Below are 279,946 nucleotides of genomic sequence, written 5' to 3' on the forward strand. Positions count from 1 at the left end.
ATCCTGCATTGGATTGTAAACTCTGAAACTGAGACTTCCCTGGTGGTCCAGAGACTAAGACTCAGCTCCCAATGCAGGGGCCCAGGTTCGATCCCTGGTCAGGGAACTATACCCCACAGGCCACAACAAAGACCCAGTGCAGCCAAATAAGTAAATAAATATTAAAAAGAAAAATGAACTCTTGGAATCACACATCAGAATAAATAACAACTCCATATTTGAAATCTTTCTTATTTACTTATTTATTTTTGGCTGCTCTGGGTCATTGCTGTGCCAGGGCTTTCAGTAGCTGCAGCAGCAAGCAGGGTGGGCTACTCTGTTGCCATGCACAGGCTCCTCACTGTGGTGGTTTCTCTGGTTGCAGAGCACAGGCTCTAGGTGTGAGGGCTTGTAGTTGCAGCACTCTGCCTCAGCAGTTGTGGAGTGCAGGCTCTAGGGCTTTTAAGGGTTGTGGCACACAAGCTCAGTAGTTGTGGCTTGCAGGCACAAGAGCCTGGTTGCTGTGTGGCATGTGGAATCTTCCTGGTCCAGGGATTGAACCTATGTCCCCAGAATTGGCAGGCAGACTCTTATGCACTGCACCACCAGGGAAGTCCAACAATTCCATATTTAGATTGTTGTTCAGTCGCTCAGTTGTGTCCGACTCTTTGCGAACCCATGGACTGCAGCATACCAGGTTTCCCTGTCCTTCACCATCTCCTGGAGCTTGCTCAAACTCACGTCCATCCAACCATCTCTTCCTCTGTCGTCCTCTTCTCCTCCTGACTTCAGTCTTTCCCAGCATCAGGGTCTTTTCCAATGAGTCGGCTCTTCGCATCTGGCACTTAATAATAAATGAAGCGCATTTTGTCATATATTTTCCTCATTTCCTTCTTAATACAACCCTGTGAGATGGGAACTCAGAGTGACTTGCTGAAGGTCACATTCCTGCCAAGTGCTGGGATGCCAAAGCTGGGATTACAATTCCACTGTAGGCTTCCTTCGAAGTGCATGCAAAGGTGCAGTGCTTTCAGAGTTGCTTACAAGAAAAAAAACCCTTCCCAAAGTCCATTCTTTTTGTATCTGACCACTCATCATTCTATTTTCCTTAGCTGCTTCTGTGCCATCTTTTCCATGTTCAGAGAATTAACGGTTTCTCCCAAAGGAGATTTGCACACCTCACTTCTCTTTACATGACAGCATGTAAAACAGAAGCAGTAATGGGTTGCAGGCTGTTTTGACAAATTCAGAGAGATACAGGGCAGCGAGCCATAGCTAAAGACAACTCCACTTCCTTAACTGGGGCTGGCTGGAAGCGGCTGTGGGCAGAGTCAGAGCTGGGAATTCAGGGTAGAGACAGGTCACTGCCCCTTATTTTGCCCCTTGAACTCCTAGTTGAGAGCTATACTTCAGATAAAACTAGATAATCTAGTCCAGGAGTGGCTTCAAAGAGTCTTTTAAACTTATTTTATTCTAAGCTCTCTGGCTTCAGAAAACTTTTGGAGAGGAAGCCGCGGCTAGAAAACCAACGTGAGTTTTCTTTCCTAGCTTAAAGGTTCGAACTGCAGTAGCCTCACTGACTATAAAACCTATTTAACAATAAAATACAGCATGTTTGACTAAGCCCCGCCCACCATGACATCACAAAGACACGCCCCTCGAGTCCTCGCCTTATTTCGCATCCAGAAACACCTATTTTCACTGTGGGGGGCATATATGGATTTGCTTTAGCACATGCATTAAAATGAACAGATAAACAGGGAGTACTGAAAGCTTTCGCAATATGAACAAGTTTATTCTTTTTTGGGTGTGTTTGTAGGATTATGTGGCAGGCAGTGTGAGGTTCAGTTAGGAAATTTTAAGACGTCACCACCCCGGGAAGAGAATAGTTGCGTTCAACTCCCTCCTCCCCACGTGTCACGCGTGTCAGCTAAGAAGGCGGGGCCGTGACGTCAGGTTGTGGGCGGGTTGGACGATTCCAAATGAGTTCTGGTAGGGGAGCTTCTTTAAGGGAGAAGGCTGCCCTAGGAATTAACATTCTTTCTCTCCATATTCCACTTGCGCAGGCTTTAATTTAAAACCACGGAAGCACGTGTGCTGGCTGACTGTCGTCTCCACGGCTATGAAGAAGACGGCGGCGGGGGCGGAACCCCTCCTTGTTGCCGCTCCACCGAGTGGCCGCGTCCATTCTGGGCCGGTGGTCGGATTTAAGGGGTAGGGAAAAGTTAGCTTTAGGGATCGCAAAGCGTGGTGACCCCATGGCCCCGCTGGGAGGCGTACCGGGGCTGGTGCTGCTGTTCAGCGGGAAGAGGAAATCCGGGAAGGACTTCGTGACCGAGGCGCTTCAGAGCAGGTGTCCGTGGGGTGGGGAAGGAGGAGGACCGGGAGACCCCGAATCATGTGACACGAAGGGTGTGTTGGGGTGTGATGGAGTGAGCTTTGGAGTTGGGGTCCTCAGGTTGCAGGGCAGAAGGAGCACTGGGTGGACAGAAGTGGAGGATTGTCACCGTCAGGAAAAACAGCAGTCTACACACACCCACCTCAAAGAAGCAGGCGGGCTATAGATCTTTCAAGAAGTATTAGTAACAGTTGCTACCAAGGCGCTTTTTATACACCATTCCTAATCCTCCAGAGAGTATTTTGAGGTAATGTACAGAAGAAGAAACTGAGTCACAAAGGATTTGCCTCAGACCACACCCCAGGTGTACCTGACTCCACAGACAAATCCTTAGCTAGCACTCCACCTAGTTGATGGGATTTATTGAGCCTTTATTGTCTGCCAGATACTGTTGTTAGGTACTGTGTGGTATTTTCAGTCAGTATCTTCATTTTGCACATGCAGAAAAGGAGACTCTGAAAAGTTCAAATGACAAACCACCCAAATCTGCCAGGAACACAAAGTAATTGGTAGATCCAGGACTCAAATTCAGCTTTCATCTAGCTTGAAGGAATGAGTTCTTTTTGCTTTTCCCCATTGCTTCTTTAATACTTTTTTGTTTAAGTGTCTTTTTTTTTTTTTGGCCTCTGCTTGCATGCTTTTGAGACTTAGTTCCCCAATCAGGGATGGAATCCCAGCCCTTAGCAGTGAAAGCGTGGAGTCTTAACCCCTGGGCCACCAGGGAATTTTAGCAGGTTTTCTCCCAAAGGAAGATGTTCTGTGTAGGAGCATTTTTTTCTGGGTAAGGAGAGCACAGAAGCCAGAGAAGGTGGAGTGGGGCTTCTCTCCTGTTGAAGGCCAGTGTGTTGAGGGTGCTAGGAGGCTGCTTTTGGGAACCATGGGGAGTCTAAGAGGTTGTGGAAAATCCAAGGCAGAGTTTGCCACCTGAATCTTTCACTACTAAGTATCTGCCACCTTTTTCCAAGTTACATTTCTCCACCCAGCACATCAATCAATTTGTGGTCAGAAGCACAGACTCGGGAAGTAGACTGCTGGAATTCAAATCCTGACTCACGACTTTATTCAAGTATGATCTTGTCCAAGTTTCTTATGCATTCTGTTCCTCAGTTTTGTCATCCATGAGTTGGAGATAATAGGGTGATTGTAAGGATTAAATGAGATAATGTGCACAACTCTTAGCACCTAGTTACAGGTATGGCTTCCCAGGTGGCTCAGTGATAAAGAATCCGTCTGCCAATTCAGGAGACACAGGACATGTTGGGCTTTGATCCCTGGGTCTGGAAGATCCCTGGAGTAGAAAATGGCAACCCACTCCAGTATTCTTGCTTGGAAAATGCCAAAGACAGAGGAGCCTGTTGGGCTACAGTATTTGGGGTCACAAAGAATTAGACATGACTTAGCAACTGAACACACCTGCACAGGCACTGGGACTAAACATTGGCTTGTATTTTTATTTTACCAATGTGTGCGTGTGTGTGCTCAGTCGTGTCCGACTCTCCAGCACTCTGAACTGTAGCCTGACAGGCTCCTCTGTCCATGGAATTTTCCAGACAAGAATACTGGAGTGGGTGCCATTTCCTACTCTAGGGGATCTTCCTGATCCAGTGATTGAACCTGTGTCTCCTGCTTTGACAGGCGGATTCTTTACCACTGCACCACCTAGGGTGCATTTTACAATACTGGCTTTGTTACTAGTACTTGACTTGCAGTGGCCCTTGGGGTGAGTCTGTTTTCCTCCCTCAACCTCAGTTTCCTCACCTGAAACATGGAAATAAGAACACCCACCTCACCATGTCAGTGTTTAAGTGAATCTGTGAGCATCTCACAGTCAGGGCAGAAGTCATGTATCTTTTTTTTTGGCCATGTGCAGGCAGGATCTTAGTTCTCTGGCCAGGAATTGAACCCCCTACCCCCTGCAGTGGAAGCATGGAGTCTTAACCACTGGACCAATAATGAAGTCCCCAAAATCGCATAGCTTATTCACATTTGTATCACCTGGATCCAAATACAATATCCAACAGATGGCTGGTTGAGTAAATTGAGCAAGTGAATGAATGAGTTGTTATGTGTGCAGACCAAGTCCTTTAAGACTGAGATAGCCCTGGCTATGAGAGAACAAGTTCGGGAGCCCAGCAGTAACCTAATCCACCCTGAATATTCCTGGGGTCTTCCCACTGTAATTATACGTTTATTTGTCTTACTTGTTAGTTTCAGGGCTTTTTCACATTTGAGTTTCATGTTAATCCTGTGGGAGACAGAACAGACATTGTTACCCCATTTTACAGATGAGGAGATCAGGGAAGTTGAGACCTGACAAGGTTATATGGGTACTGACATCTGACATGGGGCTTCACTCCTCTGGGGCCTGGAAGCCTTAGGTTAATGGGGTCCGGCTCTCCCTGTCTCACAGGCTAGGGGCTGATGTGTGTGCTATCCTCCGGCTCTCCGGTCCACTCAAGGAGCAGTACGCTCAGGTAGGTGGCAGCTCTGTGGCACCTGGTGGGTTGGAAGGAGCCAACTCCCAAGCTTTGTTTACTGTGCTGTCGCTTGAGTCACTAGCAGGGTCCCTATGACCCTGTGCTGCAGGGTGACACACAGCTCTCCGCTTTCTATAGGTGGACCTATAGGGTGGCGTTTTCCATTTAAGTTTCTTTCCCATTGGCCTTACTCACTTCAGGCCACCTTCCCTAGAGGATGTTCAGGAAAATGTGTCCAGAAAAGGCTGTAGATGTGAGTTGGCAGCTCTGATGCAGTGTTATTGGTAACAGTCTGTACCCTTGTTCAAAAAATATGACACAGATCACCTCCCTCGCCCCCTCTAAAGTTGGCCCGCCACAACCCATGGAATTCTCCCCTTAGAAATTTAATCACATGACTTGTCAAGTTATATTGTTACGTGAAAAAAAGCAAGATGTAGAACAGTGTATAGAGAACACTGCTGTTGCTAAGTCGCTTCAGTCATGTCCAACTCTTTGTGACCCAATGGACTGTAGCCTGCGAGGCTCCCCTGTCTATGGGATTTTCCAGGCAAGGATGCTGGAGTGGATTGCCATGCCCTCCTTCAGGGGATCTTCTAGACCTAGGAATGGAATCCACGTCTCTTACATCTCCTGCATTGGCAGACAGGTTCTTGACCACTAGTGCCACCTGGGAATACCGTAGAGAATGCTGCATTTATATAAAAATGGGGAAAATTGTAAACATATTTGCTCATATATTCAGCCATTCAACAGATACATACGGAGCGCATTCAGCACCATTCTGGATGCTTGGGTTGTGTAAGAGCCTGGGCAGGATACATAAGAGACTGGACTACTGGCTGCCTCCAGGAGGGGAGCTGTGTGGCTGGGGAACAGAGAACGGAGATGCTTCACTGTAAACAATATTTATTTTTTGAGTTTTGAACCACGTAGATTAAAAAAAAAATAGGACTGTAAAAAATAAACAGGAATCTCAGAACCTTAGATTTTAAAAAGGGAGCCTGGAAGTTGGGATCAGCTGCCCACACCATGGAGAGCCTGCGCTTGGCTTTCGCTTGCATTTCTGCCCTTGACCTCTAGGTGTGTCCTTGTACTTACGGTTCCTTGGTCAGCTGGCCCGTGTCTGGGCGGCTGAGTCCACGCAAAATGAATCTGTTCCCTCTGCCATTGGTCTTCTCCCACCAGCACAACAGACGCATTTGTAGGGTGGCAGCCTGGGGGGTCCTGGGGTAACAGAGTCAGTGGTTTTCAAAATCTTTTCCTCATTGAAACCTTTCCCAAATGAAATTGGATGCAGAGATTCTTTGTATCCAGTAGACAGACTGGGAGCAATTTTGAGTGAGGGGGAGGTACTCAGCCTTCCCCAGTGGGGCTTGACACTTCCAAATCCCAGGGCTCAGAGGAACAGTTTAAATACCACTGGTCTGCTTCCAGACTTCCCGAATGAGGCCCCAGTCCAGACTGCCGAGCCAGGCTGGAGGGTGGGGTAGGGCCAGTGGGCAGGAACTGGCGTTTCTAAAACCTCAGTAGGAGACTCTGATAGGCCAGCCTGCCCCTGCTGTTTTTAAGTCCAGCACCACTTCGTGCCTTACACCCATTACAAAACAGATTCAAAATGAAACGTTAACGCATTGATTTCTTCAGTTGCAGTGGGGACTGTAAGTGACAGGCCGACCATAATGCCCCTGGCAGCTAACCTTCTCCCATGGTAGAGTTCGTGGGAAACTAGTTTATAAATGGGAGATGGCTGTTGGCCTCACCTTGGGACTAGGTGGTAGTAGTGATTTGACTGGCTGGGCCACGGCCCCCGCAGTTTGCCCATGAAGAGACTGAGTGGGGAGAGGGTCTTGCTGCATTGAATGCCAGGGGAGCTGAAACCTGAACCCTCCCATTCTGGGGCCCTCTGATGGACCCCGTTGCTTGCAGTGTCCCTGGAGAAAGGGAGGCCTGCCTGGAAGCAGCTGCCCAGGGCGTCAGAGCTGCCCCTCCTGCCTCAGGGTTCCAGGAGTGCCCGGAGCCAAACATAGGCTGACTCAGCAAAGGTGCCCGGAATTGGGAGTGAGGAAGGGGATGGGGGGATGGGAGAGAGACAGGGAAGCCGGGTCTCCTGGGCTTTGGGATGGGGACAGACAGTGCCAGAAGGCGTAGTGGAAGGACACGGAGTGCAGTGTTTTAAGACTTCCCACTTCTGGGTGAAGGCTGAGCCTGTGTGCCCAAGGGAGGCAGACTAATTCCAGGACTAGTTTAAGCCAGAAATAATTGGGAAGGTAAAACCGTTGCAGAAGAGAAAACCACATCACCCATTTAAAGGCAAGCCAAGACAGTTTCTGGATGACCTCAAGACTTTTCTTCCATCTATCTGCCAGTGCTCGGGATTTCTCAGTTTCTAGGCTGCTTTCCCTTGCAGGCCTCTGTCCTGGCGGCAACCTCATGAGTCCTTGCAGCAGCCCTCAGGGAGGGCGGGTCAAGGTGGGGGTGGTGGGGCACCCTCTTTCTGTTTTAGGGGAGACCAGCGAGGTTGAGAGGCTGGTGGCATAAACAGAATGTGCATTGGGCAGGAGCACGGCTTGGACTTCCAGAGACTTATGGATGCCAGCACCTACAAAGAGGCCTGTCGGAGCGACATGATCCGCTGGGGCGAGGAGAAGCGCCAGGCTGACCCAGGCTTCTTCTGCAGGAAGATTGTGGAGGGTGTCTGCCAGCCTGTCTGGGTGAGTGGGCTCTATGGTGGCACTGAGAAAATCTGTTTCCCCAGCCCTCCGTCCCTCCCCAGGTATGTCCGTTTCTCTCTCTCCACGGCCACCTCCCTGGCCCAAGGCCCCGCTCTCTCTCACCCAGACAACTGGAGTAGCCCCCACACTGGCCCCTGCTTCGGCTCTTGTCCCTTGTGATCCATTCATCACACAGCAGCCAGAGTGACCTTTTAAAAACACAAACCAAGTCATGTTTGGAACCCTTTGTCCTGCCGTTCTGATGGAGGATTGAAATCCTTAACATGAACTTCTGGGCCTTGATTGATCGGCTCCTGCTGCCCTTCGAGCCTCCTTGTTCCTTCAGCTGCAGCAACATGGGCTTTCTCTCTGTTCCTGAAATAAATCAACCTCCTTCTGGAATCAGGGCCTCCACCCGTGTCCTTCTACCTGCCTGGAGCGCTCTTCCTTTCTCTCTTCACCTGGTTCGGTCCAGCTCAGCGTCCGTGGCGCCTCCATCGGGAAGCCTTCCGTGATGCCCAGGTCCTAACTGGTGCTCCCTCTCAGGTGCTCCTGTAGCTCCTTACCCTTTCCCTTCCTCATTCTTTCAGGCAGCCAGTGGCACCTTCTTGTACCAGGACTGGTTCCAGGTGATGTGGGGATACATCATGTGAAAATCTGAAGTCCATACTCTCAGGATACATACATTGTGGCTGGGGGTAGAGGGAGTTAGGCCCTAAATAAATATAGAATATGTGGAGATAGCTACTAAGGGGCAAAAGAAAGCAGGCCACAGCTATGAGGAGGCCCTGGTTGCTGCTTTGTTAAGGGTATTAGGGAATGCCTCACTGACATGATAACATTTGAGCAGGACCTGCAGGAAGTAAGGGGTGACCTAGATGGAGTTTTGCAGGTGAGAGTTGAGTGGCAGGAGGTGAGGTCAAGTCATGCAGGTTCTCTGGAAGAGCCTGGAGTTTGCTCTGAGTGAGATGGGGACTCACTGGAGGCTTTTGAGCAGTGGAGAGGCATAATCTGATCGTAAGTTATTTTAAAGATGATCTAAGATTTAAGAGGTACTTCCTGGCTGTTGGGAGGAGGGCAAGAGTGGAAGCAGAGAGGCCAGGCCAAGGATCTTTCCACAGGACAGCAAAGTGGCCATGGCTTGACTCGGAGTGGCAGGGGAGTGGAGAGAGGGGTAAATTCTGTACAGGTTTTGAACATAGAACCAGTAGGATTTCCTGATATGATGGCTCTAGGGTGGAAGGACAGGCGACAACTCCAGGGATTTTGTTCTGAGCAGTTGGGCAGCTGGAGTTGTCATTTTCTGAGACAGGGATGATGTGGCAGAACAAGTTTGGGGAGAAAACCAGGAGTTTGGTTTCACAGTGTTAAGGTCCAGGTGCAAGCTGATACGTGCTGTGATTGCCCGGTAATTAGTGAGGCTGCTGGCTTAGAGTGTCTCTCCCACTGGACTGTGAGCTCCCTGAGGGCAAGTACCAGGTCTGCCTACAACTCTACTCCAAGAGTCTAACACAGTGCCAGGCACACAGCAGGCGTTTGACAGGTGTGTGTTAGTCGCTCAGTCGTGTCTGACTCTTTGCGACCCCAAGTACTGTTGCCTGCTAGGCTCTTCTGTCTATGGGTTTCTTCAGGCAAGAATGCTGGAGTGAGTATTCTTCCCTTCGTAGTATTTGTTTAATAGTTGGCTGAGTGACCATGCCCGCAGCTTGGACAAGAACATCTGGTCTCTTTATTCACTGATCATTCATTCATTGACTGTGTGCTCCTGAATGCTCCCTGTGGGTCAGGCGGTGCTATGGGCCAGGGACAGAGTAGTGAGTAAGACACAGTCCTTCCCCTCATGGAGCTACTCTACAGAGCAGGGATCAGACAATCAACCCACAGAGAGAGAATGATGGTTTAATGAATACTTAGTGGTCAGAGAATAAACAGCGTATCAGAATTGAGAGGGACAGGAAGGGAGCCAGGATGGTAGGGTCAGCTTGTCCCAGAAGGTGACATTTGAGCAGAAACCTCTCTGAAGTGAGGGAGCCAGGCAGAAGGAGCAGGAAGGGCAAAGGCCCTGAGGAGGAGACCTGGTTGGGATGTTTAAGAAAGGGCAAGGTTGTCAGCTGGACGCAGCAGAATGAATGAAGGGAAGGTGACAGGAAATAGGTGTCAGATCTTAAAGGGCCTTGTGAGCTGGGGTGAGAGTTTTGGATTTTATTAAAATGATGGGAAGTCTTAGAGGGACTTAGGGCAGGGGACTGACAAGGTCATATATCCATTTTGAAAGGTGTTGGGGGCAGGGACTGATTAAGGTATCTTTGTTTCTGGCCTGGGTTTGTTCATCTGTAAAATGACTGGCCGATCTGATTTCAGAGCCTGAGGCCTCTTCACCTCACAGCACACAGGGTGGGAAGAGCAGGGCTCAGGCTGCATTGATCAGGGAGGGATGCCTCAAGGGAGGAGTGGCTGTCCCTTCCAGCTGGTTGGGTGATCACAGGGAATGGGGCTACACTTGTCTGGGCTCTGAGGTCTGGGCTCCTGCTTACTGGGAGTGGGGCCTGGTCTCCCTCGCTCCCCTTTGGCTCCAGCGTCCGGTCCTGCTGCTTCCTGTTGGTCACTGGTTCATGTTCTTTTCCTGTAGCTGGTGAGTGATACACGGAGGGTGTCTGACATCCAGTGGTTTCAGGAGGCCTATGGGGCTGTGACACAGACGGTCCGTGTGGTGGCCACGGAGGAGAGCCGGCAGCAGCGGGGCTGGGTGTTCACGCCAGGTGAGCTGCTCACAGCCTCTGCCCCAGGGCTTAGCATGCGGGCTGGCTGGCCCCCTTTGACCGGGCTACCCACCCCTACATTCCCGGTCTTCCGCTGTCTCCCTGGCAGGCTGGGGAGTGTGAGCAGGGGGTTATAAAAAGGAGTCTGAGGTCTGGGCTCAGGAGTGCCTCCAGATTAATAAGTGGAGTTGAGTAGAGGATGGTGTCCTTGGGGTAAGGGTTTCCCTGTGACCTTGGCCTGGTTCCCTTACCTGGGTTGTCTTCTCTAGGCCAGTGGGCTTCTGGAGGTCTGGCTGGGACCCTCTGCTGCCCCTGGTCCTTCACCTTTGTGTTCCAGCCTGGAGGGGGCACTGACAGTGGGTCAGAGGGCAGGCCTGACAAACCTCACTCCTGTTTGATTAACACAGTGGGGGATGGGGAGAGGAAGCTCTCTAGATGGCCCTAGTGGTGCCAGCCCAGGACCTGCTCTGTGGCAGTTGAGGGACATAGCTCAGGTGTCTTCCCTGCCCCGGGTCACTGTGACTTGAGGGATCAGTGGGTCTGACTCTTCCTAAACAAGGTGAATAGCTTCCTAATGGCAACCCACTCCAATATTCTTGCCTGGAGAATCCCATGGACAGAGAAGCCTGGTGGGCTACAGTCCATGGGGTTGCACAGAGTCACGACTGAGTGTCTAAGCACACTCATCTCCTGGGCACTCACTCTGGCCTGGGCTAAGCGTTTTGAACACATTATCTCACTTTATAGTCACAGCGGACCCACCAGGTAGATGCCCTTGTTACCAGCCTCACTGAGAATGGCACATGCTGCCTCCTGAGGGGCCTGAATTGGAGATGTCGGGATAGAAACTGACACGACCGGCTTTACATAAAATGAAAACAAAATTGCCATTTGGATTGTCTGTGGTTTGAGATGGCAGTGACAAGTGAAGATGTCAGTGGGCCCCTCTGCGGGACTCAGGTGCTGTGGGCCGCTGAATCTGATGTCCCGGTATTTCAGGAGTGTGGGAGTGCCCTCTGGGGTGAGTGGTGCTTAGCTCTGAGGGGCTGAGGAGCATTCAAGAGAGGATGGCTCCTTGTGGGGCCCGCAGGCCTCGATGCCCTGTGTTTGTTGGGAGGGACGGGCCTGACCTTGCCATACCTCTCTGCAGGGGTGGACGACGCTGAGTCAGAGTGTGGCCTGGACAACTTCAGGACCTTCGATTGGGTCATTGAGAACCACGGGGATGAACAGCACCTGGAGGAGCAGTTGGAGCACCTAATAGAATTTATCCGCTCCAGACTTTAGCCGGCAGCTTCTAGGAGCAGGCCAGGGGCCGCTGGGCTGAGGGTCGGCTGACTGTGTTGGACATGCGGTTGCTGATGCTGGCCAAGGTTGGAGAGCAGACAGAGGGCCTGGGTCAAGCTTTCTGGGGGCTGATAGGTGTCAGACAGGAAACCGCCAGGGACCTCATTTTGTCATGAAAAGGACAGCCCTGCCTCTTTACGAGGAGACTTAAAGGGCAGAGGGAGGGAGTTGGCTGTGTTTGAAGCAGAAGCATCACCATCTCCACAGGCGCCAGGCCTGTCAGCCTGGGGTGGCCGTGATTCCCTGACTGGATGTTCTCAGCCCCTTGTTCTGAGCAGGAGTCTGGGGCTCCCCAGTGTGGATATAATAAACCTCTTTGGAGCACCTGCTCAGAACTGGACATCTCTCTTCCCAGATGACAGCTCAGCTTGCGTGGGGCTCCATAGTGTCTGGGTTGACCTGGTGGCTCTGGGTTCCTGCTCTGTCTCCCCCCTGGGCTGCAGCATATCCTGCAGAGGCCGACCTTGATCTGGGCCACTCGGGTAACAGGCCTGTGTATGTCTGAGGCAGGATTGGAGTCTAAGGGTCTCATCTGCTGGGATGGCCCCAAGAGAGGCTCAGTGTTCCACAGAAAGTGCCACCAGCAGGTACCCAGAAGGGCTGGGGTGTCATAGAAAGCCAGAGGCACCAGATGGCCAATGGATGGCCCTTGGTAACCATTGAGAGGCCCTGGGCAAGTCATGTAACCTCAGCTTTCCCATAGAAGTCCTTGGACTTGACCCCGCTTATTTATAGAACCTTATGTGTGTGTGTGTGTGTGTACCAAGTCACTTCAGGCATGTCCAACTCCTTGCGACCCCTTGGACTGTCACCTGCCAGGCTTCTCTGTCCATGGGATTCTCTAGGCAAGAATACTAGAGTGGGTTGCCGTGCCCTCCTCTAGGGGATCTTCCCACCCAGGGATCAGACCCGCATGTCTTATGTCTCCTGCATTGGCAGGCAGGTTCTTTACCACTGGTGCCACCTGGGAAGCCCATAGAGCCTTATGCTGCTGCTGCTGCTAAGTCGCTTCAGTCGTGTCCGACTCTGTGCGACCCCATAGACGGCAGCCCACCAGGCTCCCCAGTCCCTGGGATTCTCCAGGCAAGAACACTGGAGTGGGTTGCCATTGCCTTCTCCAATAGAGCCTTATACAATATCTAAATTTCTTCCAGATTCTTCACAGCCACTCTGTGAAATAGTCAAGGAGGACATTTTTATTTGCATTTAGCAGATGCCAAGGACTCAAGAGAAGTAAACAACCTGTCCAGGGTAGAGGATTAGTAAATGTTGGCACTCTGGCCAGGACACAGGCCACCTGACCCCTGACCGGGGCCCTCGGCCATGTACCTTTGGGGTTTGGTGCAAAGCCGCAGGGCCATCCTGGCCATCCTACTGCGTAGCCTGGGCCCGCCACCTCTCTGGCACTGACTTTGTTCTCCTATAAATTCTGATGGTTCACACTGATAAGGGGACAACCAAGGAAATTCCATCAATTTCACTGTGACCCACAGTGAACTCTACACATTCCTGCCCACATCTCCTTGCTAGATCACCTCTTCCTGAGACTAGTCCCCTGGCTCCCCCACAGGCCTGAAAGCCGTGGACTCCTCTGTGTCCCCTAACCCCCGGCTGATTGGTCTCCAGGTTATGTTAATCTGCCTTGCCTGTGTCCGTTACTGAATGCCAGTCTGTGCCTGACACACAGTGAGGCCAGACAAGACTGAAATGTCAGAGTTTGGAGCAGAGAGAGGTTCACTGCAGGGCCACGCAAGGAGTCGGGTGGCTTCTGCCTTAAAAGACCCCCAACTCCCGGAAAGCTTTCAGCAAAGCTCTTTTATAGGAAAGGAGGGTGGCGTGGTTAGTTGTTGCAAGCTTCTTGGCATCAGATCCTTTGTTCTTAAGGTCAGGTCAAGGTCCGGTCACAAGGTTGCTGGAAGCCTCCACCAAAACAAATGTTATTTTCTGTTCTGACAAAGAAGGGCAAAGTCCCAAGGCTCAACTTTTGCTCTCTGAGGCCCAGGCTAAGAGGAGGAGTCCCTGGGCTGGCTGGTTACTCTGCCCCAGAGCGTTGGTCGAGTTCCCAGTCTGTGTCCTTCCACCAGTGTCCAGGCCCTGCTGAAGAGGCAGATCTCAGCGGGTGGCGCACTCAGGGGCAGGTCCCCATAGCCTGCCCAGCCCTCATCACTGAGGGAGCCAGGCGCCCAGCACACAGCCAGCCCTTGGGCTTTTCATTTAAACTGGAGCGAATCATTTGGGTGGGATCAGTAGGGATACATGTTGTAGCAAATGCCCATCGGGTTAGTTCCCAGCTCACAGCAGCTGCCGTTCTATGAGAACAGCTCCACCCATAAAGATAGACCTGAAGTCATGATGAGCAGTGACCTTGCAACCTAAACTTGACTTCTGGCCACCTCCTAGGGGGTAGACAGCTGATCTCAGCTATATCAATTTTTGAAATGTGAATGGAGACACTGAAGCTGGTTGAAGCTGTGACCTTAATGGCAGTGTCCGTGCACTCCAGTGCTGAGGGAGGCCTCTGTGGCTGGTGACCTGTGGAGACCAGCACCACCATTACGCCGCAGAGGGGGAATGGAGGAGAGGACGCAGCTGCTGCAAGGCCTGGGCCTGGCCAGCAAGTGGCCGTGGCGAGGGCTTTGGAGCTCTGTGAGAGACAGCTCTCCGCCTGTCCCCGGGCCCCCCAGCTCACCCACCAGCTCTGAGGCTAGAGAGCCTGGATAGCCCCAGGGAGAAGGCCGAGATAGCCTCTCACCTACTCTGCCGTGAGGACCACTGCCCGGCTGACTGTTGGTGAAGTGGCACCTCTAACCACAGCACTAAGGGTCTGGAACTCATCACTGAGCACCTGCCCCGCCCCATCACATGTCTTCCCTCTGGGATTCTCACTGGAAGGTAAACTCCCTGATGCTCGGGCCGTGTAGTCCTGTCTCCTAGAGCTGTGGGTCCACAGTGGGCATCAGACAGTGGATGTGATTGGAGGCAGGGTGAGGCAGGACTGAGGGAGTCATGCTGGGTGGAATCCTGGGGGTGGTCATTTCATGCGTTGGATGTTTCTTCACCTCCCAGCAGAGGCTCTGATCCAGGCCCCCTACCACTCCCCCTGGGCCTGGAACCTCTGCTTCCTGCTGGTATTGAGGCTGCTGGGGTCCTTTCCAACAGAGACTCTGGCTCCTTGGGCCTCCCCTTAGTTCTGCTCTTTGTGAGGGCTTCCCTGATAGCTAACTTAGTAAAGAATCTGCCTGCAATGCAGGAGACCCTGGTTCGATTCCTGGGTAGGGAAGATCTGCTGTAGAAGGGATAGGCTACCCACTTCAGTATTCTTGGGCTTCCCTTGTGCCCCAGCTGGTAAAGAATCTGCTTGTAATACGGGAGACCTGGGTTCGATCCCTGGGTTGGGAACGTTCTCTGGAAAAGGGAAGGGCTACCCACTTCAGTATTCCATGGAGAATTCCATGGACTATACAGTTGCAAAGAGTCAGACATGACTGAGCAACTTTCACATCACTTGTGAGGTCACTTCCGCCTCAGCATTGTACCGGACTCAGAGATGACTGATTTGTTTTTCTTTCTTCCTAGCTTTAGTGAGCTGTAATTGACATGTAATATTTATAAGTTTAAGGTGTACACATGATATTTTGATATATATTATCTATTATGAAATAATTACCACAAAATTGGTGAAGAGCCGACTCACTGGAAAAAGATCCTGCTTCTGGGAAAGATTGCAGGCAGGAAGAGAATGGGGCAGGGGATGAGATGGTTGGATGTCATCACTGGCTCAGTGGACATGAATTTGAGCAAACTCCAGGAGATGGTGAAGGACAGGGAAGCCTGGCGTGCTGTAGTTCACGGGGTCACAAAGAGTCAGACATGACTGAACAACACCACCTCTGTCACCTCACATAACAGTCATTTGTTCTGGGTGATGGTGAGGACGTGTAGCAACTTCCAAGTATATAATACAGTATTGCTAAGTACAGTGACTATGTGGTACGTTAGATCTCCAGAACTTGCTCATCTCATAACTGAAAGTTTGTAACCTCTCACCAACATCTCTCCATTTCTCTAACTCCCAGCCCCTGGCAGCCAACATTTTACTCTTGTTTCTGAGTTCAGTTTTTTTTAGATCCTACGTGTAAGTGAGATCATGCAGTATTTATCTTTCTTTGTCTGACTCTTTCACTTAGCATAATGCCCTCAAAGTTCATCCATGTTGCTGCCAAAGGTGGGTTTCCCTCTTTTTTTTTTTTTTGTTGAAAATATTCCATTCTGTGTAAACCTAGCACATTTTCTTAATGCATTCACTCATTGATGGACAGTTAGGCTGTTTCCAGGTCTTGGCTAGTGTGATTGATGCTACAGTAAACATGGGGGTGCGGATATCTCTGAAATAGTTGTTTTCTTTCCTTCAGATGTCTGCCCAGCAGTGGAATTGCCCTATGATCACTGATTGTTGTTAATTAAGTTTAAACACCAAGAAGGCAGGGATGAAGCAGAGAAGGGAACGTGGGGTTGGTGGTTCTCATATGTCCCTTGTAGGGGTGCTGACCTGGTTCCTGGCTCGGAGTGTTTGGAAGAGTCACAGGATGTGACTTGGGAAGCCAGTGAGTCTACTCCCCATCCTTCGACAGGTTGGCACTGATGCCTCTTAATGTGGGAGGACCCAGTGGCTAACTAGAGTCACTTCTACTGGACTTGAAGATTCTCTGCACTTTAAAAGAAACCCTGAAATTTCTCTAAATATCAAAATCAGTAATAACCCTGAATTTTGATGCCCTATGTTAGGATGAGAGTTTTAACTCCTTTTGTTTCAAGACATTCTCCCCACCCTCCTGTTAATTTTGTATATGGTTATGATCTCAGAATATTGCTCTTAGGTTATTTTTAATCTTATATATATCACTAACATTCTCTTAAAATTTTACTATTCTGCTTTTAAACTGCTAAATGGAGGTATAATTGGTATTAATTGCACATATTTAAAGTACACAGTTTGGCAAGTTTTGATATTTGTAAATGCCCATGATCACAACTATGATGATCATACCCAGGACTTCCCTGGTGGTCCAGTGGCTAAGACTCCGAGCTCCCAACGCAGGGGGCTTGGGTTTGATCCCTGGTCAGGGAAGTAGATCCCATATACCACAGCTGAGAGTTCTCATGCTGCAGCTAAAGATCCCAGATGCTGTAACGAAGATCTGGGATCCTGTGTGCAACTGAAGACTGGTGCAGCCAAATAAATAAATATTAAAAAAAAAATGGACATATCCATCATCCTGAAAAACTTCACCATGTCTACCCTTCCTCTCCCAACCCTTGTTCCCAGGCGACTACTGCTTTGCTCTCTGTCTCTATAGATTAGTTGTCATTTTCAATAACTTTGTATAAATGAGCTATACACTGATAGTCTTTTTTGGTCTGATTTCTTTCACTCAGCGTAAGTTTTGAGATCCATCTACATCACTGCAGGTTCATGTGGGTAGTTTGCTTCTTTTTATGCTGTTGTGTGGTATGAATATATCACCGTCGTCTGTTCATTCACCTGTTGAACATTTGGGTTCTTTCCAGTGTTTGGATATAACAAATAAAGAAGCTATGAACACTCAGGTAACATTTTTGTGTGTGGATATGTATTTTCATTTCTCTTGGATAGATACATTCTTAACTTTTTAGGAAGCCATCACATTGTTTTCCAAAGTGGTGGTAGAACATGCCCCCCAGTACTGAATGAGAATTCCAGTTGCTTCATATCCTCACCAATGCTTGGTATGGTCAGTCTTTTTAATTTTATCTATTCTAGTAGGTATATAGTAGAATCTCATTAAGATTTTATTTGCATGTCTCTAAGATTAATTTGATACAAATCCTATGTTCAATTTTGATAAAAATCTCTCAGCAAACTGGGAATAAAATGGAGCATCCTCTACCTGAAAAAGAACATCTACAAAAGCCCTATAACTAACAGCATACTTCATAGTGAAATACTAAATGCTTTCACTCTAAGACTGGGAAATGAGGCAGGGTTGTCCACTCTTATTACCTATTCAACATCATATTGAAGAGTCTAGTCTGTAATAAGAAGAAGAAATAAAAGGCATCTGGATTGGGGTGGGGGGAAGTGTAAAAATGTCTTTATTCACATATGACATGATCATTTATATAGAAAATTTGATGGAGTCTCCAAAAAACTACTAGAATTGATAAGTGAGTTCAAGATTTCAAGATATAAGATCAATGGATAAAAATAAATTGTATTTCTATTTATAAGCAAGAATTAAAATAGGGTTTCACTGGTCCAGTGGTTAAGAATCTGTCTGCCAATTCAGGAGACAGAGATTTAATCCCTGGTTCAGGAAGATTCTACACGCCTCGGGGCAGCTAAACGTATGTGCCACAACTACTGAGCCTGAGCTCTGGAGCCTGTCTGTGCCCTCCGACAAGAGAAGCTACTGCAGTGTGAAGCCCTCACACCACAGTGAGAAGGAGCACCTCATCTCTGCAACTGGAGAAAGCCCACAAAGCCGCGAAGACCCAGCGTAGCCAAAAAATAAATAAAAAACTAAATCTTAAAAAGTTTAAATAATGCAGATTAACTATAGCATAAAAAACATGGAATAGAGGTAAATCTGATAAAAGATAGCAAAATCTGTACACTGAATTCATTAAAGATGACCTAAAAAGCAGAGATTATACCATATTCATAGATTGTAAGAATCAAGATATTCAATTTTATTGAGACATCATTACATACAGTGAAATGTACTGGCTTTAAGTGTACAATTTGAGTTTTGACAAATGCGCATATCTGTTTAATAAAAGTCATTTATAAAATAGAAATGTTTTCTTCCCTCTAGGTTTCTTTTTCATCCTTCCTAGGAAGTCAACCCCTGTCCCCCCCAGAAACAACTGTTGTTTTAATTTCTTTCATATTAATTAATATGAATGAATTAATTCATTCATATTAATTCATATTAATTTCTTTCATATATTAATTTTGCCTGTTGTGGAATTTCATATAAATGGCTAACATCCAGTGTGAAAACACATTTACAACAATTATTTTTTATTTTTAAAATTAATTTTTATTGGAGTATATTTGCTTTACAATGTTGTGTTAGTTTCTGCTGTACAGCAAAGTGAGTCAGCTACATATATATCCATGTGTCCTCTCTTTTTTGGATTTCTTTCCCATTTAGTTCCTGAGCTATACGGTGGGTTCTCGTTAGTTATCTATGTTGTACATGATATCAATAGTATATATATGTTGATCCTAGTATTTATTATTTAGTGGCCATGCCATGCAGCGTGTGGGATCTTAGTTCCCTCGCCAGGGACTGAACCTGGGCTCTGGCAGTGCAAGTGGAGTCCTAACCACTGGACTGCCAGGGGAATTCCCCAACAATTTATTTTTTAGACTTAACTGGTTTACTGCACACTTTTGAGTTTTTCCATGTTACCTCAACTTCCTCATTTTTGAATTGTGTATTTTACTTCCTCTTCAGATGCCTTCAAATACTTTTTTCAAAAAGGGCATGTGGGTGGTATGATTTTCTGAGCCCCTGTGAATGCGAGAGTGACATTCTGTTGCCTCTACACGTGGACAGTGCCTTGGCTGGCTCAGGATTCATGACCTGGTTCCACTGTTAGTGTTCAATGTTGAGGAGTCCGAGGTCACCTTGAGTTTTGTTCCTTTGAAGGTAACCTCCTTTTGCTGTCTGGATGCTTTTATTTTTTTTTCCTTGGCCTTCACTTTTGAAATTCAAATTCTGGCATTCTCCAAGGCAGAACGTGGACATGTTTCAAGAGAAAAAAGTTGGTGCTCATTGTTCCCTGTAAAGCATTATGGAGAAATGAGATGGAAATTTAAACTGTCTCGTATATCCAAGAGCCAGCCTGAAGGATCCCCCTCAACAGAGAAGTTGTCTCTATCAGTGTCTTTACTTTGAGTGGCTGGACTCCACCGTGGCAAATTCTTGTCCCCTGAAAGAGGATTTTGGTTTTGGAAACAGCCAAAGGAAATTTGGTGCTAAATTCTGCTGAGAGAAGTGAGGTAAGAGATATACTTTTTTTTTTTTTAAGAGATATACTTTTTGGCTAGAATAAATAATGCCTATAGTTCAGTTCAGTCAGTCATATCTGACTCTTTGTGACCCCATGGACTGCAGCACGCCAGGCCTCCCTGTCCATCACCAACTCCCGGAGTATACTTAAACTCATGTCCATTGAGTCGGTGATGCCATCCAACCATCTCATCCTCTGTTATCCCCTTCTCCTCCCGCCTTCAATCTTTCCCGGCATCAGGATCTTTTCAAATGAGTCAGTTCTTCACATCAGGTGGCCAAAGTATTGGAGTTTACTCCCGGAGTATACTTAAACTCATGTCCATTGAGTCGGTGATGCCATCCAACCATCTCATCCTCTGTTATCCCCTTCTCCTCCCGCCTTCAATCTTTCCCGGCATCAGGATCTTTTCAAATGAGTCAGTTCTTCACATCAGGTGGCCAAAGTATTGGAGTTTCCGCTTCAGCATCAGTCCTTCCAGTGAATATTCAGGACTAATTTCCTTTAGGATGAACTGGTTGGATCTCCTTGCAGTCCAAGGGACTCTCAAGAGTCTTCTCCAACACTACAGTTCAAAAGCATCAATTCTTCAGCTCTCAGCTTTCTGTATAGTTCAACTCTTGCACCATACATGACTACTAGAAAAACCATAGCTTTGACTAGACAGACCTTTGTTGGCTCTGCTTTTTAATAAGTAAATAAATAAAATATCTCTGCTTTTTACTGTGCTGTCTGGGTTGATCATAACTTTTCTTCCAAGCAGTAAACGTCTTTTAATTTCATGGCTGCAGTCAGCATCTGCAGTGATTTTGAAGCCCCCCAAAATAAAGTCTGTCACTGTTTCCACTGTTTCCCCATCTATTTGCCATGAAGTGATGGTACTAGCAGAGAAGGCAATGGCACCCCACTCCAGTACTCTTGCCTCGAAAATCCCATGGACGGAGGACCCTGGTGGGCTGCAGCCCATGGGGTCGCTAAGAGTTGGACACGACTGAGCGACTTCAATTTCACTTTTCACTTTCATGCACTGGAGAAGGAAATGGCAACCCATTCCAGTATTCTTGCCTGGAGAATCCCAGGGACGGGGGAGCCTGGTGGGCTGCCGTCTATGAGGTCTCACAGAGTCGGACACGACTGAAGCGACTTAGCAGCAGCAGCAGCAGCAGATGGTACTAGATGCCATGATCTTAGTTTTTTGAATGTTGAGTTTTAAGCCAACTTTTTCACTCTTCTCTTTCACTTTCATCAAGAGGCTCTTTAGTTCTTCTTAGCTTTCTGTCATAAGGGTGGTATCATCTGCATATCTGAGGTTATTGATATTTCTCCCGGCAATCTTGATTCCAGCTTGTGCTTCCTCCAGCCCAGAGTTTCTCATGATGTACTCTGCATATAAGTTAAATAAGCAGGGTGACAATATACAGCCTTGATGTACTCCTTTCCCAATTTGGAACCAGTCTGTTGTTCCATGTCCAGTTCCAGCTGTTGCTTCCTGATCTGCATACAGATTTCTGAAGAGGCAGGTCAGGTGGTCTGGTATTCCCATCTCTTTAAGAATTTTCCACAGTTTGTCGTGATCCACACAGTTAAAGGCTTTGGCCTAGTCAATAAAGCAGAAATAGATGTTTTTCTGGAACTCTCTTGCTTTTTCAATGATCCAATGGATGTTGGCAATTTGATCTCTGGTTCCTCTGCCTTTTCTAAATCTAGTCTGAACATCTGGAAGTTTACAGTTCATGTACTGCTGAAGCCTAGCTTGGAGAATTTTGAGCATTACTTTACTAGCGTGTGAGATGAGTGCAATTGTGCGGTAGTTTGAGCATTCTTTGGCATTGCCTTTCTTTGGGATTGGAATGAAAACTGACCTTTTCTGGTCCTGTGGCCACTGCTGAGTTTTCCAAATTTGCTGGCATATTGAGTGCAGCACTTTCACAGCATCATCTTTTAGGATTTGAAATAGCTCAACTGGAATTCCATCACTTCCACTAGCTTTGTTCGTAGTAATGCTTCCTAAGGCCCACTTGACTTCACATTCCAGGATGTCTGGCTCTAGGTGAGTGATCACACCATCGTCATTATCTGGGTCATGAAGATCTTTTTTGTTCAGTTCTGTGTATTCTTGCCACCTCTTCTTAATATCTACTGCTTCTGTCAGGTCCATACCATTTGTGTTCTTTATCGAGCCCATCTTTGCATGAAATGTTCCCATGGTATCTCTAATTTTCCTGAAGAGATCTCTGCTGCTGCTGCTGTCAAGTTGCTTCAGTCGTGTCTGATTCTGTGCGACCCCATAGACGGCAGCTCACCAGGCTCCCCCGTCCCTGGGATTCTCCAGGCAAGAACACTGGAATGGGTTGCCATTTCCTTCTCCAATGCATGAAAATGAAAAGTGCAAGTGAAGTCACTCAGTCGTGTCTGACTCTTAGCGACCGCATGGGCTGCAGCCTACCAGGCTCCTCCATCCATGGGATTTTCCAGGCAAGAATACTGGAGTGGGGTGCCATTGCCTTCTCCAGAAAAGATCTCTAGTCTTTCATCTATTTCTTTGCATTGATCACTGAAGAAGGCTTTCTTATCTCTTCTTGCTATTCTTTGGAACTCTGCATTCAAATGGGTATATCTTTCCTTTTCTCCTTTGCTTTTCACTTCTCTTCTTTTCACAGCTATTTGTAAGGCCTCTTCAGACAACCATTTTGCTTTTTTGCATTTCTTTTCCATGGGGATGGTCTTGATCCCTGTCTCCTGTACAGTGTCACAAACCTCCATCCATAGTTCTTCAGGCATTCTGTCTATCAGATCTAATCCCTTGAATCTATTTCTTACTTCCACTGTATAATCGTAAGGGATTTGATTTAGGTCATACCTGAATGGTCTAGTGGTTTTCCCTACTTTCTTCAATTTAAGTCTGAATTTGCCAATAAGGAGTTCATGATCTGAGCCACAGTCAGCTTCTGGTCTTGTTTTTGCTGACTGTATAGAGCTTCTCCATCTTTGGTTGCGAAGAATATAATCAATCTGATTTTGGTGTTGACCATCTGGTGATGTCTATGTATAGAGTCTTCTCTTGTGATGTTGGAAGAGGGTGTTTGCTATGACCAGTGCATTCTCTTGGCAAAACTCTATTAGCCTTTGCCCTGCCAATAGTAGATCAACTTTAAAACTTCCTCAAAGCCAATCCTAGAGACAAACTTAAAAAAATTGTCTTATCACCCATCCCTCTGTGCCTTTGCATATGCCATTCCCTCTGCCTACAGTGCCCTTCCCTGTGGCTTGCAACTAGCATTCAGGCCGCTCCACTCCCGGAGTGTCCTGTGGCATATGCTGTCTCACTCCTCTACACCTTGTGAGCAATTCAGGAAGTTTTTGTTTGATTTTGTTTTCTTTTGTTTTTGAATTTTTGGTGCCTGACATGTAGTAGATCTCAGTACATGTTTGTGGAAATGGAAAAGTTTTTTTTTTTTTTGCCATACCATGTGACATGCAGGATCTTCCTTGACCAGGGACTTGAACTTGTGCCCTCCTACATTGGAAGCGCAGAGTCTTAACCACTAGACTGCCTTAGTCCTGAAAATGTTTCATAAGTGTTAGGAAAGAATATAACTTCCCAAGCTTACTGTCTTGAATTAGCCAGCGGTCATTTGGATGGATAACGTTATGGTGAGTGTGTTTGAAGCAACAGCATGCCAACTCCTGTTGCACTGCTTTTATTTATAAACAGTGGTGTGCTGGTAAATATCGAAAACTTGGCTCTCTGGGGGGAAAAGAAGCCCTCTTTGATGGGCTTTTACATTTCTGAGATGTAAATACTCCTGCTATAGCTGATTTCAAGCTGCTGCTGCTAAGTCGCGTCAGTCGTGTCCAGCTCTGTGCTACCCCACAGATGGTAGCCCACCAGGCTCCACTGTCCCTGGGATTCTCCAGGCAAGAATACTGGAGTGGGTTGCCATTTCCTTCTCCAATGATTTCAAGCTACTAAACACAATATTAACTGGCTACCAAAATTCCCGAATATTTAAAAATGAGCTCTTGCAAGCTCACTCCAGTACACGGTACATCATGAAAATTCTATACCACTTTTGTTTTTTCACCATTACCCAGTTTGTTTGGGTGATTTTTTTGCTGTTTATACAGCACATGTCTCTGTATTGTATACTTTATCTCTTGCATCAATCCAATTATTACTCTTATCCTCAGAGACTAAGAGACTTCTCCAAGGTGGCAAAGCTTTCCTGTCTATTCCTGGGTTTGGGCTTTCTGTCTGGAGCTTGCTGCCAGCACCACGAGGGGCTAGAGAGATGTGTGCTTTGCCCAGTGTTCTGTTTGCTGGTGTTGCGGTGAGCTGCTGGAAGGACCCAGGGATCTGTTCTTGGCCCAGGATATACCTGTCAGTAATCAGACTGTGATGAAAGCTGGTCTTTGTTATGTTCCCTTGTGATCTGATGAACAGGTGACATGGAGGCAAATTTATTATATTTTGGATGAACAGCCGTCACTTTCATGACCTCATTCAGGATCTGGACTGTGCCTCATTGTCTGACAGGCGAATGAAGTGATGAGCTTCCCTTTACAGTTTAGAGTGTTAGCCTGTTTCTTTTAGGTGGGTTCAGGGAGAGTCCCGCCGGAAGCTGTGTTCCTCGGGAGCCTCAGCTGAGGGCGGTGAGGGCTCCCCCAGGAGGTGAGAGGCGGACCTGCTGCCTATTCCTGCTTGGCTTCCCTGGTGGCTCAGATGGTAAAGAATCTACCTGCAATGCAGGAGACCTGCGTTCGATCCCTGAGTTGGGAAGATCCCCTGGAGGAGGGCATGGCAACCCACTCCAGTATTCTTGCCTGGAGAATTCTGTGGACAGAGGAGCCCAGCGGGCTGCAGTCCATGGGGTTGCAAAGAGACAGACATGACTGAGTGAGTAACAATTTCTGACTCAAATGATGTCCAGTTTCAGGGTCTGTGAAGCGTCTGTGTTGGGGACTGTATGAGGCTTTATGAGGGTGACCATGATATGTGATGTCATAGAAAGCAAGTGTTATAATGGGTCTCAGTGATCTAGTTTCAGACCCTTGGCTTACAGATGAGGAGACAGGACCAGCAAGAGGAAGTGCTTTGCTCAAGGTCATACAGCAATCCTGGCAATGCCAGGCCCAGGCCCCGGGGCTCCTGACTCCCCACCCAGGGCTCATCCCCTACCCTTTGTGTCCCTGAGGGTGTGTGAGCCTTGTGCCCTTTATCAGAGGCTGGCAGAGAAAGCCCAGCTTGAGCTCTTGGGAGCTCGGCCTGCTTCCTGGGTTTTTCCAGACTTCCCCGAGGAGGCTGGGCCACCTGTCTACACCACCTGGCATGTTCTGTTTAGATGAATCAAGCTGTACTAGGACGAGGAGGCCACAGAGGCCGCTTCCCAGGAGGGAACACTCGTGGCGTGCGAGGGACAAGGAGGGGAGAGATGGGTGTAGGCCCGGACCTGCCTTCCTCAGAGGCTGGGGCTGGGGTTCTGAAGGCAGAGGGCCCTGCCCAGCACCATGGCTGCTTTCCACCTGGGCGTAGACAGTGTCTTCCAGGTGGAGACATTCCCAGCAATGTCCCCGTGTCGTGACAACTCTGGTGAATTTCCAGGCACACCCAGTCCTGAGCCAGCAAGTACTGTTGGCACATCAGGTCTCCAGCTGCCGTGGCTGGCTGGTCCTACAAGACGGTTTGGAGGCTCCAGGACAGCTGGCCAGGGTTGGACATCCTTGTTCTAGCAGATCTGCAATGTTCCAGGAACTATGATAAATCCTGTTGAGTATTGGCCAAGCAAGCCAGGAAGGGCAGGGAGTCCAGACCCTGGCTCGGTTTGGCAGAGTCTTTCTCAACACCTGCCCTCTGAGAGGTGGGGAGGGGGAAGCAGCAGGGAGGGGAATGGCTCAGATTGTGCCCCAGCGCGGGGAGGGGCACGGGGAGGACAGTAACGGGGGCATCAGGCTTTACAGTTTACCATGTGTGTTTCTGCGTATTATTTCATTCCATTCTCGCAGTCGCTTTATTACTGTTCCCATTTTAAAATTGAAAAAATAGGGACACAGAAAGGTGAGTGACTTTGCTCAGCACGGTCTGTCATCAGGTTTGAACCCCACCTGTCATTATCCAGCTGTGGAACCTTGGGCTGGTTGGGTCACTTTCTGAGCTTTGATTCCCAGCTTTGCTACTCACTGCAGAGGTTGTGCAGGTAGCTGTGCTTGGCTTAGCCCTTGGGAGCTCAGTTCCTGAGACTGTTTCCTTTCCCCGCTCCCCGCAAACCACACAGCCGGCAGCCAGTGAGTTGGGCCTGGAATTGAGCTTCTATTCCATTTTTTAGGTAGTTTTTTTTTTTTCTCCCCTCTACCTTCCCCTTTGGTATGTGTAAGCCAAACTTTCCTTTTTTGGAAAGGGAATTCCTACTAAGAAATAAAGGAAAACACAGGACTTGCCCGGGTGGTCCAGTGGTTGAGACTCCACACTCCCAATGCAGGGGCCCAGGTTCAGCCCCTGGTTGGGGAACTAGATCCTGCATGCTGGAACTAAGAGCCTGCATGTGGCCACAAGGATGTGGCACAGACCAAAAAAAAGAAAAGAGAGAAAGAGAAAACTATCAGGCTGGCTTGCCTGGGGCTCACCACACCTACCTCTGGCCCTTTGTTCCTCTCTCCCTTCCCTCCCTCCCTCCCTTTGTTTCCTCTGCGAGTGCAGACACTGACTTGCAAGGGCCCCTGGCAGCTTCTCCAGGGCCCTTAGACCTTCCCAGAAGCTCCTCCCCTGTGCACTGGGACTGGGCCCTCAGGGTGGGCTCACTAGTGCGTGGTCTGAGCCCACCTTGAACCTGGAGGGAGGGCTCAACTCGAATCAGCCCTGGAGAAGACTCAGCTGTGCTCTTTGGTGTCTCTGGGGCCCTGAGCAGCTTCTCAGCACACCCCAGGATGCCGACCCCTTCCCACTCTGGCTCGGAAACTATAGACGTTTTTCAATTGATAACCCACACATCTGGGAGGACCACTCTCAAGATGGTACTGGACATACAAGCAGAAGTCAGGTGCAGTTCAGGGCTTGTTCAGACCAGATTTCCCTCTGTCAATCCTTCTTCAGAGGCCTTGCTCCCATGACATCGATGGGACTAAAGCTGATCAGCTAAAAAAAAATGTCGGTTATTTTCAGCTTCCATTAAGCCAAGCTGGTACAGGCTCTCTCCTTCCTTCTTCCCTTCCTCTCTCCGTCCCTCTCTCCCTCCCTTTCTTTCACGTTTCTGATAGTCACTGATTTAATCACTGCAGCAATTCCCTCCCTCCCCACCACCCGCTGGCAAGGGTTATGGATTTTATTCAGTACACAATGTACACAGTTGTTTTGGTCCAAGGATATAGTGACCTGTGGAGGCTGTACTTGTAATTAGGTAATTATTTTATTCTGTTTTTTTTTTTTTTTTAAATATCTCAGGCAAGCCCTCTTCCTATGGCTTCAACCCCATCCCTTGAATGACTGTTCTATGCTCTGCTCTCCAGCCACCCTGACCTTTCTGATCCCGGTTCTTGGAATCACCAGGTCTTGCTCATTTCTGTGTCTTTGAGTGATCTATACCCTCTGCCTGGAACACCACCGCCCTTGCTGTTCTCTTGGCTCCTTCCTCCTCCGGCCTTGGTTCTTAGCTTATGTGTTGCTTTCTCCCCTCATGCTTCCTCCCTAAGGTGAGATGTCCTTGCTCTGGAATTCCATATCCCCTTCTGTCTAGCCTTACCACACCCTGTGAAGGTCTGCTTCATCTTGCTCCCTGCTGCTCTCTGAGCTCTGTGAGGGCAAATCCGGGTCCCTCTGACTTTTGTAACTCCCAGCATTCAGTGAGGTACCCATCACAGAGTAGGGGGTGGTGAAGAAAGTGAGTGTTGGTTGCTCGTGTCTGACTCTGTGTGACCCTATAGACTGTAGCCCGCCAGGCTCCTCTGTCCATGGAGTTCACCAGGCAAGAATACTGGTGTGGGTAGCCATTCCCTTCTCCAGGGGATCTGTCCGATCCAGGGATCGAACCTGGGTCCCCTGCATTTCAGGGCAGATTCTTTACAGTCTGAGCTGCCAGGGAAGCCCAATATTGTCAAATAAGTGAATGAGAGAGTGAATCATGGTTGGTCAGGAGGTATTTATTATGACCATGGAAGTGACTGGACTCTTGGGCATACGGGTCCTTTAGCTCAGATGCCAGACACACAGTGGTGGTTCGGCCATGCTGACCTTTGTTTCCAGGCTGGGGAGGTGACAGGAGCCGCAGTGGCTGAGCCCCAACCTGTGTCGTCTCCCCCCTCAACTCCATCCTCCTCCTGTCCCTCCTGCCTTGGGGGTGGGGGGCCTGCCCGGTTCTCGGCAGGGTTGTACTCCCACTAGTGATCCATCCCGCCATCGAGGACTTGGCTGCCTCAGTTAACTCCCTTCTGTTGGATTTCCCAGTTTCTCCACCTTCGCTTGTCCTAAAACAGCTTCCCTTCCGTCTACTGACCCCTCAATTACCATCTCAGTTTTCTCTTCCTTTTACTCCTTCACACCCTGCAATCGGATCTCCGCTCCCGTCTCTTCTGAAACGGCTTCTATAGGTCACCCACCGTGGACACATGTCTTCAGTGCTCACTCCTGGCCTGCCTGCAGCCGCGGAGATGACCACCCACTCCCTCTCTCTTGAATTCACTTTTCTTGGTTCTCCTGCCTCTCTGCTCCTGCCTTTTCTATTTCTGACTCCTCCTCTCCTCTTGTCCTAGAAATACAGGTGTTCTTTAGGCCCTCGCCTTCTGTTCTCTCTCTTCCCCCCTCCCCTTGGTGAGCTCATCTTCATGTGGATGACTCCCAAATTTTATTGCTTCGCTACACATGCCACTAGTTATACTCAAACCAGCCTTGTCATATCCAAGTCTGCTCCTTCCCTTCCGTGTTCCGTTGCTCAAACTGTAGCAGGGTGCTCTGGCTGAGACCGATCTCTCAGACTTTTGAAACCTTGATGAAAAACTCTCTGGAAAGGTCACAAGAAGTTTTGGTCTTTAGAAGCGATGACTTCAATTCTTTTTGGAGCAGGCAGTTCCTTTGTTTCAGAAAAATTACTCAAAGCAGTCCCTTCATTATATGCGTGTAAAGTAAGCATTTACCCATTGTTCTCAGGGAGAAGTGAAGTCATGGGGTCCTTGAGTGCATTCCCAGCTGTCCAGTCATTCTGTTTGGTAATAGCAACTCTTGCATATAGTTGAGTCAGAGCTCTGCCTCTGAGACTTTCTTACTTTCAGGGGTGGTGGTTGGGGTGGGTGGTGGTTGGGGTGGGTGGTGGGGAGTTGCGGGAAGTGTTTCTTGAATCTTTGTGAATATGGGGGACCCTGAGCAGCACACTGCTGTTTGTTCTTCAGCGTTGGGTGTTCTTGTTGGGCCAGTAGTCCGTGGGCATCCAGAGCCGAGTGAAGACCAGCTGGCAGGATCCATGGTCCCCACAGCTCACCGGGAGGGGAGACTGAAGCCAGAGCAGTCTGGCCCTGGTGCATCCCACCTGGATTGGATGGGCTGCAGGGCCTCTATGTGTGTGACTGTGGTGTCACTCCCTCACGAGGCTGAAGGCAGCATGAGGGCGGGGACTCTGCATCCGTCAGGTGAGGTAATGAATGGATAAATAGTGTGTTCTGCTGTCTCTGGGGTCATAGAGCAGGAGCACCCTCTCTTGGTAGGCTGGGGTTTCTCCCAAGGGCCCATCGTCCCAGGAAGCGGATGCTCCTGGCTAAGGAAGGCAGATATCTGCCCAGCTACGGGGGAGTTATCTTTTTTCCCTCTGCAGGTGGGCCGGGAGTGCGTTATGGAGGGACTGTAGGCCCTGGGAGTGGCCCCTTCTCTGGTAGCTGGGGTGGTTTATCCTCTGTATGCTTGTCTTCCATCACCCTCAGAAAGAGTCTGAAGGCACAGCCAGTGGACCTGCCCATCGGGTTTGTGTTTGGCTGAGGGGAGAGGCCTACATAATATCACATGGCCAAATGTTTAAAAGTTATAAGGAAAACAAACTGTTTTCTTTATAAATAATAAAATACCTTCTAATCTTCTACTTTGGCAAATATAACTTTATAACAACAAAACTAGGAAATATGTAACTCAAAGTTGGCAACATAATCAAAACTGATTGAATTTAATTTTGTGCATGTCCGGGTGTTCTGTTAATGGGCCAGAGATGACTGGATAAGTAATAAAGACAAATATCATTCAGAAACTATTATATAATTTCCATAGAATTGATTTTTCTTGTCTTTATTTTAATAAAATCACTAATTATATTGATTTGGTTAAGATTTTCTGTAGTTTGTGTGCTTGTTGATAGCAATGAACTAAAGAATAAAAGTACAAAGAACACTTTCCAAAAAGTACAGACCTTGAATTGTTTCGTTAATTCAATGTAAATTGAAGCAAATGTAAAAACTATAAAGTGAAAATTAATTACCATATATTTTCAAAGAAATCCCTTTTCTTCCAAAAATCATTAAAGTGCACACTACTAATTTAAATAGAAAAATAAAAAAATGTAGAGCAAATATTTTGAATAAAGCTGATGACTTAAATTTTTATTTTATAAAAATTCAGTAAAATCTTTTTTTTTCTTTGGCTACACCTTGACTTGTGGGATCTTAGTGCCCTGACCTGGAATTGAACCCAGGCCACACAGTGAAAGCTTGGAATCCTAACCACTAGGCCATCAATTGAATCTTATTACATGCTTTTATAAGCATAAAACTATTTCCAGCTCTAGTAGTCAGCATTCTTCTGGTGGCCAATGTAAAGAATCAGTACCAAGCTGTATGCATTTCCATCTAGACCTCCACATTTACAAATTGAGGAGTAATACGAATGATTTATTACTGAAAATATTTCACAAAAATCACATGCAAGAGTTGAGAATACTCTGCTCATTCCTGAATACTTTATGATTGGAACGGGAAGAGAAGCAAGAACATCAACACCCCCTTCCTGGGAAGGATGTATTGTCACATGATCTAAAAGGAAGGATCTGGCAAGTGGATTGCTTTTTCTTTTCATCTGCTGAAGACTTCCTCAGGACTGTCTTCCTTGCCCTCTAAAGCAGGCCCATCTCCAGCACTGGCTGCGCCACGGCCACCCCTTGTCCTGACCCTTGGCTTAGGTGTCTTTGACAGGAAGCCATGGGGCGAGAGACATGAAGAACATGGGTCACAGCAGACGAGGCTGACGGTTGCACGCTGCACTGCGTGTGCCCTGAGCTATGCTTCTGAGAGAGGGAGGTGTCTGTGTGTGTGTTTATTATTAACAGCTGTATTCTAACAGTATTTACACACCATACCACTCGCCCATTTCAAGTGAATAGGTCAGTGGTTTTTAGTGTGTTCACACAGTTGTGCAACCATTAGCACCAATTTCAGAGTGTCTTTTTTTTTCTTCTATCAACTAGAAAAGACATGCTGCACCCATGAGCTGTCGCCTCTCCTTCTCCCTTCTCCCAAGTCCCTGGCAACTACTAGTCTACTTCCTTCTGTATGAATTTGCCTATTTTGGACATTAAATATAAACAAAATCATAACATGTGCCTTTTTGTGGCTTTTTTTACTTAGCATAATGTTTTCAAGGCTTGTCCAAATTGAAGCATGTATCGGCACGTCATTCCTTTCTGTGACTGAATGAGATTCCAGTGTTTGGAGAGACCACATTCTGTTTACCCAGTTTCCTGTTGATGGACATTTGGACTGTTTCCACTTTTTGTGGCTATTGTGAATAATGCTGCAGTGAACATCCATGTGCAAGCTTTTGTGTGGATATATGTTTCTGTTCTCTTGGAGATGTACTTAAGAGGGAATGGAATTGCTGAGTCACTCGTGTTCTTTAACAATATTCTGTGTATGCGTGTGTGTTTGGGTATATGCATGTGTGTGTGTGTGTGTGTATGCGTGTGTGTGTGTGTGTGTGTGTGTGTGTGTGTGTGCATGCGCATGCAGGAGGTCCCAGGACAGGGCTCCTTGCCCTAGGTCTAAGAATGGCCCTGGCAGCCTAGTTTCTGCAGCTCAGTGGGGAATGAAAGCAAAGGCTTTTGTCACATTGGTGCTGGGCGGCTAGAAAGGCATATAGGACCAGAATCCTGGCAGTCAGTCAGTTGCAATTTGGGTAATTTACATGAAATGTGGTCGACCTTATTCTGCGGTCCTAGTGTGGTGAGGTGTTACCCCCCTGGTTTAGGGCCATTGCTCTCCTCATCACCTAGGTTAAAATCTGCAGCACAGCTTCTGTGACTCTTGTCTCATCAATAGCTCTCATGCCTGCCCTCTTCTCTGTACTCCCTCTGCCAGTGTCCTAGTTCAACTGCCTGCCATTTATTACATCTTGTTTGCCTTCAGTATTTTCTGGTCACTGGCTTCCCTAGTGGCTCAGTGGTAAAGAATCTGGCTGCCAATGCAGGCAGATGTAAACACACGGGTTCAATCCCTGGGTCAGGAAGATCCCCTGGAGGCGGGCACAGCATTTTTGCTGGGAGAATCCCCATGGACAGAGGAGCCTGGAGGCTTGCAGTCCATAGGGTTGCACGGAGTGGGACACGACTGAAGTGGCTTAGCACGCATACATGTATGCCAGTGCAGGAGACGTGGGTTTGATCCCTGGTCTGGGAAGATCCCACATGCTGCGAAGCAAGTAAGCCTGTGCACCACTACTATTGAGCCTGTGCTCTAGAGTCTGTGAGCTGCAGCTACTGAGCCCAGGCGCCCTAGAGCCATATAGTTAAACGACTGAGCCCGAGTGTGGCAACCACTGAAGCCTGCGTTATCTAGAGGCTGTGCTCAGCAACGAGAGACGCCACAGCAATGAGAAGCCTGTGCGCCACAACTAGAGTATCCTGAGCAGCAGTGAAGATCCAGCACAGCCAAAAATAAAAAATAAATACATTAGAAAATTTCTGGTCACAGAAATAATGTATGGATATACAAACCCAACACGTTGCAGAAATATAAAATCTAAAAAGTTGCACCTCCCTGCATACAGAATCCCCTCAAAATAACTGTCACAAACAGTTTAGTATATTCTCTTCCAACATTTTTATACACATATTAACATATTTTATTTCTTTTTAAAAACAAAAATAGGATAGTATTGTGTATATAGCTCATTCTGCAACTTGTTTTTCTCCCCATTGGACTATATTAGATGTCTTTTCTAGAAAATACAGATAAATCTGCCTCATTCTTTTAAGTCTATTGTGCAGTTATACAATAGTTTATGTAACCAGTCCCCTATTTATGGACATTTGAGTTATAGCCAAGTTTCTGCCGTGATAAATAGTGCTGCAGTGCTTTTGTATACATTTCTCTTTATGCATTTGTGGGAGTTTGTCTGCAGGATAAACACCCAGAAGTGAAAATGTTGGGTCAGAGAACACAGACATTTAATATTTTAAATAGATACCACCAAAGTTGCCTCCAGAAGCATTTGTTGATCAGTCACTCAGTCGTGTCCGACTCTTTGCGACCCCATGGACTGCAGCACACCAGGCTTCCCTGTCGTTCATGATCTCCCAGAGTTTGCTCAACCTCATGTCCGTTGAGTCGGTGATGCCATCCAACCATCTCATCATGTTGCTCCCTTCTCCGCCTGCCCTCAATCTTTTCCAAATCAGGGTCTTTTCTAATGAATTGGCTTTTTCGCATCAGGTGGCCAAAGTACTGGGGCTTCAGCTTCAGCATCAGTCCTCCCAGTGAATATTCAGGGTTGATTTCCTTTAGGATTGACAGGTTTGACCTCCTTGCAGCCCAAGGGACTCTCAAAAGTCTTTTCCAGCACCACAAGTCAAAGGCATCAATTCTTTGGTGCTCAGCCTTTTTTTATTGTCCAACTCTAACATCCATACATGACTGCTGGGAAAACCATAGCTTTCACTATATGGACCTTTGTAGGGAAAGTAATGTCTCTGCTTTTTAATACACTGTCTAGGTTTGTCATAGCTTTCTTTCCAAAGAGCTAGCGTCTTTTAATTTCATGGCTCCGGTCACCATCCACAGTGATTTTGAAATCCAAGAAAATAAAGTCTGTCACTGTTTCCATTCTTTCCCCATCTATTTGCCATGAAGTGATGGGACCGGATGCCATGATCTTTGTTTTTTGAAGCATTGCATAGTTTACAGTGTCATTATCAGTTCATGGGAATGCTGGTCTCCCTGCCCCTGCCAGCCCTGGATATCTTTGACTGTTGCCTTTGATCAGTCTCGGCAGCATGTCTTCTTGCCTCCCCTGTGGCATCAGTTTCCTAAAGCCCCCTCTATTCCCAGCTTCCCTCCTTTTGCATGTCTATCTTCCATTACCTAGTTTTAATAATGACCTTGACAACTTAAAAAACCCCTCTAAAAAATAGAAATAGGCTGGTCCAGGACACCTTTATTCAGCCAATCAACACGTAGTCATTGCCTATTAATCAGGTGCCAGGCACTGTCTAAGCGCAGTACTGAATGAGAATGATAAGGCCTCTGCCGTTGTGGAGTTTAATTCTTGTAGTGGGGGATGGATCACAAAGGAAGAAGCAGAAAATGATCGAGCAGTTAGTCTGCATGTGAGGTCACTTCAATCTTATGGACTGTAGCCCCACCAGGCTCCTCTGTCCATGCAATTCTCCAGGCAAGAATACTGGAGTGGGTAGACATTCCCTTCTTCAAGGGATCTTCCCGACCCAGGGATCGAACTCGTGTCTCTTATGTCTCTTGCATTGGCAGGTGGATTCTTTACCACTAGCACCGCCTGGGAAGCCCAACAGTCAGTTTACTTACTACACAGTTAAGTGTTATCCTGAGAATTAATACAGGGAGACGTGATGGTTACTGGGAGGTTGGTTGAGGCTGAATGGTCAAGAAAAGAACTTCTGAGGGAAAAAACACATAACCCGAGCTCTGAAGGACAAGAGAAGATTGGGGAGGAGCATGCTAGGCAGTGGGAGCAGCATGTGCAAAGGCTGGAAAGTAGGAAGGAGCTTGGCTTCTTGGTGGGGGGCGTTGAGAGAGAACGATGGATGAGTGGGTGGAGTGTGGGTTGCTGCCACTGCCCGACAGTTTTGCTGTGGATGGGGAGGAAAGCTTGGGGCGAGCCCCTGGAAGGGGACATGAGACTGTGGGAAGATGTTTATGGACACGAGATGCTGAAGCATGCTTACGTGCTGATGGGTGGCTTTGGAAGAAGAGAAGCTCGTGATGCAGGTATGAGGGCCTGGGCAGGAGCCATGTCCTTGGGGAGCGGGGGAGTGTGGGATCAAAGCACCTGGATGGACCTAGGATGTTATCCCTCCTCACAGGAGGGAAGCGGACAGGCGGTCTTGATGTGAGTAGGCCAGTGGTTTGTGGTAAGGAGAGGAGCGGGTTCCTGTCAGATCGCCCTAGGTTTTTCCCCAGGAAGTAGAAAGCAAGGTCATTGGCGTGGTGGTGGTATGAAGTGGCAGGGGTGGGAGGAGAAAGTGGGAGGTGTGAAGAGTGAGAGGAGGAGCGTGTATATCACTTTGGAGTCTGGGGAAATGTCATTCTGAGGAGGCAGACGGGGCTCACTGAGCATGCGGGTGCCCATTTGAAATGAAAAAAAAATTATTTGGCTGCGCTGGGTCTTTTGTTGCAGCACGGGGAATCTTCCCGTCGCAGCATGCGAACTCTTAGTTGCCACACGGGGATGTGGAGCCTAGTTCCCTGATCAGGGATCGAACCCGGGGCCCCTGTCTTGGGAGTGTGGAGTCTTAGCCACTGGGCCACCAGGCAAGCCCCCCATCTGAGCTCGACTTACAGCTGTGCCCAGCTGTTGACTTGGAGGGAAGCCTCTGTTCTTCCAGGCCCAGCAGTCCCACTCCTAGCTTCGCTCGCTCACCACCTTAGTTGGGAGCATGAGGTAGGAACCCGGGTGAATTCTGCACCTGAGAGCTGGCAGGAGGAGGCAGCGAGGAGGGAGGGCGAGCAGTAGAAGAAAATGAAGCAGGCCCACGTCCCCAGCTCAGGAAGTCAGTGGCCCTGGGCAGCGGCAGGAGCCCTGGCATGCCCGGAGGCTAATTTTAGAAGGCCTCCAGGTTCCATTGTTCCGGGTGAAGCTGGGCAATAGAGGCGGTGGCTTGGGGCGGTGATACCAGTGTGGGAAAGGAAGCGAGGCTTCGTGTGAGAAGGATGGAAACTCTGAGGGTGGTGTGCAGGTTTCGGCCCTTGGGGACGTTCTGCCCCGGTTCCCACGGGCCAGGTAGGAAGCCACCCCTCCCCTGACTCCTTTCTAACGTGGGTAGCTTTTCCATCGTCCTGCTGAGCACGTGGTTGGCTAGAACCCTTGGCTCCCACGCCCGCTCCAGCACTGTTGACCCCGGCCAGCTCTCAGGCCGGGGGAGGGTAAATGCCAGTCCATCAGAGGAGCCCAGTGACCCTGTGCAATTGTCCCCACTGCTGATGAGGCAGCTAGGTCCACTTTATGTGGAGGGATTTGAGGCCCATATGCAACGAGTGACTGCCCAAGGTCTCACTTGGGTGGCTGCGCCCTGTCAAGATCCACCGGCTGGTGGTTTAGTTGCTGTTCTGTCCGACTCTTGCAACCCCATGGACTGTAGCCCGCCAGGCTCCTCTGTCCATGGGATTCTCCAGGCAAGAATACTGGAGTGGGTTGCCATTTCTTTCTCCAGGGGATCTTCACGACCCAGGAATTGAACCTGGGTCTCCTGCACTGCAGGCAGGTTCTTTACTGACTGAGCTATGAGGGAAGACATGATCTACCGGGGGATTCCTAGATTTCTGGAAGGATATAACACTTGTTGCCCTGGTAAGGTTGGCTGCTGTTCGCATAGTAGACTGTAGGCACAGTGGAGATGCTTTTCTGAGGATTCGTGTAAGAAGAGAAGCAGTGCAGGGGTCCAGGAATGGGCCCCCACCAGGTGCTAGCTGCGTGACCTTGAGCAAGCTATTTAATCTCTGGGTTTTAATCCCAGGTCCTCATCTGCTATGTGGGCCCCAGAATCCCTGGCTGGTTCTCAGCTTGGATGAGATAATGTGCTGGAAAGCACTGCGCAAGAAGGAACTCTTATCAACATGAAGCTCTAAGGCCACATCAAAGGCTGGATTTTTATCTCAGCCCAAGGGGAAAAAGTTTGCTTCTCAAAAGGGGAAAGGATTCTTTGTAAGTAGGTGAGTGTTTCATGGCTAGGTGGATCTTGTTGTTAAAGTCTCATGACTGAAGGGCACACAGGGGAGAGGGATGAGGCATGCCCAGGCTAGGAAAATTCCAGACCCCGTTGGTCTCCAAGGTCCTCTCAAGGTGGAGAGCTCTTACAGGCAGGGAAAGCCATTCAAGAAGGCCACTTGCATGATTTAGAATTCTGAAGATGACTTCATAGCTGGGTATGTTCTTTGTTGCTTAATGGGTTTTTTCCAGTTAATCCTCCTGGGTTCTTTCCATTTCCTGGGCAGAAGGAGTCAGCTTTAATATATTCCCACTGGCAATAAGCTGCGGCCTGGTGAACGGAGGTGAGAAGGTGCAGATTCGAGGGGGAGAGAGGACTTAGGGAAAGGATCTCATCTCCAGGCTTGGAGGGAAGTCAGGCTGTCCTCAAAGTGACAGATTCAGCTGATCATTCTTACTTCTCTTGTTAGCTGGCGAAAGCCTACTTAGCCTATCAATCAAAGGTTGAATGGTGTCCCCTCTGGGAAGACTTCCCCAGTATTATCAGACAAAATTAATGAGCTCTCTTCTATGCTCCTTATCCATAAGGAGGCTTTTAGGTGCAAGTAAGAGGAAATTCCATTCAAATGGACTTAAATAATAAAGAGAATTTATTATCTCAGATGCCTAAGAATTTTTCATACTGTTCATACTGTTCATGGGGTTCTCAAGGCAAGAATACTGAAGTGGCTTGCCATTCCCTTCTCCAGTGGACCACATTCTGTCAAATCTCTCCACCATGACCCGCCCATCTTGGGTTGCCCCACAGGCATGGCTTAGTTTCACTGAGTTAGACAAGGCTGTGGTCCTAGTGTGATTAGATTGACTAGTTTTCTGTGAGTATGGTTTCAGTGTGTTCGCCCTCTGATGCCCTCTTGCAACACCTACTTTACAGCATTGGACCTTGCTTCTATCACCAGTCACATCCACAGCTGGGTATTCTTTTTGCTTTGGCTCCATCCAAAAGAGTCCGAAATGCAGTACTTGGATGCAATCTCAAAAACGACAGAATGATCTCTGTTCGTTTCCAAGGCAAACCATTCAATATCACAGTACTCCAAGTCTATGCCCCAACCAGTAATGCTGAAGAAGCTGAAGTTGAACGGTTCTATGAAGACCTACAAGACCTTTTAGAACTAATACCCAAAAAAGATGTCCTTTTCATTATAGGGGACTGGAATGCAAAAGTAGGAAGTCAAGAAACACCTGGAGTAACAGGCAAATTTGGCCTTGGAATACGGAATGAAGCAGGGCAAAGACTAATAGAGTTTTGCCAAGAAAATGCACTGGTCATAACAAACACCCTCTTCCAACAACACAAGAGAAGACTCTATACATGGACATCACCAGATGGTCAACACCAAAATCAGATTGATTATATTCTTTGCAGCCAAAGATGGAGAAGTTCTATACAGTCAGCAAAAACAAGACCAGGAGCTGACTGTGGCTCAGACCATGAACTCCTTATTGCCAAATTCAGACTTAAATTGAAGAAAGTAGGGAAAACCACTAGACCATTCAGGTATGACCTAAATCAAATCCCTTATGATTATACAGTGGAAATGAGAAATAGATTTAAGGGCCTAGATCTGATAAATAGAATGCCTGATGAGCTATGGAATGAGGTTTGTGACATTGTACAGGAGACAGGGATCAAGACCATTCCCATGGAAAAGAAATGCAGAAAAGCAAAATGGCTGTCTGGGGAGGCCTTACTCCCCAGCTGTGAAAAGAAGAGAAGCGAAAAGCAAAGGAGAAAAGGAAAGATATAAACATCTGAATGCAGAGTTCCAAAGAATAGCAAGAAGAGATAAGAAAGCCTTCTTCAGCGATCAATGCAAAGAAATAGAGGAAAACAACAGAATGGGAAAGACTAGGGATCTCTTCAAGAAAATCAGAGATACCAAAGGAACATTTCATGCAAAGATGAGCTCAATAAAGGACAGAAATGGTATGGACCTAACAGAAGCAGAAGATATTAAGAAGAGATTGCAAGAATACACAGAAGAACTGTACAAAAAAGATCTTCATGACCCAGATAATCACGATGGGTGTGATCAGTGACCTAGAGCCAGACATCCTGGAATGTGAAGTCAAGTGGGCCTTAGAAAGCATCACTACGAACAAAGCTAGTGGAGGTGATGGAATTCCAGTTGAGCTATTCCAAATCCTGAAAGATGATGCTGTGAAAGTGCTGCACTCAATATGCCAGCAAATTTGGAAAACTCAGCAGTGGCCACAGGACTGGCAAAGGGCAGTTTTCATTCCAATCCCAAAGAAAGGCAATGCCAAAGAATGCTCAAACTACCGCACAATTGCACTCATCTCACACGCTAGTAAAGTAATGCTCAAAATTCTCCAAGCCAGGCTTCAGCAATATGTGAACCGTGAACTTCCTGATGTTCAAGCTGGTTTTAGAAAAGGCAGAGGAACCAGAGATCAAATTGCCAACAACTGCTGGATCATGGAAAAAGCAAGAGAGTTCCAGAAAAACATCTATTTCTGCTTTCTTGACTATGCCAAAGCCTTTGACTGTGTGGATCACAATAAACTGTGGAAAATTCTGAAAGAGATGGGAATACCAGAACACCTGATCTGCCTCTTGAGAAATTTGTATGCAGGTCAGGAAGCAACAGTTAGAACTGGACACGGCACAACAGACTGGTTCCAAATAGGAAAAGGAGTACATCAAGGCTGTATATTGTCACCCTGTTTATTTAACTTATATGCAGAGTACATCATGAGAAACGCTGGACTAGAAGAAGCACAAGCTGGAATCAAGATTGCTGGGAGAAATATCAATAACCTCAGATAAGCAGATGATACCATTCTTATGGCAGAAATGAAGAGGAACTAAAAAGCCTCTTGATGAAAGTGAAAGAGGAGAGTGAAAAAGTTGGCTTAAAGCTCAACATTCAGAAAACGAAGATCATGGCATCCGGTCCCACCACTTCATGGGAAATAGATGGGGAAACAGTGGAAACAGTGTCAGACTTTATTTTTCTGGGCTCCAAAATCACTACAGATGGTGACTGCAGCCATGAAATTAAAAGACGCTTACTCCTTGGAAGGAAAGTTATGACCAACCTAGATAGCATATTCAAAAGCAGAGACATTACTTTGCCAACAAAGGTTCGTCTAGTCAAGGCTATGGTTTTTCTTGTGGTCATGTATGGATGTGAGAGTTGGACTGTGAAGAAGGCTGAGTGCCGAAGAATTGATGCTTTTGAACTGTGGTGTTGGAGAAGACTCTTGAGAGTCCCTTGGACTGCAAGGAGATCCAACCAGTCCATTCTGAAGGAGATCAGCCCTGGGATTTCTTTGGAAGGAATGATGCTAAAGCTGAAACTCCAGTACTTTGGCCACCTCATGCAAAGAGTTGACTCATTGAAAAAGACTCTGATGCGGGGAGGGATTGGGGGCAGGAGGAGAAGGGGACGACAGAGGATGAGATGGCTGGATGGCATCACTGACTCGATGGACGTGAGTCTGAGTGAATTCCGGGAGTTGGTGATGGACAGGGAGGCCTGGTGTGCTGAGATTCATGGGGTCGCAAAGAGTCGGACATGACTGAGCGACTGATCTGATCTGATCTAAGAATTTCAGAAGTAACAGCTTCAGGCATGGTTTGATCAGGACTCCGGCTCTTTTCGTCATTCGTTCTCTAGATTCTAGCCTCTTCAGACGTGTTGGCTTTGTTTTCAGATTGACTTCTCTCAAGGAGTCCAGGTGGCTGCCACCAGCGATAAAGACTACATTCATCCTTCTTGACTTAAGGGCAGAAAGACAGAATGTGTTCTTCCCCAGCCATAGGGCAAAAGCCTTAAACCCCACTGTGGTTAGACTGACATAAAGTGGACAAGAGAATCCATGCACCGGTTAATATTATAGCTTCTCTTCCTGAGTCAGTCAGTGTGTGGTACAAACAATGAAATTATGCCACGCAGATCACCTTGGAACTGGAGTGCGAGCAATCTCATCCAAGCACGTGGCTCCTACAAAGTAGGAGTGGGGTGGTTCCCAGAGGGAGAGTTTTTAGGACAGAGATGAGGGCAATTATTGCCGGGAATGTAACCAACTAATGCCCACTATACTCCCACGGCAGTTGGCATACTGTACTAAAATCGGGTGCATTTTGTTAGGCTCTCCAATTCCCCTCAATTGTGTTGAAGTTCAGTTTATCTTTTTTTTCTTTTATAGACTGTGCTTTTACTATTGTATCTGTTGATCTATAGATTCAGTACAATCCCAATCAAAACCTCAGTCTGACCCAAGGTCACAAAGATTTTCTCCTGTGTTCTCTTCTAGAAGTTTTATAAATTTAGGTTTTATAAATTTAAGTTTTATAAATTTAAGCCTATGATCCATTTTAAGTTGATTTCTGTATGTAGTGTGAGGTATAGATTGTTAGATTTTTTTTTTTTTTTTTTTGCCTATAGATATCCAGTCGTTCTGGCATAATTTATTGCAAAGACTATCTTTTCTCTACGGAATTGCCTTTCCACACTTGTTGAAAACCAGTAGTATGCATATGAGTGTGTGCTAAGTCACTTCAGTCGTGTCCGACTCTGTGTGACCATATGGATTGCAGCCCACTGGGCTCCTCTGTCCATAGGATTCTCCAAGCAAGAATACTGGAGTGGGTTGCGATGCCCTTCTCAAGGGGATCTTCCCCACCCAGGGATGGAACCTGAGTCTCTTAAGTCTCCTGCATTGGCAGGCAGGTTCTTTAACCACTAGCACCACTGGGGAAGCCCTGTGTACACATATGTCTAGGCCTGTGTCTGGAGTCTCTATTCTTTTCTGTTGATCTAGTTGTCTACCTTTTAAAGCAAACTCCACACTGTCTTAATTATTTTAGCTAGATAATTAGTCTTCAAACGAGGTAGTGTAAATTCTCCAACTTTGTTTTTCAAGGTTTTTTTCCAGCTCCTCAACGTCCTTTGCGTTTCCAAATACATAAACTTTAGAACAAGTTCATAAATATCTATAAAAAAGCTGCCTGGGGTTTTGATTGGGATTGCATTGAATCCCATAGACACTTTGGGAGAATTGGCATTTTAACATCCTTGAGTCTCTGACCCATGACTATGGTATATATCTCTCTACTTGTTTAGTTCTTCTCAGCCGTGTTTTGTAATTTTTAGTGCACAGATGTTGCATGTCTTTGATCAGATCTACCCCTACGTCATAGTTATAAAACTATTATTTTGTTGTCATTACTTATTTATTGCTAATAAGTAGAAATACAATTGAGTTTTGTATATTGATCTTGTATCCTGCAACTTCATTGAATTCACTTATCATTTCCAGTAGCTCTTTTAGAGAACTTCATCAAATTTTCTGCATTGATGATTATGTCATCTCTGAATAGAGACAGTATTTTTGTTTTTTGTTTGCTTTGTTTTGTTTAGTCACTAAGTCATGTCTGACTGTTTTGAGACCCCCTGGACTGTGGCCTCAGACTCTTTTGTCCATGGGATTTTTCCCAGGAAAGAATGGTGGACTGTGTTGCCATTTCCTTCTCCAGGGGATCTGCCTGACCCAGGAATAGAACCCATATCTCCTGTGTCTCCTGCATTGCAGGTGGATTCTTTATCGCTGAGCCACCAGGGAAGCCTACAGGCAGTTTCACTTCTTTCTATTATGGATGTCTTTTATTTCTTATCTTGTTGTGCTGACTAGAAACTTCAGTACCATCATCAGAATAGGTGATGAATTTGGATGTCACTCATTCCCAGTCTTGGGCAGAAAGCCCTTAGACTTTAACCATTATGTATGCTGTTAACCATAGTTATTTTTGTAGATGCCTTTTATCAGACTGGGTAGGTTTGTTCTATTACTGGTTTGCTGAAGGTTTTTAATCAGGAATGTATGTTGGATTTCATCAAATACCTTTGCCACATCTAAAAATATCTTTTTCTTTTTACGTTTGTTATTAATAACATAGGGAATTATATTGATTGATTTTCAAGTGTTAGACCAACTTTGCCTTTGTTGGCTAAATCTCACTTGATCGTGGTATTTTATCCTTTATATACATATATATATATATATATATATACACATACACATACACATATATACATATATATATATATATATATTCTTTTCATATATAGCAAAATTCAATTTGCTAAATTTTGGTGTAGAGTTTTTGTATCCATGTTTGTGAGGAATTTTGGCCTTGTTTTCTTTTCTTATAATGCCTTTGTCTTATTTTGGTATCAGAGTAATTCTAGCCTCATAGAATAAGTTAGGGGTACTTCCGCCTCTTCAATTATCTGGAAGAGTTTGCGTAAAATTGGTATTATTTCTTCCTTGAATACTCGGCAGAATTCATCAGTCAAGACAAGCAGGGCTGGAGTTTTGTTGTGGGAAGATTTTAAACAAGGAAATTCCCTTAATAAATATAGGATTATTCACATTATCTATTTCTTTCTGTATGAACTTTGGTAGTTTGCGTCTTTCAAGCCATTTGTCCATTTCATTTAAGTTGTCATATTTATTGGCATAGAGTTGTTTTCAATATTTCTTCATTATCTTCTTAATACCTAAGACTATGGAGGTTTGTTACTTTCTCAGTCCTGATGTTGATGAATTTTTGTCTTTCCTCTTTTTCCTGATTGATTTGGCTAGAGATTCATCAATTTTTTAAAAAATATGTTACCAGTTTATTTAAGGATATACAGAGATACACGGGGCAAAGTCTGGGAGGGTCCCAAGCACAGGAGTCTTTGTCCCTGAGGAGCTGGGGACCATTGTTTTACCACAATATGGTGTGTTCACCAACCTGCAAGGTCCCCGAACCCCGTGCGATTGGGATTTTATGGAGGCTTCCTCATGTAGGCATGATCAATTTTAATTAACTCCATTTCCAGCCTCTCTCCCCTCTCTGGAGGATGAGGAGTAGGGCTCAAAACTTCAGGCTTCTAATCACAGCTTGGTATTTCTTGTGACCAGCTGTTATCCTGGAGTCAGAGATTCATCAATTTCATTAATGTTCTCAAAGATGCAGCTTTTGGTTTGATAGATTTTTTTCCCCTAATTTTTTAGGTTTTCTATTTCATTGATTTCCACTGATACTCCTTTCTTTCATTTGCTTAGGTTTTTAATTTTCTCTTTTTTCCTTAACTTTTTCTTTTAAAATATGGAATGCGTTCACCAGTTTGCCTGTCATCCTCACCCAGGGGCCATGCTAATCTTCCCTGTATTGTTCCTGCATTGGCAGGCGGATTCTTTTCCACTAGCGCCACCTGGGAAGCCCTGTATGGTTCCAATTTTAGTATATGTGCTGCTAAAGCGAGCACCCCAACTTCTTAACATTAAAGCTAAAGTCATTTGTTTGTGATTCTTATTCTTAAAAAAATTTTTTTTTGGCTGTACCTTGCGGGACCTTAGTTCTCTGACCAGGGATTGAATCCGCACACCCTGCAGCGGAAGTGCAAAATCTTAACCGCTGAACGATTCTTTATTCTTTTCTAATACACTATTTGGTGCTATAACTTTTAAGTATTGTTTCATGGCAAATTATAATTTGTGTGTTTTCTTTTCATCCAAAATACTTTCTGTTGTCCCCTTTGATTTCTTCTTTGACCCATGGATTATTTGGAGGTGTGGTATTTGGTTTCCAAATGGTTGCGGATATTGCTGAGATCTTTCTGTAATTTTTTTTGCACTTTGTACTGGGGTACAGCTGATTAACAATGTTGCGATAGTTTCAGATGAACAGCCAAGGGACTCAGCCATACATATACATGTATCCATTCTCCGCCAAACCCTGCTCCCATTGAGGCTGCCACATAACATTGAGCGGAGTTCCATGTGCTATACAGTAAGTCCTTGTTGGTTATCCATTCAGCGGTGTGTACATGACCATCCCAAGCTCTCTTACTATCCCTGCTGCTGCTGCTGCTAAGTCGCTTCAGTCGTGTCCGACTCTGTGCGACCCCATAGACGGCAGCCAACCAGGCTCTCCTATCCCTGGGATTCTCCAGGCAAGAACACTGGAGTGGGTTGCCATTTCCTTCTCCAATGCATGGAAGTGAAAAGTGAAAGTCAAGTTGCTCAGTCGTGTCCGACTCCTTGCGACCCCATGGACTGCAGCCTACCAGGCTCCTCCACCCATGGGATTTTCCAGGCAAGAGTACTGGAGTGGAGTGTCATTGCCTTCTCCACTTACTATCCCTACCAGCCCCCATCTCTTGCAACCGTAAGTTCATTTTCTAAGTCTGTGAGGGTTTTGTTTGTTTGTTTGTTTTGTAAGTAAGTTCATTTGTATCATTTCTTTTTAGATTCCACATATAAGGTATATCATATGATATTCCCCCTTCTCTGTCTGACTTCTGTTATTGATTTCTAAGTTAGTTTCATTATAGCCAGAGAATATTTTTATGTGACTTAAATTCTTTGAGACTTGCTTTAGGGCTCTGGATATAGTTTGTCTTGGTAAATGTCCTACGTGCACGTGAAAATAATGTGTTCTACTATTGTTGCCTGGAGGGTTCTGTAAATGTCAATCAGGTCAACTTGGTTGATTGTACTGTTTAAGGCATTTACATCCTAACTGATTTTTGTTTGTCCTCTTTATTTTTGTCTCTTTCCCCCTTTTTTTGTCTAGTTTTGGATTAATCAGTATTTTAAATAATTCCATTTTCTCTATTTTTTTTGCTTATTCACATAGTTACCAGTTTTGATGTTCTTCATTCCTTTGTGTGTGTATATATATATCTATATATATATACATATATATATCTATACATGTTATCATTTTCCTTCTGTTTGATGGACTTCCTTTAACATATATAATTATAGTTCAGATCTCCTTTTGATGAAACATTTTAGGTTTTGTATGACTGAAAACGTCTTTATCTTCATTTTGAAGATTTTTCACTGGGTATAGAGTTCATAGTCTACGGTGCTTTTCTTCTTTTAAAAATATTTATCTATTCATTTTTATTCCCTTCGGCTGTGTAGGGCCTTAGCCGTGGCATGTGGGATCTGCGCTGCGTCACGTGGGGTCTCTTGTCCACGGATTCTCTAGCCGCGGCACGCGGGATCTGCGCTGCGTCACGTGGGGTCTCTTGTACACGGATTCTCTAGCTTGGCGCTCAGCCTCAGTGGTTGCAGCCCGTGGGCTCAGTTGCTCCCTTGCATGTGGGATCTTAGTTTCCCCACCAGGGACTGGACTTGCGTCCCCACTAGGGAAGTCCGATAGTGCTTTTCTTTTAATACTTTAAAGATGTTGTTTAATAGTTCTCTGGCTTGAATTACTTATGACAGGAAGTCTGCTATTACACTATCCTCTTTCTTCTGGATATAACGTCTCTAAGTTCTCTGGCTTGAATTACTTATGACAGGAAGTCTGCTATTACACTATCCTCTTTCTTCTGGATATAACGTCTCTGGTTGCTTTTAAGGTTTTCTGTTTAGTCCTCTCTGATATTGACATCTCTGAGCATCAACCTTTCTTTCTTTTTTTTTTTTTTTTAACAAATTATTTATTTATTTTGGCTCTGCTAGGTCTTCCTTGCTGTGCCCAGGCTTTCTTTAGTGGCATTCTTTAGTGGCAGTGGGCGGGGCTGTTCTTTGCTGCAGGGCTCAGGCTTCTCATCGCGGTGGCTTCTCCTGTTGGGGAGCACAGGCTCTAGGTGCATGGGTTTCAGTAGTAGCAGCACACAAGCTCGGTGGTTGTGGTGCACTGGCTTTTCATTGCTCCGTGGCATGCGGATTTGTTCCAGACCAGGGATTGAACCCGTGTCTCCTGCACTGGCAGGCGGATTCCTATCCACTGTACCACCAGGCAAGTCTTCTGAGCATCAACCTTTCATTCCAAGTACTTGACAAATTGTTTTTGAACTGCATACCTGCTGGCCTCTCTCGAGCTCCGGGCCCATTTAACATGTGCATTTGGTTTGGCTCATAGACACCTGAATTTCAACATATCAAATAAGTGGTGTATCATCACCTTGCCCTGATCTCTTCTTCATCCTGCATTCCTTATCTTAGATAATTTGCCTTCACTGAGCTCCTCAAGACAGGAATTTGGGAATGACCCTCTTCTCCATCTTAATTTTGTCACCAAAATAGATTACCAAAATTGTCACCTTGTCAATCCTATCTTCAACACCTCTCTAATTTTCCTCTTTCCCTCCTTTCTCTTCTTACTGCCTTAGCCCAGGCCCTTATCAGCTTCTTGGATTACTGCAGCAGCCTCCAAATTGATCTTCTTGCCTCCAACCTTGATACCATGCCATCCTTTCTCCATACTGGAGCCAAAGTGTACTTTTTTTTTTTTTAATAAGGTCACTCTCCTGTTTAAATCCTTTGATGCTCTCCATTTCCTTATCAAACTACCTCTCTTGGTTATAAAAATCCTTCAATCTATCTCCTGCTTAATTCTTTTTTTTTTTTTTTTTGTCTCCTGCCATCTCTCAAAGTGTTCTTGCACTCAGGTGAATCCAAGCCATCTGGGATTATTTTCAGTTTCTACAAAACCATCCTCCAAAGCTTTATCTCTGCCTAAAGTGAGAATCTCTTCACTCTAGCCCCTGGTTGGCTCACCTCAGCCCCACCCATTTTTTAGGGATTGATCCAGGGGCCTCATCGGTGTCTACTGTCACAGCTCCTAGCTCTATAGTATAATTGTCACTTAACAATTTAAAAAATTAATTAATTAATTTGGCCACATTGGGTCTTCATTGTGGCATGTGAGATTTTTCTTTGTGGCGCGTGGGCTTCTCTAGTTGTGGCACACAGGCTCATTAGTTGTGGTGCCTGGGGCTTAATTGTTCCACGGGACATGGGATCTTATTTCCCTGACCAGGAAATGAACTCATGTCCCCTGCACTGGAAGGCAGATTCTTAACCCTTGGACCAGCAGGAAAGTGTCTTACTTAATTTTTGTAGAATTTCTGTGTTCCAGGCCCTAGGTTACCCGGCACCCACTCTTTGGAGTTTCTGTTTTAGTGAGAGTTGGGGCAGAAGGCTCCAGCACTAAGTACATAGCCTCTGGTTAGAATTGAGCTAGTGCCAGGGAAGCTGCTGCTGCTGCTAAGTCACTTCTGTCGTGTCTGACTCTGTGCGACCCCATAGACGGCAGCCCACCAGGCTCCGCCGTCCCTGGGATTCTCCAGGCAAGAACACTGGAGTGGGTTGCCATTTCCTTCTCCAATACAAGAAAGTGAAAAGTGAAAGTGAAGTCGCTCAGTCATGTCTGACTCTTCACGACCCCATGGACTGCAGCCCACCAGGCTCCTCCGCCCATGGGATTTTCCAGGCAAGAGTACTGGAGTGGGGTGCCATTGCCTTCTCCGGCCAGGGAAGCTAGGACAGGGTATTAATGGAATGAATAACAGAGAACCAGCCTTAGCCTAGGGATCAGGGATGGCTTCCTTAAGGAAGCGATGGCTGTATGGGAACTCTAGGGATGGGGAGGGGTTGGTGGTCAGGGAAGGAAGATGGTGGGAAGGGGTGTTGGTGGTATTCTAGGCAGAGGAACATCACGGGCACCCTGAGTGGTGAGGTCACCTGGCTCTCTGTAGAGCTGGAGGAAGGCAGTGAGGTGGGTGTGTGGGAGCAGGCGGGGAGAGATGAAGGGTGATGTAAGGGAGGAGAGTGAGGTCAGCTCACTCATGGCCCCTGGGCCATGCTGCTGCACTGAAGAGGACTTTGGCTTTCATCCCAAGGGCCCTGGGAAGCCATTATGGGCTTTTAAGCAGAGGAGCAGGGCTTCCCTGGTGGTTTAGCAGTAAAGAATGCATCTGTAATGCAGGAGCCGCAAGAGATGTGGGTTCGATCCCTGGGTCGAGAAGGTCCCCTGGAGGAGGGCATGGCAACCTACTCCAGTATCCTTGCCTGGAGAATTCCAGGGACAGAGGAGCCTGGTGGGCTATAGTCCATGGGGTCTCAAAGAGTCAGACACGACTGAAGCGAATCAGCGTGCATGCAAGCAGTGGAACAATATGATCAGATTCACATTTTCAAAGGATTTCTCTGCTGCCCTGTGCAGGTTGGGTGTGAAGGTGGGGGAGGTGACAGTCGGACCAATCAGGAGGTGTTGGGGTCATGGCTTGGACTAGAGAGGTGGAGAGGAAAAGAGGAAGATGTTGTAAGGCGTTTATGAGCCTGGGTCGGCAGGATCAGAAGCAGGAACTGAGGACGGCTCCCAGCATCTGGAGGGGCGTGTGGGTGGTGGTGACGGGGCTGTCTCTGCCTGAGATGAGGAATACGGGACAAGGGGATGGTTTTGGGATTGCAAAACAGGAGCCAGTTTGGGACAAAAGGGTGAGTTCCTTAAGGATGGACTCATCTATTGTTCACCTTGAATTCTCGGTATTAGGCTTAGCAGGGGCCCGAAGACTGTACGTGGAGTGAACAGCAGAACAGCCGCTCTCAGGCCTGCTGACCTGCTTTGTCGGTTGAACGGCCAGCAGACAAGTGCTGCTCCTTGGATGACGGGGAAAGCCCTGTTATGTTCTTTCCCACCCAGCAGGTTATCTGCCCAAACAGACTGCTCCGGTGGTTACCCCAGATGAGAGCGGAGAGGCTCACGTGGGTGGGAGCGGGTGGGTGTGTGGGTGTGAGAACACGTGAGGGACACCGGGCGCTGGGGGAGCTTTGTACTCAGCATCTCATCACCATTCGTTCCCTTTGCTGCTCAGCTGGGGGTAGGGTCCGGCTGCCGCAGGGCGGCACTGCGGACCACGGACTTGGAACACTTCCCTGCTGCTAACACGTACCAGTCCCAGATTTCCCCAGAGGCCTGGGGCTCTGTTTTGCAGTCAGGGAGTATAACACACAGGAGGCTGAGATGCTGCCAAGGCATCTAAGCACAGTTCATCCACCCCCACCCCCATCTATGCACCATTCATGCATTCATTCATTTGCCCACTGTGTGCCAGGATCTGGGCTCCAGGTATATCATGGCAACCTGGCCCCAGCCCCCTGAGCTCATACACTTCACCTGCAAGCACACACCAGTGGTGCCACCATCACCACAGCCACCTTTAGGGTCAGTTAGCAGCTTCCAGAGCACATTGTCCTTGCTTCCATCTAAGCTGGCTGACATGCAGCACTTCCGGAATCCATCGATGATGCTGTTATTAGAAGCTTTACCTCTAACCACACATACGTGCTTGCTGGAGGTTCAGAGCAGTGATGCTGATAATGGTCAGAAACTGACAAGCACCCCAAAATAGTGAATGACTGAGCAAACTATAGACATAAGATGGGAGAGGAAGACTAACAAAAACACCGAGTAGGTAGGATTACGGAGAAGGCAACGGCAAGCCACTCCAGTACTCTTGCCTAGAAAATCCCATGGACGGAGGAGCCTGGTAGGCTGCATTCCATGGGGTCGGTTGTGACTGAGCGACTTCACTTTCACTTTCACTTTTCACTTTCATGCATTGGAGAAGGAAATGGCAACCCACTCCAGTGTTCTTGCCTGGAGAATCCCAGGGATGGGGGAGCCTGGTGGGCTGCCGTCTATGGGGTCGCACAGAGTTGGACACGACTGAAGTGACTTAGCAGCAGCAGCAGCAGGTAGGATTATACTTATTTGTAGTACGATGAAATTTAATGTGTTGGTGAGATTTCCTTTTATGAAATAAACAGAACAGAAAGTCAGATACATACTAATTACAACTACTCTAAAACCTATGTACATACACCACGATCTCAATTTTATAAGGAAAACAGTCCATCGCAGAAGACTGGGATATGCCAAACATCAACAATGCCTGATTCAGATAGAGAGTATATACATGATTTTTTTGGCTTCTTTATTGTCTTCTATTCTTTCTAAACCTTTCATGATGAGGAAGCCTTTCCTATGAAAATTCAGAAAAGAAAATAAATGAAAACACTGGAACCTTCCTGTGTCTACACATTTACATAGATTAGTGATCTACTCCCAGGGATGTAAGAAGAGCTTGAATCTTAGGTGATTCCTAGATTCTATTGTTCATGTTTGTGATAAAACTGATATTTGAGAGCTGGACTCGGTAGGTGCTAAGTGCTCTTTGGCTCCAGTGTTCTGGGATTCAGTTTGATTCCACACAAGTTGAGCAGCTCACCATCTAGTCAGGGAGGCAGACTTATTTATTTATTCATTCATTAAGTCAACAAATATTTATGGCATTTCTGCTATGTTTGTGGCATTGCCCAGTTACTGGGGAACATAAATGCATAATTACAATGCCATGTGAGAAGTGCCTCAAGAGAATTCCTTTTCAGAGTGTTAGGGGGCACCTAGCAGGGGATGCAGCTGACCCTTTGTGGGGTGTAAAGGGTCATGGAAGGAGGCTCATCTGAATAGGGTCTTGAGGGGTGAATAAGAGTTCTTTAGGCAGCAACTAGAGGGAAACAGAGCTTTTGCTAAGTTGACAGTTATTCCTGGAGAGGGTATGTGGGAAGATGGAATACACAGATTGCTTATAGACGCTTGTCCTCATCCCATCCACGGAAACCAGGATAAGAAGTGAGTTCAGATGTCAGAGCTCACAAAGTGAGAATAACTCTTTTGAGTCCCGGCTGTTTCTTCTTCCACCTTTAACTAGGAGTCAGGCGTATTCAAGGCCTCTTTGAGTAACGACCCCTTGACCCTTCAGTACAGCCTCGTTCAGGAACTGGAAACATCTGGATCCTGCTGGCTGGAAAAACATTGTGTGACCCCCGGATTTCTGTCCTCGTGCAGAAAGCAAAGCCAGCTATAAGAAGATTACCTAGGGCTGGAAATTCCAACCAGTAAACAAGAATCCTTGAAAAAGTGATCATTGGACATCTCCTGTCTGCCTAGTTCTGTGGCTTGTCTTTCTTCCCTTCTTTTCCCAGTTTCTCATCTCCTTTTCCTCCTTTCTCTCCCCTTTGTCACATCTACTTTCCTCCCTTTCTCTTTTCCATCTCTCTTTAGTCTCTTGTTCTCACTCTCTGCTTCCTGTTTCTCCGAGTGTTTTTGTCTCTCTTGCTTTGCATATTTTCTCTTTCTCTTTTCCCTTATCTCTTGCCTGTCTTCAGGTCAGGGTTTTCTGACCTGAAAGGGGTTTTCTCCATTGAAAGGGGCCCTGGCCTGCCTTTGAGGGGCTTTGGAGAGGGCAGAGTTGATGGGCTACTCTGAGTTTGTTTGGCCTTCTTAGACAAGCATCTCTCTTTAAGGAGTCTGAATTTAGAGCATGACCACATAAAGAGCCCTTTAATTCTGGCTCTCATATATCCCTACTTGAGCTGAGACATTTCCAGACAGATAATCATCAGGCTTCCTACAGGAAATTAAAGACCTTGATGCTGCGTAGCTGCTTGCCTCACCTGTGTGGCCTGTTAAGTTTCACAAAAGGCTTTGCTTCCCTGTTATGTGATAGAACACATCTCTGATAAGATTTCTTTTCCAAATCTCTCTAATGAAGGCGGTTGTGTGTGTCTTCTAGATAAGCAAGCTCACAATAAGGCCAGTGGTTTTCATTTTGGTGCAAGCTGGTGCCTCGCCCCTTTTTATCGGCGTTACAGGGATGCTGAGTTGGTGCATGTCCTCAGGTCCACACTCAGGGCAAGCATCCTTTTAATGACGTACATTTGGATCTTTGGCTAGCTTGCAGATACAGTACTTGACTCACGTCTTTCATGAATTCCCACTTTGTCCACACCCTCTGGTCAGCACCTTCCTTACAGGACAACAGGTCCCAATCTAGACAGCATGGTAATCCCACTCCCATGGGATTTCTCAGTGATTGGCTTAGGTCTGAGCATGCAACCCATTTTTAACCAGTGAGAAGTGAAGGAAGACCGAGGGACTGCTGGGACAGTTTTTCTCATTATTAAAAAGAGGTCCAAGGGACTTCCCTGGTGTTCCACTTTCCTAGTGGGCTCTGCTAAAACTCCTGGCTCCTAATGCAGGGGGCTGAGGTTCGATCCCTGGTCAGGAAACTAGATCCTACATGCTGCAACTGAGAATTCACACGCTGCAACAAAAGTCGAAGATACTGCATGCTGCAACTGAGCCCTGAAGCAGCCAAGGAAATAAATAAATGTTAAAAAAAAAAGAGAGAGAGATCCAAGACAAGAGTGCTTCCTTTACTTGTCTTTGCGCTTTGAAGTGTAATGGTGGGACGCCTGGAGGGGCTGCAGCCATCGTGTGACCATGAGGGAGTGGCCAACATGCAGAAGACAGAGCAGAAAGTCAGAAAGAACACGTTCATGGTGACCCGCACCATCAAATTAATGGCCCTTGAAAGTGTCCTACCTTTGGAATTAGTGTGTGGGATACTAAATGTCCTTTTTTTTTTTTTTTTTTTTTGCCATGTGGCTTGTAGGACCTTAGTTCCCCAAGGAGGGACTGAATCTGGGCCATAGCAGTGAAACTGCCGAGTCCTAACCCCTCGGACAACCAGGGAACTCCCTAAATGTCTTTGTAAACTCTCTTGAGTTAGGGTTTCTTTACTGGCAACTGAAAGTATCTTAGCAAATACAGACAGGGAGGTCCAAGACGGGCCCACTGTGTCTTGTGAGGGAAGCGTGAGTTCGCTGAGAGAGGGGTGGGGTGGGGAAAGGAGCCTTGGGGTGAGCCTTGAGGCCCGCTGGCTCTGCGCTAGAGCACCAGCTTTGTTGCTCCCGCCTCTGACAAGTCACGGGCAAATCACTTAACCTCTCGGAGTTGTAGTTTCCTTGGCTCAGAATGAGTATTGAGTCCCACGTGGATGCTCAGTGATTGTCACTTCTCTTCCCACTAGGTATGTTTCTCTTCCAGTTATTTTTAAAGGGACCAGGAGGGGCCAGGCGCAGAGAGTTATTTCATGGCATTTCAGTGCTAGGGGGAGTTCATACAGAGACCGTTCTGAGTCCTTTCCCACAGTTGCTCCAAGTACAAATCACATCTCTAATGCCAGCAAGAGCGCTGAGGGGGAGGCAAATACACCCAATTCTCAATTCTCCATGGTGATGAGGGACGTGGATAATTGAAAACAGCAGATAATCCCCGAACCTGCTTTGAGTCACTGACTTCCACCACCTCCCCCACCATCACTTTTTCGGTACAGCTGACAAACTGCCGCAAGGATGCCCGTCTCTGCTCTCCTCTGGTGCATCACTTGGCAAAGCCGCTTCAGTACAGTCAAGGCCAGGGCGATGGGAGAAGCAAGGGGACTGACACCTCCCCCGCCCTCCGCCCCAGCCAAGAACAACTCAGAAGCTGCGTGACTAAGCTCGCCTTGGAGTTGGGCTCTGTCTACACTTGGGCTAGTTTCTCCAAGCTCCTCCAGGTGGAAATGAGCCCCATAGATACAGGTTCTTCACCTCTGATGGGCCCTATTCAGGCCAGACAGGGCAAAACTACACGTATGCTCAGAGATCCTCCCCTTACATCATCATTTCTTAGGGCCAAGGGTGACTTTCCCCCTCCCGAACAATGGCATGAACTAAAATGAATTAGATGCATTGAATTTAGAGCTTTTGGATTTTTCAAGAAAAATTTTGGCTGTGTTGGGTCTTAGCTGTGGCACGTGGGATCTTTCAGTGCAGCACGAGGGCTCTCTAGTTGTGGAGCACAGGCTTAACTGCCCCGAGGTCTTCCCTGGTGGCTCAGATGGTAAAGAATCCGCCTGCAATGCAGGAGACCCCGGGGTCCATCCCTGGGTCGGGAAGATCCCCTGGAGAAGGGAATACTCCCTAGAGAGGAGCCTACAGTTGCAAGGAGTTGGACACAACTGAGCGATAAAGCACACAGATGGGATATGAAACATTAAGTGCAATTGCAAAGTCACTCATTTCCCGTCTTCCACTACATGTAAGATCTTCATTCCCTGACTAGGGATCGAACCCACATCTCCGGCATTGGAAGGTGGATTCCTAACCACTGGACCACCAGGGAAGTCCCCTAGAGCTTTTGGGTTCTTTAGCCAGGTGACAGAACCCTTTTATTTACCAAAGCCTCCTTTCCGTCAGTGAAACACCTTCATATGAAAAGGATGAAAAGTGAGGCAAGAAAGATGAACATTTGAGTACCTATCACATGCTGTCTCTGTGCTAAGCACTTTGCATCTTTTACTTCATGGGGAGACCAGATCTTTCCAGTGAAAACTTGTCTAGCCTGAAGTAGGAGATACTGGCTGCTTGCTTGTCTCTGGTAACCTATTCTGGAAAATTCCTGCTTTGGTACCAATAACACAAAAATAAATCTTCTCCAGTCCTAGACCTGGGGTTCAGGTCTCTCAGGCTCTCTTGCAATCTTGTTCTTCTTCTCTATTCTAAAAATTTGATCGGACGAGATCTGTGGGTCTAAAAGAACTGGGCAAACTGAAATTTCTTGGTTGGAGGGCGGGTGCCAGCCTTCTTGGCTTTTATTGGGAGATGCAGAAGTGCCCCATTGGCCAGAATCAAGGTTCAGAGCACAGGAAGCAGCTATGATAAGATCTAGGGGGCCTTCAGGGCAGGCTTTCATCCCTCTTTCTCATCTTTCCCTTCTATGGCCCTTCTGGGTGGTTTAGAAGCTCTCTAATGGAAGTAACAAGAAGTAAGTAGGAAGCCACTGGCCTTTCTCACCCTCTGCGGCTCACATCTGCCAGTTCCTGGAGCCACCAGAAGGCTTAATCACTAGGTTTGCAGGAGGAAAAAGCTATTATGCTAAGAAAGACGATTAGTGCTCACCAGGCCTCCCCGGGGCTCCCACCATGGGCCACAGGGATTGCCAGAGACGGTATTTGTCATAAAATCAGTGCTGGGAACATAGTTTCAGAGCAATCAGAGGAGGCAAGGTTTCCTAAATTGTGGGAAAAACTCCCCAGTTAGAATAATGGATTATTTTTGGCACATACTCTTTCTGAGAGGGCTTCCCAAGAGGCTCAGCAGTAAAGAATCCACCTGCAGTACAGGAGACATAGGAGACAACGGGTTTGATTCCTGGGTCAGGAAGATCCCCTGGAGGAGGAAATGGCAACCTGCTGCAGTATACTTGCCTAGAGAATCCTGTGGACAGAGGAGCCTGGTGGGCTGCAGTCCCTAGGGTCACAAAGAGTCGAACACAACGGAGGGACTGAGCAGCAGCAGCAGCAGCTTTCTGAGACGCACAGCCTCGTCTCATTTCCTTTCTGTGTGTGCCTTTCAACACCAGATGGAAAAACAGCCAGGATGAGCGTGCCGGGCCTTTAGAGTCTGCAACTCAGTTATTTGATCTTGGGCAGGTCCCCTAGGCCTCTTGTTTCTCTTTGTTTTACAAGTTTTATTTGTTTTATTTTTGGCTGCACTGGGTCTTCGTTGCTGCTTGTGGACTTTCCCTGGTTGCGGCGAGCAGGGGCCGCTCTCTAGTTGCTGTGCTCGGACCCCTCACGGCGGTGGCTTCTCTTGCAGAGCACAGGCTCTAGATCTGTGGGCTCAGTAGTTGTGGTGCACGGGCTTTGTTGCCCCAAGGCATGTGGGATCTTAGTTCCTGGAGGGATCAAAACGGTGTCCCCTGCATTGCCAGGCAGATTCTTAACCACGGGGGCACCGTCTTGTTATCTGTATGATGGGGATGACAGGAACTGCCTAACAGAGGATCACCAGCTCAGTGAGAAGTGGGTTGCACAATGCCTGGGGCTTGGTGAAAGTGAAAGTGTTAGTTGCTCAGTCACGTACGACTCTTTGTGACCCCATGGATTGTAGCCCACCAGGCTCCTCTGCTCATGGAATTCTCCAGGCAAGAATACTGTAGTGGGTAGCCATTTCTTCTCTAGGGGATCTTCCTCATCCAGGTCTCCCGCATTGCAGGCAGAATCTTTACCGCCTGAGCTACCAGGCTTGGTAGGTGCCCCCAAACTGTTGTTAGAATTGGTTTCTGAACTATGGCTCAGGCCTGGTATTGTGGCAATGGAAGGAGTATCCTTATGCAGCCCACATGCCCTTTCTCCCCATCCAAACGATGGGCGGCCTGGAAATTCAGAAATAAATTGTTCTCTCTTCTCTTGACCCTCCTGAGAGTCAACCGAGCCCATTATCAGGAAGAGAAGATTTCCAAGGTGGAGGGCAGAGGCCAGGACTGAAATGACTAGGCTGGCAGCCCACCTGATCTCATGGGGGTGTCCTATATGAGGTCTCCCCCCTTCTTTGGTGTCTTTCCTTTTATTAGAAAAACCTACCAGAGGCTCTGGAGCAGAAAGCGGAGTCCAGGCTGGGTTGTGGTTCCCAGCAGTGGGGACTTTGTCACAGTACCAAGTGTCCAGCCAGCGGTGCTTGGGCCTCCGCCTGTCTGGCACTGTAGACCCTCAGCATTCTAGCTCCAGCGTCTGTGAGAAGGGTTATCTTTGAGTGACCCTTGCTCCAGGATGGGGGGTTATTTGTGGTTGTCCCGAGGTGTCGGATGGAGTTCCACTTGTCATGAAGTCAGCATTGGAGAGAGTCACTGCTGGTATGTGAGCCCAGCTGGTTGTCCTGCATCCATTTTCTGGGGTGACCTCGTGCTCTTGTTTTCAAGGTAAGTCTTGGAATTTCCATTACAGGTCTGGAGGATAAACAGCTTTTCTGTTCTGCTTCATTGTATTTAATGGCTGAAATTGAAAATGAGAGAAATAGTGTAAATGTGGGGATTTGGAAAAGTTTTTGATCCTTCCCTTAATCAATCTTTTTCAACCTTTAAAAAAATATATATGTATAGACACATATGTATGTGTATGTATGTGTGTAGATCTCTATCTGTATCGTCTATATCTATCTCAAGGATCTTTGGGGGTAGAGATGGGGCTTCCCTGGTTCATTCACAGGCTTCTTCCAGGATATGGGAAAGGTTTTTTTTTTAGTGGTGTTCAGGGCACAGCTTCTTCACTCTCCTCTTTCTCCCATTAGAGTGGTATTATTTGCATATCCGAGGTTGCTGATATTTCTCCTGGCAATCTTGATACCACTCTAATGGCAGAAAGCCAAGAGGAACTAAAGAACCTCTTGATGAGGGTGAAAGAGGAGAGTGAAAAAGCTGGCTTAAAACTCAACATTCAGAAACTAAGATCATGGCATCCAGTTCCATCACTTCATGGCAAATAGAAGGGGAAAAAGTGGAAGCAGTGACAGATTTTATTTTCTTGGGTTCCCAAATCACTGTGGACGGTGACTGCAGCCATGACATTAAAAGACACTTGCTCTTTGGGAGGAGAGCTATGACAAATATAGACAATGTATTAAAAAAAGCAGAGGCATCACTTTGCTGAAAAAGGTCCTTATAGTAAAACTATGTTTTTTTTTTTCCCAGTGGTCAAGTATGGATGTGAGATTTGGATCATAAAGAAGGCTAAGCACCGAAGAATTGATACTTTCAAATTGTTGTGCTGGAGAAGATTCTTGAGAATCCCTTGGAGAGCAACACCAAACCAGTCAACCCTAAAGGAAATCAGTACTGATATTCATCTAAAGGACTGAGGCTGAAGCTGAAGCTCCAATACTTTGGCCACTCAATGAGAAGAAATGACAGATTGGGAAAGACCCTAATACTGGAAAAGCTTGAAGGCAGGAGGAAAAGGGGACGACAGAGGATGATGGCTGGATAGCATCACTGACTCAGTGGACATGAATTTGAGCAAACTTTGGAAAAAAGTGAAGGATAGGGAAGCCTGGTGTGCTGCAGTCCATGGGCTCACAAAGAGTCAGACACAACTTATTGACTGAACAACAATCTTGATTCCAGCTTGTGATTCATTCACTCCAGCATTTTGCATGATGTACTCTGCATGTAAGTTAAATAAGCAAGGTGACAATATACAGCCTTGTCATACTCCTTTTCCAATCTGGAACCAGTCAGTTGTTCCCTGTCCCCTTCTTTAAAGGTTCCTTGTGGCCACTGGGGGCGCTGGAGGATGAAACTGGCTGTCCTTCCAACCAAAAGCATGTGGCTTTTGGTTGGAAACAGAAAGGATGTTCCACTTTGAACTCTCCCGTTCAGTTGGACCTGAGTCCATAGCTGTATGTAATCTCGCTCATGGTCTTGGTGACCTGGTCTGATGTGTAGATGGGCAGCCGTGGGATGGACACGGATAGCGGAGACAATGTTCTGATGTCGTGGTGGAGAGCCCAACGCCGGAAGAGAGCACTAGTCTCAGGATGGGGACAGTAATAGCAGCGGTGGTATCCTGATCTCTCAGAGGGCATGTTCACAGAGGTGATATGCTCTGGTTCTCACGGCAGGGACAGGATTTGAGGTGACAGTGCTCCTGTCACCTGGTGGGATCCTAATGGGTGGGTGGCAGTGCAAGCTCTGTTCCCATGGTGGGGAAACCAGTATGGTGATGATGCTTTGATCTCTTGGGGAGGATAAATGAAGGGGCTTATGTGGCAGGAGGGAGTTGGGATGCCTCTGCCTACAGGGCAGCAGGGGGCCCAGGAGTTGAGCTCAGAGAAGCTCCTGGACTCATGTTTGTTCTTATGTAAGAGCAAGAAGCCTGTCAAGGTCTTTCCTGCAGACACGGCTCACACACACAGCTGTGGGGCCTCGCCTCTCCCCCTCTTCCTTTCAGAATCCTGCTTGAGAGACGCTGGCCACAGTGATTAAGTGTCTGATTTGATGGGGATCCTGTTAAGACACTAATGCTTTTCTAATTCTGGCTAAATCGACATTGGTTTTGTCGATCTACCTACAAAGGTTGAGCTTGTTGCTTCCAATTTCAAGTGATTTCCATCTTGTCACTGTGTCCTTCCCCCTTAGCCTGTCTAATCCCTGGGTTCTTCCAGCTGCCTGGTACCTCCTGCGAGGCTTCCTCCTGCCTCTGAGGCTTGGCAATTAGAAACAGACTCCAGCAGGGAGGGCGGCTACGGGATTATTATTGAGGAGGGAGAGCCTGAGCGCAGTGTCCATAGCAACCCTCCCGTTTTCACCTTTACCGGGAGAGGAGGAAGGCAAGGGAAGGCAGGGAGGCAGCGAGATGCCTGCCCTTTTGCATTATTCATATCAAAGTGCTGGGTGCAGAGGCCTTGGCTGTTGACTTTGCCCTGCACAGGTGGTGTGGGGACAGGGGACTTTTCCCCATCTAGTCACAGCGACTTGGAGTGGAGCTTGGGTATGGGGTGGAGTCAGTAAGAAAGCCGGCTTCCCAGGTGGCGCTAGTGGTAAAGAACCTGCTTTAACAACGCAAAAGACGCAGGTTCGAGCTCTGTGGTTCCTTCCAGCCCTCTCAGTCAGCGATTTTATGCTGGCTTCCTTAGGAAGATAATAGTGGTAATATATTCTTTTCCGATGATGAAACAGCTCGAGGAACCTGCCAAATAGGAGCTACTTCTTCAAAACGTTCACAGAGGTGAATCCTGGCACTGAATGTAGTTCCTGGGTCTCCAAGGAAGGAGGCAGAAGGTTAAGGGCGTGGTTCTGTTTGGGGATCTCCCTCCAGGCTTCCCAAGGGGCCTGGAGTGCAGTGCTATGTGTACATGCCACCAGCAGAGGTCTCCACACTCCTCACAAACCCGCCACTGGTTTCCGTGCCCCAGGTGGGTGACGGGTGAGCATAGGCTGTGGCCTCAATCTCAAAGCCAGAGCTGGGCTGGGAGACACCACGACCTTCCTGCTTGAGCCACCACTGGTCAACTGGAGTCTGGGGAAGGGCTGATGTCATCGGTTGGCTCAAAAGCCTGGGGCCCAAGTCACTAGCCAGCCTCTGGGGACCTGTTCTCCACTCTCGACCCGAACTATAGGAGGGCCATTCATCCAAGGCTACAGAGTGCCTGGGGCCCTGGGCTGCCCTGGTTCTTGGCCTTCTCTTTGGCAGCTCAGGTGCCAGTTCTGGGTTTGGGAAACTGTTAGAGGTAATTTTTTTTCTCCTCTGACCTTTTGGGACTGAGACCAGGAAATGGACTTAATCAGTAAATCTTAATTGAGAGCATGCACTGTGCTAGGTACGGGGGATTCAGCAGTGGATAAAATAGACAGAAATTCCACCCGCAGGAAGCTGAATGTCTAGTCGGGGACAGCGGGGAGGATGCCATCACCTACACTGCAGTGTGGGGCTGGGAGTGGACACATCTACCCCTCCACTGACTTAGCCCTCAGTAGACTGGCCTTTGGACCTGCCCTGACTCTAGGGATGAGGCTCAGATGCTGAACCCTGGCCAAATGGGTCTCCATGGGCTCCACCCCAGCCACCAAAGTCAACCAAGGCCCTTGCACTTTCCCAGTCGACCTATGTATCACTTTACAGTTTGCAAAGTGTGTGCCCTTATCCTAGCTCCCTGTGAGCCTGGCCAGGCAGCATGGTGATGAGATGCTGGTGCCCTGTACCCTTATCTCATGCATTCTTTCCAGAGATCATATCAGCACCTTTTGTTTGACCTCTGTGCATGCCAAGTTGCTTCAGTTGTGTCTGACTCTTTGACTGTAGCCCGCCAGGTTCCTCTGTCCATGGGATTCTCCAGGCAAGAAGACTGGAGGGGGTTGCCATGCCCTCCTCCAGGGAATCTTCCCGACCCAGGGATCAACCCGTGTCTCTTATGTCTCCTGCATTGGCAGACGGGTCCTTCACCACTAGCACCTCCTGGGAAGCCCCAGAGACCTTTAACTCCTCTAAAAAACAAACCCATCCAGACTGACTCATCTGGCCAGAACAGCGAGTTCTCACACCAAAGCCATGGAGAAAGGGTCAGGAGAAGCATTTAAAAATGTGTCTCGATTTTCACAAGACGACTGTGGAGGGAGGCATGACTGGGTCCAGCTTTATGGGCTCAGAGTGGTGCCGTGTGGTCACTGGCAGGAAGACGGTGGCTCTAAAGCAGACAGATTGGAGTCCCAGCCTGAGGCTCCTCTGGCTCCGCCACCTGCCTGCTCACTCTGTCTTCTCTTCGCATCCAGAACCAGCCCCGCCGGCCACACGGTTTTTGGAGCAGAATCGTCACCCTTCCTTCACCCTTCTCTGTGAAGCTGCTTTTATGAAACTTCCCCAGGTCCTTTTGTCAGAGGGGGTTTCACGGAGAACCTGGTTAGAAGTGGAGGGCGGGAGGAATTGTCTTCTGGAAGGGGACGAAGCCCGGTGGCGGTGACTGAGTGGAGAGGTGACTTGCAAGTGGATGGTCCAGTTTGGCTCAAAGCATGACCTCTTGCCTTCTTTGACAACAAGCGAAAGCCAGTTGACTTCCCTGGAACTTAACTCAGTTCCCCCATCTGTAGAATGGGGCTACTAATTCAACCTCACTGGCTTATGGGGACCACACAAGCACAGAGCAGGCTTTCAGTGAATGCACCAGGGCATGAGATGTTAAGCCGTACATCTCTTTTGTAGCGAGATCCATGCAAAGCACAGAAGTTTCAATTTTTCTTCGGCAAAGCAGGATCCTGGAGGAGATGGTATATGCTGCCGTAGATGGCTAAGAGCGGCTGGTGGGTGCCCTGGAAGCAGGTAGGGTGTGCTATGGTCTTGCCTCACTCTTTCTGCCATGGCTTGGGGGAGGCTGAGTAGGCTTGAGTTAGGAGAGCCCTTGTCCTGGGTCTGGATGTTCAGGGACTCAGAGAAAAGCACGGATGAGGGATCTACACCTACAGATGGGACCTCACAGTGGCCAGGGGTGCAGGTAAGAGGTAAGCACTGTTTCTAGGGTCACAGTGCCCTGGACTCTCACTCAGGCATCAGTTCACTCACTCACCTCCCAGTTCAACACACAGTCTGGGTGCGAGGTGCGGTGCGGTGTGGTGTTGTGTGTGTGTTTTACAATTCACACTACAGGCTCCTGTCACCGAGCTGCTTGTGGGTGTAAATTAAAAACAGGGGAGGAAAGACATGCATACAGAGGACTCCAATACAAGGCAAGGGGTGAAAAATATCCCCAGAGAGATACAAATAAAGTGCTAAGGGAATTCAGGAGAGGGAGATGGTGTCAAACTCGGGGGGAGAAGCTGAGGAGGGGGTGTCTGGGAAGGCTTTGGGTGGAGGCAGCACTGTGCTTTCCTTAAATTCCAGTGGGATTGGACACTGAGTGGGCTGGAGCGGCCTTCCAGGAAGCACGAATGGGGAGCGTGAAAGAGCATGAGTCTGGGGTCAGAAGGATCCAGGTTCAAATCCATGACTAACTTACGAACTTGAGCGAGTCACTTCAGCCTTTCTGCATTTTAGTTTATGGGGGTGAGAGTGTAAAGGCTGGAGCGATAAACCCTTCCTGGCTTACTTTCCAGGGCTGCCAGGAAGTGCAAATGGAGTACTTTATGTGAAAGCAGTTGGAAAACTATAAAGTGCTATGAAAACGCAGGGGCTGTTTTTATTTTTAAAGCATTAATTGATTCAGCAACAAAACTCCTAGGTAAGAACACAGTAATGACTGAACCTGGATGGGCTAGACAGCAGTTCAGCTCAAAGCTGTCTCTAACCCAATCATCCAGGGTCTGAGGAAGTGTGGTTGATCTTTGTACTTTCATCCCTGGAAGGTTACGGTTAGCCCTTAACCACCACAAACTTTCTCAAAAATCCCACCATTGTCTGTTGTTGTAGATCATCTGAACTCCATCCATCCACCTATTTGTCTGTTCAGCCAGCCAGCCAATTTACCAATCTATCCATTCACCCATTCACCTATCCATCCATCCATCCATACAACAAACCTATAATGAGGACATCCATGGCCAGATACCCTGCTCAGTGTTGGGGATACAGAAAAAAATTAGACCCCTTCTCTGGGCTCAAGAACTCTACAGCTTAGTGGGAAAGACAGCCATATAAATCATATATCATTACTCTTTCTAAACCCATTTTCAGTCAGTTCTACATTTTTGGGGGTAACAAATTCCAGAGACCACAGATTATAGGATTTTAAGGCTGAGTGATCTTTGAACTCTTTTTTATCACACTCATTTTACTGATGGGGAAATTGTGATTATTGTTTGTTGTAGAAAGCAATATGACTTCCTCTTATTTGCCTCCAAATGACCTCTCCAAGCTTTCAAGTTCAGTTCAGTTCAGTGAACCTTTATTAAACATCTATTGTGTGCCAGGCTCTGGGCAAGAGCTGCAGGTGTGGCAGTGAAGAAGATGCTGTTCCTGCCCTCAGGGATGCACAGTCTAGGGACAAAGGGACATGCAGAGAGATAATAGCTCTAGGGCTTGACAAAGACAGGGATAGAGGTGGGCACAGGCACTGAACACACAGGAGAAGGGTCCCTGCTCTGAATACGAGGAGCTTGGGAGAGGCTTCTCAGAAAGATGTCCTGTGAGCCATGTCTTGAAGGGCAAAAAGCAATGTGTTAGATGAAGATGTCCTGGAAAGGCATGCTGGGCAGAAGGCACAGCGTGGGCAAAGGCATGGAGGCTTATTGGAGGAGCTCCCCTGGAGTAGGAAATGGCATTCCACTCCGATTTTCTTGCCTACAAAATCCCGTGGACAGAGGAGCCTAGCAGACTAGAGTGCATAGGGGTGCAGAGAGTTGTACACGACTGAGTGACTGACTATAGACTGGAGGAACCATATATGGTGTTGGGACTTAAGGGAGGAAGTGGTGCAGGATGAATGTGGAGAGGAGGGCAGGGGGAAATGGCAGCACACCCGAGGTGGAGCTGCTATGGCCAAAGGCCACCTCTGCCTTACTGGGTTTGGTGAGCATGCCCTTGTTTACTTTCTCTGTCCTCTCTGGGCTAAGAAACTCCAGCACATTCCCTTGGCCTTCCTCTTTACAGTCTTGGTCACTCAGTTGTGCCCAGCTCTTTGTGACCCATTGGACTGTAGACCACCAGGTTCCTCTGTCCATGGGATTTCTCAGGCAAGAATACCAGAGTGGGTTGCCAGGGGATCTTCCTGACCCAGGAATGGAATCAGTGTCTCCTGCATTGCAGGTGGATTCTTTACCTGCTAAGCTGTCGGGGAAGCCCCTTTCAGTCTTAAGAGGCCTAATTCGTGTGAAGGACGAGCCTGTCCTTCAAGGTGTGGGTTTGGATGTTCAGGAAAAGTCAGCCTTGATTTGCAAGATTTGCCAATTACTATGGTGTAAACACTTCCAACAGCAAGGATTTCAAGCTATCAATGCAACATCACTGGTCATGGAGTTGGGAAGAGAAATACACTGTTGGGTTTTATAAGCCAGTACCAGCCAGCTGCAGCACAGCTTCTGGGCTGCATGTGTGGTCTGAAGAGGTAGCCTACTCCTACTGACTTGCATGATATAGGGACCCTATCACTCCCATTTTATAGACAGGGATCAGAAGGTGGTTGTCCTGCCTGTGATCACACAGCCACTGGCTGACAGAGAGGGGCAGCCTGGGCAGCCTGACTCCAGAGCCTGAGCTCTAACCATGATATTGTTCTCTTCCCATTCCAACAGGGTAGCTGTATCGAAGTGCGTGAGCTGCATCAGTGGCATTAGCCTTCAAGTTCTGGCCCATTTCCAGATGAATCTCCAGTTGACATTTGGCTCTGTATAGTCAGTTCTCCCATCTGCCAGGTGTTTCTCACCCCCATCCATGCTAGAAGGACATACTCTAACAGTCCCCATTCGATCCACATGGCACAGCCAGGGGACCTGGAAGCAGGAGGGGATCCAGAAAGGTCAACTGAGACAGAAGACAGATCATGGTGGTGGAGTGGGCACAGACATGCCTAGACCTGGAGTCTGTCCCTAAAAACTGGTTTTTCACAGCCCAGATGCTGTGTCTAGCACTGAGAAGCAATAGTAACAGCACATTTCTGCTACTCACAACTCAGTAATGGTAATTTGTTATGAAATCATTAAGCCTAAGTATATGATCTGGAGCCTTGAACAAAACAGGTGGCTCTGTTTGGGGATGGAAGGAGGGAAACCAAGAAGACAGAGGGAAAGGAGAGGGCAGGCCGGGCATGCTGGAGGGAGGGAGGTGTGGGAGGGGTACTGGTGGGCTGGCATGGTTGTGGGAAAACACATGAGACCCCAGGCTTGTGTCTGAGCCTGTGTTACGACTTGCAGTGGCAGGGGCGGGGCAGTGTTACCATGTCATCAATAATAATAACACTTACCAAGGTATTGTCTGTAGTTGTAATTATTGAGGTTTCAGGGGTTGTGGCTTACAAGTAACGCTTAACTGTCAATTGTTAGGGCTGATAGGGGATTGGAGAGGTGAGAACTGGCATAGGAAGGGTACTCCGGGCTCTTTTGATGGGAGCTCTGCCCCTTCCTGACCTGGCTACTTGCCGCTCACCATTCAGAACTGCTTTAAAACCTCACTGTGTGTGTGCACGTTTATGGACCACTGAGTGCACACCTATGTATATATGTGCACCTGCATATGTGTATCTGTGTGTGTGTATGTGTGCGTGGCTCTCCTACTCTTCCCCCTTCCTACCAGGAAAGCAGCTAGACAGAGGCCAAGGGGTGATGGGGAACCAAGAGCCAGGTAGGACGACATCGCCTTCCTAAAACCCCAGGTGTGCCTGGGGAATCCCAGGCCTCCTCTTCACTGATCTCTAAGTCAGTTGCAGTTAGAAATGGAAATGAATTCAGCAGGGTCCCATTTCTTTGGAACTCCCTTTGCACACAGTGGGAGCTTAATAAATACTTGATGATGGTTCTGAACCTGGGAAGCCAGCAGCTGTTCCCAGCTCTCTCAGAGCTCCATGGAACAGATCAGGTGGGGAGCAACCACGGGGGTCTTCAGTCTTCCTGCCAGACCCTCCCGTGACTCCAGGTCCAGTGGCAGCCATCGTCCATTTCACACATCCTGCTTTGGGGAGGCCAGTTCTTCCTCCACAACTTCTATCTGGCTCTTTCCCACTCGTTATTTGAGCCACATTTATGGAGCCACCACTTTGCACTGAGCATCACAGTAGAAAGGCATCCTGGGAGATGGTATAGGGGCTGTGGGTTCAGACTGACCTGGGTTCAGATTCTACTACTCTTAATTACAAACGGGGTAACATCTGGCAAGTTACTTATCTGTGCTTGAGTGGTTTTTTTAAACAACGATTTTCATCTGCAGAAGGAGAATAATGACATCATTTTCATAGGGTTGTTGTGAGGCTTAGAAATAACAGATGCTCCTGCACACATATTGCAGGCAGTTCAGTGTCTACCTGGGGTCAGGAGGATGTGACCTTTGCTTCTGTGACCTTGAAGTTGTTACTCAATGTCTCTGAACATCAGTTTGTGAAATGGAAACTTCCCGCCTCCTTGGTATTTGGAGGCTGTAGCTGGATAATAGGTGTGAAATAAGCTATCGTAGACCCCGACCATTAATAACTTCCTGTTTCTTGCCGCCGCATCAGGGTGCACAGTTGCCCTCCGTACGAGGACCTCTGCTCCTCTTCGCCACCACCCCGCGTGCGCATACATCCCGTATCGCCGTGGGCTGACGGGTTTCTGCCATACCTGTCAGAGGAAAAGAGGGCAGCTGCTCAGCTCCCGGGTGGGGAGCCGAAACTACAGTTCCCAGCCCTCGCTGCGCCACCGCCGGGGCTGGGAACGGAGCGCGGCAGGCCCCTCCTCTGGGGAGGAGCCTATGCGGGGGGCGGAGTTAGGAGGTGGTTGGAGAGTTAAGCCAAGCCAATGAGACCAGCTGCTAATAAGTGGGCTTGGCTTACCCTATAACAGTGGCAGGAGGAGGAGAGCAAAGCTATTGAGCCAGCGAGGAGTGAAGCTGAGCCTGGCCTCACACGCTCCTAGAGGACCACCTCCTGAGACAGAGTTCTTTTTCCCCCTTCTTCTTCTTTCTCCAAGCTCCCCTCCTGCCCTCCCTCCCTGCCCAGTACCATGCATTCTTGAGTGGCAGCGTCTGGACTCCAGGCAGCCCCAGAGAACCGGAGCAAGCCAAAGAGAGAGGACTGGAGCCAAGACACTCTGGTGGGGGAGCTTGGATGCCTGGCTTTCTTTGAGGACATCTTTGGAACGAGGGTGGCTTTGGGGTGGGGGGTTGTGCTGCAGGCAATCCAGCCCGGCCCCAAGATGGACACTTCTGGGCACTTCCATGACTCTGGGGTGGGGGACCTGGATGAAGACCCCAAGTGCCCCTGTCCATCCTCCGGGGATGAGCAGCAGCAGCAGCAGCAGCAGCCGCCGCCACCACCGCCAGCACCACCAGCAGCCCCCCAGCAGCCCCCAGGACCCCCGTTGCAGCCTCAGCCTCCGCAGCTTCAGCAGCAGCAGCAGCAGCAGCCACAGCATCCCCTATCTCAGCTCACCCAACTCCAGAGCCAGCCTGTCCATCCTGGCCTGCTACACTCCTCTCCCACTGCTTTCAGGGGCCCCCCTTCATCCAACTCCACCGCCATCCTCCACCCTTCCTCCAGGCAAGGCAGCCAGCTCAATCTCAATGACCACTTGCTTGGCCACTCTCCAAGTTCCACAGCCACAAGTGGGCCTGGTGGAGGCGGCAGGCACCGGCAGGCCAGCCCCCTGGTGCACCGGCGGGACAGCAACCCCTTCACGGAGATCGCCATGAGTTCCTGCAAGTACAGCGGGGGGGTCATGAAGCCCCTTAGCCGCCTCAGCGCCTCCCGGAGGAACCTCATTGAGGCTGAGCCCGAGGGCCAACCCCTCCAGCTCTTCAGCCCCAGCAACCCCCCGGAGATCATCATCTCCTCCCGGGAGGACAACCATGCCCACCAGACCTTGCTCCATCACCCCAATGCCACCCACAACCACCAGCATGCCGGTACCACCGCCAGCAGCGCCACCTTCCCCAAAGCCAACAAGCGGAAAAACCAAAACATTGGCTATAAGCTGGGACACAGGAGGGCCCTGTTTGAAAAGAGGAAGCGACTGAGTGACTATGCTCTGATTTTTGGGATGTTTGGAATTGTTGTTATGGTGATAGAGACCGAGCTCTCTTGGGGTTTGTACTCAAAGGTAGGGGCTGCAGTTTCTCTTTATACCTTTGAACAAAAGGAATATGTAGGTAGCAAAAGAGAGAGAGAGTGGGGGAGAGAGAGAGAGATTGGGGGAGAGAGAGAGAGATGGTGGTGGTGGGGAGAGGCGTTTGCTCAATTATATCGAACACTTAACTTCCCATGGTTTTCCTGCTTAATCCCGGGAGAATTCATTCCTTGCTTCCCTTGGAGGGGGGACATCCCCACACACTGTGTCTAATTTGCAGACTCTGTGTTAGGGAGGATTAAAGAATCCCTTCTGAGAAATCATCTTTCCTCCTGGCTCACTCGTACTAAAGCATAACCCAGCAGCTTAACGCACCAATTAATTACACTCTGCCTTGATGTGCTTGCCAGTTCCTGTGACTTCCCTCCTCTCCTCCCCTCCCTGCTCCACTCCATTTTCCTGAGGATAAAAAAGAAATAAATGTCTGGGTGGGGGGTGGGGATTCCATGCCAGTCCCTTCTCTGTCTTCTCCCTCTCTTCCTAAGTTTCCATTTCCCTCCTCCTCCCTGAGAGACTTAGGGCAAAATAGAAAAGCACCGGTGATTTGGCGTCTCCTGTGTGTGTGTTGGGGAGGGGGGGGCATGGGGTAAAAATATAGGGGGAGGAAATCAGCGGTCCTTTCCCTCAGGAAAGAGGACTCAGAATAAACCTGCTGCTGCCTCGTAAACACCCCCTGATAAAAATGGCTACAGGTGTTACCCGGGCAGAGCAGATGGGCGCCGCCTTGGCATCAGCGGCGGCGGTGGAGGGGGGTGGTGGTGGGGGGGAGTGCCTCTCCTTGGGATGGAATGACAGGGTTTCCCGGGCGTCCCCGAGAGCCCGCGCCCCCGGCTCAGCCCCAGTTCTCCCCTCCCACCCCAACTCCTTCTTCTCGGGGATAAATAAGGATGAGTGTGTGCGCGAGTGTGTGAGTGCGCGCCCCGATGGAGAACGGCGGCGGCGGCGGCGGCACGGGCTTTATCGAGGGAGCTGGCCCCGCTGCTCCAGCCTCTGTCCAGTCCCCATGCGGAGAAGGGGGCTTCCCTCCCCTAGCGGGCTTGGAAATCGCGTCCTCCAAGGGAGTGGGGCTTGAGGAAGGTGGATTTCTGTCAAAGCTCTGCTTGCTGGGAGCCCTCCTGCTGCGAGCTTGAAGGCTTGGAGACCTGGGGAGTCATTGGGCAAGTGGATTTTTTTCCCCCACTCTACCTTCACCCGCAGTTTACTTGTTGGGGTGTGTGTGTGTGTGTGTGTGTGTGTGTGTGTGTGTGTGCATGCTTGCTTGTTGCTTGGATTTCTCTACTTATTTGTCATTTTGGGCAGGGGGTGGCTAGGCTGGCCAGCGGGTAGCTGGGAGGGGCTCAGCTGTTGGGGGTTTCAAATAGAGCTTGTTTCAGGCTGGGCACAGCTGCTGCGAGACTGTCACATTCCTTGTTGAAATCCAGCCACAAAAACCTGGGAGGTGCTGATCGGATTTCCCCCATTCCCAGCCTCTCGCTCTCTGAGCAGGGGATGGGCAGATCGGCCTGCTCTAGAAAGGGGTGGGGCAGACCTGTCAGATGGCCTGAAGAGCCAGAATGAAGACTTCCAGGTGGAAGGTCCTGGCTGCTCAGAGGGCATTGCCCCAGCTCTGGGCAGCTCCCACTCTGGAGGTCTAGGATTGGAGCCCCTCAGTGAGCTGGAGCGAGCGGGGTTTCCCCTGGAATCGCAGCTTACTTAGTCATTCCCTGTAATGAGCCTCTGAGTCTGCAGGTCTTTCTGCTTGCTGCTTTCTCCCTCTGGGCGCTCCAGGAGAGGGGGCCACTGGCCTCGGCAGGCCTGACAGCCACTCTGGGCACAACCCCAGCCCCCTCCAGGCTCCCCCTGGGGACCAGGAGCCCTTGCTGGGGGAAACTGATGCAGGCCCAAGTGCTGAGGGGTGGGGAGAAGGGGCAAGACCAGTACCCTCTCTTTTAGTGAACCCTTGAGCTCTTAGGGGAATGGCTCTTCCTTGAGACAGCTCCCAGTGTGGGATCTGTCTGTGCACATTTGTCTTGATGGGGTGGGAGGGTTGCTGCTGGAGCAGGTGGCTCCCTGCTGGAGTATTCAGGGAATGGGGCTTTCCCAGAGCCCGAGAAAGCAGACTCTGGAGCAAAGGAAAGTTGAGGGGATCCAAGGGGCTGGGCTTTGCCTAATTTGAAGTTGATGACCCTCTGGCTGATGGATGCATGGAAGGCAGCAGCAACCCAGAAAGTCTTGCTTGCCTCAGCTAATGAAGTGGCCACTTCCTGTGCACCTTGGGGTTGGTCTTGGTGTGCTGAGCAGGGCTCACTTTCACCTGCTTACCAGCCCTCCCATCCTCTATCCACCAGGCACTGAGTCATTATGGAACAAGTATTTTCTGGGTGTCTGTGTCAGGCCTTATGGGCCTAGGACGGGGTTAGGGCAGCTATTGTCTCTCCTCTCCTGGAGGCAAATAGGGTTGTTTCAAAGAAGCAGAGCAGAGTCTGAGTCCCAGCTCTGCCATCTCCAGTGTGTGATCCTGGACAATCCATGTAGCTTCTTCGAGCCTGTCTCCCCAGCTGTCAAGTGGGGAGAGTGGGGTGGTCCAGGTAGGACCTATTGTTATTGTTACTGATGATAGGAGGAAAAAAGATGTCTTTTTCCTCTGTTATCTAGCTCTGGCTTTGGAATTAGTTGGGGCCTTGATAGGCTTGGAACCAAGACTTGTCAGTGGAGTGAGAAGTTGTCTTGAAGGCGAGAACTTCGGAGAATGGGCTGGATCTTCTGATTCACATACATGCATGTTAAGTCGCTTCGGTCGTGTCTGACTCTTGTGGCGCTATGAACTGTAGCCCACCTACATCCTCTGTCCATGGGATTCTCCAGGCAAGAATACTGGAGTGGGTTGCAAGAATACTTGTTCTCTTCCAGGGGATCTTCCTGACTGAGGGATCAAACCCTTGTGTCTTATGTCTCCTGCATTGGCAGACAGGTTCTTTACCACTAGTGCAACCGGGGAAGCCTGGAAACCACCTATAACATGGGTCTGTTGCAGGGGAGGTGAACCTTTGTTCCCCAGCCTTGCAGAGAAAACAGATTCTGTTGTGATGAGAGGGTTTAGGTCAGAATGAAGAATCACCAGCTGGGGGAATTCAGAGACAGTCAGTGACCCTAGGGATGGATGGCTGACAGCCTCTTTTGCTGGAGAACTCTGGGTCTGGTTGGTTTGCTGACTGGTGTGGAAGCAGGAGGATGGACAGATTGGATTATTCTGTCCTGATGGTTACAGTTCCCACCCAAAGGCCCTAGGGAGAGGGACACACTTTCTTTTCCCTAAGTGATGAAGATTACTAACCTTGTGTTTGAGCTGCCGCTTTCTGTAGTTTTCTGCTCTTTTTCATGGGGCTGTGGCCTTCCTGTTTGCCTGTCTCTGTCTGCTGTTACTGGGGGAGGAATTCACCACAGAGGCCTGGCTCTCTTAGAAGAAACAGCGTGACCCCGAGCATAGTCAGTTCATGCTAAAGGGTGACAGCCCAAGGAAGTAAAAGAAGTCAGGATGGAATGGTCCTTGGCCTCCTTCTCACAAGCCACAGGTGATGATGGGAAAGGAAGATGGGCTGAGGTAACAGGAGAGCTGTTTGTGATCACACCCAGGCCATGGCTCCTGATGGTTATTCCCGAGCCAAATGAGGGTGAAGTGTTTTCTTTACACGTGGATTCACCCTTGAGGACTTAGCCCACGGCAGGGCCAGGTCTAGATATCCTGTTGAGGAAGGAGTCTTAGTATACTGCATTAGTGCTGGTCAGGGTTAAGGAATGAGGATGTGGGGATCCTTCTTGGCATGCGTTATTTTCCTCCAGAGCCGGTCTGAGCCACACCTGCTCCGGCATCATACACTGACTGCTGTGCTCTTTCAGGGAGAGCTGGGGGCTTGGTGGCTGCCCCCTCCCCACCTTGCCATCCTGCTGGTGCCTGAGCTGGTGCTTCCGTCCAGCAGGGGAGTCATCATTGGCCTTGTGTCTCAGGGACCTCCGGTGTTGGGCGGTGGGGTCAGCCCCGGGGAGGCTGGAAAATGCTGGGGCAGCAGAGTGGGTGTTTTGCACAACCTCAAACCACTTCCCCACCCCCGGCCTCACAATCCAAATTTCACCTCACAGGCAGAGCCCATCCCCTATCCTCTCGTGCCCTGCTCCCACCCTCCCCACCAGCTTCCTGCCTCTCTGCTCTTCCTCTCCCCTGGGGGCCTTGTTGCTGGGGTCACCCAGGCCACGGGTGGAGGCGTGGGTATGCTGGGCTTCCCCGGGCTGCCCTATCTACTCTCATGCGTGGCTTCCTTTCTTCAGGCCGCCTTGTGGGAGGCCAGCCTGAGAAAGGCAGGCTTCTCTGCACATCCTGGGGAGCTTGGTCCTTCCAAGAGAGTGGGGTCCTTTAGGGCCCACTGGTAGCTCTTTGGTGACCTCACAGAGGTCTGCCCCCAGCCTCCAGCTGGAATAATTGAGTGGGTTCACTGGTCCCAGCTCTTCTGTTCTCCTGCCCTCCCTGTCATGGAGGGCTTGTTTGCAGACCAGCAGCTGATGCTGGGTTCTGGGTGAATGGTCTACACCTCCTGCCAGACCCAGGAGCCGCTCTGGGATAGGAGGGTGACTGTGGGGCGATGTCCAGTGTTTGGGAGCAGATGCCTCAGGGTACTCATGTCTGTGGTTTCCAGCATGTTGGGAAGGTAGGAAAAGGTCAGATTCCTCTCCCTGGAGCCTCCCTATGGGACAGGGAGCAGAAGGCAGGAGACTTTTTTTTTTTTTAATTATTTATTTGGCTGCGCCGGGTCTTAGTTGCAGCATGTGGGATCCAGTTCCCCGACCAGGGATTGAACCTGTGCCCTCTCCATTGGTAGCACAGAGTCTTAGCCACTGGACCACCAGGGAAGTCCCAGGAGACTCTATAAGCGATTGGCTGGAAGCAGGCACCGGGGAGCCAGCCACCGAGGCCCGAGGCATATGTTTTACGATCACAGGTCACACCCAGTGTCTTGGCCCAAGGAGGTCAAGAGAGACTCTGGGAGTGTGAAAGCCAGCCTGTTCTCCCACCCAGGGTGGTGGTGACGCTATTTATAACCTTGGTGGACAGTCTGCAGACGAGTCAAACGTTTGCAACCCACAGAAGGGACAGCTAACTTTTATATATGCTTCTCCTTTGCATGTCATGACACTATTTATAACTGTCCCGGGGGAAAGACTTCATAACACATCTGGACTTCCTTTCCCCACAGGCAGCGCTCCCTGCTGCTCTGGCCCTGGCATCATCGCTGGGGCATTTATCGGCTGCATGGGCTCATTATAAGTCTGGTGCGTGGCCTTGTATTTCCCTTACTGAGCTTGCAGGAAGGGGGATTTGTGGGGCCAGGGTCCACAAAGATCTGCTCTAAAGCATAGAAGGTAAAGAAAAACAAAATGAAAAGAAATTGGAGTAACCTCTGTTGAAGCTGAGGCCCGGATGGAGATGTAAAATCAGAACTGAGAGCTTTGGCTTTGTTGCAGTTATTTGTAAAGCACATTTGGGGGAGAAAATGAGTATGTGAGAGGGAGAGAGAGGGAGCGAGAAGGAGAGAGAGAGAAGGGGTGGTGAGGGGCGGCTGTGTACTGATTAAATACTGCCTTCCTCAGCTCAGTGGCAGGCGGACCAGCACGTTCATTCATTCGTAGCTGTTTTTCTTCTCATTCTTTCAAAACCCCAAAGGGAGAGAGAGAAAGAAGAAAGCCTCCTAGTCTTCTTTAAATAATGAGGGTGGGGAATTCTAAGACTGCACTGTTCTTAGGAGCTTTGGGGAGGAAAATTCTCATGCCTTTTTTTCTGGTGAGGAAAGTCCGGAGGAGGCTGTTGGGTTTTGGGGTGCCCCTCCTCCTCCCCTGTCATTCTACCCCTAGGAGCTCAGCTGGGATCCGAGAGAGCACGGATGGAAGGGGGAGCTGGGGGCAGGGACCACCCTGCTTCATCTCTGGGGCTGGCCCTGCAGGGGCCATGAGTGCTGGGTGACAGGAGCAGGGAGGCAGGGAGCATCCGTGCCACACTGGGTCACCTTCCACCGGAGAGTCCTGGAGGTAGGGGGTGGTCGCAGCCCCCTTCGTAGGTGACGTCACGGGGCCAAGCTGACGCTGCTGGTGGTTAGCAGCACTGGATTAAGAACCCAGGGCCGTTAGAGTCCCAAGTTGAGGTCTTTCTGCTTGCCTGCCTGCTGCTGGAGAAATTGCTTATCATTCTTAAGAGACAAACCAAGGTTTATGGGCCTGAGAGCTGTGATGCAAAATGTGGGAATGGGAGGTTTTACCAAGGGGCGAGAAGGGGCTTGGTAGAAGGCGGGTACCAGTGCAGGTACCCAGAGGACACAGTGTGGGCAAGGGGGCAGGGACCCACAGGGCAAGGGGGCGGGGCCCTGGAGGCAGCCTCAGTCCAGGGTGACATGTGGACAGGTCCATGGTCTTTCCTCCGCTGCCTCCTCACTCGGAGGCCTGGTAATACTGCTCTGGGGAGATGCTGGCAAAGCTGAGAAGGCAGAGGGTGTGGGGATTACAGGAAGAATAGGAGTGTATCCTGCTGAGGCCTGGACCGGGTGGGCTCCTGCTGCGGCCCTGCAGAGCTCGCCCTCCACCCTCTGAGAGTCAGCAGGACGCTGCCGAGCAGGGCTCCCTGGCCTCCGGGCCCTCCTCTGTGCTCCCCGTCGCCTTCCTTCCCTCTTCTCCAGCTCTGACTTCAGGGCTCCTCGTTGGGGTGACCCGTGCGGGCTCAGCATCTTGCGTCTCACGAGGGATTTCCATGTTCGTTCCTCAGGATCCCCTCCTCAGCCCTGGGAGTCATTACAGTCTGCAGTAGCTCACAGATGAGCAAACTGAGCTGTGGGGGGTTAAGCGGCTAACTCCTGCTGCCCGTGTGAGGAGAGAGGGGTCTAGAATGAAAGCTCAGGTCCCCAGTATCCTACTCACCTCTCTGTTCCAAACCCCACCACAGACCTCTTCTGGGGATTTGAGTGAGGGAAACTTCAAGGGCTTCCCCATCCCTGCTTCTAGAACTTTCTTCTGCCTCTGTGAGTCCCAGTTTCCTACTTCTTATTTAGCTCTCGTCAGCAGCAGTTAGTGTTCAAGGAAGGCCTGTCTCTGCTTTAAAGGAGCCCTGTAGAGGTCCCTCTACCTCTTGCTTCTGGTGTGGCCTTTGTCCAGTCCTGTCACCTCTCTGGGTCTCTGATTTTCCAGCTTAAAAATGAGGGCTGAACTCGGATGCTGAGCTCCTTTCCTGCTCCAAAACTTTCCGATTCCACTGAACATACATTTGTCCCGGCATTATCACCAAGATGCCAAGCCATAGTCTTCCAGCTCCTGTCCTCAAGGGGTGCTGGGCCTGCACCCAGCTGCGATCCACCCAGGCTGGGCTGTGGTTTCTGCCAGTGGTGTTGGGAGTGCTGAGGAAAGAGGCAGTCATTCAAGATGTTGGGGGGCTCCCTGTAGGAGGTGGGATGTCCCCTGAAGGGTTAGACAGACCAAGATGGCAGGGTCGCAGACAGCGGGCCTTTCTGAGAGTGAGAACGTTGGCAGCCAGGGTAGAGGGTGCAGAGTGGGGAGGGGGAAGAGCAGGGGCAGCATGGAGTTATCCCCCATGTGCTGTCCACAGGGGCAGGTAGGGAGGAAAGGAAAATCTGGGATTTAGTATCTAGTTGATAACTATAATTGCCAGGGGCTCGAGTGCAGAATACCCGCAGCTCTTCGTAGAGGTGATACTGATTGGCAGAGGCGGCCTGGCATGGCAGTTGTGGCTGTGGGCTCTGGGCTCGCATCTAGACTCAGCAACCCCCTAGTGGTGGGTCCTCAGGGAGTTTCCTGAACCTGGGGCTGGTTTCGCAGACGTTCAGAGAGAACCATGCCTGCCTATAGCATACATGGAACCCAGGTCAGAGCTGGGCATACACTAAGCCCCGACGTCCATCAGTGGTTGCTTTTGTGAGAGCGGTGTTTAGAAGATGCTCCTGTTATCCCAGAGTCCCCACCACCCCGAGAGCCACGGGGGAGATGGGGATGTGGGGGCACATGTCACCCTCCACACAGGTGGCTGTAGAAAGGGGCTCTGGAAGGGGTGAACACATGTGGAAATGCTGCCTTCTCCTGAAATCAAACGGCTTCACCTTGCGTCCTGTTTCTGACTGGATCCCTGTGGGTAAGTCTGTAGAAGAGGGAAGCAGGCTGTCCCCTGGAAGGTGGGGCTGCGGCTGTGGCCCGGCTTGGGCTTTTGGAGCCTTCTACCCTCATGGGACCTAGTTACTCTACACTCAGCGTCAGCAGTCTGTGGCCTGGGCACAACTCGATGGGTGTGGACCTACAAACCGGACAGGTGGAGAGAGATCAAAAATAAGCCCAGGGAGCCAGGCCAGAGGCTGAGAGGCCTGGAGGAAGGTCAGGGGGACACACGATGACCAGGCAGAATGAGGCTGAGAGCATGGGGTGACAGGGAGAGGGCCAGCCAGGAAGCCTTCCTGGGATAGAGCTGGGCAAGAAAAGAAAGGCTTGCCTGATGTGTCTTCAAGGGAACATAGCTTTTTTTCCTTCAACACTTGCAATGGGGTACCTTCTTGAATTCAAAAGGTCATAGGGGCTTGTGAATCAATCTCCCTAAAAAAAGTTCTCTCTACCCTTTCTGCTCTGCATGTGTGCCAAATCACTTCAGTCATGTCTGACTCTTTACGACTATGGACTGTAGCCCGCTAGGGTTCTCTGTCCATGGGATTCTCTAGGCAAGAATACTGGAGTGGGTTGCCATGCCTTCCTCCAGAGGATCTTCCTGAACCAGGGATCAAACCTGCGTCTCTTACGTTTCCTGCATTGGGAGGTGGGTTCTTTACCACTAGCGCCACCTGGGAAGCCCCCTTTCTGCTTTGGCAGGTGGTAACTCTCCCACCCAGGCGTCAAGGAGCAGAAAGAGCAGCTGGGTCGGGGAGGGATGTACCAGGGGATTGGGGCTCGCCCCACATGGAAGCCATTTTTTTTTCAATAGGCCTGGTCGCAAGGTAACTAGAGTTGTATTCTGAGCAGAGCCGTGTTAACACTAAATGAACAACATGCAAATGATGTGTGAAATAATATGCAAATTGGCATCTGTTATTTTTGAGGCAGCGTGTTGGGCATTTTTCTTAAAGGACAGGCATTGTGCTCAGTGTCAAGTGAACAGGAAACTGTCTTATGGGACGCTCCCCAAGTAGCTGAATGGGCTGGTACCTGCCCCTCAGGGTTCATGAGCACCAGACCGGTCAGCCAGCATCTTCAGGAATCATTGGTGTTTAGCTTGAGCTGATAAATGGAAAAGCCCAGGAAGCTGGGGGTCTTGGCCAGGGCCCCCTGGCAGACAAGGAAGGGGAGGAGGCAGGTGATCTGGCTGATCGTGGGCAGCTGGGGAGAGACTGAACTGGGGGCTAATGCTGGCCCAGTTCCTTGCTGCTCCCAGTTCCTTGTTGGCCATAAAGTCAGTGACTCAAAGTCTCTGAGCCTCAGTTTCCCCATCTGTAAATGGAGAGAGTGGCGTTCGCCAGCCCAGTGAGAACTAAATGTGATAATGGTTGGGTAAGTGGCCAGCCCAGTGGCTGGCACACCCCGAGCTGCCAACAAATGGCAGTTCTTCCTAGCGCCTCTGCCTGAGTTGGCACCTGCCTGCATCCTCGCAAGGTTCCACCAGCAGGGATTTTTGCACAGCCTTTTCTCCCTTTTAAGAAGATTTCCGATTTTAACAAATTGGGGCTTAGCCATTTTCTTTCTCTTCTGGCTTCCATCGGGGAGGATGTTGGCTTGCTCAGCCGGTCCCCAAATAGCTCCCACAAGTGGGGATGCCCAGAGCCATGGACAGAGGTGATGTCACCTTCCTCCAGGACGAGGGCTTCGGCTGGGCCCGTTGCTGTAGGTTGAGTTACTGCCTGTGGAGGGGCTCAGAGCTGGATGGCGTTGACGGGTTGACCCGGAGAGGCCTCCTCTGAGGACAGCCGCTGGCGTATCTGAGCTGGTGTGGTACCATAGCTCCCTCAAGGGTCAAGCTCCACGGACCCACCAGGTGTGCCAGCCTGCGTGCCATGGCCCCTGTACAGGCCTCCCACCTCTGTGAGGAGAGGGCAGAGACCATCTTCCCCTTTACAGGACCCCAAGGCCCAGAGAAGTCATGTAACTTGTCCGAGGCCACTCAGCATTGTGAGTGGAATCCAGGAGTTCTGCGGTTTAGTCCCACTGAACTCCTGCTGTATGGCAGGTCCTGTTCTAGTTTCCAGGAGAGCAAAGGTCTATGCCCTTAAGGATGCAAGTCAGTTACAGGGGTGACTCGTCAATGAAACGTGTCTGCATTCTCTTTCTAGAAGGGTTCAGACTTTCAACACAGACCTGGATTCAAATCCTGGTCATGTGCTATTGAACTGTGTGACCTTGAGCAGTGGTCTCTTTATCTGGAAAGAGGGATTATAATTCCTTTTGCTGAGGGTGGAGGTGGAGGATTCAACTTGGCACAGACCTGGCTACTGGGGGCTCTTTTGTCCACACTGCTCCATGGCCAGCTTTGCCATGCTGTTTCTTTTGAGAGTTCAGGGGCCATGGGATTGTAGAAACCCTTTAGAGTTGGGCCCATGACTCCCTACCCTTCCTGCTCTGGGCTGGACTGAGCATTCAGCTCTGTCAAGACGCTCTCCCCTGCTCCTGAGGGGCTAATGATGCTGAGCTGGGGGGGAGGACATTTTGGTACAAGACTGTGTGCCAGCGATGGAGAGATCCCTCAAGAGTGAAATGAAATTGATGTGAGTGGAGAGCAAGTCCAGGATGGAGCTTGAGTCATGAGGGTTTCCTCGAGGGTGGAGGGGACCATCTATAATGCATCTGTTCTCAGCAGCTCAGCAGAATGCCCCGCTCTTACAAAATGGAAACTTCTTTCCCCTTTCATAAAAAAGACTCCAAAGCAGCGCTCTTAGTCAGGAGTGTAAAAAGGAGCAGATGGAGGAGGAGAGGACGATGAACATACATCAGGGCCTACTCATCTGATCCTCACAACAATCCCTGTTTTACAGATGACTGACCCAAGGCCCAGAGAGGTTGGTGACTTGCTCAGGATCTTACAGCCAGGAAGTGGTGGTCTTGGAGCTCGAACCCCAAAGCAGCAAAATGCATGCCTTGTGTGGCAGACATGTTTTTGCAGATCACCTCCTGGCCTGGGGCTCCTTCAAGCCAAAAAGCCGTTCTTGTTCTGTCCTCCCTTGCCCACTGTCACTGTCTCTCCAGCCTCCTCGGAGCCTCAGTGGATGATTTGGGCTCTGGAGGAAGGGGTGGAGGGGAGGAGAGAGAAGGGGAGGATGTCAGCTTGGACACAGGGGTCTATTGAACCTTCAAGAGGCCTAGGCACATTGACAGGGAAGACTGGGCTCTGGGGCTGAGGACGGCCTCTGCGGGCTCTGGAGGGGTCAGCTGAGCAGTCAATAGTCGTGCCTTGGTGTTCTTGTACCAGCTCTGCAGCTTCCTGGCTGTGCGACCTAGGTGACAAAGTTGACCTCTGTGAACCTCAGTCTTCAGATCTGTGAATAGGGATGATGATGTGGGCCATGAGGAGCCAATGAGATGAGACTCAGTGCCGAACTCATGGTAAAGGGCTGAGGCAATGCCAGCTGGTTTTTATCATTAATTTTCTCATTGTACAACCTGAAAACTCCAAACACAGCCTTAGTCTCCAAAACCCAGAGGACTAGATAGAGTCCCCGGCCTTGTGACCCTTCCTGGCTGGACCTTCTGGCCTGGCCTGGCCAGCAGGCATCTCCCTGGGCCCATTCCATGAACAGTCCAGTGACCCCTGCCCCCCACCCCATCTCCCCCACCGTTGGTCCCGCTCCCAGTTTATCCCAGGACCACCCCAGCCCCAGCGTCACAGGCCCTTGGTCTTTTGTGAGTAACTTGACTCATGAGGGTTGACAGGTGCCAGGCTGGCTCTGGGAGTTCAGCACTTAAGACATGGAGCTCCAGGCTAGTGGGGGAAGCAGATGGTGAGCAAGCTATGACAGGTATGGCGGGAGTTTTGTAGGAGACAAGGCCACACACATTTGAGTCCTCGATTTGACCCATAAAACTGAGACTGAGTCTCCCATTCCTTCTGCCTGTTCCCCTTCCCTCTCTTCCGCAGGTCCATCTCACCTCACTTCTCCCATCTTCGCTTGTATCTGGCTCCCGGTCACCTCCTGCCTCCTCTCTGTGGCAGCATAGCCTGGTGTTAGGAGAGCAGGCTTTCACATGACAGATCTGCGTTTGAACTTCCTACTGCCTGTGTGGCTTTGGGCAAGTTGATCCAGTGCTTTGATTCTCTCTCCTTGGAGGTTCAGCTTAACCCTATTTCTGGGGGCAGTTGTGAGGATTCAATGAGGCACTGTATGTAAAGCATGTGACATGGATTTTGGCCCTTGCTGAGCATCAGTGAAGACTGTGGGTGAAGAGAAAGGTCCTGGACTAGAAGGGAAAAAACTTAAAACTTGGTTTCTGGGCCTCTGTTTTGTCATCTGGAAAATGGGAGAAGTGAGGTTGATGATAATTTTTCATTTGGCCACTTAAGGGAGGAGGATCATGAGGACCAGATGGAATTAAGGAGTGAAGGGGAAGAAAGCTGTGATACCCTGAGTGGAGTGGTGCTTGGCTGCTCACGGGTGTGTTTTAGGGGTGGGGGAGGTGTGCCGGGGAGGTTTTATCTGCCTACTGAGGAGTGAAAACCTGCGAAGGCATTGTGGCTAAGTGGATTTTCTCACTATCAGGAGACAGCTGAGAGACAGACCCTTCTGGCTAGCCTCCCTGCCTGCTGCCTCCTCCCTGCAGGCCAGCCCTTGGCATGAGGCCTGTTCGGCTCCTGAACCCTCCTAGCAGCAGGGATTTAATTACTATAATGTAAGTAGCCGTGGCTCAAGGCCTTCTGGCGGTGGGGAAACAGATTTGTCTTCTCACTGGGAGAATAAAAATCGATAGGAAGGAAAGGCAGTGTACCTTTCTCTGGAGTGTGGGGCTGATGGGCGGCTTTCTTGGAGGCGTGGGGAGAGCGGCCTGCACAGCAGTGGGCAGGAGACACAAGGTCCAGTTCAAGGATCTTTGCTTCTGGCTTTTGTCTTCAGTGTGTGACTCATCTGAGCTGCCTCTGTTTCCCCAGTCACATGTCAAGCACCTCCTGCGTGCCTTGCACCGCCCTTTAGAAATTTCTAGCTGAGTAGGGAGCCCAGGGAGAAAAATAAATAACTTTATTCATTCAGTAAATAGTTATTGAACACTTTAATAATTGTGCCAGGGTTGTTCTAGGTACCACAGCTATAGTAGAAAGAGGCCAAGGAGATAAAAACCCTGGCCTCTGGAACTGACAATACACTATATGTTAATTATACTTTATGTTAGATGGCAATAAATGATGTGAAGAAAAAGAAAGCTGAGATGGTAGGGCTGGGCGTTCTGAACAACTTGTAATCTTAAATACATTGGACGGTCTCACTGAGAAGGTGACAATTGATGGGAGATCTTTAGGAGGTGAGGGAGAGAGCCCTGGGGGAATAGGAAAGAGCAGTTTGAAGGCATTGGGTCAGCAGTCTGCCTGACATGGTCTGAGCAGCTCTGACCAGTACTAATATAGTACAAGCCACATCTGGAGTTTCAGATTGTCCAGTCGCTATATTAGAGCATGGAAAAAGAGAAATGTGAAATTAATGCTAATGGTATTTTCTGTTTATCCCAATGTAGTAAGAAGTGTTACCATTTCAATGTGTCATCAATGCAAAAGATGACTGAGATAGTTTAGATTCTGTTCTTCCTGCTAAGTCTCTGAAATCTGGAGTGTGGTGTATCTTACAGCACATTTCAACTGGACATGAAATTTTCACTGGAAATACCTGATCTGTATTCAGAGTTCATAAAATTTACAGTTAGAAAAGTAGACTCACAGACTCAGATTGCAGCAAATATATTTAAAAGTTTTCCAATAAATGAATAGAGTGTCATTTTTAAAATATGTTATTGAAAATGAAATACAGTAAATTCTTCTGCACTCACCACACTGCAGGCTTGCAGTGGACACGTGCCCAGTTGCTGCTGTGTTAGACAGTGTGGGTCTTGTGCAGCGAGGCTGAGCTGGGGAGTGATGGGGACGTGGAAGAAGCTTGAAGGGAGTGAGGCCAGAGAGGAGGCGGGTCTGACTGCAGGGCTTTGCAGGCCATGGTGAGGAGTTTGACTTCCACCCTGGGTTAAATGGGGGCAGATGGAGGGCTTTGAGTGGAGAAGTAACGGACTCTGACTTACATTTAATAGGGTGGCTCTGACTGCAGTGATGGGAACAGATGGCGGGGGGCAAAGGTACCCAGTTAAGCTGCAGTCACAGTCCAGATGAGGGGTGGTGGTGCTTCAGAACCAGGCGGTAGCAGTGAGATGGTGAGAAGTGGTTAACTCCTTGGCATTTTTGGAAGGAAGCCTTTCCTGATGAACTGGATGCAGGGGTATGATAGAGGGGGAGGTGGTGGAGAAAGGGAAGGTCAAGGATGAGGCCAAGATTTTGGCCCAAGACTCAACAGATACGAATTTGAGCCAACTCCAGGAGATGGTGGAGGACAGAGCAGACTTTCATGCTGCAGTCCATGGGGTTGCAAAGAGTCGGACATGACTTTTAGCAACTGAACAGCAATACATAAGGATGGAATTTCCATTAATCAGAATGGAGAAGACTGAGAGAAGCAGTTTGGGGGAGAAGATGGGAGGTGGGGATTGGACTTGTTAGATTTGAGATGTATCAGTTTCAATATACTGTGGATAGCATGGGCCCTGAGGTTGTGGGAGTTCGGAGGCCTGGAGCATGAAAGTCTTCTGCTGCACCATGACAGATGACTCCCCTCCCATTCCCAGGGGCAGTTTGTGGCACAGCTGCATTTTAAAAACATTCAAATAAATTCTCCATGCCTCCAGCACCATCAATGCTAACTTCCTGAAGGTCACTGGAAGTTGCTAGGGTCTTCTGAGTCAGAGTCGTATTTCAAGGTCACATCTCCCTGCTCCTGGCTGATCCCAGAACAGTGTGATGAATAAAAAAGAGTCATACACGGTCAAGAGCTCTCCCAGCATGCTGGGAAGGCCAATTTTATGGGAAGTTACTAAAACAATACAAGACTCCGAAGCCACGCATTCCTAATTTCCCAGCACTTTAACTCTGCAGGAATGTGGGGGAAGGGATCAACCAGGGGTGGAGAGGAATGACACTCCAGGTCTCTCAGCCAGGGAGGAGGAGGAGGGGCCTGGCCTCTGGGGACCCCCAGCCTCCCGTTCACCAGCCGTGCCGCTGAGTGCCAAGGGCTCTTAGGGACCATGCCAGTGCGGTCACACCTGTTGCGTTTCCAGCTGGGAGGAGAGTTGGGAAAGGGGGCGAGAGTGACTTGCAAGGGCTTCTCCCAATCCTTCTGGTGTCCAGCCCTGCACCTGGGCCTGGAGAGTGAGGGTCCTGGGACCTGTGGACAGAGGCCACTCCATTCTGGCAGCCTAGGCCTGCGGGGCCTGGGTCTTATGACTTGGGTCCAAATCCAGAGACTGACCGTTATTTGGTGAAACTTCAGTGACTTGATCTTTGAGTCCATTAGTGCATCTGTTGAATGGGGATGATGATGCCTGCCTGGGCAGTTTTGTGAAGTGGTGTTAATGAATGACTTTAGTGCTGAGATGTGACACTTAGTAAATATTGACACTTAGTAAATGTTGATTCTCCTCTTCCTTCCAGGGATGTAAGAATTGCCTGTGGAGGGGCCAGCTCTGCGCTTGGAATGGAGGGAGGTGGTGCAGAGGGTCGTGGTGCTGGACTGAGGATGCCCAGTTAGCACTGAGAGTGAGTGAAAGAGAAGGAAGCGCCTGTCTGAATGGGAGAGAGTGAGGACGAGGAGCGGGGCGCCTCCTCCCTCCATGAGGTTGGGACCTCACTCTGTGCCTTTGGCTCGAAGCTGCTGAGTGGGGTGGCTTTGCTCCCCAGAGGAATATTTGGCCACGTCTGCAGACGTTTTTGGTCATCATGACAAGGGGAAGGCTGTTACAGACGTCTCATGGGTAGAGGCCAGGATGCTGGTAAACATCCTACAACACCCAGGGCAGTCCCCGAAAGAATTACCCGGCCCCAGTGTCAGGAGCAACGGGGCGGGGAACCCCTGCTGCAGATGACTCATTTGCACAGGCTTCTTGTGAGGAGGCATGAGCAAATGGATGAGACTGCTTTATCAGCTGGAGCCTGCCACTCCAGCCCCTCCCTCCCCACACCCTTTTCTCAGGGGCAGCCCTGTGTCATGCAGGACTCTGGACTGGGACTCGGAAGACCTGAGTTCAAGGCCTGACTCAGTGGCGTGTGTCCTTCTGTTTGGTCTCTGTGTCCTTCGCCCTTGCAAGCCTCACATATAATCAGGACGGGGGGGGGGGTGGAGGGGGGTGTCTCCACAACGGGAGGCTGTGGGGTGGACCCCGTGGGAGCCTGTATGGGGAAGGCGCTCCATCAGCTGGGCTGTGCTGGCAAACGAGGGCACCGGGATTGGAACCTTTCCACATTTGCCTTTCCGTGAGTGGGCCTTGAGGAGAGGGGAGTCCAGGAGCGCCTCTCTGCCCCTACAGGGCCACGTGGCTGTTCCCACAAGGCCCGCTCCATCTTGCTTCTTGATTTGTGTGTTCCCGAACAGGTGGAGGAATTGGGAAGATGGAATCTGCAGGGAGATGCAGGGTTATTGTCTCTGTGCCGTGTGAGTGGGAGACAGAGCCGCTTGAGTGGCAGATTCCCTGGCAGGGGAGAGTCAGCTGAGTGTGCCAGCCTGGGCATGGCTAGAATCCCTTTGGGGTGAGTGGGCCAGGATCCCCTGGTAGCCCCCTTGGAAGACTGTTCTGAGCTCAAGACTGACCGCAGGGGAAGACAGGCCCTGCTGACCGGGAGGGTCCACATTGATGAGTGGACTCTCTGAGGGTGTTCTGACAGACTTTCCCCGAGGCCCGTTCTGTGCCAAGCATAGGCCCCAGAAATGCTGGGGGACAAAGAGATGGACAGAATGTGCTTGCGGCGGGTGGCTGGATGGCCAGGCTGCCACTGCTCTGAGGAGCGGCAGACTGTGACAAGGGCTCTGATGAGCTGGGGCTTTACATTGAGGGCACACCAGGAGCCCCTCACATCTGGGGGTGTCTTAGAGGAAGTGGGGGTGCACGCTTCATACGTAGGGAGGGCTTCATGAGGCAAAAGGGAAAGAGCGTTCCGAGCTGGTGTGGGCAGAGGCCCAAAGTGGGAGAGTGCCCGGTGTTCTCAGCGAGGGACAAAGGAGGTCGGTTTTCCTGGAAGTGCTGGGAAGAGAGCACTGGAGAGGGGCGTGGAAGCTGCCGATGGGGCTCACACACCAGGCCGAGCACCAGGCCGAAGAGGCTGCACTTCTCTCTGAAGACACGGGGAGCCATGGAAGGGGTCTGAGCAGAGAGGGGGCATGATCAAGCCCCAGGAGAGGATGGGTTGTTTCTAAAAGGAGGAAGCTTGAAACTGGGAGGCTGGTTAGAAGGTTATTGCAGTAGTTCTACAGAAGAGGAGGTGAGGGCTTGAACCAGGCTGAAGGCAAAGATGGGGAGGAGGCAGGGCTTTATAGAGGCCAAGGGCGTTCACAGAGTATCCTTAGTGTCAGTCGCTCAGTCGTGTCCAACTCTCTGGAACCCCCCAGACTGTAGCCCCCCAGGCTCCTCTGTCCATGGGATTCTCCAGGCAAGAATGCTGGAGTGGGTTGCCATTTCTTCTCCAAGGGATCTTCCCAACCCAGGGATTGAACCCAGGTTGCCCTCCTTGCAGGCAGATTCTTACCGTCTGAGCCACCAGGGCAGCTTCGCATTTCTCCACCCTGGATGTTGTGTGTGAGGGTCACGGTACCGCTCTGCTCAAAACCAGTGCCTTCTTGGAGGATGGGAAGCCGTGAGCCTTGAAGCAGAGTGCCAGTCCCAGGGGGCAGGGTGGCACAATGCCCACACCAGCCACCCTGGCTGGGGGGGCTTTCCTTCTGGAACCCGCGGGGCTCAGCCCTGGCCTCCTGCCAAGCCCAAGGGAGATGGAACACACCCTCTTCCTGCTCGTTTTCAAAGACAGGGGAGGAATCACGGCAGCGGGCTGCGGCCAGCTCTGCTTGGGCTCACATCACAGCGCGGGTGCTGACAGGCTGTGCTCGTGGGCAAGCTGCCCGGTCTCCCTGAACCTCAGCCCGTGCAAGTGTGAAATGGGGGTCACGGTTCTCAGCCCCCGGGGTGTTGTGAGAGAGGATTAATAAGGACGCAGGTGTAAAGTTCTTAGTACATGGCCACGATTTCAATTTACAAGACACAGTGACAGACTGTGACGGGGCGGGGAGAGCAGGGCCCTGTGGCCTGTGATGGAGATGGAGTCCTGGGAAGTGGTTGACACGGTGAGTTCTGTCTTGAGGGTGTCGCCTTTGGAGGGTTGGTCCGGGGGCATCCCAAGAGGGTATCCTGCAGGAATTGGGTGATGCTGGGGGTCTTCCAATAGGAACCACCCTTACTAGTTGGCTTGGAATCAGCTTTTCAGAACCTCATTGTCATTGTAGGTGGTCCCAGTAGGAGGCTCAGGAGCTGGGTCAGCCTGGCCTCGGTCCTCAGCGCCTCCCTCCCAGAGACTGGCTCCACCTCTGCCCAGGGTCCTGCTGGGTCTTGGCCCAGCGCAGGCTCCAGAGAGGAGGAGCCCTGCGTTTGGGATCAGTGATCTGATACCTGCCCCGGCTTTGCCCCTTCCCTGTCAGGGTGACCTGGGCAGGAGTGTGGGCTTTCAGCGTGGGGGGTCAGCATCCTCATCCATGATGTGGGGGTGATTGTGGGAGGATCCATGAACTGAGGTCTGGGGAAACCTTCCGAGGTGCCTGGCTCATTGGAGCTCTCAGCAAACATTTGGTGAACGAATGAAGGCAAGCCTGTGCAGGAGGCAGGAAGGGATGTTGAGGGGTGGCCCTGAGGAGAGGCCAGGGAGTAGGGTGGATATCGAGGGGGTGGGCTCGATCCCAGCTCAACTCCTGGCTTTGCCACTTGCTTCCGGGATGTCTTTCTCATTACTGCCATGTGTGGGTGGTAGGGACAGGAGGTTGGGCTTGGGGGCCACCCTCTGCCCACCTCACCACGTGGCGATGGATCTATAGGGATAAATGGCACCAAGGAAGCATGTAGATTACCCAGGAGTGTGCATTCCTCCTTCAGGAAGCATGGTAGGCAGTTAGGGCAAAGTTGCCCCCAAAGCGGGCTCCCCAAATGCCTTTATTTCCCCAGCTGCGACAGTGCAGAGAGCAGGCGGCCTTCTGAAGGTGAGTGTTCTTGCTGCCCCGGCTGCAGGTCATGGATTCCTCTTCTGAAATGTGAGCCAGCTCTGTAGACACTGGCTGCAGCCACCTTAGGACAGTGGCGGACCACGGCCTGGGAGGGACTGCGGGAGAGCCATCTGCTCCTGTGCCCACGATGAGGGGGTATGCTGTGTGGAGAATGTAAAAAAATAAGAATAAATAAAACCAACTAGAAGTCATTTTATTACCACCGCACGTGTGCTCTTAATAAGGTTGGTGATCAGCTCCTCCCCATCTAGGGCCAGAGGCTGTTCCCCGCTTCCCCCCGCCACCCCCCTGGGACGCCCTGCCTAGTGGTCCTCCAGAAAAGAGCCTCAGAGCTGTGAGTGGCAGGAGAGGAGCTCACAGAGCCCTGGCGAGGAAGCAGAGGTGATCTGGGGAGTAAGGCGTTTATGGTGGCAGTGGCAGCGTGGATTTGGGGCCCAGGAGACCTCGCCAGGAAGTGAGAGGAGAAGCGGGTGGGGAGATGTGGGCAGTGGAGGTGCCCACTGTGAGCTCAGGCTGGGGAGGCATTGTCCAGGCCCTTTGGTTGTGGGCACGGAGAGGATGTGTTCCATCTCCCTCGGGCCCAGCAGGAGGCCAGCGCTGAGCCCCGTGGGCTCCAGAAGGAAAGGCTCCCAGCCAGGGCGGCTGGTGCTAGCTGGTGTGGGTGCTGTGCCATCCCGCTCTGTGGGACTGGCGAGCTGCTGCCCGTCCTCCAAGGAGGGACTGGTCCTTTAACTGGGGAGGGGAGGAGTCGGAGCTGCCCTGGGGGCTGGGGGAGCTGGAGGGGTTTGGAGAAGGCAGGAGACACACTGGGATTCATGGTTCTCCACCTGGCAGAACAAGGATGTGCATGAGAGTCAAAAATGAGCGCTTCTAGGGTTTAATGACCATGACTGAACAGGTTTCCTTGCAGGGTTGAGGGAGGGGCCCATGGGGAAGGATGGTGGGAGCATCTCTCCAGACTGCGGAGGCTCAGTGGATGTTCAAGGGGGGAAAGCTTGTTCCTGGGGCTGGCTGAGGCACAGGGTGTATGAGATTGAGGTCTGGCAGGGCTTGGCTGCCTTTCTCCCTGAACCCCTTCTGAGAGATCGGCAAGGCCCCGGTCTGTTTTGGAACCAGATACTTCCGGCCCCTGCTGCATCTGAAGCAGATGTGTGTTCCTCCAGATGGGCCTCTGTGGTCCTGAGTTGGTGGGGCCCCTGCAGTGAGGAGAGCAGAGACCTTTGGGACTTGGGGGCATGAGGGACCCTCTTTTGGATCTGCTTCCCAAAGCAGGTGCCTCTGGTTCCAGCTGGAGCCTGTTCGGAAGCCGTGAGTGGACTGACGTGTGGCTCTCTGGGGCTTGTGGGGCTGAGCAACCAAGCTAAGCCTAGCCCACAGGCATTTCCCAGAAACTCACGGCACCATCACAGTGTTGCCTGGGTGTTGAGGAGTTGGCAGGAGGTAGTGTAGGCACAGCAAACAGGTGTAATCTGGGTGTTGGCTCTGAACAGTTGGTCCCGGATGCCAGAAGGGCTGTGTTGAGGAGGATCCTGAGGTGCAGTCTGAGCTTGGTGGGAAGAGTCCGGTGATTGATTCATGATGTCTATACCGGGCAAGGAAGGATGACAAGGTGGCAAATGGTAAGCTATTTGCCCTCCCTGGTATGGTGGAAAGACAGCCTATGTTTGATTTTAGGTGAGTAACTTTTAGCTCTCTGGGTCCTTCGTCTCTGAAATGGGAGTGAAATGTGGCACTTCCAACCTGACACACGTATTGTGGGGACTGAGTGAGAGAGTGGAGTGCGGGTACTGCGTGAAATATAAGACAGCGATGCAGGTGCAGAGTGGGGGTTTTGTTGTTATTGAGTCACCCGGGACTCCCAAATGACCTAATAACAGTAGTGTCTGCAGTCACTGGACCAGAGCACGTCATGGTCTGTGCAAGAGCCGTGGCTGATGGGACAGGTGATCTGTACAGCACCTGGCACCCACGCCTTTCATCCCCTCTGGGTCAAAGTGTCAACAACGTGTTTGCTCATGTGTCCAGTTGGGGGTCACTCATTTCTCTCACTGATCCTCTCCCCAACTTAAGGTTTAGAGACTGTTTCCATGTTTAGTAAGAAAAGGAGAGAAAAATATCTCTCCCCTTGACTCTCACACTCCATTAAAGATGGCAAAATTGCTTTATAGAGTCTGAAAGCCTGACAAGAGCACATACTAATAACGCAGGAATTATGCAAATCTGTGTAGTCACTTGATTTGCATAATGGAGGGGCTGGAGGAGAGGTGGGGAGGCGAGAGGGTGGGGTGAAGGCACCAGCGAGATCTGTGTGTAGCGGGGGACACCATTCTCTCCTCCTTCCCCAGAGGGTGACTGTTCCTCAGCCTTCCCCTGCTGGCCCTGCGTCTGTCGCTCTCCCGCCTGGCTGCACAGCCGTCCCTCCCCTTCGCAGGGGTGTCACCGAGGCAGGGGCACACCGCCCTGTGCTCCCCTCTCATGTGGAACTGGCTTCATTAAATCTCACAGCAGCCCCTCCGTGTACAGACAGCTTTCCCCGGGAAGTCCCCCGGGTCATTATTTCTCCAAACTGTTCTGTCTCTCAGAGGTCATGGACTTCGTTAAGTGCCGTCTGGAATTGTAACCGCCGCCAAGTGCCTTTTTTTCTGGCTCTCTGGGAAGTGAGGGTGAGGAGGCCTCTGGAGAGGAGAGCTCACCTGGCCTCCTTGTTTTCTGATCATTGCTTGGAAGGGTTTGGTCCCCTGGCTGTCAAGCGGGCTCCATCTTCTGCTTTTCCCTCCGCCCGCCCCGAGCCCTTGCTAATCTTTGACTTCAGCTTTGATGAGGGCTGAGGTTGGGGCTGGGGGAACTGGAGGCCTGGCTCCTGTGGGTGCTGCCTTGGGAAGCCTGGGCAGCTGGGGCTGCCCAGACTGAAAGGGTGTAGGCACCAGCTGCGGAGGTGGAAAGGTGGGAGGGGCCGGGCTGTTGGCTTTTCCAGAAAGCACAGACACTTCCTGTTCTGGGTAAGGGGGATGTTCTGCGTGGTGGCTGCAGGGACCAGCCCTGGTTGAGGAAGGGGCAGGTGTATCTAGCTTTTGAAAAGGCTGAGCAGCCTGTGAAGGCTCCCAAAAAGGCTGGCGTTCAGCTCAGTTCAGCATACTTATTAGGTGTCTAGCTCTGTAGGCCAGGACTTGTGTTAAGTACTAGAACCATGGAGATAAAACAAGTACTTGCAGTTCTTACTGAGCGGATGAAGAAGCAGATCAACCCCATGTTTTCGGGTCTGAGGACTTCCCAGGTCTCCCCTCACCTACTGGCTCCGCGGGGCTCCCACCCTCTCCTGGCTGCGCGTGCCCTGCTCAGCATCCGCCGTCCTGTGTGATGCACACACACATGTAACCCTTGCCATTTCCCCTCTCACCTGGCCATCCTCTTGGGATGCTCTTAGGCCAGGGCTTTGTTCTGGAGAGAGTCTAATTGTCAGCTGAAGAAGAAGCAGAACGTGCTAATCACATTACTCCCTGAGAGGTTCCTCACACACACTCAGCCCGCTCTCTCCAGCCCCGCCTGCCCCTGGTATCTTTGCTCCTGCCGGGGGCTGGGGGATACTCTTGAGCAGGAGAGCAGGACATGGTAGGTAGATCTGAAAGACTTGCTGCAGGAAGTCTGGACTCCGTGTTGGATCACAGGGGTGTGAGCTGGAATCCTGACTCCGTCACCTATAAGCTGTATGATACATTTTTTTGAGTGTCAATTTACCTCATTAAGAAAATGGGGGTTTCTGAACCATTTGGTTCAGAAAGGGAATTGATATTTTTGAGTGTCAATTTCCCTTGTTAAGAAATTAGGGACTTCTGAACCAACAACATTCTGTTCAGCAATTATTCTTCAAGTAAAACATTAATTTAAAATTAAAAAAAAGAAAATGGAGGTAATAGTACCTTCATGGTTCCTAAACTTTGCTGCATTTTGGAGTCACCTGGGGATCTTTGTCGTCGTTTAGTGACTACGTCATGTCTAACTCTTGCGACCCCATGGATTGTAGCCCGCCAGGCTCCTCTGTCCATGGGATTTCCCAGGCGAGAATACTGTTTCCTTCTCTAGAGGGTCTTCCTGACCCAGGGATCAAACCTGTGTCTCTGGCATCTCAGGTGGATTTTTGCCACTGACCACCAGGGAAACCCTTGGGGATCTTTAAATAATGCTGTATGCTTTGCCGCTCAGTCGTGTCTGACTCTTAGTGACCCCATGGACTGTAGCTCACCATATCTGATTTCCAGCTTTGGACCTTCTGATTTTGTTGGTTTGGGGTGTCACCAACTACTGCTTTTGAAAATCAGTAGTTTCAAAAACTCCCCAGTTGATACTGGGCTGCAAAGTTGGAAACCACTCCTCGTAGAGAGGAGGATTAAAAGAGGTGATGAAAACACATGGGAAAGACTTGATAAATGGAGGTGATTATTTTTTAATTCCATCTCCTGCCTCTTACTCCATTTACCGTGGGATCTAAGGGAGAAGGAGGGTTCTCATTTCTACTCCATACTGAGTCTGCCCTGAGCGCTGGCCCTGCATGGCTGGCAGTGGCCCTTGGTTACTAGAAAAACCCGTCCCTTCCCCCCGTCACTGTCTCTGCAGCCCTGGGGCAGACCCCTGTCTCCCCGACAGTCTCCAGACAGTTCGTGATCAGACTAGGATGCCTGAGAGGGGATCCAGAAGGAGCTGGGGGTTGATAGTACCTGACCCGGCCTCCATGAACCTCCCTGGTGACTTAGGGGATGGAAAGGCTGGTCCCCACACAGGCCTCTGGGAGACAGAGGCCCAGGAAGCTGGCATGTGGGACACTTAAATCTGAATGTGGTGGTCTGCTGTGGGTGGGGGTGGGCTCAGGGGAGGGTGTCGGTGGGGACAGGGTCGGGGAGAGGCCTCTTCCTCGATCCCCTGACTCTGCCCCTGGGCACATTTGGAGGCTCAGCAGACCTGAGGTGGAGGCTGTGAAGGAAGACACATTTCCCTGGATTCCTCAGCTATTCTGACAGGAAGTTGTGCATCACCGGGGCTGACAGGAAGGAAATGGCTCTGCTATTTGGAGAGAAATAGAGAATTCTGACTGGGGCTGAGGAAAAAGGTGTTTGCTTGTAGAAGCCGTTTTTGTTCCAATATAGGAACTATTTTCTCCCCTCAGGCGATGGCTCCCTGTTTATTTTCCTCTAAATGACAAAGATTGAGTTTAGCTAATGAGAAGCTGAGACAGAGAAGTGAGAAGGGGTCCTGTGAAATTTCAGGAGGTGGCGAGCCTTCGCAGGACGTGCGCCCTTCTGCTTTTAATCAGCGTTTCTTACCCGGCTTCCTGCTTCGGAGCTGCAAGGCAACGAAGCGTTTTGTGATCACACACACACACCACTCTCTCCTCCATCCACAAACCGTACCTTGGCACACGGCTTTGATTTCTATTTCTTTTTACCACCCACAAAAAACACAGTGAGTCTTTTAATAGCACACGGCCTTTTGGATCGCTAACCAATCGGTCGCCAAATCTGTCCAAAGTGCGCTCAGAATAGACGCTTTTAATAAAAGAGATTCTCTTTAAGCCAGGGTAAACCTGTGAAATTTGTACATTTCTTTGAGAGCATCTCTACAAATTTTACAATATTGAAATTGCCACCCTGCGACCTTTTGGAAAGTACTAGATAAATTACAAGAGACAAATAGACCAGAAGAAGAAGTACAATTTCCAGCGCCTTGCCTACCAGGTTCCCAGGTGGAGTCTTAGAAATCCCTGGCTCCCTGGGCACCCTTCCCTCTGGCTTGTGGTGGCCTCTGCCTGCCCGCCTCTCTCCCTGCCCACCTGGATGTCCTTGGAGACATTTGCAGCTATTAAGGCAGCTCTGGTATGTGGCTCCCAGCACCTTGTCCCATCTGTGTTTGCCTTTGCGCTCCACCATTCAAAATGCTTCCACTGGTGACCAGAGCCCCCTGAGATGCTCTTTGGGGAGACTAGGGGCTGCTTTGAAAGGCTCGGATGTTCTCCTGGCTGGGTGTGCCCCAGCCACGTGGGAGGTGAGAACCGGGCTGCTGTTCAAGCCTGGCCACCCTCCATGTGGAGCAGTCTCTGTGTCCGGCTCAGCCCTGGGGTCACCTGAGTGTGGACTGTCCACTCTGTGGATTTCCCTGCCCCTGGCCCCAGGCCAGGTCCCCACTGTCATCTCTCCACATTGGGCACCTTCCTTCCCTACCAGTTGGTGGTGCTCAGGAGATGTAAACCAGGTGTAGTATGCCGTTCATGCTCTGGGTAGGGACAATAGAATTTGGGAGGCAAATGGTTTATCAAGCCACATCACTTAGAGCCCCTGAGGGGTCTTCTGGGGACTCACTGCTCCTTTGGGCTCTGGGATCCATTCCACCTGCAGGTCAGGTACCCAGAGATTTGCAGCCAGGATGGGGGCGGTGCCACACAGCTGGGTCCTGCTGCCAGGGGCTGCTAATTGCACAGTCCTTGACAGCAGTGGCCGTGTGTTGACGTGCTCAGTTCATGGGTAAGTGAACTCAGCAACTGGGCAGTTGCTTTGCCATTGCTCTTCAGTGACTTTTGTTCGCATCAGCTGGAAGCATCACTTAGGGCCCCTGGATCTCAGGGGCTGTGTTCCCCACAGAGATACAATCTCACATGACTTTTGGTTGTGGTGAGACCCCACCACCCTCCCACATGGGGAGAAAGGGAGATCAGAGAGAAAGCTGGGGGTTAATGAGTATTCTGAGTGCGGCTGGCCCTTCTGGAAGTTAAGTAGCTTCACAAGGAGCATAAACAAGGCGCTGTCAATGCTGCCCAGGGGTTCACTCACGCCTTAATTTGATAGTTAATTCTGCAAACATTAATGGAGCTTTTCTCACATACTGGGCACTATGCTAGGTGCTGGGGGTCGGGGAGAAACTAGAGGATGAAAAAGACTTGGTTCCCACTCACAGCGCTCACAGCCTGGTAAGCAGATACTTAGTGCACTTAGATTGTCTCCCAGAGAGGCCTGATGTCCAGCAGAGAACACAGAAGAGGCGGTGGCTCAGGAGAGTGGGGCAGTGAGTGGGAGTAGTGAGCGCGCCCTTGGGTCTGGGTTGACGAGGAATGAGACAGGCTGAGAGAGGAAGAGTCACTCCTGGTCCCGGAAGCGTGTGCAAAGGCCCAGAGATGTGAGAGTGCAGAACATTTTGAAGTGTAACTCGAGATTCAGTGTGGCTGGTGTCTCTGGTGTGATGGGACGGAGAGGTAGGCAATGATCAGATAGTCCAGGTGCCTTGCTTAAGGGGTTCATCTCTATCCTAGAGCCTGTGGGGAGCCACAGAAGGGATTTAGGCAGACGTGTGTCCCAATTTGTGTGTTTTTAAAAAATGTCCTTCTTTTAAAAAAATTTTATTATTGAAGTATAGTTGATGTATAATGTTATGTAAGTTACAGGTGTGCAATAGAGTGATTCACAATTTTTAAAGGTTATGCCTCAGTTATAGTTATTATAACTATTGGCTATATCCTCCACTTTGTACAATGTATCTTTGTAGCTTATTTTATACATAGCAGCTTGTAACTTAATCCTCTTTCCCCATACTGCCCTTCCCTTTTCCCTCTCTCCACTGGTTACCACTAGTTTGTTCTCTATATTTGTGAATCTGCTTCTTTTATGCTGTATTCACTAGTTGTACTTTTTTAGATTCCACATGTAAGTGATATTATACAGTACTTGTTTTTTTCTGCCTGACTGATTTCACTGAGCATAATATCCTCCAAGTCCATCCATATTGCTGCAGATGGTGAAGTCTCACTTTTTTATGGCTGAGTAGTTGGAGAAGGCAATGGCACCCCACTTCAGTTCTCTTGCCTGGAGAACCCCATAGACGGAGGAGCCTGGTGGGCTGCAGTCCATGGGGTCACTAGGAGTCAGACACAACTGAGTGACTTCACTTTCACTTTTCATTTTCATGCATTGCAGAAGGAAAAGGCAACCCACTCCAGTGTTCTTGCCTGGAGAATCCCAGGGACAAGGGAGCCTGGTGGGCTGCTGTCTATAGGGTCGCACAGAGTCAGACACGACTGAAGCAACTTAGCAGTAGCAGCAGCAGCAGCATTCCATTATATATTTGTACCACATGTTCTTTATGCATTCATCTGATGATGGACACTTAGGTTGCTACCATACCTTGGCTATTGTAAATAATGCTGCTGTGAACATTGGTTGCATGTATCTTTCTGAATTAGTGTTTTTTTCAGACATACGCTCAGGAGTGGAGTTGCTGGGTCATATAGTAGTTCTATTTTTAGTTTTTTAAGAAAACTTCTTCATACTGTTCTTCACAGTGGCTGTACCAATTCACTTTCCTGCCAACAGTGTACAGAGTTTCCCTTTTCTCCACATCCTCACCAACATTTGTTATTTGCAGACCTTCTGCCATTCTGACAAGTATGAGGTGAAAATCTCATTGTGGTTTTGATTTGCTTTTCCCTGATGATTAGGGATGTCGGGCATCTTTTCATGTATCTGTTGGCCATCTGCATTTCCTCTTTGGAAAAACGTCTACTCAGTTCTGCCCATTTTTTGATAGAATTGTTTTTTTGATGTTAAGTTGTATGAACTGTTTCTATATGTTGTATTTTAACTCTTTATCAGTCATATCATTTGAAATATTTTCTCCCATTCAGCACAATTTGTGTTTTATATTAACTGCTGTGGAATCTATATGGTGTAGCAAAAGGAGCCCTGGAGTAGGGAGTCTAGGGAGCTAAACTCTAGTTCTCGACCTAGCAGCTGATTGACCTCAGCCAGGTCTGGCCTCAGTGTTCTGGTTTGTAAGATATTGTTGTTGTTCAGTCACTCAGTCGTGTCTGACTCTTTGTGACCCCATGGACTGCAGCACACCAGGCTTCTCTGTCCTTCACTATCTCCCGGAGCTTGCTCAAACTCGTGTCCGTTGAGTTGGTGATGCCATCCAGCCATCTCATCCTCTGTCGCCACCTTCTCCTCCTGCCCTCCATCTTTCCCAACATCAGGGTCTTTTCCAGTGAGTCAGCTCTTCACATCAAGAGAAGACGCCAAGACCTGTCTGAACCCTGACGTTCTCTGCACCCAAGACCTTGTCTCGTTTTGGTGCTCGCACCTTCTGTTCTGGGCTTGTCCATCCAGCTCTGGCCGCCTGACCCATGTCTCCTGGCTGTCCCACCATGCTCAGCAGCTGGTGGCAGCTGGAGGGAGAGGGGCGAGTTCTTCAGGAAGAACATGTCCTCCTGACCCCCAGAGCTCACTGGCCGCCTGGCCTTTTCCACCCCTGCAGGAGCAGCTTCTCTCCCCCCGCCCTAGCCCACCTGGCTCCCCATGGCTCACAGTCCTGGGCCCAGCTGGGTTTCCTCAATGAAGCAATTCATTCCCCTGGGCCTAACCATCCCCCCTCCTCCCTCCTAACCTTCCCCTCCCGCCCCCCACCTCCCGCCGCCCGTCCACCTGGCCCTAAGTGACAAGAGGCAGCTGATTCAGAGTCCCCGCCCGGAAGCCAGGACATCTGCGTGGAGAGATGTCAGTGCCTTTGGCCTGTGTAATCTTTTCCCTTTGCTCTGACGGAGGTTTTAAAAGCTTAGCAAGTCATCAACCTCAGTGGTTGTCTGGGAGCACCAGCATTCGATCTTCCTGGCTAGGGACCCCTGAGCCACTTCTGCGCTGGAAAGACAGGTTTTCCTCACAAGCATCATTTGTTCCACTACGTTTGCAGGGTTATTACTCCTGGTCCTAGAACTTCTCCAGGGTGAGGAGCTGGGAGAAGAGCTTGGCTGGGGCTTCTGTTTTCTTAGGTCTCTGATCACAGCTGTTACATTTAAAGGTTTAAACCATGGGTTCTAAACAAATAAATATCTGTTTAGTTAGTGGAATGAGGAAATTAAAAGTGAGTCAGATTCCATCCCCCCGCCCCCCATTTCTAAGTGCTATTTACTACCTGAATGATCAGACCTGCAATGGCATCATTTTGCTTGATTCTGCTAGGGAATTTGACATGGTCTTTCATTCATTCTATTCATTCATTCACTCATTTGAGTATTTATTGAGCATCCATTACTATGTGCCAGGCCCTGTGTGAAGTAATGAGGACAGAGAGACAAATAGGACCCAGGCCCTGCCATGAAGCAGCCCAGAGTATGGAGTGACCATTCAGTGAGAGCCTGGGGGCTCCAGCACAGTGAGTTCCATGCAGACCTAGAACTCTAGCCGACAGTCTTAAACCCTGTTTCTGGAAAACAGGGAAATAGAAATAGTGCAAGAGGAAAGAAATGTGAGTGAGGAGAGTGAGATGAGGGCAGAAGAAATAGAGAGATGGAAGAAAGGAAGCAGCAAACTTTCCCATGAGAGATGCTGCAGACAGCCCTCCAGTTCCTTGAGGCAGCTCATGGCCATGGGCAGCAAGAACCCAGCAAGGGGGAACAGCCCCCACCCCGCCCCCTCTCAGCTCAGCGCTGGCAAGCTGGGTCACAGGCAGGGATTTCCAGCTTGGGGCCTCAGTTCCCCTATCTGTAAAATGGGGCTTTGCACTGGGGTGGGGGGGTCTTAGAGATCATTGAACTAGCATGCTGTAACCAGTGCAGGGCAGAGTAGATTCCGGCAGGAGCCCAAATACACACCCTGGAAGTAGAAGGCAGTGTTTGTCTGGCTTCTCCCATCTCAACACTGAGATGCCCTTAGGTGTCTGAGGCCTGTGGGCGTCCTGCCATTCCCCTACTAGCAAGAGGTATCTTCCAGCAACTCCACCCGCTGCCTAGTGGAAGAAGGAAGGTTCTGGGTCTCCGTGTTTGGATATTTTTCTGATGTGGACATTTTTTTCTTGGCATTTCTTTTTCTTTCTGATGGTAAGGTCACTTGAATTGCTTCAGGTACAGTGTGAGTCTGCAGAGTGGGCCTGCAGCATGTGACTCGTTGGACAGGCTTCTTGGCAGGCCTGCTCCAGCTGCCTGCAGAGGCTGTCCCGAACGCCTCAGCGTGAGGCCAGGTCAGACTACTGAAGCCCAGGGGTCACATTCTGGAGGGCTCCGGTGCAGGTCACGCTCATTGATTGCTAAACAAAACAATGTTTTGGCAACACAAGGTTATTAGTAGGAGAATTGGGCTTCCTAGCTGGGTGACCTTGGGTAATTGCTTAAATACTCTGAGCCTCAGTTTTCCCATCTATGAGATGGGAGTGACTGTCCGTATCTCCCGGATATCCAATAGGAAACTGCAAGAACGTGCTTTGTAAATGGAGAAGCCCTAAACTGACACCCATGACACTATGATTCAATAGCAAATATATTCTGGTATTCAGCCTTCTCCATGGTTGTAGCCTCTTCTGTGCTGGTAATTCAAGCCACAGAGGGTTAAGGCAGCTAGGCTCATGATTGAGATTGGCCATAATTGATAGAATAGACCTGAAAGGAGTGACATATAATTGCAATTAATCCATGCACTGTGACACTGACACTGCCCTGCTGAAAACTATCTACGAATAATTGCTTTGATCTAGAAAAATGATGCCTGTCTATGAGCCTGGGAGCAGGGACCCTGGCCAAGGGTCTGCTAACAGCAGCACTGAGCCCAACTGCTGCCACTGGACAAGGTGGGTGGGGGAGCTGGGAGACATGGAAGCAGGACGGCAGGGAGGGGCCCCCAATTCTCTGAGACCCTGTGGCAGCAAGTGCTACGTATGTAATCGTGCAATTCACTAAATAGGGATGTTTTTGAGAGCAAGACATTAATAATTGCTATTCCTATCCATAACTATTCCAGACAATAGGCATAAACCGGCCTCCCCAGAGAAAACCTGCATATATATGGCCCCTGTGTGTGCAGACAGTTTCAAGCTTCGGGGAACTCTTAGGTGGCAGAGCATTTCCACAATCACGATTTGGTCTTCACAATAACTGTGGAAGGAAGAAAGGATTTTTTACTCATTTGATGGATACCAAAGATAGAATGAACGCACTTGAATATTCTTGCCTGGAAAATCCCACGGACAGAGGTGCCTGGTGGACGGACAGAGGTGCCTGGTTCATGGGGTCGCAGAGAGTTGGACATGACTGTGAGTGAGCACAAAGATAGTGCTGGAGCTAAAGCAGTCCAGTTGGGATCTTTGGCCTGGCCTGCCCGGTGGCTGAGCGCATGCGGGTAGAGGACAGCTGGCCAGGATCAGGAAGCTCTGGGGCTGGGGAGACACATGGTGCTCAGACGGAGAGACCTTGCAGCTTGGGCTTCAGAAGAGTAGAGTGACCACACCCATGGGGCGTGCAGGGCACTGATGCCAACAGGGACTTTGCTCAGGTCTTCTCCAGTCCTGAGCTCAGAATCAGAAGACTCCGCCCCTCACTAATCACACGATCTCAGATATTTGTGAGATCGCTGTGGACCCCAGTTTCCTCCTTTCTCAAATGGGGACAATAATTCCTTGTCATAAGGATTAAGTGAGACCCTGTATGAAAACGTGTGGCCTTGGAGACTGACATGCCATCGGTACTCAGTGAATCCTTGCGGAGTTAGAATCTGGAGAGAATTCCCAGCAGCAGTACCCTTTACAGCAGCAGTCCCCAACCTTTTCAGCACCAGGGACCAGTTTGACGGAAGACAGTTTCTTCCAGGGACCAGGGGTCGGGGGATGGTTTCGGGATGATTCAAGCACGTTACGTGTACTGTGCACTTGACCTCTATTATTACATCAGCTCCACCTCAGGTCACCAGGCAGTAGATCCTGGAGGTGGGGGACCCCTGCTTTAGGGCACCATCGGGATCCTTCTACCTTGAATCAGTTCTGACTTGGACCAGGTAGAATGGATGTACTCCAGCCTTGAAATCAGGGCTGCTTCAAGCTTTTGCAGGGAGGAGGTGGATAAGAGAAGTACAGAGGGGAATTGAGAGCTTCCTGACTCCCCTAAGCTCTGACTATCTCCTGTATCCACTGTGTGGGGCGGGGGCTCATCCAGGGAAGCTTCAGGGCCTTGTGGTTCCCTGGAAGTTCTGAACACACAAGCAGCCCATGTTGGCTGGCTGCCTTGGCCATTTAGGCTCAAGGATAAGCTTGCTCGGACATGAGTAGGAGTTACGGCTCCTAGGGTGCCCTGTTGCTGGAATTGATGGCAGCTCAGAGCCAAAGGTAGGCAGGTTGGCAACAGTTTGGTGCTGGTGAGCTAGTGAGTGTGATAAAAATGCCACATCCGGCCTATTAATAGCCCGTGTTTGGTCTCCACCACTTCTATCAACATCGTCCATCACATCCAAACAATTGAAAAGCCTGTGCCAAGCGCCTAGGAGTTAACAACTCATGGCTGTGCTGAATTTCTGAAAAACAGTATTTCCACTTCTTATGCAGCTCTGAAATGCCAATTGTTCCATGCCAACTGGTTATTTTTCCAGACCATTTCCCTTTATTTATGTTTAAGCTTTTCGAGTTTTAAGCAAGAAGATAGAGAACCTGGACTAGGTGATTATTATTTCTCCTGATTTGCCCTTGAATGAGCCATAGAAGAAATAAATGTCCCTTCCCCAAACATGAGCTGAGTATGTGCAGAGGGGTGGGAGAGGAATCAGAGAGGGGTCCCACCCCTTGCAGGGGTGTGTGGCTGATGGGCAAGCAGGATGGGGACGTGGCAAAAATACCAGCCCAGCCCTCAGAAGACTTAGGGCAAGATAAGCCTTTTCTGTTACCTGGTGTGGGGCCTTGACTGGGGACAGAGCCCCTCGCTGGACCCCCATTTCCTTGCCTATAAAGTGGGGCAGTTAGACTAGACAGCTGAGGGGGCCCCTTCCCGCTGAGTCTGTGCGTTGAGTGGAGGACTTGCTGTCTCACGTTTATTGGCAAGAGCTTGGGTGTGGAAGTGGAAGGAGGATGACGCTGTCCTTGGGCTGCTGCTCCGGGAAGCCTGGAAATGTGGCAGGGGAAACACGGGACAAGGCTGCTCCTTATCCGGGAAGCTCCAGCCTTCAGCGATGTCTGTGCAGCCTGCCAGGCGGTTGTTTTTCTCACCATATGTGATTTCTGGGCATCTTAAAAATTTCACTTGGCCCAAACATTGCCAGGCTCAGGGGTTGACTGTGCCGCGTGTGGGGATGGAAGTGGGCTTGCATCTGGGTACCAGGCTGGGAGTGGGCAGAGAATTGTGCTGCGGAAGCCTCTGATGAAGTTGGAAGGTGTCGGTGGGATCATGGTGTTGCTTCTGCTACTGCAGCAGCCTCTGGTTGCAGACAGAGGCAGGGGCTGAAGGGTGAAAAGAAGGAAGAGAACTGTCGGGGGTGATGAGGCTGAAAGATGAGGGTTGGGGTAGTCTGTGGCTGCAGGTGGTAGGAATTCTTATTTTAAAGACTACCCATCTGAAGAGGCGCTTACCCAGCTCATTGGGTAAACTGGTTGACCACAGCTCTTGCAGAGGCTCCAGGAGTCTGGTGCATGTCCTGGGGCTGGATGGGGAGAGAGAAGCCCAGGCCTGGGTCAGACCTGGCCTGGTCTGGTTTGATTCTTGCTGGGAACCCAGTATGTACTCACAAGCTTCTGCAGAGCAAAGTGATTCCTGTTGTTTTCTTGGTTTGGGGGCCACATAGGTTTTAATAAGAGGGAAAAAAAATTACTTCAAAGCAAGCCATCCAGAAAGCAGTTGTCTCCAACATTCTAGAACATTAAGAAAAGGGGTCTCCTGCCACCTGGAGGAACTGTGGGGATGATGGTCTCGGTGAGGGCGGCACTGGATACTTGCAAGGAGAAGCCCTCTCACAGTGATGGCAAACCAAGCAGGCTTCTGGTAGGGCTCTGCCACGGCTGCGGGAGTGAAGTGGTTGAAGTGGTTCTCTGTAGTGGGGGACTCCCAGCTGCCAGGATGCATGTTGGGACTAGGACAAGAGGCCTTCGGTGTGTGCTTCTCCCGAGATGAAGGCGGGGATCGGGGCCTTCAGAATGAGATGCGTAGTGACAGGTGTGCGTTCATCAAAGCTGGAGAAGGTTGTATGGGGCTTTGTGACACCATAAGAGTGATGTAATTGCTGACTGGCCAAGAGCACTCAGATTCCACAAGCAGAGGAGGATGAAAGGTAATCAGGAGCAGATTGTTTATGGGAGAAGGAAATAAAGTGGCTAGGTGAGAGGTTTGGAGGTGACTTCCAGGGTAGGAATCTAGGCTTTTGGAAGACAGATAAGTTTAGAGCTCTTATATCTTCAGAGATGGGGGAGGGTGGCAGGGATAGCTACCTTGTGAGCCTAAGCCTGGGAGTCCCCAAACCAGCTTCTAAGCTTTCCTTCAACACAGGCTGGTGTTTGATAGGGGCTGAGCTGACCTCACTGGGCCTCAGTGTCCTCATGTAAAATGAAGGTGGGGACAAGTTGATTTCCAGGGGTGCCTCCAGGTCTGGTACTTGTATTTTTATTGGTATTTGCCTTGGGGAGGGGCTCGCTTATTGAGGACTTTTGCATAGGCACAGATGATACCAAGATCAGAGTGAGGCTTTACAGAGGCATTTGTTTGTTTAGCTTTACTGGGGGCTAAGAACCTGAGAAAGCTGAAGCCAGGTCTGTGAAAAGGTCAGAGCCTTTCCGACAGAATAGGCTGCCTTGATAGGACGTGAGTTCCCCATTCCTGGAGGCAATCAAGCAGAGACTGAATGACTATATGCCAGGAATCTTACAGAGATTCATGAGCTGTTTAGGAGAGTCATGAGCCATTTAACTAGATGGCTTTTACATTTCCTTTTAACTCTAAGGAATGCCATTGCTTATGCATATGATTGTTCAACAGCATTTCCTCAAGACAGTGATGGCAGCCCCAGCCTTCTGGGCTTCTTTCTTGTGCCCCTAGAGGAGCAGTTCTCATCTCCGGCCTGCACATTTGAATCACTGAAATGTTCTTGGAAATATCAGTGTCCAGGCCTCACCTGCAGAGATTTGATTTAACTGTTCTGGGGTGGAGATCAAGGTCCCTCCGCACTGTTGGTGCCTGGTGGGCACCCTTCCCCCCGCTTTCTCCCTGATGGGAGGAGGAGACTCAATGCCACCCCCTACTCCTGGTTTCATTCTGCCTTGGTATTGAACTCAAAAGTCTAACCTTTCGACATTCATTCACCCAACAAACTTTTGTAAAGTGCTTACTTCCTGTTGGAAGTCCTAATGGGTCCGTTCTTGACTACTTCAGGAGCAACCAGCCGCAGACTGCCCTAAGAGAGACCTCATGATGTATATTGAATGTCCCACGCTTAGCACAGGGCCTGGCACATGGCAAGTATGTAATAAAAATTTTGATTGAATTGCATGGAATCTTTGCCAATATTGTAAGTGGGGCAGGAAGATAAATTATAAGCAGGCACGCAGTAGCGAATTCACGATAGGCCAGTTCCCCTCTGCTCAGACCTTGTAAAGGAAACCATCTCCTTAATTGGAATTATGTTTGTGGCCCTAGGGATGACCCATCTGACTTGATATTTTGGTAGTGTGGTCTTCCAAATGACCTTTTTGTCCTCTCTCGGGGCATTGCACGGCAGGAGAGCCGAGGCTGGTTTCCTCTTAATTGGTGTCCCGGTCATTGTGCTGGCTTCAGTAACCATTACCAAACCACCGTCTGCTCAGACCCGATGCCCTTGTATTAGCTGCACCGTGTCCCTCAGCCATTGGGTTTCATTTCCTTCTGGGAGTGACAGCTTGGAGGGCCGCAGAGAAATGCCCCAGGCCAATCTGACTTTATGAGTTTTATTTTGAGACCTTTGGGGTCCTTCTTTGCACAAGTGTTTTCTACCTGACCTCCCCACTGCAGGCCTGGTCTGGGCTGCACTTACAATGATGATGCAGACCCGCAGACCTGACCTCAGGTTGCTCATACTCTGTCATGGTAGTAAGTGACCGAGGTTTAGTGGTGACATGACTGGGGCCTCCTCAGAGAGCCATGAGGTGGGGGATTAGTCCCCCCTGGGAAGGCTGGGCTGGAAAGCGTGATGTTCTGATGATGGGTGGGCACCCTATATGTCATAAGACTGGGTGGAGAGAGCCCAGAACCTGAGGTCTGGCTTCTGCCTGGGTTAGAATCTGATCTCCACTTCATCCTCACTTGGGGATGGTGAGCAAGCCACAGAGCCTCCCTGGGATTGTCCTGAGATCTAAAGCCATCACACCAGTGCCTGGCCATGCTAAGCACACAGCAGATGCTGGCTGTTATTTTATCTTTTTATATGTAGATAGTTAATTACAGAATGATGTTCAATTGTATGGAGATACCAGTTTGTTTATGCATCTCTGATTGATAGACATCTGAAATGTTCTCTGATTGATAGACATTTGAAATGTTCCAGTTTGGGGCCATAAATTATGCTTTTTATTTATTTGTGTTTCGGCTGTTCTGTCGGGCATATGGGACCCTGATCAAGAATCGAACCTGTGCCCCCTGCAGTGGAAGCATGGTCTTAACCCCTGGACCACCAGGGAAATCCTATGGCTGTTATTTTGATTGTTTATTAGTTGTCATGTATTTGGAAGCTCAGGATGGAAGTGTCTACCTGCTTGACACATTTCAAAATTTTCCCCCCTTCCTTCAAATATTTAAGTTTCGACTAATACTTATTGACCTACTGTGTGTAGGACAATGCCCGAGGCACCAGGATGTAGAAGTGGACAAATGAGATTGAAAAATACTGCCCTAAAAAAAAAAAAAGAAAATACTGCCCTTCCGGGGCTTCCTTCTCGGTGGTGAGTGACAGCCCCTGGGGCCTGGTAAAGGCACACGTGCACCTCCGCAGAGGGCTCAGGAAGGTGGGAAGGTGCCTGCAGCTTGGTCTCTGCTACCCAGGCTGATGCCTAGCCCTGGTGGGCATCCAGCGGGGGACGGTCTCTTGTTCTCCTCGTCTGCACAGAGAGCCTGCATGCTCAGAAGAAAGCATCTTTGGGGAGAAGGCACTCTCTGAAGCCTCCTTTGGTCTCTGGTTACTCTGTAAGCCTCAGCTCACATTCAGGATGTAAGGAGCCACTTGTACGTCTTCTCTCTCAGCATTGGCCTTCTGCCCATTTCTTCCAGGCCCTACGCACCTGCCCTTCATCTGCCAGGTTGGCTTCAGGCTCAGCAGCCCGGGGGTGAATGGGGTTTTGCAAGTACCCAGCACGGGGCCTGGGCATAGTTTAGTGCTCAATAAATATTTATACTGTGAATGGATGAGTGTATGAATGTTTGCCCCACTGCAGACCACCAAAGCTGTCTTTCTGAAATGTCTGGGGGGCATCTTTGTATATTGTTGCAAACCTCAAATGCTGATGATATTGGAGGGGAATTCTGCAGCCCCTCCCTGACCCACAACTGAGACACAGCTGACTTTCCCCGCATTGACGTCTGTGTAGCGAGAGAAATGGTGCTTGGCTACAAGAGAATGTGAGCTTTTCTTTCTGTGAAGAAAGAATGAGTTTTTTTCATATGCATTATTTTACTGTATTCTCCAATACTAATCAGAGTTGATCCTGTTAGATCTGGCTTGCAGAGAAGGAAACAGAGGTGCAGAGAGGTTAAGTGACTGGTCCAGTGGCCCATAGCTAGTGAGCAGCAGAGATATGACTTGAATTCTGGCTTTTTGCTTTCAAATTCCATGTTATTTAGAAAAAGACAATGGTAATTTTCTTTGTTAGCCATCTTGTTCTATTTGAGGAGAAGTTGGCATGAGTGAGTTTTGTTGCTGACTGTTTCACAGTCACAATTTTATCATGTATAGAAATGCTTGAGAAAAGGGGAAGAAAGGAAAAACTGTTGGGAGTGTTCCTGTGACCTGTGTATGTTTCACAGCCAGTGTATGGCCAGTGCCATCAGCCAGTAGGCTTCAGGGACTATTTGGTCCAAGAGTCTCATTTTACTGGGGAGTATTGAGGTCTAGAAGAGTGATGCAGCCTGTCCAAAGCCAGGCATTTATCACGAAGGTAGCTGAGACCTCCTGGGTCCTCTGATGGCAAGCCCAGGGCCCAGCTCAAGACTTCTTGGTTATGAGACACCCTGGGTTCTTGACACTTCTCTCTTCTCAGGCTTGTCAGAGACCCAAGTGCCCTCCGAGACTCCCAGGGTCCACCTCCCATCCCATCATGCATCTTTGCCTGTTTTCCTTATTCTAAAATTATACAGCCAAGGATGCAGAGTGTCTGAGTAATTCCACTCTGGGCCATGAGTGACCAAAATCAGATTCTGGTGGGATCCAGGCTGGGCAGTTACTCTGCAGATGCCAGGAAGAGCCAGGGATGTATTTAAATCAGGCAGCTTAACCCAGGATGATGAGCCTGAGCTAAGAGATGAGCATCAGAGTGAAAGGTGTCGAGGGTGAATGAAAATAAGAGATCATGAGAAAGAGGCAGGATAAGAGCAGAGGAAGGAGGAAGTCAGGGGCTTGATTCTGGTAAGAAAGCACCAGGTTGAGGAAAGAAGCCGAGTCTCAGCAGAGAACATCAACCGAGAATACAGTCTTCCCGGCCAGTGGATGAGGGGCTGGATTTTAATTTGCATAGCATTAATTAGCAAGAGTGTCCAATTAGGACAACCATTATAGAGCCACAGTATTAAGCTGATGCTGAAATGTCAATCAGTTTTGGAGCCTCTCCATGAAATTGAAGGAAAAGTTGACCTTATTAAGCAGAAAAGAATTCGAAATCAATTATTTCCCAAATCGAATGCATAAAACATAGATCTTAATTCAGGAGATACAGACTTTAGATGGTATCACCTCTTCCCCTTTGAGGATTCCAGCCAGTGACAGAGATCATGAATGGGGCTCGTATGTACACATGCATACTCATTCTTGGGGGAAGGCACCTCCCCATTTTTTACCTGATATGTTTCACTTGTTTTCAGTGCCCCTCTAGGACTCTGCTTGCAAGTATGGTTTTCTGTTATTTTCAAATGTTCCAACAATAAAACACATTTAGGACTTCAAAGTCTCTGGGAAGGTCTACCATAATCATTACAATTCTGGCTTGTCTTTGGAAGTTACAAGGCAGGTGGGGAGAGCAGTTTATACGGCTGGCTCAGAAGCCAGGAGCACACTCCATCACACTCCGCACAGCCTCAGGGGAGGAAGGGCTGGAGCGGTTCTGAGAAGGCTCACTGCAGAAACTGGAGGCTGGAAAAGTCTGACCAGCAGGGCAGGTGGGATGTTGATGTATGGGCAGAGCACGGGACCTGAAAGCAGATTATCTGGAATAAGTCCTGCCTCCATTTTTTGGCCACATCCTTGTATAAATTAGGTGACTTCTCAAAGTCTCAGTTTCCTCCTCTGTAAAAGGGGGTTGACGATGCTCACCTTGCATGGCAGGCCCCTAGAGCAGTGCTTTACAACAGATTGTTGTCATCAGTGAGAAGTCGTAGATCTGTGAAGGGCTGGTTCTTGTCTTGGAGCAGAACAGGGACCACATGATGCGGGCATCTTGTAGGAATGTGGTTCGCCCTCCTTCCCTGCTAGGAATCCCCTCTATAGCACCCCGATGGCTGTAGCCAGCCTCTGCTAGGATGACACAAACTCAGCACCTCACATGGGAGTCTAGTTCATTTTGAAGGCACAGGGCGGGGGGTGGGGGGGAGCATGGTATATAGAAAAATCTGATGTATAGCTAAAATCTGGGCTAGTTGTATGGCCTTGGAGAAGTCACATTGTCTCTATGACCTCAGTTTAAAAAACTTATTTATTTATATTTTTGGTTATGTTAGGTCTTTGTTGCTGCGTGTGGGATTTCTCTAGTGGTAGAGAGCAGAGTCTCCTCTTTGTTGCGATCCTGGGGCTTCTCATTGCCGTGGCCTCTACAATTGCAGAGCCTGGGCTCTAGGCATGTGGGCTTCAGTAGTTGTGGCGTATAGGCTCAGTAGTTGTGGCGCATGGGCTTAGTTGCTCCACGGCATGTAGAAGCTTCCTGCACCAGGAATCCAAACTATGTCCCCTGCATTGGCAGGCAGATTCATATCCATTGCACCATCAGGGAAGTCCGTCAGTTTTCTTTTTAATCAGTAAAATGGAGACATTATGACCTCATCTGTAGGGTGAGGATGCAAAGTAATTTGTGTAGAAGGCATAGTCTGGGACCTGGTATATAGTTGACACTTAATAAACATTAGGTCAAAATAAAAGTACTATTATTAAGAAGCTTCAAGAAGCACTCATTAAGTACCTGTTGTACTCAGAGCATCAGAGGTAATATAGTTGAGTACCCTGACACTTAATAGAATCATACTATATATTTTCTCATTTTTACATTAAAAATAATTGGAAATATATATATATAGTTTTGGGGTCCGGATTGATCACTTGGTATTGAATCATGAGCCTTTCCTGATGTCTTCAAATATTCTTTTTTTTTTTCTTCTTCTTCAAATATTCTTGACAGAAGTGGCTTTGAGTGACAACATAGTGTTCCATCACTGGCTAGAATCCCATTTGCTTACCCACTCTAATATTTGGGAGCGTTTAGGAATAAATGGCTTTGAAAAAACTCTCATCTGTTGAGATATGACTCGTAAGCATTCTTGTGTATTAAGGATTGTTACTCTATTGTTTAAAAGTTCTGAGTTGCAGGGGAGAAGGGTTGATCGGTTGGGGTGATCACAGGGCTTGTGTATGTATGTACACACACCTGTTCGGCTCCCCACTCACTGCCATCCAAGGGCCAAAGGGACTCATAGGGCTGGGAGGGAGTGCTGTGATCAACTCAACCCAGTCCCGCAGGCCCTCAAGCCCTACAGGTGCTTGGATTTGCTTCCAGAGTTATTTCGCTTCCGTGAGAGGAATCTTCCACATGCCCAGCATAAGCTGCCAGGCCTGAGCTACTGGAAGGGGGCCTTCTAGCTCCCTGTCCACGGACTTTGATTTAGTTTTTGGCCCCTTTTTTATCTCTTTATGGCGTGCGGCAGCTAGCCAGCCCTGATGGCTGCCATCATCCGAAGAACCATGTCAGTTTCAAGCTTAGTTGGAGATCAGACAGCAAAGAAAAGATAATTCAGCATTTTAACAAATAGAAAACATTTCTAGTCCAGCTGACTTCTTTGACATATTTTTGGCTATTAAAAATGGTTGACGGTTTATTTTTTATTGACATGTGCTAGAGACTGCAAGGAAATCTGTAAAGTAGCGAGCATTCCCGTTGATCGAGTACACATTCGTCTCCCCATGGGGCTGGAGCTGGCCAACAAGGTTTCACTGGCCAAAACCAAGAAGAGGGTGGAGTTGCCTTTTACGTAAAGGCTTTGAGTTTTAGAGCAAAAGGAAGAGGCTTGAAGGAGAGGAGACAGCATCTGGCCCCTTTCCCTTTATTTCTTCCTCTAAAAATGATGGAAATAGAGTTGGATTCTGATTTCAGTTCATTTCTGCCAAAAGAAATTAATTAGAGTTTGAAATACGCAGCTGGTCCCAAATCCTTCCCTGGGGAGGCGTGATGCTCCCCAGATGTCTTCAGACCCCTTTGAGAAGAAAGTGATGGTCATTTCTGGCTCGAAAGCATTATGATCTGTTCCCAGTTGATTTCTGAAGGGGAAGTGGCCTTATCCTCAAAGTCTGAGTGTCCCTGAATTCACCACCTGCTCTTCAGCCCCGCTAGGTCTTGTGGTTCGGATGGTGTTTCAGGCACCCAATAGTGCTTTCAAAGATCGGAACCTTCCCAAGGGCTGAAACTGTGTTCTGTTTTGTCCTGGGCCCTTAATTGGAGCAGCATAGTACTCCTCGAGACATTTCTGTGCGTGTGTGCCGAGTAAATGATTCCAGGCTGCTCTTCATTAAGTGTAGAACATACAAGAGGCTAAATGAAACGTGGCTTGTAATTAGACCATCGTCTAGGAAGAGCAAAATGGACATCTTTCCCTGCAGCTGGATGGTCCTACATAGTATAGAAAGTTGGGTTCTGTATATAAGCCAGTTTGGAAGCTTCTGGTAGGCAGAGGATCTCTGTAAATATCCTGTAGTGTCTACCACACTGTTGGACACCTAGGAGATGCTCAAGAAATGAGAAGAGGTTGAAATCGTCATGAAAGAAAGAAAGAATGAGCTCCTGCATGGGTTCTCCCTTGGGTTCCCAGCACTAAGTGGGCACTAACTGTATCACATAGAGGAAGGGTAGATTGGCAGACACCAGGGAGAGCTGCTCTCTTTCCATCTCAGCCTGCAAAGGGGATTGAGAACACAAACTTGGGCATCTGGGAACCCTGGGCTCAAATCCAAGCCCTCCACTGATTCCGTGGCTGCCCCATATTGGATCCCTTGCCCTCTAATGCTGGAGATCTCAGGTATCCCTCCCTCTGTCTCCGAAAGCTTGCTTTCTTGGACAGTGATGTCTCCCCCCTCTCTACTGGAGGTTGCACGTGGTGATTAATTATATCCCACCTTTGGGACCTGGAGGAGGAAATGGGGACTCACTCCAGTATTCTTGCCTGGAGAATCCCATGGACTGAGGAGCCTGGTGGGCTATATAGTCCATAGAGTTGCAAAGAATCGGACATGACTGAAGTGACTTAGCATGCACTCACGCACCTTTGAGACACCTTGCATTATTATCTTGGCATTTGGGTCTGTGTAAATGGACACTTCTCACATTTTTACTCTGTTTCCCACCGAAGAGCGGGCTGAGGACTTGTGGGCAGTGAGTCAGAGGCCTTGGCTTTGGGCCCTGGCCCAAGCCACTCACCACTCTGAGCCTTCACCTGTGGTATCTATAAAGTTGGGTGAAAGGCCTGGGGCTGTCTTGAGAATGGTTGAGAACAAGGTATGAAACCACCTTGTAAACAGTAAGTTGCTTTGTAGACACCAGGCATTTTATGATTCTGGAGCACAGGGACTGTTTCTGGTGTGGCAGGCGTCTCTCAGGATGCATGGGGCTACAGCACCGTGCTTGGAAGTACTGCCGGCTCTCTGCTGCCTTTGTTCAGGGCTGTGTTCCCGCCTTCCTCCGGGACTGGGAGCCGCCTCTGCTCCCTGGCTTCCAAATGCCCAGGCGGTACCAGCCCTGCAGAGAAGGTGAGGGAAATGACGGTAGCCATCCCTCACAGGGCCGGGTACTGGGCTAGGCACCTTACATATTGTTAGTTGCTCAGTTGTGTCTGACTCTGCGACCCCATGGATTTGCAGCATGCCAGGCTTCCCTGTCTTTCACTGTCTCCTGGAGTTTGCTCGAGCTCATGTCCATTGAGTCGGTGATGCCATCCAACCATCTCATCCTCTGTCATCCCCTTCTCCTTCTGCCTTCAATCTTATAGACTGCCTTGATCTTTCACAGCAGCCCTGAGAGGTAGGTACTGCTATTATCCCCATCTGATGCCAGAAGCCACTGAGTGCAGAGATAGAGTGAGCGGCCTGAGATCACATGGCTAGTAAGTGGCTGTATCAGGGGTTGGATGCAGTGGGCTGGTCTGGAGCTCTTGCTGCTAACCATGTGGGTCCCCTAAGCGGCCCTGGGGCTGGAGGACTGCAGCAGAGGCCAAATGACCCACCCTGCCTCCCCCAGCCTCAGCTGAAGGGACCCTCAGAGCCCTTTTCCTGCCCAGGAACTTTGCTGTTCTGTGCTCGCCCCCCTTCCTTCTCCAGGGATTCCTCCATTGCCCTTGCTTCCTTCCGTGTGCCCTTGGCCTAAAATGGGAGAGCCACCACCAGGACATTCTCATTCATTCCTGAAAGAACTCTGCATTGTCAGGATGGAGGGGACCTTGGAATCCTTTGTTAAGAGGAAAGAAAGGCCGAAGCTGGCACAGTATTGATGCCCAAACCAGATAATAGCAGCATAGAAAAGAATTATGTTCATATGACTTATGAGTATGGAGGCAAAAATTCTAAACAACACATCAGCAAACTGGATCTAGCCATGTATAACAAACATAATACATCACGCCCAAGCAGGGTTCATCCCAGGAATGCAAATACGATTTAACCCTAGAAAACAGAGGCTCAGAGGCAGCTGCGGAGACTGAGCCAGCCCAGGGCCCAGCCCAAGGTGCTTTCGGGGATCTGGCTACCTTTGTGCTGTATTCTGCTCCTGGGAGGTGCTGGTGACAGTCTTTCCTTTGCTGTCGCTGCCCCTCACCCCTTAACGTAGCCTCAGAGTGAAATGTTCTGTCCTGGATCTTTTCTAATCCTCTCTTTCCGTTTCTCCTGCAGGATTCCATGTTTTCACTGGCCCTGAAATGCCTTATCAGTCTGTCTACCATCATCCTTTTGGGTTTGATCATCGCCTATCACACACGTGAAGTCCAGGTAGGTGCCCTTGCCCACATCCCTTCATGCAGGGCCGTTCCTCTCCCCCAGGCTGAGCCCACTCCTCGCCCCCTCAGGAACTAGTTGGGGGATCTCACCAGACAGTATCCGAGACTGTGGCTCTTCTCTTTCGTTTTGGGCCCTCATGGGAGAGGTAACCGTGACACTGCTCTGGGGCTTTAGAACCATGGTGATTATCCCAGAGGCAAACATGGCTTCATGTTTTGGGGACAGTCCTGCTCAGAGTCTTCATTTTGCACTGTTTTACTGTAGGACTGACTTTGCTCTTTCTATCTCTTGCTGGATCTTTTCTGAGTGTGAGCCACTGAATCTCCCAAGTGAAGCAGACCTTCCTCCTATGCCCTTGCATGCATGTGCCTGCGTGCGCGCACACACACACACACACACACACTGCACTAGATAATACTAGGAGTCTGATGGTGTGTTTACCACTTCCTGGACTGTGCCAGGAAGGAGTCGTTTTCTAGAAAGAATAGAATCTGCTGTGGTCGAGGAGGCCTCTGTTTCTTGCTGCCCAGGAGTCACTTGGCACCCAGAGAAATATTGGCCTGGCGTCTGGGGTGTACTCCAGTTTGGCCGCTATAAGGAGGATGGTTTGACCTGGGCTGGGAAGGGCAGGCAGGAGTGAGCAGGTCGGAGGCATCTTCTCCTGACAATGGGTCTCCTGCGTCACCTGGCCCTTGGGCTGACCTGCTGTGCTGGGGCCCTGGAGGGTTCTATGGTATCCAGATGTTTTTTCTCACTTGCATGCACATCTGAATATAACCCTGTTCTTTGGCTGGAAGAGCACAGATAGATCTACATCTGGGCAGCAGGCGAGAAATTGACAAAGACCAGAACTCAGAGTTGGGAAAGCTGGGGCTGAGACTCAGCCATGACCTCTTCTCACAGCAGGTCTCTGGCCAGCCCTGTGACCTCTCTGGACTGGAACGTGTGAACTTTTCTGTCTGGAACATGGGGCTTTTCATTCCACTGTTTACAGGTTGTTGTGAGGATGAATGGGTAGTGTGAGAGGGCTCTGTGAACTGTAAAACACTTCAAATATCGTATCTCTTGTCACCCAGCATTTCTGGGCTGAGTGGCCGCACAGGCAGAGACGGGTGAGCATCTTCTGCTCCTGGGAGGGTGGTCTGCTCTCCCATTGCGTGCCGGGGGCCACTGCAGCCAGCCTGGGGGAGGGAGCCTTGGCTGCAGGCCACCTCGGCTCCACTCTGTTGATGACCAGAGGACACTCATTGAGAAGGTGGGGACTCTTTAGTCTCTGGAGGGGTCACAGGTGCAGGGACAGAGCTTGTGCTGTGAAGGCTGAGAGTCCCAGACACCACCAAGCATGTTCCTTTGTGGGGCCGACCTGGACAACATGGTGGGCTTTAACCCCAGGAAGGAGCCAGGAGTACAGGCAGGAGAAATGGGCAGGAATGGGAGACGGGACCGGGAGTCACAGTCGGGGCTCCCAGCCAGGTTCACCCCACCCCAAACCAGCTGTGGGACCCAGGTGTTTCCTTAGTTCCTCTGAGTCCCTGCACCCTCATTGGGAGGCATCGTACTACACTATATCACCTTGATGAAAGTGAAGGAGGAGAGTGAAAAAGTTGGCTTAAAGCTCAACATTCAGAATACTAAGATCATGGCATCTGTCCCATCATTTCATGGGAAATAGATGGGGAAACAGTGGAAACAGTATCAGACTTTATTTTTTTGGGCTCCAAAATCACTGCAGATGGTGATTGCAGCCATGAAATTAAAAGACTCTTACTCCTTGGAGGGAAAGTTATGACCAACCTAGATAGCATATTCAAAAGCAGAGACATTACTTTGCCAACAAAGGTCCGTCTAGTCAAGGCTATGGTTTTTCCAGTGGTCATGTATGGATGTGAGAGTTGGACTGTGAAGAAAGCTGAGCGCCGAAGAATTGAAGCTTTTGAACTGTGGTGTTGGAGAAGACTCTTGAGAGTCCCTTGGACTGAAAGGAGATCCAACCAGTCCATTCTGAAGGAGATCAGTCCTGGGTGTTCATTGAAAGGACTGATGCTGAAGCTGAAACTCCAATACTTTGGCCACCTCATGCGAAGAGTTGACTCACTGGAAAAGACTCTGATGCTGGGAGGGATTGGGGGCAGGAGGGGAAGGGGACAACAGAGGATGAGATGGCTGGATGGCATCACCGACTTGATGGACATGGGTTTGGGTAGACTCCGGGAGTTGGTGATGGACAGGGAGGCCTGGCGTGGTGCGATTCATGGGGTCGCAAAGAATCGGACACGACTGAGCGACTGAACTGAATTGATACCACCTTGACCTGTGCAGAGGGGTCACACAGGCCAGAGAAAAAGGCAGAGTAGTGAAGCTCAGCTGTGATCCAGGCTTGGGGAAGAGGGAAAGGAGCTGGTCCAAGCCTGACGCCTGGGTCCACTCGGCTTGGCTGCTGCTATTTCTACTCCAGGCCTTGGAATTGGAAGAGCCAGGTGTCCCTTCTCTGATTCTTTTGGGGTCCTGCCCTGCTGGATCCCAGGGCTGGCAGCCTTAGCTCTCAGACCTGACCCCACCCAACTGCAGTTGTGACCTCGTTCTTTCCAGGTGGTGGGGCTGGCACCTAGCTGGGCACACTTTGTCCTTTCTCACCTCACAGCTAGTCTCTGCTTCGCCCTCATTATGGGCACCAGAGGATGCTATGTCAGTTACTTGTCTTGGCCTGACACAGTTCAGAGCAACGAAGTGAAGTCAGTGAAGGCATTGAATCCTGGCTCAGACACTTCAGTCTGAATGCCCTTGGGCCAAGAACAACTTATAACAACTTCTCTGGGCCTTGGTTTCCCCATGTGAAGTGTGGAAGTCATACCATCCACCTTGCTGAACTTGTAAGAGGGTGGGTCCATTTCCTGTGACCTCTGTCCCACTGCTTCCAGCTGGGCTTCATCTCACAAGCTGTGCCCACCAGGCAGTCACTGTCAGGACCACTCAGTACTGGAAAGTGGTTGGACTTCTCTCTACCCTGCCTACATGCTCAGCTCCCACCACCCAGTCCGTCATCCTACCTGGCCCACCAACATGTTCGTTGTCACCAGAACGTGGCTCCCTCTGTGCCTCTTACCTGTCCAGTGAAGTTCTTTCTTCTGGAAAGTTCTAATGGGACCTTCTTTGGCCAGAGGGAATCTGGAATGGTTTGGGCCCAGACAGCAGAGCCTTCATACGTACTTACCTGACCATACTGTAGTTTTCTGTGCCGGTCCTTTTCCCCAGCCTCAGGGACAATGATGTTGTGAATCTTTGTATTTCCAGGGACCCACAGCGTGTGACAGGGAGCTGGTTTTCTGCAGGGGATGTTTGGAATGAAAGGGTGCTGGATTTGAGATGTCTGATTTCCAAAGTCATTTTGACCATTTCTCAGCCCTGTGGTCTTGGGCCTCAGTTTCCACATCTGTTCACTGAAGATCCTAAGCCCGCCACACCCCATTCTGTAATTCTCTGACTGAGGTCTGGTGCTAGCCAGCTAGGGAAACTGCCTCCTGAGAGTGAGTGGAGGGAGGGTAATCCCAGGCATGATTGCTTATCCAGAGGGGCTGCTTGGATAACCTCTTCTGTAGGGAGAGCCCAGCCGCCGCTCATCTGTTGGGAAGCCCGGCAGGGACAGGGTAGGGTGAGGTCAGGGGCTTGTGTCAACGATATGCTTGCCACTTCCTTATCCACACCAGTTGCTGGCCACTTGGCTCAATTATAGCAGGAACCGGATGGCCGTGTTTCCACCTCCCCCCAGCCCTGCCCCAGCTGCTCACACCCAGGCCCCTGGCTCCCGCCCAGCACACACAGGAGGCCAGCAGTGTTCTGGAATAGGATTCCTCTTTGTTATATGGACAACTTGCGTTTTTGAGAAAGAAGAATTCTGAAACATTATTGGGAACCTCTCAACCAAACTCTGGCTTCAAGTCCTACACTGAGGCTTAGAAGCTTCTTAGAGGCGATGGTGTGTACCCCCCCACCAGTGCAGGAGGGGGCCTCTGTGGGCCTCTGTGGGCCGGCCTGTCCCAGGGCGTCACGGCCTCTTGGGGGAGGCTGTCCCTGACTGGGCATCGTGAGTTTTAGAAAGTCTGCCCCTCCAACTGAGAGGAAACGGGCCTCTCTGGAACATCCACTCAGCCCGACTCTGTTCTGGGACAGGGAAGAAAGGTCCCTAAACTTCCCACGAGGCAGCGCCCGTCATCTGAGGATGATGTCTTGGAGCACAGAGGCTTAAAGACCCAGGCATGTGTTCTCCTCAGGCTAATGTGTCCCGAAAAGAAATGAAAAGCCAAATACTTTGGGTTTTGTGTTGTGTATCAAAACTTTGAAAACTGAACTCTCCTGTGGGGAGTCCATGTATTCCTGTGGTTTGGTGATCACCAGCACCTCCCAGATTGCCTGCCAGCCTCCTCTCCCCGCATTGCACAATCACACTTTAGGGGCCATTGACATGTCCCTGACTCAACCTGTTATAAAGCACTGAACTCCTCTCTCCCTCCCTTTCTCTCTCTTTCTTTTTTCTTTCATTTGAAGTATAGTTGATTTCCAATATTGTGTTAATTTTCGCAAAGTGGAAATTAACAGTTATATATATATAACTGAATATAGTTATATATATATAGTTATACATATATATATAATATATAGTTATATATATAATATATAGTTATATATATATATATAGTTATATATATATATATAACTTCAGTTATATATATATATAGTTATATATATATATATAACTTCAGTTATATATATATATATTCTTTTTAAGATTCTTTTCCTTTGTGATTTATTACAGGAAATTGAATACATTTCCCTATATAGCTATATAGTAGGTCTTTATTATCTATTTTATTGTGGGTGGTGTGTATCTGTTAATTCCAAACTCCTAATTTATTCCCCCTTTGATAAGCATAAGTTTGTTTTCTATGTCTGTGAGTCTGTTTCTGCTTTGTAAATAAGTTCTTCTTCTTTTTTACTGTGCTCGGGCATGTTCAACTGTTTGTGACCCCACTGACTATAACCTGCTAGGCTCCTCTGTGCAGGGGGAGGTTTTCCAGGCAAGAACGCTGGCGTGGGTTGCCATTTCCTACTCCGTGGCATCTTCCTGACCCAGGGATGGAAGCTGCGTCTCTTGCATCTCCTGCATTGGCAGGCGGCTTCTTTACCGCTAGCCTCCCGTAAGTTCTTTTGTGTCGTATTTTAGATTCGGCGTGTAAATGATATCATATTTTATTTGTCTTTCTCTCTCTGACTTACTTCGTATGATAATCTCTAGGTCCATTTATGTTGCTGCAATGGCATTACTTCATTCTTTTTAATGGCGAATTAGTATTCCCTCGTGTATACACATAATACAATATCTTCTTTATCCATTCATTTGTTAACGGACACTTAGGTTGCTTCCATGTCTTGGCTATTTTAAATAGTGCCACTATGAACATTGGGGTGCACATATCTTTTTGAATTAGTTTTCATCTTTTCTGGATAGATGCCCAGGAGTAGAATTGCTGGATCATATGGCAACTCTATTTTTAGTTTTCGGAGGAACCTCCTTTCTGTTTTCCATAGTGGCTGCACCAATTTACATTCCCACCAACAATGTGGGAGGCTTCCCTTTTCTCCACACTGTCTCCAGCATTTATTATTTGTAGACTTTTCGATGATGGCCATTCTGACTAGTGAAACACCGAATGCTTTATCGCTCCCCTGGATCCTCCCTCCTCTCCCCTTCTTATCCATCTAGCTCGTCCATTCATGCAGTGTGTACCTAACGAGGGCCTACTCTGTGCAGACCCTGAGACAGGCACCCAGTCCTCTGTGCTGGAAACCTTGAAATCACTTTTGCTTCTGCAAGGAGTTGTCACTGTGGCCCTAATTAATGTCTTTAGTGACATCCTGAAAGGCAGGATAGCAGGAGACTGAGAACACAGATTTTTTAGTAGTTCAACGTGGGTTCTGGAAAATGATATTAACAATACCCACCACAGGGTTGTTGTACAGATCAAATTAGATAATATGTGCAAAACAGCTTAGCTTCAGTGAGGATGCGTTTGTGTGCTGACAGCAAGGAAAGGATATCCCAGGCAGAGGCCTCAAGATATACAGAGGCTCTGAGACGGGAAACTGCAGAGTACAGTCAGAATGCCTCGAGGACAACATCCTGGGCAGAGGGCGGGTCCACTCTGGAGCATGGCAGGACCAGCGGGAACTCATCTGTCTTGCTGAAGGGCTTTAGAAGTGTCCTGTGGGCAGCAGGGAGAACCATGGAAGGGGTTTAAGTTAGGGAGACAGATGATCAGATTTGCATTTTTGCTGCAGCATGGCAAATGTTGCAAGGGCCAATTTCAGAGGCAGAGAGCCTAATTGGAAGCATGTTTCCATGGTCGAAATGAGGGATGGTGACACCCTGAATCAGGGCAAGACCAGAGCTGGGACAGGAGAGACTGTGCCTAAGAGATGTCGAGCAAGTAGAATTGATCAGACTTGGTCACCTGTTAGGTTGGAGGTACTGTCTGTGGGAAATGAGGAGCCCAGCCGTTGCTTGGGTAACTCAGTGGCTGGCAGTGCCATTCATTATGGTTGAAACCACAGAAGGAGGTTGAGGTGGGAAATGACGACCAGGTTAGTTTGGACATGTCCAAGTTCAGGTTGGGGGGAGGGTGGGCATCCAGCTGCCTCCAGGATAGTGATAAAGAGGATAGGCCTGGTGGGAAGGGGGCAGTGGGATGAGAGGAGGAAGGGGACAGACCCCCAGAAGGACATCATCGAGTGAGAAGTGGGAGGAGGCAGATAGACCCACAAAGGAGAAGAAAAGAGTTAGGGAGGTCAGAGGAGACCCCAGGGGAGGGAGTCAGGAAGCCGGGACAGGGAAGGAAGTGCCAGTTCTGTCACAAGGGGCCAAGGAGTCGGACTATACTGGCCCTTTGCATTTGGCTGTGGGCAGGTCATTGTGCCCTTTATCAGCCCTGTCACTGGGAGTGGCAGTCACGGGGGGGTGGAAGGGGAACGGAGGACCAAGTAGGAGGTGAGAAAGTGGAGACTGCATACTGGTCAGTCTTCTGGGAAGTTTGGCTGTGAATCAAGGAAGGCAGAGTGGCCACTGGGCAGGACGCAGTGAGGAGGGAGAGCTGTTGGTCTGCATGTGTGACCTGGAGAGACGGCGCTGTCTGTCAGCTCTGCAGGAAGGAGCCAGTGGAGAGGGAGGAAATACCCAGCAGCCAGCTTCTGGTCTGGGTGCCCCAGGGAGGAAGTGCCCTGGCTTAGGGCCTGGGGGGGCGGGTGGAAAGTGAAGGTACGTCTACATCTGGAGATGTGGAGCCGAGCTTTGGTGTCCTCAAGGAAGCCATAGGGGCGGGAAGCTGCAGGACAGTGCCTGGCACATAGCGGGGCTCAGATAACGTCTGTCAAACTAAAATGGGGAGACTGCTGTGAATCTAGCCTGGGACATAGGCAGTGGCAGATTTCCCATCATCCAGTGTGGACGGAAACTTGAGAGATCATTAATTTCAGTCTGTGATTACTGGCCATATTCAATGTGAAAAGCATCAATCAGATCACAATCTGCTGTTGGCCTCCAGAGCCTTCTAGTCCACTTCAGATCTGACAGAAACAGAATAGTGACAAGATACTTCAACCTCATGCATCTGAAACACAGGAGACCAATAAAAGGAGACTTTAAGTTATGTGTAAATATGGATATTTTTATGAAGTAGCCGTAGAATTCTCAGCTTACAGGGAGATTACTTCAGATTGTAAGACATATGAAATTATATTCAAGAGACAGCTCATGTTACGGAAAGGCTCACATGCCCTGGCACGATGGTCCCGTAGGTTGGAGTACCCTCCCGGGCACGTGAAACCTGCTGTCACAGGGACGTGGGCCTCTGGAACACAGGAGGTGTCACTGGTTCACATGCTTTGGGCCTGTGTGTGCTCAGTCACTCAGTCACGTCCGACTCTGTGACTCCACGGACTGTAGCCCACCAGGCTCCTCTGTCCGTGGGATTTTCCAGGCAAGAATACCAGAGCTGATTGCTATTTCCTTCTCCAGGGGATCTTCCCGACCCAGGGATCGAACCTGAATCTCCTGTGAATCCTGTATGGTCAGGCAGATTCTTTACCGCTGAGTCACTGGGAATTCTGATGCTTTAGGGGTCCGCTGCTAAATGAGTTAGTAGAAAAAAAAAAATAAATAAATGAGTTAGTAGGAGTGTCTTCCCTTCAGGGAATGGACTGAAGGTTCAGGCTGAGTCTTGCTCTATTCCCTTACTCTCCCTTCTCCTTCTAGAAGAAGCCGGGCTCAAGTCACATCTTACCTGTTAGGTGAGGACTACTGTATGTCAGACATGGAGGATCCAGAACTAATTGAGACCTGGTCCCTGCCTTTGGAAGCTGCTTGTCCTAGACGTCGATCCACTGGGACTCAGGCTGATAAGCTTTGAGGTGTGAGGTGTGTGTGTGTGAAACATTAGGTGGCCACAGAGGGCTGGGAACCTCTCACAGGGAGATGACATTTTACCCAAGCAGTGTATTCACCAGGAGCAGAGTCCTGTGCTTGTTTGGGATGAAACTGGCCTGGAGCGCTTCAGGGGCATTAAAGAGGAGAGAAAGGAACGTCTGTCTGTCTTCCAGGGGAGAAGGGAGCTGCCTCACCCTGGTGGGGCTGGGATCTCTGTCCTTGCGAGCCCCTGATAGACATTTCCTAATGGTGTCTCTAGCTGGTTGACTGATGGGTTTGAATGGCCTTCACTGGGGATCGTGGATGGGCCAGTGGCCAAGGTCCTCCTTTAGAGCTGAACAGATAGATTGGGGACCCCTGAGATCCTGAAGCCCCTGGATAGCCCCTCAGCCTGCTTGGTCCGAGGACATGAGCTCCTTCAGAACCTTAGGACTTGACTGGAATGTTCTGGATAGTGGCCTCCTCTGCCGAGCTCATGTCCATTTCTTGCCCTGTGCCAACAACCACTCCCCGGACAGATGGCCGCACACGAAGGAGACTGGAAACGGGGAATGTGTCCAGAGGACGGTGCCGGGCCTCCCAACGACCTGCCTGCACCTGGATGGCTGAAAGGGAAGGAGGAAAGAGGGGCCAGTGCTGCTCAGTTCGAATACCACGAGTCCTTGTCAGACTACCCTTCAAAGACAGAAAGCTGAGAGGATGACGCATCGGCAGCCCCCTCGGTGACGACGGTGTCACCTCTCATCTTATCTAGTGCTGTGTATTTTTTGGAGCGTTGTCGGGTATATTGTCAGACCTCTTGCCTGCCTGACTTTACCCCTTTGACTTTTAGGTTTTTACCTCCTCCAGGAAGCTTTCTGGCCGCCCCCACTCCCTGGGCAAGGTGCCCCTTCTAGAAGTTGGCTGTGTTCTGACCTGGACACTGTTTCTCACCTGTGTCTGCTCTGGCCACAGGTCCGTGGTGGTGGGGACTGACTCGGACTCTCTGCTCTGTGCCACAGCCAAGAGCAGCCAGCACACGGCAGGGATTCGATAACTGGAACCAAATGAATGAACAACGAGCCCAGGGGTCAGACGGGTAGATTGATTCTTTCCTCGGTCCATAGAAGACCAAACGGAGTCTCTTTAAGACTGACAGACTGGCCTGAAGCCCTGGCTTGTGCATCATAAGGGGTCCAGGGTCTTGGCAGGCTGCCCTCTGTGAGCTGGGCTGGCCAGGCCCACTGTGACCCTCTGCATCGCCCTCTTGTCCCTTCTTGTCCCCTCTCATCACAGGCCTTGGTCCCAGAGCCTCTTCACACTCAGATCTGCAGCTGGCCATGGATTGCCATGGTTACCACTCCAGCCTTGGCAGTCTCTGTGTGACATTTTGGTTTTATTTGCTAAATATTTGAACACTTGGCTTTAACCCTTTCTGTCCCAGAGAGGGCTTTCCTGCCATGTTGCCCTTCCTTAGGGGTGGTGGTCTCCTGCTGCCATCTCGGGGCCCCCCAGAGCCCAAGGGCGGCATGCCTAGGGAGCAGCAAGGCTGTTTCTCAGCTGCCTGTGTTGACTTTCTGTTTTGGCAGTTGGAAATGTCATCCTGTGTCATGCTTCTTGACAGGGCGTCTGTTAACAGGTGTGAAAACCATTGCCCTGGGCGTGTTCAGACTTGCCCCAGCCTCGAGGGCCAGTCCCAGACTTCCGGAGTCAGCTGCCTGGAGCTCCATTGACTTCCAGGCAGTCACCTCTTGCCAAGTCCTCCAGAAGCTTCCTCAGCTCCAGGACTCCAGGATGTCAGAGGTGTCCTCTTCCCTTGACCTTGGCAGGGGGACAGAAGGGAAACTGGTTTCGGAAGGAGTCACTGTTTGTAAATGGGGAGGTGGTGTCACCTCACCTCCCACTCCTCTTCCCCTGCTGGTTCAAGATGAGGTGGTGCCTGCGAGGCTGAATCCACCCAGCTGTGCGTTACCTTGGAAACCACACACGTAGCCTTGGGAAACGAGGAGGGCCGAGGCATACTTCTCAAGAAGCTTCCGCTATAATTCAGGGATACAAGAGATCATTGTCCCAACACAGACAGCTAATGAGTGACCGGAGTGGGAAAAGTAGCCCAAGTGCCTGCCCCATCCAAGGCACTTCCTCCCAACAAGCCTCTGCCCTCTTTGCACGGTGCGAGGGGCCTGGTCTGTCTGGGGTACTGATCACAGTGTGAGCTTGGGTAGGCCACTTCTCTCTCTACCTGAGTTTTGTCACCTGTAAAGTAAGCAGATTAGATCAGACGATCTCTGGGGCCTCTGATTGTATCCAGTATTCCATGTTGGAAGGATGCTCATGATAAGGAGAGAAAAATGTAGACAGAGTGGGTATGAATGTTTTTTAAAAAAATGTTTATCTTTATTTATTTATTTGGCTGCACCAGGTCTTAGCTGTGGAATGGGAGGTCTTCGGTCTTCACTGCCACACGCAAGCTCTTAATTGTGGTGTGCAGAATCTAGTTTCCCCCGCTAGGGATTGAGTCTGGGTCCCCTGCATTGGGAGCCCAGAGTCTTAGCCACTGGACCACCAGGGAAGTCCCTGAATGATTTTTGATAGCAAGAACGGATGAAGTTTGCATTCAGGAGGCCCTTGTGTGGGACTGTCCAAGCAACCTGTCCCTTCTCCTAACTGCCTCCCTTTTCTGTCCGCAAAGGGAGCTGGCTATCCCCTTAGTATAGCCTTGAACTTGAAATAGCAAACCATCAAAAGGACAGTTCCTTGGCTCCAACATACTTAAGTTTAAAGGTGACTCCTCTTAAGTCTCTTACAAATATAATCTGGTCAGACATCTTAAAGCTTTTAGGATAATTAAAGTCAGTGACCAAATTCCCTTCCTCAGCACTCAGTTCCAACCTCCTTTCCATGAATACAAACTCCCACTTCTTCAAAGTCACTGGGGAGCACATGTTCAACTTAATAGAATATTCTGTTTCCCTGTGAGTGCAGATGTGCACTGTCCATGACTTTTTCAGTTAATTCATTCCGTTTTGTATTGTTCTTTTCAAAATATTTTTGTATGTATTTGACTGTGCTGGGTCTTAGTTGCAGCATGCAGGATCCTTTAGTTGTGGCACATGGGATCCAGTTCCCTCACCAGGGATAGAACCCTGGGCCCACTGTACTGGGAGCGTGGAGTCTTAGCCGCTGGACCATGCTGCTTTTGTACTGTGGTCGGTAGTTTTCAGATGATGATCTCTTCATCCCTGCTCTACATTAGGGATGGGCGTCAGATCCCCTGTGCCACGTTCTGGACCCTGCAGGCTAGGGAACCCCACTGCCTGGGGATGTGTGTTTGGAAAGCACCACAGGGTCCCAGGGCTTCCTCCTGATTAGGACACGTCTTGCTCGGTTATGAGCTCCACGAGGGCCATGCTTCCTCGTAACCGTCTCAGTGGCTGTCCCTGCTGTGCTTGTAAGGGGGGCTGTATGTAGTAGGACTGCAGTGATTCTAAATCTGAGCTAAAGATAATAGACTCTCTGAGGGTTTGGGAAATTGGAAGGCATGGTAGAATTTTTACTGTTTGGAGACTTCATTGCATTATACGACCAAGAAAATGCTGATAATTCTAGTCTCTCTGTTCAGCAGGAACCTGGTAAAATGACATCTTTTGTTTTTAAGAGAATGGATGGCAAAATCACCACGGCTCAAATTCTCCCAAACCTAATAATTGGAAAAGAGATGAAATGTGCCGAGTTTATCTTGGAATTAAAGAATTCAATACGATTCAATCCAGCAGAATTCCATTTCCTCTGAACACATCACTGGTACAAAGCTGGTGGCTGTGTGGGAGGGACCCTGGGCCCCGGTTGTAACTTTGTCACTAATTTTTTTTTAATTGTTGTAAATGGATATGTAAAACTTACCATGTTAGCCATTTCTAAGTGTACAGTTCAGTCAGTGGGAGTAAGTTCAGGTATATTGTTGCGTAGCCATCACCACCGTGCATCTTCAGAACTGACTTTGTCAGTTTTTTTTAAGATTTTTTTTTTTTTTACATAGACCATTTTTAAAGTCTTTATCGAATTTGTTAAACTTTTTTTTCTGTTTTAGGTTTTGGTTTGTTGGCCATGAGGCACGTGGGATCTTAGCTCTCAGACGAGGGTTTGAACCTGTACCCGTTGCATTGGAAGGCAAAGTCTTGACCACTGGCCTACTACGGAAGTCCTGACTTTGTCACCTTTATGTAACCTTCAGGCACCCGATGGCTCATGGGTGTGTGGGCTCCCCCTCTGAGTCTGGGGGCTTTTTTCACACATGGATCTCCTACCAGCATACCCCCCTCACTGTGTCAGTCCCTGAAATTACCTTCACCCCGTCTTGACACCCTTATATCACATGCCCAGGTTCTGCTTCCAAGTTTAGATTTGAAAAAAGGTTTGTAAGCCCACAAAAGACAAGAAGGCCAAGGCTCTGTTTGTTGATCTCTTATGTGCCAGAAATTGTGTCCTGTATGATCTCGGTGGATCCTCAGGTCAGTCCTGTGAAGTGAATTCTGTTATTATCCCTGCTTTACAGATAGGACAACTGAGGTCTAGGAAGGTAAGTGACATGGCCAAAGTCATGTGGCGGCTGAGAGGCAGAGCTGACTCGAGTGGACTATCTCCAGGCCCGTTAAGCTCTCGTTAGGTGAGAGCTCCATCCTCGGTCTGTCTCTCCTGCCCCTAGTTCCTGCAGGATAAGAAGGCAGCTTGAAATTTGGGCTCACCCACTGGGCACTCCTCTCCAAAAAAGGGCAAGAGGGGACATGACAAAGCCCAGGGCAGAACAACAACCCAGACGCTATTGGTTCAACCCTGCGGCAGCACCCCAGGCCCTTAGCCCCAGTTCCAGGAGGGAGCCCCAGCCTCTGCTCTGCCCTATGGTGGCCCCTCTGCCTGTTAGAAACCTTTTCCCTTGGCAGGGAAATTTGGGGGAGAATGGATACATCTATGAGGCTTCCCAGATGGCGTTAGTGGTAAATAACCTGCCTGCCAATGCAGGAGACATAAGACCTGGGTTTGATCCCTGGGATGGGAAGATCCCCTGGAGGAGGGCTTGGCAACCCACCCCAGTATTCTTGCCTGGAGAATCCCATGGACAGAGGAGCCTGGCGGGCTACAGTCCATAGGGTTGCAAAGAGCCCGACACAACTGAAGCAACTTTGCATGCACACACAGACACATGTATATGTAAGGCAAGTCCCTTCACTGTTCATCTGAAACTATACCCCAATACCAAATAAAGAGTTAAAGAAAGAAATCCCTTCCTTATGCTAATTGCCCTCTTGTCCTCCCCTTGGGTCCCAGGCCTACCCCAGGGATGAGGTCCAGCACCCTCAGGGAGCTAGGGGCTGCCAATTCTAAGTGGCTTTCCATCAAGACTGGATGATCCTTTGGTTTCCCTGCTTTCCCTCCTGATCCCTGCTTGGCTAGACCCTTCTTTGAAGCTCTGGCTGCCTGGCTGGGTGCCCTATTGAGTCTTGCTCTTTTTTGTCCTCCTCCAACTCCCACCCTCTAAGAGACTGGCTCCTACTTCTCTGCTAGCCGCTTGGCCCTCAGGGCTTCCTTGATGGCTCAGCTGGTAAAGAATCTGCCTTCAATGTGGGAGACCTGGGATCAATCTCTGGGTTGGGAAGCTCTCCTGGAGAAGGGGATGGCTACCTACTCCAGTGTTCTGGCCTGGAGAATTCCATGGACTGTATACTCCATGGGGTCCGCAAAGAGTCGGACACGACTGAGTGACTTTCACTTTCACTTTCTGGCCCTCAGGACTAGTCAGCGCCTATCTGGGCTGCGCCTGGCCTTCCCTTTGGACATGGCGCCTTTGGCTGCCAGTGTCCTGGGTGCATCAGGTGTCAGCAGCCTGCTCAGTTTCCCCAGCCCTCCTTCCTCCTCCTTCCAACTGTCCCTGTGGTAAGGGGTCAACAGTTTCACACTGAAGCCCCCTTGGATCGGACACAGGACTTCCCATTGTCTTCTGCTGCCTATATGAGACATTCCCTGCTTCCCTGGCAGTCATCAGAGCCCTGTCTCCATCCTGCCCACTGCTCTGCGCAGTGCCCTCCCTCTGCACCTGCCTGGGGGTGTGAGCTGCTCAGGACAGAGGACCGCTGCTCATTCCATTTCTACAGCCAAGGACAGCTAGTGCCCCGACTCGGACGGTAACCCCTTAGCCCACGTTGAATGGAATGTTTGCTAAAACCCTCTGTCCTCTACACAGAGCTGCCAAGCCAAGCTGCAGGCCTCCACCCCCTTGTCCCCAAGCTCCCACCCTTGCTTGTCTAGTTGGCTTTTGGGGACGACAGTGGCGCCTGTCGTTTGCATCTGTGCCTTTTCCCCACGTTCATTTGGTTTAGCCCTATCTGGGTCTTTTAGCATCTCGCTCAGCAGCCTGTGTTTGGGCTCTCCTGGCTTCATGTCTTCTCACATTTGATAAGCTTGACTGTGACAGCTTCATGCAAGCCATTGATACAAATGTGGCACCAGAAATGGAATCTGGGGAAGTAAACTTCCTTTTGTTGAGTTAAAGGCAGGAGATGTAGAGAAGAAGAAATTCAAGGCTTTGCAGATCTTTCTCATTCTAAACATTTCGTGGCCTCCCCCTAGGCTGTGGCGTTATGCGCCCTCCTACCCACCTTCCCTCACGAGCCCAACCGTGTGTGCACACCACGTCAGCGCTCACTGAGCGGTGGTCCGGTGTGGGACAGGAGTCGTGAGCTGCCCAGTGGACCCCGTCTCTGTGCTCCTCACCATCTGTGAATGAAAGGGCGAGGTAGGTGTTTGGCCACTGGCAGGATTGGGTCGTCACAACGCTGTCCCAGCAGCCTGCGTCATAGGAGAGTGCTGCCCGGACTCCAACATTCCTGAAGCCACTCTCGGCTGCAGCAGCTGGACTTGGCCATGACTGCTGACCAGTGGCTGTGTTGGCCGCAGGCACAACCAGAGATCAGCGAGCAGCCACGGTGGAGCCACCCGCTAGGTGCAGAGTGGCCGCGGCCTCTGAGCTCAACACCCCTCGGCTGCTCCGTGGGGGAGGTGGGTGAGCCCCTGACGCTGGTCCTCTGTGTGTGCCCACACACCCTGCCTCTCTCAACCCTCAGGTCCTCCATTTGTGTAACCAGGGTGGGGAGCTACGTGCTCTCCAAGGCGCCTCTCGGCTCTCTCTTGTGCCTCTTGCCAGAATGTACTAGAATCCTTGTTGATTTGAGATCAGAGAGAAATGACCACTTTCGGGTGTGTGTGTGTGGAATGAGGGGGAGTAGGGGGAGGGCAGGGCCATATTTGCCTTCCTGCTGCTGTTAGAAATAGCAACCGCTCTCCGCCTCCCCTGAGGACTGGACAAAAGGTGATTAATTTATCTGACACAGAGCTATTGAAGGTCTGTTATGAGCCTGGCACCACGTGGACGGCAAGGCCCCTGCCCTAAGCAGGCGTGTGATCCAATGGGTAGATAAGCACTCAGATACTCACCGCCTGGGGTGCCAAGTGCTGGGGGCTGAGCTACGAGTTCGGGTGTGGGTACACCAGGGCCTTCCCCGGGGGTGGAAATGAGGCCGCTGCCTCCGGGGACTTTGAGTTGGGCCTTGAAGGCTGGGTGCAGTTTCTGCAGATGTGGGCGGGGTAAGGGGCTTGAGGGAAAGAGACCTGCTGGAGAAGATGAGGTGGTGGGTGGGGGGAAACTCAGGGCTTCTAGGAAAGGGGAGGGATACATCTGGCCATAAAGGCAGTGGTTGGAAGCGAGAACAAATGGAAAGGCTGAGGGGCTTCCCTGGAGGCTCAGGGGTGAAGGGTCCACCTGCCAGTGCAGGAGATGCGGGTTTGATCACTGGGCCGGGAAGACCCTACATGCCTCTGAGCCCGTGTGCCACAGCTCCTGAGCCTGTGTTCTGGAGCCCGGGAGCTGCAACTACTCAGTCTGCATGCCACAACTACTGAAGCCCGAGCACGCCAGAACCAGTGCTCCGCAAAAAGAGTGGTCACCGCAATGAGAAGCCTTTGCGTTTCAGCCAGAGTGGCCACTGCTTGCTGCAACTAGAGAAAAGCCTGCACAGCAATGAAGAAAAAATAAATAAGATTATTAAGAAAAAAAAAAAAAAGGCTGGACCCAGTACCTGGCAAGCAAGATCAGGAGAGATGAGGCATCCTTGTCTACAGAGGCACCAATCCTTAACTGTTTATCAGAAAGGGCTCACAGATCTGGTGGGGGGCTGGGGAAGGAAGCCAGCAATTGATCCCCAAGTTGCATCAGCAAAGCATTTTATGTAAGATTGAGAAAGCATCAGTAGTCAGCGTTAAGACCAGAGGTGGGGGTGGGGATGGGAGGACTGGTGGAGGGGGGACTAGTGGAGATTTTGGTGGAAAGCCACCCCCCCACCCCTTCTGCAAGCTTAAGCACCTGCTCTGACTTTAAAGCACACCATTGAGCTTGAGGAAACGATGAAGAGCTCCTTCCTTGGGGGATCTTTAGACATAAAGATGACAGCTACCTGGTAAGCTCTTGTTCGAGATGGAGAGGAATGGAAAAATACCCCTCCAGAACCTGGGGTTCTGTGATCTCATTGACGGAACACGACCCCACCAGGAGCCAGGGCCTCTTGGGGAGCCCGGTTTGTCTTGTTCTGTCAGATCTTTTTAGATGCTTAACTGCACTGATGAGATTTACAAGAACCTCAGGATTTTACAGTTTCGCTCTTATTGTTCCCTAATCCAGCCTCTACCTAAATATACACAGCTCCCCAGCAGCCTCCCTCAGGCAGGGAGTTCTCGGCCTTCCTCTGCCTGCGGCATTGGGGAGGGGGTGTGGCGGGAATGGCCACCCTCCTGGAGTGTTGGCAGGGCGGGCTCCTGTCCCCAAGGCCCAACTTGTCACCTGCAGGAGCAGTGATATCACCTGAGGCTGATGTGGGAGCGTCTCAGTTTGTAGTGAGTTTGAAAAGTCCGAACGCCAGGGAAATGGAGGAGGAGACATGCTGCCTGAGGCTTGAAAAGGAGCCACTGACTTCAGACAGGCACCTCTCGTGCCCCTGTTAGCTTATCCTGGAAGAGCCTGTCACAGTCACCCTGCGTCTGTGCCATTTATTCCCCCTCTTCTCAGTGTCTTTTCAAACCTCTTATCAGCATCATCTAGGCCTGCCTCATTCCACCTTCTCTTCCGTCTTCTCTGCTCTCCTTTCTTGCTCGTTTCAACCTTTCCTGCCCTTTGTATCTACACGTGGGATGCCTGTCACTGTGGGCTGGCCTCATGGATGTGTGTGGCTTTCAGAATGAGTGGACGGGGCTGAATTGACAGCCGATACTGCCTGGCTCTGGAAAAAGAGAGGAGGACAATGAGGGACAGGATCTCTTCTAGCCGAGAACATTCTGATCTGGGTGTCGTTTCAGGATAAATTTAGTTCCCAGGGCTGGTGCAACATTCTAATTTGGTGGGAGTCCTTGGGCGCCCATGGTGGGGAGGGAATGGGCCTCTTCTCACCGGTCTGGTCCATTTCAGGGGGCCACGTGAAATCCAGGTTTGTGATCATTATGTAGAATTGCAATTGTGGCCATGCCACGCTAACACGAGATTGATTCATCTGGGGTGAAATTTCTTTGAAGCGCCTTCTAGTTTGTGGTTTCTGGAGCGTCTACATTTTCATGGCTGGCCCCCTTCAGGGTGTGGATACCGATCAACAGTGTGCACTGGTTGTGTTCTCATGCTCCCTGGATTAAATCAATAATGACTAAAGTATTAATTGGACCTTTATGAAAGGAAAATGAGATATGGTACAGAGTGGAGACTTCTAGAGTTGGAATCAAAAGTTTGAATCTCATGATGTTCTGATGCTAGCTCTGATGCTAATGGGTGACCTCAGGTGACGCACTGAGCTGCCCCAGTACGTTTTCTCCTCTGTAGGATGAGATCATAGTGGCCACAAGGAGGGTAGTGAGCATCAGCTACAAGAATTGGGGAAAGGGCCCATGCGAGCCTGGCTCAAACAAGGGGCTTGACAGAGATTTAATTTTAGACCCTGCCTGTCAAACCCAACCCTCTGCTCTTGGCCTGGTGGTCCAGCTCTTGCCTGCTGTTGGCAACTGTTGAGGTGCTGGACACCTTTAGTCCTTTAGAGTAAGTCTCTGAGGCCCTTGCTGACCATTCCCATGATGCTTTCTTAGCTGGTGGTCAGGAAGACTCCCTGGGGGCCTCTCTTCGCCAGCCTCTCCCCTTCTCCCCTCCCTCGCCCCATTTCCTGTTAATTCTCAAGAACAGAGTCAGGAAGCAAAACACTGGTCCGTGCTGTGTTAATGGGCACTACAGGCCTCCGGGGAGCCTCTTGCTCTGTCCAAGAAAGACAGGCTGGTTCCTACCAGTGTGGGCCCAAGGTCACAGAGCCTCCTACTGACAGCCAGGGACTGAAGCCACTCAGCCATCTCAGGAGCTAGGAGTGGATCCAGGGATGATGGGTAGAGAGTGGGCAGCCCTGTGACAGGTGCATGGAATGCAGGAGGTAGCAACTCCCTGATAGGATGGTGATGGTTAAAGTGATCATGCACGCATGCAAGCATGCTCGGTCGTGTCCGACTCTTTGCAGCCCCATGGACTGTAGCCCGCCAGGCTCCTCTGTCCATGGAAGTTTCCAGGCAAGAATATTGGAGTGGCTTGCCATTTCCTACTCCAGGGGATCTTCCCCACCCAGGAATCGAACTCTTGTCTCCTGTGTCTCCTGCTTACTTAGTAAGGATTCTTACTACTGAGCCACCTGGGCTGCCCATAAAAGTGATCATAGCAACTAAAAATTACAAAGTGCTAAGAGTCGGGCTACAAGTTTTTCAGCATTTATCTTATTTAAATCTTCATATTCTTCCCAATTTACTCCCATTCATCCTGTATTAGTTTCTGATTGCTGCTGTAACAAATTACCACAAACTTAGTGGCGTAAAACAGCACCAATTTATCATCTTATAGTGCTGGAGTCTAAAATGAGTCTTATTAAGCTAAAATCAAGGTGTCAGCAAATCTGCATTTCCCAGAGGCTCTGGGGAGAACTCATTTCCTGTCTTTTCCAGCTTCTAGAAGCTGTCTGCCCTTCCATCTTCAAAGCCAGCAACAACTGACCAAGGTTTTCTCACATGGCATCGCTCTAACACTGACTCTTCTGGTCTCCCTCTTTCACTTTTAAGGACCCTTCTGATGACACTGTATCCACCGGATAATCCAGGATAATCTCCATATTTAAAGTCAAGTGATTAGCCATCCTAATCCATCTGCTTCCCTAATTCTGCTTTGCCGTGTACCGTACTCACAGGTTCTGGCGTTCAGGATGTGGACATTTGGGGGAGACACTCTGCCTGCCACAATCCCCTATTTGTAGATGAGGAAACTGAGGCTTGGCTGTTACATAACATTCCCAAAGTCATGCAGCCAGGAAGTGGCAAGGTTGGAATTTGAGTTGGAGCTGCATGATCTAAAACCTGTTTTCATTTTAAAGGGCTCCCGAGGAAAACAGAGAGAACACACATCCCCAGAATGGCCCCAAACAGTCAACCACAGTGAGGGACGGGCAGATGGAAGGAACATGCCCAGTTTAAAGCCCCCAACATGTTTTTAGCTCAGGATGGAAGAACAGACTGCTCTGTGAATAACACTGCATAAACGGAACCAGCGGTCCTCAAACTTGGCTGAGTGTTGGAATCACCCAGGGAACTTTAGAACGATACTGGTGCCTTAGTCCCACCCCCAGAGATTGGGATTTAATGCTCTGGGGAGGCACTGAGTGTAGGGGTTTTTCCAAGCTCCCCAGGTGATTCTAGAACACAACAGGGTGTGGGAATCATTGCTTTGGGCTACTTCACCATGCCCTCCATAATTATGTCAGTCTTTTGTGACCACGCCCAGGGCACACCCCTCCCACCCCCAGCACTTTGCTCTGGGGCCCTTGCCCAGAATAGCCACGTCTCCCTTATTTCTTCCTGGCAGCCTCCCTTGCACCCTGGCTATGTATAAAGCTACATATTCTGTGCACAGAGGAGCTTCCGCTTGGGAACAAGGAATACTTTCCTTCTGCGTCTCTTGTATGGCTCTTGTATGGCTCTGCATCTCCTTCTGTATGGCTGTCTGCAGAATTGAATTTTATTAATTTCCCCATTGCACATGTTATACTTCTCTAAAGGGTCCCTCCAAGAAAATACAATAAACTGTTTCTTAGGGAGTCTGCATCTGTTCAATTTGAGAGGTGGGGATTAGAGATCAGACTCTGAAACCAGGCTTCCCTGGTGGCTCAGATGGTAAAGTGCCTGTCTGCAATGCGGAAGACCTGGGTTCGATCCCTGGGTTGGGAAGATCCCCAGGAGAAGGAAATGGTAGCCCACTCCAGTACTCTTGCCTGGAAATCCCATGGACAGAGGAGCCTGGTAGGCTACAGTCCCATGGGGTTGCTTAAGAGTCAGACATGACTGAGAGACTTCACTTTCACTTTTAAACCAGACTGCCTGGGTTCAAATCCCAGCCCTGCCAGTTCCTGCTGTGAACTTGGAGTGAGTTATTCTGTCTCTCTTTGCCTCAATTTCCTCTGTTTAAAAAAATAAGGATAACAATAGTACTTATCTATACCTGGGATTGGAGTGCAAATTAATGGTTTTATCTATATAAAAGCGATTAGCAAGAAGGGGGTCGGGCACGTAGGAAGACTGTATAGGTATTTGCTAGTATTACTACCCCTGATCCTTCTGTCACTACTATTCTCTTAACCTGGCTCTGTGGAATTCAGTTACAGTCAACAAACACTGATGACCTCGTCTGTGCCAGAACAGGAAAGAAGAAGTATTCCTGACCCTCAAATAGTTCCTGGTCTTGGGAGGGAGTGAGGAGAAGGAGTCAAACAGGTGGGCAACTCGTAATTCAGTGTGAAAAGTTTGAACCAAATTGCTAAGGGATGATAAAGACAGGGATGTCCCTGATATGGGGATTCAATGGGGGCCACAGATGGGAAGGTGCGTTGTGAATTCTAAGCACTGAAACATCTCCATGGGCTTTTGTCCCTACCAGCTACACTTGCAGAGTTGTGGTCTGTAACAACTTTCTGTGAACTATTTTGTGAATAGTCAATTCAAATAAATCATGCTAGTGCTTGCTGCTGCTGCTGCTAAGTCGCTTCAGTCGTGTCCGACTCTGTGCGACCCCGGAGACAGCAACCCACCAGGCTCCCCCATCCCTGGGATTCTCCAGGCAAGAACACTGGAGTCGGTTGCCATTTCCTTCTCCAATGCATGAAAGTGAAAAGTGAAAGTGAAGTCGCTCAGTCGTGTCCGACTCTTCGCGACCCCATGGACTGCAGCCCACCAGGCTCCTCCGTCCATGGGATTTGCCAGGCAAGAGTGCTGGAGTGAATGCATTAATATGTCCCAATTCCTGCTGAGGATGCCCCTTGACAGGAGAACCTGCCCCTGAAGGAAGGGTTACCATCCCAGGTTGCAGGTGGTGGTCCAAGGAGGGTTGTCATGCAAGGGGTTGGGGGTGGGGAGGGGGTGTGGGGGTAAGGGTGGGGAGGGCAATAGCAGAAATTAATGTGGAGTTCAGAATTGCTTGGAAAACCCTGGACTTGGACCTTAACACCCCAAGGAGAGGGACAGCAAGTGCCCAGATGGGAAGCTGGGTTAGTGGGGAAGGAGAGGGTAAAGCCGGGCTCTTTAGAGAGGAGCCCTCCCATCCCTTCGGAGCCAAGTGGCAGGTGGCTCCACCCACACCCTCTCCTGGCTCAGGGCCCCCTTGCTGGGTGCTGGCCCTTGTTGCTGGCAGGCAGCTGCAGCACATCTGCCAGCTGTGGGAACAGCTGTGCATGGACAAGTGTCCGAGTTGTCCCCAGCACGTTCCCATTCCCGCCTGGGTGAACAAACATGCTTAGAAACAGGACTCAACACTCCTTGGGTTCGAGCTGTAAAATAGGCACTCAGAGGCCTGTCTGCCTGTTGAGGACAGTGGGGTGAATGCTTGATAGGCTTGTGAGTTTTCTGGTTTTGAAAAAAAGTCACTTGTCTTGGGCAGACAGATGTTCATGAGTATGTTTATGGGGGCTTTACCCGAGCCAATCATGATACTAGATCCTTACCAAAATGACAGGCATCAATTCGGACCCACAACTCAGGATGTTACTGTCAGAAAATTTTGACCCCACCTCTGTTGGGGCAGCCTGCTCCACACTGCCAACCTTTAACCTTTCAGCTACAGCCCTGGTGTGACTTGTGGCAAAATGTTTGCAGTAGTCTGGGGTGCTCTCCTAATCCACCCGTGTGCCTTACAGTTGTCAGATGTGTCCCTTGTTCCTTGGCCACTGGAGTCTCTAGGAATCTGTGTAGGGAAGAAGAGCCCTCGGGCTCATTGGTGGGGAGACCCAGGGGGATTTCAGAGCCACTTCCCAGGGCCTGGCCAGGGCCCAAAGCCCAGTGCAGTACAGCCAGGCAGAGGCCATGAGACAGGAGGGCTCCACCCCAGCAAGAGGCATTTCACGCCCTTGGTGAGACGGGACAGAGGGCAGAGTCGTGACTCATCTTGTGCAACATGATAAGGACCCTCACAAAGACAGGCAGTCTCTCCCTCCCATCCGGTCAGAGCGAATACTTGAAGAGGTTAGAGAATAAGGCCGCGGAAGAAGCCTCCAAGTGACCCCAGAAGACACTGGTGGGGCCGCTGGGATGGTCATGGTGCCCATGTGAACCTGAGGCAGCAGATGGGGCCGTGCAGGCCAATACAGGTTTCCTGGGGTTGAGTCTGATAACCTAGCAGTGGCTGGAGTGTTGCAACAGATGGATCCTATTTTTTTCTGTAATATTCTAAATATTTTGTTTTGCCCCATCTTCTAGGGTTATGAATGGTAGTATGCACTGGTAGTCTTCCTAAAACCTGCCTCTGAACAGATCCTCCTCTCTTCACACATTCTTACCCTTTGGTGACTTCTAGATGAATCTGAACCCCTAAACCTGGGTCTCAAGGCCCCAGTGTGGCTGGGCTCCCTGCTGCCTGGGTCCTGCCCCAGGCTGGCTGCCCGTGGTTACTGAACGTGGCTCAGATCTCAGCTGCCCCCATCGCTGCATTTATGCAGACGCTGCTCCTTCCTGGCTGGAGAATGAACTCCTGGCATGGAGCAGTGTCCTGTGCTTCTCCGTGCAGGTTTGGGTGAGCACTGCCTGTTCACACGGACCAGATCAGGATACGCATCGATGGTCAGTGCCTCTCCTGCTGAGACACAAGTGGGTCTGGTATGGACCCAGCTCTGCCTCTTATTAGCTACATAGTCTTGGGCTGGAGGTTTAGCTCTCTGCCTCAATTTCCTCGTCTACAGGCAGAACCGTATTATTATCTTCCTTAAGGGGCTGCTGTGACCATCAGATGAAGTAATGCACAGAAAGTCCTTGGCAGAGTGTCTGGTACAGGGTACAAGTCCAGTGTGGTTGACTGCTATTAGTTTTGTTGCTATTTTAACTTCAGCCTTCCTGCAGGGTGAGCCTCTGGTAACAGTAGGTGCTAATAATTGGAGGATTAATGAACAAGTGAGTGAATGTTGAGCTATGTTCTTATTTTTTGAAAAATGTTATTTATTTATTAGTTTTGGCTGCGCTGGGTCTTTGTTGCTACGCACAGGCTTTCTCTAGTTGCGGTGAGCGGGGGTTACCCTCTAATTGCAGTGCGCCGGCTTCTCACTGCGGTGGCTTTTCTTGTTGCAAAGCGTGGGCTCTAGGTTCACAGGCATCAGTAGTTGCAGCGCACAGGCATGTGGGATCTTCCTGGACCAGGGATCGAACCTGTGTCCCCTGCATTGGCAGGTAGATTCTCAACCACTGGGCCACCAGGGAAGTCCCGAGCTCTGTTCTTATTCCCCTGCTCTTGGGGCTGTAGCTCCCTCCCGTTTTGGTGCCCATGTGCCCTCCCCTTGCACCCAGCCATCATGAGCATTCTCAGAGCACCCGGGTGCTGATGGAAGCAAACGGAGAACTAGCGGTCAAGTTCTTCCCACTTGGATTGCACATCCCCTTGGGGTGTCAGCTCTTCAGTCTCTTCTCAGGGACCTTTTCCCGGTCCTGCAGCTGTTGGCTTTGAGATGCCAACTCTGCAAGCAGCTGTACCTTCACCATCGTTCCTTGTCCTCCCCTTGGATTTTTTGCTCTCACTTTAGCAGGCAAGTGCACTTAAAAATAAGTGGCGAGAGCTACGTTTGTTTCAAGTGTAAGATATGCCACTCTCAGAAAGAGATTTTGTTCTTGCTGTATAAAAGATAAGAAATAGCTATCTAGTTAAGGAACTTTTTGGGCCAGTTCTTCTTTCGGGGGGTGGGAACGAGCGTCCTTTGTCCTTTTGGCATGGGCTCCCGGGAAGAATGAGTGTACCCGCTTCAGAGCTGTCAGCGCAGCCACACGGTGCTCGGCTTTTCTCATTGATCTATTTCCCTCCAGTGAATGGGTTTTACAGACGCAGCAGAGAGATTTTCCCCTAATGATTGTGGATAGAAAAGAATAAAAAGTGACTCTGGGGGTATCTTGGGACCTTAACTGTCATTGCATGCTGACACTTCATTTCAGAATGTAAAGGGCCTTCTCCCATTTTGCCAAGATAAATGGTTCTCTTTGGTCAGGGATAGCGAGCAAAGAAGCAGGGCTTTCCAGGTAAAGTTGAAGGGCTTCCTCTGTGAGGGGTGAGGGTCTTCCCCGCCCCTTCTCCTGGTATCCCCCAGAATCTCAAATAAAGGACGCTGGAGGCTGGAATCCAGTGACCAGGTTGGGCCCAGGACAGCTCTGTGGATAGTATTTTTTGAAAAATGATTTTACTATTTATTTATTTATTTTTGGCCGTGCTGGGTCTTTGTTGCTGCAAGGGCTTTTTTCTGGTTGTGGTTTGTGGGGTTCTCACTGCGGTGGCTTCTCTTGTGGCGGGGCACGGGCTCTAGGCCGTAGGAGCTTCAGTAGTTGTGGTGTGTGGGCTCTGTAGTTGCAGTTCCCAGGCTTTAGAGCACAGGCTCAATTGTTGTGGTGCACGTTCCGAGGCATGTGGAATCTTCCCAGATCAGGGATTTAACCCATGTCTCCTGGCAGGTAGATTCTTTACCACTGAGCCACCAGAGAAGCCTGAGTCTTTTTAAAAAAATTAATTAATTTGGTTGCGTCTGGGTCTTAGGCCGGGTAGTTGTGGCATGGGCTTAGTTGCCCTGAGGCATGTGGGATCTTAGTTCCCCGACCAGGGATCAAACCTGTGTCCCAGCATTGTGAGGTGGATTCTTAACCACTAGACCACCAGGGAAGTTCCAATAGAATCTTACTCTGTTTCTTCCTCACAGGTGTCTCTTGGTGAAGCCTGGAGTCTAGGGGAGGAATAATTGCTTACAGGGCCCTTGGGAAGGGCCCTTCTCAGACTGACTGGCATTACAGTTGGTGTCCAGGAAGGAGGTTCCAGGCTTGGTCTGCCCAGGGCTGGGTGATGTCTGCTTTCCCCATGAGTCCCGGGTCCCAGTTAGTTATAACAAGGCCAGCTCTGGAGCTCTGCCCCGGGCAGAACAGTCCCCAGCCCTGAGTGCTCATCTCCTGGGTCAGGGTTTGGGTCCGCTGAGCCAACTCTGACTTCCTTGTCTGTGTCCTGTATTAGAGCAGCAGCTCTGTAAGGACAGGGAGTTGAGCTGTGCTGCACCAACACCACAAAGGGCCCCGCGCTAGAGGGAATTCCAGTAATACCCACCTGTGGTTGAATGGATGGACAAATAAGAGAGCTGACAGCTTTTTCTCTGGCAGGGGAGATGGTCACTCATGATTCCAGGCAGTGGTGTGATCTGCTCTGGGCAGGGTCAGGGGACAGGGAAGGGGAAAAGGCCCTCCTTTCATTTCGAGTGAGCTGTTTATATGGTCCGTTCTGTATGAACACAACCAATGAAGCTGTCCAAAATAGGAGGATGACAACGATGACTTTGACCCATCTAGTGAAGTCAAGGTCCCTTACATTACTCTGCAAAGCTGTTTCCCACATACAGTTCACATGCCTAGACTGGCATTTAGCCTCTGTTTACAGATGAGGCAGCTAAAGGGCCAACATGTCAAGGAATGTGCCCAGGACTGTCCGGACTGTAAAAGCAGGACTACCATCTCCTGATCTGGGGTGCCGAGCCCTGGATACCCCAGCACTCAAACCCATTTTACATCCTGCTGCAGAAGTAATTTCATGACCCTTCCCAGGTCCTGCATTCTGCCTGATCCATTGAGGGGTGAGGGCACCAGGCCGACTGGAAACTCCAGGTCAGGACCCACTCATTGTCCTCCACAAGTCTCCCCGCTCCCGGGGCACTTGTATGTTTCAGAGGGAAGCAGTGGAGGCTCTCGTTGCCCTCAGTAGGATCCAAGCCCTTCCACCTGCCACTCTTTACAGCATTTACAGCTGAATTCCTACATGACCCTATGCAGGGATGGGGACATGACCCAGGACAGCATCACTTTATGAGCTTGGAATATGTGGGTTCCAAAAGCAGGTCAACCTGTTAATAGTCTCTAGAGACCCTGGCTGCACTGTCTGGATGGTTCACAGGGGTTGTCCTCAGAAGCCCCCAACCAGCACACAGGAAATGCCTGACACTAATGTGTATTCACTCCTTGGGTGACCATGATCTTGAACCTTTGACCTAATCCCAGAGATTGACCTGATCTGTTTGGTGTCAGTGCTGGCTGAGACTGGAGAGCACTCACCTCTTTTCATCTCAGTTTGATCATATTCTAAGTACTGTATTGGGATGAATCGTTGTATACAGTATGCTCTGGATATGTGTATGTGATTTGTCGTTATTCAGTTGCCAAGTCATGTCCAACTCTTCGCAACCCCTTGCCAGGCTTCCCTCTCATGTGTGTGTGATTAATAGTATATTAATACAATAATGTCAGTGTCATATAATTAAATGTTAATTTATCCCAGTAATCTCACCAGGGTATGGCGAGGTGGTGAGGCTGGATGCCTAGAGAGACCAGGATGGGAATTTTATCTCCACCTCTTCTTAGCTTTGTGACCTCAGACAAGTACATTGCCTCTCTAAGCCCCAGGCTCCTCATCTGCAAAGTGGGTACGGTATCAGTTCCTGCTCGTTGAGTTTTCGTGAGGATAAACCTGGAGAGTGCTTGTGATGTGCTTAGCGCTGCGTCTACTTCACCCTTAGGAAATGCTCTGTAAGTGTTAGCACTTTTCAGTGCTCTTATTATTCCATTAGTGTAAACAATGTTTCCTCTAGAGGCTGCTCTTGAATTAGTGCTATCTTCTTGCCATAAATTATACTTGGGGTATATCCCGAGTAACAGTCACAGAAAAGAGGACCAAGGTTTAAACTCCACCAGGTTCTTCAGTGTGGGATACTTGGAATCAGAAAGCTTAACTTTGTTACTTTCTGCTTCCCAGGGGGTGTTACTAGCATGCTCTCCTGGTCTGTGAGTGGGGATAATGGTATCAGTTCATCCTGTGGTGAGGACCAGAGAAGCTAGCGATGCCAAAGCCCCTGGCTTAGGGTCTGGTGCATTTCCATGCCTGGCTGCCTTCCTTCCTATGTTTTCAAACCAGGCCTGAGACCAAGAGATGAGTCTTGGTGAGTCCTCTGGGCCTGATGCTTGGCAGCAAAGGAGTGGGCTTAGGGTGGCTGTTGGCTGGTGCCAATGCTCATTCCTACGTAGGAATTGCCCCTGGGCCTCTCAGGGTCGTTTTGTGTGGCATTTGTAGAGCTGAGGATCCAGTGATGGAGCTGGCTCTTCCCTCGGTCCTTTTCAGTTCAGAGCCCATGTGGAGAATCAGACACAGCTAGGACTGGGCATGCTGGAGAGGGCCTTAGTGAACGTCTTTAGACCATCATTTCCTCATCAGACAGAGGAAGAATCTGAGGGCCTAGAGGCAAAGAGACTCACCTCTTCCTCACAGCAAGTTGCAGAGATTTGTTCTGGGTCACAGGTGGGCTCGCAGCTCCATGCCTCTGAGCTTTCCAGGTGTCTGGGTCACGCTGACCACTATTCCTCGAACGTCTACCATGGGCCAGGCACCATGTCCCCCAGTTAAACTCATTTACCCAAAAGTTAAAGAATGTCTACATTTTTCCAGGCATGGGGGATATCATGAGTGATAAAATGAATGAGACAGGTACAGTCCCCACCCTCATAGAACTTCCAGTCTAGTGGGCAGGAGCAGGGTCAGGCAATCACAGATGAGGCCTCAGATAGGTGAGTGTGAATGCAGGTGAGTGTCACGCACAAAACGGGCAATGATGGAGAATGATGCAAAGGGACATTACTTGTTGTTGGGGTTTCAAGAAAGACTTCTTTGAGATGATGATTTGGTGCTGTTTCTGTTGTATTTGATTTATTTGAACAGAAATATGATTTATTTCTGTTCATATCATCTCTTTTCTGTTTGCGCTACAATATTATCTCCCTAGGAAAGCGAGGCTTAGATGGATTAATGAACTTACCCAGGATGATACACCTGGTCAGTGGAGGAGCCAGAATTTGAATCCTACTCTGCCAGACTCCAGAGTCCAAGTTCTTTCCACCATCTGTGCTAGTCTCCAGGAATTAGGATAACCCTGCCCTACAAGTTCTTAGAAATATGAAGATCATCGATATGAGCATTAAACCCCTCACCCTGCCAAGGCCAGGCCCTCTCTGCCTCCTGTTCCAGGTGAAGGATGAGGTAGACTATCCGGGTGGCCTTTCCCAGGACTGGCCTCATTGAAGTGATATGACACTGTCCCTGGGCCAGCCTTTTTAGGTCACAATTTGTCCCAGGCTCTTTATGAAGTCAGGCATAGCATTCCTTGGTTCCACAGGCAATCCAGGCTGATGCACTTGTGTCCCAGCTCCCAAATGCCTTTTTCATTTCCCCGTTACTGATTGTTTCAATTCCACCAGCCTCGCTGGAAAAAAACGCTTTCATTCATCACAAAAGCAAACCACACAGTCAAAAGCCACATCCTGTCCCCTGGGCAAAGCCTCTTTTCCTGCCGCATGATTGACAAGTACCCAGCAGCACTCTGCACACCTGTGATTGCTGTGCACTTCAACCACTGGGGCTGTGATGCTGGGCTGGGGATGGTGGGGGTGCTAGGTCCTCCCCTAGTGCTCCTGGCTTCAGACAATTCTGAGCCTGCGCTTTATGGACATAATCGGTGCTTGAATCATGACTTGTCTCCCAAACTGCAACTGGCTCAGAACAATCCATGCACCTAAATCTTTCATTCAGTTAAAAATTACATTGAGACATCTATGTCTGCATGAAAGCTTATCTGTCTGTCATCTATTTAACTATTCATCCATCCATCCATGCATGGTCGGGTGTCAACTGTATGTCAGGCACTGCGCTGGGCTGATGGGAAATACAGAAATGTGTGATTTGCCAACTCTGTGGCCTGTAATTCAAGGAAGACAGACTAATAACTAAGAGCTGTGCAGACTAGGGAAAGGGCAAAGGAATCAGATATGGAGTGGAGACCAGGATAAGGCTGGGCTTTCATGGGTTTATGATCTCTTTCTCTGTCTTTGCTATTTATTGTCTGAGATAAAATGCTGTTTTAAAAAAAAGAAAAAACTTTTAATTTTGTGTTGAGGTATAACTGATTAACAATGTTGAGAGAGTCTCAGGTGAACAGCAAAGGAACTCATCAATACATATACATGTATCCATTCTCCCCCAAACTCCCCTCCCATCCCGGCTGGCACATAACTTTGAGCAAGTGTTCCACATGTTGTACAGGGTCCTTGTTGGTTATCCAGATAAAATGCCTTTTGGTTGCACTGTTCACTGTCTCCACTCATCTCCCCACACTGGTCTCTGGTGGAGTGTTAGGGCAGCCTCCAGCTGGTACCCCTGTCTGCTTGCCCGCCCTCCCTCACCCCTCCCCACCCACATTGCTGCTGAGGAATCCTGTAGCCACGTCTGACCTTGCCCTTGTCTGAACGCCTTCAGAAGCTCCTCGCTGTCCTTTGAGTGCAGTCTAGACTCCCCAGCCTGGCATACAGGGTGCTCTGGGAGTGGCCCCGTCCTCTCTGCGGCCACGTCTGTGCCATTTCTTCCTCAGATGCTGTGCCAGTTCCCCTGGGTTGTTCTGTACCCAACTCTTCCACATCTCTGGGCCTTTGCACATGCCACCCCTCCTCCTGAGGGCCCTTCTCTACCTTGGCTGATAGGGGAATATCTACTCGTCTCTGTAGCCTGAGCTGCCCCAGGCTGGGGGGGCCTCCCTGACCTCCCTGATAGGAGCTGCTGTGCCCCTTTCAGTGACCCTTTCTCAACCCCAGGCACACAGACCTCTCTTATTGTGCCTCTTGTGCCAACTAGTCCTCTATTTTTAAAATTATTTACTTTTGGCTGTGTCAGGTCTTAGTGACAGCACGTGGGACCTTTTTGCAACATGCAGGATTTTTCACTGCAGTCTTCTCTCTAGTTGCAGGACGAGGGCTCAGTAGTTGCCGTGCATAGACTTAGCTGCCCCACGGCACGTGGGATCTTAGTTCCTAGATCAGGGGTCGAACTGGAGTCCCCTACATTGCAAGGCGTATTCTTAACCGCTGGACCATCAGGGAAGTCCCCACCCAGTCCTCTGGTTACATGATGGTCTCTCTTAGTGAGTTCTGAAGAGTATCCGGGCCCAGCTGCTCTGAGTTCTCTAGGCCTTATACAGTGTCTGACAGAAGACATGTCTCATGAAATGTTTGGTAAATGAGTGAATTACCTACAGTTTCCCCTGACCTGTCAGATGTGAACTGGAGAGGTCACCATCAAAGAAGCCTTCTCTTCAGGCTGCGGTCAGCAGGCAGGGACCTATCTCTGTCCCAGCAGAGGCACCTCTGCTGTCTGCTCTATTTTGTCCTCCTATGTTTAACAAATGCTTTCTTTCAGGTGGCCAGCCTACTAAGGGTGGCCGGGTTCTTTCCTCAGAAGCCAGTCAAAGGAGGACATGGCTTCTCGGACCACAGCCTAGTACTGGAACTTCCATTTTTGTTTGACTAATAGCTGCACAGGTAGCCTGAGACCACAAAGACTGGGACCTGGGCATTGCAGGTCCCCTGTGATCTAGGATGCCATTTTCTCACAAGACTCCATTAGCAGTGTTTTAGAGAACATTCTTGGAGAAGGCAATGGCACCCCACTCCAGTACTTTTGCCTGGAAAATCCCATGGATGGAGGGCCTGGTAGGCTGCAGTCCATAGGGTCGCCAAGAGTCGGACACGACTGAGCGACTTCACTTTCACTTTTCACTTTCATGCATTGGAGAAGGAAATGGCAACCCACTCCAGTGTTCTTGCCTGGAGAATCCCAGGGACGGCGGAGCCTGGTGGGCTGCTGTCTATGGGGTCACACAGAGTCGGACACGACTGAAGTGACTTAGCAGCAGCAGCAGCAGAGAACATTCTGGAAAAATGTGAATGACCAAAGGTGACACCTGCCTCAGTAACTTAGATATAGGCTTATGGAAATATCTAGCTGTGGAAAGTCCAGCCACGACCACTAACTGGGAAGAAATGGCCTCCTTTATTCCACAGAGTACTTGGCCTCACAGACTGGGCAGGGAACAGCTGTCTAGCAAGTCAGTGAACAAGCCCGCCTGCCTCCTCAGAGCAGAGCTGGCCAGCACGTGACAGGCATGCCACTGGGATCCCATCTACACCCAGGGCAGACATGATTAATGGATCCCAGGACCCTTTCTAGATGAGCTCAAATGTCTGCCCAGAGTTCTTCTCACTGAGCACTCCAGGCAGGCATCTCCAGTCTTCGGGAGCTGGCCTGAGAGAAGAGCCTCACCCTCCCTGCACTGTGCTTCCTGCCGCCTGCTGCTCCCTGACGCTTGATGGCCAGGTTCCTGTGTACGGTGCTCCTGTGACTCTGCGATTCAACCATGGACCATGTGCCTGTCCTTACTGGGCCTAACAATTGTTTCTTCTCCACACTCCAAGTCTTTTCTCCTCTTAGAGAGTCTCTGACCTCGTCAAGAGGACCCAGTTCCTCCCCCTAAAAACTGGTCTTTCAGGAAAGGCCTGTGGAACCACTTACATGGAGGACCAAAGAGAGTCTCTTCCACCTGGTGTGAGCTCTCTTACGGTATACTTCAGTTTTTCATCCTTCAAGTGTTTATTGAATACCTAGTATCAATAAATGGGGTAAACAATGGAGATAGAAACAAGTATGACCTCTGCCCTCAGGCAGCTTACAGTCTTATAACAGATCAGACTTTAGTAAGACAGTTGCACAAAGAAGTAAAATTGCAGCTATAGTAAGAGTTGAGTGCCTAGGACTGACTCAGTCAATGGGAGGATGAATAGGTTCTAACTTGGCAGAGAGAAGAAAAGAGCATTCCATGCGAAGGGAACAGCATTGCCCAAAGGTCCTATGCCGGGTAGAAGAAGAGCATGAACTCCTGAAAGATGACTTGAAGTGGAGACAGCAAGGGGCCTGAAATGCAAAGAGATTTGCATTTGCAAATGGTTGAAGTAGAGACAGCAAGGTGGTTGAAGTGGAGTGAAGTGCAGATGGGGGTTGTGGAGGAGGGACCCAATCCCTTGGGTCCTGCAGGCCCTGAGAAGATGACTTGTCTTCATTTCACACAATAGGAAACTGGTGGGCGGAACCACTGGCTCTGTGTCTTTAGCGCCTGGGACAGTGCCATGCACTAGTCTGAGGAATGGATAGATCCCGTCAGTGAGGGATGAAGGGATCCACGGGTGGAAGGATTGAGCATGGTGAGGGCATGAGGGATGCCCTGTGGGGTACTCCCAAACCCTGGAATCCATGCATCCACGCATTACCCTCCCCCCACCTCAATGCTGATCCTGGGGGTCTGGTGTAGGCTAGGCTTTTAGCTTTTAACTTCTGGTCTTTGGCATCTCTTGACCAAGTCAGCTAAGTTACTACTCTGCCATTCTCATAGGTCACCGTAGGCATTTTGTGTTCTATTTCTGCCTTTTAACAAAACAGTTGAATAATAGTCCCTGGAAAATCCCATGGACAGAGGAGCCTGGTAGGCTGCAGTCCATGGGGTCTCACAGAGTTGGACACGACTGAAGCGACGCAGCAGCAGCAGCAGCATCCAGAATAAGTTAATATTGATTTGTTGTTTTCCTTTTTATTAGAAGTATTATTAATGATCTATTGAGAATTTGAGGCTTACAGTAATAACCATCATTAATGATAGTTCTTTTATGTGGTCTTTAACTTGCAAATAGGGTTCCCAAGCTTGGTGGCTTTCGTAGGCTGGATTGGGATCTGCCCCCTTAATCTCCCAACCATGCTCCCCATCCTCCCCCTTTGCTTTAATGTACAGAGAGGGAAATCCAGGTGCAAGCTTTTTTCATGTTAGTCTCTCTCCGAGGACATGTGCCCGAGAAACAGGGCCAGTGTTTCTGGCCCTGAGCCTTGGCCATGGGCAGGAAGAACCAGGCAGTTGCAAATTCAACACACCCCTCCCTTTGCAACTTGCCAACTTTTCGCTCACTGGTTTGCATGTCTGACACCTCACTTGGCACATGATTTATTACAGCTTTTAAATATCCCTTTCTTTCTGGATTGAACTGTCGATATCCATTTGGAATGGGAAGGCTGGCTTCTAAGTGTTTGTGGTGAGAATGTTTCTGGATGTGATGGTTTTAAGTTAGGGGCTTCCTGTTCTTAGTGCTGAACCAAGGATCATGGCCCAGGAACCACTCTTGATCTGGCTGGAAATCAAGGAGATGGGGAGGGACACCCCAGCAGCCTCCTGAGACCTGGCTAAAGGAGGGAGCACACGCAGAGAAAACCCTTTAGTCTTGCCAATACCTTTGAGGATAGAAAAACATCACACATCTACCTGGATCTCAGACAGGGGAAGATAGTTCCATCTCAACAGACTGGAAAGAGCTGCAGAATCCACACAGGACTTTCTCTCCTGGATGGATAGGTTGGATTCCATTTTGAAAGCACTTCCCTGGGGAGGGAGGGGAGGTTTTCTCTAACATAATGTCTGTCTCTCTTCTTCTGCAAGGTTTGACAGTCTCCCTAACCAAATTTCCTCTTGCTAGAGTTAAAGCCTCTTAGGGACCAGTTAAGCTGGAGTAAAGGATGGCTATAACAAGCAAATTCCTTTTCCTTTTAGAGAGGACTCTGTCTCGTGGATATTACCTGAAGAAACTCATCAGTTTGTTATTACAATACCATTCTGGAATTATAACTGGGAAGGGCTGCAGAAATCCCTGTGAAAATCTTCCATGCTCTGTGTGGCGAGGGCAAGCCCTACCGGTTTCCTGTGGAACATTCTGGTCCCTATTGTTACCCTGTATTTATAGATCAGGCTCCACTAAGAGCCCATCGCCTTCTGTCGCTGGTTGAAAGGCTGTTTAATACAATCCCAACTCAAGGAGGAGGATTTTCCGTGGTTGTAGGAGCTTGGCAGAGAGAGGGACACAGAGGGAGCAGAGCACCCTGGGGTGCTGCATGAGTCACCTGACCTCTGCAAAGGGACACCCATTAGCAACATCAGGGCCTTTTGTTTCCTTTCAAGATTCCCACAATGAGCGCCACCCATTTTTACCACAACGGTGGCCAGATTTATTCTCCAGCTCATCTGCCTCCACCCACTCTCAGTTCTGAAGCCTCAATGGTTTCACCCTCCACTGATCATGACACAGGTGCCATGCGCTATTCTGGCTTGGATTTTCTTGCAATCACGTTGTTTTCTGTGTTGTCCCTCTAGCTCAGTGGAAGGATGCTTTTACGAACCAGATATCATCAGCAGGTTGGCAGGTGAGGTGATTTCTGAGGGGCTGGCAGGATGCCCCAAAGGGGTGCAGGTCAGCTCTTGGAGTTTGGTTCTTACCCCTGAATTTATGCAAACAGTAGAGAAGTTTTTTTAAAAAATCCTCAATATCTTACCCATTCATTTGGCAGCAGAGGGATATAACAGTCAAAAAGCCTGGATACTTTAAGCCAAGGGAGCGGCATGGAGTCACTCTCGAGTTAGAGGGGGCTCAACTTATTTGTAACATTGACATCAGAGCCCCTGGATCCCTTTTGAGATTCCTTTCAAATGGGTGAGAGACCCTCAGTCTTCACCACAATGCATCTGGGTTTATGCTCATCCTATCTGCCTCCATTCATTCCCAATTCTCAGGGCTTTTACTGCTTTTGTTTTTAACCAAGCTTGGGGTAGTTGTTTAACCATCATTGTGGGGCTTCTGGAAATACCAGCTCACAGCTGGGGAGGGTAGTAGCATCATCCGCTCAACCCACAGGCAGTCTTGTGTTGAGCCCATTCTGTGCACAGATATGATCCCTACCCTGCAAGGACTCTCAGCTTAGAGGAAGGATCATTAAAAAAAAAATTAGTAAAGTACACATGGGCTTCCCAGGTGGCTCAGGGGTAAGGAATCTGCCTGCCAATGCAGAAGACTCGGGTTGACTCCCTGGGTGGGGAAGATTCCTTAGAGAAGGAAATGACAACCCACTCCAGTAGTCTTGCCTGGGAAATCCCATGGACAGAGGAGCCTGGCGGGCTATAGTTCATGGGATCGCCAAAAGTTGGACACAACTTAGCAGCTAAATAAATAAAAAAAATACACATGGCTTAAAGTCTGCCATCCCAACCACTTCTAAGAGAACAGTTCAGTAGTGTTTTAAGTGCATTCGCATTGTTGTGCCGCCAGCCTCCTGAGTGCTCTTCGTCTTGCAGAACGGAAACTCTGTACCCACTGAACAGGACCTCCCCCCTCCACCACTAGCCCCTGGAAACCACCATCCTACTTTTAGTCTGTATGAATTTCACTATTCTGGAATTGTACAGTATTTATCTTTTTACAACTGGCTTATTTCACTTAGCATAATGTCCTCAAATTGCATCCATGTTGTAGCATATATCAAAATTTCCTTCCTTTTCAAGGCTGAATAATATTCCACTGTATAATATGTTGCTTGTCTATAGACACTCTTGGTTATGATGAACAATGCTGCTACGAACATGGGTGTGCAAATACTTCTGTGAGACCTTGCTTTGAAGAGCAAGCATTCTTAACCTGGAGCTCATAAACTCCCAGAGACTATCTGCAAAATTTGATGTGTAAATGCATCTTGTTCTGGGAAAGGCAACTCCATAGCTGTCATCAGGTTTACAGTGGGGTTAAGATGTCAAAAGGGTTCAATCTAGAAGGGAACAAGAGCACCCCCTGCTTCAAAAACCCCTGAGCTCACAATATACCAGATCACTTTGCCACTCACCTGAAATCACTTTACTCTACACCTGAATCACTTTGCTATACGTCTGCGGAGAAGGCAATGGCGCCCCACTCCAGTACTCTTGCCTGGACAATCCCATGGACGGAGGAGCCTGGTAGGCTGCAGTTCATGGGGTCGCAAAGAGTTGGACACGACTGAGCAACTTCACTTTCACTTTTCACTTTCATGCATTGGAGAAGGAAATGGCAACCCACTCCAGTGTTCTTGCCTGGAGAATCCCAGGGACGGGGGAGCCTGGTGGGCTGCCGTCTATGGGGTCGCACAGAGTCAAACACGACTGAAGTGACTTAGCGTAGCGTAGCGTATACGTCTGAATTTCTTTGCTATACACATGAAACTAATACAATATTATAAACCAAATATACTTCAATAAAAATACATATTAAAAAAAGCTTTAAAAATCCCCTGCGCTCTCTAGAAGTAGGTACAGGAGTGCAGGAGCGAGTCGTCCACATCTAGCATGTGCTGTGCCATTTCCTACCTGAGCGAACCTTGGCAGCTCATTTGACTTCTTGGAGCCTAGTCTTAGAATCTGTAAAAGAGGAATAATGACAACAGCCTCCAGAAATTGTTAGATAGTTAGATGAACACAGTGCAGCGGTTACAAGCATGGAGTGATAGGCTGAGTTGTTGTTGAGTCTCTACATCGTGTCAGACTCTCTGTGACCCCATGGACTGCAGCACACCAGGCTCCCCTGTCCTCCACTATCTCCCAGTGTTTGCTCAAACTCACGTCCATTGAGTCACTGATGCTATGTAACCGTCTCTTCCTCTGCTGCCCCCTTCTCCTTTTGCCTTCAGTCTTTCCCAGCATCGGGGTCTTTTCCAATGAGTTGGCTCTTTGCATCAGGTGGCCAAAGTGTTGGAGCTTCAGCTTCCACAGCAGTCCTTCTGTTAGGTAGTTAGAATAGGAAAAAGGAGTCCAGAATGGCGGTGGCTAAAAGGCCAGGAAGGGAAAAGCCCACGGAAATAGAACAAAGGAAGGTCTGGAGACTGTGGTGAGGCCCTCAGGTAAAACAAACAGCACTCCTGGCTAGCCCAGTTTACACAGGGCAGGCCCAGGGGGAGGAGAAAAAACATATAAAAAGAGGAGCCAAAGTTGGGCTGGGGGGCCTCTCTTCTCTTTGAGTGTTTTGCGTCAGCATGCCCTCAGCCTCGAGGATGTATTTTCCTTTACTTTCAAAATAAAACTGAGCTGTAACATGGAGCTGTAACACTGGTCAGTCCAAGGACTGTAACACTGGTCTGTCGCTTCAAATTTTTTTGTGACGAGACAGAACCGAGGAAGTGACAACCTCCCCTGACACTTTCAGTGAATATTCAGGCTTGATTTCCTTTAGGATTGACTGGTTTGATCTCTTTTAGGACTGACTGGTTTGATCTCCTTGATAGGTTGAATAATGGTTCCCTAAAATATCCAGGCCATAGTCCCTGGAATCGGTGTTTTTTTGCCATGTATTACCTTACATGGCAAAAGGGACTTTGCAGATGTGATCAAATTTGGGATCTTAAGATGAGGCGATAACCCCAGATTTTCTTTTGGAATACTAAATATATATAAAATCACAAGTGTGTTTATAAAAGAGAGGCAGAGGGAAATTTGACTACAGAAGAGGAAGTGACAACTGAAGCCGGAGGTTGGAGACCTGGAGGGAAGAATCTGTGAGATGCAAAGAAATGGGCTCACCCCTAGGGCCCCCAAAAGGAGCCAGCCTTGCTCAATGACCTTGACTTTCATCCACTGAGACTGATTTCAGACTTCTGGCTTCCAGAACCAGAAGAGAATAAATTTGTGTTGTTTTAAAGTCACTAACTTTGTGGTAATTTGTTACAGTGGCAATAAAAACTAGTATGTACGGACTCTGGAGCCAGACTGTGTGAGTCCCTCCAAGCTTCACCATTTCCCAGCTATGTGACCTTAGGCTGATCTCTTTGATTTCGGATGGTAGCTTGCAAAACCTTAGTTCCCTGGGAGGAAATTGAACTCCTGTCACCTGGGTAGCAACAAGGAATTCTGTCTTCTAGACCATGGGGGCTGTTGACTAGAATCTAAATCCCCAGTCCTTGTCTACCTTGAAAGGAAGAATAGGACAAGAAGAATGTATAGGGGAAAGAAAAGCCTATATTAGGAAAGCAGAGTATATACAGAAAGACCATGAGGGAACTCAAAGAGAGAGTCATCAGAGTCACCCCTTTGGGAAGTTTAAATCCTTTATAAGGGGCAGTCTTCCAGGTGTTTGTCTTCTCCTTGGCCAATGGTCTTCTGTTGACCCCATGGCTACTCTGGTTCAGGATACTCCCTAGGTGTACACACACCCCTCCATCAAGATGGGTTTCATTCCAATGGCATCTGGGAGGGACAGTGGCAAGACTTACTATGGTTTGGCATGCCCTGCCTTTTTGACCCTGTGAAATCTATTTGTGCATGTATAGTGTCTCCCTTGCCCTAAGGATGGGAAATATGTGACCTCTTGATCTCTTAACAGAGTTTAGCCCTTCTCTGTTCCTGCCATAAAAGTGTCCAGTGTCCGGTTATCCACCCTATTCCTGTTGTTGTTTCTTATATCGAAGTGCAGATCTCAAAATGTAGACAGCAGTCTGGTCATAAATATGTAGCCCGGAGCCCATCTGTCTCTTGCCTCAGGAAATGTAGACAGGGGGCTGGTAGTAAATGTCCAGCCTGGAGCCCATCTTTTTCTCGCCCCCGGAAGTGTGAACAGGAGGCCAGTTGTAAATGTCTAGCCTGGAGCCCATCTATTTCCCTCCTCAACTTAATCTCATCAGGCCTCAACTTCCTCATCTTTGCATGGGGATAATAATAGGGCTCACCACATAGGGTTGTTATGAGGCTAAAGGAAGTCAGTACTGTATAGCATTGAGAACAGTGCTTGGAGCCTGGTAAGTAACGTACATGCATTTGTTAAATAAAATACCTACAGAGCCTGTAGGTGCCCCTGGCTGACAGGTCATCTGACAGTGCCGACTGACACCGGTTTGGCGGGTTTGGTGTGCTCTGCAGAGCCCATTGAAGAAAACCAGGGAGTGTGTGGTGCCTTTCGGAAAGACCATCAGCCGTTTTGGTTCACGGACAGCATGGATGCCTGCAGGGTGAACGAGAGTTCTCTGCTATAGTGACGGCCCCACCCACTGTCTTCCTTGAAGCATTAATAGTTGTTCCTCTAATAGCTGGTCAAATAAGTTGGAGAAACAGCATTTCAAGGCTGACTGGCTTTCCTTTCTTTGGAAATTCTTGAACATTTAATATTCAGATGAACCCAGTGAATCTCCATGAGGCATTTCCCAAACATGGGCCACTGGACCCCTTTTCATGGCACTTCCTACAGAACTAGGGTCTTACAGAACTCATTTCAGATCAAGTCTAGAAGCCTGGGGCTGCCATAGAAGGTGAGAGAGCGGAGGACAGACAACCTGAGATGGAGTATCAGGTCCTATTTGCCTGACCTCAGAACAATCTAGAAAATATAGGTGCTGCTGTAGCTGTACAGACATACACCAGATGTCAGAAAGTATTACAGACAGACCCACTCCTGTCACTTTCAGGGCCTGGGGCTAGCCTTGAATGGGGGCACCCATTCACCTAGCACCCCATCCCTAGCATGTCCCCTCCCCCTACTCCCTGGACTCATCAGTACCCTAAGGACTCATGTAGACACCTTAGCACTCAGGTCCAGGCTCCATCCCACCCCGCTCTCAACTGCCCCTTGGCTACCTCTCAGGCCTCAGGCCACATCTATAAGCAGCTGTGGCCTGCCTGCCAGAGGGCTGACGGGGAAAGAGGCAGTGGGGGCCCTAGAAGCCAGCTCAGAGAGAGAATTCAGATGCCTGGACATCTGAAGTGTGGTTGACAAGGTGGGGGTAGATGGGGCACTTGGCATCTGTGAGTTCCTGTCTCCGTGGGATGCGGTGTGACCAGAGGAGGCATGGGCTGTGCCCTCTCTTTGGGGTGGCCTGGAGCAGGAGCCAGCGGGAGTCTAGGTACAGGGCGACAGGTGTGGGCACCGACATGGCAGTGTCACAAGGTCTGAGCTGCAGGTAGGGCTCTTCCTTTGCTCCCGTCACCAAGCTGAGCCCCTCCATAGCCTTGTCCTTGGTGATGTCTGGTGACTTCTGAGCTCCCAGCTGGGCAGACACTTGCATCCTAATCTGTGCTGTAACCCAGGGGGCCCATCTCTGCACCTGGCACCCTGTGGGCACATCCCCAGTGACTCTGCCATGAGCAGTCACCCATGGCCCCTACCCGCCATAAGTGGAGGAAAAACAGTGTAGCTCAATTTACGCTATGAATTGTGGGCGGAGGGCCACTTCTTCTCACAGGAAGCCCGGGCCTCTGCCCACGGTGGGCGCTCAGGGCAGGCTGCTGACTAACAAGGCTTTCAAGGCCTGCAATGTTAACGTGCCTAAGAGGTGGGCCTTGAGATAAGTGCCTTTGCTAATTTTTGTACATGAGAAATATTTTTCACAGGGTGGTTTAGTCAGAAGAGCTATGGAACAGGTAATGAAATTGGCCTTGTATTAACACTGTTCGGTAGGTCTTGTTCACAGTGTCCTAGTAAGGTGGGAGGTTCCTAGGGGCCTCGAAGCTCTATGCGGAAAATTACAAAGCAGCCAAGGCTCAGGGATTGTTGTCCCTCCAAGAATGGCCATGCTTAAAACATCCCTACTAGGCTCAGCTAGTGGCTTCCCCCAGGCCAGTTCTTTTTAAGAAAACACTTTATTGGGTTTTCAAAATTACCAAAGCTTGTTTTAACACAGAAGAATGTTATAATTATTAAAGGGAAAAAAGATCAATAGTTTCCCTGACTCCCATCCCCTTACCTCCTCAGAGGTGCTGGCGTTAACAATTAGGCAATTAATTAGTGGGCTTTTACCATGTTTTCGTGTGTGTCTCCATATACAAAAATATATCAATATGTATAAAAGAATAGAATATAGGGGGATTTTTGTTTTCATATGTTGGTGTTCGCTTTTTTTTTTTAAAAAGAGGAATCACATTCACCCATTATGCTGCAATTTTCTCTTTTGACTTAATATCACAAATGTTTTCTAAGTCCATACAAATAGATCTACTTCATTAAAAAAAAAAAAAAAACACAGCTACATAATGTTCCACAGTGTGAGTATAATAATTCATTCAGCTGTTTCTCTGTTGTGTATTCAGGCCGTTTCCAGGTTTGGTTTTTAATTATTAGTAGGTCTAATAGCAGTTCTTATTAGCAGTTTTCTTATAAATATTCTTTAGTTTCTCTATCTTGCACATATGTTGCAAAAGACTATTTTACCATGGGAGAATTATAGAAATGGTGGGCAGTGAAAATGGTTTTCTTTACCATCACACTGATAAGAGCTTTGAAACCTTAACTTGTCACACTTTCAGAGTATTTGCCCCCAATCACACTTTCATTTGGACAGCCTGCATCTCCTGAGCTCTGTGCGTGGCCCGGGGGTGGCGCAGTGCCCAAGAAGACAGTCTGTCCTCAAAGAGCCATGTGTCGGGATAAGTGCAGTGTAGACAGGCAGATAGACCAGAGCATCTGTGATGCAGCTCGCCGGGAGGGCTAGAGGATTAACAGAAGACACTGTGGGCTCTGGGTTCAAATCCTGCCACTACCACTCACTTGATATTGTGGTCTTGGGGAAGTTGGCTCATCTGTAAACCAGGGAAGATAGTAGGACTTTCTTATTTATTTATGGTGGCCCTGGGTCTTTGTTGCTGTGCTCGGGCTTTCTCTGCTTGCAGTGAGCGGGGGCTACTCTCTAGTTGCGGTGCATGGACTTACTGCAGTGGCTTCTCTGATCGCAAAGCACAGGCTCTAGGCATGCTGGTTTCAGTAGATGCCCCACAGCAAGTGAAATCTTCTAGGACCAGGGATCGAAGCCATGTCTCCTGCATTGGCAGGCAGATTCTTAACCACTGGACCAGTGGGGAAGTCTCAGACTTTTCTCATGGGGCTGTTGTGAAGACAAAGAGGGTTAACGTAAAGAAAAGTACTTTGGACCAAGCCAGCAAGTCAGAAGCTCTGAGGGACTGCAGTTGCTGTTTGCAGCAGCCTGCCTCTCTGTGGGGAGACTGGGAAAGCTCCTGTGAGGGTGGACATTTCAGTTGATTTTGGAGATGAGCTGAAGGGTATTTTTGTCTGTTGGGGAAAACAAGCACTCCCCACCCACCACTAACACCTGGTCCTGACCTGGTTCTTCTGCACCCCAGGTGGTTGAAAGATTCAGAAACCTCTTCATTTTTAGTTTCAAAAACGCCCTCTGGGCCAGGGTTAGAGAGTTTAATCCCCAGTGGTAAACAAGTTTGTGTTACAATGGAGCTGGGTCTGGCAGCCCCAGTGATCATGCCGTTACCCCGAAAACATTCAGCAGGATCGATTCATGTGTCAAAACGAAATGGAAACTTATCAGAAACTTCCTGTTGAGAAAACGATTCTTCTTACCCCAGACTTAGCAGATATTCAGAAACCTTCTAACTCCCCAATCTCCTAAGGCAGGTAGAGACCCAGAAATACCCTCCAGCCTGGTCTGAGTGGGCAAGTACCTGGGGCTGGCCCCCCTCACATAGCCCAGAACCAGGATATAGTGGTTAAGATTACAGCCTTTGGAACCTGTCTTCCTGGCTCTAGAGCCTATGTATGCATGCTCTTTATTAACTGTATGCGTGCATGCTCAGTTGCTTAGGTTGTATCCAACTCTTTGCAGACCCTATGGACTGTAGCCTGCTGGGCTCCTCGGTCCTCTTGCCGGGGGATTTCCAGGCAAGAATACTGAGTGGGTTGCCATGCTCTCCTCCAGGGGATCTTCCCCACCCAGAGAGCGAACCCACATCTCCTGTGTCTCCTACATTGCAGGCAGATTCTTTACCCACTGAGCCACCCTGGGCTCCTTGGTCCTCTTGCTGGGGGATTTCCAGGCAAGAATACTGAGTGGGTTGCCATGCTCTCCTCCAGGGGATCTTCCCCACCCAGAGAGCGAACCCACATCTCCTGTGTCTCCTACATTGCAGGCAGATTCTTTACCCACTGAACAACCCTGGGCTCCTTGGTCCTCTTGCTGGGGGATTTCCAGGCAAGAATACTGAGTGGGTTGCCATGCTCTCCTCCAGGGGATCTTCCCCACCCAGAGAGTGAACCCACATCTCCTGTGTCTCCTACATTGCAGGCAGATTCTTTACCCACTGAATCACCCAGGAAGCCCCTATTAACTGTTTGGCCTTCAACAAATTAGTTAATCTCTTTTAGCCTCAATTTCCCTTTCTGTGTAATCGGAATAGTAATACCTATCCCAGAGCCCTAACAAAGACTCAGGCATGATCTGAGTGAGATCGTGCCTGTAAAACATACAGCATAGGGCCTGGTACACAATGAGGCTGCAAGATCTGATGTCTGGTATTATGGTTGTCGACGGAGATGGCCACCCTGCCTCTCTCCACCTCCCCTGAAATTGGGGCTAGCATGCCAGACCTTCTGACCATCCTTCCCAGATGCTATTTGAGAACTGGTTCTGTGATGGCATAGGGCACATGGACTGGGAGATTCCCAAGGGATGCACCTAACACTGCCTGGGGTTGGGAAGAGGCCAGCTAAGATGTGTGGAAAAGAGAGATGCTTGATCTGGGCTTTCGAGAATGAGAAGGAAGGAGTTCTTTGGCGATCCAGTGAAGACTCTGTGCTCCCAATACCAGGGGCCTGGGTTCTATCCCTGGTCAGGGAACTAGATCCCACATGCTGTAACTAACAGTTCGCATTCCACGACTGAAGACTCCACATGCTGCAACTAAAAAAATAAAAGCTCCTGCACGGGTCACAGTGAAGATTGGAGATCCCACGTGTGGCAACTAAGACCCGGTGCAGCCAAATAAATATTTTTTTAAGTTATATTTTAAAAAGAATGAGAAGGAGCTCCCTAGTGAAGAGGTTGAGAAGAAGGAACAGCTTGTACAGAACTTCCAGGAACAGAAGTTTGAAGATCATGAGTAACTTGGTTTGGCTGGAATGAGATGTGGGTTTGTGGGGGGCAACACCTGGGACCATGTGGGGAAGGGCCCTTTTGCCAAGTACAACTGGGAGGTTGAACTTGATTCTGAATACTCTGGGGAGCCATTGAAAGACTCCAAGAAGAGAAATAACACACTTTGGTTTGCATTTTAAACCATTTGCTCTGGTAGTAGGGTGGAGGATGGATGGGGTAGGCCATGGTCAATCTAACCCAAGCATTATCTAGGGTCATCTTGTCCTTACTGCTTCTAATTGAATTGGACATGAACTCCCACCCCAAACAAGGAGGGGACCAGTGTTTCTCCACAGGTCTCTGGGGATTCTTGGGAACTTTCATTTCTCTTACCAGCTCCTTTGATGCCACACTCCTGGCTTCTGCTGAATTTTTCAGTTCCATCCTGCACATAGTGACCCCTGTAGGCACTGAGTCACCTCCTGGTCGGTCCCTTCATTCCTACAGGACCCATGATCAAGGTCAGATGTCTCTTTGGGTAGGGGGGAAGGGGGGAGGGTCTGATGCTGCTGGTGGCACAAACCCCATGGCATTGAACTTTGCATAGTGTTGTATTGGGAAGTCTCATGACTGTTCCTGCTTCAGGGGGGAGTGGTCAGCGGCAGCTGCTGCTCAGCACGCTCTGCTCTCCCTGCTGGGCTCAGGACTGGCTGCCAGGAAATGAACACAATTGTCTTACTTCCACAGAGACCAGTGTGGACTGCTAATCACAGTGTGGGTTTCCCAAGGTGGTGCAGACCTAGCCTGTTTTCATTGTGTATTGATCCTGTGGTCAGCGAAGGTTCTTGTGAGAAATGACTATTTCAAACAGTGAGCCTGAGTTTTCTTTAGAATAAAATCAACTAAAGCCCAAACTGCTAGTCCCCAACACAGAGGGTCCTGCTTGGTGGATGGGCAGGTGAAAGGCACATGGAATGCAGGGCCCTGGGCAGTTGATTTAACCTTACTGGGTTAGTCTCTCCATCTGTAAAATGGGCATGATATTACTTCTTTACAGAAAGATCATGAAGTTGCAATGAGGTAGTGTGTGCAAAATCACTTGACTTGTCCTGTGGTTGGGCTTTAGGGTAATTTGGACACATGAGGACACTACTGTGAACTGAATTGTGTCCCCCCAAAATGCATATGTTGAAGCCGTAACCCCCAATGTAACTATATTTGGGGAAAGGGTCTTCAGGAGGAATAACAGTAGCCTGATCATATAGGACTGTGGCCTTATAAGAAGGAGATCTCTCTCTTGCACACACTCTCTCTGCCATGTGAGAACACAATGAGAAGGAGACTGTCTACAAGCCAGGAAGAGAGCCCTCACCAGAACCCAGCTATGCTGACTACTTGGATCTCAGACTTCCGGCCCCCAGAACTATGAGAAATGGACAGTTCTGTTGCTTAAGCCATCCAGTCTGTGGCACTTTATTATGGCGGCCCAAGCTGACTGGATGAAAGAAGACTGAAACAACTCAGTGGATCTGGGGAAAATTCCATGCCTGTGCATCTATCATCTCTTGCAGTAGACCCAAAGCACCTTGATATCCAGTATCACACGTTATTCCTCATTGTAACTGGAGGCCAACTGGTCCAGCCAAAGGTTTTCCAACTGAAGTGTTCTATGGAGGGGTGTGGGCCACCACACAGAGCTAGGTGGAGGAAGAGGTGAATGAGTTGGCTTTGAATGCTCTTTCCTACCCTTTCAGCCAGAAGAGTTGTGAGTTTATCTGTTTCCCATATTGGGCTTTTATGAAAAATCTTATTAGAAAAAAGCAGCTCCACAGCTAGGAGAAGAGGGGAAACCACAAATTGGATCCAACCCTTCATGTTACAGATGAAGAATTTGAGGACCAGAGAGGGAAAGGGCCTTGCCCATGCACAGATGGTCAGTGGCAGAACACTCTATCCCCAGTGGTGCTATGGTCAGGTACCATTCTTGTTAACAATTCTTGTTATGTGAGTGAAAAACACTGGCTTTCTCAAACGCTATAATTTGGCTTTCACTGTCTAAGAAATGGGGATAAGAAGGGGCTTATAGGGGACTTCTCTGGTGGCTTAGTGGTTAAGAATCCACCTTGCATGCAGGGGATGCAAGTTCGGTCCCTGGTTGGGGAACCAAGATCCCACATGCATGCATGCTGAGTCGCTTCAGTCACATCCAACTCTTTGTGACTGTATGGATTATAGCCTGTCAGGCTCCTCTGTCCATAGGATTCTCCAGGCAAGAATACTAGAGTGGGTTACCATGCCCTCCTCCAGGGAATCTTCCTGACCCACGTCTTCTGTGTCTCCTGCCTTGCAGGCTGATTCTTTACCACTAGACCCACCTGGGAAGCCTAAGATTCCACATGTGGTAGAGAAAGTAAGCCTGTGCGCCACAATTAGAGAGTCTGTGAAGTGAAAAGTGAAAGTCATTCAGTCGTGTCTGACTCTTTGCAACCACATGAACTGTAGCCCGCCAGGCTCCTCTGTCCATGGGATTCTCCAGGCCACAATACTGGAGTGGGTAGTTGTTCCCTTCTCCAGGGGATCTTCCCAACCCAGGGATTGAACCCAGGTCTCCTGCATTGCAGGCGGATTCTTTACTGTCTGAGCCACCAGGAAAGTCCAAAAACACTAGAGTGGGTAGCCTATCCCTTTTCCAGGGGATCTTTCTGACCCAGGAATCGAACCAGGATCTCCCACATTGCAGGTGGATTCTTCAGTGCACCACAACAAAAGATCCCACGTGACACAAGATCCTGTGTGCCTCAACTAGGACCCAGTACAGCCGAATAAATAAAGATTTACAAAAGACAAGTATAATTACCAAAAAAAGAAGAAAAAGGCTCAAAAGTCCCTGTGGGGTCTCATGCCCACTGCAGGAGGCCAATGGTGAACTTTGCCAGGGATACGCAGGAGAACCCTGGCCAGGCCATAGAGTCACCAAAGGACATTACACATGAGCCAGTAAGTCACAGCAGTTTCTGAGGGAGAAGGTTTCTTCTTAGAAAGACACAGAGCTGGTGAGCATGGACCCTGACCCTCTGAGGGTCTTGGTGGTAGAATGATGGACTTTTGTGACAGGCCCCTCACTTGCTGACTTCTTTTCTACCTTCCCTTCTTTTCCTTCCTCCTTTTCTTCAGCCACTAAATTTATGTTAACCATTACTGCAAACCCAGGCGTTCATTTCATCACTGGCAATCAGTTCTTGTCCTTGGGGAAACCTAATTAGGTATTACAGGACTTTTGATGTCGTTTCCATGGAAACCTCCATAGTAATGGTGTACATGCAGAATATATGCTCCAGGGAGTTTGGAAAAAATACATATATATTATTACTGGTTTTTAAGAAAATCTTTAATTTTTTTCCTCTTGCTTTTTTCCTGCATATATATTTTTTAAATCATGGAAATTTTCCCTGGAGTTTTTCTCCCACAGAGAAAACAGTAGAGAACACAAAGGGCCTTTTCCATCTTCTCTCCTTTAATTAAAAAAAACTGATAGTTGTACAAGAATGAAAGTTTTTTGGATCGGTCAGAAAATGTCTAAGCAGGATCTCCCCTAACAGCTGAGAACATTTTGAGAAAAGATATTGCTTAAATAACTTGAAAGGCTTCAAGTCTTTCAAAATAGAATGGGGAAACGAGCAAATTCAGTGAATCTATTCCAGACGTATTTACACTAAAAAAATAAAAGGCGGGTTCCCTGATGCAGTCTCCTCTGTTAGGTTGATAGTGGGGGCTTCAGGACAGTCTCCTTGTCTCCCCGTCAAGACAGCCTGTTCCCAGCCCTGCAGCTAACACACGATGGGCTCCAGAGCTTGTACGTGAACCGACCTCTCCAGAGGTGACCAGATGGCCCTTCAGGGTTGACTCCCATGAGGAGCTAGTGAATCATATGATTGCTCTGTGAGAAACTCCAGTGAGGGAAGTGTGCAGACCTGGTCCAACTGAGGTGGGGATGCAGATGGAAGGTGAAGAGAGAGAGAGAGCTTGTTAAGCACTCTCATGCCACAGCTAAATTCAAAGGTTCTGGAGAACCCGTCAATTACTGAACTGTTTTCTTTGAAACCTCTAATTGACCACTCAAGGATGGAATGTCCACAGTGACCTCTTTGGTAGCTGCCAGCTGATCAATTTACCCCCCAAATTTGCCAAGAAGATTCACTGCTCCTAAGAGTCCCTGCAGTTTTTCTCTTCCACACCTGATAAATTCTGTTTTGCTTTTGTTCCTTGATTCAGTCTACCAGTTGACTTCCACACGTATGAGAAACATGTTGCATGCAAAATAATTCAAATGCTTGCAAATTAATTTTTTAAATGCTTTGAGTTTTCTTTGATATATGAAATATGTGTCCCCTATGTGGTGTAGGGGTCAGGGAAGCTGGCATGGCCCTTGATCATGATCCCCTCTTCATCCAGTTGCCCAGTTATTGAGATAGACTGGCCAGCCCTGTCTGATTAACCATGCTGGCTGGGAGGGTGGGAGTGGAAGTTCCTTCTACGGGCTGTGGCCTGAGAAGCTGAAAGGGAAATGTTAGACATGGCAGGCACATCACCCAACGTGTAACATGTGTGTTAAGTGAAGGCGTGAGTTAGATTTGTTTATGTATTGGTTTTGTTGCATGACAAAGCACACCCCATATTAATGACTTAATAATCATGTAGTTCACGTTAGTGTGGGTCAGCAGTCGGGGCAGGGCTCAGCATGGTAGTTCTTCTGCTGGTCTCACCTGGGGTGAGCTTCTGTCATGCAGCTTGTCGAGGAAAGCCTCACTCTTACGTCTGGCAGCTGTGTTGGCATAGGTTGGAGTGACAGGAAATGTGGGGCCCAGTATTACAGCAAGCCCTGCTGCACTGACCTCCTTCAAAGGTCACATTCTGTGTCGTATTCTCTAAGACCCCGCTGGCCAAAGGAAGGCAAATGGCCAGCTTCAGATTCAAGGGCTTGAGAAACGGACTGTACTTCTTGCTGGAAAGCAAAGCAAAGTCACACACGAAGAAGCAGATGAAAGGAATGGGAGGAATCAGTGGTATTGTGTTAGCACAACACCAGGTTTGTCTGATACAGGCCTTCGAAGCACTACTAAATCCCTGTCTTGCCCAAGAAACTTTCCATGACAGTCCCTTATCGTGTCTCTTGTATGCTGGAGTTAACTGAGATCATGAGCTGATTCATGGGAATATGTCTGATTCATATTTATATCACCACAGTTTTCTCACCTAGTTGATTCTAAAAAGAATCTTAAAAGGATTGAGGTATAACTGACAAATAAAATTGTATATATTTAAAGTGTACAATGAGATGATTTGATATAGGTATACATTGTGAAATGATTACCACAGTCAAGTTAATTAACATCTACTACCTCACATTGTTACCTTTTTTTTTTTTTAAAGAACACTTAAGACCTGTTCTCTTAGCAAATTTCAAGTACTAGTTGGTTCTTCCTAATTATTTTATTGGATTGAGGTGAGTTGAATTGAATTGGTTCTCCTTTCTAATTACAAGCTCCTTGAAGGCAAGTTTGGAATTGCTCTGTCACATAAAATCTCCCTCCCATAGCTCTTGGAATTACACCAACTGGCTGAAAAATCCCACAGGCTCTTAGAACCAGTTAAGTGGCAGAGGATCAAGTCTGGAGCCAGCTTTGTTCAGGATAGTATCTGGTGTAAGAGCAGCACTTGCAGATGACCCCAGGTCCTGGCACCAAAGCATTCCGTTTTCAGGCTGGCCAAACCCCAAAGGAGTGGAATCACTGTCGGAGGCTAAGGAGGCAGTAAGACTCAGCAGTTTGGAGAACGTGGCATTCCTTCCCCACTCAGGAGAAACCTGGGCAAGGTCAGGAAGGAAGAGTGTTTGTCACAGAGCTGAGTCTTCTGCTCTGTGACAGCTCAGAGCAGACTTTCCCCCACTCCCCACAGGGCCCCGTGGCACCCCATGCCAGATCCTGTCCATGTCACATCAGAACTCTTCCAGAACTTATCAGGGCAACCATCAGACTACTTTAGAACTAGATCTGGGTGACTGAGACCTAACGAGAGGGGAGGACAGTCCTGTGCCAGAGTCACCTTCCCCTCTCTGGGCCAGCACTGCTCCAGTACTTCCTAAGGCTTGGAGATCACCTGGGACCCTTTATTCCAGATTGGACCACCCCCTGGGAATAGGAGGGTGTCCTTCTCATGGCATAGGATAACTCGTCAGGTACTCCATTAGTCACAGGCTTAGCAATGAGTTTCCTACATGAGTTTCCTTTCTGGGTGGTTAACAAGGGCCACTGTCCACCTGTCCTTTTCTTCACGTGACATAGTCATTCACTCACACACCTCTTTATTCAGTAAAATTCTATTGACTGTACCAGGACCATCCTGGCCCTTGGAGAAAGTTGAGATGAGCCAGGCATGAGTCCTGTCCCCAGGGAGCTCACATGCCTCGAGACCACACACGAGGTCTGCATAGAACAAGGGCTCTGAATAGAGCACAGAAGGACTTCCCTGGTGGTCCAGTGGTGAAGAGTCTGCCTGCCAATGCAGGGGACACGGGTTCGATCCCTCGCCTGGGAAGCTTTCCACACGCTGCAGAGCCACAAAACCCACGTGCCACAACTAACTACAGCCAGTGTGCCCAGAGCCTGTGCCCTGAAACAAGAGAAGCCACCACAATAAGCCCGCACGAGCCCTCACGTGCTGCAACTAGGGAAAAGCCTGGGTGACGACCCAGCACAGCCAAGAATAAATAATAAATTTTAAAAAAACAGGGCACAGAATAAGGGATCTTCAGAGTGGAAGGCACTTCAGGGCTCATCCAACCTATCCACCTATTCCTCAGAGGAGGAAATCAGACCCAAGATGGAGGAGTCTAATCATCCAGGGTCACACAGCCAACAGGAATTATTCATTCACTACACAAGAATTTACCCAACACCTATTGTGCTAAGAGCTGGGCTGGCACCAGAGATTCCACAGCAAACAAGGCAGCTATGACCCCCCCCCCCCGCCATCCCTTTTTGGGTCACAATTCGGGTTACATTTTGGGATCACCCAAGGAAACTTAAGAAAATTCCCAATGCCAGAGCCTCATGCCTAGAGTTTCAGATTTACTTGGTCTAGGGTGGGCCAGAATGTGGGTCTTTTAAATAAGCTTTCCAAGTGATTCTTGCAGACAGATCAAGAAACACTGCTCTGGGCGGTGGGTGGAGAGGTGGGAAAGAGATAGATAAAAACCAAGCTGTTGTTCAATAGCTAAGTTGCATCCAACTTTTTGCAACCCTGTGCACTACAGCATTCTAGGCTCCCCTGTCCTTCACTGTCTCTTGGAGTTTGCTCAGATTCCTGTCCATTAAGTTGGTGATGCTATCTAACCATCTTATCCTCTGCCGCCCCCTTCTCCTTTTGCCCTCAATCTTTCCCAGCATGAGGGTCTTTTCTAATGAGTTGGCTCTTGGCATCAGGTGGCCCAAGTATTGGAGCTTCACCTTCAGTCCTTCCAATGAATACTCAGGGTTCCAAGTAAAGATGAATACGTAACTGAGACTTGTGACTTGTAAGGAATGAACAGGATGCTGAGTGAGGATGTGGCAGGATAGGGTACTGTTATCTGCTTGAGTCTGAAAGGAGGGAGGCTACACTTACAGAGCTGTGGTTCCAGGGGTCAGATGGGAGCAGGAACAAGGGTGTCCTCCTATGGGACAGCAAAGGAATCTTCTAGGCTGTACTGCCCACCCTGCTGACTGACAGACCCCTGCACTGGAGCCCTGTCTAGCAGAGGCTCTTGGTCTTCAGCCTGGACTATATCCCCATGGGCCCCCATACATACTGTCTCTCAGTGCCTCACAAGGATTAATAATCCCTCACATTTTGAGAGTACAGGTATCCCTTGATATCCACAGGGGATTGGTTCCAGTAAACTCTGTGGACACCAAAATCTGAGGAGCAAGCTCAGTAAACTCTGTAGACACCAAAATCCAAGTCCCTTATATAAAATGGTATAGAACCCTCAGCCCTCTGCATCCACAATTCCTCATCTGTGGATATCGATGGCCGACTGTAGTTCGTAAAGAACGTTCTCTTGTATTATCTGTATTACTGGATCCTAATGCTAATCCCAAGAGATGGACAGGGTCAAGGTTAATAGTCTTATGACAGAGTAATGGAAATAGGCATAGAGAAGTGAGGGGCTTGCCTACGATCACACAGCTAGTGTCTGGATGTGTGAGACTTCAGTCCAGCTCACCAGCCTCCAACTCCACTACTGCATGTTGTCCCCCTCCCCAACCTTGTGCCAGGAAACTGTAGCAGAAGCAGGTCATGTGGGAGGCAGGTGGGGACACCACCCTGGTGCCAGCCCCTTCTCATCAAGCCGGGCAGAACTGCCGACCTGCTGCCACTTGAACATGCCGTACACTCTCATTCTTCATCAGGGAATCCAAGGAACCTGCGACTCTGCCCAGAGTGAACCCCGTTACTATAGTAACCTGATGCCGTTCTTTCTTATAGGGCGGATGGTTTTCATTTTGTATTTGAAGAGTTTGGCCAGGCAGTCACGTTGCCATAGCTCAGCCTGTCGGTGGCAGTTAGGAGCAGAGGGAACCCTTTGAGCAGCCTCTAGGTCCCCCTAACCGATGGTGGAAAACTGTGTCTGGAAAAACCCCAGCTCAGCTGCCCTGGGGAAGGAGGGGGAGTCTCAGCTGGTGCTGGGCTGGTCCTCTCTCCCGTTTAGAGATCATGCCTTTCCAATTACAGCTGCCTGGGCTGAGGTTGGCCCCTCAGCCCCTTGCTTCCATAGTGCCTTCTGTTAATAGTTCCCCTCCATGGCCTCATCTCAGGAGCCATGCTCAGAGCTGTTTCACTGCATCTTGAATGCCCAGCCCCCAGCAGATAGAGGGCCTCCAGCATGTGTTTGTTGAATGCATGAATGAATGACCTTTTGTAGTTTATGAAGCCCTTTTATACCCATTATCTCCTCTATTCCACATCATAGTTGTATGAGATCCCAGGGCAGGAGGCAGGGCAAACTGTGGTCTAGCAAGGTGAGAGCGCATCTTGCACAGGCTGCCTCCCCTCCGTGAGCTCTCCTGCAGCTGCACCTGCCTCTTCACAGCGGGCTGAGTAGCCCAGTGCTTGCTCCTTGTGGCAGGGAAGATGGCACAGGCAGAACCTAAAAGCAGAGCAGCCAGGAGACCCCTTACCCAAGTCATATGACTACACTGATTCACCTTGAATTTGTGTCACAGATCCCTTGATGGGCCCTTTTTACCCTCAGAGGTCCCAGGCACGGGTGTCACGGTTTTCTTTCCTGCATCCTCGGTTGTTAGGATGGCCTGTCAGGGTGGCAGTGAAGGAAGAAGAGAAAAGTGCGTGGTGACTAACTTCAAAATACAGCAGTTTTTTAAAAAAATTACCACCACCACCAACAAAAGACAGCAGAAGGCTCCTTTGGCCCCAGCTGTAGAGGAAACAGCAGGACAGACAGAGGAAAGGGCCTCTACATCCCTAAACAACCTGTGAAGTGGAGCAAAGAGATGGGGGTTGGTGAGGAAGTCTCAGCTCAGCCTTTGACCAGCACGCTCACCCAACCTCTCTGTTACTCCCGTCATGCTGAAGGTTAAATCAAACTTTTCCAGGTTAAATCAAACTTCTGCCTCCCAACCCTGGCCCCAACATTCATTTCTTTCTAAGGCAGCTGAATTTCTTTCTGGCCACGAATCTTTCCCACGAGGGCTGCTCCTCTGGCCAGGCTATACCAGTGCATGTGGAGCTGGGCTCGTGCTAAGCTGGGGGACCCTGCCCCTGCCCCCTACCTTATGGGCCAGCCCAAGCAGCCATGCGAAGAATTGCTCTGCGCGGCCCTGGAGCCGGCAATGTGTGGGGCTGTGTGATGGGCAAACCAGGACAGAGCAAGCTGGAGAGGCAAGGGCCCAGCACAGAGAGGGCATGGCATGGCATAAACACTTCCATCACTTCTCAGAACTGAGGTACATGCCTGTCCAGGAGGCCCCCGTGTCCAACACAGGCCCCTGGTCTCAGGCCTCACCCTCTAAGAATCAGGACCTTCGAATGTCCAAATTGGATCTCAGAGCCTCTCATTTTGCAGCGGACACTGGGGCCACGGAGGGGAAGGACATGAGGCCCCCTTGCATGGGGAACTCCACAGTGAGACCTCCTTGAGAATAAGCCAGGGCTTTCCTGGTGTGTGAACCAGCGCTGAGCCCAGGCTGGGCGCACAGCAGGCGCTCAGTGAAGGCTTGTTTCAGCTGCTTTGACCGTCTTCCCTGGTACGACAGCGAGAATCTCAGTGTTGTGGAAAGAAGGTGCGGGCTGAAAGGGAGCTTAGACATCCCTGAGCCCAACCCTCATTTCCAGAAAGAGACCCCATGGATTAATAATGCTAAAAATAGCAATAACTAATACTTACAGAGCTGGTGCTAGGCAGGATTCCCCACACTTCATATATACTAGCCCATTGCAGCTTCATGGCCACCTCTATGCAGCAGATATTACTCTCACTGTCCCCAGAGGAGGGAACTGAGGCACAGAGAGGCTCAGTAACTGGGTCGAGGTCACAGAGCTAGTTAGTGTAGGGATCAGGATCCAGATCCAGGCAGTTTGGCTCCAGGGCCCTCAGCACTAACACCCCGGCAGCGACTGAGAGCAGTGTGCCACCAGCAGACACTGTTCTCCCTGTGGGGAGAGGAGTCTGTGCTAGCCCCCATGAGTTCACTCACTGAGGAAACAGAACCTTTTCATCTCCACATCCCCCTCAGGGCTCAGCTCAGGGCCTGGCAGGGGCCCAGGGACCTGTGTTCAATATAGTGAGCTGTGCGTCTTCTTAGTCATGGCACAGCCGGTTTAGGGGCCCCTCAGAGCTGGAAGGAACATTGGGGAGCAATTTACAGAAACAGAGGCCCAGAGATTGATGTGTCTTAGCCAGGTCTCCTGACTCCCCGTCCAGGGCTGTCTTCACCCAAGCGAGGTCTCCAAAGAGGTTCCCCAGGGTGCATCAGCTGCCCCGTCCTCCTTCACCCCCACTGTGTGCTTTCCTCCAGGCTGTGCTCACAGGCTTTCTGCTCCCACAGCTCTTCGTGATTGACAATGGTGCAGATGACTGGCGGATAGCCATGACCTATGAGCGCATCCTCTACATCAGCCTGGAGATGCTGGTGTGTGCCATCCACCCCATTCCTGGCGAGTACAAGTTCTTCTGGACGGCACGCCTGGCCTTCTCCTACACGCCCTCGAGGGCGGAGGCCGACGTGGACATCATCCTGTCCATCCCCATGTTCCTGCGCCTGTACCTGATCGCCCGCGTCATGCTACTGCATAGCAAGCTCTTCACCGACGCCTCGTCCCGCAGCATTGGGGCCCTCAACAAGATCAATTTCAACACGCGCTTCGTCATGAAGACCCTCATGACCATCTGCCCAGGCACTGTGCTGCTAGTGTTCAGCATCTCACTGTGGATCATTGCTGCCTGGACCGTCCGTGTCTGTGAAAGGTATTCCATGGGTCCAGTTCTGCACTCACCTGGGGCCTCCCAGCACACTGCTTATGCTAGGATGAGGGCAGGGGGAGGGGCAGGGAGGCCCAGATGTATGTGGTCTGATGGAAGAAGCAGGCATGTTACCCAAACACCTCAGGAGAAAATGGGAAAGGGGAGGACCAAGTTGGGGCTGAATATGAGCTGCAGCGTTGAAACACTGGAACCAAGGTAAGCTGGGAAAAATGCATATATAATCTGCCTCATTTCTTGTTCTTTGTAAACCAATATATCTCAAAGCATCCTGGGTATATCGTTACCCCTTTTGCACGTATAACTTTATAATTTCTGTGTTAACTCTCCCTCTTGGAGTTAAAGAATGCTCGCTAGCATTTTAAAGGCTCTGAGAAGTCCTGCAGTAATGAAACTAGTTTAATTTTGTCAACTCCAGATTTTCTCAAGCATATTCACCCATAAGTCCTTTTCCTTGTACATTACTATTGATGCCTCACTACTCAAAAATTTGGTCCACAGACCCATCAGCATCACTGGGAACTTGTTAAAAAGAAGAATCTCAGGCCTCACACCAGAACTACTGAATAGAATTTTCACTTTAACAAATTCACTTGTGATTGTATGCTCCTTGACATTTAAGAAGTACTGCACAACCCACTCCAGTCTCTTGCCTGGAAAATCCCATGGACGGAGGAGCCTGGTAGGCTGCAGTCCATGGAGTCGCACAGAGTTGGACACGACTGAAGCGACTTAGCAGCAGCAGCAGCAGCAGCAGCACTGATGAACTGTACTTTGGGAACCATTGTTTAGGAGGCTGGTGGTGGGGCCATGACTCAGAAATGACTGGTAGGAGAGGAGTGGGTCGTAGCCTAATAGAGATTGGGGGCTCTAGGGCATCATGCCAGTGCCTCAGAACTGCCATCGTTGAGGCTCAAGGTTCGTCTGTGGCTACCCCCTTCCACAGCCATCGCCAAGCTGCCCTTTCTGGCTCCTCTCCCTTTCAAGCTGGTTCTGGACATTCATTTTTCTCTTATTTTGTATGTGGAGTCTGAACATGAAGGTTAAAAACCTGGATTCTGCCCCTATGTAGCCATGAGAGCTTGAGCAAGTCACTTCACATGTCTGAGCCTCGGTGTCCTCATTTTAAAATAAGGATCACTTGAGATAGAAGGGAAGATCTATATTCACTTGAGAGAGGTAATTTTTAGTATGCTGGGAGGGCTGGTCATGCATCCTGTGTAATTTACTCAGATCCTGTAGTCATCCTTCATTCATCATCACTTAAAATTGTATTATCGAATATTCCATGCACCAGAGAAAACACGCAAGAGCATTCTGGAGGAGAGTTGGTCTAAAAACATCTCAGGTATGCACTGAACCACATTTCCCACCTATTTTGAAAATATTCTGTATGCAGACAGTTCCTTCAGATATTTGGTCAGCAGACACACAGTCAAACAAAGAGCCCATTCTGCTGCAGCCGGACAGGGACCCCTCCATACGGCAGGGTCAGTTTCTTAGAGCCAGTACCAAGCTGGGACACATTTCTTACATATAAAGCCCGAAGGACACACAATACCCATGTATTCAGAACCCCATCATTACTCAACAGCTGACATTATAACATCTGTTCTAAGTAGGACCATACCTCGCCAGGCTTCATGAACCTTCTCTGGTAAGCAGACACTCTTTCTACATTGCAGAAAGCATATGTTTGGGTTCCAAGCCCAAAGTCCTGTTAGTTGAGCAATATGGTGCCAGTCACTTTACCTCTCTGGGCCTCAGGTTTCTCATCTGCAAGCTGGAATTAATAATACCAACTTTTTAGGATTTGTTGTTGGAGCCAGATAACACATGTGAAATGTATACCATAATAGTGATAGTAACAATTAATAACAAAGATCTCTTGATAACTCTTGGGAATCTTGTGGCTGCTTTTTAATAATTAGAACAAGCCTGCTATAGGTTGACCTATGCTCTTCTTGTTTTCCTTTGTAATTGATCAAAGCTGAGTCTTCCAGCAACAATAATAATCGAATTTACATAGCCCTTTAAGGTGTTTGAAATCTTCCATGTTCTTAAAATGATCCTGTTTGGTGTGTATCATCACCTCATTGTCTCAGATGAGCAAATGTGGAACGAAGTACCAGCAAGTGAGTTCCATTGTTTATTGAACCTGTCAGAAGTATGGGTGATGATTTTTTATTGGAAGGTAAGCCTGCTTCAAAATGTGTAGCTTGCAAAGTACTCTGTTGCGCTGAATGACCCTCCATGGCCTCCACGCTGGGACTGGGTTGACCTGGCCCCATCAGCCCGTGGGCCTCTGTCTGCAGAGATGACTGACATGCCCAGCTGAAGCCCAAGGCAAAGGCACAGAGGAGCAATGAGCAAATCAAAGGTTCTCCTAAAGTTTCCCCTTCTCTTGTGAAAAGGCCCTTTGACCAGGAGGCATCTGCTTAGATCTCACATGAGGTATATTAAAACACATGTTGCTGTCACCCCTGTTTCTTGGGCACTTTCCCTGTGCCAGTTCTGTGTGAACTAATTCACCGGCAGCTCCATTTGCCCTCACAGGGGGCCTGTGAGAGTGCACTGTGGCTGCCTCATTTTAGAGTGGAGGAAACTGATGTCAAGTGACTGGCCTGAGGAGCCAGGACACACAGAGCCAGAATTTGAACTTGCTTCTGACTCTGAACTTTATATTTGTCTCACCAGCCCAGGCCAAATGCTGCACTTACAAGGAAACTGTGGCCTAAACTCTCCTGGCGACGTTCCCTCTCCGAGTGCCTTAAAGCCACTGAGACTGATGCTTACATCCCAGTCTGGCTGTTTGGCCTGCCTCCGATGTCTGTGCTCTTAACCATTTTGTCACCCTGTTCTCGGGGCCACCTTCGTGTTAATTTCCAACTTATCCGAGTGTAGGTAGTGGATGCTGTGGCAGGCCACCCAGGGGTCCCCTCCCCACCCAGGCTCTCATTCCCTCAGCTGGGGTTGTTGGCCATGGCAGAATTGCTCTGGATGAAGGGAGCTGCCTTAGCCAGGATCAGGCCTCCTGCCCAGGGCAGCAAGCATCCAGCAATTTGTCAGTGTAGGAGTTTAAAGGCCCAGCCCCTCCATCCCCTGCAGGATAGCTCTGCAGGGCCTTCCTGGTTTCCGGACTCCTGTGGGATCACGGGATACTGGACCCTCTCCCCCTCCCCTGTCCTCCAGGCCCCACTCACCTTGATCCTGAACGCGGGCCCAGCAAACCTTCCACGCTCACATCTCAGCGGCTTTCCTAGGCATCTGACCTATGGAACTGTGAAAGCAAACACGAATAAGTATATTTTTTCCTAATCAGGCAAAGCACTGCTGTTACAAAGACCAAGCAATTTCTTTTAGAACCAAGCCCAAATGAGCATTGTTTTTCCTCAATGTCAAATAATAAGCAAGACTGGCAGAGACGGGAATTAGTCAGCCAGAGACTGGACAGAAACTGGAGGCAGGGGCTGCTGTGGAGGCCTGGAGCCTCGGCCAGGGTGGGAGGACAGTGTGGGCAAGATGGTCTCGATTGCTCTCAGCCTGATGGAATGACAATTCTGTCACCTGAGACAGCAGAGAGGGTAAAGGACTTGCCCAAGGTCACATAGCAGCGTGACAGGTTCTCGAAAAAACTCTCCTCTGCTGATACCCCGAGCGGGGCTTGTTCACATTCCAGGTGGGTTTCATCAGCCCGGGTGCATCTCTAGCTGTGTACATACACTTCTGAAGTTGCTATGGAAATCCCTCCTCAGCAAGCCTCATTTGAAAAGACATTTCTCATAGCTGGGGTTGGCTTTTATGTGACAATAAAGGTTTTTCACATTTCCTCCTCCCAAGGAGGGAGAGGGAATTGGTAATTACCCAGAACAGCCTGCTATCAGGAGGGCAGTGCCTGGTTGCTGGGAGGGCAGCGTCAACAGCAGGCTTGTTTTCCCTGGACCCCGCCGAGGCATTACATCATGGGTTCCGAGCCCTGACAGTTGTGGCACTCGGCATTCTCTGGGATTCTCCTGGCCGTGTGCCTGCCTCCCACAGGCCTCCCAGAGCCCATCCGAGGAACCTCCTCATTAAGCACTGTCACACGCCGAGCAGCCTAGCTGGTGGAGAGACCGTCGGAGGCCCCAGGCCTAAAGGCCACCAGGAGGGGCAGGGGGCTTCATTTTCAGGGAGCACACCCCAAAAGAAGTCTACCAGCTCACATATGGGTGCTTATCTTCCTAGGAGAAGCAACAGGGTCTCCCATGACACTGACAGAGTGAGCCGAGGCTTGTGATCCCTAGCCAGGCTTTGTAAATGACCTCCTAGCCTCTTGGATGGAATCCCTTTGGTCTCCTCTCTCCTGAGGCCCCAGGCTGTGTCAGTATCTCAGGGCTTCCAGCCTATCCACAGGTCCTTGGTGATGATGGTGTGCATTTCCAGCTATGTCTGCACATTGGCATTTTTATGAGAAATTTAATTCTGGAGACCTGGCTGCTAGAACAGGAGAAATACCATGAATGGCCATTCTTTCTCTCATTAAAACAGAGCCACCCCTCCCATCACAAGGAAGATAAGAAGAGGCTTCCAAGCTATAGAACAATTTATAATAAATATCCATAGAGCAGAGGGAGGGTAATGCTCAGAAAAATTGCACTATCAGGGGTCCATGATTTAGAGGTTGCAAACCACTGGTTTGGAGAGTGAGAAGACTAGTTAGTAAGGATAGGAAATTATCTGTCACATTGGACGAAGCCTGCTAGACCCAAAACCCTGCCCTCTAGCTGGAGAAAGGGGAAATCAGCCTCCTTTAGGGTAGAGGAGCAGCCCGGGGCCATCCTGCTGCTGGTGCCAAGTCTGGATAGATCACTCCTCATTCAAAGTTGGATTCCTGGCAATGGGCAGTGGAGTAGGGAGGAGTAAGGAGGGGAAGGAAGGTAGGGAGAAGGGAAGGGAGAAGGGAAGGGGAATCTATAGGAGGCCTTTGAAGCAAATCTGCAGCATTAAGAAAGAGGAAAATAATTCTCAAGATGCAAAAGACTGCTTATGAGGAACAAAAAGCAACATTTGAAGATTCTTGGGTATCCCTTATAGCCTGCAAGAAGGTGATCATCATAGAGAAGAGTGGGCAGACAGGAAATGAAAATTTATCAAGTTCACATAAGCCTAGAGTTCACATAAGCCTAGAGTTCACAGAGAAGGACAACTGTTTTAGCAAAAAGAAGATCTACATCAGGCCGCTGAGTTTTTTTTTTTAATGCAGAATGTGAAGGACAAAGTTAAAGGTTCTCTCTGAATGTAGAAGAGAAGAACAAAGAGATGAGAGAAGAGGGTGAACAGGACAGAATTAGAAGCTGCAGAGTCAAGGCTGAATCCTAGCACTCGAGTTATTTTGGAGGAAGAAACCATAATAAATTAGATAAAAGAATAATCAAGGACATACATGAAGAAAACTTTTCCAGAATTGGCTGGCCAGAGGGGTGGTGAGGAGGTTAAGATTAGTCAGATCAAAAAGGTTCCCGTTTTCCAGCTAGAATAGGGGAAAAAATTTTTTTTCTGGAAAATTTACTGAATCGTAGGGTTAAACATAAGGAAATCAACCCTGAATATTCATTGGAGGGACTGATGCTGAAGCTGAAGTTCCAATACTTTGGCCACCTGATGCAAAGAACTGATTCAGTGGAAAAGACCCTGATGCTGGGAAAGATTGAGGGCAGGAGAAGGGGACGACAGAGGATGAGATAGTTGGGTAGCACCACCGACTCAATGGACATGAACTTGAGGAAAGTCCAGGAGATAGTGAAGGACAGGGAAGTCTGGTGTGCTGTAGTCGATGAGGTCCCAAAGAGTCGGATGCAACTTAGTGACTGAACAACAGCAAGGTTAAGCGATCCAAGGTGTACATTGGCAACACAGAGCAGACTTTTCCTTAGGAACCCTAAATTCTAGGAGACATTGGGGCATTAGTGTCATTTACATGAGGGAACACAAGGGTCATTCTTGGAGTTTTGTGGGCTGAGATGGTTACAACCTACATTTTGCGGGGAGCTTGGATATTAGTTGACCCGGGGTGAATTGTATTTAGGATCTTAACAATGGAACAGTATGAAAGAAAGACAGGAGGACATGTCTGAAGCCAGGTAAACATGTGATCCCGACTGCATTTAAACATGACCGTGCAACCAAAGTCTGATGTCAAAAAAGAGTAGATTCTGGAAAGAGTAAATGTATGCAATAAAATAATTCAATCATAGTGAGAGGGTTGCTAACCCACAGATTAAAAAGGTGAGAGAAGTCTAGAAAGGATTAATAAATACATGCTAAATTCATCATCTTAAGTAGAACAGAATTTTAAAAGCCTTATCTCTCAATTTTAATAATTAGAGAAATATAGTTTAAATCATTTTTAAAGCTAAAGGTAACCACAGGTAGAATTTTATAAGTCTAATGATGATAACAATAGTGTCAGCCGGGTATTGTTTCGCTTCATCCAGACCACAGCTCCGTGAGGCATGGGGACTGTTGTTATCTTCATCCTGCATGGGAGGAAATTGAGGCACAGGGAAGTTACGGTTTTGCAATGTGCCTTGGGTCATGGAACAAGGGGTCTGTAGACCTGAGACCCCCCCCAACCTCCTGTCTGAAAATCTCGCTTTTTCCTACCCGGAGAAGGTGCATTTTCCACATTCCTGGATGAGAAACACAAACATCATCAGAGACAGAAAAATAAAGGAACCAGGAAGGAAAAACTGAAAAGCAGAAAGCATGAAAAAAGATGAGAGGAAACCAAACTTAAAATGTGTCACAATCAACAGAATTGAATTTACCTCCCCAATTAGAAGACAGTGTCGCTTACTAGATAGGATTTAAAAGCAGAACTTAATGTTATGCTGTTTACAAAAGAGGTACCTTAAATAGAAAGGTCCAGAAAAATAAATGAATAGCAAAGATGTATTAGGTGAGTACAAACCAAAGGGCAATTGAATAGAAATCTTCATTTTAAACCAAGTTGAATTCAAAGCCCAAATCATTAAATGGTCCAAAGGAACCATTTAATCTGGATAAATGCATTATACACAGTAATACTGTAAACTTTTTATGAATAGAGAATCTGAGTTTTTAATATTTTAATTGACTGATAAATTTTGAACTTTGTAGCCTATAAACAAATAATACATTTTTAAAGCATCCATTGAATACATTTACAAAAATCGATCAACTTCTTGGCCACACATTTCAAAACATCAGGAAAAAAATTTCAGGCACATTCTCTAACTTCAAGACCATAAAACTTCAACTAAAAGGAAACTTTGGGGTAGCGGGGTTTTGAAAGCAATCTCCTCAATTACAACTTGTTCAAAGGAGAATTATTCAAAACTACCATTGAAGACTATTTTAAAAATTACAACTCTGTAAATCAAAACTCAGGATGTACCCAAAGTTGTGCTCAGATGAAAAATATCCTTAAAGTTTTACACTGAGAAAAAGAAGCATGAAAATAAATTGAATTCATTAGGAGAACAAAAAGGCTCAGGAGAACGAATCAGTTTTATAACAAAGACAGGAATTAATTAATTTAAAAACAGAATTAGTAAATCTCAAAGGGATCAATGTTTAGCAAGTCTAATCAAGAAAAAAAGAAAACACAAAAATATAAATTTTAAAGCAGAATACCTACTGATTCTGAGGATAATTTAACAAATAAAAGAGAATAGCTTTAACTTTTTTTGAAAGCAAAGACCTTTGAGAAAGACCTTCTCCACCAGATATCATTAATAAAATGTATTATAAAACTAAGATAATTAAGTCTCTTTGGCATTGCTGAAAAATCAGTAATGACAGATCAATGAAACCTAAGGGAAACCTTAAAAATAAATCCTAGTATGTGAGAAAATATTTGAGGGAAAAAACCAATTAGGAAGCAATATATTATACCATACATGTTAATGGAAGGATTGGATGCTTAGATTAAAAATCAAATTAGAATCCCACCTCTCACCAAAATAAATTCCAGGTGGATCAAAGAGTCAGATACAAAAAGAAACCATGAACAAACTCCAGAAAACAAAGTGAATATTCAATCAATCCTGAGATGGGAGAGAATTGTTAAGCATAAAATCTTAGAAGAAAAGAAATGTGAAGGAAAACACTGGAGTATCTGATTACATTATACATACAATTTTGGATTTCTGTTCTTCAAAAAAAATAAACTTATTTAAAAGGCAAATGTTACACTAGGAAAAATATTGGCAGCAAACATGCAAGAGGTAAATATTTCTATTGTGCAAAGCAATCCTAGTTACCAATCAGAAAAACTCATCTTCTCAGTTAAAAAAAAAAAAAAGCTAAAAATAAAAACACAGCCACAAAGAAAGAAATACAAATAGCCAATAAAATGAAAAACACAGCCTCTCAAATCAAAGAACTGCAAATTGAAACTACAAGGAGAATTGCTTTTTCTCCTCTGGAACTGACAAAATTTTAAATAAATATAATTCAATCCTGAAGAAAGTTGTTATTGGTGGTGGTGGAGTGGGTGGGTTGTTTCTCTCATACTGATGGCAAGAAGGAAAATTAGCACTGCCTTTCTGGAAAACAATTTAGCAGTATGTCAAGGGAGCCTTTACAAGTTCATAACTTTAGCCCAGGAATTCTCCTTCTAGGAAGCTATTCTAATGAAATAATCAATTTATGTCAAGGTCCTTCATATGCATTCTACAATAGTGGAGAATCAGAAACCAAGTAAGTGTCCAGGATTTAAACAGTTAAATAAATCATAGCACATCCATATGATGGGTAATCAAGCAACAATTTTTTTTTTAAACCCATCCTTTGAAGACTATAATAAAGTAGGAAAAAGTCATGATGTAATGTTTTTTGAAAGGATCACACAAAAGTATTATATAGGATGTTACCAATTAAAAATAGATATCTAACACGCATAGAAAATGCTTGGGAAATACATATATTGTTTTCTGTGGGATGTTACATGTGATTTTTTTGGTTACATTTTACTTGCCCTGAGAATGCATGACAATATGTGTGTGTGTGTTTTCATGTAAAGAGGGATCATTTTGTTTTTCCTCCCTCCACAAAGCCCCTCTTCTCATCTTCCACAGACACTCACATTTTCTATCAACAGGGCTTCAAAGTAAAGTTGAATGGCTCACTCATTTTTTACACGTAATTTTCTCAGAGAAGCACAATAAAAGTTCCTTCCTAAAGGGTTCCCCTTCAGATCTAGCAGGCACTGGCCTCAGTGGACGTAAGCCTAGGCTGGGGTCCTCCCTCCCCCAGGCAGGCGTGACACTTAGAGCCCCCCTGTGGCCGTGGGATGATTACGGGAGGACCTAGAACCAGTGTCCAAGCAGGTGGAGTTCTGCTTGTTAGGTGTGATCCGACGCCCGGCTGGCATTAGCTCTTCAGCACCGGCTCTGGGTGGGTCAGGCTCTGGGGGCCCAGCGATGACGCGGGAGCGCCCCATCCAGTCGAGAGAAACTGCCAGCCCGCAGGTGCTTCCTGCAAGGTCAAGGCCTTTGGAGCAGGCTGGTGCAGGGGGCGCGGGGCGGGAGGGGCAGGGGCGGTGGGCGGGGTCTCAGGGCAGGGGCGGGCTTCGGGGAGGAGCCAGAGTTCAGGTTCAACCCTGCTGTGGCGCCCGCGTCCAGAGACACAAGAATACACTTGAGGACTGGTCCTCTGTCCCAGCGCTGCCCCTCACTCCTGCTTCTTGCCGAGCCCCATTCTTATTTCACGCGCATGGTTTGCACTGATCCTTACTCACTCAAAGACCACTTGCTCTTTCTCTGTTATTTTTGATTCAAAACTTCTTTCCTCTTTCTTCTTGGAAGTATTTCTGTGCTCTTTTGTAATTTGGCATGGCAATTGTTAATTTGTGACTGGTTTATTTGTACTTTTATTTACATTAAATAACATTCACAAATTATAAGTAACGAATGACACCTCTTAGAAAGGGGAATCAAGAAATGAGGAAAATGCCCCCCAAAATTAGCATTCTGAAGCACTAAGTTTGAGACATTGTGGGTGCAAAGTGAACTCTGTTGTACAGAGAAACCATTCTATTTTAACAGTCAAGTCAATCTCCAAATTCCTCCTCCCTCTGTTACACTAAACACTAGGTTTCCCTAAACTCTCTCTCGCTGGGAGGTGCTGTGCTCAGTTGCTTCAGTTGTGTCTGAATCTTTGCGATCCTATGGGCTGTAGTCCACCCGACTCCTCTGTCCATGGGCTTCTCCAGGCAAGAATACTGGAGTGGGTTGCCATGCCCTCCTCCAAGGGATCTTCCCCACCCAGGGATTGAACCAACATCTTCTTCATCTCCTGCGTTGCAGGTGGATTCTTTACTGCTGAGCCACTGGGGAAGCCTGGTGCTAAGAGGTGGCCAGTGCCTTTTTGCCTCCAGGATTTTTGCCTTAGGGTAGATCCAGATGCGGACAGGGCTCTTTCTCCAGCTGGAAAGAATCATTCAACCTTTCTCAGCCAGGATCTGAGAATTAAGCCCTACAGAAAAGACCTGGAATGACCATCTTTCCGATACCACCCGGAATGGTACACAGTTACCATCCTTGATGTATAAGAGGGAAGTTGCTTGTTTTTTATCATAGATGCCTAAGGGGACCCAGGCTTCTCTTCCCCAGGACCAAATGAAAAACGCTGCAACACTAGGAGGAGACAATGCCAAAAATCTTACAGGGGTGGGAATCCTTGGAGGGAGCCAAGGTGAGGAAAAGGGAGGGGTTCCTGTAAGCTGCGTCAGCCACATCTATTTGTGGGCTGACATTTGTCAAGACAGGAAAGCTACATTCTGTCAACTTTTCCATTTTTCAACTTTGGGGTGGTTTTGTTTGCCCCTGGCGATCCCGTGGTGCCCTGCATTTCAGTGCAGGCCCCCACCAGCAAGGGATGGGACCCTCATCCCACAGACCTTCTCCATGTGTTCAGTGGCCTGGCACATGTCATGCGCACTCCTTGCCACCCTGGGCTTTCCTCCCCCCTCCACTGTGGGTGCGGCTGCCGCCGCCCAGGCTAGTGTGAAACCCTGCACTCCTGCTCTCATAGCATAGCTGCTGGGGGATTTTTTTTTCATAAGATATTCTCCTTCCACTTAATTAGAGTCTCCTCCATCCCCTGAGACTTGGCTCCAGCCTCCCAGAGGCTGAGCTGGAAGGGAATATGGGTGAGATAGGACTTCCCTGGTGGCTCAGACGGTAAAGTGTCTATTTACAATGCGGGAGACCTGGGTTCGATCCTTGGGTCGGGAAGATTCCCTGGAGAAGGAAATGGCAACCCACTCCAGTACTCTTGCTAGAAAATCCCATGGATGGAGGAGCCTGGTGTCCATGGGGTCACAAAGAATCGGACACGACTGAGAGACTTCACTTTCTTTCTTTCTTTCTATGCTACACTCCAAGTGGCACCTCATTGAGCATCCCCAGCCCCACTCTACCTCCCACCCCACTTGGATGCCTACTTCCTGGCTCTGTGTGCTGCCCAAGAGTTTCCCTGGCAACCACCATCCCCTGGTGGCTTGGGAATAGTGGCCCTGGGAACCCACCAACCCTACCACACCTGGTTCTTTTGTTTTCCCAAGAAGTTCATGGGATCTGCCTGCCAATAAAGCCCCCAGACAGGCACGGACATGCTGAGAAGGGCCAGATGGGCTCAACACCCCCACAATAGAGGGGGCACAGAGTCTAGTGAGTAAACCTCCTTTTGAAAATGTTAAACATGTTTCAGCTGAGCCAATACATGCAGTGACACAGTGGTGACGGTGCTCAGAGGCTGGGTACAGCCTGAACTCAGGGTTAAAAGACAGTTTGGCTTCTGGTTCCACCATAGACCTTGGACACTGTACATGTACTTAATCTCTCTAGAGTCATGCTGCTTCTACTGACCATGCTCTGGGACAGGGAACTCATCACTCTAAAAGACCATTCATTCAACAAACTCATGGTTGCTGGGGCAGGGGGAAGGATGAGGGGGAAGAGATAGTTAGGGAGCTTGGGATGGACATGTACACACTGCTCTATTTACAATGGATAACCAACAAGGTCCTACTGTCTTGCAGGGAACTCTGCTCAATGTTCTGTAGCAGCCTGGATGAGAGGGAGTTTGGAGGAGAATGGATACATGTATATGTATTCCACCTGAAACTAACACAACATTGTCAATTGGCTATATTCCAATATAAAATAAAAGTTAAAAAAAAATAATGATTCAACCCAATCTGCAGACAACTCTGACTTAGAACTATCTTCCTAATCTTTGTTCAAATTAAATTCCTTGTAGTTTCTGACCTGGGTCCTAACACTGTCTTCTGTAGCCACACAAAAATTCAAGCAACATAGGCTAGTGGTTAAACCATTGCCTTCTAGGCAGATACAGGCTTGGGGTCTTGCTCCACCTCTTAAGCACCCTGACCTTGGGCAAGCTAGCTTCAGGACATCCAGGAAATGGGATAATTCACAAAAAGCCCTTAGCACAAAGCAAAGCATTTAGCACATGCGGAGGACCCAGTGAAGCAGGCTTGTCTTCCCTCTTCCACCGTGCCTGTGTGTGTTTAGTTGCTTTGGTCGTGTCTGACTCTATATGACCCCATGGACTGTAGCCCTCCAGGATCCTCTGTCTCTAACATTCTCCAGGCAAGAATACTGGAGTGGGTTGCCTATGCCCTCCTCCAGGGGAATCTTCCCCACCCAGGGATCGAAACTGAGTCTCCTTTCTCTCTTGCATTGCAGGCAGATTCTTTACCGCTGAGCCACTGGGGAAGCCCCTTAAATATTTGAGAATTCAGGTTTCATCTTCTTCAATCTAAAGGTCTCTGATCCTTCAACACAGGACTCTGTCCCGATCAGACTCCACTCTCTTGCTTACCCTCCTCCTTGTTCATCAATGTCTCCACCAGTTGGAGGTCCCAGACTGAACACTGTGCCCCAAGGATTAGGCAACCTCTCATTTTCTCACCATTAGTTTTTAATGCAGCTTGAGAGTGGCCCATAGCAAGGGCAAGCATCTCCCAGAACAAGCAAAATGACCTGGAATTAGGGAGTGAGAGTCAGAGCACGTCTCTGTTTAGGTATAGCACTTTGGACAATCCTATCCTCTAGCCCCATAGCCTATTTTGTTAATATCCCCTGAATTCAACTGCACGGGTCCTTCCTAATCTGTGCCTGGTGACCAGCACCCCCACACCACTCGGCCCGCCACCTGACTGAGCCACAGCTGAGTTCAGGCCAGGGGCTGTTAAGCCAAGTGGGGAACCAGGTAGGACTCCTAAGTGTCAAGAGGCTCATGTCCTGTTTCCAGGACATGACTCGTTTATTCCCATCCTTCAGATCTCAGCTGAAATATAACTTATCTGGAGAGACCTTCCAAGCAGGACCCACCTGAGTAGGTTTCCTCTCCAACACCATTACTTTAAAAAAAATCATTGCAACCTTGTTTCTTTCAACACGTCAACAGTAAGTGCCATGTGCCGTAGATTTGTAAGTATATGCCTGGGCTTGAGTTGTTATTGGTCTCCATGGACATCCCTAGCAAGGTGCTGGGGATCTGGCCTGGGAGCCCATTTCTCTGCCTTCGTTTTCCTGCTGATAAAAGCAGTGGTTTATCAGACCCATGCAGATCTTGAAACAGAGAATGCCCAAATGTTGAGCTCACTCCCTCCACCCTCTGCTCTCTGGACCATTTCATACTGGTCTTCCCCACTCCCTTTTTTCTTCCATCAGATCTGCTTCCTAAATGACATTCTCCACCCCAGAGAATGCATCTACTTTCTCAAGAATGCATCCTCACCTCCTAAGTCTAAACATTGAGCCAAGTCTGTCCCCTGAGCTGTAACGTTCAATTATGAATCACTTGCTGAGTAACAATAACATTAATGGTTATTGAGCCCTACTACAGTTCACCAGGCATTGTGTTAGCCATTAAATATACCTTAGATAGTAAAACACACATATAACCCCTCATGGGATTTATAGTCTACCAGGGAAGACTGTGTAGAACAATAACAACTCAAGACACATGTATGTACTTTCAGATCTACGGTACATACTGTTGAAGGTGTTAAGATAAACAAGGTTGCAATGATTTTTAAGTAATGGGGTTGAAGAGGAATCCTACTCAGCTGGGACCTGCTTGGAAGGTCTCTCCACAGAGAGGTTATGTTTCAGCTAAGATCTGAAGGATGGGAAGGAACGAGTCATTTACAGACCAAGGGGGTGAGCTTTTCAAGAAGAGGGAACAGCATGTACAAAGATCCTGAGCTGGCAAAGAGCATGGTTGTGGAGTGGCTGGAAGGAGAGTGATATGGATGGGCATGTGACTGTGCAAGGCCTGAGCTGCAGAGGGGACTCCAGGGGCCATGTTAAGGGGTCAAAGGCAAGTGCAGTGAGAGGCCTCTGAAAGTTTTAAGTCAGAAAGTAATACGACCTCGTTCATTCTAAGACTATCACTCTGCATTTTGTGGAGAATAAATTGGAAATGGGCAAGAAAACTACTAGGAGGATGAGTTACAAGGCCATTGCACAGACCAGGCAAAAAAAAAATGGTGACTTAGAAGGGTGGTGGCGGCAGAGTGGAGTCCTTGAGTGCCTCCTGTGTGCCCGGCCAAGACTGAGTGTCCCGAGTATTAAGCCTCTTTCAGAGTCATCGTTGTTGTTGTTTAGTCACTAAGTTGCATCCGACTCTTTGCAACTCCCTACTGCAGCACACAGGCTTCCCAGTCCTTCACCATCTCCCAGAGCTTGCTCAAATTCATGTCCATTGAGTCGGTGATGCCAGCCAACCATCTCATCCTCTGTCACCCCCTTCTCCTCCTGCCTTCGATCTTTCCCAGCATCAGGGTCTTTTCTAGTGAGTCAGTTCTTCACATCAGGTGGCCACAGTATTGGAGCTGCAGCTCCAGCATCAGTCTCTCCAAACTCGTCCCTCTGCCCCTCATTTCCCTCTGCTTTTCTGTTTCTATCTTCTTTTTCTTAAGAACCTTTCCAGTTAGTACTAGTTTTGGGCTGCAAATCACAGGGAATCCAAACAAACAGCAGCTTGAACAAAATAGAAGTTTCTGTCTTATGCGAAAGAAGACTGGGAAAGGGTCAGTAAGAAGCAGGGGTGGCGCTTCATGGCGTTAGGAACCCAGGCTGCTTCCGCCTCGTCCTGCCAGCCTTGGTATATGGCTTCTTCCTCGTAGTTCAAGAAGGCTGCCAGAGTTCTAGCTATCCCATCTACATTCTAGCCAGCAGGAGGGAGGAAGAGACAGAATAATGTGTGCTTTTTTTTCCTCTAAAGACATTTCTTAAAAGTAACACATGTCATTTCCATTCACATTCATTGGTCATTCACATGGCTAGGAAAATGTAGTCTTTATTATTGGCGGCCATTACTCATTGCTGGGCTCTTTTACCAGTGAAGAAGGGGAGAAGGACTACTGGCTGGGGCATAGCTATCTTACAGGCTCAAAACTGTTCACTATCTCTGTGCCTGCCCACCCCATTCAGCCCTTATGCAGACCTTAAGCCCCATGGTTCTTACACTGTAATGTCTCTTAGACTTAGCTCTTCCTGCTGCCTCCCGGACACAGATCCCTGTCATCTTACACTGGATTGGAGACGTAGCTTCTCTGACCTCAAATTACACTATCACTAGGTACATTCTGTTTCCCCTAAAAGTCCTGCAGTTGCTCCCTTTAGAAGCTTATGTCATATTCCTTGTTTTAGAGTTCAAGGCCTTCTATAGTTGGACTTCCCTGGTGGCTCAGACGGTAAAGTGTCTGTCTACAATGTGAGAGACCTGGGTTCGATCCCTGGGTTGGGAAGATTCCCTGGAGAAGGAAATGGCAACCCACTCCAGTACTCTTGCCTTGAAAATCCCATGGACGGAGGAGCTTGGTGCAGGCTATGCTCCATGGGGTCACAAAGAGTCGGGCACGACTGAGTGACTTCATAGTTAACCTACACTAGAACCCACTTGGTTCAATTTCAGTAACATTAGCAATGATTGTAATGCGTGGGTGCTAAGTCACTTCAGTCGTGTCTGACTCTTTGCAACCCTATGGACCTAACCCTCCAGGCTCCTCTGTCCATGGGATTCTCTAGGTAAGAATACTGAAGTGGGTTGCCATTTCCTTCTCTAGGGGATCTTCCCAACCTAGGGATCTAACCCGGGTCTCTTAGGTCTCCTGCGTTGGCAGATGGGTTTTCTACCACTAGCACCCAGGAAGCCAATGATTATAAGAACACCTTGTATTTCTAAATGTAAGCTTTCATTGTCTATGAAATTGAAAGCAGTGACACCTGAAGTCAGAAAACCCTGGCTCACAGCCTAACACAGAGCACCAGCTGCGTGACCTTGGGCAAGTCACGTGTGTGTGTGTGTGTGTGTGTGCACACGCTCAGTCGTGTCTGACTCTTTGGGACCCCATGGACTGTAGCCTACCAGGCTCCTCTGTCCATGGACTTTTCCAAGCAAGAATACTGGAGTGGGTTGCCTTTTCCTACTCCAGTGGATCTACCCAACCCAGGGATCAAACTCATGTCTCTTGTATTTCCTGCATTGGCAGGCAGATTCTTTACCACTAGCACCATCTGGGAAGCCAGGCAAGTCATTTACCCTCTATTAAATAAGACAAGTGCCTATGAGTGTATATGGCTCATGGTTCTTGGGGAACACTGGATCTTTTCCTTTGCTGAATCTCATTCTTCTGATCTGTAGGTTGGAGATATAAGCCTGTCTCACCTACTTCCTATATATAAGCAGGAAATCCAAATAAGAGAAGCCACAAAAAGCTGGGGAACACAAAATCCAGGACTCATGCTCTTCTGCTTCTCCCAATGACCCAGAGAAGCAAGCAGGCAGAATAGAGTCCAGAGACCCTGTTTAGTGGATTAGAACATGGCAACTCAATGAGGCTTGGTGATTTGTCCTGTCCCCGACTCATAGGGCAGAAGCGGCCTGGGACCCCGGGATCCTGACTGCCTGCTGTCACGTACTTGGGTTATTTGTTGAATTAGGGAGTCGTCTTCTGTGGTTGTGTTGGGGCCAAAGGAGAAAAAGCAAACTGTGCAAAGTGAATTAACTTTTATTTTCAGTTGGGACTCTGAGGTCAACTTATCATTTGTTTAAGGGCATGCTATCTGCTACCTAGATGGAAATTGTGATTGGTGCTGTAGAAAAACAAACAGCAACTTTTAGTGGGAAGCCACTTCCTGTTAGCAGGTACAGGTGGAAATGGCCCATCATCTTTGAATGCCGTGATGTCAGATTTTAGGGGGTGGCGCAGGCGGGGTTGGAGACTGGCTAGACGTTTTCTGAGAAAGTACATGTCAAAATTAATAAAGTAAACAGCTGTATTGTCAAACTTACAGAGTTAAGTAAATGTGAATACAGTTAACTGGGTAGTAGCTTTGTAATTATTTTGTCAAGTTTAACATATGAAATTGCTCCCACTTAGTTACCAGCATTCTTAATTTGTTTTGTTCTTGTTTATAATTTAAACTGTGGATTTTATTTAGGGAGTAAATGTGTCTTGAGGCTTTTCATTATTGCAGAAATTAGACTATATCCTCCTGAGTTTGCCAGACTGTTGCTGTGGCCAAATTAGGCAAAGCCGGAGGGCTCGTGAGACTGAGCCAGGGTCTCGGAAGTCTAGTTAAGGATGACCTCAAGCCTGAGGAAGGAGGAGAGCCGTCATTTGTTGAGTACTGGATTCTTGCATTCGTCATCCCATTTAACCATCCCAAGAATCTTTAATGGTGTTATCTCCATTGCATTGGTGGAAAAACTGAAGCCAAGCGCAGTGGGGGTAACCTACCACCATTGAGGATTATTATTAATTGTGGATAACCCACCACCATTGAGGGTGCTTATTAATTGCCTCTCACCTAGCAGATGGTAAGTGTTTAAGAGAGTGTTTTCTAGAATGCCAGCACTTGTAGGAGGTTAGGCTTTATTATTTGCTTTTTTGGCCGTGCCATACAGAATATGAGATCTTAGTTCCCTAACCAGTGATTGAACCCACCCCCAGTGCAGTGGAAGTGCGGTGTCTTAACTACTGGACTGCCAGGGAAGTCCTGGTTAGGTATTATTATTATTTTTTTTTGGTAGGCATTATTTTTGAATAAGTCAGGGACACTATCCTCTTGTACATGGCTTTTCATTCTATGCACTTTCTCCTTGTGCCCTGCACTCTGTGAGGTAGGTGGGGCAGGAGTAATTTTTCCATCTTAGAAGCGAAGGAATGGAGGCTTTGAGAGGTATGTGAGGCAAAATCTCACTGCTGGCCCAGGGATCCTGCCTGGAGAGGGAGGATCCTCTGCATGGGACACGTCCGTGCTGATGGCCCAGCATCTCCTCTGAGGTCCCCTCAGCAGCCGGGGAGCTATCCAGCCTGGGCATCCCCTAGGCTTGGCTCTCCTTGATCCACTCAGTGCTTGAGATTTCAGAGCCCAAGGTCACTTAAGCTAACAAGTGCATGACCTTGTATTTGGGTTGAGGGGATGATGATGATGCCTGTGGAGATCTTTGTTTTAGGAAATAATCATATTTCCTGGAAAGTCTGCGCAAAATCTTGCCATTGCTTGAGGGTGTTTCATAAAATCACTCATCAAAGTAGAAGCTAACAGATAAGTGTTTGCCTAAGGAATCATCATCATTATCATTACCACCATCCTCCTTATCAACAACCTCAGCTCTAATCAAGACAGATTTTACCAAAAATAAAATAAAGGAGGCCTTTTGAGGACCTGACTTGCGGAGGGCTCTCCTCCATGGCACCTTCTCTGTCTCTCTCATTTCAGTGAGTCAGTTTTTCCTCCCCATCTGTTTGCTGTTTGGCACTTTATACAACTGTCTGGGCTCTTTCATTTTGCTTCTGCGGTTGCTCAGCTCCAACGTGTTCCCTCCTGACGCTTCCCCTTTGTTCTGGCAGGCTCCTCTCATCTGCCGGTTTCCAGCCCTATGAAGTGTCAGAGGTGGGTTGTAGTTTTCAGGCAGCATTTTGTTGCCTGGCAACATGTAACAAGCATCTTCTGTGATGGCTGCATCCTGTAAAATAGAGCCAGGGCTGGGCTGCTGGGATGGAGCAGGCTCCGGGGGCCTCTCCAGGGTAGTTGGGGAGGAGGAGAGGGGAGAAGACAGACAGGCAGGCTCAGGTGACTCTGAGTGTAACGTTCTGACTCTTCTGTAACAGCGGGGGCGCCAGCTCACCCTCTCCTGTTCTGTTTCAGGAATCACAGGTGTTCAGTGGTCAGAAGTCCTGGGTAGGAGCCATCAGAGGTTCTGTTTGATTTGGTGGCCACCTGCTATGGCTGCCCGAGGGGTGGCCAGCTGTATCCGGGTGGAGGTTGCTGGATGCTTTCCACTTGAGCCAAGCTCTTAGTTCATCTTGTTCCCCATGGGATGTAAAAGGCCTCCTGTCTGTGAAGATAACTGGCTTCTATATCTGCAGTCAGCCCAGCCACACGCTCCCCAGAGACTGGGTGGAGGTTGAGTGGGGGTAGAGTGTCATCAGAGAAACACCTATCTTAGAACTGGAAAAATCCTCACGTTTTACATGAAGAAATCGAGGTCCAGAGAAGGGAAGTGACTTGTCTGGATCACACAAGTTGGAGAGCATCCAAACTCCCTGTTGAGTGGCTCTCTCCTGGGGCTGACTGTCGGGTGAATGACAGGCTGAATGATGAGTACCTTGTGGAGGAGGAAGAGGCAGCACCGTGAGGAGAAGCCTAGTGTACTTGGGCCTGCATGCTCCCCTCCAGCCTCCATTTCCTTACCTGGAAAGAATGATGTTTGTGGGGCTAGAGGCAGCCCCAAGTCTCAGTGACTCCCAGAGACAAAGCCTACCCAACAGGCAAAGCACCTCCTGCCCAGGTGTTTGGTAGTATGACCATGGTTGTTTTCTCCCTTCCTTAGAAAGGCCCAGAGGTTGGGAGCCCTGGGCCTCTGGTTAATGCTCCCTAGGAGAATCCCATTCTGCCAGGAAAACCCCTCAGCACAGCCACATCGTGTTCCTGAGGACACCCTCAGGCCCATTTAGGAAATCTGTGTCTTTCCAAAATGGCCCCATAAGGCATCAGAGAGGCGAGCTGCAGCTGCCCACTCCTCTACCTGGCCAGCTCTCCAACCTGTGTTGGGGGTTGCAGCTGCATGGGGCTGGGGCCCCCTGCTGTCTCAATGGAGTAGATGGAGCTCCAAAGGGGGCTGCTGATGGCACATGGGATTTAATACCACCCTCTCCAGGTCCTGCAAAGAGAATAAACTCCAGGTGGGTCATCTCTCTTCTGCCTTGCTCCTTCTCTTTCTCCAGCAAGAATCTCTCAGTTCAGGAGGCAGAAAAAAGAATTTGGGATGCTCTGGGCTCTTCTTCTCCAGCTGGATCGCTTCATTCTGTTCCTGGGGCCACAGAGATGAGCAAGGAGGCTCCAGCACAGGAGCCTTTCCTTCCAGCTGCTGCTCTTGTAGACCTTGGGGGCGTGCCAGCTCTGAAGATTTAGAAGTTCCTCTAGCAAGAAAGCCCCCCTTGGGGCATGGGCTGGGGTGTGCGGGTGCTGACTGTCTCCATTCCCTTTTCCACATAAGTCCTGAGCTTCAGAACTCGACGTCTTTCTAATGTGTTCTAGAATCTTCCAGTTAATCATATGAGCCAAGGTCTGGGTGCTTTGGCTGTGGCACTGGCAGGCCTGGACCAGCCCCTGAGAGCCTGCCCGAGACTTTGTCACTCTTCACGTGGCCAGAGCCCGCCCCCGGAAGTCCAAGGATGTGTGCCATCTGGACGCCCAAGCTTGTGGAAAGAGGTTAGAGGTTAGAGGCAGCTCCCTCCACAGCCAGGGCCCAAAGCCCCACAGCCAGGCTCCCCAGATGGGTTTGGTTGCCTCTGCCGAGTTAGAATTGTTCCCACTCACCTCCTTGGCATCCCCTCTTCTCCGTGGCAGGGGAAGCTGCCCAACTGGAGCTCCCACGGCCTGCCCTGGAATCCCCACTGCTCTGGGAAACAGTAACAAGAAAACGCCCTCCCAGGGTATTTATTCCATCCGGCTTCTCTTTGTTCTTGGTTACAGAGCAGCCCCCACCTCCCACCCACTCTAACGCTGCCCAGGTGAGACTGCAGCTCCGGGCCCTCCTCAACATTGCCTCGCCTAGGGAGCTGCCTGCCTTGAATTCTCTTGGAAGGCAGAACGGAGAGGAGAAAGAACACCCTTCTTCCCTTTGAGGCTCTAGCTGGGACCACTGCCTATGCGGCACTGCACTCCAGGGGGCGCCATTCACATTGACTGCTGTGTGAATGGCACTCCCCGCAGTTCCTGCGCTGCTGTAACAGGGCAGTCCTGGCTCTGGTTCACTCCCTCGTGAAGGTGGCTCCTTGTAATATAGATCCAGGCTCAGATACCCAAGAAAGGGCGCATCCCCAGCAATCTCTCCTATCAACCTTACTGGGCCTTCACTTCAGAGGCATGTGTGTGCTAAGTTTCTTCCGTGTCCTAAGCATCCTAGACTCTTCCATGCTAAGAGTAGTGTCCGACTCCGTGAGACCCTATGGAGTGTAGCCCACCAGACTCCTCTGTCCATGGAATTCTCCATACAAGAATTTAGAATGGGTTGCCATGCCCTCCTCCAGGGGATCTGCCCAACCCAGGGATCGAACCTGCTTCTCGCAGGCGAGTTCTTTACCACTTAGCGCCACCTAAAGGCGTAATAGTGTCAAAGATGGGGCTGAGGAATCCGCCAGACCCAAGCTCACACTTAGATGTTTTTATTTTGTGCAAGTTCCCTCATCTGGCTGAGCCTGAGTTTCCAACTCAGGAAAACAGGAAATGACAATTGCAAACCTTGTTATTGTGAGGATTAAGTGAGATGATACACAGAAAGGTTTGGCCTACATGGTACATGGCTGTCATTTGACAAATGATGATGACTGTTACCTTTTAAAATAAGATTATATACCCAGTCCTACCCACTTCATAGAGTTAGCCCCAGAAATAAAAGATGAGAAATAGATCATCACTAAGGTCTTTGATGAAATATCTTGCAAGAATCCCAACCACTGTTATTCTTGTCTCCGTATATAAAACACTAAGATCCATGAAGCCTCTTTGCTTCCGAACGACACTCTGTGATTGATGTTGGGAAAAGGTTCAACTAGGAGAGAAAAAAACTCCCAGGTGGAAGACCATGGTCCAGGAGGGTGGAACTGAATGAAAACCAAAGACAGCAGCTGTGAGAAACCAGAGGCTCACGGAGGGGAGTGAGATGAGATCAGGTTTAAGCATCACCTCCCCGGACCGTTGTTTACCCACTGCCTCCTTCCACCGATTCTCAGAGCTTCCTCCTAGTGCCTGACCACTGGGGCTGGCTCCGGACCGTGGAAAAGGGCGAGCCCCAGGAGCAAGCACACGATTAGATCCTGCAGTGGGAGGGACAGAGAGGACCATGGGGCTAAGGGTGCGCTGCAGCGGGGGCTCGATCCAGGAAGGCTTTCCGGAGGAGGTAATTTTCTGGGCCTGAGGGTACTCCAGCCAGGGGGACCAGCACAAGCAGAGCTTAGAGGTGGGGAGCACAGGGTAGGAGAGGAAGTAAGTAGTTGCTTGCCAGGGGATCAGCGAGGCTGCAGCTGTACTCAAGGTTAGAGTGGTGGGCAGGGGCCAGGCCAGTCTAAGGAGTTTGGATTTACTACTCTATCGTAGACAACAGTAACCAACCTTACTTATTTACTTTTTTCTTTTATTCCCGTAATGCAGGGACGATGGTTTTGAGATACCCGACTTCTGCTGTGGGTGTGCCATGGGTTGTAAATCATTTCTGCCAGCCTAGCTGGAGTCCCAGCCTGTCTTTTCTGTTGGAGAAAGCAAATCAGAGTATAAGACAGCGAGAGTGATGTTATGATAGTGATAACCTTGAAACTACCTTGTAAATCCTTCTCAAATGTCAACTCTTCAACTACTGTTAGTCCTGGAGAGGTTGTTGGTGTGTCAAAGTGTATCTCCACACTGAGAATGCCTGAGGTATTCTCCATACTGAGGCTGAAGAATAGCCTACCGCCCCCCATTCTAGACTAGTGGGGAGCCACTGGTGGGTTTTGAGTAGGGGAGAGTCCTTTGTCTTGGAAAGACTTCCCTGGCTCCAATGTGTGAGGGGAGCACAGGATGACTGTGAGTCAAGGAGACTAGTTGGGAGATTGCTGCCATGATGGACATGGGACAGGATGCCACCTCTATAGCGGTGGCGGAGGTGGTGGCGGGGATGGGAGTGAGGAACAGATTTGAAAGAAGTAGAGGAGGCTCTTCCCTATTGGTCCAGTGGTTAAGACTCTGTGCTCCCAAGAGCAGGGAGCACGGGCTCCATCCCTGGTTGGGGAACTAAAATCCTGAATACTGCATGTTGTGGCCAAAAAGGAGGAAGAACTAAAGGAGCCCAAATTGACACTACAACTCACTGTATGTGGGGTGATGGTGGAAGAACTCTGCGAACACTCCAGCGTCCTGGAGTAGCCGGGCGGTGTTATTGCCCACAGATAGGAAATGCAGGAGGAAGAGGATGGATCTGGAAGGATCTGGGCACAGGGAGGGGCAGGTGATGAGCAGGGTTCAGATAAGCTGAATTAATTTACCTGCTGTCCCCTGGATATGTCCCATGTTGGAAGCTGGGTCCACGGGTTGGATGGTCAGAGGGCAGGTTTGCTTTGGTTTCAGAGGCCTAGGAGAGCTTCCTAGGTGGTGCTAGTGGTAAAGAATCCACCTGCTGGTGCAGGAGACACAGGAGATGTGGATTCGATGCCTGGGTTGGAAGATGCCCTGGAGTGGGGAATGGCAACCCACTCCAGTATTTTTACCTGGGAAATTCCATGGACAGAGAAGCCTGGTGTGCTACAGTCCATGGGGTTGCACAGAGCTGGACACGACTAAGCAACTGAGCACACACACAGACACACAGAGAGGCCTGGGGGTGGCAGCTGAAACCTCCGCTGGAAGAGCAGAGGGCAGAGGTCTCTGGGCCCTGGGAGGACACGCACATGTGGTCTTATTCTGGTGCAGTCCTCCCCACTTCATCCCAGGAGTCTGACTCTGGGGGGGGCTTCCCAGAGCAGGGACTCCGAGCTGTTTTATCTCCTGATATTGGTATCTGACCACCCAGTAGGTACAGGATATAAGCTTGCTGGATAAGCAAAACCAAGCTGAGGCGAAGAAAGACTGGTGGCCCCACAGAGACTGTCAGCTCATTGGAGGCAGGAGCCCCTCCCTTTGTGGGGAGGCTCTCCTCACAGGAGAGGGTGAGGAAGAGATTGAGCCAGGGAGAGGAGCAGAGAGGGGAGAGACAGAGGGATGTGAGGGGGCTGTTTCAAAGGAGGGAGGGGAGAAAGCGGGTGAGAGAGAAGACAGACAAATAGGCAATGGAGAGGAAGACAGAGAAGGGGGAAGAAGGGAAACAAGGGCCCAGGCAGCCGGTGGCGGTGTGGCCAGTGGAGCCAGCCTGTCCATGCTGCTCTGCTCGACAAGGCCCAGCGCTGGTGCTTGGAGAGAGCACCTTTTACTCGCCCTGCCTCTCCCTCCATGTCCTCCCATCTCCTCACCTGGCACATCCCCTCCCTCCCTGCACTCCAGCCTCACCCCTGCTCATCCTGGGGGGCTCTGTGTAAAGGTTGCGACCTCAGAGGGTGTCCCCGCTTAGCGCTGCATGCTGCCTGTCAGCATGTGTCAGGCAGCGTTCTCTAGCTTTTGTGTTGCTGGGTGTCAGCCTCCTTCACTGGACTGTAAGTGCCCTGAAATCGGTGCCAAGGCACGTAGTAAGGGCTCACCGACAGTTGTTGACCGAATGAAGTCTCCTGGTGAGCCCCAGTGCCTGCCAGATGCTGCTCAGGCTCTTATATTTGTTATCTCACCTAACCATCAGCATGATCCCATGGGAGATGTTTTACATTTTGTTTTATGGAAGGAAAGCCCAAGGCGTGGAGAGACGAGCTCCTTACCCAGGTCATACAGAGAACAGATGGCAGGGCTGGGGTCTGAACGCTCATCCCGTCTCCTCCACGCCACCTCCAAAGAGCGTGGAAGACACGCTTCCCATGGGAACAGTGCTTCTTCCAAGCATATTGTTTTTCTCCATTTTCATGCATTTTATTAAACATTTCCAAATCAGGAAACATGGAAATATTTTTTAATAAGAAGAAAGAAAACATTGCAAATAGAGAAACTGACTCAGAAGGCTTTGCCAGATGAACCATCTGGTTTTTAATTTAATAACCATTCAAAGAGGTTGACAGTACTCCCCTTTGCGAAGAAAATGGACTGTGGAAGGAATGGCAGCTGGCCTCCCTCAAGTGCTGCAACCATTTGCAAAGTAGGGAAGTTGAACAAAACTTCTCAGCCAAACACGGGGAGGGAGAGACCCCAGGGAAGACAAACACACCCCAAGAAAAGCTGAGCTGATGTTCTTGTTCAGACTTCCCCGTAGAGAGGCTGCACCCAGATGTATGACACCAGCCAGATGTCCCGAGTCTCCCAATTTGGCGAAAGTCTCTGAAGAAAGCTACCAGAGAGACATGCAGGCCACCACCTCTGAGACAGAAAGCCATGCCCGCTATGTTCACAGAAAAACCACAAGCCGCTTCTGTTTGGTGACACTCCACAACTTGTTTGTTGGAGTTGTCTGTTTTGGTGGTGATGGTTTTCTTCCCTTTTAAAAATAACCAGAGGCTTTGCACCCATGCTGGGAGTTCTTGGGGCTGGAAATAAAAGACTGGATTTAGATTTGCCTTGGAAAGATTCAGGGCTGTCGCCTTGAATTACCTGGTGGAGGGAAACATCCTTACTTCCCTAAATTCAAAGCCAACTCTTTAAAAAATAGGGCATCGACTACAGAAATGAGACCGATGAGCGAGTGACTTCACAGATGCTTGTGTCGTCAGACACGTGGTCCAGGAGGCTGATGATTAGCCCTGGGCCTCCAGGGCCATTTATTTCATATTATAAGATGTTTAGAAGGGAAATTGTTTTTAAGAAAAGAAAAAACTTTTTTTTGGTTTGGTCTTGATGTGAATTCACCTGTAGCTAGAATAATGGAGTAACCCTAAAGTCACCATAATAAGCCATTTACTGAGCAGCTGACTTTGAATTTCAGTGACACTCTTTCATGTACCTCAAGCATTTCTCAAATCCTCCTAAACAAAGGCTCATAAGATACTTAAAAATGGCAGTTTTCTCCCCAAGGTTGGAATCAAATGCCCTTGCATGCTGAGGGCACTTGGTAATTAGGGCTTGATTATATTGGCAACCAACATAAAGGCGGAGGTAGGGATGGGAGTAAAACCCAGGACTCCATGAAAATGTCTTCTGTTAGGTAGAACTTCTCAAGCCCCCTGATCCAAGCCGGTACTTACTCGCCAGTCCCCTGGCAAACTGTCCTGCTGGTAGGGACTAAGCAGGGGCTCCAGTGAGCTAGGACAGGCTGGCATCCACAGACACTGTCGCCACGCCCCTCCCCTGCCCTGCTCACTGCAGCCACCCTTTCTCGAATCAGAAAACAGATAGGTTTCTGGCCCAGCTTATTTACTCACTTGCTGTGAGACGTTAGGGAGGTTGCCTAGTCTCCTGATCTTCTCATTGTTTTATTATAAAATTGGAGTAACAGCTCCTACCCCACTGACCTTGTCCTGCTGGCTTGTAATTAAAACAACATAGGATCACTAATTCATTCATTCAGCAAATATTTCTTTGTCTACTTTGTAGTAGACAAAGTAGAAAAAGTCTTTTTCTTCATGAAGCTTGTATTCTTTTTTTTCTTTAAAATAAATAAATAAAAATATATATATATATATATATATATATATATATATTATTTTTTTTTTTTTATCTGGATGTGCCAGGTCTTAGTTGCAGCATGTGGAATCTAGTTCCCTTACCAGGGATCAAACCCTGGCCTCCTGCATTGGGAACACAGCATCTTGGCTACTGGACCATAAGGGATATCCCTGAAGCTGTTATTCTAACAGGTATCGACAGTCAATTCACACAAAAATAAGCCAAATGTATATTATGTCGGGGGTGATATTCACATGGAGAAAAGTGACGCAGGAGAGGAAGGTGGGGTGTGGTGGGGTTAGGGCAGCAGTATTTGTAATAGATTAGGCAGGGAGCACCTTCCTGAGAAGTTGACTTTGAGCAAAAGCTTGCAATTAATTGAGGTGAGAGCCTTCCAGATACAAGGAATGGCAGGGATCCAAACTCTGAGATGGAGTGAAGCTGGGCTACAGAAGGAGCTGTACACACAGCAGACGGCAGGAACAGAGTGGGTGAGGGGCAGCTCCTAGGACATGGGGTCAGAGAGGTCCCAGTGCCGTGGGGGAGGGTTCTTGAGACACATGCCGACTTTGGCTTAGGTCTGAGGGACACAGGGGACATGGTCTGTCATACTGTCTTGCAAGCACCATTCTAGTTGCTGTTAGTGGGTGGGGAGTGGGGGTTGTATAGGCAGAAGCAGGGACATCAGTTAGGTGACTGCTGCAGTGGTCCAGGTGAGGAGGTAGGCCTGCACCAGATGGTGGCAGCAGCGGTGGGGGGCTGGCCGTATTCTGGACGTGACTGAAGATGAGGCAGACAGGATTTGATAGTGATAAGGGATTGACACACACATCACCAGGCAGAAGGGCTGTGGTCAGCCCACAGCAGGGGGTCAAGGATGAGTGAAAGGAGAACCTGGGAGCAATGAATGACTATTTTCCTATGGGGCGGCGTCTGCTGCCTCTTCTCCCTCCATGTCTCCTTGGGGCTGCCCTTGTCGCGGGGACAAAACTCCAGGTGGGGATGCTCCAGGTGGGAGGCTCTCCAAGAAGCAGTCACATACCTTTATGTGTATCATATGTTCCAGTGGACAAAGCCCTTCTACATTCACTCCTCGCCACAATCTTGTGAGATAGTCAGGGCAGACATTATTACACCCTGATTCCCTAAAGAAGAAACAGATTCTGAGACAGTAATTTGTTCAAGGTCACAAAGCCATTAGGGCATGAAAGGTAGCCCTTCAGCTCCAGATGCTACATTCTTTCAGCTATGGAAAGGCCAGACTTATCACACAAGAGGGCACAATAATAGCCAACATTTTTAGTGCAGCTATGTGCCAGGCACTATTCTAATGGTTTAGAAATATCAGCTCATTTAACCCTAAAGGTAGCTCTGTGCCAGTTGGTACAAGTATTGTTATTGTTGTTCAGTTGCTAAGTCATGTCTGACTCTTTGCCACCCCATGAATTACAGCAGGCCAGGCTTTCTATCCATCAGTATCTCCCTGAGTTTGCTCAAACTCATGTCCATTGAGTCAGTGATGCCATCCAACCATCTCATCCTCTGTCACCCCCTTCCCCTCTTGCCCTCAGTCTTTCCCAGCATCAGGGTCTTTTCCACTGAATCAGCTCTTTGCATCAGGTGACCAAAGTATTGGAGCTTCAGCTTCAGCATCAGTCCCTCCAATGAATATTCAGGGTTGATTTCCTTTAGGATGGACTGGTTAGATCTCCTTCCTGTCCAAGGGACTCTCAAGAGTCCTCTCCAACGCCACAGTCTGAAAGCGTCAATTCTTCTATGCTCAGCCTCCCAGATAGCTCAGTTGTTAAAGATTGAACCTGCAATGCAGGAGACCCCAGTTTGATCCCTGGGTTGGGAAAATCCACTGGAGAAGGGAAAGGCTACCCACTCCAGTATTCTTGGGCTTCCCTTGTGGGTCAGCTGGTAAAGAATCCACCTGCAATGTGGGAGACCTGGGTTTGATCCCTGATTTGGGAAGATCCCCTGGAGAAGGGAAAGGCTACCCACTCCAGTATTCTGGCCTGGAGAATTTCATGGACTGTATAGACCATGGGGTCGCAAAGAGTCGGATACGACTGAGCGACTTTTCACTTTCACTTTCAGCCTTCTTTATGGTCCAACTATCACATCCATACATGACTGCTGGAAACACCATAGCTTTGACTATATGGACCTTTGTTGGCAAAGTGATGTCTCTTTATTTTAATACACTGTCTAGGTTTGTCACAGCTATGCTTCCAGGAAGCACGTGTCTTTTATCCCCTTTTATAGATAAGAAAAGTGAGGACAAGGTCATGCAGATACTACAGAGTAAAACCCAGACTCAAACATAGGTAATTCACCATGACACCTAACAATGGTCCACACCAGTCGTCTCCTACCAGAGATAGTGTGTGGGCAGCAAATGGAGGGTGCAGAAGCTGAGTGGTGTGGGGTTAGAGACAGAGGGCCCACATTGACTTGGATGGGTTTTGAGCTGCTTCTTTAAAGGTCACTTAGAAGGGATCAGTGAAGACATGGCAGGCAATACAGAAGCAGGAAAGGTATGAGGCGAGCTTGGAGCCCAGCAACATTGAAGAGGAGGCCAGAAGAAGCAGCCAAGAAGGATGGTCAGAACAGGAGGAAAGCAGAACGAGTCACTGAAGATGCCAAGAGGACTGTTCTGAGGAGGGGAGTGCCAACAGGCTCCAAGGCCGCCAAAGGGTTGAGTCAGGTACATGTTGGGTTTTCACTGGAGAACTGAATAAGCACAGGGGCTTGGGGCTAGGGCCTAACTGTACAAAGGTGGGGAATACTAGAAGATGAAGACAAAGAATCTTGTCTTCAAGATTTGATTTGATTCCTGAAAATTTTCCAACAAGCAAACCAGATCCAGGATAAATGACTAGAGCCATCAAATCACTAAGATCCATGTGAAAAGAGCGAGGTCACAGCTACTGTCAAAAAGCTGAGTTCTTATGAATAGTGAGAACCAACCCAAGACCAGGGAACTTGGCAGCCACTTTCACAAAAGATTTTCTGCCAGAGAGAACAGCTGAAGTCACTTTAACATGCGTCACTGAATTACTAAAGCAACTTAACTTTCACAAGGGGACAGGAAAAGCAAGAAGCAGGCCATATTCATTCCACAAGTATTTACTAAGCACCTTTTATGTGTTAGGCTCTGAGAAGGTACCTAGAAAAGGCTACAAAGAGCTAACTCCAGGGTTGGACAAAAAGGCCAATGGAACAGAGTAGAGAACCCAGAAATAGCTTCACTTTCACATATAATCTATATGACAGAGGTCGCATTCTCAGTGGAGAAAGGATGAACTGCTCATTAAGTGGATTTGGGATAGTCGGACATGACTGAAGCAACTTAGCAGCAGCAGCAGCAGCATATAAAAAAATGAAGTTGTATCCCTATCTCACACCATACATAAAATCAATTCTAGCTGAACTGAAGACAAATATGAAAAGCAACATTTAGAAATATTTAAAAGAAAGTCTTAAAACTGCAGATAGGAAAGGATTTCTTTAACAAATTATACAAGTCACCAATTATAAATTTTTTTTTGTTTTGTTTTGTTTTTGTTTTTTTTACCAATTATAAATTAAAATGATAAATTCAGCTACAGTAAAATTTAAAACGTCTGTTCATCAAAAATACTATAAAGAAAAATAATACTATAAAGAAAGTAAAAAGACCTGGCATAAACTGGGAGAACATATTTACAACATATAAACTGACAAAGTTTTTATCTAAAATATATAAAGAACTCTTATAATGAATTAGAAAAAAAGACAAAAATAAACCAATAGAAAAATGAAAAAAAGTCATGACTAGTACTTTACAGAAGAGGAAATATGAATGACCAATAAACATATAAATTGACACTCAGATTTCATCAGGAAAATGTAAAGTAAAAGCATGATGCAATACCAATTTGCCCATTAGTTTGGCAAAAATTAAAGTCAGATGACAGTGTGTTGGTAAAGACATGGAGTTACAGGAACATGTGTCCATTACTGGTAGAAACCTAATTTTTACTGTGTTTTGGAAAAGAACATGACATTTTCAAATGACATTAAATATGTACAAACCAGTAAATCCACTCTTAAGTAAGTGTCCCAGAGAAACTCTTAAACAACCAGGAGCCGTGATTAAGAATGTTTGTAGCGGTATTGCCCATTAGAGGCAAACCCTGGAAACCACCCACGTGGCCATCGATAGGTGAATGGATAAGGGATGGTGTAGTAATATGATGGAACGCAGTACAGTAAGGAGAATACATTATGGTCACAAATATCAACATATATGTTGAATGGCAAAAAGCAATTCAGAGAAAAGTTCATTGTATTAGTTATCTGCATGCATGAAATTGCTTCAGTCATGTCTGACTCTTTGCGACTCTGTGAATGGTTGCCTGCCAGGCTCCTCTGTCCGTGAGATTCTCTAGGCAAGAATACTGGAGTGGGTTGCCATGCCCTCTTCCAGGGGATTTTCCCGACCCCGGGATTGAACCTGCATCTCTTACATCTCCTGCATGGGCAGGTGCGTTCTTTATCATTAGTGCCACCTGGAAGCCCCATTTGTTATCTACCGCTGTGTAACAAGTTGTCCTGTAACTTACCAGCTTAACACAGCAAACATTTTCACCCTCATAGTCGCTCCGTGTCAGGAATTCAGGGACTTCTTAAATGGGTACCTCCGGCTCAAGGTCTCTCATGAGATTATGGTAGCCTGTCGTCTCACCTCAAGGCTTGACTTAAGGGGTTTCTGTTTCCAAGCTCACTCATGTGGTTGTGGGCAGGCTGAGGTCCCCCACCACATGTGTGGCTTCTCCCAGGGGAGAGTATTCAAAAGAGATCAAAGTAGAGATCTCTGAGACAGAAGCCACAGTCTTCTCATAAGCAAACCTTAGACATGACAGCCGTATTCTGCCATGTTCTATTCCTTAGAAACAAGTTGCTAGGTCCAGCCCACACTTAAAAGGAGGGGATTACAAAAGTGTGTGAATACCCCAGGAGAAGGAATGCTGCTGCAGCTACTGCAGTCGTGTCCGACTCTGTGAGACCCCATAGACGACAGCCCTTTAGGCTCCTCTGTCCCTGGGATTCTCCAGGCAAGAACACTGGAGTTACTGGGGGTCATTTTAGAGGTTGCCTATCCCACTCTTACAGTATGATTTCATTTTATGAAATTCAGAGATAAGTGAAACTAAATTATATATTGTTTAGGTAGGTATACATACCTAAGTAAAAGCAGTGAGGAGTTTGGGATTAACATATACACACTTCTATATATAAAATAGATAACAAGCAAGGATCTACTGTATAGCACAGGGAACTATACTAAATATTTTATAATAACCTATAAGGGAAAAGTAACTGAAAAAGAACATACATAATATGAATATATATGTATATGACTGAATCAGTTTGCTGTACACCTGAAATGAACACAACATTGTAAATCTATACTTCAATTAAATTAAAAAAATTTAAAGGAAAACCACTGTAAAGAAAAGCAAGAACATGGTAAACGTGAAATTCAGGATGTCGGTGATCTCTGGGGAGATTTGGGAGGCTGAAGGTGGTCAGAACGCGCAAGCAGGGGCAATAGGACAGTGAGTTCCAGGGTGCTTATTTTATTGTCAGGCTTCATAACAATTTTACGTTATGTATATTTATGTTGTTTTTTCCTTAGGTTTAGTTTCATTTTGATATTATGGAAGTTACAGCTGCATACACTTAGACTCAGTTGTTCTGTGGTATTTGCTATCCACCACCCGTTTTTCCCATTTATGCTTCTCCAGGAGTAGCTACATTTACCTCCTTTTGCTAACTAATTGTAAAATTTACCTCCACGTTTCTTCATGACATGCTCATATTGCTGTTTTTCGGTGCTGCAGTTTCAGCATCATCTGTCCCCTTCCTTATCTTATCCTAAGATAAGGATTTAGCTCCCTTTCCTTCCCTCCAACTCTTCCTGTCACTCCAGTGCTCTTGCCTGGAAAATCCCATGGACGGAGGAGCCTGGTGGGCTGCAGTCCATGGGGTCGCAAAGAGTGAGACACGACTAAGTGACTTCACTTTCACTTTTCACTTTCATGCATTGGAGAAGGAAATGGCAACCCACTCCAGTGTTCTTGCCTGGAGAATCCCAGGGATGGGGGAGCCTGGTGGGCTGCCATCTATGGGGTCACACGGAGTCGGACATGACTGAAGCGTCTTAGCAGCAGCAGCAGCAACTCTTCCTGTATCCCACCCCCATTCCCCTTTCATCATTATATCACTATGTTGGTTAGATCAGTAATCAGTGTTTACATTACTCAGCCAACGCTAATTTGACTCTATTCAGAGCTAAGCCTTGTAGTAAAGGACAACTTTTCCTTTCCTGCAGAACTTTTTTGTTTTTCCTGGTTAATTATCATGTTTGCTCATTTGCTTAGTTTGCTGTGTATTTATCACTAATTTTACTTGAGACTCTGGTGGTTGTTTACATTTCTTCTCAGTGTGTTCGGGCCCTGCAGGTTTTCTATCAATTACGTCTTCTTGGAGAAATACCTCCCAGAGTCATCTGAGCTGCTCCTGTCTGGACAGGTTGTTCTCCATGCCTGCGTGACCGTCACGCAGGGCCTCCAGGTACCGTCGCCCTGGGCCTGTCTCCTCTGCGGATCCCCACTTTTCTCCACCTCAGGGCTTCCTCCTGGGTTTACTCCTTTGTTTGGGTGATGCTTGCCCTCCTGTAGCTTCAGAAGAAAGGGGGCTGAGGACGCACATCTTTGAAAGCCTTGGCTGGTTTGGAGATCATTTTCCTTCAGAATTTTGAAACCTTTATTCCATGGCCTTCTGGCTTCCAGTGTTTCTGTGAAAAAGTCCAAAGTCACTCTGACATCTGATTCTTTGTTTGACCTCTCTTTCTCTGGAAGCACCATAGCATCTTTCCTCTTCCCACTGGTGTTCTGAAATTTCACATAATGTGTCTTGCTGTGAGTCTATTTCCATCCACTATGCTGGGAACAGTGGGCCCTTGATCTAGAAACGTGTGTCCTTCAGCTCTGGGAAATCTTTTAATGATATCTTCAATGATTACTTCTTGCCCTCTTTTCCTTCTTTCACCTCCTCCTTTTTTTTTGTGCCAGTTCTCTGTTTCTGAAACAGTGTTTGAATTGGTAGACTAATTCACTAATTTTCTCCTATTTTCCTCTCTTTCTCTTTTTCTGCCTTTTGGGAGACTCCCTCTATTTATCTTCCAGCCCTGTGGGAGGACTTTCTTGGTATATGCCATCCTTGTCTCATGGTTCAATATCTCATTTATCTCTCTTAAGATATTAATTACAGAATTTGTTTTAAGAGTTCTTCTCTGTTAATTGTCTGTGATCCAGAGTCCTTTTTCTTTGTTTGTTTAATTGACTGATTTGGTCTGTGTGTTTAATATTTGAGACTTTCCTCAGATGTCTGGGGATTCCTGGTTGTCCACTTATTTTTAAAAGCAGGAAACTAAAACTGAGAGTTGTAGAGGGATAAGCTGTGCTGTGCTTAGACACTCAGTCATGTCTGACTCTTTGCAACCCCATGGACCATAGCCCACCAGGCTCCTCTGTCCATGGGATTCTCCAGGCAAGAATACTAGAGTGGGTTCCCATGCCCTTCTCCAGGGGCTCTTCCCAACCCAGGAATCAAAACCAGATCTCCCGCATTGCAGGCAGATTCTTTACCATCTGAGCCACTGGGGAAGCCCAAGAATACTGGAGTGGGTAGCCTATCCCTCCTCCAGGGGACCTTCCCAACCCAGGAATCGAACTGAGGTCTTCTGCATTGCAGGTGGGTTCTTCACCAGCTGAGGGAAGCCCAGACGGATATGAGGAGGAAGCAAAAATAGCATCTACCATTTTTACCCAGTCATACAATCTTCCATACCTATCATTTATTTCAAAAATATTAAAAGCAAAAAAAACCATAGTCCACACTCTAATGATAAATTAATAACTATACTAACCCTAAAAACATGCCCACAGCTTTTCCTCTTTAGCTCTTAAGGAAAAACTTGGGATTTCTTTTCTCAAAAAAATTCTGTATCGCAAAAAATATGAGATTAGTACGTGAATTTGTGGCAAGTGTAAACCACTCTAAAATTGTGAGTAGATTTGGAAACAATTTCTCCCTCCTCTCCACTCCCACAGTCCTGAATCAGCCACCCGGCTCTCTCACTCATCACTTTCTGCTTGGTGAGTTGCCTGTGTGTTTTATCTCCATGACAATGCTCCAAGCCACGGGAAAGTAGGGTGCATGTCCGGTTCATCCCGTATCTTCTATAGCCCCTGTCAGGAGGGAGATCTTCAAAGTTGGACAAACAATGAATGAATAACATCCTCAAGATCCCCTTTTCCTCTTCTCAGCACGCATAATTAACACCAGAGGATTTTAAATGGTGAATGAAAAAGAAACCCACAAGATCATAAGGAGAATTTAGAGAAAAATAAAGCAGGAAATCACACCTCAACTTTAAGAAGAGAGACAGATGACTGGTTGCTGTTATTTAATCCACTCTGAGGTCTAATCTCTTTACCTCGGAGTCCACCCACATATGAGTAGGATGGGCCAAGGTCCTGAGGGCAGCCGAGCAGTTTGGGAACACAAGTTTAAGCAAGGAAAGAAGGACTTTGGAAACCTACATGCACAGCCAATAAGTCAATCAGCCAATTAAATCCACAAAGGACAGGCTGCAAATTAAGTCCAAACCCCATGGTTTGGCATTCAGGTTTCTCCATTGCCTCTCCCTGGACACCTGCAAACTCCCTGTCTGGGGCCTGCCTTCTTTAATCAGCCTTGCATGTAGCTGCTAGAATCATTCTCAGATACCAAGTGTCCCATATCCCTTCTTTGTCCTGGAAATGACAGATTTCTCTCATCCCTGCATCAGATAGTTCTCCAGCTCAAATACCAAGACATCTTCATCCTTCCCTTCATCTTCGTCCTTCCCTTCATCTTCGTCCTTCCCTTCATCTTTGTCCTTTCCTTCATCTACTTCTCTCCCTTACTGGGACCCTCCACCCACTGCACTTGTAAATTTCTGCCACCGTATTTTTCTGTACATTTTTTCCTCAGACTGGTAACACTTACCACTCTCAGCAATAACAGTAATTGCTGACATTTAGTGTGCACTTACTCTGGGCTGGGCACTGTGCTAATATTGCTGGTGGATTATTTTCCTTAATCCTCCTATCAGCAGATAAAGAAACTAGGTCACAGAGAGGTTAAGTCATTTGCCCACAGCCATTGAGCTACTTAAGGTAGAGCTGGGGCTTGAAGCCAGGCGAGCTAAGCTCAAGATCACAGGTTCACCTCCTGTCTAGGCACTGCCTTGAAGTCACCGTCCTCAGATCTGACCCCTTCCAGGAAACGTCTGATGAACTGAAGACCCTGACTTTGCAACATGTGTTTACGCGTTGCTGGCTTGTGGCATGGAGCCATCTTTAAGTCTTCACCCTTCTGTGCCCCTACATTCAGTCTGTCACTGAGTCTTGCCACTTCAGTCTCCGAAGTGCATCCCTGGATGGAAGGAGTCCCCACCAACACCTCAGCACAGGCCCTGAGAGGCGGGGTTGTTGCAGGAAGGCAGACCCCTTCCAGGGCCTGAAACTGGGCTCTTGTCTAACACTCGGAAATGAATTATCCGAGACACATGTGCTGACAAAGCAAGAGATTTTATTGGGAAAGGGCACCCGGGTGGAGAGCAGTAGGGTAAGGGAACCCAGGAGAACTGCTCTGCCGCGTGGCTCGCAGTCTCGGGTTTTATGGTGATGGGATTAGTTTCCGGGTGGTCTTTGGCCAATCATTCTAATTCAGAGTCTTTCCTGGTGGCACACGCATCGCTCAGCCAAGATGGATGCTAGCGAGAGGGATTCTGGGAAGTGGACGGACACGCGATGTTTCCTTTAGACCTTTCTCGAACTCTTCCGGTTGGTGGTGGCTTATTGGTTCCATATTCCTTATCAGGATCTCCTGTCATAAAACAACTCACGCAAATGGTTACTGTGGTGCCTGGCCAGGGTGGGCGGTTTCAATCAGTGTGCTTCCCCTAACAGGGTCCCCACTGTTCTTCCCAGCCAAAGAGCAGCAGGCTGTGAGTGGAGGGGACTACATCAGCCCGAGGGCCTGGCAGAGCCCCAGGGCTCTGGGGAATGGGAAGGGAAGAGTGGCTGCCTGTCCAAGGCCACGTCAGACCTGGGATGGGGCTGGAGCACCAGGGCAGGCCACACTCCATCTTGGGGATCAGATTTGGACATCATCAGCCTATGCTACTCCAGGATAGCCAGGTGAGCAGACACAGGCCCAGCCCTGGGGAGATGAGGGCAACTGGGCAGAGTAGGCAGCCAGGGTGCCCTTAGGGTAGCAACAGAGTGTTACTGGGGAGCCAGCAGAGCAGGTAGGGGAGGGGAGGGAAAGCATCTTCTCAGCTGAGCTTTGGGAGGGGATGTCTGCTCTTCAGGCGCCCCCTGGAGTTCCGGGCATGCTCCCATGTGCACAGCTATGAAAGGCTAAAATCACCCTCCTCTGACTGCTGGCGGAGCCTCAAGTTGCAGCTGAATAGCCCCCTAATGATGTGCTTACTGGGGTCTGCTCAGGCCAGGCTCAGATGTGCGGTGAAGGCTGCCTCTTGCACCTCCATCCTGGCTTTGCCATTTGCTCCCCACCTGGCTACCCCACCCCAGGGCTGCATTTTTTAAACCTCCCGTTCACCACCCAACAGACCACTCATCCCAGTGGGCCATGTCATCTTGTCATTTGGCTGCTCAAGGACCTGGAATCATTTCCAAGGCCTCTAAGACCAAATCCAAGCCTCTTACCCTGGAATTCAAGGCCTTCCCAAATCAGACCCTTTGTCTCCACGGCTCCCTCATCACCTGCTCCTGGAGCCCAGGTGTCCTCATGTTGCTAAATCTTCCTTACCATTCCCCCATGCACACAGCAGTCGTCTCCACCTCTCTGGTGCTGAGGGAAGAGTGAAAAGAGCATGGGCTTTACTTTGGTTACGTTCTGTGTGTTTTGGGGCAAGTCGCTCAATGTCTCTGTGCTTCCAGTTGCTTACCTGTAAAAATACATTACAAGATGTTGTGAGAATTAAAGTGTTTGTATACAAAGTACTAGCCACAGGGTAGGTTGTACTGTGTGGCTCCAACTAATATAGTGCGAGTCAATAAATATACTAAGCAGCTTCAACCAAGTCTTTGCAACCTCATGGCCTGTAGCCTGCCAGGTCCCTCTGTCCACAGAATTTTCTAGGCAAGAATACTGAAATGGGTTGCCATGCCTTCCTCCAGAGGATCTTCCCGACCCTGGGACTGAACGTGCATCTCCGGCTTCTCCTGCATTGGGAGGCGGGTTCTTTACCACTAGCACCACCTGGGAAGCCCCATGAGTTAATAAATGAAATCCATATTACTGTGCCCTTGGCTTTCACCACTCACACGCCCTCCACCTCCTTTCTCACCGTCAGGCTTCTCCCGGCTTTTAGGCTCCTCTCCAGATGCATCTGTATCTGCAGCCTTTCCAGCACACCTGACTTGGGGTGGGGGTAAGGGAAAGAAGAACAACATTGGCCAGTTGCCCACTGGGCGCCAGGCCGTGTGGGGGACGTGGAGAGCGCTGACAGTAGCAGCGAATACTTTCTGAGGGTGTCCTGTACTCAGCCCTGTCCCAAGCATGCATGTAAGCCTTATTGGTAACTCAGTTCTATGGATTAAGGCTCCTAAATGACTTTCTGCTCTATCCAACCAGGGTGGTTTGGTCCCCCTGGCCGTAAATCATTTTTCCCATCCAGTGGCCTCCAAGAGGCTGATGGTAAGAGTTTATCCAGGAGTGATGTCCGTGTCGTTCAGGCTTATCCTGTGAGAGAACATTTTGAGAAAAACACCCACCTTCATTCATCTGCCCTGCCACCCCAGGTGCCGCCAGGCCCACCTGCTGTACTCACGCTGGGCCCTAGCTTTTCACAAAGCTATTTCCTCTGCCCAGAACACCCTTCCCCTGGTCCGCCTGGAAAACTCCAGCCTCTGACCAACCCTCCTACATTGGGGTCAAGATCATTGTCTTTTCCCTCCTGCCCTCCAGGTGCCTTGTCCTTACTCTTCCTCAAATGTCTACATGCTTAAAATGGGCCCTTCCCCTGGGCTGAGAAGCCTAAGGGCAGAGCTGGTATCCTGTTCATCCTTCTATTTCAGTATTTGACACAGAGCCTGGCACACAGCGAGCCTTGGTGTTTGGGGATGAAGGGAGGGACGTGAGGGATGGGGTAGAATGAGTATCGGGCAGAGGGAATGGTGGGGATATGTTTCCAGCTAGTTTCTCCCAGGGCAGGACAGCCACGAGCCTCCGTCCAGCTCAGAAGAGGAGGCCATGCCCCCACGAAGACTCTGGAAACTTCCCTGGAAACAGGTTCAAAAGAACCCCAGCTGCCGCAGCCTCCCTCCAGACACCAGGGAGGTGCCAGTCTTTGGGCTCCATCAACCTTCTTACGGGAAATTGCTAAATGTGTTTGGTGATTTTTTTTGACATTTTCCCTGTTCAGGAGCTTGTGATTTCAGATTAATCACATCCACATACATTTAGACTGTCAGCTTGAAAGGGAAAAATCTAAATTTTATTACTGCATGATTTCATCCAAAGCCATTTTACCAAAAAGGACGTCTGCAATATGGCAATATGGTGCAAATCATGACAAAACATTTTACCGCCGGGACCAAGCTTGTGGGGAGGCGGGGGGGTTGGGGGGGATGGACAGAGAGCTGCAGGCAGGACCTGGGTGGGCAGAGCCTCAACAGCTTCCGTCTCCTGGAGAGCTCTGTGTGCCGCTATCGCTGCTCTCTCTGCCTCAGCAAATTGTCCTTCTTTGTCCAGGTATGCCCAGAACCCGGAATGGCAGCTGCACTGACTAACTCCTGTCTTCCCCCCCCTCCCCCGGCAGGTACCATGACCAGCAGGACGTAACTAGTAACTTTCTGGGTGCCATGTGGCTCATCTCTATCACATTCCTTTCCATTGGTTATGGGGACATGGTGCCCCACACGTACTGTGGGAAAGGTGTCTGTCTTCTCACGGGCATCATGGTGAGTATCTGCCGCCGCCCATTACCCTTCCCCACCCGTAGGATGCCGCTAGGAGCGATCCCTTTACAGCAGGTTCGGGGGGCCTTCCTTGTCTGGGCGCGGGGCCAGCTGCTAGTTAACGGGCCAGTGTGTGTGTCTGTGTACGTAAAAAGACAGATGTGACGTCTGTACAGCTTCTCGCTTTTTCATTTCCTTGTCTGAGATAGGAAGAGGTCCTGGTTCCCGAACAGTTCACGGTCTCCTCACAGACCCCTAGGAATGGGCTGATCGAAGCTGGCCATGGGTCTTACCCTCCACTCCCATCAGGGCCTGCAGTTAATTGTCCTCTTTCCTGTGCCCTGGGCCCCACAGACCTTGGCGCCACATCTCAAAGTGTAGCTAGAACTCACGGGGGCCAGTGCTCTGAGCCGACCATGAGAGACCTAGGTCCTAGCCTGGGTTGGCCACGGGTTTGGTCCCGGTTTGATGAGCTGGCCCTGGGCCAGCTCTTGGCTTCTGCATCCAAATGTTGGGGTGCTGAGCTCCGAGTGCCAGTTCCCTCCCCGTGCTGGCAGCCGGCTAGCCTGTGACAGCGTCCCCATCCCTCCCCAGATGCCCAGCAGCTGTGCTGCCTCCTTCCAAGGTGTACTTTTCCTGCCCCATCACCCTGCCATCCCTAGCCTGACACACACTCGTGCCCATCACATGGCCACACAGTATGGAGTATGGGAGGGCAGTGGGTAGGGAGTTTCAGACCAGAGTCTGAATGCCCATAGCTGGACCTCAGTGTGGACCCAGGCAGGGCACTTAGCCTGCTGGACCTCAGCATTCTCCAGTACGAAGTGCAGACGGGAGGCTGCTCTGCCCTCCTCCCTGGCTGCTGATGAGGGTAGACTGCAGTGCTTATGTTAACGCGCTCTGTCAGCAACAGGGAGCTGCACCCGCCTTCAGGGCTGGCAAGTCCTCAGCGTGCCTACCCCCACTGCTCCTTCACCGGTCGGTCGGGATGAGGGCTTCTTGCCCCTCTCCTTGCTTTCTGACCAGGACAGACAACCGGGCCCTTTGACCTCTTTGACCTCCTTCCCAGAGCAGAGTAAACACGCAGGGTCCTCTTTTCAAAAGAGGAAACTGAGGGTCAGAGAAGACGCAGGAATCTAAGGCTGTGTGTTGGAGCGGGGTGGGGAGGTGTGGGTGGAGATGGAGGGGTACAGGAGGCCTGAAGCTTATTCCTACATCTCATTGGTGGGTCACGGCAGCCCACCCCGAGGAGCCCTCTCTGCACCCCTGTCAAAAGCCTTCCAGGGCTCCCTCAGATCTCAGCCATCATCCCCATTTCTCTAGGAGGAAACAAAAGACCCTCCTTCTGGAAGGGAAATGACTCCATCCCGCAGTGGGCAGGGGTTTAGCTCCTCACTAGCATGGAGGCCTCCTGGGACTGACAGCAGCCAGTTGCTCAGAGCAGCGGAGGCCGTGGGGTCAGAGGCCTGGGCTGTGGGGCAGGAGGGCTCTGGCGCTGCCGTGTCGTGACTGGACACCGTCCTCTCCTTTTTTGACTGAAACCCAGGGCAGGCACTTATTAGTGGGTCCTGGGCAGGAGTTAATGACAGACGGCTTAGCACCGGGCTTGGGATAAACCATGGGTAAGTGTAAGAGCTCAGAACAAATACCTCCCGTTGGTTGGTAGGAGTCTGCCTGGCACAGCTCCAGCTGTCACCAGGAAACCAGGGAATGAGTCTTCCTTCCAGAAAAGAATGAAATGCCGCCCGAAGGCCAAAGCTTTCCTGTCTCAGAGATGCTCCTGGGGCGCCAGCTATGTGCCTCAGAACCAGCTCTCAGTCTGGCCTGCACGGAGCCCAGCTGCGGATAGGTGAACGGCCCTGCTGGGAGCCTCCGTTATTTTTAAATACTAGCCATTCTCCCTCTCAGCATGGCGCTATGCCCCGGCCAAGAAGCCAGAGCCTGGGAGCCATCATTTCCCTGGTTTCCTCACTCCCGCATCTCTGGGCTTCTGCTCTGGCAGAGCTGGGCAGTGGGCCAGCCAGACCCTGGCCCCTCCCTGCCTTCTCCTGGGGTGTGGTCTTCACACCTGCTTTTGCTCCAGGGGCTTCAGCAGCTGCTTGGAAGAAAGCGTTTGTTCCTTGAGCAGAAAGGTGTGATCAAAGTGGAGAGAATAAACGAGTGAGGAGGAACTGATACCCACCCCCTGTATTAAAAATACAGGACCTGCCTTTCATCTTCTCTTTCTGCATCAGCCCTGCTGCATAAATACCTATCTATACACAGGGACAGGGAGCTTCCCTCCACTTGTGTTTTTACCCAAATTAAAATCAGCTGCCTCCCTCTGGGGTCAGACACAGTGAGGAACCCTGGTGGCATTTTTTTTTTTTTCTTACAAATGGGACTTTTCTAGCTGAGTCACTTCTTTCCAGGGTTTCACATGGCTGAGAATCCCTTCCTCCCATCCCCCAGTCTCCCAACACTTTGTACCTCTCCTGATTATTATTGCAAGTGCCTTTACCAAAAGGTAGGGCTTCCTGTTTGGTTACCATGGACACCATGCAGGCCAAGGCAAGGCCTAGTGGGAAGGGAAAGGAAGAATTTGTGTGTGCAGGCTGTAAATAGTCTTAATCATTGTTTTCTCTTGGCAATCCCAGTAACGGTGTAATTATCAACCATTAAGCAGGGTATATAATTGTCTGAACAACTTGACATTGTTGGCACAGGCCTGGTGTGTTTGAGAGATTTCACCCACTAAGCAGATATATCAAAGTCCAGCATCTTTCCATAAAGAATTTTATGATGACAGTTACAAGGCAGAGAGAAAGCTGACAATATTTAGTACCCAGAATGGGCCTCGGAAGGCTTTCTGGTTCTGCAGGCATCTGAAAGACTTTTGGGACCCCAAGACTGATTAGTAGGAATCCCATTTCAATATACAATTTCTAAAGCTGGACTCATTAGGAAAGACCCTGATGCAGGGAAAGATTGAAGGCAAGAGGAGAAGGGGACAACAGAGGATGAGGTGTTTAGATGGCATCACTGACTCAATGGATGCGAGTTTGAGCAATCTCTGAGTGATGGTGCAGGACCCAGAAACCTGGCATGCTGCAGTTCATGGGGCTGCAAAGCATTGGACACAACTGAGCGACTGAACCACAGCAGAGCTGGACCCACTCTGTGGACCCTTCAGGAGTTAGGGACAAATGGACAAAAGATTCCAGGATATGTGCTGGGCTGAGCTTTTCCCCTAAGATTTCATGCAAGAGGCTTCTTTGAACTGCAAAAGGAAAGGGATGATGAAGTAAAAGGTGGCACAAATTGAGTCATTTGGGGAGGAGGTAAAGAAGAGGGCTCAGCAAGACATCTGCTTAATGTCAGTTTTAGAAGATGAGCTTCTCCCTGAAACACCTTGGTTTCAAACCAATTGATGTTATTTTAGTTGTTACATGGAATCTGTTGCAGAAACAGAATCCAACTGTAAATCCTCCAGGCTTCCCTCCTCCATTTGTCACTTTCATTTATGTTTTATTTTATTTTATGCTTCTTTAGTTAAGAACACCTCATACTCTTCCCCTTGGGATACTTATTTTTCGAGAGTCTAAGGTTTTCCAGCTGGAAAATGTTTCTTGGAAACAAGAAGTAGGAGGACCAGTGTGAAGGAGACTGGGCCTCTGATTTGGGTCCAAATCCATGGATGAGTTAGGCGTGTTGACCCCAGGCCAGCCACTCCTTTCTCTGTTCACTCCTGCGCTCCCGCTCACTATGTACCTTGGAAAGTACGACCTCATTAGAGGACCCTGTCCCCTCCCACCTCTCTCCCATGGAAATAGTGCTGGATAGAGAAGATCCAGGGAATCCAGTTGGTGTCGACTGGGACTCAGGACTTGGCACATCTGAAGGCAAAAATCTGAGTCATGGATCTGCTCCACAGTCTGATCCAGTGCAGCTGCTTACCCTCTTCAGTCCCACTCTGTCCTCTCCTCGAATTCCCCCTCTGCCCACCAGCGATTTCTGAGGTTCTGTGTGAGGACAGCTGGGGCAGCAGGAGTGCTCACATGCCCAAACTAGCCAAGGCCTTGGCACTCTGTCTCTTAAAACCAACCCACATCCTGCCACATCACATGAGCCTTCTTAAACTGTAAACGTGGCCCTACCGGGGTGATAAACTCACCTAAGTAAAAAGGCCCGTTGTCCCCAAAAAAGCAGAAGTAATCATTGGAAGTGAAGTGAAGTGAAAGTGAAAGTCACCGCTCAGTCGTATCCGACTCTTTGTGACCCCATGGACTATATAGTCTATGGAATTCTCCAGGCCAGAATACTGGAGTGGGTAGCCTTTCCCTTCTCCAGGGGATCTTCCCAACCCAGGGATCGAACCCAGGTCTCCCGCATTGCAGGTGGATTCTTTACTAGCTGAGCCACAAGGGAAGCCCGAGAATACTAGAGTGAGCTATCAGGGAAGCCCGAAGTAATCATTATACCACTTAAAAGTAAAGACAGCAGGAGGTGGGAGGGGATCCTGCTGACTTTATTTCCTTCATTTCCTCTAAGGAGCCAAAGTTGGCCATTAACTTCTGACCCAAGTCTGAGGCTCCTTGTTCTTCCTGCCTTCCACCCAATTCCCATGAGCCCATCCCTCTTCCCTATTCCTTTCTATTTTCTTTCCTATTTTCACTTCTTCCTTTCCTCTTCTGCTCTCTGTCCCATGCTGTTGAGGAGGCGGCACAACTTGTTGCCTATCTCAGTCTCTGCTCCAACTCTCTCTCTCTCTACATCTTCCCTCTTCCCTTCCTTCCTTCCTTCTTCCTTCTCTCTCTGCCTTCCTCCCTCCCTCTCTTTCTTTCTCTCTCACACACACAGGAGAGGACCAGTCTGGATTTCAGCACCTCGCACCCCACTTTCTGAAGGTTGCTGGTGTCTGACCCCATCTTTGCAAGGTTGCCTGTTAATGGGAATGACCAGATTATGTTTCATTATTGGCTACTTCCCTAACCCATCCAGATGATGGATTTTTCTAAAAGAAAAGTGAAGTTGAAAGTATCCACTGCTATCTATTCGAGTTAGAATTACGGGTTAAGAACAAAGCATCCTTCTGGGAAATATCCACAAGGAAGTCTTGACCTCTTTAAGTTGAAGGAAACTGAGAAATGTCATCTAGTCCAACCTCCTGCCTCCATGCAGAAATGTGTCTTAATCATATAAGATAGGTGGTTCCTTAATTAGAACACTCTAGTTGGACAGGACTGAGCGACTTCACTTTCACTTTTCGCTTTCATGCATTGGAGAAGGAAATGGCAACCCACTCCAGTGTTCTTGCCTGGAGAATCCCAGGGACGGGGGAGCTTGGTGGGCTGCCGTCTCTGGGGTCACACAGAGTCGGACACGACTGAAGCGACTTAGCAGCAGCAGCAGCTTCTCTTTAGAACCCCTCTGCATTTAGCAGGCTCGGTTGTAAGCCATGGCAGGAACCATGGAGCAATCCATCTAGCACCTGAAACTTCGGGATTGTGGGTGGTTGATTGCTTTAATGAATTTCCCCAAGTGGCATGACAAGCAAGGAGACTCCTTCAGGCTAATTCTGCCCCCAGCTCTCAGGGATGATTTAAGTAGAGTTTCCCTGGACCCAGGGAGATGAGGGAGCCTGGAGTCAGGGAAGAACCCTCTACATCTGATGTTCTGTTTTTAACACTATGATATACCCCGCTTTTTGGGCGTTTAGCCCAAAGTACTTTTGGAACTCCATACAAAAGAGTGGGATTATATACTCGGTCTGGTTGAGGGGAAATGGATCACACATCTTCCCGCTAGAAGAGCTTTTTAAGCTATTTTTTGCCTTTAGAGGCCTGGCTCAATTGATGACACCTACAGACCAGGCTGTCCAACTGCCCATACCTATCCTTTGAAAACTGGGCACAGAGTCTCCTGCAAGTCACAGATGCCAAGAAAACAGGGCTGTCCCTGAACAAGAAAGGAAAATGAGGTCAGAAAAAGGAAGGTTCATACAGACTTGGTTCTTTTCAGTTTGTTGTTCTAGAAATGGGTCGCTGACCAAATGTACCGAGAAATAGGAGATTGTTTTCATGAGAACCCTTCTAAAAAAGCTAGGGAAAAACATTGCCAACTTCAGCTTTGCCAAAACCTCACACCAGCTAGCCTTTGCCGATCTGTGGCAAAGGAAAAAAAGTGATTATGAGGGAGAGAGTAGGGGACTGATCTGTTATATGCATGTTGCCCAACTCTGATACAGATGATAGTACTTTTGAAAACAGTCTTTATGACTTCCTACACTTTCTACTAGACTGCATGAGTCCCAAAGTTCTTGGTGGATTCCTTGAATCCTGGGACCTCAATTGCTAAACTGAGCTCTGTGGCACCTATAATTACTGTTTGGCATCCAGAACATCAGACTGCTGACTTTCCTGAACTCATCATCTTTCCATGAGTAGAGGTCAGGGCAGTGCAGGCCCCACGTGCAGGAGAGAGGCAAAGGTCCCCAAGAGGCATGCGCTCTCTTCCAAGAACCAGGCGAAGGCAGGGCTATCACTGCTGCCTGCAGGAGAAGCAGGGCAGGAGTGGTTCTCTCTTGCCGTCCCCGGCACCCCCCACCCTGTCCCCCAACTCAAGATGCACAGCAAAGAGGACTTCAAAGTCCTTCAGGAGAATATTAGGAGGAGTCCCTTTCTGCTCATTTCTCAGACAGTCAAGCATGTGCCCAGAGGATTAGGAGAGAGAAACTCAGTCTTCAGGAAACTGCCTGTTTTATTCACCCTCCCTGGGCTCCCCTGGAATAGACCTTCCAGAGCAGAGTAGGAACACTGCTCTGGAAAATACTGAGCGCCTTCTGCGCATTCCTTTAAAATCCCGGGTTGAGGCAGATATATTGTTGTCATCTTTAAAATCTCTGCAAGATGGTGAATTCTGGAGCCTTCTGGTGAAAGCAAGAAGGAACTGATATCTTGTGCTGAGTCATAGGCTAGAACTCCTGTGAAAAGACCCAACTGAGGAGCAAGCGCAGTCATTGAGCACATAGACTCTATCCAACTGGGGTTGCCCTGGAAAGCAGTCTCAGGGGGAGGGGAGATGCTTTGCCTCTTCATTAGATCATTTTCAGGAAAACTGTCCACCACCAGCAGATGATCCATCCAGACTGTATGGCTGGTTGTCTTTCCTCCTGCCCTCCCCAGCCCACCCTGCTCTAGACTGGCAGTGGGGCTGGGGTATGGGTGAGGAAGAGGGCGCACATGTGCTGGATTTTCTGTCTTCCCTGCTTAGCCTGGCAGGTGACCAAGCGATTGTCCGGTATTTTATATGACCCCAAGCCTCAGTCCCATCGAGTACCCTGATCCATGAGGAAGTGGCCAGCTCTAGGAAGGCTCGTGTCCCAGAGGTCATCACCTTCGTGGGTGTGGGGATCAGGGTCCTGCTGGGTTTTGTGACTTGGCCTTGACTAGCCAGAGCTCAGGCCTCCACCCCACTCCCAGAACCCCTCGGTGGGCCCGGGACACATGGAGTCTTTCGCATGAGCCCTGCTTCATTAACGATGTGCTCTCTCCCCGGTCCTCTTGCCCCCCACAGGGTGCCGGCTGCACTGCCCTGGTGGTGGCCGTGGTGGCCCGGAAGCTGGAACTCACCAAAGCGGAGAAGCACGTTCACAACTTCATGATGGACACTCAGCTCACCAAACGGGTAAAACACCACTGCCCGTGTCTTAAAGGGGGACCTAAGACCCACCTGGGAGCTGGTCAGAAAGTAGCCACAACAGGGTAGGGCTGCACCGTTCAGTGGAGGTTGAGGGAGCCCCAGACACATGCAAACGGCGGGTGCAGAGTGGCCGCATGCCTCAGCGCTGCAGGCTCCTGTCTTCTTAAATCACCGTGCATGGTTCAGGCAACCAAATAATTTCCCTGATAATTAAATCTATAGCCTACAATGATGTAACCTACTCTCTTGCCTAATGGTACCAAGTAAATCACCCAGCATGAGATGTTTTGGTTTCTGCTTAAATATTTTCATGATTCTCATTAGCAAGGGCAGTAGAAAGTCTTTAAAATGATATTGGAAATGTATCTAAATTCAACCCCTAAAAAAAAATCATTACAGACAATCACTCGTAAATAATGTTCATCAAAATATCATCATCCAATTTTTCGCTTTTGGGTTTTCCAAATAGTGTTTCTCCCTTGTGCCCTTAGGGAAATGGGTAAGGAGGGTTAAAAACTGATTAAGCAGGAATGGGGGAGATCATTTAGCTGCTAAAAATCTGACATCCCACTGAATTGTCAGAAAAGAGAAGGCCCCTTTAGAAGAGACAGAAGCAAGCCCTCCAGGATAAGAGCAGGCCAAATGAGCAAGGCAGGAGCTGTTTATTTAATGACAGCTTTTATGGAAAATTCTTTAGAGCCTGCAGGCTGAACGAAGGTCAGGAATATGATTTCCTGCAAAAACTCTCCTCTTTCCGAAGTGAGAGAGAAGCAAAAACCTGAGCTGGGGTCTTGGCCACCCTAGTAAGTCTTTCTCATATAGGATTAAAATGGGGCTGGGAGACCCATGAGCAGCCAGATTTTGATTGGGGTTTTTGAAAGCTGGAGAAAATATTCAGTGATGAATGTTGTGGCACAGTGAAAATGTGTTCGAAATAGAGACAAAGGCAGGAAGGGAGGGAAAAAAAAAGTGAGGGAGAGTGACAGAGGGTGAGCGTGCTCGGGAGGGAGGCAGTGCGGGAAGGGGGAGTTGCCAAGGCTTCTCCAGTTTCTCAGCAGAAGTCTTTATGGTGTTTGATTGTTTGGTCTTTGATTACATGTATTGGATTCTTTAACAAGCCTTTTTAAAGATGTTAAGAAGAAAACGTACAGGCAGATATTCTTCTGTGGTTGACATACAGATGGTTATGTATGCACATTACGGCACTGAGCTGTCCGTGGTACAAAAGAAAACACGATTTGTAGCATCAAGATGGCAGCGTTGAGGGCTGTACCCGTGGTAGGCCAGCCGGGTTCCATCCAGGGCCCTGCAACCCAGCTGCTTTCCTTCAGCCCCCTACTATGCATGTAGAAGTCAGGCTAGGAATTGGGCAAATTATCAAAGTTACTGGGGAAAAAAAAAATTGCTCAGTTGTGTCTGACTCTTTGCTACCCCAGGGACTGTGACCTGCCAGACTCCTCTGTCTATGGGGATTCTCCAGGCAAGCATACTGGAGTGGGTAGCTATTCCCTTCTCCGGGGGAACTTCCCGACCCAGGGATCGAACCCAGGTCTTCTGCACTGCAGGCAGATTCTTTACCTCTGAGCCGCAAATATACTTCCCTCTATTCTCCTGGAACAATGTAGTACAGGAGTCAAGGACAAGGGTATTTGGCCCCCAAAACCTTCTCAGAAGCTGTTTCTTAGAGCACAGACATTAACAGCCTCTCTGTTTATTCTATTTGCTTTTGAAACCAAGGATATACTTTGTATTTCATGTTATTCCTTTGTCCTCTCCATTTTTCACTGTTTGAATCAGACACTAGAGGAAAATAAAGTTGAAGAAAGCCAGCTCCCTCCTATGACAAGAAAATAAACAATTTTTCTGCACTATGATTGTAGAAGATGAGGTTGTAGTAGCTAATTTCAGTCTTTCTTTCAAACATAGTCTCTAAAATCCTCTTCAAATCTACTTACTTTTTAAAAACTAGGACTGAAAACCTAATCAACAAATATTTATTGCCCATCCACGAGTACAAGGCACCTTTTTAATCGAATAACATCTCACTTGTCTGAGAACACTTAAATCTGTTGAAATGTTCCTTTAATGTCTAATCTCTCTTTCCCAGAGAAACAACCAACACGAAAGGGATGGTTCTCGCACAGAGAGGATTCTCAAAGCTGGCAAGACTGGAAAGGTTCTTTTATATAACCTTGATTGAAAGGACACTGGCTGTGAGCTTGGCCTGCTCTGGCTTCAGCTCCCCTTCACCTGATCTCAGAGAAGCCCACCTTCCTTCCCCTGGTGATGCCTCCCTCATCCATCCTCCGTCTTCTCCAAATGGCCCACTGTGTCCAGACGGAGTGGCTCATGGGTCAAACAGATGCTAAGCTTAGTCTACTCATAAGATCTCAGTGAATTCACAGAGAAAGATCCAATCGGGGGAGGAGCTCATTGGGGCATAATTGCAAACCTCCCAGGAGTGGACAATTAGCAGATTTAACTGATAAAAGCCATCTCTTACAAGTACACGCAGCCTTAATTCTTCAAACATCTAAGCAAAAAACGAAAAAGAGGAATTCTAACCTATTAATCATTAAAATATTCAAATTGTTCTAGTCTTTATTGGTAATAAAGCCTTCAGCCCAGCCTTTTTACCATTAGAGTCACACTATTTTTATTCATTTATTTCCCAGGGAGGCAGGGGCAGGTAGGGTGGTGGTCTGATAGCACAGGGTCCAAACTCATTTTCTGGTTTTCAGAGTCACATGACTTTTCTTCTCTCACTTGTATAACTTGTCAACCCTGGGCGCAACATCATTTCTGTATTTAATGCAGTCGGATCTTCCCATGTGGACTTTGCAGTGTTACTGCCATTGTTAATCTCGAATTACAATTTACTGCTAACTTCTGGGCTACTAGATAATATATATGTAAATTACACACAGAGAGACTATAAAGAAGATCCTAGATCCTCATCTTTTCTCCCACGCAACACTGCACATCCCCATGTCTCTGTTTTATGCAATGAAACACATCCATTGCAGCTGGACACCACACCCTGTGTTCTGAGGACACCGAGATGAATAGGAGATAGTCCCTGCCCTCAGACTTACTGCCTGTCCTCTGAGAGCACCTCTCCTTTCTAAAGAGCAAGGTAGCTGCCCATGTACACACTTGGCTTAAGAGGTACCAGGAGATGTTCTGTTTGCCACGCCCACTCTCCACATCAAATCTGCAGACACCTCCATGGTGTGGTGGCACCGGCTGAGGACTGTTATCTCTTCATTCTTTCCATGAAGGGTTCCTGCCTCAAATACTTCATCCAAGTACGTTTCCCCCTGAAGTCAATGGGTAAGACAAAAACCAAACCTGTATCTTCCTAACACTAGTGTCTTCTCCTGACTTCCCTATTAATGACATCATCATTCTTCCAGTCTCCAGGTCTGAAATTTTAGCAGCATCTCTGACTCCTCTCTGCTCTGGTACCCACAGGGGTCCAAACAGCTTCGGAATCTGATTCCACCTGGCTAAATCAGCCTCTCCAGGTCCTCTGGGCACCATACTTCAAGCCACCATCTCAGCCTTGTGCCATTTCAGTTGCTTGCTACCTTCTCATCTCACCTGGACCTCCCTTGCCCAAGTCATCCTGTACTTTATCCTGGTGACTCTTCTTAGATGCTGAGACTTAGCTCTGCACATGCCACCAACCTGCTCAAAAACCTTTCTTAGCCCCCCAGAACCTACTGATCAGTGCTAAAGGGAATTTTTCTTTAATTACAAGCATGTGTCAAAGTTTTATCACAATCCTGCTGGGTAAAAAAAAAATTTTTTTCCAGGAGGCTAATTCAAAGGTTTACTCAGAGAAGGGGTCTTTTATCAGAAGAAACAATTGTAGTCATTATTATACTGGGTACAGAAAATCTGGCAAAGGACACTAGATTCCTGGCTGACAGCCGGTAGGACCCACAAGTGGATTCCCAGAACAGGTCTTAATCTTTTAAGAATTAGTCAGATAATCAATTGAGCAGTTATCAGGAATGCTAATTGTCCCCAGAAGGGAATTATAAATTATATCACCCACTAAAGTTCTGTCTCAGACAGATTGGGTACAGTTTTTCTTTAACAATAGTCATAGGAACATTGAGTTTTTGAGCTGGAAGGTTCTCAGGGATGAGCCTCTCAGGCCCAGAGATAGGCGAGGGGGCCCCCCAGCCATATGCCGTGAGCTGGGTCCCAGCCAGGGCTGCTGTTTGTTCTCAGGCTGGTAGGCAGCTCTCCAGCCATAACCCAGTGGGTTTCCCAGAACAGTTAGTTCCTTGGAATTCAGAATAGTGGTGAGGGTCCCAGGTCTGCTGGAAGAAAAAGCCAGTTTACCTCCAAACAAGCTGAGCATCACATTAATAGCATTATGGAACTAGCCTGCTGAATCCACAGATTCAGGACCGTGTTGCTCTGGGGAGAGACCAGACTCCAGCTTTGAACATGGAAGCACAGTCCTGCCTGCTCCCAGCCCCAGTGTCCTGCCAGCCACAGGAGCCCCCATTTCTTAGTGTTCCGTGAGGGCTTCTGGGCGAGGCAGACAGAGGAGCCTGAAAAGGGAATGTGGAGTAAGATGGGGAGGAAGGAGAGTGAGTGTAAGCAGGGAAAGGAAAGAGATGGCAGCCGCAGGAAGCCAGCAGGCAGTGTGGGGTGGGGTGGAGAGTCAGGGTGGCGGATGCAGAAGAGGGGATGTTGGGGCATAATGGACAACTTCAGTGGAGCATCTGAAGACAGGCCTGACCTGAGGGCTCTCAGATTGGGATGTTACCATCCATTCAGATTTATTCATCTACGTTCAACCTCTAGAACCTCTTGAAGTCCAAGTCACAGCTTCTTGCCAGGCCTGATCTGCCCTCCTGCCTTCCTCCTTTCCCGCTTATCCATCTGCCAGGTGCAAACACCCTCTCCCTGGGATGGAGTGCTGGCAGCCTTGTGGGCATGCTAATATTTCTTCTCTGAGGGCCCCACCAATAGGGCTCCTGGAATTACTCTCCCAGGACTCCCTGTGGCTGCTGGAAGCATGGGGAGGCAGGCAAGAAGGGTGCTTCTCCTCCCGCCTCACACGTTCCTCCTGCAACAACCAGCCCCTCTCCCACATAACACAGAGGAGCAGATTACCCTGCAGAGAGGCGGCCAGAGTAAGTTATGGACATGTATAATACAGCCAAGAGCTCAAGGAACAGACATATGTGTTCTGTGTTTTCTTTCACTGGAGGTGGAGGAAGAAGCTGACATTTGTTGCAGGGGAAGAGCATCAGTAAGGCACCAGGTACGAAGGTGCCGGGCAGCCAGGCTCTGTGCTAAGTGTTTGAAGTGCATTCTCGTTGAATCAACCCTGCAATCCCGTTTCACAGGTCAGAACTTACATCACTCTGTAGCACCCTTCTGTGCTGCAGCTACAGGGCATGCTGGCCCCACAGGATTAGAAGCTCCCTGAGGGCAGAAAGGCTATTGGTTTGTGCCTCCCAGGATTCTTACTTCCTAGAACAGTGTGAGCCCTGTCTTTGGGGTGTGGTAAATGATTTGGGAAGGAATGAATAAGAAAATTGAGTCTCAGAGAGCTTTCCCAACTGGTCCGAAGTGAAGGTGATCGTTCATTCATCCCCTTGTGAGGTTTTTCTGAGGGCCAGTGGAGCAACATAAACATAAAGTGTTGAGCACAGAGCCGGGCACATAGTAAGCACTCAGTGGATGTTAGCTGTCGGTGCTATATGCAGGATCTTAGTTGGACGACTTTCTTGCCCAGGCCCATGAATTTTTGAGCCCTCCCTGCAGTATATAAGTCACTGAGCCTTTTCTCTGGCCACCATCAGAGTGAAAACACACAGTTTTGGGGAGAGAATGAATGGACCCACAGAAACAATTAGCTCACGTACTACGGATTTGGGGGATGGAATAGCCAGTCTTCATGCACAAACAACCCTCTTCTAACTATTCCTGAGTCCATCAGATCATGGCCAAGCTTACCCAGACCTTCCCAGTTCCCTGACCCACCCAGTCTCACCCCCAGAGTATCTTTGGGCCCTGATGCCCCTGCCCATCAGGAGCGCTCAGTAGGTACCCAAACCCCCATCATGAAACAGTGCTTGGGAACCCTGGGAAGCTCAGGGAATCCCAGGAGGTGCACACGACCTCTGCCGCTTCCCACCTCAGTGATGCCCAAAGCAATCAGCCAGGGGAATTGGAGGGAGAACCTGGTCACAATAGCATTTACTGTCGACTCGGGAAAGCACAGTGCAGTTAAAAGCCTATTTCTTTTTCTCTTGCAGATATTGATCTACTTAGCTTTGTGCCAGGCTGTTTGCTGACAATTAATTCAGAGTCAGCACCAAGGCTCGCATTTAACATCGCTTTCCCGAATACGCGGGGGCCTCCTGTTCAAACCCATAAAGACGCTGTGACTGCTTCGCTCAGCTACCCAGGCTGTGCTGTGGGTTTAGTACCTTATATTTGGGCTGAAGTTAAGTGCAGGACCTGGACTCCCTGTGCTGTCATATGCTAAGTGAGGGCCGGGATGATTAAAAACAAATCTAATGTCCTTTCCAGTTCCTTGATCCTGGAAAACAGGAAATAATTTTGTTTGCGTAGAGATGACATCTCGTCAGGTCTTTCTTCAGACCACGTGAAAACCTTATGGTCTTTTTGGACCTGGCTCTTGTTTTGACTCTGCCATTAGCTAGCTGTGGGATTCTGATCCTCACATCCTATCTATCTCTGGAACTGCCATTTCCTCATATTCTCAGTGGGAATTTGGGCCAGATGATGATAACTAACATCTTTCCGGTACTTTACAGTTTCTATAACACTTAAATTCGCATTGACTCAGTTTGCCATTTATAACTTTATGGTCTTCGTCTGTGCCTCCGTGTCTTCATCTGTAAAATGGGGATAATATGAGTACCTGCCTGAGAGGGTTGTTGTGAGATTAAATGCATTTGCACATAAGTGCCCAGTAAATGTTCACTCTTAGCACCATCAGCACCATGGTAATTGCCTCCTAGGGGCCTCAAAACAACCCTTAAGGTAAGGATTTACTTTTCCCATCTTATGGATAATTAAGCACTTACTCCTAAACTGGCAGAACAAGGATTTACCTGCAGGTTTTCCACTTTCCAGTACTGGTGCCCCACCATCACAGAGACCGATGTCAGGGGCTCATCCACGCTGATGGTCCGGGCCTTTATTAGTGTTCCAGGGATGAGACTTGAATAAGTGGGGCTCTGCCAGTCACCCTGAATGCTGCGGCAGGCTTTTCCCTCCTATTCTTCTGGGAGGCTCTCCTAGGATGCTACACGCCTCGGAAAACTGAAGAAACCACCTGTCAAGTTGCCCTCTCCCTACAGACGGGCGGCGAGAGGAGGCCCTCCACAAAGAGGCCCTCCCTTCTATGCTTCCTCTTTTGCCAGGAGGCTGACGTCCACTCTAGCCCCTGAAGAGAACCCCCGTGATGACCCCCACCTCTTCTTCCCCCCTCCTCACCTGGACACTCACCGTTTCCAGCTTCCACTTACCACCACCTGCTTCCTCTCAGGCAAGAAAGTGCCAGAGGTGGGCAATTAAGTCATTTAAAACCATTTTCATGGGAGATTTTTACTGAGCAGAAAAGCAGTATTTATGTCACTTAGACATTTCTGAGAAGACCTAGCTGTTCTTTTAGAACATCACTTCAGCGCCAATGAAAAATATGATCCAGCCTTCGTAATAAATTTTTTAAACACACACACAAAAGTTATCAGCCTACAAAACAATGTTTCCTAAGCCTTCCCACACGTCTCAGTATTTTAACAACGTCCCATCTGTTGATGTCAGTCTGAAGAAGCAGGCCTGTACTCTCCAATTTTATTAAAATCTTTTCTGGCTAGTAACCTGATTTCTACTAGGCTGGCCTACTTACTTCCAGGCCCTGGGCCTGTGGGCCTGTGCCAGTGTGCATGGCTGATGGAAATGGGAACAGTTCATCAAAAATCTGTTTAGCGTGTGCTTAATAAGAAATGTTTCCTCTTGCTCTTGTTACTAATTGCTCAAGATGTCTGTGTTTGGATTAAAACTTTGTCCCCTGCCATCTGGATGCCATTGATATGTCTCAGTTCCATCGTGAGCTGGATGATATCAGTGGTTTCCATGTCAACAGATGACAGCGTCATATGTGGAAACGTGTGACTGCAGTACAGAGAAGGAGCCAGCCTGCGGAAGGAAGCAGCTCTGGTTTCACACCAAAATATCTTCACTGATTTGCAGACCCTTCTTGGAAATGATGTCAGTTTTATGCCAATTATATGTGAAGTTGCAGTGTAACTGATTTGGGCCATTTGGGAAAGGAAACAATGGACTTGTTGATACCTAGAGCTCCATTTGGTGGGAAAGATTTCCTCAAAGAGGCCTTGTAAAATCTGCAGCTGAAGGGTAATCAGTCAGACAGAGAAAGACAAACACCGTATGATATCACTTACACGTGGAATCTGAAAAAGACAACAAACTAGTGAATATAACAAAAAAACGCAGACTCACAGATAAAGAGAACAAATTAGTGGTTCCCAGTGGGGAGGCAGGGGGGTGACGTAGCAGCCGGGGAGTGGGAGATACAAACTCCTGAGTGTACGATAGGCTCAGGGACATAGAGGACAGCGTGGGGAGTGGAGCTGATGTTCTGTAATAACTGCAAGTGGAAAGTAACCTTTACATTTTTAAAAATAAATTTTAGTTACATTTTAAACGATTTTTAAAGAAATACAATCTCTAGCTGATAGGAAATCTGTTTACTCTCAGAATCCAAGAGATGTGCCGTGTGCACTAAATAAAAATCCCGTGTAGAGCATGGGACTCTGCATCCAAGGGCAGCAGTGGTACATATTTATCTATTCAAAGTGTACCCCAGGCCTCCAGGCCTCGGTAAGGCAGCCTATCTAAATATAGCAACAGCAGAGGAGAGGCAGTCCCAAAATAATTAAGAGAAAAAGGCACTCCTTAACTTCAGCCTCCAGTCTACTGTGTCCAATACAGGATTAATGAGAGATGAATTTTCATCATCCTTTCTGAGAGTTCATGCTTTGATTAAGGAAAAAGATCATTGCAGACTCATTTCCTTGCCAAATCGACTCTCTCGGCAGACCGCCCCCCCAACACGTGTCATGTGAAGCTAGGAACACTCACCTGATAGTCACCTGCTTATTTGCTTTTCCTTAGATCAAGAATGCTGCAGCCAATGTCCTTCGGGAAACGTGGCTAATCTACAAACACACAAAGCTGCTAAAGAAGATTGACCACGCCAAAGTCAGGAAGCACCAGAGGAAGTTCCTGCAGGCTATCCACCAGTGAGTGTGCCCGGGCGGCCAGGCCGCCAGCTGACCAATGGAGGAGCGGCGGGCCCCATGCCCCGCCGGTGTCCGCTCACACGCTTAGAGGAGCGGGAGAGAGCTATTCTGTTCCACTTAACAAGCACAGGGGGTGGTGAACTGGATCCAGATCAGTCTGTTTATTCATTTATTGCACCTGCCCCTGCCAGACATTGGACAGGCTGCCATGGAAGGTAAAAACTAGATAAGAGCCTCAGGGAGCTCTCACAGGGTACATATGCACACATACATCACATTACAACTGGAAGCAGAGCAAATTGTGATCAGTGCTTTCTATAAGCTAAGTATTTTAAAAAGTATAGTGGAGTTTTAAAAGTAGAGGATGAAAACGTTTAGTCTGACCTGGAAGTTTCGGGAAACCCTGAAAGGCTGAGCATAAGACCTTCAAGGTGGAAGGCACAGCCTTGATAAAGGCATGGAAGCTGGGACATGATCTGAGAGTGGTGGGCAAGCTATAGTGACTAGAGGCAAGCATCCATGGAGATGAGTTTGCTTTCTTGGGGACCTGCCAAGCCCTTGATTCTGGTCAGTTGTCACCCATGTTTAAGGTCCTGGGCTGGGTTCCAAAACCAGATGAATTGACATGGATGTGGAATCAGCTGGTGGGGTGAACCCAGCATGCACTTAAAGAGTATGGCTCTTACGACTGTTTCCCACAGACTGAGGAGCGTCAAGATGGAGCAGAGGAAGCTGAGTGACCAAGCCAACACCCTGGTGGACCTTTCCAAGGTGAGTGGCAGAATCCAAAGACCTCATAAAGGGTTCTCAGACGCTGGCCTTTCATCTGCTCAGGTGTGGCTGTGAGGAAGTGGCCATGGCTAAACGGGACAGACCAGGAAAGTTAAGGCCACTTTCTCCTTCCTTAAAAAATAATCTAGGTTCAAGTTCTTGACATTTGCAAGCTACTAGTGTGTGTTATCGGAGAAGGCAATGGCAAGCCACTCCAGTACTCTCACCTAGAAAATCCCATGGATGGAGGAGCCTGGTAGGCTGCAGTCCATGGGGTCGCTACAAGTTGGACTCGACTTCACTTTCACTTTTCACTTTCACACAATGGAGAAGGCAATGACAACCCACTCCAGTGTTCTTGCCTGGAGAATCCCAGGGACGGCAGAGCCTGGTGGGCTGCCGTCTATGGGGTCGCACAGAGTCGGACACGACTGAAGCGACTTAGCAGCAGCAGCAGCAGTGTGTGTTATTGACTTTGAAAACCTGGCGTGTGTTCCTTCAATTCTATAGCTTAGGTCAGGCTTTGCTGGGAATTGATGGACTGTGCTAAGAGTTGACTCATTGGAAAAGACTCTGATGCTGGGAGGGATTGGGGGCGGGAGGAGAAGGGGACGACAGAGGATGAGATGGCTGGATGGCATCACCGACTCGATGGACGTTGAGTCTGAGTGAACTCCGGGAGTTGGTGATGGACAGGGAGGCCTGGCATGCTGCGATTCATGGGGTTGCAAAGAGTCAGACACGACTGAGCGACTGATCTGAACTGAAGTCCGTTCAGTGCGTTGCTTGATTAGCTGTACACTGAGTCTGCACAGGGTGAAGCTCACTGATAAGACCAAATGGTGATGATGGCGATGCTGCTGGTCTAGGTCACACCTAGAAGGATCCTTCTGATTTGTGGTTATAATCGTAAGCTCATTTTCCTGCATCCTTCAGTCCTCACAGCTCAAGCTTTTCTGGCCCCCAGTCAGGAGCGGGGGGAGGTGCATTTCTTTCTACCTCATGAAGATGCCAAAGAAGAGAGCCCTCCTTTCAGAGCCCTACAGTCGTTCTGCATTTCTGGCCCTGAATTGCCACAAATACTGTAAAGAAACTCGCTCCTTTTGCGAATCTCTGGACTGAAAGAATCGGAGGCTGCACCGCTGGCAGAGCTGAGTGTAGGCGCCACTGAAGAAAGGACCTCCCCTCCTCAGCTCCTCCTCCTCATTGCCTCTTGATAGAAATTGTATGTCAAGCGTATAGCCCAGGGCCAGGCTGGCAGAACATTCCAGCAGATGTCAATTATCATCACGGAACACGTTCCTTGAGTAAGCAAGAGAAACTCCCTCAGGCAAATTAAACCCCCTTTGAAAAGAGGGTGTAATCAGAGAAATTGCCGGTTCCTGGGCCACGTGCAGTGCCTTGTTCAATGAAGGGATCAGGCCAGAGAAAGGATCTCCCAAGCTTGGGAGGACTTTAATCAGGGAATGTGTGGCTGGCATGGGTTGGGAGAAGCCCACAGGCCTGTTTGTCTTTGCAGGGGGTGCTGAGGTAGACTGAGGTTTCCTGCGAGCCTGGAGGAGGCAAGAATGTGAATGGAATGCCCGAATGCAGAAGGGAACCCCTCACCAGGGTCTAGCGTGCGTTGCTCAACACTCTTGGCTCCTAGTGTCAGAAACCCTTTGGAAGTAGGTTTAAAAATGTAGGTGTTTAAGAATACAAGGAAGTCTCATTCCAGGCAGAACCTCAGGGCAGGCATGTGGTTAGACTTCAGGAAAGAACTAACCAGAAGTGGACCTCACCCCAGGAAATAGGTGCCCACCCTCTCTTCTCTCTCGTGTTCAAGTGCCTGCATCAGTTCTCTCTTTCTTCCTCTCCCCCATTTCCTGACAACTTTCTATGCCCCTTGTCTCCCTGGCAGGCCCCTATCCAGAGAGTCCATGTTCTAGTTCTAGCCACAGGCAAAGACAAATTGACTGGCCTCCTATTGGTCTTAATTCTAAATTCTCAGAAGGGATGAGATTGCTGGCCAATTTGGGGCACATGTTCACCCTCGGACCAATCACCTGAGGCCAGGAGGAGGGTCAGGTAAGGCAAACATGGCTGGGGAACCCACGCTGGGGGATGCAGGAATGGTCACCAAGCCCCAAGATATTTCTTTAACAAGTAGCCGTATTTCTGCCTCTGTCACCTGGTAGGACACTCTGTGGCTAGAGTTCTCCTGGAAATAGTGGACACCCTGGACTTTCAAGCCTGCATTTCTTCATTGTCAGTCACTGCCTATCACAGAGATGGGGCTCCTGCAGAGCAGACTGGGTGAAGCAAACTCCATTAATTGGAAAGAGGCTCACAGAAACTGGGTGGGAAAACTAAACCATCGATAACTGGAAAGAAAGGCTGTGGAGGAAAGGGTTAAGGGAAGGTGTCTGCTGGGCTGCAGGGGTGGTGTGAACTCTGCCACGCTTCATCTTTCCTCCCAGGAGGCTCAGCCAAGGTCCTGGCAGCAGCCTAGCATCTTTCACACTGGTCCACATTCCCCCCTGGCATCTTGTCGCCAAGCAACAAAACAGGGGAGACAATAATAACACGGTGTTCTCTCCTTTCCTCTCTGCGCTTTGTCCGCCCAGCTCACCACTTCCCACCCCTGTCCTGTGGTCCTCTCGAGATTCAGAAAAGAGCATGTGGCCTCCAAATATCACTTGCTCTACAGAAGAGCTCTCTTGTAAGGTGGCAGAGTTGGGGGGCCGGGGAGGGGTGTGTGTGCTGGGGCTCTTTATACCTAGCTTCAGTGTCTTCCATTGAGATGTAAAACTCCTTCCCCACATCTGAGGCTCAACTGATCAGATAAGGTGATATCTGTGAAAATGCTCCAAAAACTATAATGGTTCTGCACCCGGTAGTTCTGATTAGAAATCTAGATGAGGAAACCAAGATCCCAAGGAACAAAGAGACCATCCCAAGTTCGGTCTGTTGGCGAGCTGCCATGCTGGGGCTGGGACCCAGGGGCCCAGACTCAGTCCAGAGCTCGCCAGGGTGCCCCTGCAGGCAAATCCATTTGTGGTTTTGTACATTCCGGGAAGAACATGCACCTTGAGGAGCTTCTGTGAATGTTAATTAATAAAGGAAGCACTGCCACCCCTAAACACCCTCTCCTCCGAGAGGGCCACAGTAGAGTCCTGCCCTGGAGAAGTCACAGCTGCCTCATTCCTTCTGGGGCTGCAGCCAGTTTCCTGGTGGGAAGGTATCGCGCGTGCGTGCTTAGTTGCTCAGTCATGTCCGACTCTGTGCAACTCCATGGACTGTAGCCTGCCAGGCTCTTCTGTTCATGAGGTCTCCCATGCAAGAATACTGGAAGGGGTTGCCATTTCCTCCTCCAGGGGATCTTCCCGACCCAGGGCTTGAGCCCACGTCTCCTGCACCTCCTGCATTGGCAGGTGGGTTCTTTACCATGTGCCACCAGGGAAACTCTGGGAAGGTATCACTACACTCTCAATGCCCCTTCTCCTATCTCCCCTCTGGCTTCTCACATTTTGCCACCTCTAACTCTTTTTTCATTCGCCTCACTTCCTATTCCCTTGGCCCCTGCCTGCACCCATGGTTTCTGCATCTTCCTGGAGTAACTTGAAATTTCAGGTGAAATAGGATCAGAGTGTCACTGGCAAATGACCAGAGCCACAGTACCTGCAGGTGAGGCTTGGAGGGTACAAAGCAACCGCAAACCCAGCTCTGCCCTTGCAGCCACTGCTGCCGCTGCTAAGTCGCTTCAGTCGTGTCCGACTCTGTGAGACCCCATAGACGGCAACCCACCAGGCTCCCCCGTCCCTGGGATTCTCCAGGCAAGAACACTGGAGTGGGTTGCCATTTCCTTCTCCAATGCATGAAAGTGAAAAGTGAAAGTGAAGTCGCTCAGTCGTGTCCGACTCTTAGCGACCCCATGGATTGCAGCCCACCAGGCTCCTCCGTCCATGGGATTTTCCAGGCAAGAGTACTGGAGTGGGTGCCATTGCCTTCTCTATGCAGCCACAGAAACACCCAACAATGTGTTCCTGAAGTCTCCCAAGAATCTTGCTCCCAAGTCTAATGCCACTTGTTAATTTCCAAGGAGAAATGTGACTGTCATGTTGATAAAGTCCCTACAGACCAACCCAGGAAGCCAAATTATAACCAAAAAGTTGCCTGATAAGAGTAGAGTCAGAACCATGGTGGTAGTGAATGGAACAAAAGTGGTTTCATTTCAGTTGAATGAATTGCATTTGCGGGATCATTAGATGTGCAGTGGGCAGGACTTTGTACTGGTGAGAAGGGGGCCAGGAGAGGATGGTGCCCGGGTTTCAGGTGGGAACAGCGTGAGTGAACGGCCTCTCCTAGGGATAAGGAGCACTGGCAGAGAACAGAGGTAGAACGGAAGATGGCGCACTTGGAGTGAGTTGCATTTGTTTAGTATTCCGCTGACCTGGTTTATACTTCAGGCCCAGAAGACGAGTTTATTACTCTCAAGTTGTATTTTATTTGCAGTTCCCTGGAGGTACTCCATGTCTGCTCTCCTGCTCTCACAACCTCGTTCAGGGTTCATTCACAAAAACTTCCTGAGCACCTGCTCTCCAGAGGTGGGCCCTGGGCTGGGCCCCCACGGGACTCTTCTCTCCTTTCCTTCAGCCACTCAGGTCTCAGCAGGAAACACTGGGAAATCTTCTAGTTATATGGAAATAAGTTGTGGTACAAGAGGTCTTCTCCCATCAGTTAACCTTTTACATTGGCTGAAGAATGGAAGGGCAGAGGTTTCCCCCTGAGACAGCACTTCATTCATTCACTAGTTCTACCAACAGCTTTTGGTGCTGACCATGTGCAACAGATCCCCTTGCTAGGCACATCTATGAATATTTATTCTTCAAAAAATGTTAGCTGAGCATCTCTTATGTGCCAGATACTATTTTAAGTCCTTGGGACACGTCAGTGAACACAATAGGCAAAGGTCTCCGCCCTGGAGGGGATTTCATTCTAGTGGGAGAGGGCAGACAATATGCAAAAGAAACAGCAGATAGTTAGTGTATTAGAAGACAGCATCAAAGAAAGGAAAGCATTGAGCAGGGTTAGCGGGTCAGGAGTGGAGTGGGGACAAGGTGCCTTATTAACAGGGGCGTGGGGGAGGGGAGGGGATTTTTTTTTTAATTGGAGTCTACTTGCTTTACAATGTTGTGTTAATTTCTGCTGTATAGCTACGTGAATCAGTCATATGCATACATATATCCCCTCCCTTTAGAGCCTCCCCCCTGCCCCCATCCCACCCCTCTGCTGCTGCTGCGTTGCTTCAGTCGTGTCCGACCCTGTGCGACCCCATAGACGGCAGCCCACCAGGCTCCCCCATCCCTGGGATTCTCCAGGCAAGAACACTGGAGTGGGTTGCCATTTCCTTCTCCAATGCATGAAAGTCAAAAGTGAAAGTGAAGTCGCTCAGTCGTGTCCGACTCTTAGCGACCCCATGGATTGCAGCCCACCAGGCTCCTCTGTCCATGGGATTTTCCAGGCAAGAGTACTGGAGTGGGGTGCCATTGCCTTCTCCATCCCACCCCTCTAGGTTATCGCAAAGCACCGCTATGAGCTCTGTATGCTATACAGAGCTTCCCACTAGTATCTGCTTTAAACATGGAAGTATATATATGTCAGTGCTACTCTCTCAATTTGTCCCACCCTTTCCTCCTGTGGGGAGGTGATTTTTAAGGGAGGTTTAGAGGAGGTGAGGCTGTCGGCCATGGGATGTGTATGGGGTGAGTACTGGTGATGGGCGGGTCCCAGGACACTGGGAGATGGCACGAGAGCAGGATGTTTACTGGGGGGCAGTATCAGGACCATACCTGTCAGAGAGAGAGGCGGGTAGAACGTGGCAGAAAGAAAGTCTGAGCCATGATACGATAGACAAAGTCTTCGACTGGCCCACGGCAGTTCCCAAGGTGGACTGGCCCTTCAGAGGTGTCCCAAATTGAGGCAATGTCTGTTCTTGACCAGGCAGGAGAGGCGCTATAATCTCTGCAAGGCGGCTCCCTTTCACTGCAACTCAGGCCAGAGTGAGTTTCTTCAGATAATCGTACATTCTGGCGGCGGTGTTGAAAGTGAGCAGGGGGCGGAGCAATGACTTCATTACTATGTGTAGTTATTATTAACTTCTATTTTGTAAGGAAACCAAGGTTCAGAGTGTTTAAGGGACCTGAGGGAGGGTGCACTGTTAGTGAGCAGCATACATGTACTTGAACCCTGGCCTACCGATGATGAGTCTGTTACATTGTCCACTCCCTGCCTCAGAGCCCTCTCTTTTTAATCAGTAGGTGTCATTGCTGTATTAGCTGAGAGGTTGGATGCAGTTAGAAACGGAGGACACATTAGGGACTTGTTCTATTTCAGAAGTGCTGCTGCTTTTCCATCCTACCTATTTTCTAATATATTTTTAAAGGTAATATGCATTCTTTTTGTAATAAAACAATAACAACATAAAAATCACTGTGCCAGGAGCCTCCATGTCTTTAAGAAAGTAAACGGCTTCTCCATCCTTGGCCAGAGCAGACACAGCCGATGTGGAAGCTGGTCCCTGGAGAGTGGTCTTTCCATTGTCATCTGGCAGAGCATCTCATTTTTCTCATCACAGATTCCCTGTGATGACCTGTTGTCTTCCCACCTCTCACCTCTCCATCTCCCCAAACAGATGCAGAATGTCATGTATGACTTGATCACAGAACTCAATGATCGGAGCGAAGACCTGGAGAAACAGATCGGCAGCCTGGAGTCTAAGCTGGAGCACCTCACCGCCAGCTTCAATTCCCTGCCCCTGCTCATCGCCGACACTTTGCGCCAGCAGCAGCAGCAGCTCCTGTCTGCCCTCATGGAGGCCCGGGGCGTCAGCGTGGCAGTGGGCACCACCCACACCCCACTCTCCGACAGCCCGATCGGGGTCAGCTCCACCTCCTTCCCGACCCCATACACAAGTTCAAGCAGTTGCTAAATAAAACTCCCCACTCCAGAAGCATTACCCATAGGTCTTAAGATGCAAATCAACTCTCTCCTGGTCACTTTGCCATCAAGGAACATTTCAGACCAGGGATCGTAAAGAAGAGACACCGAGCTAATTAACTAACTCATGTTCATTCAGCGTGCTTGGTTTGATATGCCTTGAAACCAGAAATCTAATCTCTGTTTAGGTGCCTCTACTTGGGAGCAGGAAGAGGAGATGACAGGAAGCGACGCCTCTGGCAGGGCCCTTGCTGCAGAGTTGGTGGAGAACAGAAATCCACGTTCAATCTCAGGTCTTCACGTGGGGAGGGGTGGGGGGTCAGATGCACTGAAGTAGCCAACAGTGAAGCCAGCCTGGAGGTGGGTCCCGCTGGGGGGAGGGTGTGGTATCAGGCTTGGGAGATGGGTTCCTCACCCCTGGGGTCCTCCAGCCCACTGCTTTCCTTTCCTTTTGTCTAAGGAAGTCCCCAGAGGACAAAAGTAAGAGAGAGCTGTCCACAGCTTGCCAAAATAGATGTTCTTTCCTCCCATCCCTTACACAGTCATAAAATTTAGACTGAAAGAAAATTTGATGAATAAAAAGCCAGACTCTCCATTCAATATTAATACTCATATAAACCCATGTATTTGCAAGCGTGTGCATGCACACACACACACACACACACACACACACACACACACACACACATCCCACATTCAACCCAGGTCTTCTCTTGTTTGCACTTGACCCAAGTAAAGAGGGACCTGGTACCTTACTCTGCACACAATAGGCACTCTCTAAATGCACGTTGAGTTGGTCTGAATCTGGATGTGGGTGCTGTCAGTTCAGTGGGTTTGCCAGTGTTGCCACATTCTGAGCCTCACTGAAGACGCAGGTCCCTTCAAATACAAAACAGGGCACACCATGCTTGCTTTGAGACGAATGACAAGCCAAAATTGGCATTCTGGAGAGATAAGCAGCCTTCTAAAAATAACAGCTTCTGCAGAGTTTTTATCTCGTATCCAAACAAGCTGTGTTCCACGGGAGTGCATGATCAGGTGTGTGGATATGAGGGCAGGGGAAGAGGATCTGTGCACACATGCACACACATGTGTGAATAGGTGCAACTCCAGGACACCTTCATGAATAGAAGTATTGTCTGGGGGTTTGTTCAGTGATGTTTATCCAGTAACAGTTTTCCAGCCCCCGATGTTAAGAGCACAAAGGTGTCAAGGGCCTCACATGAGAGCTGGGAGGAGAAGTGAGGATGAGTGACCCAGGTGGTCCCTTCTATGTGACCTAAAACCACACCAAAGTGGAAGGTTCTGAAGATAAAGGGAGCCCTTAGGGAACACTGTGGGTAAGATAAGGTGACATAGATTTGTCAGTAGCCTATTCCTATTGTGCCACGTTTATCTCGGTGCAAAAATTATTGTAATACTTCTCCAACTTCAAGAGGCTCCAGAAACATCCAGATCCAGTGTATGACAGGCATTGTGAGGACAGGGCATCCGGATGCAAGATATTTTTCTCATACCATCATGTAACTATACATAATGCTTGTGATGTGAAAACCATCCAACTAGTCATCACATTTCTCATTCCAAGGTCTCTGACTTCTGCTTGTGGGGACTTAAATGATACTGTAGGGAACATTTCATCTGTTTAGGGTAAAATGAAGGATGTCATCTGTGGTGTGGATGATGGTCCTGTGGGGTATCCCAGGACAGCATCACCTTTCTGAGAGCAGAGTCTAGCTGTGTACAGCTCTGGGCCTGGTCTTCTAAGGACAAGAGAATAATCAGACAGCAAAAGGTAGACAACCTAGGAAGGCCACTCTTTCAAGAAGACCTGGTCTCTTGTTAAATTTCTTCTTTTATCTTTTTGTATTGCTATTGCTCTTCCCTCGATGGCCTCACTTTTATCTCAATAACTCCTTTGAGCATTTTCCTTGGTGGTTCTGTATACCATAGATGCCACACTTACTGCTGGCTTTTCTTTTTACTTGTTATTTTTACCTATCGATTATCTAAAAGATCCGTATCCTTTTTTATGTCCCAAGAATGGTGCTCCTGTTTTCAGTGACAGCTGAAAGTGTAAACAGACAGATAAGCAGAAGAAATAACCATGTGTTTTCTTTGTGGCATTAGTTCATTTCACAGGTCAACCTGAGCGTGCCAATTGCGATCATCTAAACTGCAGCCCTCAACTCTTAATTCCTACTCACTCTTCCCATTCCCCAGGTAGCCCCATGATGTGTGTGTGTGTGTGTGCACACGTGCACATGTAGGGATTTAATTTGAATTTCAAACAAATGGCATGCAAGATTCCACCACTACGCCTCCTGCCAAAAAGTATGTGCAGACTGTCACTGACCCATTGTTGTCCGTGGGTGGCTCTTCTTTAACCCATCACTAACGCTGTTCACTTGGGTAAATCCTAATGACCAAGCTAGCAACACTAGCAAAGAGAGTGTCTGGAGATACTTTCAGCAACAGCAGTCACTGGTATCCTAGAAACACACAGGTGTTTGTAGTGTGACTAGACCTATTGGTAGTGCAATAGCTAAGTAAGGTTTTTCTCCTTGGGAAAAGAGTACTTACTCTTCAAAAAAAGAAAATGATCTAATTCGCATTTTGACCCTCCAGTGGTAAATGGGACGCTGCTCCTCTGCACTATTTCAGCTTTAGGTGGGGAAGTTACCTATTCTCCTGCAAGTACAATCAACCTTTGATGACTTAGGTATTGATTATCCAGGATGTCACCCACCCGTTTCCTTCCTACAGCCCTTCTTTTGGCTAAGTCCACTGAGCCTCAGCATCACAGTCAGATGGGAAAGGGGGCCGGCTGGGTTTTCGTGTTACACCTTCTTGTCCTGTAATTTCAAGTTTGGTGGTAGAGGAGATTTAATTACCTACTCAAGAGTTGGCTATATGAAAAAAAACAATTAATTATGGTAACCTCACTCCAGTACTGAACTGATTGAGTTCTTCCCCCTTCTGGAAGTCAGACCCAGTGGCCAAGCCCCTCCTATAATCTTTCTGTTAACTCAATGTCAGATCAAAGTATACTCTGATATTCCCTAAAATATCTAGACACTTGAATTTAAAATATAGAGCCACCCTCTCATTGCTTAAGCCATATTATAGCTTCATGTACTGTAAAGGCAGGGATGTATATGATTACTTAAGACCACTAATCTCAGTGGGATTTCAGGACAGAACATCAGTTGGTAAGTTATACCAGACTAGGGGCTCACCCCTCCTTAGATTGAAGTCCAAATAAAAATCTGCATCATTGGATCAAAGGCCACATATGTGTGATCATCATCAATAAATGATCATAAAGTGTGTATGAACTGCTCTTGCCATCCTCATAATATGTAACTTCATGACATCATATCTCTAGAAAGGTGTAATACAATGCAAAAGAGCAAGAGGGGTAAGGCCTTGAATCACCACTAACTTCTGACCTCAGCAAGTACCAGTGGTGTAACAATAATCTCGTAAGTGAGAAGGTATAGAAAATGTATTCACAAGTAAATTCTAAAGTGTGGAGCAAGTGCAAACTGTTGTTGTATATTAAAGGCTGGGAAGAAACAATATTGAAGAAATAATGATTTTAATACATTTAGGGCTTTCCCCTTTGATATTTTATAATTTCTTATGAATAAATCATGATGGAAGAGAATAAATCTAGAGATACAGAATCAGAATAAATAAAAATCTAACACTGGATCCACATCTTTGGCCAATGAATATAACCACCTCAGACCTCAATTTCTCTATACTTAAAATGAAGACAACAATTAATATTCTTAAGTGTGAAGTATTCAATAGATTTTAAAATGGAATCACTATTGTCAACAACACCAGCCCAAACCAACTCTGTCTAGTCCACACTTTGGTGTTGCCTCAGAATGTACTCAGTAGTTACCAAAAAGTAATTCTTACATATTGACCTATGTGAAATTAGCAGGGAGAGAAGCATGGGATTAGCACATAGTCCCAAGACCTCTCTCCTCCTTCAGAGTGCACCTCATCAAACAATGCAGCCCAAATTAAGAATCAGTGTTTCATTCCAGAACCCATGATGTTGCTACCATCACAGTACCAAATTGAGATGCTATGAAGTCATTGCACTACCAGTAGGTTACTACTCTTTTAAAGTTACTGCTTTTAAATCGTAAAATATATCCCCCGTTCTGCAGTCATCCCACTTCCCTAGATGTTGCTTAGAAGCAGATGAAGGCTCGGACGTCATCATTTTGCTGCCCCTATTGACTCTGCACGCATTCGATTTCAGTACCTTAGACAGCTACCTGATGGCTTCCTGGTAGGCGGGAGCAGCCTCTTCCCTTCCCATCCTTCCGCTGCAGTCGGTCGGCTTAATGACACCCTGGACAGCATCCCTTCCTTCTCTACTGCCGCCAAAGTAAATGTTGTGGGAACGGGATCACTGATACCACTCAGAAAGGAATGTTACAGGGATAGCAATATTAAGTGTCTGCCTCTGGTAGTAGAATATAGGTGAGTTGCTCTTCATCCTGAAAGCTTGTGCCAAGCTGCATGAATAGAAATTAACACTAAACTCCTGTCAGACAAGTAATATGTAGATTTTTCCTAAAATAGACTGAAGCTTATTAAAAAGTTCTCAGTGGAATGGTATAGAAATATATACAGATAGATAAAGAAAAAAAAATAACTGTGATCTTTTTCCTTACGCCATTACTGGAAATGCCCAAATATGAACTGGAGTTCCCTCTGAACAAAACCATTATCAAATCGTCAACGTATGACCTCCAAATCTAGGTGCCAAGTGCCCTGCCACAGTTGTTTACACACCTGAGGAACGTGTTCTGGAAGCTGTACTCTTGGGCTTGGACCATGTGTTGAGACAAAACAGACGTTGTGACCAACCAAGCTGATGGAGGAAAAGCACAAAATCCAATACCAACCTATAGTTCAGATCCCAAAGAGATGCTGAATTTATAGCCAAAAAATTTTTTTTGACAAATCAAATGTCAATCTGATCGGAACAGCCAACATCAAAGTTCACAGAAGAAGGACAGGGAATAAACAACATTCTCTAGCTGTATCATATTGTCTCAGTTTTTGAACCTCAACCAGGACTGATCTACCTTCATCAGACACACTTTTTAATGGCGCAACAACTCAGTATTGGTCCCAGACTCTCCATTCTGCACTGACCAGAAGAGAACAACAAGAGGGAGCAGCAGGATGTCAATGGAGGAAATATATCCATGGCAAACTCAGAGACTGATGTGTTTATATTCAGAATCAGATGAGCTTCAATATGAATTTGCATCTTGCCTCTGTACTGCTTGCTATTTTTTAATGATAGGAGAAAGTATAACAGTTTATTTTAAATATGAAATATATTGCTATATTATAAAATATATTGTAACTTTCAATTAACATTTTGTATCAAATTAGTCTTTAGCAGGTACAGTGTCAACCTGCCCTCCCAACGACTGTTTCTGGGTACACATCACTGTTGGTGACTGCCTGACACCCAGACCAAGAGTCCTCAGCCTCCTGAACTGCCATATTCTAATTCTCTGAGACCTAATAGAGATAAAAGAACGTTATACCCCACTTAGAAGACTAATTCTACCCTAAATTCTTTCAAGCCATTTCAGAAGAGATTTTAAAAGCCATCACTCCTTTAGTAGCTGTGCAAAGCCAGTTTAATTAAAGGGCAGGCTCTTTCTATCTAAATGCAAAGGCCCTGTTACATAAATGATTTGTCTCAAACTCAGCCAATCCGTTTTTCCTTTGGCAATGGCAGAATGGGGCATAAGGAAGGGTCTTGTTCTCCTGTGACACAAAAGAGTCAGAATCCTAGGCATTGTAAGTTTCTCTGTGTCAGAGTATAACTGGGATTGGAATTCCATTTCTCTGGGGGCCCAGTGAGAGCCCAGCGGGCAGTTATGCTTTTCCGAGTTGGCTCCTTGAGGGAGCCAGGTTTCCACACATTTAACCACAACATGGAGGACAGCTCCTAAGGGAATGAAGGGAGGAGGCAGGACATGCAAAGAGCTGGGCTTCCTTTTCTGCTAGTTTAGCTGGGAGGAAAGAAAGAGTTTCCATCAAGATGTTTTTCTTTATTGGCAAAACTGTGACAAATTTTCTACTTCAGCAACTATGATATCGATGTCCTTCCTTCTCTGATAGAGCAGTTGAGACACATGTGTAAACTTTCTCACTTCCCTCCTTTGGCCATGGGACTATTTGTAGATGAAAACAGGATGCATTTGGTCATGGAATGAAGGTTTCCTGGAATCAGTGGCCTCCTCCCGAGGAGGACCCTTGCTTGTTGTCACATTGGTAAAATATTGCACAGGTGCACACCAAGTAGCATCAGGATAGATTCTTCAACCGAGCGTATCTCTTCCCTTCACAATCTCTGAAAATTCACACAGATGTACTGAGAGTGCAAAACAGTAGGTTTTCTCCTGGGAGAAAGGCTGGAATCCTCTCACACTTCCATTTTATTTGAGCTTAAATATAGGTAAGGCTGGGGCCTCCGTGATGTTATTCATGCCATCCGAAAGAGGAATATCTAAATGCCCAGCTTCAATCCGCTCATGTGGCTGAGAGCTAACTTGGAGACACTTTTTATTCCGTTTTTATCATTGAGCCTTTTATTTTGTATTGGAGTAGAGCCGATTAACAATGCGGTGATAGTTTCAGATGGACAGCAAAGGGCCTCGGCCGTACATATACATGTATCCCTTCTCCCCCAAACTCGCTCCCATCCAGTTTCCCACATAACATTGAGCGGAGTTCCCTGTGCTATACAGTTTATCCTTGTTAGCTATCCATGTGAAATACAGCCGTGTGTACCTGAGCACACATTGTATTTTTATTGAGCTGAATTCTCTCAGTCTCTATACTGGTCCTCAGTTACATGTTTGGCTGAGCTCCATTAAAGCCATCAGAACTCCTGGGCACCTGTTTTTAGCAAGTTACTCACTTGGTAATGGAAATTAGTTTATTCTCAATTTTATAATTGACTGATGATTGTACTGGTGGTAATTTATTTGTCTCATAATACTTTCCTGCTACTAAATAGAACTGTCTCTTTTGGCTTTTCCTTCTAGCTGTTCTCAGACGAAGACTTCTACGTTTATAGAGAGTGTTCTGATTTTTCTACTCAAAGTTATTATTCCATCTAGAACTAAGAAAACCAATACAAATTCCTGATTTGGGGAAAATGGGACCTTTGGACAGTAATTCAGGCATATAGCTATGTGCTGACAGTTGTTAAGTCAAAGTGTGGTCCACAGATCGGCAGCATTAGCATCACTTGGGAACTTGTTAGCAATGCAGAATCTCGGGCCCCATCCCAGACCTACTTAATCATATTAGGCATTTTAACAAGGTCCCCATGTGGTGTACATATTAATTGTAAGCACTGTCCTGACCACACAGCAATGGTAAATAACATTATTACTATTCAGAAAATCAAACTATTTCTTCCTTGACCCTCATGTATAGAATTCTTTGATGAAGTAAAGGTCCCATATGATGATAAAAACAAATGCACCTTAAAATTCCTCTTGAGGTCAGATAGCTCAAGTGGTATATACAAAGAAGCAGTCTTTTCCCAGTCTTATTTTAAAAATACTCGCTTCCTAGCCTTGAGCCATCTCAAAGCACCTTTTTAAGGTTTTCATTTTAGCAAAAGCTGGCAGGGCCATCAGAATATCAGGTGGTTCCTCGGGTCAGGTCCCCAGGAATGCCACCTGGCTCCCTGCTCAGCATAATGCAGAAATAGCTGCATCTGTGTTCCTCCCTTGAGAAACTCAGCATCCCATCAGTGGGAACTCTCCTCCCTAGGGGAAACCAGCAAGAGAAGTTAGTTTAACCATCTAGAAACATTCCTAATCTCTCTTTAAACCAAGTCTCTTATTCGTTACACCAACCAGACACTCTGAGGTAAGCAAGGAAAGGTGTGAACTGTGATATTGGCGCCATAAATTGATATGTACCCAGAAACAGTTATGTTCTGAATTAATGGCTTTAACCTGTTCATTGTAAAAAGTGCCTTGGACTTCAATCTAAAGAGGTCAGTATAAATATATGTGTGTGTGTGTGACATATGTAGGCAAATATTTACATATTTATACATACATAGGTGCACACACATATACCCTGCACATTCATATATAACATATACATACATATATAAGTGCTTCGTAAGATATCATATTGCTATTTGCAGCTCCATTTCTTTTGTCTGGTCCTATGCTTATTTGTTCAGTGAGACCTTTACATAGAGAGGTTCTATCCAGGACATTGATGTATTTTTTTGTTTGTTTTTTACTTTTTATTAAAAAGGTAAAGGATATAAAAAGTCAAGTGCCTGAAGGTTTTGAATGGAACTGTGGTCAACTTTCTCAGGTCGCCAAAAAGGAAACTGAATTTGCTTGCGGGAACCATTTTTCTGTTTCAGTGGCTTTGTTCTCCCTCTGCAGGACTGCCTAAGTAAAAGTGGTTACAGTGATTTTGTAATTTCATTATAATCCATTTTAACAGCAAACCTTTTGTTCACTGTAGTGCCAAGTTCTCTTCACACAGCAGCATCAGAAGGCTCTGGTCCTTATGAGCTAGGCATGGTTTTGTTGTCATCTGAAAGACTAAATTGTAGGAGATGGGGTTCAAATACTGCTTGGGTTTCCCAGGTACCTCAGAGGTAAAAATTCTGCCTGCCCACCAAGGCATGGGCTCGATCCCTGGGTCAGGAAGAGCTCCTAGAGAAGGAAATGGTAACCCACTCCAGTATTCTTGCCTGGGAAGTCCCATCGACAGAGGAGCCTGGCGGGCTACAGTCCATGGGTCACAAAAAAGAGTTGGACATGACTTAGAGACTAGCCAAACAAATATTGCTTCTGTTTAGTAGCACTCACAGAAGGACAAGTAGAAATTTCTCTCCCTGAACCAGGTGAGACTCTAAGATGGCCAGCCAAGGGACCCCAGTGAATGTTCTAGAGCTCCTGCTCCCTGCCTTTCTATAATAACACAATCATCTCTATTGATCAGCCTGTCTACCAAAGGTCATCTCGTTCTATGGTGGACAGCTTTTAAGGGACCCGCCTCTCTGGTTAGAAGCTCTCCAGAGTCCCAGGCAGAGTCCCATGGTTCCCATGGCTCTGTTCATGAGCTCAAGGAAACACTTTACTTCTTCACATCAGCTAAGTCTTCTCTCCATTTCCCTGCCCAAGTGGCAATGCCCTCATGACAGCCAGGGCCAGGCCAGAGAGGCAATGCCCACTCACGGTGTCAATCAGAAGAGACACTTTGAAATAGCAGAGGGGCCCAGAAGGACAACCAGTCTCTCCAGCTGTCCCACTGCTACAGCCACATTTGTGGAACGGTCATTAAGAAGGCTTGGCAGGACTTCCCTGGTGGCTCAGTGGTAAAGAATCCGCCTTGTAGTGTGGGGGACATGGGTTTTATCCCTGGAAGATTCCACTTGCATGTGCTGCAACTCAGACCCGATGCATGCAGTCAAGTTAATTAATTTTTTTAAAAGGCTTGGCAAACCAAGTTCCCCAAATTGAAACCCCCATACCATACTGTTCTCCCCATGAACTTTTCTGTAGTTCTAGATAAAAAAGAAGAAGAAAAAGAAAAACGCAATTTAGGTACTTTCAAAACCAGTATCTAATATTTGAGGGTTTTTTCTCAGTTAAAATATTTTCAAAAAATATCTAGCTATATTTCTGTAACCATTCATTACTTAAAGCTCTTTCCAAAATCCCTTATTGAAGGAATGCATATACCAACCCAGTGATTACAAAACAACAATACTTCATACTTAAAAACAATAATAACTTTCATCCAAGGACCTCAAATGTCAATAATTCAGTTATCGCCCTGGGAGGTAGATGACAAATATTATTCCCATTCTTCATATGGGAAAATTGAGCTAGAGAAAAGCAAGCAGCAAATAACTTATCAAAGTCAGGAGTTAAGCTGAAAATACAACCTAAGACTTTTCAGCACATTTGGGAAAGAACGGAAATTAATGGCTCAAATTCTATTGCTGGCCACCGTTGTGAAGAAGACCAAGAATATATGTCAACCACATGCCTAGACCCAGGCTTGGAATGTAAATGGTGGGTGGGTTTGGAGGTCTGGGTGGGAAACGATATCTCTTTCTTTGTGCAAAGTGTGAGAGTTGTGCCCCTGAGGGTGAGCTGAGTCTATGGCCTTTGCCACTTCCTCTTGAACTGAAGCTGGAGAGAAGGGGCATTATAAAAATGTTCTGGTAAATGCTGATACGATGGCATTAAATAAAAACAAGAAGGGAACTGACTCAAACAGAAAACCAAAAATGCAAGCGGCTGATTTCCTTTAATTTTATCTTCTTCCTTCCCTATGTCTGCAGTTGTGAAAACAGAAGTTTTTAAAGGAGGAAATCTTAATTTAGGTTGGAAACAGAGCCCCCTGGAAAAAGTTGCCCCTTTTCTTTAATCAAGGTCAGCATTGCCTTAGTGTTGATGGCGGTGCCTGACTCAAGAGATTGGCCCTGCCAAGAAGCGAACATGAGTTTAGTATCTAACCCAGTTTTAACAACGTGGGGGAGAAAGTGAGAACTGTGCCAGAGGTAAGTGACTGTTATCAATGAGGATGCATAGACACATTGATGTGTGATCAAGTACGCTTGCAGCTATGTTCAAATAAAGGATCAGGCAGTTACACAGTATGGTGAGTCCATTTATCTGAGCAGAGGTTCTCAGTCTTGGTTTCACACTAGAAGCACCTCAGAAGCTTTTGAAAACATTCAAGCCAGTGCCCCTGAGACCTGAGATTCAGAAGGCAGAGTCTGGGGTGGTGCCCGGGGAATTTCCCTGAAGCCCCCAGGGGGTCTAAAGGGCTCTCAGAGTTGAAGGCTGATCCAGAGCTTGCTGAAATGAGACCCCCACAGGTGTCCAGCCTGGCCAGTGGCCCCCCGGGGATCACTGCAAGGAGCCCATTGGGGAGGGGGCAGAAAGGGCGAGATTTGTATTAAGATGGGAACTTGCTTGAAGCTCCATTCCTTTCAGCCTGCCCTCGTTTCTTTCCAGTTCTGGACCCATGAACCTGTGCTAATTTGCATTCAACTCAACACATATTGGCAAACAATGCTGCCAGGTTATTATTCGCTCAGTATTTCTCTGCCTGGCTGCTGCAGCCTTCTGCTTTCTCCTGACACACAGTCTGTCTGGGGCATATCTTTCTTTGGCCTTAGGTCTCTACGAGAATTCGGGGAGGGCCATCCCAACATTTTTCATTAGGCAAAAAAGATTAAACTTGAAAATAACACGTTGCCCTTGCTAGCAGATGTCTCACTAAACCTAACACAAAAACAGGGTAAGCTGCTGTGTGACATTCATGGATCCTTTCCTAACTATATTTAACCATTAAATAAAATGACTCTTATCTTAAAGAAAACTTGACCCGTTATTACATTATGTATAGCTATGAAAACTGGGGGAAAGGGACCTTAGAATCCCAAAGTGGGCCCAGTTCTCAGAACGGGGCAATCCTGCTAAATACGGGGCCCTCTGAGTAAGACTGCCCCCTGCAGGTAAGACAGAAATACAGCAACCAAGGGAATAGAAAAACTACACAGGCATCCGGGAAATTTGTGTCCTGTCCCTTACCTGACACAGAGGAAATGGAGGGGCAAGAGAAGTGATTGGCTCAAAATCAGAGAACTTCTGCCTAATTGGGCAGAAACTGAACTGGAACGCTGCCACCCCATGTTGAGAATGCCTTCTGTGCCGGTGTGGAAAGCTGAGGCCTGCCCAGAGCCTCACCACATTCTTCCCAGATTCAGCCTCCTAGTCCGTTATCAATTTTGCAAATGTTAGCTAAAGATAAAATGCCCTGCTTCCCCCTACACATACATGTTCACATACACACACATACACACACACCATATTATCAGTCTCTCATTGAAAACAAAGATATGCATACTGTGACTGGCTAAATTAATTCATCATGTATTTCATATTCCAGAGACGTTGATCATTTTCAATGTTATCTGCCTTTAGTTTAGAGAATTTCGAGCTAATACTTGCAAATCTACAAGAACCCCCACTGGTTAGGAGACATTAAGTTAGATTATTAAAATGATGCAATTTTATATCCAGAATCACAGTGGATTATGCTAATGGTGGTCAAGGTTATTAATCTTTATTCCAGTCACTGCTGCAAATAGTACATGAATATTAGCCAAAATTAGCTTAATCTTTTTTTTGTAGTGTGAATTTGAAATTTACACTGTTTTTTTCCGGGGACAAGTCACACTTAATAGCATCTCTTAAAATGCAATCCTGTCCCCTAGAAAACCAAAGGTGGAAAACATGAATGCAATACGTTACTGCTGCCTACAGGCCATTTCCTCTCTGCTTAGGTAAAGCTTCTTTCCAAATCTGTTCTACCTCCTACTTTGCAACACTGGGGTATCACTTAAAAGCCATCAAGTATTTCTCAAGAAAGAATACATATAGCAGTGGGGCACCCACACCCCAGTCACTCATCAAGGGAAATGTCAGGTCTTCTGTAAGAGCCTGTACACCGTGATTCAATTGCCCTTTCTTCTAACACCCTCCTCACCTCCCACCTCTTGGAATGAGAAGGTAGATACATAGCTCTGCCTGAGCACCAGAAATTAGGAATCCTAACAGATTTATACTTAAGATTTCCTAGGGAATTTTTTCCCTCAGGATGACAATGCAATGTTTACTTGACTCAGAAACTCGGGAACCTAAGATCCTGTTTGGTTTTGGTTCAGATGAGAAAATAATCATCTAGTATTGCCTGAACATCCACAAGAGGGGCTGACATCTTCAGTTCTCTTTGAGAAAAGCGTGAAAGAAAGCTACGGAGGACAGTATTCATTACCTCCAGGACATCCATTCCCTCCAATTCTCCAGCCCATGGTACTGGATTTTAATTTGGTGAATACACCCTTCCCTATCTCCACGATGCATTTGGGTAGAAGTAATTCTTTTTCCAGACCCATGGAAGACCAAGGCAGGCTAGGGCAATCAGAGGAACTCATCACCCTCCCCAAAGGATGGGCACATGGCCCAAATTAAGCCAACATGAGCAAATGACTCTCAGAGTGAGGGCTTAAGCAGAAGCTATCAGGAAAAACAAACAAACAGTCTTCCCCAGGAAGGTGTGGTGTACAGATTTCGTCAGGAACTGATGCCCCCTTTTGTTTCATGAGGGAAGAGGGTGGGGTTGTCGGGGACCAACACATGGAACGTGAAGCCAAAACCCCAGAAGGCAGAGAGGAGAGGAAGAGAGAAATGGGGGCCTTGGAGCCACTGACTCTTCTAATTACCTGAGCTGGTAACTTTGCTTTATGATGAAGTTTTCAGGTTTATGATGAAGTTTGAGGGATTTTCAGCCACATTCAGCATAAAAAAAAAAAAAAAAAGAGTCCTTGTGGAGAAGAACCAATCTTCAGTGCACGTCTGATTCCCCAGAGGAATAACCAGAATGAGAATTAAATGGAAATGCTTATTCAGTAATTCTGACATTTAAAAAGTTTAAAACACAAAAACTAAACAGGGTAACAAGAACATTGGAAATGCCAAAACTGACTCTAGAGTGTGTCTTGACCACCAGGGTCTAAGGGTGATGGAAGAAGGAGAGATACAGAATGAGATCCTGTTACACGAATCAGCCAGGTATTCACAGACAGCAGAGACTAAAGCAGACTGACTCTTCAGTCAGGTAGGGGAGAGGAGTGCAGTAAACGTGACCTGGGGTATCCCTTGGAAGGAAGATAAGTATCGATAACTTCAGAGTTAGACAATTAAAATTATAATCAATTATATAGTTGAAACGGAGTCTGTAACTTCCAAATTAGTAGAGGTTGAAAAGCTGAGGGGGGAAAATCAATTCAAAAGGAGGAAAAACACAGAAACAATGGAACAAGTTGAAATTACAAGGGGCTTCCCCGGTGGTCCGGAGGCTAAGACTGCACTCCCAGTACAGGGAGCCCCGGTCCAATCCCTGGTCGGAGAACTAGCTCCCACCAGCTGCAAATAAGAGCTTGCATGCTGCAACTAAGAGGTCCTGCCTGCCACAACGAAGATCGAAGATCCCACAACTAAGACCTGGCTCCGCCAAATGGATAAATAAATACTTTTAAAAGGACAAAACAAAATGGAATGAATACATCCAACTATTTCCATAATCACGACGAAATAACAGACTAAATGCTCTAGGCAACAGAAAAGGATTGTCAGACCCAATGTTTTTAATTACCCAGATATCAATAAATGCTATTTATAAGGGATGCATCAAAAACATAAAGACAAATTGAACATACAAATTTTAAGAGCTACACCAAGTATGTTCTAACCAAAACAAAGTGGTGTAACTATATAAATATCATGGGGAAATGTAATTTAATGTAAAAAGCATTAAGTTCACCAAGAAACTATAACAATTCTGAATTTATATATTTAGTCATTGGCCCCAAAATACATAAAGCAAACATTTATGGAACTAGAGCAAAACACCGACAAGCCCACAATTATAGAGAGAAAATTTAACACATCTCTCTGAGTAAGGGTAGATCAAACATGCAAAAAAACTCTGAAAGAATATTGAAAATGTGAATGACCTAATAATCATAAAATTACACCTTTTCCTAGTACATGGAACATTAATGAAAATCAACCATTTAATGAGCCATAAACACATTTTAAGGGACTGGTACCAAACAAACAGGGACTTTCCCACTGGCTCAGCAGTAAAGAATCTGCCTTTAATGCAGGAGATACGGGTACAATCCCTGGATCGGGAAGATCCCCCGGAGGAGGGCATGGCAACTCACTCCTGGTGAGTCCCATGGAGAGAGGAGCCTGGCAGACTGCAATCCGTAGGGTGGCAAAGACTTGAACACGACTGAGGTGGCTGAACATGCACACGTGCACCATACAAACATTCTCTGAGTACAATGTAATATATACTAAAAATCAGTAAAAAAAAAATAAATAAATAACCAAAAGAATGTCCTTTGGAAAGTAAGAAGCATACTTATGAATAATGCATGAGTCAAAAAATAAATCATAATAGAAATTTTCAAATATGTAAAACAGAACTGTAATGAAAATACATTTCAAAATTAGTTGAGTGCCATTTTATTAAAGGCAGAATGAGCAAATAGAGACAGGAGCGGAAATTAAGTAGAAAATAAATATATATTAGATAAGACTTTTAAGAATTCAAAAGTTGATCCTGCGAAAAAACAATTAAAATTGATAAACCTCTAGCAAGATTGAACAAAAAGAGTCAGAGAAGGAAGGGAGGAGCAGGAGAGAGAGAAAAAGCAAAGCAATCTTAAGAATGATGCTATAATCACTGAAAAGATAATAGGAGGCTATTTGGAAATAAATGGAAAAATAGATTTCTGTAAAAAAAATCTACTTACCAAACTTGACTCAAAAAAATAGTTAAAAAATAGAATCATAAAATCATTAAAAGTAAGTAAATGGTTCCATTTTTCCCACAAAGAAAATGCCCAGCCTGGATGATTTTAGTAGCAAATTCTATCTAATATTCAAGGAGCAAAATAATTCCAATCTTAATACACTTTTCCCAAAGCATAACAAAAAAAAAAAGGGCTGTTTCCCAATTCATTTTATGAGGCTAGCACAGCATTGATATCAGAACCATAAAGACAGTACAGGAATGGAAAACTATAGACCAGTTTTATTTATGACTTTAGATGCAAACATCCTGAACATGTACTGGTGGCTCAGAGGTAAATCATCTGCCTGCAATGCGGGAGTCCAGGGTTTGATCCCTGAGTCGGGAAGATCCCCTGGAGAAGGAAATGGCAACCCACTCCAGTATTCTTGTCTGGAGAATCCCATGGATGGAGGAGCCTGGTAGGCTACATAGTCCATGGGGTCGCAAAGAGTCGGACACGACTGAGCAACTTAACTAACTAGCTTTTAAATGCAAACATCCTGAACATACTATTATCAAACTAAATCTAGAAATAAATGGGGGGAAATACATCATAATTAAATTGTTTGTCCCCAAAATGTTTAATATTAGAAAAATAATGAAATTTGCCATATTAGTAGATCAAAGGATAAAGATCATTTAATTATAATAGATTTTAAAAGAAATTAATTAGGGACTTTCCTGGTGGTCCAGTGGCCAAGACTCTACCCTTCCGACGCAGAGGGGTCCCAGGTTTGATCCTTGGTCAGGGAGCTAGATCCCACCTGCTGCAACTAAGACTTCACACGCCACAGCTAAGAGTTCGTGTTGCTTATTGTTGTTTTATTCACTAAGTTGTGTCCTACTTTTCTGAGACCCCATGGACTGTAGCCTACCAGGCTTCTCTGTCCATGATATTTCCTGGGCAGGAATACTAGAGTGAGTTTCCAGGTCCTTCTCCAGGGGATCTTTCTGAACCTGCATCTCCTGCATATGGCAGACAGATTCTTTACCACTGAGGCACCAGGGAAGCCCTAAGGATTTGCATGCCACAACTAAAAAGATCCTGCATGCTGCTGCTAAAAGATCCCAAGGCCCCGGGCGCAGCCAAGTAAATAAATAAACATTTTAAAATAAATAGTACCTTTAAAAGAAATTAATTAATATCAACATTGGTTAATTAAAAACAAAACACTGAGAAAATTAGGCATGAGTTTGAGCAAACTCCGGGAGATAGTGAAGGACAGGGGAGCCTGGTGTGCTGTACTCCGTTGGGTCACAAAGAGTCAGACATCATTTAGCAACTGAACAGCAGCAATCACTCCATGATTCATGCCTTTGTATATCCTTCACCTCTTGAGTGTGGGTGGGACTTGTGACTTACTTGTAGCCAATAGAAGATGGCAAAGGTGATAAGATGTCCCTCCTGTGATTATGTCCACCCCATCCTAGTGGACGGAGAGGTTCTCCTGCTGACTTTGAAGAGGCAGACAGACATGTTGTCAACTGCCCTTGGAAAGGCTTCTGTGGCAAGGAGCAAGTGGCCTGTCAGACCTGAGGGCAGCCAACAGCGGGTAAAAAGCCAGAACCCTCAGTCATGTAAAGGAATGAATTGTGTCAACAGTCTGAATGAGCTTTGAAAAACGATCCTGCCCTAGTTGAGCCTCCAGATGAGACTGCAGGCTAGCCTGCAGGATGATTTACCCTGTGAGACTCTGTACAAATGACCCAGCTAAGCTGGGTACCCTTGGCCCATGGAAACTGAGATAATAGATATGTGTTGTTTTGAACAAATTGTTGTACAGCAATAGAAAACTAATACAAAGGGAACTTTCTTAACCCAATAAATGATATCTACAAATGATCTCTTCTTAAAGCACACACCACACTTAATGGTGAAATCAAGATGCCTGTTATTACCACTTCTGCAGTGAAATTCCTAGCAGTGCAATATCTGTAGAAAAGAGGGAAAGGAGCAGTCATTATTTGCAGCTGATATGATTGTCTGCTTGTCTGCCCCCCAAATATCTGAAGATAAACTATTACAGATAAATTAACAAATCATTAGAGATAAGTTAATCAGACAGCATCGTTGCTGGATATAAATTCAATCAATAAAAATTAATTATTCTTATTGATACCCTATCAATAAGAAGCTAGGAAATGAAATTTTACAAAAGCAACCATTTATAATAGCATCCAAAAATATTAAAAATCTAGCAATAAACCAACAATATATATTAGAGTTTTAGAGAGACAATTATGAAACGTTATTAAAGGACAATTTAAAAAAAACTTAAATGGGAAAATATTCAAGTTCAGGATTGTAAATATGTTTATTCTCCCCCAAATTAATCTACAGGTTTTTGGGTGTATGTGAAACATGACAAATTGAATGTTAAATTGATACAGAAACAAAGAGGTCCTGATATCTCTGAAGGAGAGCAGGTAGGAGGACTTGCCATATATCAAGAATGTTTGTCATAAAGCTCTCTTAATTAAGGTAATGTGGCCTTTCTGTAGGGAGAGAAAGACAAACAACGAAACACAACGGAGAGCTGAAAACATACATACATTTTTGGAAATCTGCTCTATTATCGAGATGGCCTTGTAAATCAGTTGGAAAAAATGGACTATTCATGGAACAGCACTGAAACAATGACTATCTAAATTCATACACAAAAATTAATGCTGTTGAAATAAAAACATAAAGAAAAATGTGACACTTTCAGAAGACAGTAGATATCACTCCTTAAGCAAGACTCCCAAAGCTCAAACCAAGAGAAAATGACTGACAAATTTGAGTATATTAAGGCTTTCTATCCCATATTTTTTTTAAAGTGAGAAGGGAGTTACAACCTGTATGACAAAGTCACATAAACCAAAGTGGCAGGGGTGGCAGGGGGAGGAAGAAGAAAGAGACATGAATTTCACAGAAAAAGGAGCCACAAATGTCCATAAACATATTGAAAATGTGGTCAGCTTCCAGTGATCAAGGAGATGCAAACAAAACCAGAAGTTACTATCATACCTACTAGAGTGAAATTGAACATCAATTCCAAAGGTTCGAAGTGTGTGGGGCAACAGGAACTGTCACCCACCACTGGTGGGAGTATAAATTGGTGTAACCACTTTGGAAAACAATTTGTCATTGCTTAGATTGGTTGAGAATCTGCATATCCAATGACCCAGTATTATTTGCAAAACAAACAAGCAAATGAAATGCCACTGGCATCAACCTCAAACAAGAATAGAATGAGCAGAAACATTATGGAGAGTCAGTCATGTGAGGGAATATTATGCAGCAGTGAAAATGAAATCAGTGACCTACAACCAGGTAACACCAGTAAAAATGACTCCTGGTCACATAATATTAAGAGGGAAAGCAGCCCAGGAAGAATACACATTGCATGTGCCTGTGATACGACAGTCAAAACCAAGCAGAACTAAATGATATCCTTCTTAAAGACACAGACATTGGTGTGTCATGGGGAAGAAAGGAGGATGGGGGATGGGACTGAAGAGGGGTGTCAGGGAATTCTACGCTTCTAAATAATATTTCAACCCAGGTAGTTAAGATACAGACGTTCATTTTATTATTCTTCTTTCACCTGTACAAAATGTATTCTTTTGTATACCTGTTATGCCTCATAGTTTTTCAGAGTTGTTAATAAAGCAGCACCCAACATATGTCAGCTTTTTCCTCCGATCTAGTACAGCTGGCTGGCATTATAGGCAGTAGTACCACCTAAGGTGGGCTTCCCAGGCGGCGCTACTGGTTAAGAACATGTTTGCCAATTCAGGAGACATAAGGGATGTGGGTTTGATCCTTGGATGGGAAGATCCCCTGGAGGAGGGCATGGCAACCCATTCCAGTATATTTGACTGAAGAATCCCATGGACAGAGGGTTAGTCCATAGGATTGACTGCAAAGAGTCAGACACAACTGAAGCAACTCGGCATGCATGCATGCACCATCTAAGGTAAGTAGAAGGAATGACCCAACATTCAGGAAAGCAAGACAAAGCTTAAGGTACACCCTGGAAGCCTCAAATGTGGTTTCAGACTTCAGGAAACAAAAGAGATGCCCATAAATGACATCCCTGCTTCTTCAGTTACCAACAGAACTTTTATCCAGAGAACTTTGACCTTGAGCATGTGACAGACACTCCTAAACACTAAGGAGGAAGGAGAAAGCGGTCCTTACAGGTTTTTCAAGAGGAAGAGAAGCCCTGCCAAAGGATGTCTTATTTGGTCAAGAACAGCTTAAGTACCCAACAGCTGGATTTAGAGTCAGCTAGCCTGGGTTTCTTATGCTGACTTTGGTGCTTATAGCTGGTGACCTTCTGTGAGATGGAAGAGCTCCAAGCTTCAGTTTCCTCATCTGTAAAATGGGCACAGTAATAGTACTCCTGCAGAAGAGCTGCTATGAAAATTAAATGCGGTAACCTATGTGAGGTCACCTCCCACACCACACAGGGCTAGCCCAGTCTCCTGCTGCTTGTGTGGAGTCGCTGATTTTCAAGCTTGATGTTTTACCCAGAGGGAGCTGACTTACACACCCATTGCTTCTATCCATCTAACGATGGTGCTTTCTATCCTCCCCCATGCCTAGATTCAACCGACTCTATCAGCATAAAATAAAGAGGGCTGGAAATCCCGACAGAGTGTCCCAGGGGCGGCAAATCAAGGATGCAGCTCACACGACTCTTATTACACCCGGGAGTCTAAAGCACATTATGCGCTGTGATTAAAAAGAGGCTTGACTGCCTCCGCCGCGCAATCTTGTCAATCCTCCCAATCATCAAGAAATCGTAAGGACTGACAAATATCTCCTCCCAATCTCATTTCACAGAGGTCTGTAATTCTTAAGGGCATGCAGAGGGAGGCATGGATCATTCGGGAAACCCAGGGGCCATGGGAGGCAGCATCTTCGAGTTCCTGCGGAGGAGGATGCCCCCGGAACCTCTTCCTGCTGCATCTCATTCCCCTTGTCCCCACGCCCGTTCCTGCCCCGACTCCCCTGCCCCGTTCCCGCCGCAGCTGAGTGCCCTTCTGCCTCCCTTTTGCCACCTTCCACTTGGTAAGGCGCAGCGATCGATTCAAACCCTTATCCAGCCTCCATGTCCTCTGCTGTGAAAATACTCTCTCTTCCTCCTTTTACTTCCAAATGAGGTAAGTCAGTGAAATAATAGCCACTTCACAGTGCATTCAATTTTCAACAATCTACTCTCTTGTCTCACCAAAAGCGCTAAGATGCTTCTAGCTAAATTAATTATAAATTGTGATCTTCCTTTTCCTGCTTATGTTTATTTTCCTTCAATATGTCAAAATTCTTGGAATCAAAAAGGCGAGCTTTTAAATTAAGACCATGTGGAGAGCAAATTAGGTTCTACCCTGCATGGAAATTCTTCAGTCTCTCCCTGTCTGTGAGATCAAGTCTACATCCCTTTCTAATCCTTGGCCCACTGTGACCCCAAGCCACCTTCCCTCTCTCCCTGTCTTGTCCTTTCCCCATCCTCATTTCCTCCCTCCTCCTTCTGTTCTCCTCACACTCATGCACACACAGCTGGATTTCATAAACCTGAGTTTCACATACTTGTGTTCCCTAAGGGTTTACACGTGCTCTCCTCCTGCTGGAGAGCCCTTACCTCCATTTTGCCAAGAAAATTCTACCGCATGCTTCAAGATTTGCTTCACTAAAGCCCTCTCCATCTCCCTCTCTCTAAGGATAACAGCCCTCATTTGTCTAAACACCTATTGGTTTTCAACCTGCACATCAAGATCACCTGGAGAGCTCTCTAAAAATACATATTCCTGGACCTCATCCCAGACCTTCTAAGTCAGATTCTCCCTGGTTGGAACAAAGCATTTCAAAGCCTCACAGGTGATGCTAACGCACGGCCATGGCTGAGAAGCTGCGCTGTGTAACAGCTGAGATCCTGGGCTCTGGAGCCAAATGATGTAAAGCCTGGCTCTGCTACTAACTGGCTGCCTGACCTTGAGCAAGTCACTCAGCTTCTCTGCTGCTGCTGCTGCTCAGTCGCTTCAGTTGTGTCCGATTCTGTGCAACCCCATAGACGGCAGCCCACCAGGCTCTCCGGTCGCTGGGATTCTCCAGGCAAGAACACCGGAGTGGGTTGCCATTTCCTTCTCCAATGCATGAAAGTGAAAAGTGAAAGTGAAGTCGCTCAGTCATGTCTGACTCTTCGAGACCCCATGGACTGCAGCCTACCAGGCTCCTCCATCCATGGGATTTTCCAAGCAAGAGTACTGGAGTGGGGTGCCATTGCCTTCTCCGCTCAGCTTCTCTATGTTCCATAAAATAGGCACAACAGTAATAATGGTGTCTACTTCACAGAGTTGTGAGTTTTTAGTGAGCTAATACAGGACAACCACCTGGCACCGAGTCAGTGTTTAATCGGTGTTAACTATTATTGTGTGTTTCTGGCACACACTTCGTGTAATCTTCACAATGGTCCTGAAGGATAGTAATGATTAATCACAGTTTACAATGTGGGATCTGCAGCTTAGAGCAAAAAAGAAACCTAGGGTTCATAGCCAGATCTAGGATCTAGGACCAAGCCCGCCCTTGGATCCTAGGTCAGTTCCCATGAACCACGTGGCACTTTATGTGTGTGGAGAGCAAGTCACATTGAAATGGCCTTACCATTTGGATGGGCCACTTAACATTGGCTGTTAAACACTGTGCAGCTGGGATCCATGTCTTGGGCATCTGTGTATCCCCAACACCTAGCACAATAAATGCCATCTAGTCGGCCCTCCGTAAATATTGGCTGAAATGTGAATTAATAAAGAAGAAAAGAAAGCAGGGAGGGAGAGAATCCGTCAAGAACAGTGGTCCGAGTCTCTGAGCAGCTCCCCAGGCTGGCAATGGGCCACACACCACCCTTGGGAGAATGTCTTCACAAAGATTATCTCCTTCACAAGGAATCCGGTGGCAAGGATACTAGTCTCCCTATTTTACAGATAAGAAAATGGAGGCAAAGAGGAGTAATGAATCATGAATCTCTTGATTTCTTACCTTTTGTTTACTGTCTTCTCTGTATTTTAATGTAGTAAGTCATTTCCAAATCATCTATGAAAACAGTACATAACTCAACAAAGCTTTGTTACTGATGAATTTACCCAAGTTTACTTCCTTGAGAGAAGGGGTAGAAGTCTGAAATTCTTATTTGTTGATGTTCTTTAATTAACAGTAACATTTGTGATGCATTTGCCATGGGGTCTACCTCTGGGAAAGCTTGAAGAATATATGTGTGTTTTTTTAAAGCACACGTGTCAAATGGAGGAGGCACATGGGTGAACTGTGGGTCCTCCACTCACCTAGGGGGTCCCAGAGGAGTAATTGGTCAAGGGAGCAGCAGCAGAAACCGAATTTAACAAAGAAGTTAAAGTCATGTGGAAGCCATTTGGCCTGAGCTCCCTCTCGCCAGGAGAGCAGCAGTAGCCTTCGCCTGGATCTGGAAACAGAGCCTGGGATACCTGCCCCAACCAGCAGAGCTGGAGCAAGGTGATGTGCCCCAGGGACCTGTGTTGGAACTTGGTAGCAAAGAATGACGGAGCAGGAGTCAAGACCACAGCCCCCACCATCAGCGCCTGTGAAAGCCATGGTTCCCAATCCCCAGAAGGTGTGCTCAGTTGCTTCAGTCATGTCCACCTCTTTACGACCCCATGGCCTGTAGCCCACCAGGCTCCTCTGTCCATGGGATTTCCCAGGCAAGAATATGGAGTGGGTTGCCATTTCCTTCTCTAGGGGATCTTTCCGACCTAGGGATCGAACCCAAGTCTCCTGCGTTGGCAGGTGGATTCTTTACCACTAGTGCCACCTGGGAAGCCCTCCCAATCTTCAGACCATCAGGTAGTATTTCTGCTTTGTCTGGGATAAGCTTCTCGGTTTACAGTCTTTCGTTTATAGCATTCTGTTCCTCAGAAGCCTTACGTTCCACCTGTGGGCTCACACTCCCTGAGAAGTTCAGTGCGTCAGGGTGAAGGGGCTGAAGGTCAGCCCTGGACCTGTGACCCCCCGGCGGGCTGCAGTGGCTGGGGCAGGCTGGGAGGATAGGTGATTCTCCTCGGGACACACAGGCTGTCTCCAGTCCTGCTGTTCCCAGCGCCCTGCCAGCTGACCCCACTGCTCAGGGAGCCACTCGGTGCCCCAGACAGAGGCACCTCTCTTTCCCAGGTGCCTGGTTCTGATGTTTTTGGGGGAAGGCGATAGAAGGAAACACTGAGGAACCCTCAGGTCTGGAGCAGGCTCTGAAAGTTCCTATCACACAGATTCTAGTAACCAAGTTTCCCCTTAGAAATGGGGACTCCAGGCAGCAGGTGAGATTCACCCGGGACTGGAGGGGGTCAGCATGGCAGGATTGCACCACCCAGCTTGCCCACCTCTGCCCCTCCATGGCCTATTCCTAAGGCCTTTGGTGCAGCATTTTAAAGGCCAGGTTGAACAAGGCTGTTCAGTTTGAACCAGACAAGTGAGACCTGACTGTCGAGGAGAAGCAGGAGCCAAGAAGGAGCCTGGCCAATGGAAGAGACCATTTTGTTTGGCCAGACTGGCAGCTGGGGTCATCTCTCACTTTCCATCCTCCTCCTCCATGTCCCACTCCTTCTCCACAAACATTTAGAATAAACTCCACCCCTGCCTCTGAGAGATCAGGTTTAATTTTTTTCTATAAAATTGGGGGGAGTGTGTTGGAGGCAAGCTATGTCTGAGTAATAAATACAGAACAGATTCTCAATACATCATACACTGACACATCAGGGACACAGCAATGGCTGGAACCTGTAGCCGAGTCATTAATTTGCTGATTCAATTCTGGAAAAAGCCCACCAGCTTTGACTTCCTCATTAATTTCCATAGACAAACTGCATCTTCTATCTCCATGAGTGAGCTAATGGATTTGATAATTACTTACTTCTGCCTTATTTTCCCATCCTAGTCTAGTCTCAAAGTTGGGAGTTTGGTGATTAAAATATCTCTAACATCAATATTTTGTTTCCAAAGACATTTAAATTTTAAATGAATAGTGCAAAACTTCCGGGACCTTCATGCATAAATGCACCTGTTTATTTCAGTTTGGCAGTTTTCCTGATTACTTTTCTACCAGAGGAATTGCAAAGATTGTTACTGCTAAACTCTTAAAAATTAAAAGTATTACACTGGTAATGGTATTGTTTCATATTTTTTGGAGCCTTATTATTCTGAGAAGGGCTTCCCTGTTAGCTCAGCTGGTGAGGAATCCGCCTGCAACACAGGAGACCTGGGTTCAATCCCTGGGTTGGGAAGATCCCCTGGAGGAGGGCATGGCAGCCCACTCCAGTATTCTTGCCTGAAGAATCCTCATGGACAGAGAAGCCTGGCGGGCTACAGTCCATGGTGTCACAGAGTCAAACATGACTGAGCGACTAAGCACAGCACAGCACATGATTCTGAGAAGCCCCCAAAGTACAGATTCATTCCCTTTCTCTTATAGATGGTTCCGTGAGGAGAGCAAGGGTTTGGAGTTAGAATGGCCAGGGTTCATATCCCAGGCCTCCACTTCCTAGGACGTATCAGTTATTTCAACTTTTGGACCTCAGTTTTCTCATCTGCAAAATGGAGAGAGCGTGTGAAACAGCTGCTGAGGATCAAGTGTGATTGTTTAAAGCAATGATTTCCTGGGCCACTGGTATCAACACGACCTGGGAGTTTGTTAAAATGCAAATTCTCCGGCCCCATCCCAGACCTACTGAACCAGAAACTCTGGGAGTAAGGTCCAGCAATCTGTGTTTTAACCAGTCCTCCAGGTGATTCTGATGCCTGCACAGGAAAGAGAGCCCCTGGTTTAAAGCACAAAGCATACAGCAGGCACCCAAGAGTTCCTTTTTCCTTTTTCCTCTTTAAATAGCAACAGTTCTTTGCATCTAATGACTGTATGTGAAATGAGCTAGTGATTTCAGCCTACCCGCTCAGTTTTAACTAACACAAACCCTAGACCTAAATAGTCCTTCGAGGATGGATGCCCACAGTCCAATAATATCCTGTAATTCACCTCAAAGAGATCATCTTCCAGAAAGCCCACTGGGGAGAGGCTGGGCAGATAACATTGTGCATTATTTTGTGGAGAGTTTCTTCATAGGAGCAGACCCGAAGACTGTTTTCATTTCAAAAAGAAACCAGGTACTTTCAAATTCCCAGACAGCCAGGCCACTGGTGGGGCTGGAGCCTTGACTAAATGCTGCCATCCTGTGGGCAGAAGCAAGACACAGTATATGACCACCTGGCCATCCCACCAGCACTGGCTGGGCATCTGTAACATACCAGGCCTGGACATGGGTCCAGACAGTACAAAGGGGTAGACACTGAGGCCCCTGCCCTGAGGAGATTGCAAAAGACTAGTGAATAAGATGAGAGTGTAGACAGATAAGTAGGTAGCCGGCGCAGGAGCCCATAGGAGGGAGACACTCACACATAAGTGCCTGGAAAGACTTATTTAAATACACAATCTGTTCCCTAAGGGCAGCAGAGAATTTGCAGAACTATTAATAAATTTTCACAGAACAACAAATATACGAGTTTTTTAATGAGAAACTAAAAATTAAGAGTGACTTAAAAAATTGCTATTCAAAGGCTCCATTTCTAATTATAGTCTCCTAATGGAGAAAACATGGAACGGCTTCATTTCTCCTGATACAGCAGACGCTCAGTGAGAGCTCCCATTGATAAACTGGTACTCTCGTTTGTATCTGTTCACACTGCATGATTTAAAACTCTGGGAGGATATTTCATTTTAGCACAAAATACCATCTTTTGAGCAAATGCAATTAAATTCTATATATACCTAATTCAGTCTTTCAGATAAGTAAAAAGTACTATCTACCAAAACAAGAAATTGTCAAAAAGATTTGGAAGGCAGCTTGAAAGCGCTCCCCATGGACAAATCCAGAAAAATTAGGGCATCAAAATAAATAATGAAGTGACAAATTACAACCTAGTGAATAAAATAGGAAATATGACCCTGTACTGCTGTACATAAATGAATAAATATAAAATTTGATGAAGAATAGGATATTTACATAGTTTTATAGTGTCACCCTAGTTTTATAATATCACCCTATAGAATGTAAATTGGTACACAGTACAAGAAAATAGTATGGAGGTTCATCAGAAAATTAAAAATAGAACTATCATATGATCCAGCAGTCCTTCCCACTTTTGGGTACATATCCAAACGAAACAAAAGCAGCGTCTTAAAGAGATGTCTGTACTCCCATGCTCATTGTAGCATTATTCACAGTAGCCAAGATGTGGAAACCACCAGTTTCTGTTGACAGATGAATAGATAGAGAAAACGTGAATAATATACATATTATTCACAATTATATATATGTATAGAAAATGTGAATATACATATATATATATATATATATATATAGGCTTCCCTGATGGCTCAGTGAATCCACGTGCCAGTGCAGAAGATGTGGGTTCGATCCCTGGGTCGGGAAGATCTCCTGGAGAGGGAAATGGCAACCCAGTCCAGTATTCTTGCCTGGAGAATCCCATGGACAGAGGAGCCTGGTGGGCTACAGTCCCAGGGGTTGCAAGAGACAGGATTTAGCAACAAAACAGCAACAAATACTGTTCTCCATCGTGGCTGCACCAATTTACATTCCCGCAAAAGAGTCAGGCATGACTTAGTGACTAAACAACCACACGTATATATGCACACACACGATGGAATATTACTCAGCCTTTTTTTTTTTTTTTCAGAGAAAGAAAGGAATCTTGTTATATATCAGTATGGGTCATGGATGAACCTGAAAAGCATCATGCTAAGTAAAAAAGGCCAGACACAAAAAGACAAATACCGCACGATCTGATTTATATATAGAATCTAAAATAGCAGATCTCTTAGAAGCAGAGAGTAAACTGATGTTTGCATGGGGCTAAGGGGTATGGGTGGAGAAGGCAATGGCACCCCACTCCAGTACTCTTGCCTGGAAAATCCCATGGATGGAGGAGCCTGGTGGGCTGCATGCAGTCCATGGGGTCGTGAAGAGTCGGACACGACTCAGCGACTTCCCTTTCACTTTTCACTTTCATGCATTGGAGAAGGAAATGGCAGCCCACTCCAGTGTTCTTGCCTGGAGAATCCCAGGGACGGGGGAGCCTGGTGGGCTGCCGTCTATGGGGTCGCACAGAGTCGGACACGACTGAAGTGACTTAGCAGCAAGGGGCATGGGGAAGTGAGATATTGGTTCAAAGGGTACAAAGATTTAGTTATTCACAATAAAGAAGTTCTGGAGATCGGAAGTTAAGATACTGACTATAGTTAATAACACTGTTCTAACTGCTATCTCCATCAGCCTTATCCTGTGTGGCTTGTGAAGAAGAGGATCCTTCTTACCAGCAACCCATGTTTCATGTAAACTCCTAGAAGAAATGAATCTTGTTTTATTAAACTCTTAAAAATAATAATAATAATACTATTCTATTTACAGTCCTTGAAATTTGTTGACAAGTAGATTTTTTAAAGCCTGCAAATATATAGTTTATTTTGTTTTTTTTCTTCCAGTTTTACTGAGACGTAACTGGCATACAGCACTATACCTGTTTAAGGTGTACAGCATGATGACTGGACTTACATGCAACATGAAATGATTATCACAATCAGTTTAGTAAACATCCATTGTCTCATAAAGGCACAAACTTAAACATTTTTTTCTTTGTGATGAGAACTCTTACGATTTGATCTCAACAATTTTCATATATAGCACACATCAGTCTTAATTACATTTATCATAGTATACATTACATCCCTAGTATTTATTTATCTTATAACTGGAAGTTTGTACCTTTTGACTACCTTCATCCACTTCCATCCATTCCCCCCCGCCCCCCTGCCTCTGGTCACCACAAATCTGATCTCTTTTTCTATGAATTTGTTTCTTTGCTTTGTTTTTGAAGTGTAATTGACCTATAATATGTTAGTCCTTGTTGCATGATTCAGTATTTCTATACATTTCAAAATGGGCTTTACTGCAAATCTAGTTATATCACCACGCAAGGATATAGGTATTGACGCTACTCCCCACACTGTGTATTTCATACCCAGGACGCATTTATTTTGCAACTGGATGTTTCTACCTTATAATTTCCCTCACCTATTTCCTTCCTATTTCTACCCCTCCCCTTGGGCAACCACCTGTTTTCCTCTGTGTCTGTTTCTGTCTTATGTTTGTTCATTTGTTTTGTTTTTCAGATTTCACATATAAGTGAAATGATACAGTATTTATCCTTTTCTGTTTGATTTATTTCCCTTGGCATAATAGACCCTCTAGGTCTATCCATGTTGTCACAAATGGCAAGATTTCATTATTTTTGTGCCTGAGTAATATTCCATTGTCTCTATATGCCATATCTTCTTTATCCATTCATCTGTTTGGGGGCATTACGTTTCCCTCCATATCTTGGCTATTAAAAATGATGCTGCAACAAAAAAAGAGGTGCAGAAAAATTTCTAATTATAGTATTTTCATTTTCTTCAGATAAGTACCCAGGAGTGGAATTGCTGGATCATATGGTAGTTTTATTTTTAATTTTTTGAGGCATCTCTTTCCTGTTTTCCACAGTGGCAGTCCAATTTTTGTACTGAGGTATAGTTTATTTACAACATCATATGTTTTATGTGTATAGCATAATGATTCACAATTTTTAAAGGTCATATTCCATTTATAGTATTAGAAGATATTGGCTGTATTCTCTCCACTGTGCAATGTATCCTTGTAGCTTAATTATTCCATATATAGTAGTTTGTACCTCTTAATCCTCTCTCCCTGTGTTGCCCCTTCCCCTTCCCTCTCCAACCGCAACTGCTAGTTTGTTCTCTATATCTGTGAGTCAATTTCCACCATTTGCTACATTCACTAGATCGTTTAACTTTTTAGGTTCCACATATACAGCATATGTCTTTCTCTGACTTATTTCACTAAGTATAACACACTCCCAGTCCATCCATGTTGTTGCAAATGGCAAAATTTCATTGTTTTATAATAAGTAGTATTCCATTGTATATGTATACAATATTCCATTGTATATTCCATATACATTGTATGTGGAATAAGTAGTGTTAGATATGTATATATAAAGTAATATATCCGTTGTATATGATATCTTCTTTATCCATTCATCTGCTTATGGATACTTACATTGCTTCTATTTCCTGGCTATTGCAGATAATGCTGCTATGAACACTGGGGTGCATGTATCTTTTCAAATTAGTGTTTTCACTTTCTTCAAGTGTATACCCAGGAGTGGAACTGCTGGATCATACAGTAGTTCTAAGTGGCTGCCGTATTTACATCCCCACCAGCAACGCAAAAGAACTTCCATTTCACCACACCCTTGCCAATACTTCTTGCTTGTTGTCTTTTTGATAATAGACATTCTGACATGTGTAAGGTGATATCTCATTGAGGTTTTGATGTAGTTTTAAATGAGATTTTTTTTTACTTTTCTTTCTGATATTTCGTTCTTAGTGTAAAGAAATAAAACATATTTCTGTATATTAATCTGATATCCTGCTAGCTTGCTCAATTCATTTGAATCATCCTTGTGAATGGTTCAAAATTCAACATTCAAAAAACTAAGACCATAGCATCTTGTCCCATCACTTCATGGCAAATACATGGGGAAAAAAATGGAAACAGTGACAGACCTTATTTTCTTGGGCTCCAAAATCACTGTGGATGGTGACTGCAGATGTGAAATTAAAAGACACTTGCTTCTTGGAAGAAAAGCTATGACAAACCTAGGACAGCATATTAAAAAGCAGAGTCATCTCTTTGCTGACAAAGGTCCATATAGTCAAAGCTCTGGTTTTTCTAGTAGTCTTGTACAGATGTGAGAGTTGAACCATAAAGAAGGCTGAGCGATGAAGAATTGATGCTTTTGAACTGTGGTGTTGGAGAAGACTCTTGAGAGTCCCTTGGATTGCAAGGAGATCAAACCAGTCAATCCCAAAGGAAATCAGTCCTGAATATTCATTGGAAGGACTGATGCTGAAGCTGAAGCTTCAACACTTTGGCCACCTGATGCAAAGAGCCAAATTACTGGAAAAGACCCAATTTAATCAGAAAAGACCCTGACGCTGGCAAAGATTGAAGGCAGGAGGAGAAGGGGACAACTCGATAGACGTGAGTTCGAGCAAGCTCCAGAAGTTGGTGGTGGATAGGGAAGCCTGGCAGGCTGCAGTCCATGGGGTCACAGTGAGTCAGATAGGACTGAATGACTGAGCAACAACATCCTTGTGACCCTGGAATGAATCCAGTTTGATCATGGTGTATTATCATTTTTATGTGTTGAATTCAGCTTGCTAATGTTTTGTTGAGGATTTTTTACCTATATTCATCAAAGATATTGGCCTATTTTTTTTTTTTTTTTTTTGTATTTTTTGGTAGTGTCTTTGTCTAGTTTTGGTATCAGGGTGATGGTGGCTTCTTAAAATTACTTTAGGAGTGTTTAGGAGTGAGGCTAAAATTCTTGTAATCTTCAAGAGTGTCAAGGTCATGAAAATTAAGGAAAGCCTGGGGAACTGTTCCAAACTGAACGAAAGTCAGGAGACTTAAGAACCAAATATAAGATGTTCTGAACTGGATTCTTCTGCTACAAAGGTTATTATAGGGACAATCGGCAAGCCTGGGCTCTGAGGGTTATATGGTTGTTATATATCTGTTAAATTTCTGATTTTGATGACTGTGTTGTGGTTATCAAGGAAAATGTCCTTATTTGTAGAACAAATACTAAATACAGAGACTAAAATATTGGAAGGTAATGGGACATTGCATAAGTTCACAACTTACTCTCCAGTGATTTGAAGGGAAGGGGCAGTTCTTTGCATTATACTTGTAACTTTTCTGTAACTTTGTGATTTTAAAATTATATGGAAGACTGCTTTTTTTTTTTTTTTTTAAGAATATCAGTTCTGGAGTCTGAGTCCATGGGTGTAGTTGCAGGATCTTGAACAAATTACTGAATTTCCCTGTGCCTTCATTTTCACGTCTGTACAGCAGTGGAATCATAATACATACCTTGTGGAGCTGTAGGGATTAAATGAAAGCAATAGATGTTACAGATTAATAGGGTAACAATTTAAAATAGGAATCATTTAATATGTCATCCAAACTGGGATTCTTTTCAGAGTAAAAGGGTGTCAACTGCTGATTCCTCAAAGAGATCAGCTAAATCACCTGCTTCTCAGCAAAGTTAGGTTTCTTACTTAATGCAGCAAGGGAGACCATTACCTTAGTAGTGTCTCCTAAGGAGGCGGTTGGGGTTCAGCAGGTTTGAAGAGTTGGGCCTAAATGGGGTCTTTCAATACAGGGGCCTGAGAGGATGACTGGAACTGACCAAAACCCTGATCTCATAGTTTAGAATTGGTGGATACAGGGAGGAGAGGGTTTCAAGGGAACATGGAGAAGTATACAGGTATTTCACAAGCCAACTGAGTGATCTACTGCTGAGTGAGAAGGGGACTATTACTCTGATGAGGACTAGCTGAGTAGTCTATGTTCAAATAAGTAGATTTTTCTAGATGTGCCTGAGATAAGCAACAATGATATTTACAGATTCCTAAGCTGGAGTTTCCTGAAGTTCAAGTATTGTTAATGAAGTGTTTGTTCCTAACCCTATTAAACTACGTGTAGATGGTTTCCATTCTCAGGGACGCTAACTAGACATGACTTAGGAACAACAGGCATAAACCAGGATATCTGGTTACCCTACCTACCACTAGACCAATACCAAACCCATATAACATAGGAATTATTATCCCCACTCGGCAGATGAGGAAATTGAGGCTTGTGGCCATTGGGAAAGACAGATTGTTGAGCCTTGACAGATGAAGGAAAGCTTCCCAGAGGACGTTAGAGTCAAGCTTAGTTCTGAATAATTAGCAGGAGCTCATTAGGTGACACAAGGAAGAGAGGGAGAGGGTGCTGATTGGGGGGCAGGAGGAAGTGGACCCAGCCGAAGGAGCCGGGGCCGCATGGGGAACTACAAACACCAAGCCCTGGAATGCCTTGCTATGGAGTTTGGGCTCTATTCTAGGGATGATAAGCCACTGGAGGGTGGTAAGCAGGAGTGGCATGCTTCCATGAGCACTTTAGGAAGTTAAACTTAATTGCAGTCGTAGAAAGATGGATTGGAAAGGAGCAACAGTTATGAGGTTGCTTCAGTAATTCAGGAGAAGAATAAGGAGGACTTGAAATAAATTTGAATTAGTGAGAGCGGGGGAGAAGTGGGCAGATGAAAGAGAAGGACTTTCTCTTTCATCTGCCCAACCAGAACCAACAGGACTTAGTGTTTTGGGTAGCAGGAGGGGGCCAAGAAGAGGGAGAAGAGGAATTGCAACTGACATTATAGTGAATCATCCTATCCGGGAACATGTTTCATCCTGTTTTTTAAATTGTCACTCAGTAATTTTTTTTTAATTTTATTTAATTTTTAAACTTTACATAATTGTATTAGTTTTGCCAAATATCAAAATGAATCCACCACAGGTATACATGTGTTCCCCATCCTGAACCCTCCTCCCTCCTCCCTCCCCATACCATCCCTCTGGGTCGTCCCAGTGCACTAGCCCCAAGCATCCAGTATCGTGCATCGAACCTGGACTGGCATCTCGTAATGTTTTATAATTTTCTTCATAGAGAGATTACATTTGTTTATTCCTATATATAACTAGTCACTGCTGCTAAGTCACTTCAGTCATGTCCGACTCTGTGCGACCCCATAGACGGCTGCCCACCAGGCTCCCCCGTCCCTGGGATTCTCCAGGCAAGAACACTGGAGTGGGTTGCCATTTCCTTCTCCAATGCATGAAAGTGAAAAGTGAAAGTGAAGTCGCTCAGTCGTGTCCGACTCTTAGTGACCCCATGGACTGCAGCCTGCCAGGCTCCTCAGTCCACGGGATTTTCCAGGCAAGAATACTGGAGTGGAGTGCCATTGCCTTCTCCGATATATAACTAGTACTGATTTGCTATTACAAATGGCATTTTAAAGCCCCAATTCTCCTTCTTGAGCTTATGAGCCAGAAGGCAACTGTTAACAAAATGACCTGTTTTATCATTCGGCCAAATGCCCAGCCACTTTGGGATGCCCACATTTAAAGGAAGAATTATACCATCCTGGGTGGCAGCCAAGTGGCCAAATAGCAAATGGAGCAGCTTCCCGGTTCCTGTCCTCAGAGAGGACAGGGCCACAGTTCCAACCCTGCAGCAGGTGTCAGAGCTATAGTCACCCGCAGGGGGAGCCCTGATCACAACTCCAAGGTGGGTGAGAAAATCTGCCAACACCTGGCAAAGAGCAGAGCCCTGAGCAAGTCTCTCCAGGAAGCAGTGTGCCACTGGCTGAAATGTAGTTTATCATTACTGGCAGGCAAAGAGGAAGGCCTTTGGCTTATACAAGGTTCCAAATCCATAAAGGAAACACGTTACCCTTGCCTATCTGAAACTGCACATTTTCACATTTCACCGGTTGCGTTTTTATTTGTTATTTACCCAGGAATGGAGAAGGCAGTGGCACCCCACTCCAGTACTCTTGCCTGGAAAATCCCATGGACAGAGGAGCCTGGTAGGCTGCAGTCCATGGGGTCACTAAGAGTCGGACACCACTGAGCAACTTCACTTTCACTTTTCACCTTCACGTATTGGAGAAGGAAATGGCAACCCACACTCCAGTGGTCTTGCCTGGAGAATCCCAGGGACGGGGGAGCCTGGTGGGCTGCCGTCTATGGGGTCGCACAGAGTTGGACACGACTGAAGCAACGTAGCAGCAGCAGCAGCAGGAACTAAGTAAAGAAATAAATCTACTGAATTTGCATAGAAGTGATTGGGTATACAAACAAATGGTATTTTGGTAATTGGATGTATAAGTTCTAACAAATGAAGAAATTTTTCAGAAATATTTCAGAATACTATGTGGGTGATAAAGCAACATTTTGATATCGCCCTTTTTCATTTCCAAAGCTCTTTTCTATCCATTGTATCATTTGATCCTTACAACAATCGTAGGAAATAAGCAAGAAGACTGTTACTTTCCTGAATTTATAGATGCAGAAACTGAGGCACTAGTGATTTCAGGACTTGCCCAAGGAGGGTTGTCATGCTGGCACCCAGCAGAGCGGGGACTCAAAGACCGGATTTTAGGCCACCACTACAATGACCTTCGGGCTTCCCTGGTAGCTCAGTGGTAAGGAATCCTCCTGCAATGAACGTATCACAGATGTGGGTTCAGTCCCTGGGTAGGGAAGATCCCCTGGAGGAGGAGGGCATGGCAGCCCACTCCAGTATTCTTGCCAGGAGAATCCCAAGGACAGAGGAGCCTGGCGGGCTGCAGTTCACTAGGTCACAAAGAGTCGGACACGACTGAAGCAACTAAGCACAACACAGCACACGCTGCCGTTTACCTTTGCCTGTCATGTAGAAATGTATCCTCAGCTATTCCAGGGCCCTGGCCAGCTTGAAAATTCAACATAAATATTTATTGGGGTAGAAAACAAGAAATAAACCAAAGAAAGACATAACTATAAATTTATGCTAACCCACTCCAGTATTCTCGCCTGGAGAATCCCCAAGAACAGAGGAGCCTGGCAGGCTATAGTCCATGGGATCGCAGAGAGTTGGATATGGCTGAGCACAGCAGTTACAGCTTACAGTTACATGGGAAAGCTTATGGTGAAAGAGATTCTCTGGATAGCTAACCTGCCACAGGGATATGAGCATGCACAAATTTATCCTCACCTGGCATTGTCGATAAATAGCATTCACTAAGCAGGGACCCTGAGCTGGCCTCTCCAAGGCCATGGACAGCTGCCCAGGTTGAGGTTGACCGTTTCTAAATTGATGCAACTTGAACAGGTCACACTTCCACTGCAGACCATTCTTCATTCTTGGGCTGGGAAGACAGTTATATTGTCTTCCTATATATGCTTTTATTAAATATGCCATTAGACAAGATGGGTTCTTCCACATGATAACCATATTACTTCCAGTAGAATATAAACTAAATGGTTCTTCCTGAAGTAAAATACACTGGAGGATATTTGGTGCCAGTATCCAAATTAGCTTAAATCTTCTTTCCAAAATATTCTGAAGATTCTCTAAGAAGAATTGTGGGTTTTTTAAGCCATTGGAACATTAAAAGAAATTTAACACAATAACAACTGGCTTTAATCTACACTGACTAAGAACAGAGAGCATGAGGGAATCATTTGAATGATGCATTGGAACCATTTGGATTAAGTGAGTTCACTTCAGATCTATAATAGGCAATAACCATCATTATTTCTCCTGTTTTTGGTATTTTTATTTTTCTTGAAAAGTGGAGATTTCTTTACACAAAAGAATATTGTGCTTATCGATCAATCTATCTGTATTAATTTCCTCCCTAATAATTTTTTATATAATTTTATTTCTTTTACTTTCTGTTTGGCTGTGCTGGGTCTGTGCTGCTCTTTGGGCTTTTCTCTAGTGGCAGAGAGTGGGGGCTACTCTGTAGCTGTGGTGCGGGGCCCTCTCATTGCGGTGGCTTCTCTTGTGAAGCATAGGCTCAAGGGTGCGTGGGCTTCCGTAGCTACGTCACACAGGCTCCTTAGCTGTGGCTCCCGGGCTTTGGAGCACAGGCTCAATAGTTATGGCACACAGACTTAGTTTCTCTGCTCCAACTTCCCAGATCAGGGATCAAACCTGTGTCTCCTGCATTGGCAGGCGGATTCTTTACCACTGAGCCACCATGGAAGCCTCACGTCCCCTAATAATCTAAACAATGACCCTAGAGGTAGGCTTAGGACTTATATTTTACAAGATATTTGTTTTAACTAGTGGTTACCTGTGAAGAGGGGGTTGGGGGCAAGATAGAGATAGGGAATTAAGAGATACAAACTAGCTTATTGAGTTGGCCAAAAAGTTTGTTCAGGCTTTTCCATAACAGCTTACAGGAAAATTTGAACAAACATTTTGGCCAATTCAATGCATAAAATAAATAAGCTACAAGGACATATTATATAGCACAGGGAATATAACCAATATTTTATAGCCACTATAAATGGAATATAACCTTTAAAAATTGTCATCAGTATATTGTACACCTATGACATAAAATATTGAACATCAACTATATTTCAATTTAAAAAATGCAGAAAACCCCATGACATTTCTGCATAAAATATTTGCATTCAAAATTATTCATGTGTACATATTATAGTGAAAGTGAAAGTTGCTCAGTCGTGTCTGATTCTTTGCTACCCCATGGACTATACAGTCCATGGAATTCTCCAGACCAGAATACTGGAGTGGGTAGTCATTCCTTTCTCCAGGGGATCTTCCCAACCCAGGGATCAAGCCCAGGTCTCCTGCATTGCAGGCGGATTCTTTACCAGCTTAGCCACCAGGGAAGCCCATACATATTATATACAGATATAAAATATAATTTGTTTTGCTTTTTAAAAAATTAAAGGGATATGTTTGGTTAATTAGTTGACTGGTTAGACATCAAGAAATAGCTTTTAGTTTTTGAGACAATTGACTAAGTTATTCTAGATATTTAAACTTTGAAAGTGCTGCACTCAATATGCCAGCAAATTTGGAAAACTCAGCAGTGGCCACAGGACTGGAAAAGGTCAGTATTCATTCCAATCCCAAAGAAAGGCAATGCCAAAGAATGCTCAAACTACCGCACAATTGCACTCATCTCACACGCTAGTAAAGTAATGCTCAAAATTCTCCAAGCCAGGCTTCAGCAATATGTGAACCGTGAACTTCCTGATGTTCAAGCTGGTTTTAGAAAGGCAGAAGAACCAGAGATCAAATTGCCAACATCCGCTGGATCATTGAAAAAGCAAGAGAGTTCCAGAAAAACATCTATTTCTGCTTTATTGACTATGCCAAGGCCTTTGACTGTGTGCATCACAATCAACTGTGGAAAACTCTGAAAGAGATGGGAATACCAGACCACCTGACCTGCCTCTTGAGAAATTTGTATGCAGGTCAGGAAGCAACAGTTAGAACTGGACATGGAACAACAGACTGGTTCCAAATAGGAAAAGGAGTTCATCAAGGCTGTATATTGTCACCCTGTTTATTTAACTTCTATGCAGAGTACATCATGAGAAACGCTGGACTGAAAGAAGCACAAGCTGGAATCAAGATTGCCGGGAGAAATATCAATAACCTCAGATATGCAGATGACACCACCCTTATGGCAGAAAGTGAAGAGGAACTCAAAAGCCTCTTGATGAAAATGAAAGTAGAGAGTGAAAAAGTTGGCTTAAAGCTCAACATTCAGAAAACGAAGATCGTGGCATCCAGTCCCAACACTTCATGGGAAATAGATGGGAAACAGTGGAAACAGTGTCAGACTTTATTTTTCTGGGCTCCAAAATCACTGCAGATGGTGACTGCAGCCATGAAATTAAAAGACGCTTACTCCTTGGAAGGAAAGTTATGACCAACCTAGATAGCGTATTCAAAAGCAGAGACATTACTTTGCCAAGAAAGGTTCGTCTAGTCAAGGCTATGGTTTTTCCTGTGGTCATGTATGGATGTGAGAGTTGGACTGTGAAGAAGGCTGAGTGCCGAAGAAGTGATGCTTTGGAACTGTGGTGTTGGAGAAGACTCTTGAGAGTCCCTTGGACTGCAAGGAGATCCAACCAGTCCATTCTGAAGGAGATTAGCCCTGGGATTTCTTTGGAGGGAATGATGCTAAAGCGGAAACTCCAGTACTTTGGCCACCTCATGTGAAGAGTTGACTCATTGGAAAAGACCCTGATGCTGGGAGGGATTGGGGGCAGGAGGAGAAGGGGACGACAGAGGATGAGATGGCTGGATGGCATGAGTGACTCGATGGACATGAGTCTGGGTGAACTCCGGGAGTTAGTGATGGACAGGGAGGTCTGGCGTGCTGCGATTCATGCGGTCACAAAGAGTCGGACACGACTGAGCGACTGAACTGAACTGAAACATATTCATTATGAAACCTCAAGTTAAACTATAAAGCACAAAACACAATACTTCAACCTTTAAATGTTTTCAAAACATGTTTTGTTTAACTTTAAAGGGCCTTTAAGAAACGATCTATTGTCATCATTTCTTTCATTTTCATTTAAATTTTGCTTTGTTTCTATTAAATTCAAACAAAGGTCAGCATAATGCTTCTATTAGGTAAGGCTCCCTTGGATACAGGGATGATGAAAAGATGAAAGGGAATTTGCTGATATCAAAAATTGAGATAACCAAGGGTTTACCTGAATTCCAGTCAATTTAGACATGCATGGATCAAAGATGTCCTCAGGGAGCCACTCTCTTCATCTTTCAGTTTTATTTATCCCTCCTTGGCTATGAAGCCAGATATCCACTCTCCAAATGACAGTGAGACGGCCTCTGGAAGGCCTCATATCACACAATCCTAGTTTAACAACCTGGAAAAAGAAGCCATTGTTATTTCCCCCATACCCCGCTGCAAAAGCTTAGAAAGATCGTTTGTTCTCCTGCTTGGTTGAGTTGCATGCCCAACTATGTACCGCTCTAGAAGGCAGAAGAGTAGAGAAGGGTTAAGAACCACACCTAGAGAGGGAAGATAGGCCCAAACGGGTTGTATCAGATGGATTCCTCACAAGAAAGGAGTTCTTTCTGTACAAGAAGAGAGCCAGAAGAGACTTGAGACAGACCACAAGAGACATTCAGTTCCATACTTTATCTCTGGATGGTAGGAAGAGAGGAAAATTAATTTTTTATGTTTTTATGTATATGTCAGATTTTCATCTAAGACTATGTACTATTTTTCATAAACAGGGAAAATGCAATGAATATAGTTTATATTTCTATAAGTCCTATCAGTACAGTTCAGTCGCTCAGTCATGTCCGACTCTTTGCAATCCCATGAACTGCAGCACGCTATGCCTCCCTGTCCATTATCAACTCCCGGAGCCCACCCAAACCCATGTCCATTGAGTTGGTGATGCCATCCAACCATCTCATCCTCTGTCGTCCCCTTCTCCTCCTGCCCTCAATCTTTCCCAGCATCAGGGTCTTTTCAAATGAGTCAGCTCTTCTCATCAGGTGGCCAAAGTATTGGAGTTTCAGCTTCAGCATCAGTCCTTCCAATGAATATTCAGGACTGATCTCCTTTAGGATAGACTGGTTGGATCTCCTTGCAGTCCAAGGGACTCTCAAGAGTCTTCTCCAACACCACAGTTCAAAAGCATCAATTCTTCGGCGCTCAGCCTTCTTCACAGTCCAAGTCTCACATCCATGCATGACCACAGGAAAAACTATAGCCTTGACTAGATGGACCTTTCTTGGCAAAGTAATGTCTCTGCTTTTGAATACACTATCTAGGTTGGTCATAACTTTCCTTCCAAGGAGTAAGCGTCTTTTAATTTCATGGCTGCAGTCACCATCTGCAGTGATTTTGGAGCCCAGAAAAATAAAGTCTGACACTGTTTCCACTGTTTCCCCATCTATTTCCCATGAAGTGATGGGACCGGATGCCACGATCTTCGTTTTCTGAATGTTGAGCTTTAAGCCAACTCTTTCACTCTCTACTTTCACTTTCATCAAGAGGCTTTTGAGTTCCTCTTCACTTTCTGCCATAAGGGTGGTGTCATCTGCATATCTGAGGTTATTGATATTTCTCCCGGCAATCTTGATTCCAACTTGTGTATCTCCCAGTCCAGCGTTTCTCATGATGTACTCTGCATAGAAGTTAAATAAACAGGGTGACAATATACAGCCTTGATGAACTCCTTTTCCTATTTGGAACCAGTCTGTTGTTCCATGTCCAGTTCTAACTGTTGCTTCCTGACCTGCATACAAATTTCTCAAGAGGCAGGTCAGGTGGTCTGGTATTCCCATCTCTTTCAGAGTTTTCCACAGTTGATTGTGATGCACACAGTCAAAGGCTTTGGCATAGTCAATAAAGCAGAAATAGGTGTTTTTCTGGAGCTCTCTTGCTTTTTCCATGATCCAGTGGATGTTGGCAATTTGATCTCTGGTTCCTCTGCCTTTTCTAAAACCAGCTTGAACATCAGGAAGTTCACGGTTCACATATTGCTGAAGCCTGGCTTGGAGAATTTTGAGCATTACTTTACTAGCGTGTGAGATGAGTGCAATTGTGCGGTAGTTTGAGCATTCTTTGGCATTGCCTTTCTTTGGGATTGGAATGAATACTGACCTTTTCCAGTCCTGTGGCCACTGCTGAGTTTTCCAAATTTGCTGGCATATTGAGTGCAGCACTTTCACAGCATCATCTTTCAGGATTTGGAATAGCTCAATTGGAATTCCTTTACCTCCACCTGCTTTGTTCGTAGTGATGCTTTCTAAGGACATTTATACTGTTGCATTTTTTCATCATGCACATGTATGTCTTTTATAATAAATTACAAACTGTGGATAATAGATACTTTGTGTGCACAGGTGCATGCATGGGCGTATGCTCAGTGGCTTCAGTCCTGTCCCACTCTTTGAGATCCTATGGAGTGTAACAATAAATATAGGATGGTGTATTAGTTATCTATTGCTCCGTAACTGTCCCACAAACTTAGTGGCTAAAAACAAAATATATTTACTATGTCACAGTTTCTGTGAGTTAGGAATTCAGGCATGACTTTACTGGGTCCTCTGCTTCACAGACTTACACAAGCCACACTCAGAGGGTCAGCTTACAGCTGCCATCTCAGCTGAAGACTCAACTGAGAAGGATCTGCTTGCAAGTTCACTCACATACATGGTGGTTGTCAGGGACAGTTCCTCATGAGTTTTTGCGCTGAGGCCACCCTCAGTTCCTTGCCATGTAAGTCTCTCTGGAGAATATCCCACAACATCAGAGTGAGGAAGTCAAGAGGAAAAGATAGTACCAGCAAAAGACAATATTAGCAAAACAAAAGCCATGGACCCGCTACCTCATTACTTTGCTCTATTCTATTTGCTTGTTAGGAGCAAGGCATGGAGAAGGAAATGGCAGCCCACTCCAGTATTCTTGCCTGGAAAATCCCACAGATGGAAGAGCCTGATAGGCTACAGTCCATGGGGTCGCAAAGAGTTGGACACAACTGACCGACTTTCTTTCTTTCTTTCTTTCTTAGCAAGGCACTAGATCCAGCCCACACTGGAGGGGAGAAGATTATACAAGGGCACGCATACCAGAGGTAGGGAGTATTGGAGCCAGGCCAGATGCTTCCTGTGACCATTGGAATAGCCTGAATGGCTTCATGCAGGAGGAACTGGAAAGGCGCAATTTAAAAGAGGGAGAAATTCAGCAGACTGAGAGAAAAGTGGAGGGAAATATGGAAAGGAAGCACAGAAATAAAGAAGATATACAGAAGAAAAGTGGGAAAGTGTTTTCAGGGAAAGGACTAGACTATAGACCATATTGTTGAAAAAAGTGAACTTTTCTTGGGAGTAATGAGGCTGGAAGAGTAAATTAGGAACTAAATGCCTAACTAAGGAACTTTAAGTTTTTCCTCTGCAGTGACTAACCAGGCTATTCATCAGTATCCTCACCAAAAACTTCTCTTCTGGCTATGTCATGTTATTAATGATTTAACTGATAGCTCAGGGGGGGGATCATGACTTTAAGGAAAAGTATCACATCACAGTACATAATTCACAAAGTAGATAATGTGCTTATAAAAAATGGAAAGTTGGTTACATATTTATTCTAATCTCATCATATTGCTTTGATTTTATGTTGTAGTAAATGTCAGCAGTCGCATAAGGAGCCTGAAGGTTTCGGAAATACTTCTACAGGGAATGATACTGATTACTATGCTTTCAATTAAATATTTAATATATATTTGTATTCAGTAGCAGTGTTGAGAGTGGAACAAGCAACAATTTTGAAGCCAGAAAGAGAATTTTAATACCGTTTGAATCTACTTTTTGAATGTTTCAAAGAAAAGGATGTAATAAAAATGTGCTGAATAGGTCAGGTAAGCACAAGGACACTGAGAGGGTCATTAAATATGGCACCATGGAAATGGCTGATAGCTTCAGCAAAAGTAGTTTCAGCAAAGTGGTAGGAATGGAAGCTTCAGCAAGCACTGGAGAATTAACGGGGCTCCCATTCTGGCAATATGAAAGAAAAGTTACTATTCAAAGCACCGCAAAACAAACAAAAAAACACTCCTGCTTTAAAAACAATTCCTAAAAATACTAAATAAAATATTTTTTAAAATCTCCTTTTATATATATACATATATATGTGTGTGTGTGTGTGTGTGTGTGTAGCTGAGCAGGCAAGAAAGTAAGGGAATCCTCAGAGGCTAAAATAAATCAAAAGCATAAAACCAGAGGGTGAGTGAGCACCAAATCCAGCCCCCTTCCTAGGAGCATCTCATGACCCCCAATAACCTAGAACTGTAGTTTCATCAACCATGCTATGAAACAGAATGCCAAGTTTAGTGCCCTTGCAAGTTGGAAATTTGGTTTTAAAAGCTGGCATAAAGCCAGTACTGTCAAAGGGCTATACTCTCTGAAAAGTTTGCTTCATAAAGGGAGAGGGATATAGCTCTTGAGCGGAGTAAGGTAAAATTTCCCCCAAATAATTCATAAGCAGCAAGTTGGCCCTCACAAAGATTTAGTAACCAAATTCATGCTACTGCTTGATCAAAAAACTCCAGGCCAAAAATTCAGTTCAGAGTGGTCCCAAGTTTTGGAGTGTCCCTGACATAGTAAGCAGAAAGAAAAAGTGTTTCTAAGGGAAATACCCTTAATGTAGGCCTCAAATACTGCTCACAATACAGTCTCAACAAACAGAAGAGCACAATAAAAATTACAGAATATACGAGAAAACAAGACATCATATGAGAAAATCAGAAGAAAAACCTGCAGCAAAATCAGACCCACAAAGATGTGGGTATTGAAATGATCATATAAACAAAAACAAATATATTGGTAGATTTTAAAAAAAAAAGACTTAGACATATGGGTAAGGAACAAGACTGTAAAAATGACCTTGCTATGAAAAAGTGCCAAACTGAACTTCTAGAAATAAAAAATCGGTGACATTCTAAAAGAAGGGAAATTAGTCAGAAATGTGGAGAGAATAAAAATAATGAGCTAAATGTCCAACTTAAGAAATTAGAAAAAGAACAACAGACAAAAAGAGGAAAATATCAGGAACAAAATAATAAGTAGAGAAATAATGAAATTGAAAACAGGATCAACAAAGCCAAGGTTGATTGAAAATTGATAAACTTGAGGGAAACTGGTTTAGTCTAAGGCAGAGAGAAAAAGAGGCACAAAGCAATACTGCCTTTTATGCATAACATTGGAAGTCACACCACAGCATTAATTCTGCCAAATTTTATTCATTAGAAGCAAGTCACTACAGCAACCCATATTCCCCTTTTGTGAGAAGAGGTTTAAACATGCAGACATGTTTTAAAACCACTACTTGCTATATTACAGTTTCTACATGGAACAGTAACACCAAAAAGAAAAAAGTGAATAAAATGTATACAGACTAGAAGGGAAGAGTCAAATCTGGTATTCACAGGACATATTATCTACATGAAAAATACATAGAATAAACAAATCAGTAGAATTTTAAAAGCTGAACATAAAATAAATATGCAAAATTAGTTGCATAGTTCAGATCAGATCAGATCAGTTCAGTCGCTCAGTCGTGTCCGACTCTTTTCGACCCCATGAATCGCAGCACCCCAGGCCTCCCTGTCCATCACCAACTCCCGGAGTTCACTCAGACTCACGTCCATCGAGTCAGTGATGCCATCTAGCCATCTCATCCTCTGTCGTCCCCTTCTCCTCCTGCCCCCAATCCCTCCCAGCATCAGAGTCTTTTCCAATGAGTCAACTCTTCGCATGAGGTGGCCAAAGTACTGGAGTTTCAGCTTCAGCATCATTCCTTCCGAAGAAATCCCAGGGCTGATCTCCTTCAGAATGGACTGGTTGGATCTCCTTGCAGTCCAAGGGACTCTCAAGAGTCTTCTCCAACATCACAGTTCAAAAGCATCAATTCTTCGGCGCTCAGCCTTCTTCACAGTCCAACTCTCACATCCATACATGACCATAGGAAAAACCACAGCCTTGACTAGACGGACCTTTCTTGGCAAAGTAATGTCTCTGCTTTTGAATACGCTATCTAGGTTGGTCATAACTTTCCTTCCAAGGAGTAAGCGTCTTTTAATTTCATGGCTGCAGTCACCATCTGCAGTGATTTTGGAGCCCAGAAAAATAAAGTCAGCCACTGTTTCCACTGTTTCCCCATCTATTTCTCATGAAGTGATGGGACCAGATGCCATGATCTTCGTTTTCTGAATGTTGAGCTTTAAGCCAACTCTTTCACTCTCCACTTTTACTTTCATCAAGAGGCTTTTGAGTTTCTCTTCACTTTCTGCCATAAGGGTGGTGTCATCTGCATATCTGAGGTTATTGATATTTCTCCCGGCAATCTTGATTCCAACTTGTGTATCTCCCAGTCCAGCGTTTCTCATGATGTACTCTGCATAGAAGTTAAATAAACAGGGTGACAATATACAGCCTTGATGAACTCCTTTTCCTATTTGGAATCAGTCTGTTGTTCCATGTCCAGTTCTAACTGTTGCTTCCTGACCTGCATACAAATTTCTCAAGAGGCAGGTCAGGTGGTCTGGTATTCCCATCTCTTTCAGAGTTTTCCACAGTTGATTGTGATCCAAACAGTCAAAGGCTTTGGCATAGTCAATAAAGCAGAAATAGATGTTTTTCTGGAGCTCTCTTGCTTTTTCCATGATCCAGTGGATGTTGGCAATTTGATCTCTGGTTCCTCTGCCTTTTCTAAAACCAGCTTGAACATCAGGAAGTTCACGGTTCACATATTGCTGAAGCCTGGCTTGGAGAATTTTGAGCATTACTTTACTAGCGTGTGAGATGAGTGCACTTGTGCAGTAGTAACTGATTAGAAAATGGACTTTTAGGAAGAGAGCATTAAAAACTGCAGTAATTGGAAAAAAAAAAAAAAGATACAGTGAAACCTACTCACCAAGTATCTCCTGATAATGCCTGATAATATCAGTAATCCAATCCTGAAAACCAGGTATTCTGCACAAAAAATCTAATCAGGGCTCGTTCCTCATTATTTTAAAAGGAAAAAATTATAATGTATTAAATTTCCAACCAAACTCTCTAATCAATTTCCTAAAACTAAACACAGTAGAACACCTGTAAGTAACAGATGATAATAATAGGATAGAAAATGCTAAAACTCTCAATAATATAATTGTTACAAACAGCTGTTCTGCATGCAGTAGAATGGCTTTTTTTTAAAACCAATATCCCTATATGCACCTCCTTTGTTGACACTGGGTTTACGTCTCAAAACATCTGATTCTGATATTCTACCAACAATCCTGTATTTGCAATGTAACTTGAGAATTGCCCTGCATGTTGTTTTGTAAAAACAATTGATGTGAGTTGGGA

General features: G+C 47.7%; 2 protein-coding genes, 1 long non-coding RNA gene and 1 other non-coding gene across 14 annotated transcripts; 2 read left to right on the top strand and 2 right to left on the bottom strand.

Annotated features, from left to right (window-relative positions):
• Nucleotides 1-1,989: 1,989 nt before the first annotated feature.
• PMVK (phosphomevalonate kinase) lies at nt 1,990-17,285 on the top strand. Of its 3 annotated transcripts, XM_019954310.2 has the most exons (5): nt 1,990-2,332; nt 4,788-4,851; nt 7,416-7,568; nt 10,198-10,327; nt 11,478-17,285. In XM_019954310.2, exons 1-5 carry the CDS (start codon nt 2,238-2,240, stop codon nt 11,612-11,614), a joined length of 579 nt encoding a protein of 192 aa, XP_019809869.2. In that variant the 5' UTR covers nt 1,990-2,237; the 3' UTR covers nt 11,615-17,285. The 3 variants fall into 3 exon arrangements, with proteins under 3 accessions (XP_019809869.2, XP_019809876.2, XP_019809883.2); XM_019954317.2 differs by lacking the exon at nt 4,788-4,851 and having other exon boundaries at nt 1,992-2,332; XM_019954324.2 differs by lacking the exons at nt 1,990-2,332; nt 4,788-4,851 and adding an exon at nt 4,913-6,899.
• On the top strand, nt 7,440-242,504 carry KCNN3 (potassium calcium-activated channel subfamily N member 3). 9 transcript variants are annotated; one of them, XM_070785496.1, is made up of 9 exons: nt 7,440-7,568; nt 58,111-58,587; nt 113,057-113,152; nt 168,927-169,345; nt 209,093-209,234; nt 216,786-216,896; nt 226,116-226,243; nt 226,945-227,014; nt 233,688-242,504. In XM_070785496.1, the coding sequence occupies exons 3-9, from the start codon at nt 113,063-113,065 to the stop codon at nt 233,982-233,984; spliced, it is 1,257 nt and encodes a 418-aa protein (XP_070641597.1). In that variant the 5' UTR covers nt 7,440-7,568; nt 58,111-58,587; nt 113,057-113,062; the 3' UTR covers nt 233,985-242,504. The 9 variants fall into 9 exon arrangements, with proteins under 9 accessions (XP_070641597.1, XP_070641612.1, XP_070641578.1 ...); XM_070785511.1 differs by lacking the exon at nt 7,440-7,568 and adding an exon at nt 57,067-57,342; XM_019954337.2 differs by lacking the exons at nt 7,440-7,568; nt 58,111-58,587 and adding an exon at nt 65,745-68,625 and having other exon boundaries at nt 233,688-233,933; nt 234,181-242,504.
• Nucleotides 44,050-44,152, bottom strand: LOC139182359 (U6 spliceosomal RNA). Its single transcript, XR_011566029.1, has one exon. It is a non-coding gene; the product is annotated as a U6 spliceosomal RNA (small nuclear RNA).
• Nucleotides 224,507-226,176, bottom strand: LOC139182045 (uncharacterized). Its single transcript, XR_011565630.1, has 2 exons — nt 226,083-226,176; nt 224,507-225,391 (listed from the first exon to the last, which is right to left on the bottom strand). It is a non-coding gene; the product is annotated as an uncharacterized lncRNA (long non-coding RNA).
• Nucleotides 242,505-279,946: the final 37,442 nt, after the last annotated feature.

This window comes from Bos indicus, chromosome 3 (genome assembly GCF_029378745.1).
Source record: "Bos indicus isolate NIAB-ARS_2022 breed Sahiwal x Tharparkar chromosome 3, NIAB-ARS_B.indTharparkar_mat_pri_1.0, whole genome shotgun sequence".
Lineage (NCBI taxonomy): Eukaryota > Metazoa > Chordata > Mammalia > Artiodactyla > Bovidae > Bos > Bos indicus.

Excerpts from the sequence above, each read along its gene's own strand:
- PMVK (XM_019954310.2), top strand. The coding sequence starts at position 2,238 with ATGGCCCCGCTGGGAGGCGTACCGGGGCTGGTGCTGCTGTTCAGCGGG. Across the intron at positions 2,333-4,787 it reads ACCGAGGCGCTTCAGAGCAG|GCTAGGGGCTGATGTGTGTG; the intron begins GTGTCCGTGGGG and ends CCTGTCTCACAG. Across the intron at positions 7,569-10,197 it reads GTGTCTGCCAGCCTGTCTGG|CTGGTGAGTGATACACGGAG; the intron begins GTGAGTGGGCTC and ends CTTTTCCTGTAG.
- KCNN3 (XM_019954331.2), top strand. The coding sequence starts at position 67,723 with ATGGACACTTCTGGGCACTTCCATGACTCTGGGGTGGGGGACCTGGAT. Across the intron at positions 113,153-168,926 it reads ATCACACACGTGAAGTCCAG|CTCTTCGTGATTGACAATGG; the intron begins GTAGGTGCCCTT and ends CTGCTCCCACAG. Across the intron at positions 216,897-226,115 it reads ACACTCAGCTCACCAAACGG|ATCAAGAATGCTGCAGCCAA; the intron begins GTAAAACACCAC and ends GCTTTTCCTTAG.